The sequence below is a fragment of the Aythya fuligula genome, chromosome 4, assembly GCF_009819795.1.
Source record: "Aythya fuligula isolate bAytFul2 chromosome 4, bAytFul2.pri, whole genome shotgun sequence".
Taxonomy (NCBI): Eukaryota; Metazoa; Chordata; class Aves; order Anseriformes; family Anatidae; genus Aythya; species Aythya fuligula.
The window spans coordinates 15855234-16098997 of record NC_045562.1 but is presented as its reverse complement, the minus strand read 5'-3'; the positions used below and the strand labels follow the sequence as shown (position 1 = coordinate 16098997).

The window sequence follows — 243764 nt, the reverse complement described above, 5'->3', positions numbered from 1 at the left end:
CCAGCGAGCGCTGTCACTTCGATGAGCACGGGCAGGCGCTGCCGGGCCACCGGGGAGAGCCGGGCCCCCGCTACCTGCTGACGAGGGGGGACGGCGAGCTGCGGATGGCTAGAAGCAGCCCTGGCGATGACATCTCATTATTTCCAGCTTTCTTGCTCGCTTTCCGGTCGCTGCTAATGCACCAGGCCCGAATTCCTGCCTGCGTTGCTGCCTCGGGGACCCCTGGAGGCTGCTTTGTCTGGGAAAGCGTGCCCGGGGGCTGGTTGAGATGGGCAAGGTGAGCGGCCGATAGCTGTCACTGGGAGAGGGGTCAGCCCCAAAACAGCCTTCCTGGCCACGTCCCAGCATGAGGGCAGCTTCCACCTTGTGTAGCTCCACCTGCAGCAGTTTGGGTGTCCCCCCGCCCTGCTCAGGAGCGATGTGGGGACGCTGGGGAGGGCCTGGTTTGGGGCTGCTGGGATGGCTGGGGGCATGGGACTGAGGGGACGAAGATGACCCCTCTACCCCTGTGAGTCTGAGCCCTTGCAGCTCGCTCTAAGAGCGGCTCTCCCGGCTTCTCGCTGGCCCCATCCTTGCTGTGGTGTGCGGCGGGCCAGCAGCAAGCAGCCCTGACTGAAAACTGCGGTTGGGAGCCACGTGTTGGGCCCCAGCCGCCTCGTGGGTTGGCGTTGCGCAGAGCAGGGGAAAAGGCTGGTGAGGGCAGGAGGCCGTTCATCCATTAAGTTAATTCTTTGGCTCTACCTGCGCTTCTGGGCTCATGTCCAAGGCCCGAAGTACTTGTGCGATTTCCTCCTGCCTCCATCGGTTACGTTGTCTTCTCGATTCCCTCCCGAGCTAGTTATTAATTATGGAGACCGCGGAGATGAAGTCCAGGCTCTGCTAATGGTTGACTTACCCATGTTTCAGAGGCAGCGTTTCGGGGCTGTGCTAATGGCATCTCTCGGCTTCGCTTTCTACCCTCCACCATCGCCTTGGTTCCTAACCCGTGCCTGGCAGCGAGGCAGACAGCAGTGCTCAGGTGATCTCTGGGATTTAGGGTGCCCCTGCCTGCATCCCTCTCAGGGGGGACGCCTCTTTGTGGACGTCTGCCTGGCCAGACCCCGGTGCCGCCTCATCTTTCCTCTCCCAGCCCTGTTTTTTTCCTTCCCCTCCCTCTCCCAACCAGCGCTGGCCCCGTCTGCCCTTTGCTCCTGGTGCCCCCGGTGCTGGGTTGCGTCTCTCCGCTTTGGGATCCTGCTGGCCCCATCCCCGCCTCGGGAAGGAGCCGCTCGCATCCCCCCACCCTGGCTCAGCCTTGCCTTGGGGGCTGGGGAGGGGACGACTTGGGAGAAGCAGAAGCAAGGAGAGCACCTCTGCTGCTTCTGCTGCTTCCAGCTCCGCCTCTTCATGCCCCCAGGACTCGCCTGGCACAGGCTGCCAGCCTTGTCCCGGGGCTCCCCAGCCGTGTTTTGCAACCGTCTGGTGTCCGCCAGCGGCGGGGCCTTCCCGACAGCCACAGGAGAGGAACGTGTCCCCGGCCCGCGTGGGGAAAGGTCAGCACGGGCAAAGGGGATGCTTGCTGCTCCAGCCCCACCAGCACAGCGCCCAGCACGTTTGGCCTGGAGGAAACGAGCAGGCCAAGAGGTGACGCGTTCCCAGCTTCCTCTCGCGGGGTGGATGTCACCCAGTCCGGCAGGAGGCGAGTGCTGGCGGTGGCTTTTGTCACTTCCTTGGCTGCAGGATGCTCGCGGTGTTGAACCCGCTCCTGAGAGCGCCTGTGTTCCTGGCCAACGGCGGCGTCAGCCAGGTACCGCGGTGCTCGCAGCAGTCGGGCCGAGCGATGTGTTCCTGCCCTGTCGCTGCCTTCCCCTCCTTCCCGGCCCTGCCAGCAAACCTCTGGAGGTGGCTGGAAACGAAAGCTGTGACTCGCAGCGGCCGTGGGAGGATTAGCAGCTGACCTTAGGGGCTTAACTCCGCTGCTCCGCCCTGCCAGCCGGGCGTTTCGAGTGACACCGTGCCCCCTCCTTGCACCCCGAGCCGCTCGCAGCCTGTGCTCCTGCCCTTTAGCCGTGATTCTGGCGCCTGGAGCGGTGTCGTAGGAGTGCGGCTGCTGGCGGGGGCTTGGGAAGCTGGCAGCGTTTGTCGGGGCAGGGGCAGAGCAGAGGAAGGAGGAGGAATTTGTAGGTTGGGCCGACGGGCCGGTTTTAGAAAACTCTCCGCATGTTAAAAAATAATAATCTGGCCCGTCGTCTCTAGGCTACATTTGCCTCTTCTGTGGCTGAGCTCATGGAAAATCGCAGCTTAGCTTCTGCGCTCAGTGCCAAGACGAGGAGGTTTAAAAACTAACTGATAACATCTTTGTAAACTTGGAGTCGTTTCTCCGAGCCTGCTGCTCCTTCCAGCCGGGGCTTTGCAGCTTTCCTAGAGGTCGAAGCGAGCCAGGCGGCCAGCAGCTGCGCGGCGGCAGTCGGGAGCGTCGCTGCGAGCACCCCCAGGACGCCCGCAGGCTGCCTCGTCCCTGCTCCCCGCCAGGTACACAGCACGCCACGCTCTGCCCGTAACTTATCGTAATCACTGGCTTTATTTTTAAAAAATTACAATAGAAAAGTACCTTTAAACATATTTCCAAAAGCGGAGTAGACAACGTGGGAAGCTCCTTTCCTCTCTTCTCCCCAGACCAAAGTACAGGAAACGGTTTGCTGCAGGAGCTACCAGGCCCTCGCCCGGGACCACGGGCGCCGTTCCTCACGGAGCCGCCTGGCTCTCAAGTCCCAGCCCCAGCGCTCGCAGACAGCCCCAGCAGCAGTTTCCCATTTCCCCCCCATCTCGCCCCCACCCCGGACGGCTCCAGCAGCCGAATTCCCAGCCGTGGTGCTGCAGCCCGCCCACGAAACCCGAGGAAGGAGGAAGAGAGGCTGGGAATCCCACTCGGGGAGCAGGCGGTCGGAGGAGACGGGGCTTGCGCCTCCTTTTGCAAGAAACCGAAATCTGGTGGAGTTCTTGTTTTGTTTTGCTTTGCTCTTTCTTATCCAAATTCCTGCTGGAGCAAGGAGGAGGAGAGGCTAGCACGCCAAGCAGTCTCTTTGCTGGCTGGCTCGCCGTCCCGCGCGCTGCCTCCCTTCTTCTCTCTGCTCCTGCACGGACACACGGACGCTGAAGGCCCGGGGCAGCCCGGCGCCGTGGCACAACGGCAGGCACGTGCAGTCAGCTGGGGGAACGGAGAGTTCGGTGTCTCATACAGCAGTTTACGTTGCCCATAACAACTTCAAGCAGCCGTGGCAGGAGGAGGAGGAGGAGGCGAATTCTCACCTTGCTCCACGTGTGGGCTCTCTCTGCCCATCCCTGATGCGAGCATTGTACCGTGCTCCCGGAGCTTTGCGCAGCGAGCTAGTAACACAGCCCTACGATAAAAAAAAACGCCGTCGGAAGTTCCCGATTGTCCTGCCTGGTGGTGTTTGGTACGGCCGGGAGGAAAACCCTAATACTGTCAGTGCATACGGGGACCGTGCTGACACAGCCGGAGCACGCCGATCCCCGGCAGGCCGCTCCACGAGCCCCAGCGCCTCGAGCCACGCGCCTCGGCGTCCGCACGGGCCGCAACGTCACGCCTGCGCCGTGCAGCTGGCGGCGGGGGGCACGCTGCGAAGGACGCCGAGTCGGGAGTCGAGCACAAGAAGACGTGGTCCAACCCAGTGTAAGATTGTCCTGTTCGGAAGGTTTGGTACAAAAATACTTGCTCTCTCGCTTTCCTTTTTCGTAGTCTGCTTTCCTATGGTTGTTTGAAAATACTTTTCAAACGCTACAGCACTGCCTGTCAAACCATGCTTTCAGAAATAACACACTCTTTCTTACAAATATACAGTGTAAAAGAGGGAAATATTATTACTAGGTATGCTTTTTGCTTTCTTCTAGGAGAGCAGATGTGTGATAGAGGCTGTGGGAAAGTCTTGGAGGAATCCAAACTTGTGCGAGGATTTTTTTTTTGTCTTTCTTTTTCTTTTTTCAAGCCTGCAACAAGAGAGGCGGAGAGGTTACAAAAGCAGCCGGCCAGGAGGCGAAGCTGCGAAGAGGCAGCGGCGACTCTGCCCTGGGCTGCGGGTGCTATCTAGGGGGCGAGGGGCGGCCGCTGGGCAGGGCAGAGTTAAGTCGAGTTTCTGCGCTTAGGAGGAATTCGGCCGGTGTTGATCCAAGGCAGGAAGCCGGAATGGCAGCGAGGGGAGATTACGGGGGTGATTTAAAGCCGAGAGGCATTCCTGGGCTGCCCAAACTCCTACCCCGGACGAAAATGAGAGGTGCGGGAAGGGCCCCCCCGAGCCGAGCGCCGCGTCCCTTACCAGCACACTGCGGTCGTGTGGAGAGCGCGCCCAGCAGCCGCGGCGGCAGGCTCCGTTCATACCCACAAGACTGACTGTCGGCCGCCATCACACACCTGAGACCTGCGGGAGGGCACGGCGGGGATGGGGCCCGGGCACGCGCGCGTTCGCACCCCTTTTCTTTTGGGGCCAGCCGAGCGGATTTGGCTCCCTGGGTCTCGCCGGCACGGGTTGGGGATGCCCCGAGAGGAGCGAGGTGGCACTCACATGGCATTCAGCAGAACTGACGGGACTTCCAGCCCTGAGAACCAGCCTCGGAGGGAGGGAGCCAGCGCATCTGCAAGGCACGTGGGGCCAGGGCTGAGTGGGCGGCGTGGGGAGCGTCCCCACCTGCCCCGAGCCCGCGTGGGGAGGAAACACCGCGCCTAACGGGAGCGGGGCCGTGCCCGGGGGACAGCCGGGAGCGACGCCGCGGCCGCTCGCTCCTCGCGAGGAACGCAGGTGCTGCCTGTCAGCGCTGCCTTGACAAGGGAAGTATGTGGCTGCAATAATATTTACCGCCGCTCTTCCTCCCGGCAGCTGGTGCTTGGTCCCAGCCGCTCAGAGCCCCCAGCGCTGCTCCCCCCGACGCCCTCCCTCGGGGCCCTGCCCGTGCCGAGGCGCTGCGGGGCAGCGGGGGGTGGTTTTGGGGTGCCGCGAGCCGGGCAGCGTGAGCGGTGCCGGGGCCACGCCGCGTTACCTGGGCGTGCAGCGAAGCGGGGTAGGTGAAAGCAGGAGGAGGTAGAGCGGGCGCTAACTCCGCCGGGTACAGGGGGTACGGCCCCCACACTTCAGGGCTACTGGGGTAAAGTGCAGGCACTGTGAGCTCGTCTGCAAGAGAAGAAGAAGGAGAGTTAATCCCTCGTTCTCCCCCACAAGCAGCGGGGAGGCGGGGAGCGGGCGCAAGCGGTGGGGCCGGCGCTGCCCCGAGCCGTGGCGCACTTACAGGGCTCTCTGGCGATGAACTGAGGTACGGCGTTGGGGAGGGGCGTGCTGGGGTTGGGGGTGCCCACCAGCTTGCTCTTGGCCATCTTGGTGTTGGCCTTGGCGAACTCCAGCCGCAGCGTCTGGGGGATCTCGGGGTCGAAGCGGATGCCCTGCGGGAGGGGAGAAGGCAGCGGGGTCGGCGGGCACCGGGCGAGCGCCGCGGGACCCCAAACCCCAGCGGGGACGGGTGCCGGTGGCATCGGGGCTGGCTGCTCGCTGAGGGGCCAGGCATCCCACGCTCCCCCCTCTCCGCCTCGGAAAGAGCCCTTTGGGGAAAAAAAAAAAAAAAAAAAGAAAAAAAAAACACTATTCCCAGCATCCCCGCAGGCCGCCGGGGCTGCCGTGACCTCATGCGCTTGGCAGCGAGCGCCGCGCGGCCCCGCGGCTCGCATTCCTGCGGCGTCCTCGGGCTCGGCACCATATTAGGCAGTCGGCGTCCCGCTCGGCCACGCTGCGCTCCAGGGGGACCCGCGAGGACGGGGAGCCGCCGGCCTTGCCCCCGCAGCCCCCCCAAAGGGACGCGCCCCCCGGCACTCACGTTCAGCGCGTTCTTGGCAGCCTCGGCCTCCGAGCGGCTGTCGAAGCTGACGAACCCCACGGGCTGCGGGGAGAGGAGGCGAAGGGGTGAGGGGTGCCCCCAGCCTTCCTTTTTTTTTTTTTTTTTTTTCTTTTTTACAGGGATCCCTCCCTCCCCGTTCCCCGAGCCGTGGGGCGCGCCCCGCAGCCTCCTACCTGCTTGGAGGTGAGCTTTATGAGCGAGCCCTCGTAGCCCTGCGAGAGAAGAGAAAAGCGCCCGTCGCACCGGCCTCGCACCGGCCGCCCCTCGCCGCCCCGTGTCCCGCGGTACCTTGAAGGGCCTGAAGAGCAGGTAGAGCTCCCGGGGCTTGATGTCCAGGGGCAGGCCGCTGACGAAGAGGGTCCTCACCTGCAAGAGCAGAGCCTCAGCCACCCCCGAGGCTGCGGACGCCGCCCGAGAGGAGGCCTCCGGAGGCCTCCAGCCCACGCTGAGCCCCGAGTGACCGGGGCCGTGTTTGCAGGGAAGGGGAAAAACGCTTCCTGCAAGGGTCAAGGGCTTTCAGCGAGCGTGACGTCCCCTTGTTCTGGGACACGCAGTGAGGGAGGGGTGTCCGTCCGTCCGTCCGTCCGTCCCAAGGCCTTGCCTGCATTTTGTGCGCGGCCTCGAGAGAAAGCGCCCGCCGCCACTTCGCTGCCTTCCTGAAATCCAAACCCGCCCGAGCCTGACTTTCCGGATAATTTAGCCCCATGGCTGCACAGCAGATAGGAGAGATAAAGGCCCCGGAAAAAAAAAAAAAAAAAAAGAAAGAAAAACTCCGAAATTAGGCCTCACAAAGACGCGGCTTCTCCGCGGTAATGACTTGTTTTCTTTGAAAGTTCAAACGCGGGTCGGCCAAGTCTCGAGCCGCTGAATTGCAGCGCGGCGCTCGCCGAGGACGGCGAAAAGCGCGGATTATGGGGAGGAAAAAAAAAATACAGCAAGGAAAAAAAAAAAGAAAACATGCCTTTTCGGCTTTCCAGCCCCGAAAGGAGGGCACGGTCGGAGGCCTGTGGGGGAGGCCAGGCTGGGAGGGAGGACGCGGCGTCCCCAGAGCTGTGGGGCAGAAGGAGAGGCTGCGTGGGGAGCTGCTGCCCGGCCCTCATGGGGAGCGGGAGCTGCTCCCGCAGGGCCTCGGCGCGGAGGCAGCCCGGAGCACTCAGCCTCCATCCTCTGCTCCTGGTGGCACTCCCGGGGCCGCATGGGGCAGGAGGTGGCAAAATCCCTTCCCAAAGGGTCTGGGGTGACTTGTGCAGGAAACCTGTCAGTGGCCACGGGGACTTGGAGTCCCTGTTGAGGCTGTGGGGAGGCTCCTGCAGCCCAAGCAGGACAGGCGAGGCATTTTGCCCCGATCCCGCTGCACCAACATCTGTTCAGCACCTCCACGGTGCAGCGTTTCTCCACCTCCACCGCCTGCAATCCGGGCCAGGAACAGCGACGCCGGCACCCCGCTCCACGGGCACGTGGCGGCAGATGTCCCCCACCTCTCCCCGCAGGGACAGGGGCTGCGGGACCACCCGAAGCCCTTCTGCTCCTCCTGCTGCACCCCACAGCCCCTGGACAGACCGGGGCCACCACCACTGTGCTCCCGCTTTGTCCCCTCCAGGCTGTTGGTGTCCCGCAGAAGGTTTTCTCCTGGTCGCTGCTCCTCGCCCTGGGAAGCCAGCTCCAACCCAACTCCGGCACACCTCTCCCCGCCTCTGCGTCCCACCGCCACCTCCTGCTTCTCCCAACACCCTGGCAATGCTTCAAGGGGCACCAGAGGGGACCCGATGGGCACCGCACGCACGCCCAGGGTGGATTTCATCACGCAAGCAGCGACCGGAGGCAGCCAGGCGACGTGCACGGCCAGCGCTCACCTCCCGGAGCACGGCGGCAGCGAGGGCAGCGCTGCCATCCTCGTCCGCCCCCGAGGGCACCGAGCGCCCCACGCGATGTCCGGCGCGGTCACGGTCCCCTGCCCCTGCGCAAACCTCCTCCGGTAAACTTTAACAGGAAGGGGAACGGCGGGGAGAGGCAGGAGGAGCCGGGTGACTCATTCACCAGGCATTTAATCACCTACTTCAACCCCGGCCGCCTCGCAGCCCCGCTCGCTTTAATTTTCTACCAGCGGATTAGCCGCTTGGCTGCCCGCCGCCGCGGGGGGACCTCTGCCACGCCGGACCCTCGCCCATGGGGTCAGACCCTCGCCCATGGGGTCGGACCCTTGCCCATGGGGCTGACCATGTGCCCGGGTGCCGTCCCCACGCTGGTTTGGTGCCAGCGGTGGGGCAGCGATGGGCGAGGAGTTGGCGCTGGGAAGGGTCCCACCGTGGCCGCCCTCCGTGTCCCCACTTCCCACCCTGGCTGTCCCCAGCCAGGGTCGAGCTGGCGAGGGCTGGGGACAAGGGCCACGAGCGGGGTGCGTGGAGACGCCGTGCTACCAAATAAGGCCTCTGTCCCCGTCCCTGTCCCTGTCCCTGCCCGCGCGTGCCGCTCTGCCCCGAGGATGCTCGGGGCGTCCCGCGGGGTGCTGCATCCCACTGCCCCAGTGTCCCAGTGCCCCAATGTCCCGGTGTCCCGGCATCCCTCACCACCCCTGCTCGCGGCTCGCCGGGCTGTGGGGTGCCCGTGCCCTGACCCGACACCCACCCCGCAGCTGGGATGTGCCGCCCCACTCTCCTGCTGCCCCTCTCCCTGCTGCCCCCCTCTCCCTGCTCAAGGTCACAGCCCCCGGGGGACCCCTAGGGGACCCCCAGGGGACCCCCAACCCCCTCCCTTCCCATTCCCGACCCCCTCCCCGGGCTGCCGGCCCCAAGACCCCGCTGCCGCTACCTCCTCCTCGGGCAGGCCGGGCTCGCCGGGGCCGCCCTCCCGCTCGCCGGGGCCGCCGCTCATGGTGCTGGGGCCGCTCCGGCACCCGCCCGCGGCACCTCCGCTGCGAGCGGCCGGCGGGGGGACGGGGAGGGGACGGGGAGGGACCGGGAGGGACCGGGGAGGGACCGGGGAGGGACTGGGAGGGACTGGGGAGGGAGGGGACGCGGGGCGGAGCGCGGGGAGGGAGGACAAACGGCTGGGGTTCGTGCGGAGGGGGTGGAGCAGCAGGGGGGGGAGCGGGGTGTGAGTTTGGGACGGGGATCTCCGGTGGTGGAGACGCAGGACACAGCGCTGAGGAGGTGGGGTGCGGGATGGGTGTCTCAGGTTTGGGGACATGGCACCGCCAGGGCTGCCCACGGCAGGCAGAAGGTGACATCCCCACGGGGACCCACCGCCAGGCTGGCAGCAGGGCCCCGCGGCACTGTCCCTGTCCCTGTCCCGCTGCCTCGGCCCTCACCCAGCTGCGAGGCTCGGTTGTCTTCCCAGCAGCTTTGATACAGCCCCCCAGGACTTTTATTAGCACCCCCCCGGCCAGGAAGGATCACAAAGCACGCTGCGAGGTGAGCCGGTTCTGGTTTATTCCCCAAGCAGCACGTGTGATGCTCGAGTTAGTGCGCAGGACAGACAACAGATCCACAGTGGGGCTGAGACGTTTGGCAGGCTATAAATAAAGGACACAAATAAGCGAGAAAAAAACATTTTTGTTTTCCAGAAGGGAATAAAGGACGCAGAGATCAGCGGCTTCCTGCGGTTGCGCAGTGCTCAAAAGGATGGGACGAAATCCCCGGTCAATGACCAACCACGGGAGGCTCTCAGCTCTTGACAGGTGTGGACGCGGTCTTCACGGTCTTCTTCAGGTGATGGTAATTGGGCAAGATCTTCATCAGGAAATCCAGCTGCAGTGTTTGGGGCTGGAAAGAAGTGGGCTGCGAATTAAGGCTCGGCCTCACTGCTGCCACGAGGGGAGCTGCGGGGGACAGGAGGCGGCGCTCGGCCTGGCTCCCCATGCGGCACCCACCTGTGGCCGCTCGGTCTGCACGCGGCGAAGGCAGTCGGCCCCGTAGATGACGGTGTTCTCGGGGATCACCTCGTAGGTGTTGACGTTGCAGCAGGCCCCGATGATGCAGCCGCTCGTCAGAATCACATTCCTGCCGACAAATGCTGCAAGAGAGAGAACAAGAGAGGAGTCCCTGCAAGGGCCGAGCGCGGGCAGCCCCACTTGGAGCCATATGGTGCTTCCCAACCCCTTGTCTCTGCCCTGCTTCCGTCAGCCTTTCGAACTCTGCCTCGGGCTTCTGGGCGCAGTGTGCAGCTGAGGCGGCTCTGGAGCACTTCCTCAAGCAGCAGCACCACCGTGCCCACACACAAACCGCCCAGCGCCACCAGCCAGACCCAGCTCCAGCCCAGGCGGCTTCTGCAGGCACTCGCCAGTGCAAGTATAACTTCTGCAATGCAATCAGCTGCAGCATGGGCACATCTACCGCCAGGTGATTGATCCCCTCCTGCTCCCAGCACTGACAGGAGCAAAAATCTAAGTGGGGTGAGGACAGTGAGCCTAAACTCACCTTGACCGGGGCAAGGACAGTGAGCCTAAACTCACCTTTTGACTCAATGACATTGTTATCTCCCACTTTCATGGCCTGCGAATCTACAGGTTAGCGTTAAAGGAAAACGTAAAATATTTTGCTTTGATTTCACTAGGCAAGCCTCAACACCACTTTCAGAGCATGCCCCTGCTCCTCACACAGCACTGGGCTGGTGAACCCCCAGGAGCACGGCAAGGATACAGCACCCGACTTCAAAAACGTTGTTGGTGCCGATGACCATGGGCTTGGGCTCCATCTGTTCGGTTTCTGGTGTAATATTTTCTGGGTACCTGTGAGGTAACGTGAACGGATTTTAACTACCAGGCAGCTCAGTTTAGCCAGGGGCTGACATCGGACCTGTCCCACCCGACCCCAGCCGGTCCGGCGGGGCTGTCACTGACCCATTGATGATGAGCGCCTGCTCCTCTATCAGGTTGCCTTCCCCGATCACAATCGGTCCTGCCTCCGCAATGATCCTGGCCTTGGGGTGGATCACCGTCCTGGGCCCTGCGGGAACCACCCGGTGTCACCAGTGCCCTGGGACGCTGAGGTACCAGGGGCTGCCGGCCACGTCCTTACGTGTCGTGTCCTTACCAATGGTGACGTCCCCGCGGATCTCGCTCTCCACGCACACCACGGCCCCCGGCGCGATCTTCACGCTGTGAGGGGGACGCGGGGCTCAGGGGGTGCCTGCAGCGCACGGGGGTGGCACCGACAGGGACAGTGCGGGGTGGTGGCCATGAGGGGAGCCCTCGGGGCATGGGGGGTGACATGGGGGGTGCTGGGGGACATGAGGGGGAGCACTGGGGGGCATAGGGGGGCTGTTTGGGGACATGGGGGGAGTGTTGGGGGGCATAGGGAGGCTGTTGGGGGACATGGGGGGGCTGTTAGGGGACATGAGGAGACCATTGTAGATGGGGGGAGCATTGAGGGACGTGGGGGGTTTGTTGAGGGACATGGGGGGACCATGGGGAGACGGGGGGGTCCAGTGGGACACAGGGAGGCTGTTGGGGGGCATGGGGGGTGTTGGGAGATGGGGGGACCACTGGGAGATGTGGGGAGCCACTGGGGGACACGGGGGGACCGTTGGGAGTTATGAGGGGGCTGTGGGGGACATGCGGTGACCGTTGGGAGCCGTTGGGACACGGGGGGGCACTGAGGCGCGGGGCTGAGGGCTGAGGCGCGCGGGGCGGGGCGGGGCCGTTGCGGCCGTTAGGACCGTTGGGGCGCGCGGGCTCTCGCCCTGAGGGGAGGCGCGGGGGGCAGCGGGCGGCGCTCACCTCTTCTGCGCCTTCTCCGCCATGTCGGCACCGCCTGCGCAGGCGCTGGGCTGGGGCTGGGGCTGGGCGGGCCCCGCTCGGCTCCTCCCGGCGGCCGGGGCCCTGCGACGGGTGAGCGGTGCCCGGGGGGGTGGGAGCAGGGCGGGGGGCGGGTTTGTGGGCACCCCCGGGGGTGTGGGTCTGGTTGTGGTGGCTCCCCAAGGCCGGGACGACGGCACGCACCAGGACGAACAGAGTGAAGTGTTGGAGATGGTCTCTGGGAGAAAGGGTGCTCCTGCCCTTCCGCTGCCCCCTCGGTGTACCCGGTGCAGAATGGTCACCCCGTAAGTGTGCAATATTTGGGCAATTGTGGCAGTTCGTATTAGTATTCGAGTTATGGCAGTGATTGATTTATAGCCTCGTCAAAAGAGAACTTTATTTTTTTATACAAGCGCAAGCTCTAAGGAGCTTGAGCCAGAAACAAGCTGGAGATAGCCAGGAGACATCAAGGGCTGGAAACTGGAACAAGCTGGAGACAGCCAGGAGGTAACCAGGGCTGGAGCCCTCCGTGAACTGTAGGCACAAAGAGCTCATTAAGGAAATGAGCTCTCAACCAGCCTATGCTTTACACCATACAAACACAACACGTGCAGTGTTAAAACTGTGACAGGGATTGATTTACAACCTTGTCTAAAGCCCACGTTGTTGCAACAAGCACAAGCTGAACGTGTCAAGGGCTGGACATGTCCACCAGCTATAGCGGTGTCCAGGACTAAGAGATCAGTACTGTTATAAGTTGCCCCCTTAATTAATTTTCAGAGAGCATTGCATTAACCATAGAAAGGAATTTATTGAATAAGCAACAGCAAGCAAAACAGCGCTGGGTGGCCGGGGAGTCTCGGCTTTGCCAACGGCGCGCACCTCACCCCCGCCAGGGTCCCTTTTTATATCTTGGTAATTCCGGGATTACGCAGCACATCCTGGTATATTCTGCGACTGCGCGCACTGTTGCCAGGGGGTCGTCTCTGTCCCTCTGGTGGTCGTGAAGACGAAGGCCATAGTCTTCCTCAGCATTGTGGTTCAGCTTCTTTTTTTATTTGGTCATATTGGCCCAGCGTGAGGCAGGAAGGCAGGATGTTGATACGCTAGGTTAGCAACTTATCAGGAGATGGTTACATGAGCTTTGCAGCAGGGTCTTTGAACAAAAGAGGCAACTGAGATGCAGAAGGAGAGAAGGGGAGGGGATTCTCTTTTTTGTTACATTAAGCAAAATAAGTTTCATAGTCTCTAGCCAAGCATTATACAGCTCCTTACTTCAGCAGGGAGCTTTCGCAACTCCTGCTCCTCAAACAGAACTCCTTGTTTTTATAATACAAAAGACAATGAGCAAACATTTATTGTGTATTACAATCCCTCCTTTTTCTTTTAGTTACTCATTTTGTTCATTGAAGCTCTGCAATGCCTGGCTACTAAGAACTAATGTTTCCTCGATTTCTTCGCTGGTACTTATTGACTCGTATTTGGCACGTATGAGCATTAAATGTGCCGCTTCTAAACGTCCCTTTACAATCGCAATCAATTTATTAAAAATACATGGTCCAAAAGTTAGTGCTATTATTAATAACAACAAAGGTCCTGTTATTGTTGATAATAAAGTAGTAAGCCAAGGTGAATAATTAAACCAAGATTCATACCAGCTCTGTCGGGCTTCATTCTCCTGTTTCCTTTTTTTTTTTTCAACCCTTCCCTGGGTCTTGCCATTGTATCTCTTACCTCTCCAGTGTGATCAGCATACACACAGCATTCCTCTTTCAGGGCTGCACAGAGCCCGCCCTGTTGTAAAAAATACCAAATCTAATCCCCTACGATTTTGTAACACTACCTCTGAAAGCGACCTGATAGATTTTCCAGGGCCGAGATGGGTTGTTCAGTTTGGGTCAGGTCCTCGTCCACAGCAATGCATAAGGAAGTAAATTCTTGATTTTGTTTAACCAATGAGGCTACCTTGGTCCCCACTCCAGCTCCTCCCAGGATTATTAGGGTGGCCAAACTTAGAGCCGTGAATGGTTCCCGTCTTTCCAGATGAGGACTTGCCACTGTGTGCTGGGTGTACATACAATCCTCAGGGTGGTATAGAATCCTTGGTATAATTATCACCTGTATACAAAAATCACGAGATGCATTAAAGAGTTTTAGTGATAGACAAGGAGTTACGCCCACTGACGAACAAACCCACTTAGCGTTGTTGGCTGGGATTAGCCACTTGGTTGATTGTTTTCCATTCTCCATGATATTACGTAGGTGACACTTCCCACTAGGAACCGTGCCCACACACCTACCACCTCCAGTGACTTGTGTTAGTGTTACCCTTATGTCTTTTCCCCAGCTGCAATGTAGAGGGCTGTTCTCGTTTGTGCGGGAGGGCTCCCCAGGATTCCCGATAGCATCATAATATGAAGGCCTTATACTAAAGCATAATCAGCAGTGTTTTGTTACGTTTGGGTTTGTTTTGTTTAATAATTGGTAGCTGGCATTCATGACCCCCCCATATGTTATTCTCAGCTATGTTATTCTCGGCTTTACCTGAGCTCGTAGGGCTGCTGAGGGTTGGCACTGTAGTATTTTCCACAGGCTGGATTCCCTGGACACTTTCTGACAATACCTCATTTGGTCCTACTGCCTGGGGCCTATCAGCATCCTCCTTTTTATTAGTATGAGTCCTCCCCTATCTGTTCTGTGTTTGTAAAATCTGACACCTCACATTTTTCCTAGTACCCAGCTAGTATCGTCCAAGTTTGTTATATTTATATATAGAACCTTGCAAATTGCTTTATTTCTGTGGAAGGTTCCTGTATACCCTATACCATGCCCTTGCCACCTGTAACGGGGATCTGCTTGTCGGTTACAACCTTGCGGCCCATATTCCACTTGTAAAAATTTATCCTGACCAGCCCCGAGTGTCCAGTCCGTAGTGATGGTTTCACACCCCCAGTATGCACAATAATACGCGTTTGGATAATTACAGTACACCTTTCCCAGGTTAGAACTTGGGCAGAAATAAATCCTGATCGGTTAAAGCATGGCTCCACTGACACCAGGTCACATAATGTGATGCGGAAACAACAAAGCTGTTGTTGTTTGCTGGATGATGAATTGATCCTTCCATCTGATCAAGCTCCATTTAAAAGGCTGGTGGGGATGCGCAGACCCATAGCTGACCAAAACAATGATACTGACTCCCATGTATCGTAGGAGGTGGTCGGAGCCCATCTCTCCAGGGTGTTTTTAAATTGTCGGCCCCTCAGTCCCCCACCGTTTTCACTTCTCTGCCTCGCTTGTCAGTTCGGTTGCAGCGAACTACAAGGTATCGGTTCTTCTTGGCAGCAGCAGTGTTCTTCAGGGGAACCTACTAGGGAGCCTTTGAAACAAGGCCTCCTCCCCTTCCCACGATACGCAGATAATACACAATACTTATTGAGTCCGTCTTAGTGTCAGCTTCAAGTCGTCAGGGCCTGGAGCTGCCTCCCATTTACCTTCCCGGATTGGTCCTTTCACTCGGCTGGCATGCGTCCATCCTTTCTCCGCAGTTCGAATAGCCGTTTCTGTGGTAAGCAAAACAACATAGGGGCCTTCCCCAGTGTGGTGTTAAAGAAGTCTCTTTCCAAGTCATAATTAGAATTGAGGGTGGTCAAGTGGCAATTCCAAGTCATAGGGCATACCATGTAGCATTTCAAAAGGAGAAATTCCTATATCAGTTCTGGGCTATGTCCATATGTTTAACAGTGCAAGAGGTAAGCATTTTACCCAAGAAGCCTTAGTTTCCAGCATAAGTTTTGTTAGTTGTTTCTTAATTTCACCATTCATTCGCTCTACCTTTCCAGCACTTTGGGGATGCCACAGAGTGTTGTATTCCCAACTTGTTCTTAGAGCTTTCATAGTCTCTTGAGACACTTTGGAGACAAAATGAGGGCCTCGGTCAGAGTCAATTGTTTCTATAATTCCGTATCTAGGAATAATGTTCTCAATTCCCAATTCAACCAGATTTTAGTATTCACTTAACCGATCATAATTTTCGGGATGATTAGGATCTCAGTGGGGTCAGTCAGGGGAATGCAATTGTCCACAGTTCCCTGAGCGGTCCCATCGGCAATCTGAGATCGCACATGAACTCAGGTTGTTGTAAGAGTTAACTGCTTTTCTGTTTCCATAACAACTCTCTCTCGGACCATCACGATCCCTTTGCCCCAGAGGGCTAACATCCCTGATTTTAGGATCTCAGCCTCAGGCTGAGGCGGAACTATTAACGTTCCTACATCCTCTTTCCCTGCTCATTCAACTTCGAATACCTTTAACACTTTCAACAAACCTTTTAACACTTCCTTTATCTTTCTCTAGCCTTTACTTTTCTAATGCCAACATCAAAGGCTCAGTCAGGGTCCAACTTAATTCCGTACCTTTTCCCTCCAAGATGCTGAAACAACATCAATATACAACATTTCGTCCTGTTTTCCTTCTCTCCACAAAAACAACATTGACTGTAATATGGTGTTATAATTAATAGTTCCATTTAGGGGCCACTCCTCTCCATCCTCTAGTTTATAAAGTGGCCACCACTGATTACAATATTTGATAAGAGTTCTTTTACTTTCTGTACCCTCTCACACCACTATATCCCTCCAATGTGTTAGTATACATCCTAGGGGGCTTTTCCTCAGGATTTCTTTGCTTTGAACTTTTCCTATTGTAATCTACAGTGGTTAATATTCCACCGTTTTCCTAGAAGCTCTTTACTAGTCAATCCCAATCCCCCCAAAATCCACAATATACAGATACACAAGTAAAATCAGACCACTGTAAATTAACTGCCTGTAGACAATTACACTGAGGACATTTAAACCTGATGAGCCGATAATATACCTGGGCAAATTTTGTTCCCTTAGACATACACCTCAATGGCAGTTCTTTTATACATATGTTAATATGTAAATATGTAAATATAAGAAGTACAAACTAGGTTGATCCATGTCTGCACAATGTGCAACTGTGACATTCAATATATTGAATAATAATAATAATAATTATTATTATTATTATTACTACTACTAATAATAATAATAATAAACAATAAACAATTGAATATTAATATTCAAGGTACAAAAGTGATTGATGTATGACCTCGCTTAAAGCCCAGATTGGGTTAACAAGCGCGAGCTGTGGTTATTTACCTGGAGCAGAAATCCAGCTGGAACCATCCACAAGGGGGAGACACAGATGTCCAGGGCTAATTAACCACTAAATACAATGCAAACCAATTAGTCAATACCTAGGCAATGTGCCACGGTGACATTAAATTCTCACATTTGCATTACTGATTGTTTATCCCTACGGTGCATAACTAGGACATTCAATATTAATACCTGGGTTATGACAGCAATAAATGAAAGACATAAATCAGGTTGCAAATTAACTGCCACCACCTGAAGCTGCCAAGCAGTGAACACCCAACGACATAGCACAGGTGGAACCCACAGGGGTGTCCTCACCCCTCAGAGGGTCTCCAGGTGCTGCCCATTTCTGGCCTTGAACTTTTGTCAAGGTGTGTACTAACTAAGGGAGAACAGGACACAGCCCTCAGAGAAGCATGTCTCCGTTCTGCAAATGAGACAAAGATGTACAACCAACAGACTAGCATTGGTCTGCCTGAAGTGGGGTTAAGTGTAGAAACAATGTGGTTGCTCCCCTCTAAGCCTTGGTGAGCAAATAAAGCATCTTTCATTGTAAGACACAAAGGCAGGAACGAATGAACACCGAACAGCCGCTCCAGCTGCACTTCCAGTAGCAGCAGTCCTTCGTCTGTGCAGACCTGACAGCCTGGCTGCTTTTTTAATATGCTCCATTTTGACACATGCTTAGAAGCATCGAGGACTTCCACGCCGCTGAGACAGTCTCCCTGTAGCTGAAATCCCCTTTTCCAGCATAATGTCACAACAGGGTAATGAAGGTCTAAAGGCTCTCAGATCGAACTTGGCTGTTCTGAAATAGCCCCACGTCTGACATCCTGAACACACGCGTACACACACTGCTGAACTACCTGAACTTCTGGGCTCACTTTGCTACATGTACCGCGTCCCCCCTTGCAGTTTCCTTTCAAAGTCTCATCTAATAAAAGATGGAGAGAAAGGGCAGTGAGGCCATGCAGAGTTTAAGAGCCGGCTGGTCCAGGTTTTGAAATGTCACTCACACAAACCTTTCCACTATGGGCTTTTTTTCTCACCTGCACGGCTCAGAGTCTATTTGCTGACACCCACTGAATATTCCTGTGCCACAATGGCTTCCTAAGAGTCTCACTTCGGGGTACTTTTGGCTTCTGTTCTTCCTACGGAAAAAACTAATTTCCTACTAAATTTGCTCATCGCCAGCTTATGCCTAACATGTACTTTTTCAATATTTTCTTGTAGGTAAATATCTTCGCCGTGTTTCCCACTATTTCCTTCTGAGACTGAAGAACACAGAAAACTGGGGTTGCGCCTCGGCACGTGCTGTACAGTCTGCACAACAGGGAGCTCCTTACAGTTTCTCTCCTACAAAGAGTGTCCTCATTCAGTCCTTCAGCTGTACCTCCGTGAGTTTGTTTGATTTCAAATTCACCTTTCCTGGACGTGTGGGTTGTCTTGGGGTGTTTTAGGTTGGATATTAGGAAGAACTTTTTTACTGAGAGGGTTGTGAGACATTGGAATGGGCTGCCCAGGGAAGTGGTGGAGTCACCATCCCTGGAGGTCTTTAAAAGATGTTTAGGTTTAGAGCTTAGGGATATGGTTTAGTGGAGGACTGTTAGTGTTAGGTCAGAGATTGGACTTGATGATCTTGAGGTCTCTTCCAACTTAGACAATTCTGTGATTCTGTGGTTTTGACTAACACACACTATCCCACCTCGAGTCTTTCTGATATCCTGGGGAACTCTCAAAGCCACCACTTCCATCAGAAATACTGCCGGTCGTGCTGGTCTAAGATCCTGCTGAGTTAATAATCACTCCTGCTTTTGATGGGTCTGTAATCCCTGAGCTTTCTTACTCCCTGACATTTACCAAGTTAGGTGCATGTGTCAATCTGCTCGAGGGTAGGAAGGCTCTGCAGGAGGATCTGGATAGGCTGCACCGATGGGCTGAGGTCAACTGCATGAAGTTCAACAAGGCCAAGTGCCGGGTCCTGCACCTGGGGCGCAATAACCCCAAGCAGAGCTACAGGCTGGGAGAGGAATGGTTGGAGAGCTGCCAGGCAGAGAAGGACCTGGGAGTGATGGTGGATAGTCGGCTGAATATGAGCCAGCAGTGTGCTCAGGTGGCCAAGAAGGCCAACGGCATCCTGGCTTGTATCAGAAACAGTGTGACCAGCAGGGCTAGGGAGGTGATCGTTCCCCTGTACTCAGCTCTGGTGAGGCCGCACCTCGAGTACTGTGTTCAGTTTTGGGCCCCTCGCTACAAGAAGGACATCGAGGTGCTTGAGCGGGTGCAGAGAAGGGCGACGAAGCTGGTGAGGGGCCTGGAGAACAAGTCCTACGAGGAGCGGCTGAGGGAGCTGGGCTTGTTCAGCCTGGAGAAAAGGAGGCTCAGGGGTGACCTTATTGCTCTTTACAGATACCTTAAAGGAGGCCATAGCGAGGTGGGGGTTGGCCTGTTCTCCCACGTGCCTGGTGACAGGACGAGGGGGAATGGGCTAAAGTTGTGGCAGGGGAGTTTTAGGTTGGATCTTAGGAAGAACTTCTTTACTGAGAGGGTTGTGAGGCATTGGAATGGGCTGCCCAGGGAAGTGGTTAAGTCTCCATCCCTGGAGGTCTTTAAAAGACGTTTAGATGTAGAGCTTAGGGATATGGTTTAGTGGAGGACTGGTTAGTGTTAGGTCAGAGGTTGGACTCGATGATCTTAAGGTCTCTTCCAACTAGACAATTCTGTGATTTCTCCCCAGGCTAAGCAGTCACAAGTCACTGCTACAACTTAAATTATGGCCTCACACTCAGTATGAAGTTGGAAACCATTTTAATGATTTCATCTGCCAGCAACATTCCATCCTCTCAGCCATCCCTCACACAACATGTGCTGACTGCACACGTACCTGGGACGCTGTGCTGGAGGGGACGGGCAACCCCCTCTAACGGGTCTGGTGGCAGACAGAAAGCACTGAAGCTGAAGTGTGTGCACACAGTGGTATTGGGGAAAAAAAAAAAAAAAAGTACTTACCCTTACTAAGTACTTAGGGAGATGTCAGAACTGCTGGGCTGTGGCAGCTGATCCAGCCCTCACCCTGACGGCCTCACCTGGGGCCCCGCTGCCCACGCACCTCCCCATTGGTCCTGGTGCTGTATTTAAGTTCTGGCTGGGGGTCTGGCATCTCACCATGGAGATGCCAGAGGAGTAGAGATGCCAGAGATGTAGGGAGTGTGCTGTGAGTGCTCTCTGCCTTGTCAGCAGGTATGTTGTGGTGCTGCTCTTCTCTTCTGCCTTAGTCTGAACAACGTTGTTGGGCTGCCTTGAGTCCTTGTGTGGGTGCTACCCCTGGTGGCGGGAGCACTGCTTTTCTTTTGTCTTTAGGTTTAACCTCACTTTATTTTTGTCTTTTTGCAAACCAGTTTTGGTGTGTTCTGTCTCTGTTGGCTGAGTTTGTATTAGTATGTCACTGAATACTCCCTTCCTTTCTTTCTCCTTGCTTATCTCTGGGGGGCTTGCTCTAGGTGCTGCAGCTCAGCACGTAGAACAGGAGCCTGTGTGGTGCTGTGCTGGGGAGTGCTCAGAGCGTTGGGGATGGCTCTGGATTGCTGCTGCCCCCTCAGGTGTGATGGCTGGGCGTGGTAGAGTTAGGTCTGCTACCTGGGGAGACAACTGTTGGCCCCAGCTCTACTAAAGAGCTTCCCGAAGGGAAAAGATGCTTAAAAAGAACAGCAGGAGGCTCTATAAGGAAGCATGTGCAAGAAGCACAGCCCTGAAGCAGGCACGCCCTCTGCCCCGGGGTAGTGATGGCTGCAGGTGACAGCCCCCTGGTCCCAGGGCTCAGCAGCCTGGCTTTGGGCTGTTCCCTCCAGTCTCTCCTTCTCTCTCTGCCTCCTCCCTGCATCTACTGCTGGGGCTGTTCCCCTCTGCTTAGCTGGGGGCCGAGGTGGAGCTGCCAGTGCTGTGTTAGCAACAGGTCGTGTGTGTGTGTGCAGGGGATCACTGATCCTGCTGCCTGAGGTGGGGACAGGGCACGGGCTGCTGGTGGTGCCTGCCTGAGCCGGTCCCAGAGAAGGCGACGCAGCCATCCTGACCAGTCTGTACTGGTCAGCACTGGGACGCTGGGGTACAGGGCTTGGCGGTGGGTGTCTGACACCAACACCTCTGTGGTTCAAAAGGGAGGTGGGGGGCGCCCACACCACCCCCAGCAGGGATGGCTGGGCAGGGGGACATCGGTGTAGCTGCTGCTGGGGGTGTACACCTATGTGTGGCAGCCACTTAACCCTTGTGCAGAGGCCTGGGGCTTTATGAAGAGCCTGCTCCCACTAAGAGCACCCCTGGGGAAGAAGGGCAGCAGCTGGAGCCATTTGTCTCAGTGGACATGTTATTTTCCCTGCCTGTATATGACTGTCGGTTCTGAAGGGCTGAGAATATTTCACAGGGTGATTGTCAGTGCTGCTAGCTAACAATTGCTGTGCCGAGTCTCGTCACTCTGGATACCAGGAATAAGAGGTACACTTCTTTTGCTGTGAATGAAGGTGCTGCATGCTTGCTATAATATATCAGAGCGAGCCTTCTGGTTGTTCTACTTGCATTTGTCCATGCTGCACTGCTGTCAGTGCTACTGGTGTAACTGCATTCAGAGTGAGTATCAGGTGTGCACAAGGATATGGAAAACTCGGTCTTTTTTGGGGGAGAAAAAACATTCTTTAACTCTGCCTTTTCACAGGTACAGATACTTTATTGTTTCATAAAGCAGGAGCAGTTGTTGTCCTTCAGTTTCAGCTATCACTTCTTGAACAGAATTGCTTTAAGAGGTAGAGAGGACTCTTCCAGTATGGGAACTCCAGGTAATTCTGACAGGGCCCTCAGTGTACAGCTGCAAAACACAATCTACAAATGTAGAGCTTGAAAGGAGAACTCCAATCACCTGCATGATTAACTTGGGTTAGGTGTTTGTGGTGGTTTCCAGTATGGATTTTCACGGAGGTCTCTGATTTGTGGTCATGTTCCAGAACAATGCTACATGTTAATTGGAGACAGGAGCATTAGGAAAGCAGGACATCTCACCTAACCACTGAAACTGTTGGGTGCATTCATGTCACTGGTGCTGCGTGCCGTTCTCCTCTAAGGTTGCAGCATAAGCAGCACAGGAAAGGGACACGGAGAAGTATGTGGGGAACAGTTTGTTAGGACAGAAAACCAACTCAAAATCCAGGGTTTGAACCCCACAGATTACTGGGGGGAAGATAGGGTGTGAGTGTGAACTGCTTTCAGGACTGGATGGTGTAAACAAGTCTCACTTCAGAGACAATGCGCACCACTGAGCCAGCCAGGTGTCCTCACCAGGGTCTGGTTGGTCTGGGAGAGCTCACACCGAGTTCTTGCAGGGAAGCTTTTGCAGAGAAACTCTTACAGAGATGCTCCCTTCAGGTCGATCTTGTTACTTAGCTGCACCTTTCTGGTGTAGCTAAGTAACCGGGTGCACAGCAGCAGTTCCTGGCTCTGTTCATCGTCAGGGCCTCCACTGAGCTCTCCTGGCACATCTCTGATGTCCACAGAGCTCGGAGGCACCTGGCCAAGGAGATGGCCGCCTCTGCCAGGATTTTGCCTGAAGTCACCTTCCTGGCTGCTCCCTGGGCAGGGACATGTGGCGGCCTTGTCACTGGCACAGCTGCAGCAGCTCCCAGCTCTGGGCATGGCTGGGGAGTGGCTTGGGGCAGGAAAGGGCCAAGGACACGCCCCCCCAGGTACCCATCACAGCCCCACCACCCCCCGGGACCCCCAGGGAGCTCCCCACCGACCACTCTGCTGCCACAGCCCTGTTGGACTGGATGCCATGGGCAGGGGTCTCCCCTGTGTGCTGCAGTGGGGAAAAGCGGAGGCTGGAGGCAGGGAGGCGCAGGGAAAGGACACCCCCGTCACGCTCTGAGAGGTTCATACTCAAACTTTACTCTGCAGTGCGGTGAGATGTGACAATTAACACTCCGTGTGACAATTCATGTCCCTGCCACCCCCCACACCCCCCGCCATGAGCACCACTGCTGCAAAACCTCCACAGGGCTGCAGCCAAGCTGCCAGTGCCTGAGGCTTAGGCAACACGAATCCCCAGATCCCAAAATACTGAGCACCATGTTTGCAAGTGGGTTTTCTGTCTAGTTTTGCCTCATTTTAAGAAGCAAAGCAAGTCACCCTTCCCCTGCTATTACACAAGGATAAGTTGCATGTCTTGTTTTTGCCCCGAGGAAGGTGGAAACTGCTCCCATGTGCTGCAGGCGCACACTGGGGTGCTTAAGGCTCAGCAACACAGTGCCACAAATGCATCAAGTTTCCCAGTGATAGCTGAAAGCACCCCCAGGTCCCACGTGGAACCACGGTCTCTTCCTTGTGAGGGCTGAACGAGGCCACGCTGCAGATTCAGGCCTCCTTCCCAGGGGTCTTCTGCCGTGGCAGCATTTTCCCCTGCTCAGATACCAGCACAAACGAGCTGTGTGCGATGAGGGAGCTTGGTCGCAGGCAGAGGAGTGGGAGCCTGGACTGCTGCTCATCACACAGAGCCAGAGCCACTCCTTTTCTCACGAGAATATAAAAATATCAGCATAGTTTTACTTACCTTTTGTTTTTCATTTTTGTGTTTGTCTTTTTTTTTACAAGTTATAAAAAGCTTTTAGAAAACAAAAGTATGTGCTCCATTAAACTTCTGTTCCGTCGTGCAAGTTGTTGTGGACTTTGACTTCTAAGTTCACCTGCTTCACCTTCCTACCTTTCAGGCTGGAGACGCCCCCCGTTTCCCTCAATATGTTGATGTTCCTCACGGTGCAGTACTGGCTGTTCACTGCCTTCTCCGTGCCCTTGGGCAGCTCCACCTTGGTGTTCAGGGGATGCTCCTCCGGGGCAGCTCGGGCAGCCTCTCGCTTCCTCCGCAGCTTCCGACACCTCCTGGTGACGAGGCAGACTCCCAGAAGCACCAGCACCAGCAGCATGACGGCAGCGAACGCGCTCCCCAGGGACGCGCCTGTCTGCGATAAGGAGGCTGCGACCACGGCCTCCTCCATCTCCAGGACCAGTGACTTCATGTTGGTGCCGTTCTTGACCTGGTCGCCCTCGTTGTCGTAGATCAAGGAGTCGTCCAGCACCAGCCTCCCGTCGCTGTCCACCACGTCCCTGCGGCTGCGCCTCACGCGGTGAGTGAGGGAGCGCTGAACGCGAGGCCCTGCGATGCTCTCCGGGCCGATGATGTAGATGACCTGAAGGTACCACTGGTGCCCAGCTTCCACCTGTGAGAAAGGGGAGATGCACACAGGAAGCCTTCGCTACAGGCTTTAGATGAAGTGATCTGGTTTGGTAAACATAGAACTTGATGTGTTTTTTCCCCATTTTTTTGATTCATGCAAATAGCTGCAAAAAATCTCAGTGTGCTTTAATAAGCACCAGCAATAATATTTATTGCCAGGTGAGGCGTTCAGTCTTTTTGCCTGCTTTTGGCAACTACAGCAATTAATTCGGGAACATTTCTAAGCTGCCTTTTATGATCTTTTTTTCCTGAGTCCTTTGAAAAAAGTCCTAACCACCAGAACAAACTCCTCGTCTCCATTTTCTGCGTGGGAGTTTGCTTCTTAATTGGCTCCACTGTTAACTTACAGTGTGATCCTAGGAATGCCACAAAGTCGCTTAAGCTGACAGTGGTCACCAGGTTAAAAAGAGGGCTGCTCTGGGGAGGGACCAAAAAGCCTCCATCTAGAATTCTGCTCTCTGTGGAGAGCTCCCTTTGTGTCCCACAGGTTTCTGCCCTGATCAGCCCGGATCCTCCGAGGCTTGTGCTAGAGCCAGCCTCCACACACAGACCGGAATCGCGCCAGAGGTCACCTGCCCTCATGAGTCGGAAGGGGAACTGCAAGCTCTGAGCTCTGCCTGTCTCCAGAGACACGGACAGCACAGCTTATGTGCCCTGCAGCTGGGAGGAACTCTGATTTCTCACCTCATGTTTTGACTGAGGCAAATCAAGGAGAGGCCTACCACAGTATGATCTATAAATGCAGATCACAACAAGTACGTGAGTCCGCATCGCTTCAGGGAGACCTTGTTGCAGGTGAGTGTGAGAGGAGAGCCAAGGCACTGTGTTGCAGGAGGCTGCCAGACCCACCCTAGCATTAATTTGGTTCTTCTAGATAGTGTCAGGCCCTGAGCCTGTAATTCCCAAAGCATTTGGAAAGTCCTGGAGAGAGCAGTTAATTTTGGTGTCCCACCATCACTCAGTACATACCTTGTAGAGAGCATCCACCTTCAGAGTAAATCCGTCGACTCCGGGCATGCTGCTCACTGACTGAAACTCGGGCAGCTCAGAAGCGAAGTGGGCATCGAAAGGCACATCGTGGAAATACTTATCTGTCACCTCGGGCTGGTTGCGGTCCTGGGAAGCAGAGCGGGAGCACGTGCTGTCAGCATCACGCACTGAGACAGCCTTCAGGGGCTGCTTCAGTGGCAGTGTGAAGGAAAGCGATGTTAATTTGCAAATGTTAATTTGAAAGCATGCAATTAGAGCTGCATGCAGGCTGGGAGGTAGCTGTAGCTTTATATGGCAGAGGAGAATTCCTGTGTAGCTGATAAATAGATCCTCTATATGCTGCCAGTCCTGTCAGCTCCAAGCCATGGTATAAACAGATTACGAGAATTTTTAAAGGTTGGTATACCCATTTTTTCCTTCCTCATTTGTTTTTTCTTTAGACTAAGAAATACTCAGGGATAAAGACTGAGGAGAAGTTACCCAGTCTGTAAAGATAAGGCCGTGTCTGCCTGGAACTACAAAAAAGCCACCCCATTTCCCTTCTCATCCCTTTGTAGTCAGAATTTGTTTGTGATAGGGGGAAAAAATAAACACAAAGCAGAAGCAGAGGAGAGCTCTGCAAGCAAATTGTTTCAGTACGGACCCCTCACAGTGCTCCCTGCTGTGCAGCCCGTCCCCACAAGCAGGCATGTCATTTTGCTCTCAGGTCCCTTAGGTGAGTGAGAGACAAGACTTATCCAGACACAATCACATGTAACGCTCCATGGTGTGGCTTTGTCCAGGGCAGAAAACTTACCAAGAGGAGAAATCTGTGTTTCAGGTGCTTGTTGGGTTGAATGCAGCCATACTGCGGCCCCTCGTTGTAGACGGTTCCTGTTGGGTCAAAGAAAGGCACGTAGCCATCCTTGCCCGTGCACAGGTAGACCTTCTCCAGCTGCAGCTTGTAAGCGGCGTTCAGGTTTTGTTCGGGGTTCCAGAGCACGCGGCCATACAGGATTTGCCCTGGGGAGGTTGGGAGAACAAGTCAGGTTAAACTCTAAGGGACATCAAGAAGGCGGTGACAAGAAGCTCCATGACAGAAGTGCTCTGACAGCCACACACATTGAGCTGCAGGTGGCTGTGGTTTTGCACATGTGCGTGTGCAGATGACAGAAGGCTCTGCCATGAGCACATTCTGGTCCTGGTATCACAGGGCTGTGGATGTGCCCAAATACCATCTGGTGCTGTAAAAGAGGCAAAGCCAAATCGGAGCTTTACCCTCCTCTGCCAGAGGAATGGAAGTTCTGAAAACAGCACCATGCCAGGAACAGGAATGAAAAAAATCCTACCCTTTGAAAAAGCCCCCTTGTAATCCATTTCCGCCAGAGACATTTCGGATTTGGTGGGATCCATCAGAAACACCTTCTCATTGTTACAGAGCTGAAACTCCGTGTTTAGGGAGTAGACGACAGGAACGGGGCGGTTCGTCTGCTGGAAGGCAATCGGGATCAAAAATCTGAAATTGGGACAGGAGAGGAAAAAGGTGAGGTTTGGTTTGGACACATCTGAAGTTATGTACTGGTGACTTGAAGTTACACCTGCTTTACCTTTTTTCCATCCTGCTTTTACTCTTTATAGCCCAGCAGCCCATACGACACTGGTTTTCAACACAAGCTTACATGTTTCCCCTCACCCTGCCCATTTCCCTGCTGTCACAGGCTGCCTGGGACCATGCCAACAACCCAAACCAGCTGCGACTGGGTCCGGAGGTGGCGATGGTGCCTCCTTACCTCTCAGGAGCGTGAGCCGTGCAGGGCAGGGGCTTATCTCTGGGCTCTATCCACGGCTGCGTGGGCTGCACAGTACAGGGGATCAAGAATATTGTGTACTCTCCAGAGTAGTCCTTCCTGAGAACAGAGAGGAGACACTGCGGTCACCAAACCAGGCTCCAAACCATTCACCCAGCTGATCTGTTTGCCCAACACCCATGGGTTTTGAATTAGGGAAAGTAAGCAGGACATAACCCAACCCCAGAAACATTGGTGTATTCCAGCAAGTGTAGAAGGGATGAATTTGACTGACAGTATTTAGTTTGACCCTCTGTGCAAGGAGCACAGATGAAAGAAGAAACAGTCACAGACAGAAATTGTAACAAAAACAATTATTTTTTTTAAAGTGAACTAACTATTTCTAGTTCTGGACATACGTCTCTCCTCCAAGGAGGTTAAGTTGGTTGGCACTAACGGTTAAGTGGGTTGTGAATGTGAATCTGCTTTAACTTGCAGACTGCAAAAACAACCTTGAATATACTGTCACCCTGGCATTTACTTACACATTAGCTAATTCATAGAAGAATGCCTTTACAAGATGCTTTTTTTCCCACTACTCACACAACTGACAGAGCAGCGTTTCCAGCAGTGACAGCAGCACCCTGCGTGCTCTAGCTCTGAACCCCTACATAAAGCTGGCTCCTGGACACTCCATGCTTGCTGTGTCTGTGGCTGCTGAAAGGGCAACAGGGATTGTGCTCTCCGGCCAGGATTTGAGACTGCTCTGCTGCTGCTAATTATGTGCATGCTGATTACTTAGGAAGAGTGTTAGGATTTGGGAAGCTGAGCCCGCTGTCCTCACCTGTTATAGGAGCTGGTTGCTCTCCAGAGCTGGTAGGGAGAGTCGAAAGTCTGAGCGCTCCACAGCAGCTGCAGGTCAAATTCGATCCCTCCCAGGTGGTCTGGAGTCACTAGAGATGACTTCACATCGGGCAGGCTGTGGTGCTCCATCACAAAGAGCCCTGTGGCGAGGACAAGGAGGTGACAGCTCAGGTGGAGCACTGGCAGACCTCATAGTGCGCACCTCAGCACAGGGGAATCCCAAGTGTCTCTCCAGGAGCAACTTTACAGCCTGCTCAGAGCAGCAGCTGCTGGTGCCTCCCTCCCATCCAGGCGCAGTTTTTAGCTTTCAGTAGTAGCAGACTGGCTAGAGGAAGTATTTCTAGGTCAAGAGGCTCCTAAGAGGAACAGCAAACTGGCTCTTGGGCAGAAATACTCCCTTTGAACATGAACGCTGTCCTTAGTCGTGGCTTGTTTTCCTGCCTGAGTCTTCAGAACCGATCTGTATTTTCACAGTGCTCTCACCTCTGAACTTGGCCTGGGTCTTGAACTCGATAACCAGCCGGCCATCCTCGCGGATGTAGATCCTGATTATCTGCAGCCGGGCTGAAAGGACGCTGTCCGTCTGAATCCCTGTGTGGTGCAGCAAGAACAGAGTCACTGGAGAGGCCACGTGGCACAGCAAGTCCCCAGGTGAGGTCTGTCAGCCCTAGGTAGCTCCAGAAGCATTTGAGAGAGCTCCAGAAAGGCTCAGCTTGACTGGGAGTACCCCGCAGCGTGCCAGCTGTAATTTCCTCCATTGTCCGTGTTTCACTCAAGCCTTAAGGAAGCAAATTCATGAACTTCCCCTTACGTGCCTTGAATGTGCCTTGTTTTACACCAGCTATACACTGAGGTGGCTGTTGGGAATGACTGCTTCTGGGTGCTCCTGGCCATAGCCCCTGAGCGTCCCACCAGGACCAAATCCCTGTGTGTCCCTCCTCTGGGATACTCGGCATCACCACCGCCAGGGTGAAACCCAAGGTGCCAACAGGAGCGGCAATACCCCTCAGGGCTGCAGGCACGGGTTCACAGCTCACAAGCTCCAGATATTGTGAGAAAGATAAATAAATAAATTCGGTATAGGGTATTGGGTATATTTGTAAATAAATCGGGACTGCAGTGGCAGTGCAGAAACTAAGAAAATGGAAAAACAGAACAAAGAAATTCTCCTGTGCTCCCCTCCAAAGCCTGGGACCTACCTGTCCTCCAGAGAACAGTGTCGTAGAAAAAGGAGAACTCCATCTCTGTGTGATGCTCAAGAGAAGCCCAACCTCTCGGAGCCGTCACGTAAATATAGGACACGTAGAGAGGGACGTGGACGGTTAAGAAGGACTGAGCAGAGTCCCGTACCTGTCAGTAAAACCCAGTAAGTGGATATGCACTTTGCAAAGGAGAGACGCTGGCCTGGACTCACAGCACCCACTTCATTCATGTTCTGCTCTGCAAATAGGGAAAGCACGTAGATGCAAGTCGTTTTGCCTTCCCCTTGGTGCCTAAACTATTCACTGCAGGAATAAAACATCTGCATCCACATTACAGACTGCAGTGTACTGGGGTGAGACATGCATGGAGGAGAGCAGCACGGGTCACTGCACGCTGTTTCACCTCCGAGCATCCTCAGTACCCCTGCATCACACAGGCTCTGTGGCACAGGCACGAGCAGGCTGGGGAATGCTACTCTGCCGTATCACACAACAGGAATAGATTTGTTAAAGGTTGTTTTGAAATATGAAATATTTTTGTTTGCATTAACTGGATGATAAACTAGTAAGTAATGTCCCTGACCAACAGAGAGCAGAATTTTGGAAAGGGCTCAAAGCAGCCCTCTTCTCCCTGCAGTCAAGGAAGTTTGCTGCACCCACTGTGAACCTGAAGCTCAGTAAGTGATGGTGAAAGCCCTCACCGGGCTTCTCCAAAGAGGCAAGAAAGCTCAAGTTTGAGTCCAGGATCAGGTAAGAGTGTATGCATCACTCTAGACCCCTTAGTGTGTGGGTTTGAGTACCTGCAATGGACATAAATGAAGCTGCCTGTAGTCTCCTGGGGCATCCCAAACTTACCATAATGCAGCAATTTGCACTTTTCAATAAGCTGATACACCAAAAGGTTGTCACTGGCCTGTCATTAACACACCTGACAAAACGAGCTGTGGTCACAACTTTAGCTCAAAATTTTTCCCCTTTAAAAATCAGCGATTCTGCTTGCTCAGAACCGCCCCTTGGAGCACCTGGAATGCCACAGCTCTCCAGCTGTGCATACAGCATTTATCTGTGGAGTGCAGCTGCACTCTGCAAGCCCCCGAGACAGCTCAAGAAGAGACATGCCAGAGGGGCTGGTGCCAGTCTCCACATACTAAATTATGCAGCTGCTTGGTTCAAGGAGCTTCTCTGGATCTGTGCAAATAATTGGAGCTATAAAGGGAAAGTTAGCAAACTATTTCAGACTGGCAGGAATTAAAATAGATTATGTTGGCCATAACATTCTGACTGGGAATTCAGTACAAGTATCTAATGCAGATGAGATGCTCGCTTGAGAGAGATGTACGCGCATAATCCAGCCACGAGAGGGCAGTGAGACACATCTTAGTAGCAAAAGCCACTGTTCGTTACAAGAGAGCATTTCTGGCTTTTGGTCTGTCAGTTAGTTAATTAAGACATTACTTAAAAACTCTTATGACCACTGGAACCCCATTGAGGAGAACAAACTGCTGGGCCTCTGCTCTGCTTTTTGCTCATTCATATTGGCTAAGGATACAGTCGAAGTTGTAGAAGAATAGAGCGCAGGTATGAACGTTTTGTATTTCTAGCATACCCTTATGCTAACAAAAAATATTTTACAGGCTCTCTAAGAATAAAGCCCACATGACCCCAACCAAAACAAATTAATTAAGTGCATTTCACAGAGCAATGTTCTTCTCTTGCTAAAAGGGGAAAAACGTGCTTCAGTTGTACAGAGCAGAGCAGCAAATATACCCAGTAAATGTTCATGAACACGCAGTGGAGCTTTGCCTGAAAATGGACAAAGATCTGGATGACGTGAAAGAGCTGTGGATGTGCCATCTCACCTGGAAGTCAGCTGTCACAGAGCCTCCGCAGACATCAATTAATTCAGTCATGTCGTAATAAGCATCGAAGGTCCAAATGCAGCTCTTCAGGTTGAGGTGCTTGTAGAGCTGGATTGTCTTTGGCTCTCTCACCGTGGGGTCGAACTGGTAAGGGCGGTCATAGCCAGGGCCGAGAACGATGCTATCGTACGTTACTTCATCCAGGAACCCTGCCTCTGGGATTAAGAGACATCAGGACACCGATCAGTCCAGATTTTGAAGAGTTTGAGGCCATGTACTGAAGTCCCATTTTCAGTCTCAGGTTGTGTTGATGACTTTTAACACACTGGGGACTTCCTGGCTCCTCTCCATGACCCCCGTGGTCAAACAGAACACGTAGAGGTCTTCACAGCAATGCTGTTTAACCCCACTGTAATGTAACCATTTCCTATGCACTGCATCTCATCTTCAGCAGGACAACTCTGCTCACTGCTGTTAGTACAGGAAGATTATTTGCTACAGGAAATATTATTTGCATCATGTCAGGAGAGCTCAGACGAAGACAGAGCCTACTCTGCGTTTCTTTACTGGTTCCTCCTCCTCCCCAGTTCAGAAAACAAAAGCCGGCTTTAAAACTTACCGGAGATGCCTTTAAGGTCTCTGATGGTGACCAGGTTCGAGCAGACGTGCTGGTGTCTGTAGATGGACTCGGAGAGCAGGAAATGCAGATTGTGCAGCGGCAGGGTGGAGATGAGGGGCAGCATGCCGTCCTGATGAGGGATCTGCACCGAGATGTGGATCCTGGAACAAACATCAAACATCATCCTGGATGAGGCAGCGGATAGGATGGTCTGGCAGGCACGGGAGCCTCTGGCACTACCCCACACCATGCAGCAGCGCAGCACAGACAGCGCAAGCCTGGTACCGGCCATCTCATATTTAGGTACAGCCAGATTCCCCCATCTACACACCCGCCCCTCACGCTGTCCCACCAACTCCCATTTCCCGAGAGGAAGGGCACCCCTGTGGCAGGGCAGGGCACATGGAAGAGAGCGGGAGCGCTTCCCTCAGCCCCCTGCACTGTTCAGGGGGCACGCGAGGGACGTGGGGTCTCCTCGCTCCCCTCCTCCAGCTTCACACCTGTTGGGATGCTCCTTGTGTTTGACATCCAGGTACTTCAGAGTGGCAATGAACGACTGGGCCTGGAAACCTCGGGCTGTCCCCGCGACTACGGGAGTGTGGCAGATGGCACTGTCTGTCCCTATAGTGACCACGTTGCTCCTCAGGGGGGTGCCCACGTGGCCGGCTTTGTCCACAGCCTTGGCCACGCAGCGCACGTGGAAGCGCCGGCTGAAATAAATGCTGTCCAGCACCTGCAGGGAGCAAGGGGAGAGAAAGGTGCACGTGGGTCAAACGCACCAGCATTACTGCTCTCAGCGTGGCAAAATCACGTTGTCCCGGTGTTTTGAGGCAAGGCAGACAACTGCATGTGCAAAATGGGAGCATGTGAGTGCCGGTGTCTGCCTGGCCAGAGGTTGCAGGTGTGACTGTCACCCGTGCTGAAAAAGATGCTCGAATCTGTTGGGTGCTTTACAGCTACTTAAGTCTGCCCACGTACTGATGGAAGGGGAAGAGGGAGTCTGAGCTCTTTATGACCTGCCAAGCTCCATCTGTCCCTTGCCACCAGGGATTTACTCAAGTGTCTGAGTGCTCACAGCTGCTTCCCACAGCGACAGAAGTAGTGCTTTCAGCAGGCTCAGTGAAACAGCACTAAGTTTTCGGAAGCCAAAAGAAAATAAATTTCCCCAAAGAGGCCCCCATGTCTCGTGCTAACTCCCAAATCTGAGGAGACTTTAGGTCTCAATCTCCATGTAACCGAATTGTGCACCACCAGACATGGCTCAGATTCCTGCATGAGTGTGCGTGGTGTAGAAACAGAGCTGGATGCCTGAGAAGAGCTGAGACACCACAACTGGGAGCACCTAGAGGAAAATAGCAGTTCTGATTGTGGGGCAGGACGTGAACATCCAGGGACAGACAGGTCCCAGGCCACACATGGAGCAAAGCAGCAAAATGACTGCCCGAAGGAACAGTGGCTCCTAAGTCGAGCTCAGCCCCTCCTGCCACCTGAGCAGGATGGAAAGGAAGCAGCCAACGGCACCGCCAAAAGCTGGCACTACAGCTCACAGCAGCGTGTTGGGCTCCCCTTCAGGCACAGCCACTTTTTTTGAGTGCCAAATTTCCCATATGAGTGATCACACAACGCACAGCCCGACACACCTGCCCCAAGCCCTCTGCTGACTTTTGCCACGTGCTTCTGCAGCCCTTCCATGCCAACACCCAGCCACGCACCTTATGGTTGACGCTGGTGAACGGCGTGTTGTCGGTGATTGTTTCAAAGGGTGACCTGGCCCCGTTCCCATCCGTGGGGGTTGCTACTTCCCAGCTGAACTGTATGGACGACTGGTTGATGCCAGCCTCGCCGCAGCGCTCCTTCGTGACCGCGTACTTGGGGAAGTGAGGGTCACAGGGAGTGACACAGATGAGCGGGTAGCCCGGGGAAGGGGATTTCTTGGCACCATCCTTGGTCGCTTCTTCCACGCGGTCATAATCAGCCAGGGTGACGACCTGGATAGAGGCAAGACAGCAGCACTCGCTCGGTGCTGAGGGGAGGAGCAGGAAACACAATCTTTCCCACATGCTCTAAGCCTGCCACATGATTGCAGCTCTTAGTTTTACTTTAGAAACCCACTGGAGTTTTCAGTCTGTACTCAAAGGGTACTAAACCATATCCACTGCAACAGGCAGCTTACCACTGGAGGTGCTGGTAGGATCAGGCTCCCCGACGCCTCTTGATCCAGAATAGTCACCGTGGCAGTGCTGGTGTCTCCGAGAACAGCTTCCACTGGGTCATCTGGACCCAGCACTAGAGAAAAGGATTCGTGCCATTCTCGGTCTTCATTGGACATGATCTCCACCTTAAATATGATGTGGTCCACACCTGTGAGAGGAAATGCAAGAGAAACAGAGAGAACTCGAACTCGATTCATCACTGGAAATTGCTCTGAAGTTCTCGTTAAAAAAATGCACAGCTGGTCTATGCCACAACCACTGAAACATTATGATAAAATACACATTATAAATTTTATTTCCACTCATTGCTACTAATAATTCAGCCCTTTCCACACACGAGTCTATACATAAAACTGACTATGACAACGGATCTGATTGATCAGGTGATAGATTTACTAGCAGATGCCATCTGGGGATTAATAATGCCTGTCTTATATTAGCTGTCTGTAGTAAAAATCTATGATCCGAAGTATATCCCACCTCTGCTGTGAGCAACAATGCTCTCTCTCACCAGCAGGCAGAACTGTTTTGTGACGGCTTCATGGTCTCAGCAACACGGTCTACGCTCTTACAGGATCCTGAAAAATCTCTGCTGAATCTCTGAGGACCACTTTTCCCTCACCTGCCAAATACCAGGGCTTCTTCCTCTGTTCTGGGCACCCTTCACCTAGCTGTTCAGCCTCTTTGCCTCACGAAGTTACAGCTGTAGCAGAGTGTGCGGCTACAGCCCAAGGGAAAGTCACACTTAAAAAATACCACGTGGTAAGGCCTCGTGTAGTATATTTGAAATACGTTACTAAAACAAACAAAAAAAAAAAAACACAACAACAAACGGAGGAAATACCACAAACAAAATAACTCTCTTCCCTCCAGGGACCCTTTACCTGGGCTGAATTTGAGCACTCGGCTCTTGGGGTAGTAATCCACTCCAGCCTGAGCTGAGCCATCCCGGGTGCTGCAGCGGACTTTCGAGGTCCTGTTCTGATCCCCTCTGCGGACCACCTTGATATTTAGAACAGCAACGCCCTCCGGGCCTGGCGGCTCCCGCACTTGGTAGGCAGCTTCTTCGAACTCAATGGTGGGTGCTAGAGAGACAGCGGTGAAGAAAGAGCCCCAGGTTTGCACACCAGCTGACGGCTTGCAGATGAACAGCATTCAGCAAGCGGGGTGAGCCAAGCCCAGCTCCTTTTAGACTGTATCTACAGATCTGCAGAGCAAGGGGCTTGCAAGCAGGGGACAAAAGCTCCATCCTCATTGAGCTTCCTCGCTTACCATCTTCATCGTTGGTGACGGTTATGGTTGCCACGTCCATCTTCCCAATCCTAGCTCCACTCCAATGGTTTCCAAGCGGGCTACCAAGGTAGACCTGGAACTGCTCCTCTGGTTCAAAGGCAGAGTCATCACTGATGTAAACACTGCAGTTTTTCACCTAGAGCCAAGCAAATGAGAGAACAGCAGACACTGATAAATTCCCTGGAGCTACCTTGTTTCCTCCCTGTCTAGGGTTGTTTGTCTGAGTACTGCCTGTCATGGAAGAAGAGCCCTTCTGTTGTTAAGGCTACTTCTTCGGTGTGGTCAAATCACACGGTTACACAATGAAAGACAGCAGTGAAGACATCAGCTTGCACAAGCCCTTAGCTCTCTGCTACACCAATCCTGAGTCCTTCTGACACAGAGGATTGGCATTTTACGTTTTAACCAGTTTTATCATGAAACAAAGACCTCCACAGTCACGTCCTATTTCCAGGACCAGAAGGATTTGTGACCTTGCGCATCTACGAACCCAGTTCTGACAGCCTCCGTCAGCTCCCCTGACAATGCAGAGTCAGGCAGGAGATCTGAACCTCTCCCACCAGTACTTCGCTCTCCCTATAAGCCAGGTTCACAGCTCACCTTCTCCCCTTTCAAGAAAGTGATGCGGGACTCCTCTGCATTCCTCCTCTCTGCAAAGTCCTCCATGACCTCTGCGGTCTGGCTCTGGGTGTAGCACCTGACAGAGGACTCGTAGCTCAGGTCACCAGTGCGGAAGATGGGGATGTGCAGAGTTCCCTCCTTCTCCTTCACCGTGAACGCATCCTTGGTGAACTGCATGCTTGGCACTGCAGAAGGCAATGAAGGGTGTCAGGCAGCATTGAATTCGCAGAGTGAGAAGAGCTGATCAAAGCACATACACCCTTGGAGAACTGCTGCATGGAGCCTGACAGCCAGAGAATGAAGCGGCAGTTTTGCTGTGCTTCAGAAGAGGATTTTGTTTCAGATAAACCAGTGACTGTGACTGCTATCAGCCCTCCAAAGAGCACAGGACTGGCAGACCCTGCAGCCCTGCAGAAGGAAGCTCTCTCTCTTCATCACCTCTTAGTCACCTGCTTTCAATGGCTGCTGAAACTTGTTCCTTCCCTGACATTTTGGTGCTGTTCCAATGTGCTGAAGAACAAAACAGGGCTAGTGGTGCAGGGAACGTGTGTTTGTGAGGCCTGGCGAGCAGGGACTGTGTGAGGACTCTACCGAAGTATGGGCTAGGTCTCAAAGCATTATCCTACTGTTTGTGGACAGACATGGAAGAAATTACTAGCTGCAAAGAGGACTACTACAAAGTTAAGATTACACAGTGTGTGCTTTCCTTAAGCAAGCAAACATGAGAGAGGTTAAAACACAACAGAAAGGCAACATGAGGTGAAACAATCTCACGTAGTAAGAGGAGTTCAGCCCACAAAAATCATGAATGGGGACTGAGCTCTGAGCAGAGGCCAAGAATGGCTAGAGGGGAGTGAACACTACAGGAGAGTTCATTCTGCACTTCCAAAGACTCCAGGGTCTTGTGGGCCATGATGCATGGACAGAAACAGGGCAGCCAAATGCAATGGGAGAAACACAGGAAAACAGACTAAATCCAGCCTAGAATAACCTCACCTGGATGAGCCTCCTCCTGTGTGCAAGTGTTAAGGAAGAGGTTAGCACGGACTAGGCAGAGCCGCCACGGATAACTTACCGTCCTGGAAGATGTCATTAATGGCTACAATTGCTTGGAAGGGTTTTGTTAGCTCTGCTCCGTGGGGTGAGCTGAGATAAACAACAAATGTCTCCAGCCCTTCTATCACGGGGTACTGAGCATCGTCCAGGATTGTCAGAGTGCAGAACTAGGAGGAAAACAGAAGACCCTCTTTTAAAGACGGAAAGCTGTCATCTTTCGTGGCACTCACTTCTGGGTTTCTTATGTAAAGTCATTATGTCAGGTCTGTTCTAAGTTCACTAATCGATGGCAGCAATGCTGTAGATAAGTCCAGCATATCGTTTCACAGAAAAGGCAACAACCTTCATCTCAGGAGAGGTGGCCTGACTGAATCTTCTCTGACTGGAGCACTGATCTGATGCAAATGAGTGCCTAGCAGATTCATTAACAATTCTCAAGTGGCCCTGAGAGGATTTTCAAAATACTAAAATAGCAAATACAGAGCGTGCACGTATATGAGCAAGAAATGTCCTCAGATGGGCAGACTCATCAGGAGACAAAGTGGGTCCTCACCTCTTCTGTCTTGCCTGGCCTGAATTCTATTTTTCTGGAGCTGGGGATATAATCAATTCCCGGGCTGGCAGACGGAGGGTCTGATGTCCGAGTGGCACACCACACTGAGACGGGGGTTGAGAGATCGGGTCCTTGCCGGAGGACTGGAATTTCAATGTTTCCTGCATCACCCATTGCACACAAACGAGAACCAAGATTAGAAAGCAGGTGCATATCACAAAACCACTTCTCTCCCTTCATCGCTGTACCTCACTGAGCACAGGCTGTTGAGGAGAACAACCCCCAGCCTCCCCCTCAGGGACAGAGGAAAGATTATAAACTCTCTGCAGATCTCCTGTGTTTCTGCTGTCGTGTCCTCAATCAGCCTTTCTAATGCTTCAACCTGTTAGAAGCACGCTTCCACAGTAAGCACCCACACGATGCAGAGCAGCCCTGGGGGAGCCCCTGCCACTCTTTACCTGCAGCCTCACTGACAGGAAAGGTAGCATTCCCCAGGGACACCGTGGAGGCATCGTTGGGACCCGCGATGAAGACGCTGGCTGAAGCCCGGCTGCCAATGCGCGCGTTGTCCGAAGCATCGGCCAGCACGATCTCAAACTCCTCCTCCTCCTCGTATTCGCTGTCATCGATCAGCGTGACATCGCACGTCGACACGCTAACGCCCGGTCCAAAAACTATGCGGCTCTCATCCGTCATCCCCCTGGACTTGAAGTCGGAGCCGGATTCCAGCATATACGGGCTGCTTCCCTTGGCGGATTTGGGGACGGTGTAGCAGACAGCAGACACGGTGCTGCCCGTATCCCCTAAGATGCAACAGGAAAAAAAAAACATGGCTTTATGGAAGTTTTATTACTCCATCTGGAGTAATTATATGGAGACATTATACACCATTCACTTAGACAATAATGCAGCACTCACTAGAGAAGCAGGGGAGAAACCATCCCTACTCCTAAACTTCCACCAAACTTGGCTTTGGTCTAACTTCTGACTTTGCCTCTGAAAGAATATCTAGCACAGTGATGGGGTCCTCACAAAACACAATATCTAGATCACCAGGAAGCAGCAAATAAATACAGGCTCATTCTGGGAGAAGAAACAGATCCAAAGACATGAAGCTTTAACATGTTTGGTGAATCTTAATGGCAGAGCTGAGGAAGAAAAAAAAATTAAGCCACCTTCCCTTGTTTCTTGTCATCTCAATTGTACCACAAAACTACTTCTGAAAAATCAAAGAATTGTCCCCAAAATCATGAACAAACAATCCCCCAGGGAACACCACTTGTTTTTTTTTGCGGGGGGCACTGTTTGCTTGCTGGCAGGAAACTGTCACTTGCCTGAGCTTGGCAAGGGTATAATATGCTACTGCTGGCTCCTCATCCAGCCCCGTGGCAGGGCGGGTTCGGACTCAACCCACCTTTTCTTTCAACAGGAGCAGAGAGCACGCCGGCGCTCTCACTGACATGGTACGTCTTCCTGTCGAACTGCAGGGTGGGCTCATCCTCCGCGTCAGTGATGGTGACCGTGGCCCGGGTGACGCTCCCCAGCAGCGCGTAGGCTGGCATGCTGAGCTCCACGGTGAAGCTCTCCGCGCTCTCAAAGACCTCGTCATCGTTAATGACGATGGTGCAGGCCTTGGTGTCCTCCCGCTCCTCAAACTGCACCTGCAAGGCAGAAAGCGGGCTGCTCTCTCTGGACTGGGGTCTGAAACTTTCTGTCCTTCCTGCACCACCCTGGCCTCAGTCACACCCTGTGCGTAGGCAGCTCCGTACACCGACCTTAACCAAGGACAAATGGCTAGCAGAGGCCAAAGGCAGCAGCAAATGCAGCTTGCAGGCCCCCACCCTTCTCATCTCAGTCATGTTTTAGGCTTTCACATGGTTGTGAGTGACATTCCTATCCAGGCAAGCCTGCCAAGCTTGTAATCTGTCACAACACTGCTGCAAAACATATCTGCCAACATGAAATCCTGATGGAAAAAGGGACCCTCTTCTGAAGGCAAATAAAACACATTTTTTTTAGAAAGGAAATAGTCTCCTCTGTGTTTTTATCAGCTTTACTGAGACTCTAAAATCACAGGCATCATACACTTTACCAGGCAACAGCGTTGCTAGCTCTTGTGCATGAACATTGAACTTTGCTCAAGGTCATAGGATCACAAAACCTACTTAAATTGAAAGAATTATTGCTCGAAGAAGAAGAAATACTCACCAAGTCATGTCAATACTTCTATCACATCAGCAACAGTTAGAAAAATCAGGGGTTAACACAGTACAGGTCAAGGCAGAAAAAGGGTTGATCACCATTAAAAGTGAGCTTTCTGGAAAAGTGTCAAGAGAGCCTTTGGGGAAAAAGATGTCACTGTGAATTCCCAGTGCTTTGTTGAGGATGATTAACACAGTCCTCAACTGCAGAGAGAAGGAAAGAAGTGGAAGGAGGGAGATAACCTGATCTCATGCACAGCACTGGGGAGACAGAAATCCTTCAGGAACTGCTGGTGTCTCTATGCTAAGGACTCTAAAGGAAGAAATGGCCAGGGACAGGGGAAAATCCTAACAATTACTTGTGCAACTACTGTGCAGTCAAATCTTCAAATAAAGGCAAAACAAGAGTAAGTTACTGCCTAAGAGTACCCTTCCTCTTGTGGGCTTAAACATTCCAGCTCAGATGCTTATTATTGTAGACGTCACTATGTTTACATGCAGCCTAGCAATTTAGTTCTCTTGGCTGCACCACTTCTCAGCCTTCTAAGAAGCACAGAGGCCGTTCACTCTGCAGCATGCTCTGACTCGGAGGTGCTGAGCCCTGCCTCTCCACCCTTCTCACCCTCAGGATGCATCAACCACTCAACACGAGGGAGCTGCCAGGCCAGAAGAACACAACAGCAGCGCCCAGGCATCCCAGGTGAAAATGTAACCTTCCGTCCCGCGGCGCCCCCAGCCTACCTGCCCCGCGTACTCCACGTAGTCCTGCCCTCCAGGCTGCGGCCCGGAGCTGGCGGTGGCCGTTCCCTGCTCGGTGCGGCACAGGACGATGGCGTACTGGTTGAGGTTCCCGAGCCGCCGCACAGCGACGCTCACAGAGCCTGCGCTCTCGCTGACGTTGTAGCTGGAAGCGCAGCAAGCAGAGACAAGTAACTGGCACCACTTAGCCTGCAAGCCAAAGGCACTGGAGTCCTACAGGGAACATGGGGATCAAGACCTTCGGGCTGGGCAGCAAACCCCGTGTGTTTATATGGACACAAATAGACTCATGCTGGCTGCTGCCCCCGCGGAAAATCCGAGGCGTGCGAATAACCAGGGGCTCAGGCAGGCGTCAGCTATTCACAACCCTGCTCCACAGGTAACCCGGCAGGCAGCCCTCCTCACTCGCACACACGAGTTCCCAACTCCTGCTGCTGTTGGCTCCCTGGCACAGGCAGAAATCAGCAGCGTGACTGCTGGGTGTGCTGCTGAACCAAGACATCAGTCCTGAGGGGGTGCCAGGGAAACACAGGCACAAACAATGGCAATTGCCCCAGAATTTCATTTCTAAGTTGTAGGTCTATCACACGTGAGAGGGCTCAGCCTGCCTCGCTCCTGACCAGACCCCACCTGTTAGAGGAGTGCTGTAAGCCCCACGCCATTTACCTGGTGGAGGTGAAGCTGAGGAGGGACCACTGGATGTGGAAGACATTGCCACCGACCACATTGGGTTTGCTGTCCTTCACTAGGAACTGAAAGCTGTCCATGGTCTCCTGAACCTTCTCCTTGTGCATCACATACCGAACGAGGCCCTGGTTCACATCCTCTGCCGGGAGGAGACACCCAGTGAGCTAACGCAGAAGGTCAGCAGTACTTTTACGGAGGAGCAGTACAGACACACACAGATCTGCACAGCCACCCGGATCAGGGCTGTGCAGCTCTGAGCATTTCAGCTCTGTTCTATCAGGTGGCACGTCCTAGCAGGGCTCATTCTCGTTGCTGAGATTCAAATAATTTTGGTCTTTTCCATTTTTTTCTGAGCACACAGGACGCCAGGCTTGGCTGGCAAGGCCTGATGCAAAGGGACAGGCAGAACTGCTGACTGCATTTGTACAGGACCTAACGGTGCGGTGCGAGGCTCTGCACACTGCAGCAGCAGAAATGCTGAAGGCTGTGCTCCCACCTCACTCTCAGCCTGCCTGGGGCACTCTGGAGGCAGCAAGCAGAAAGAGCAGAGGGGCGCAGGAAGCAGAGTTACTGCCTCACCTCGTGTTGCTAATAGAGGGCCCCATGGTCCTGGAGGAGTGAAGTTTCTACATGCTGATTACTCTGCGGTACTGGAGAAACATCTCCCAGACCTTAGGATTATTAGATCCATGTGCAAAATCTGCACTGCTCTGTATTGTCCCAAGCCAAATCTCTAGCTCTAACAAGTCTGGAGAAACAGGGCACACAACAGGACACAGGTCGGCATCAAAAAAACCCCTACAGGCTTTCTGCAATCAACAGTAAAGTTCACTTCTTACTTTGGGACACACCTTTGAGATTCCAAAAGAGCAACACTCTCCTGACTGGGCAGTATAAGACTCCCCTGAAGTCAGGGAAGTTCTGGATAAGATTTTGCCCCTTGTCTTCGCTCCTCCCACCATTTTTTCCCCCTCACACAGGCTACCTTAACACCATGAAGCAGCTGAAGGCAAAAAGCAACAAAATAAAGCTCATCTTCCATACCCTGAGTAAAGGTGGTCACCGCTGTTCCTGGCTTCAGCTTGTGTTCCACATAACCATTTCTGGGACCGTTCGTTATCTCATAGATCAGCTGTTTGTCCTCTGTGTCGGGATCTGTCGTTAATAATTCCTTCTTGGTGATCAGATTGGTTGCCTGGATTAAAGCCAAAATGAGGGAGTTAAACTCTGGAGATCCAGCAGTGCAAATCTGATTGATTATTCATCCCCAAATCCAACCACTCCTCTGCCACAGTCCCACGAGGGAGAAGCTGGGCTGTTGAAGAGCACGTGGCACAGAGTGGCCCTGTGAACACCCAGAGGCTGCGGAGCCTGAGGTATGTCCCTCATCATGTTTGACAGCACGGGAAGGATTCAAATTCTGTCTCAGATATGGTTTAATTAAAAAAAATGGTGGGAGGAGAGGGGCTAAAAGAAAAGCGAATTCAGAGCACACTGCTGAGCCCTACCTAGGTGGGGCTAGAAGATACGACAAACCTTGGTTCACCTGGAAACCACTCCATGAACTGGGCTGATGCTCAGGTGAGCCCTGGCTTTGCCAAAATTTTTTGCAAACAGCCTGAAGTTTAAGGTTGCACTCACGACAGTTCATGCTGCTTTAGTGAGCTTGTACTAATCCTCTTTCAAATGACCTCACACAGATGTGCCTCATTTCCACCCCATTTTTGCTTTCTCTCTAAAAAGAAAACATCTTTAAAAGTGGCAGAAAACGAGAGAAAGAATTAAACTGCCTGAGGCTGCAGGAGTGCTTTTTCCAAAGTCAGGAATTTGAGCTGAGGTAGCTACTTCTTAATACAATTTCTTAATACCGTGCTTTCCAAATCCTTTTTCTGGGGAAGAACCGAAGTACTTCTTTGCTGTTAATGCTGGGTCCTCAAAAATGAGCATGAGATATCACTCCCTGGGGTTTTGTTTAGACTTCAGCAAAACAAAGGCCTATCATGGCAAGAAAACCCTGTACCATGTTTCTTTGGGAGCCGTACATCTCTCCTGTGGCTGCTGCAGCACATAAGCAAGGCTTCTCTGCCATCAGCAAAACTGAAAACGCATTGCCTGGGGAAGGAGGGCGAGGGGCAGGACACCGCTGTCCCACGAGGTGGGCAGGAGCTGTACTGAGCTGGACAGCTCGTGCAAGAGCCAAAAAGAGCCAGAATGGTGGTCCTGCTGATGGAAGGGAAGGAAGCAATTTTGTGCCCTGGAGCCACACTGCCTGGATTAGCTGAGCTGCAGTGCAGGCATCCCTGCACACCTCTGTCTTTTCCAAGATGCTCCATGAGCTCAAAGGGGCACCTGCGGTCTATCACAGAACTCAAAATGCTGAAGGATCACCCAGGTTCATCCTGTGAAGCCACTTCTTCTGGAACAGCCTGAGAAACAATCTAATCCAAACCCAGACAACCAGTTACCTTGCCGTCCATGTACTCCAGCCACTGCAAACCCAGGTTGGTGACAACCCTGGGTGTCCCATCATCCACAGGGAGAATGTCCACTTTGAAGCGCTGCGGTGCGGCTGTCACAACCTGAGCAAAGGTCAGAGAGATGGACGCTACTTTGGGAGTCAGAGCCTTGGCCACCACATTATCAGCCTTGCTCCCGTCAGATCGGTTAGGATCAAGGTCCTGGGGCAAGTTTGCAGGCATGAAGTTTGCCATTACGCCACTGACCAAGCACATGGCATCACACAGCCAAGAATACTGAGCCCCTATCTTCAGTGGAGCAACAGCAGCCAAGTCTCCCTCCTCTGAGAGGAGGCAGCCTCCAACCACCTGGTTCCGTGGTCTCTCTTGCCTCCCTCTCTGTCCGCTTACCTTCTTCCCTCCTTCTTCCACAATGAAGAAGGGGTTGGTCCCGTCGGACACGGTGAAAGCGAAGCGATCCTTCAGCGAGTTGCTGCCGTCGTGACTGTAGCTGATGCGGCTCTGGTAGACGTCCTCCATGGTGAAGGTGGTGGTGGGGTGGTAGCGCTGCCCACTGTTGCTGCGCTCGATCAGGCCGTGGCGAGGGGGGTGCACGACCGTGAACGTAATTGACTCAGCCTGCACCAAGGAGACAGGGTGGCACCAACTACAACTTCAGGACCAGGTCAGGAAGGTCCCTACAGCCCTGGGGAAGGACTCTCTGCACCCAGTCTTCCTAGTCAGTGGCTGGCAGGCAGCACTGCACACTGGATTGATTCACCATGAGCCCTGCCTGTCCTCGTCTCTCAAAAAAGCCAGACCCAGGAGGAGTAGGAGGAAATGCCATTTTCATCTGTGCCAAGCATAAATGCAGTATCAAGACCTCAGCTCATGTCAAATCCACAGTGTTCAGAGGGAAGGTGGGACAGGGCAAAGGTTTGCTCTGATGACAACTTCTAACCATTTTTCATGCAGGTTTGTTGTTTGTGTGTCTCAGAGACATCCCAGATGAAGTACGTGTTTCTCAAGCCAGGGCTTTGCTTTGCTCAAACATTCGTTCATCTATTTATATACAAGCCAGGCCTCCCACAAGCGGTTTGTTTGAAGCTGTGATCAGACAGGGTATGTGCAGGGGGGGATGACACTCAGTATAATCTCTTTCTTTGAACACAAGCCCATTTTTCTGATAGGCCAGATGTGCAACAGAAAAAGGGAGAGAGGAGGCAAAGGGGAGTGCTGCCTTACCTCTGTGTCAGCATCTGTTGCTTTAAGCTCAAACTCTGTGATGGTTTTTCTCACACCTTCCTGAACTCTCATCCCCAGGCTTTGCACTACAGGTAAGGAGTCATCCACGGGGTTTATGGTGATGTCAAACGTCTGGCTCACCTGGGACAGGAGAAAAAGCCTCTCTCAGTGAATTCAGCCTACCAGAAGCACAACTCCACTGAAATGGTAACACTATGAGGAGACCACAGTGATCCACTAAGCTTAGGTCACTTCATTTTGGACTTGTTTAGTAAATCAACAAGAGCTTCTAAGCTCAGATCCTGTAAATACGGCTCTTCTATCCTTCTGCACGAATTTCTTCTTCCTCTTTCTGGCACATTTATGGAAACGCACTTCTACCTCCACTGCTCACTCTACCTTGTTGTTACCTCTCTATTTGTAGCCATGATTTCTCCCTTTCAGAAGGCAGGAAGGAGACATTTCTCAAGGGTCTAACAGTACTTCTGGCACTTTATCAGTGCAGTGAATCAAAGCTGATCTCCAGGACCAATTGGTAAACAGATAAAAAACAGACACTGAAATCTTGGTAAACCAGTCTCATGAGCTTACACCTCAGGTAGCTCCCCCTTCCCTGTGGTACATAACATCTCTTGCAGCAGAGGAAGTACAGGGTAACCACCTTCCAAATTACAAGCTGAGATACGGCTTTTTTTTCCTTTCCTTTGCTATATGTAGCTCTCCCTCGAAAGCACACGAAGAAAACTGATTCCCAGCGTATCCTATGGAATCAAAAAGCCTGCTCTGACTCAGGGGAAAAAATGTGCTGCGACCTACCTCGTTTGTCCCATCAGACACAGAAAAGGTGAAGGCATCTGCATGCTTTTCAACATCACTTGTGTGGACATACTGGATGCTGCGAGAGGCCAAGTCTGCCTGGCTGAAAGAACTAATTCTTGTCCCTAGAAAAAAACAACAATAGGGGAAAATGGGCTACAGAAAGAGGTAAAATACAGGGAGCTGGACATGGCGAGCATAATCTAAATAAGAGGAGCATATGACATGACAGTATAGAGTTAGACCAACTCAGAAGGGAGGAGTGCGACGCTCATACTGCTAGTGGATAATGGGGCGTTCAAGGCAACTCTAAAATTCAGATCACGTTTGCATGTAATTCTTTTCTGAGTTTCACAGGATTGACCAAAAACTTTCTGAACTACCAGACTTCATCATCTAGCATATCCATCACACCACCACGTAGCTTCATTCTGTAACAACTCACTGGTTAGTCCCCTTCCTTTCTGCAAAGCCCAGCTGCGAGATGAGGCCGGAGTTTATCGATCAAGGGACACGGTGGCCAAGAGGGGGACTAGAAGTAACTCTTCACCAGGGTGGGTGGCTCAAAAGCCCTGCTGGAGCTTTGCTGCTAGGAGCACCCAGCCAAGCAAAATGCTCTCCTGCTAACCTGGGGAGGCCGCGTGCTCCAGGTGCCCCAGCTGCGGCTGCTTGGTGAGCCTGTACTGGAGCTGGGCTGGCTCGCTGTCCTGGTCGGTGGCAGAGAGCTGCAGGGTTGTGATCTTCTTTGCTGAGTTCTCATCCAAGACCAGCCCTTTGTTAGCAGTGATGGAAGGGGGAAATCTGTCCTCTGAAAGGGTTAAATACAAAGCAGGCTGAGTTAGGAGATGGTCCCCCTCCTTCCCTTCGTGTTATTCCCACTGGGTATTTGTGCTCGAGCAAAAGACAACAGGTGCACGAACGCCCTCCTCTGAAAGGAACCCTCCCAGACTGGGAATTCCAAAATGAGTATGCTGGGTCTTGTGATCAATGGAGAGGGCAGAAATGTCTTAAGACAATCTAGACAGTATGGGAGAATTTTTCTGTCTTTTTCAGCAAGTTTGTCAGAAGCCAAAGAGCTAATCTTTACCTCCTCAAACTCTCCCCATACCCCAAGTTTCAAAGGCCTTGGAATTAACAGAGAGTAAATACCACATCTCAAGAATTACATCTTAACTTGCTGTACATGTGGGATGGAAATCTATGAAGGCCTGAGCTTTGCAGCAATAATAACATAACTTCAGCACTATAATTTACCTAAAATACGAATATAAAAAACCTGGTCCATCAGTTTGTTGCCATCTGCATCGATCACATCAAAGGTGAAGGCAAAATTTCCATCAGGATCTCCCTTCTTGTGACTGTATACCACTTGCCCTGGAGAGAGGGACAGGAGGAAAGACGTGGTTTATTACAGGCAACTTCATTTAATTCCTAGTTTGGAACCAGGCTGGCACTGTAAGTCAAGAGACTTGCAGCTCCTGGACTTGGGTTTCATTACTTTTTCTCTTTATTTTTTTCTCTCCTGCTGAGAGAGATTTTTTAACACTTCCTTAGTGACGTGTTTCTCCTCTACCATAACAACTTTATCTTCTTACTTCTTTCCCTCTCCCTTCCCTGCTTCAAATCATCCTTCCCCTCTCAAAAAGATATGGCCACTTTTTACTTGCCATGATTATCTGAAGTCAGGCATCCTCACCTTTATTTATATCAGCCTGGGTGAAACTTTTGACAGGTCCTTTGACAGAGATCTGGACTGGATTATCAGTAGTAGTCAGCTGCAGACGGCCCACGCTGGGGTCCTTCTTCATGACAAATCTGATCATTGTGTCATCTGGATAAGGAGCTGCTGCTTTCAAGTGCTGAGCTGTGAGGTGTGCTGCAGAGCCTGGGCCAGAGAACAAAAAAGCTCACAAACAGCTTCAGCCAACCCAGCCGAGTGACTTGTCTAGACTGGACTAGATAGCCTATAAATAGTAGGTGAGGTCCTGTTTTACACAACCAAGGAAGATGCAATTCCAGGGGGGAAAGGAGAACTCCACCACAAGTAAAACAAGCAGAGGGCTCATCTATGAGGACTTGGCTTGTCCAGAGCCTCCATCAGCATTCTGGGGAGCACAGGGCTAAAAACTGTGTGGGCATTTTACTGGCATGGCAGAGTGGTTTTCAACCTCGCATACTTCTTAACAGCCCTGCACAGAGCCATCACAGCTTATCTAGAGCTGCCACATTTTCAGAAATGTGAAATCAAGCTGAGTGCAGGGCAAGTTTCTGAGAGGTGAGCAGGCTCGGACAGCAGCTGTCTGTCAGGGCTGCGGTTAGGTGCTCTAACACGTGTCCCTTCCCAACTAACAGACAGAAAACCCTAGACTGTACATTTGTTTTGGGGAGGCAGTGCTTAACTACAGCATCCCCTCCTGCAATAACATGAAAATATCTCTGCCTATGATTATTTTTCCCCTGCCCACTTCCCTTGCAACAGACCATTGATCCTACGAGGAGAAGATCATTTTTAAAAGACCTTCCCAGTCAAATCAGAGGTAAAAGCACACACCTCCACCTTGAAATTACACTCAGTGGGAGATGACAAGTGTCTCCCAGGGGGCTGCCTGAACAAGCGATACCATTCTGCCCCCTCCCCATACCAGCAGGGAGCTGCAGGCCCCTGTTGACAGCCAGCGTGGGTAGCTGCTGCTTTGGCAGCTCCATGGAGAACTGCAGCCTCCCCGTCTGCGTGTAGAGGCCATCCGTGATGGAGAAGCCAAACTCGTCGGTCTGCGCTGCCGCACCGCTCTGAGTATAAACGATCAGCTCATCCAGAATGTCCTGGTAGGTGAAGGACGAGCCCAGAGGCAGCACACGGCCGTGCTCTGGGGGCTCTGCAGCAGTCTTCCTCCTGCGAAGATGACCTGACAAATGAGAGATGCACGAAAATCATGGGAGCGGATGTGGCCTTGCTGGAAGAACTGAGGAAACTGCTAAGAACTTGACTACATACGTGAGATCTGAAAAATGGCACACAGCCCCCGCTAGTTTAGCAAACAGGGTAACACAAAAGGGAACTTCCCAAGGAAATGGGTGCAGTCCCCCTTTTCCCTCTCAAATAGGAAAAACCCTCAAAGAACAGGTCTGCCCTGAAGCACAATTGCTGCTCCAAACACTGACTAAACGTGCCTTATACAAACATGCCAGGCTTCTCTCTCACATCAGGGGTATTAGACACACACACACAGATGCACAGACAGATGTCCCTGCTCCAACCCCACTGTGTCAGGACTTACCATGGTCAGGACTTTTGGTAACCACGATGACGAGCTCACTGTTCTGGGTGTCCAAGTCCTGCAGGTTGAGGGAGGCGTTGGTAACGACCACACCTGAGCTCTCGTGCACCCTGACAGGCTCCAGCACCATCTTTGGGGGCTCGTCGTTCTGCCGCTGCACAGATCCCAAGGGGACACAGTCAGAAAAGGGAAATGGCCCAGGGGAAATGACTGCTGCCTACCTGAATGAAATACAAGCTCCCAAATGACAGTACTGCTGCTGGTACCAATGCATGAACTACATAGGTCTTTCCAAATCTCTCCAGCACTGTGGAGGCTTCTAAGAGGGAGAAGGAAGCCGAGAAATAAGCCCTGGAGAAGAGGCTGCAATGCACAACTACTCTGTGGTGTGACAGGGGAATTATGGCCCTGTACTAGGGGAAGGAAACAGACAGGAGGAAGGAAACTCTCTTCAATCCACTTCCCATGCATTACAAAGGTGTGAGGAAAGCTCACGGTTCGAGGGAGCTGCACTTTAAGAGCCAAGTGTCTGTGTCAGAGAGGGCTCTGACAGCCAGAGAGCACGGGCACACCTGGATGGTGATGTTCATGCTGTGCACTTCAGACTGGCTGAAGCCATCGCTCACGTAGAAGCTGAAAACATCACTTGTCGGCTCGATGCTCTCATGGACGCTCTGGAAGTAGTAAATGCTGCTCTCTAGGACGTCTTGAACGGAAAAGGAGGCGTCTGTGGTCACAGCGCCCTGCGGCCCGAAACTCTCACCTGCACAACAGAATGCCTCTGGTGAAAGGACGTTCAGCTCACAGACAAACTAAAAATAAAAGCAGCAGCATTAAGAGAGGAATGGCACACTGAAGGATGCAGAAGGTTCACTCCTATAACATGGTTTCCACTCATCTTGTGACCTTTGTAGCAGCAGTAGGTCCACCTGCTGCATTAGAGCAGACATTAGGAAAGCTGCAGTCCTCAGTGCCCCGTTTACCTGTCTTGGTGTTTTCAATGTAGCCATACATGGGCAGAGTGATAACCGTGACCCTCAGGTCTTCCTTGGCAGCAGTATCATAATCTGCAGCTAAGTGGTGATGAGCCAGCAGCGGGACCCTGCCTCCCTCATCCACCTGGAAAACAAAAAGATACAACAGAAGTACAGCCACTGCGCACAGCACCACGCGAATCGTTACTGAACAAGCCTGCCGCATCACTCCGTGGAGGAGGCTTCCCTGGTCCTCACAGTGCTCTCGTTTCTCTGAAGTCTTGTCCCACCCTCCCCCAAATCTGTTAAGTATGAAATCTGCTGGGAGGTAAAGTGGGATGCGAAGAACAAAGCCTGCCTGGCCCTAAAGAGGAGCCTGTGAGTGCTTTATCAGGGGAAGAAGAGAACTGGCAGAGTCACGCTGACCTCTTGGAAGGCAAAATCTGCTTTTCTGGTGGAGGGGAACCTTTTGAAGGCAAGGGAGGTTGAATGCAAAGCTGAAAAAAGAGGGAAATGACTTCAAAAGGCTTTGATAAGGAGTCTGAAATGTTTTGCATCAGCCCAAAGCACCAGATGCTTTCAGACTCATCTTCTGCTCATCTTTTAAATACAAGCTGGTGAAAGAAGGGGCCAAATATTAAACAGGAGTAAGTCAGACTTGTTCCACTGACATCAATGGGACACCCCAGGGAGAAGCTAGCTCCTGACTAGAACGGATGTGAGCAGGTGAGGTTTGGGGACGCAGCAGTACTGTCAGTCCCCTCCGGCCTCCAGGTAATTTATTGACTCTTAGCACTCAAAGGACTGTGTGTGTAGCACCACGTTTCTACAGTGATTTGCCTTCAGTCCAGGAGAACCGTTCAATTCCCCCCACGGAAGACCTTCTTGTCACTGTTCCCAGTCCCCTGGGTGGCCACTTACAGTGATATGGTCAGCGAAGGCAATGAGCGACGGCACCGTCTGGGCTGAGGTGATAGTGATGGTAAACATCTGCCTGTCGAGCCGGTTATTGTCAGCATCAAAAACAGCAAAGTGGAAGGTGTCAGTAACTGGCTGATTGCTGGTCTCAAATACGGTGGAGTAACTGGAAGCCAAAGCACAAGCTGTGTCAGGGAGTCTCGCTGACAGCCAGGTAAAAACGCCTCCTCCCTGCCTTTAGAGACGAATTCAAGAAGAGGTGGTAATCCAGTTCCCAACTTCACTCATTCCTTGAGCACTTTTAAACCACCATTTTTCATGTTGCCTACCCTAATTATCTCCATGACATTGAGACAAAAAAAATTCCTAATTTAAAGGCACACCAACTACTGGCATTTCAGCCACACATAAATACCTAACTCTGTACACGAAAAGCTCTCATCTGGAGTCTCACAGGACACAATAGCCAAGAAGAAAAATCTTTGATATATTTTACTAGCATAACACAGCCCTGAGCTCCCTGTGAAAAGCCCACTGAGCTTTTAACTGGCGTGGCTTGAAGGACAATAGCTATTTGATACCTGATCCTCTGGTTGTTGATGTCTTCCATGGTGAAATTATAAACCTTAGACAGCTCTTCATCATGAGAGCCAGACGTCCGTAAGAGGGTGCCATATGTGGGCAGAGATATTAACTGGATTCTTATCGCTGAGTCAGGAGAATTGCTGTCCTAAAGATGAAGGAAAAATAACAAAGCCAACACAGAACTGGATTAGCTTTTGTTTCCCTCCACTAAAAACAGAAAGACAATGGTTTTTAGGAAAATATATCAAGCAGTTTCCCAGAGATAAGCCCGATATTTTTATTTTCAAATTACCCTCCTAGTGGACTGGACCCTTTATGTAATATGCTTTCCCTGACTCCAGAAAAAGTGAGCCAGGATTTATCTGATACCTGGCAGAGGCAGTAACTGTTGCCCATCAATGCTTCAGACAGAGACACAGCTAAATTCAGTTCTTAGTAAAACAAAGGTTAACGTGAAGTGACGTTGCAAAGGCCAATTTTGTATTAAACTAAAAGCTATTCTTGGCTCTTTCTAACTACACAGGGTACAACCTCTCTATGATCTCATGGCTCAGGTGTCATCTTTCTTACCAAAGTTTTTTGTGGTTGCCTGAAAGATAAGACCCAAGGCAGAAATGGTTTTCTCAAGTATATGGATCAGGAATGAAATCCTCTTGCTTGTGACGGTTCTCTTCCGCAGATTAAACCTGAACAGCTCCCTTGTCAGCCTTCTGCCTACTAAGGAGAACAGGACAGACCCCTGGCTTATACCCAGACACATCCTTTGGAAGAAAAGCATTCATTTGCCTTCTTATCCTACCTGACTCCCTGCAGATCCCTAACCATCTGGCTGACAGCCACTACATGAGGTCTCTCCAGCTTCACACGTGCACTGTCATCTCTCCAGCCTCCTCCGTAAGGAGAGCACATCTGCATACCCCAAATCCACTGCTGGTGTCTCTGCAGCTGCATCAGCCACAAGGAGAACACCTTTCCCTGAATTGCACCAGCAGGACGACTCTCGTACAACACACAAACACTGACTCAACCTCCAGGCTAACAAGGAGCACAGCATCTGGGGTTGCTCAAAAAAAACAAACCCTCAAGTGTGTGCAGAAAAAGCAGCAGGCAATTTCTGAAGGGGGTGAGAGGGCAGAAATTTTCAAGGGATTATCAACTAGCAAATCCATGTGTGTTGTTAGCAAGTCTCTTTGATAGAAAAATCTGGGATTAACTCAGTTTTCATGTTAGCATGGCAGTTCACCTCTATTCCAGTCAAATAGGGATAGTCTTAAAACCCTGATGGAAGAAAGAGTCTATTATCCCCATTTTGGCAGCCGTAGTCAGGAGACAGTCAAAAACTTCAACTCTTTGCCAAGAATCCACACTAAGGGCAGGGAGGTGTGGGTGGCAAGGGGTCTGCGGGGGGATTAGGAATGGGATGCTGCCAGCATTCACCGCATTTAGAAACAGATGACAGCTTACAACATAAGCAAGGTGCGATCGAGAGAGAGTCACGGAGCTTTTGCTAGCCACGGTGATTGCCAACAAGCAGCCCGGGGCCAGCTGCGGGCCGTTGTTATCCGGCAGGGACACTTCCACCCGCAGCACTGTGGTCACTGTGGTGACACCATCGGTGACAGAGATCTCCATGCTGTCCTCTGCGGCCGACGAGCCATCGTGCACGTACTGCAGAGCATTTCGAGTGACGTCCTCGTAGGTGAAGGTGTCGCCTTCCCAAAAAGAAATGCACGAGTCAGGAAGACCGTTCAGAGCACCAATCCAATTCAAATGGCGGAAGGCCCCAGTTCAGCAAAAGACTTAATCATGTGCTTACCTGGCATTTAATGCCAAACTTACTGAGCTGTGAGTTATGGAGACATATATTAAAGACTTAGTATGTATGTAGGGCAAAGCAAAAGCTGTAACCTTAACTGTTTTCCAGACACTGTCACTCTTTGGGACTCTTTCAGTGACAGTTCCTCTGGAAGTGCACAGATCCTCCTTTCTTCCCAGCTGCTTTGTAAGCTCATGCCTGTCATAACTAGATAAGGCTTCCCTCTCCACATCTCTGTTTGCACTCCTTTCTTATAGACAATATTTGTTCATCTGATCACACACTGGAAAACTGCTGCCACCAAAATCAACAGTAAAACTCCACAGAAGTATTTGACTGCTTGAGCAGCGCAGCTGAACAACTGACACACTGAATTCTGTCAGAGGCACCCGTCTCCTCCTGCCCAACTGAACCAGCTGTGTGGACGGGCCCATGCTCACCTCCTCCCCTGCACTGAGGGGTATTTCTTCTCCACTCACCTGCTCCCATGTGCTCCTGCACTCCTGCACCCTGCTTGAGCAGAATGCCATGACGGGGAGGCTTCACCAGCTCAAAGAAGAGCCCCTCAGGAGCTGTATCTGTGTCACTCACAGCCAACTGGATCCCTGTGCCAGGGAAAGAGAACACAGGCTTCAGCACCCTCAGATACTGCGCTGGCAATATTCCTTAGGTTTGGTGATCAGTTTTTGTGAATGGAGCCCAAAAGCTTTAATTTAATCAGTACCTGGAAAGTCAAGTAATTCTGGAGCATCTGTAGCCCAAGGGTTTACTGACTTCATGGAAAAAAGTAGTTCCCTGATAATGTTTAGATCAGGTGTTGTATCAAAGAACTTACTGCACACCCGAGTCACAGTATTGCCAGCATGACAGCTATAAAAACCCTCAGTTTATGAGATGTGCATGCATTCACATAGAAGGGAGCTATCTGTAAAAGCCTCAGAAAACCCCCTGACACCACAAGAAAGTGGCTTTTGACAAAGAAATCAGTGCAACAGCACTTAAGAGGGGAAAAATAAGGAAGCAGTATGTCCCTGATCATGCTCTCCAAGACTCAGCCGCAGAACGGACACACCACACACCAAGGAGCACTGCCTCATGCTCAGACACTTGTCTGAGGCACCACTGCACAGTTTTCTCAGTGGCTCCTGTCACACCTGCGCTAGCACAGCTCCTTAGCTGAATGCACAGAGGTGCGTGAGACCAAAGCTCTCCCTTGCTCCATCCACGTGGCCTCCTGGAAGTAAACAGCGTGCCTCAGGCAGAGCTCTGCCACCTCACCCTTTCCACCCTACTCACCGATGGTGGCCTTGCCCCCCTGGCTGACCTCCAGGAACGGAGCTGTGATCTGAAAGACTGGAGGCTGCTGCTCTGCAGAGACCAAATGAATGACAAACACCATCTCCGGGGTCGTGTGTTCTCCATCAGACACTAGGCACAGACAGAAACCACGCCTGAGTGTAGGGATGTTCTTTCAGGGACTCACATTGGAAATTGACTGTTCTCTACACATCACCACCCCACATTGCTGACTTTCTTCCCACCCTGTCAATTTACACCTTTGTCTATGGACATAAAACATAATCCACACATATCCAGAAGTATTTTTTTTATCTTTGTCCCTAACTCATCTTAGTATGATGATCGTAACTTGAATAAGCCTGTGCATGTGTACATACTATCTTCCATGTATGTATCAGGTGCACTTGTAAGTCAGAGCATGCACTTCTCTTTGCTAGTGGATCACTGCAAACCTGTGCTAGGTAGTACATGGAAAGGGGAATATGTATTAAGTAAGCAAGCAGCTTATTAGTAGCAATTTAATTGTGGAAATGTTTCCATAGTACATTAAAGAAAAAAAAAAAAAAGCAGAGCAAACCACTGGGTGTTCACACTGGAGGAAAAATAGGAATGCATGAGGCTTTTAGGACACATTTGAGACAACTACTGAAAAAGGTTTGTCTACTGAACTGCATCTTGGCTTCTATAAAACACTTGGGGACATAGATAAGTGAGTATTCTCCAGGCACATGCACTTCTAGAAATTCCTACGGAGTGCCCATAGATGTGCCTGCAGGAGAGGAAAGGCCAAGGACTAACAGGCACCGTGAAGGGCACAAGGAGTAAAACTGCTCTGGCCAGGAAAGAACCACTGGTTTGCATACCTGTGAATCTGAAGTTCACCGACTCTGGAAGACCTGGCGGGATAAATATAAGCACAGAGTAATTATGGTTAGAACATACCGATGTGAATTTAGACAACATTTGGAGAAAGCAAGTGCTGTTGTTCAACCAGACAGGAATCTTTCCTTACCAAGGAAAGCGCTCTTTTCCACAGCCTTCTCTCCAGGTACTGAGAGAACACGTTGCCCTCCTTCAGCCTGTGAAAAACCCTCTTGGTGCCAGTGGAGGGCATGGTGATGCATCGAACTGCATCACACAATCCTAGGTATCAACTGGTCAAACATGCTTGAGGTTTGTCACATTGTTTGCCCCTCTGTCTCCTGCTCCAGGTTGTTATCCCTTTGATGGCAGAAATCTAATATCCTGGCTAAACTGATTCAGTTTGTATTCATCATTTCCTGTCTCAATCTCAAGAACTAAACACGCAGTGCAGCACAGATCTCAAGCACGGGAGGAGCAGTAATTCCAAACCACAAAGCACCAGATCAGCAGTTTGACCAGGGCAGCATCCAGTAGTAGTGTCAACAGTGCTAAATGCTGTAGTGAACACGGCCATATTCCAACAATTCACTGCATGTTTCTATACCGAACAAGAGGGAAAATCATGCTGAAGTCACAAGAATTGGGTGAACTTTTGGAATGTTCCCACAAAGCAGATTCCCGTGTTCTTTATATCATTCATGCCACAAGCCCTAGCGAGTATGGAAATAACCACAAAGTCATTCCAGGACTGAAGGAGGACCAGCAGCCTGACTTGGTGCTGCAAAGAACGTTCAACTCCTTACCTGCAAATGAGAAGGCAATGATCTCTCTCAAGTGTGGAGCTGCAGTGGGCGGACGATAAGCAATCTTGCCACGGTTTATATCTGCCTGAGTGAAATACCTGACTGGGGAGAGAGGCCTGTCTCTGTGCTCCACAATACCTACAGAAACAGAGGACTCGGTATTAATAGAAGGAATCAATTTTAATTTTAAAACCAGATACCAAAGGTTGTGGCTTCTATTTTTCTCCCTGATACTTCTTTTTAAATCTTCAGTTGTTGCTGAATGAATCAGATGGCTGTGACTGCACCCAGTACGGGTTCTACCGACCAATACAGGACATAAGAAATTAAAACAGATTCCTCAGCCATTTCCTCAAATACCTCTCACTAGAGAGTCTAGAAGCAGAAAGCTATGGAGCGCAACATTCAATATATTCCAGACAATAGTAAGAAAAATGTCTCTGTGCTGCAGCTTACTCCTAAACAAGCTGGAGAAACTGGGTTAAGAAACAAGATGTTTGAAAGCTAATGAAGGAGGCCGAACAGCTTAGCAGATGCCTCCACAGAATGATACTCCAGGAAAAACAAAAACAACAACAACAAAAAAACATTAGAAGTGCTCAGAAAGTATAACAATTAATTCAGCAGCAATCTGTCATGTTCTGAACAGCTACACTTGCCTTGTCCAGGAAGGAGAGGGACAGTCACGTTGAACAGGATTTTTTCACTGGGAATCTCTGGGTCTACAAAGGAGAGGTGATGGGGCTCAATCACTGTCACACGGTCCTCCAGCACCTTGATAAACACATTAGACCAAGAGCATCAATGCCAGAGACACGAGAAGACTCAGCAAGAACTGCAACAAGTGAGAATTTGCTTTGCTATACTTCAATGTAAGACAGTCTTTGAATGTAAAGGTGTAGTTCTTAGACCTAAAACTGACAAGGAACAGATGGGCTGAACCTTTACCAAGTTTTCCAAACTCCTACAGGATAGGAACTAATTGGGATGAGATTGCAGAGGATAATAAAGCTTAATAATGAGTAAAATTTGCTTTTAGGAACCATCTCATCTCTCTTTCAACTCATCTATAAGCCAAACTGAATGTGCAATGCAGAAGCTGAGCAGAGTACTATCATGCTCAACAGAAGACACCACTATACAGGCCCACCTCTGTTAAGCTCTTTCTGGAGAATTAGAAAGGGTCCATAAGCGTTTGGAAAAGAAAAGGAGACACACAAGGATCTTCCTTGTTTGTCCCTCCTCCTCCTTCCTGTAACTCTGAGCTTACCCCCACACCTTCAGGCTGTCTGGAAAACTGGTGGTGTTATTAGCACGCTTTGTACCCCGCAGATACACAACCTCCGCAGGTGGAGGAGTTTCATTATTCTGCCTACAGCAACTAAGAACAGATGAAGAAAAATCTGTTTTAATCAAAAACTCCCTGGCCCAGGATATAACTCATTGCCTAGCTAGTTTTCTGGTATAGTCTGAGGTAGCCGGACTGGATTCACTTTTTTAAAAAGTCCTGAAAGCATCTTGGCCCTTTCCACAGGAATACAGAGGAACCAAAGCTTTCCCCTTTATTTTTAAATCTGCCTAAAATGTCCTGATCCTTCCATTATCAGGTTATCATCAGTTGATGGTGGGAATTTGTTACAAGAATTATGTTGCAGCATGAACAAACTTAAGTGGACACTGGTAATTTACTTGCATGGATTCGTGAACCTTCATCCTGGGGAATTAACAGCTAGGAGAAGTCACTGAATTAAACAGTTCAGCTGGGTATGAAAAATACCCTAATCAGTAACAAAATATGGGGAGTACAAGCTAAATTAGGGGTAAGGGCAATTAATTCATAAGGTTCGGGAACAAATGGCAGGTTTCCACCCAGCACGTCAGGCGCAGCCCACCGAACCCTGACGCCTTCACGCCTGTATGGCCACCCTGCCAACCTGCATCCCATCCTGCTGCTCCTGAGGCCCGGTCTGGCCACCAGAGGAAGGTTCCCTGACCGCAGCTCAGTGCATCACAAATGGCACCAAACCCTTCTTAGGTGTGCAAGAGTCACATATCTAACTGGAGTCAAGATACCAGCACCACTATATACAGCCTCTGTACAAAAAAGGCTTAAAATTAACAGTGGTGTTCCTTTCATGCAGCCACCTTGGGAAGGGAAGGGAGGAGAACTTTTTCCTGTGCTTACAACGTTGTCTCCTTCACAAACCCATCTCTTTGCATTCATCAAGTGCAAAAGCTCAGGCTCCTGCCATCAGTTGTATCACTATGGGGGAAACAGGTCACTTGAGGGAAGGAAAACCAGCACAGGTGTCTGCCCAGATTAACCACTGAAGCGTCACCAAACTTTCTCTGACCTTTCTTGGTAGGACACTCAAAGGCAGCGTTTACAGGCGTGGAGAGGCTGCACATTTTGTGCTTGCTCTTCAGCTGAGAAGACAGTCTCGTTCTGAAGGAGTCTGAAGATAGATGAGCAGAACTCAATCACGCTGACGCCAGGAAAAGATTTAAGGTTATGGTTGCCTCACAGCTGCCTCCAAGGCCGATCTGTCTCTCCCAGAGGTAGGACCCGCAGGTTGTGAGGCACCCCACACTAAAACGTATTTTATGGCGCTATTGAATTTTGTGGTGTCTAATTAGCCATAAAATCCAGCACTACACGGCTTAGCCAGACACCTCTACCATCAATTCTGTCAATAATGGCAACAACAAAAAGTCAAGAGAAAGAAGACACATTGCTGCCTATTGCTCCAAGTAGCAGCCTGAGCATGTTTTATTGCTGCCTGTGAAAGGTCACCACTATTTTAAACCCCGACAAGGCCCTTGTGTCAGGACTTCTCACTAAACTTTTTCACACTGCTTCCCTCAGCCTTTCCTGGCCCCATGCCTGGCAGGCTGTCCTGGCTTCAAGGTCCTTTGCGTCCCCTTAGGAGGCTTCTCCTGGGGACCCGTTGCCCCTGGGACACCCTCCTGCATCTCACAGGCCTCACAGCGTGCTTTTGTCTGTCAGGGAGCGCCCGTGGGCACAGGCTTTCTGCTTGACAGTGCTGAGCGTACTGCTGGCACCTCACACGCTCTAAATAAATCACCAGGAGTGAGCGGTGCCAAAGATGACTGCACGCTCCAGTCAAGCCTGTAGCCCCAGCTCTCCCAGCACGCAGCTCCTGCCTGAAGGGTTGGCCTCAGCTCCGCACACATTTCCTGCAGGTGCTTCTCTCTGCTTTCTCATCACAGCCTCCTCCGCCTCACTGAGGACGCACAGACAAGGCACGCACCAAAACTGGAGGGCTCACAAAACCAACTTCAAACTTTGAGATCATCTTTTAAATTAACACAATCGGGGATGTAACTACGTTAGAGAGACCGCTGTTACCAACATGGCTGTTCCCAGAATCGATGCTGCAAGAAAAAATAGTTCAGTTTGTAACCTGTGTTCCTGGTGTTACGCGGGCTACTGTTCCAATAAATAAAGTTTGCAATGGAATTACTGGCAAGATGTCTCCTTAATCCACAGTTTTTCTCTCTTGCCATTCCTAATGGCTTCTCAGAAATCAGTATTTTGAAACTTCTAGGAATTCCATAAAAAATGTTTGAAGTTTTTCCCCATCCCTTCCAGTCTGTATATTCAGCACTTCTAATACTGATTTTTTTTTTTTACCTTTTAATGTTTTTTATTTCTTGGTGTTTTTTTTTTTTTTTTCTTCAACCACTTCCTCTTCCAAGCTATCTAGCTTTTCAAATTATTTTTTTTTATTATTCTTTGTATTCTAGTTATCTATCTGGTGCATACACCCTGTTCCTTGGATTCTATCTTGAATGAAGCACAACTGCACAGACTACAGCAAGCAGAGAAATCAACATTTGGTGGTTACAGCTCAATGTGAGGCTTTGGTCAATGAGCACTGCAGAAGGAACACTGAAACCAGCAGTCAGTGATGTTTCACACTTACAGCCATGTGCAAAGAGGAGCCAAGGGAAAGCTGAGGAGCCCTGGGTGTCTGCGGGAGAACAGCAACATTGAAGACGTGGCTTTCCAGGCTGGCTTGCGGACTGGCAGAGCTGGACACCTGAGAACAGAAGGTCACATGAATAGAAACCTGACAGAGGACATCACTGCATTTCAAGACCAGTTTCATACTTTTCCTCGTCTCTTCTCCTAGCCTGTGAAGGCAAAGACACGTACCATTCCAGCAGACACCAACCCAATACACATGTGGATGCCAACTGCTGGGCACTGAGGCCTCGAAACAGTAACCAGCTTCTCCATAATTGCCTGTACAGTCCATAAGTGGTTCACTTCTTTATTACCAATATGAAGGACGTCTGTCTGACAGTTCTCTACCCTCATCTATTCGTTCCCACCTCTGCCAGTCGCTGCCTCAGTTTTACTTCAATTGTCTGTATATTTTAGTGGAACTCTTCATCAAAAGAACAGAAAAGATAACTTGTCTTTAAACCTTCTTCTCACCCTTAAAATGACAACCCATTATGCTGATAAGGTAAAAGCAACTGGTTTTCTAACAACGGCAGCGACTCCCCGTGATCCCAACATCTCCCAAGACAGCCTGTGCTTCTATTTCAGAGAGACCCATAAAAGTTTCCCATATGGCACTCCAGCAGCAAAATTAAGTCAGCTGTATCTAAATTATAGCAGCAAACTCATATTAATGATATGTAAAGCAAGTACTATTCCACTGGCAAAAATTCAAAGGACCAAAGCCATTCCATAGAGATATGCCGCCAAGTGTTCCCAGCAATCCTGAGAGGCAAGCCCCCACAGAAATACAGCCTCCTTCTTCGTTAGACTTGGTTACAGCTTCATCTGTCAGCAGAGATGAAAGTCCACACCTGACTTCAACGGGGAGAGCCCTCTGTCAGCCAGAACGGATTTCAGCCCACAATTTCAAGAAAATGCATTAAAAACGCTCTGCTGAACTGAATGGAATTATTTTAGCCATTTGCCGGACCGCTTCAGAGTTCCTGTCATCCAAACAGTGATTGTCAAAGTGATGGAAAACAACTTGTCAGCTTTTTCTGATGTGCCCCAAGCCACAGTTCAAGACTCAGACAGATGTGTTACGGTCTCCTGATGTCACCCGGCTAATCACAGCTTCCTTTCTCAGCAGGGCTCTCCGTACAATTAGCGCTACCTACTAAAACCAAACATTTAACTCATGCAAAATGCATACTCTATAAGAGGAACATGGCAATTAAGCTAAAGATTAGCTTGTTCAACATCAACACTCACAACTTCCTCATTATCACTTATGTTAATTACTTTAGAAATTACCTTAATTGCCTCACCGGTGCTACAGTTAACAGCTTCTGAGTTTTAAACCAGATGTAACAAACACTGCAAGCAAGTGTTCGTGTTGCCTTAGCATTATGGGATGCTGTTAAACCTTCCACTCAAACAGCGAGGACCTGTCTAAGGAATTTTATGGCCATTAAACCTGTGGGGAGGTGGGATTCATTTTAGTGTTACATCTGCTGGAGAATACTTGTACCTTTTTGTCTGCCTGCAAGAAGAACTACTCTACACCAAAAATTTAATTATTAGCTGAGAGACTGCAGAAATCAAGAGGGCTGTTTGGTTTTGGAGCTTGCAAAACAAACCACTTAAAAAAGGCACTTAGAACACTTTCCACTTGGAGTAAATGTTACGGGTTTTAGGAAAGGGAGATGTATTTGCTGTGTAGTACCAAGGGGTGAAACCTACTGTCTGAAAAGGGACATCAAAACTGCCAGGATATGAGCTGCAGTAACACACTCTGCCTTTTCACTCAGGTCTGGATTTGCAGGGATGTCCTAGGAAAGTGTGAACCAGAGGACTTCAAGGATCTCCTTGAGCAGATTTTCTACCCAGCTGGAGAATCCCTAGGACAGCATACACATGGCCGTCTGGACCCACATCCTGGCTTTTCCCTCGTCTCCTGGGATAAGCCTTATCTCAGAGAAAGCTAGGGGAAAGGGGACAGCAGCTGACAAGAAGGATGGGAGTTATCTTGTTACCTGCTCTGTTACCTCTTCTAATGATTGGCAGGCAGAAAACGTTTCCTGTTCCCGTTTCTTCCCCAAAAGATGGTTCCTCTCACACCAACCCCAAGCATATCAATAGAGCAGGCATAGGACCATTGGAGAAGTGATCAACATCACAGAAACCATCAGTCTCTGGTTACACTGTCCCTCTGACAGGCTGCTATGAGCCTGCAGGTTTCCTCTCATGGTCATTAGAAGTGCTCACCTGCTTGCTCATTCCCTCTGGGGACTCCTGCTCTGAGATCACCGTCCTGCCTACGAAAGCTAGTGGGTGCTAGGATAACAACACTCTTTTTCTACAAAACCCTTTTCTTCCTGAAATAGGATTATTCTATGGAAAGTCAGACCAGCTATTAGTTTAATATGTCAAACGTTAGATGCTATCTGAAAGACAGTTTTCTCCACATTTGCAATATGGCCTGTGACTTGACATCCAGAAGGTTAATGCCAGCGCACGAGGCTCAACACTGTGGGTAGCTGGCTGGCTCCACTGCTACAGATCAAACGTGGCGATTCACACAGTAAAAGCTTTCTTGGACACGAATGGCAGTCTCCCAGGAACACAAAAAAGGAGTGCATCCACCCTGAGACATCAACACGTGGACATTCATTTACAGACAAAGTGCAACTACATACACATAAGTCTGCATGTAAATATGTATATATGTTATATTTAACTGGTCTGCATGTAAATATGTATATATATATAAATATATATGTATATAAATATGTATATATATTTACATGCATATTTGTGTGTGTGTTTGTGTATACGTGTACATATATATAAAAAGCTCATGTCAAAAGGCAGTTGGAATGGCAGACTAAATAATCTCAGAGAAAAATGCCTCCAGAACTGCTCTGTGGGAATATGAAGGGGAGGAGTACCTGGAACTGGAAGGAGTCACTCTCTACTTGGGTTCCAGAGTGCCTGTACCACACAATGCCTTCGTTGATGTCCTGCTGGGTAAAAGAAGTTGTAGGAGAGGCTGCTCTTCCGTCAGGCAAAAGCTGCCAGGAGTCTGCTGGGCCATCTGCTGGCATTGGGACCAGAAGCACCACTTCACCTGGGGAATGCAAGGATGAACAGCCAGGGCACAACTTGTGAGAAAACAAGGAAAAGATACTGCCTTTTCGACAACTAATGAGCATCCAAAGACAAACGCCCACCAGCTCTACATCTTTTTCCACCTAGTGAGCCAAGCAGATTCAGCGGTAGAGCTCCTATACACCACCAAAGGACCTCGTAACACCCCAGTGACACAGAGAAATTTTATTTCCCGTGTGCCAAGGCAAAGGGCAGATCAAACAGCTTTTACAAGGACACAGAAGAAATACACGGCCAAGCAAAAAAACAGGATCTGTGACTTCAAACGCCCAAAATGTATTTCTGCCCACCGACCAGCACACTGAAATTGTGCTGAAACCTTGAAATTTGCCCATCTGACAAACTGAGCAGAAGAGCAGGCACAAAGGACGTGCCTCGCTTTTTGCAGCTCCCATGGAAGGACAAGAGAGAAGTGAGACACAATCAGGGTTAAAGGCACTGCAGCAGACTATCCATCTTCCCCTCAAGGGTACAACTTAACTATCAGAATACAGCGCACTAATTTTTCAAGGCCAGCTATTTTCTAGCTCTTCTGGGCACTTATTACACCAAGAAGTATCCTCAACCGATTTCTCTGAACAGAAATCTTCAATTGAAGAAGAGCTCTTGAACAGACAGAGTAAAAAAACCTCTGTATCATAGGTTGTACAGAAAGCTTGTATGCCCTGGCTCATAGCTCCTACTCCTAAGGGTATGTAACTTCTGTATCTCTAACATTTAGCTTATTCCTGGTTTTTGTACTGAGAAACAGGCTCTCAGCTGGACTGAAACGTCACTGGCTCCACTGCAGATGTGAGAGAGAAGAGCAGGATGCGAGCACGTCCCACTGTTTTTCAGCTTTCCTCATGTATGCCTGCAAGGTCTGAATTTAGATGTCACTAGTGATATTCAACAGACTTTATTCTAAAACCATTATTTCGACACAATTAATCAAAGAGCCACATGCTACCCACCAAGAGAAGGGTATCAAAACCTTGGTCATCAGTTTCCCCGAGACACACAAAATGTGAACATTTTTCCATCCACGTACACAAAGGAAATAAAAACCTGACAAAGAACTATATTATCAAAATAAATGGCATATTTTTTTTCTATTTTACAATGTAATTTAATTGCTTGGGAGTTAACACAATCTGTGGAAAAAAAATGTTTCCCCAATCTTTCCTACTCTTGGCTATATATAATTCAGCTGCTCTCTACGTAACTCGTTGTTTGTATATTGTACGTTTTTTACCCATCTTTGAACGTACCCCTCATGGCTACCAATTCAGAAGCCACATTTATTATAACTCACTCCAGCTCTCCCTACAGCATTAATCATTCTGTTATGCAAAATATCCAGCAGAAGTTCTCGCACTTCGTTTCCCAAACCACCCTCCAATGGTGTAGTAAAAAGATAATTCAAACTGAAATCTCACACTTGTGTTTTATAATCCAACTGTCTGCTAATATTCCCTTATCGGTGAAATCCACTGCCCTAATTACATTCCCAGTCTGATGCTTTTGCTCACGGGAGTTTCCCACCTGAATCTTGTGTGTGATTTATAAGCTGCTAATCACATACCCAAAGGAGTTAGGACCTGCAAGTTGTTTGCCCCTCCCAGAGGAAGAGAAGACAGGATGAGAACATACAGCAGCTTTAAGCAAGATGCACGCCTACATGTCTTATAAATCAGTATTTCACTCACTGAAAAGCACCTGCTGATGTGTTACACACATGAATGTACAGCTTGTGTACACGCAGGCAATTTCTTGAAATCCACTGAGACAGCTGCATTCCCAGGGCTGCCTAGAGGCTTCAGGCACGGAGGTCTCTTCTTTTAGGAGTGGACAAGTATCACTTTTCACTGGCTTTAAAAATTTCATCCTCTAAGAACGTACGCCACATGGAGCAGCTTAGGGTATTACAATGCCTACTCAGAGAAATAAGTATTTTTCAACTCACAGAGCTACGCTGAGGCATCCTGTGGGCTGGGAGAAGAGCCAGAGAGGACACTGGTTCTATTTCTATGGACAAAATGATGTTCAGCATAAAGAGATCCTTAGAAAGAGCAACTGTGCTCTGGCCAGCAACTGAGAAGTAACAAATCAAGCCCTGCAGATGGAGGAGGTCACATCCCTTCTGTTGGGTTTCTGGGTCTCAAAATAAAGGGCAGAAGCATTCTTTGTACACGCACTTGTGCTACGGAAATGTGGGAGCTAACTCTGAAGTGGTTTATTTCCTACCTGAAAGCACATGATACATTTCCTACAGGTATGAATTCCTTTTCCATTAGTCAAATACTGAGATAAGCAGATAGGCCCTCCTTAATTAAGGACCCATTTTCAACATTTCTCTTATTTTTTTCCTCCCTTTCTGTGAAATAGCATTTTAGATAAAACTTTGAAGATCGTTGATTCCTACTGCATATTCCTCACTTGAAGCTACAAACCCATTTATGTTATTGCAATTAATTACAGCAGAGATAATTATGGTGATACAAATACAGGGTTATAAATTTTGGTTAGGGTTAGGCAGCGGGAGACAAACTCCTCAGGAAAAAAATCTAGTTTTCATGTAAATGCTTATTAAAAATGAGAAGATAGCTCTCCATCTGCAGAAAATGAAAGAGGGAATACAAATTAATTAGTTCTCTACTAAACTGCAAAAATAACATAATCTGTGTCTCTGTCAGGTACCAGCAGCTGTTATGGAAACCAGTCTATCCTTACAGCAAAAGGCAAAACCACAGCACTTACGTTGCTGAAGTGACCCTTTCATTTTAGCTGGCCCAGCAAATTAAAATTCACTGTACCATTTCACTGAAGTACAACATATGCTACTTAAAGACATGGTCCTAATGAAGAAAATGGGGATGCTGATGGTGAAAATAGTATTTTTCTTGTCTGTTCTCATTTTCTTCTCCTCCATGTACGACATCTTCTCTTTTCTATCCAGCTCCTTTGAATTTCTACCTCAGTCACAAATCCCAGCACCTTCCAGACTCCTCAGCCTGGGTCTGAAGGATGTTCTGAGAGCTGCAGTCCTTCCTACGCAAGGGGTCCTTTGAAAAGCCATTGCTGTGAGAGGTGAGATCAAAGCCTCTCAAAAGGAATTTGGAAACAAGAATTATAAATAGATGCAAATGTCACTGATTTCTGTTTGAGTCAACAACCTCTTCCATTAGTAGAAATTAAATGTCGTGGAGTTTAGGGAGTTCTCCAATCCTTCAAGGTAAACTTTTGCTCAGCAGTTTCTAGAGGCAGATATTACTCCATGCTGCTCTGAAACCAGACATTAATTACGGGCTATTATCTTTTGGCAGTGAGTGAGATTCAGCTCTCGCAAAGCTGTAAATCCACCAGGATTTCACTACCCTTAGAGAAAAACAGCAGCAGAAGTTCAGGTTACTAGGCAGACCAACAGTGCTTCATTGCTTCGCACACCCACCTGAACTAGAAAAAGATGAGGTTAGTGGCACTTCTTCAGCATAGTATTACAAAGAAATATTCCCTCAAATACTACTTCTTGTGGGCAAAATACCATAGAAGAATCGGCTCCGGGAAGTCTAAGAACATACTTTTCCCTGGAAGCAACCAGAAGCCTGCACGTTTATTTACTGGTTGAAGACTTTGAGACATGCAGGGTGAAAAGCAAGACCCTACAGCTGGTTTTTGATAATAAAACTCCAAAGAAATTTACCGTGTCTTGGCTGGTCCTTGATGATGTTGTAGGTTATCTCGGAGTCACGGGCACCAGGTACCTCAGCGTGCAGAATCGTCTTGGAGATCTGCAGCATGCCTCCCTGGGGCACCCAGACCAGGGAATTTGTCACCAGCCGAGGGCTTCTGTCACTCTGCATGTGAGGGGGACAGCAAGAAGAGGCTTTCCTGAACATCAGCAATGCCAGTGCAAACAGATTTTCAAGTGAAAAGGATGACACCGAGTATGTTGTAGTTTCCTAGCCGTTCAACCCTCGTCATCTTCTTCAAGGAAAGGACGTGCATCTTTCACCCATAGCCCTCAGACACAATTCTCCCCCTGCAGAACCGACCTGGCCTTACAGTGTTTCTAATTGCTTGTCTCCAACTCTAAACCTTCCTGATGTCAGTCTCCCTCCATAATTTTGTCTTTCACCACCATCCTCACTTGACTTTTGACAAGTCTAGACAGAATTTATCTCCTTGGCACAGTGGAAAATTCACTGCCGTCGCCATTGGAAAAAAAATGTGTCCACTCAACTACAGCAGCTTTTGGATCCACCTTTCCTGTTACCTCTCCTCATTTTATTTCTAAAAATACATGCCTGTCAAGGGTGCTTATAGAACCACAGCTTCTTACCTGTTCAAATGAATCTCTTGGTGGCACCCTCCAGTATCTTTACACACACCCTTAACTGTTACTCTCTGCAAGCAAACCCAGCTTTTCTAACACCTCATTTTCTAAAACACCTCATTTTCTAAAACCTTATGCTTTTCTAACAGAAGGTGAGGAAAAATTCTATCATTCAGCTTAAGAGTCTTCATTCAAGCTTTTTGAAACCTGGATGTCACAACTGGATGCAGTAATGGTTTCACTGCTGGCATATACTTCAGTAACACTGCTCTGGCTTTCAAGGACTGTATTAGCCCTTACTGGCTCTACATTACTTCGTTAGCTCATGCTTTGTTAGACAGGTCACCAAAATCCTTGTGACCTCTTCAGTGTCACAACTCTTTCTTATAAGCCCACTTGCTGTAAATGTGATTTCTGTTCTTGATGTCTGAGGATTCATCTTGAAACTGGCTATGGTGAATTGCATAATCAGTCAAAATGACAGCTCCATGTAAGCAATCATCTTCCTCCTCATTACTATTCCACATAATAATGGCTGACCCCAAGAACCGATAAAAAGCCTTTTTATTATTCTCTTCCAAATAAGCAGTGGAGACGCCAGAGAGGGCTAAAAGGATGCTTTCAAAAAAGAACCACATTGCAGGGGTCATTACCCATCTCCATTTTGACATCTGTCTGCTGAGCATTTTTCATCCATTTAATTTGTACTTCTTTTGAGGTGTTAATTTTTAAATTCCACATGATCTGGGACCAACAATTTCCCAGCGTGATGGTTGCTTTATTTTTACAGAGAACAGTGAAGAAGTACACCGGGCCCAGTGCCAGCCTAGAGAACCCTGCCAATACGTACGATAACTTTCCTCCGACCTTATTGATGCGACCACATCATGGCTTGTATAGGCCCAGCAAAGCCTAACTTTGGAAATGGAAACAAACAAGCTAGAAAGGCCAGAAAGGTCCCTGGATTTATTGTGTGAGGAGAGAAAAAAGGAACTGGCCACACTTCAAAGCATGACGTGAAATGCACTGTTTGAAAATAAAATGTTTTTAAGTAAATGCTAACTCAATACGAGGTGACAGTTTTGCTATAAACTTGGAACCCTTTGGCTAAAACCCTTTGGGAACTAAATGATTGAGTGCTTCTTCGCTGGCCACATTAAACTAGTCAGGCATTTTGTAAAACCTTTTCCAGCTGGCTTTGATGTTGTGGATCTGCTGATTAATAAAAACACAGTCGTGAGACAGCTCTTTTTGCTTGGTAAGCTTTAAAAAAACATATCCAGTGACAAACTACTGCCTGATCACAGTGCTCACCTCACTCTGTGTTCAGCAAAACAGCTAAAATCACATTAGATTTTTTTTTTTGCTGGTGCCTGCGTGGCAAAGTTTTATGAAGTGAACAGAGGCAGCGCATTCAACAAGTCCTAACATACACTCCTGTCCTTTTCCTGCATCCAGAAAGGAAAGGCTTCCATATCCCAGCAGCAGCAGGCAGATGACAAGAGCGTTGGTCTGACCTCGTCTGACTTACAGGACACAGCCTGAGGTCGCGTTGTGTAGGGCAGGGGCTCAGTGTTCCCCACTGGAGCACCACTGGTGGTGCTCTGCCAGAGATGGAGCACCAGCAGGTCTCAAATTAACTTCACAGAAGCTGTAACTGTTAAAGAACATCAACAGAAATACACAGCAGTGCAAATCATTACTAAGAGCTCTCAAAATAGAGGCCAGCTGCTCAGCCTGCAGTAGATGAAGTGCTGGGTTAGGGGCAAATTAGGAAAAGCAGGCTGTTAGTAACCACAGGGACTGAAAAAAAGACCTTGCAGCAAACAAGGCACACCCGTTGTGAAGAAACAAAAGCCTCCAATTCATAACACTTTGAAGGTTATGTTGTCCTTTTATGTTTTCACATTTTCATTGCAGTGCTTCTATGGATTAATGTCTGAAAATTATACTGTCTGAGCCCATTGAATGGGAATCCTAGAAATGTCCTTTCACACCAGGACTTAGCATATAAAACCACCCAGCAGTATATTCTAATAAGCTCCATGTACTTAGACAAGTAGCATGGCTTAAAAACCACCCCTCGAACTCCCACCCCTCCAGCCAGGGCCCTACCAGGCTCTTCAGCAATCTTTGGGTGTAAACCAAGGAAAGAGAGAAGTGTCTCTGCATGCCCGTCCTGACAGCACCTCAGCAACAAACCCTGCATCCCTCTCAGCTCCCAAGGCTACTCGACAAAGACAATAATTAGGATGAGGCAGGCACTGGGTGTCTGCCAACTCTCCCCTCCTACTAAAAGCTGCTCCACTCTCACCTCTGTCACCACCTTCATTCTTCTCTGCAGCCAAGTGCTGCATGGAGACTTGGAAAGATAATGAGAGAAAAGGAGCACAAAATCAGCTAATGAAAGAAACTGGAACTCAGCGATTCACCCTCACTGGCATTTACAACAAGGCCCCACTGAATCAATAGCAAAACAAAAACAAGAACAAAAAAAGTTACAAAAAACAGAGTGCTATCCAAGCATTTCACAGTCCTCCTGATCTTCTGTGGCCTCTTCAGGGCCACGTAAGAGTAAAGAAAACACAGGCAGGGCTGCTCTTATGCTGGGAGTCTAATAAGCCAGCACCAGCCTCGTAAGCAACCTTTTCTGATTTCCAGACTGATGTGTGAGTCGTGTCACTAATTACCATTAATTACTGCTTCAGACTTAGAAGCACCCGCAGGGTCCAAATGGGTTTGGTTCCTCCTCGTGCTAACTGCACACAGACACACGTAGTGCTTGTAGACCTTCCTTGAAATTTGCATGCCCAAGGTGCTACCAGAGATGAGAGACGTCTAGTACAGCAGAGAGGAGGACAAAGGAAGGGTAATAGCATCTCCTCCTTGCTCCCTTTTATGGAGCACAAGCACAGAAAGATTGTGCAATTCTCGGATCCATACATAAAAAGACTGCAAACAGTAGACTTTTTTTTATTACTCTTTCACATTAACTAAGGGATAAGGAAGTTCTCAGCTTTTTTTTTTTTTTTTTACAGCACCACAATACCAGAACTGAAATGCTTGCGAACCCTTCAGCAACTTTATTTTTAAAAGCCTTCACCCTACAAAAGGTATACATTTCATGCTTTGGCTGAGGTTAATTTCAAAACCAAACAGATTAAAGCATGACTGTTTCTAATTTTACCGCCATAATCCCTGTAAAATTTAATACCCAGTGCCACTTCATGTCCAAACACGGAAGAGACAAACAGCTGTTTTTTTAATTATGAACCGCAATACAAGTAAGAAACAAAAATTAAAATACTTATGAATGTTTTCTGAATTTAGGTATCTATGTCTTCTCATTACAGAAGGATCAGATGAAAGATTTCAATGGAGAGAAGAGCAGAGATCCTGACACCACCACCACCAAAGTACCAAAGCCACACCCAGTTATCCAAGTCATTAAATTAACACATTTATCGCTCCCATCAGCCCAGTGAGTGATCTGACTATCTCACCAGCCCTCTCTCCCTCCATCCACTCTAATTTATTGCCCTCACCATGGCAAAACTCTCACCTGTGACTCCAGATCTATTTACTTTCTCCTGTCTCTGAGCACAGCCTGATGGTAACGCAGGATTAGTGACACCTCGGGGACGCAGTACTACTTCTTATTTGCCTGGGAGATGTTATGTCACGGCACATACCTTGGGAGCAATCTTAATGAGGAACAGGATGTTCTGGAAGTGGTACCCATCATTCACTTGGAAAAGAACTGCATCATCCTGGCTGTCAGAGCCATCATGAGCGTAGCGCAGCAGTCCACCAGCAAGGTCATCGAGGTGAAATATGTGGATTGCAGAATCTGACTTCCCAGAAGGTTTGATCAGCTGCCCGTGACGTGGAGGCTCTAAAACCATCAGCACGACGTCCTGAGGATTGTCACCATCTCTCACGACAAGCAACAGGTCTGTAATGGTTCCAATCTCCCCTCTGCGGACCAGGAGAGCCTCATTTCTCAGCACGTATGGGGCCTGAAACATAAAAGCAGCTCTTAGCTGTTTGCTTCATCTTAGTGACTTGAAGCAAAGGAAAAAAAAATACAAAAGGAAAAAAACAGGGGGTTAAGGAAATTAGCTTGCTTCACCTCTGGAAGCCTCCTGTATCTAAGCAGCAGAGGATCTCTCTCCACACTTTCCCCCCAGTGGGAAGATAGAATAATATCTAGCAATTTAGACTGATTTAATTACATTAAAATTGGATTCTCATGCCACAGCAAGCTTAGCAAGGAAAAATACTCAGGACATTTACATAGAAAGCAATTTAGTTATCAGCCAGAGTCTGTACTCCCTTGCTGCCTGCACGGATAGGAGACAAGGGACACAGCTTTGCTTTACTACCATCCATGGCAATTCAAATGGAAACTTGGACCCCAACTACTTTGGAAGAGCTACACTTTATGTGTACGTCAGCAGGCCCAACTGGAACACAGACACCTCGGATGCTGAAGATTTACATGTGTGACTGAGAAGTTCAGGGTAGGAATGGAGACGTACCACATTTTTCCTGTGTATAACCTACAGCTTTGATAACTTTAATGTCTTTCAGAGTGCTAATGCTTGAAAATAAGACCCTGCACAATCTGTGTGCCCAGGTTAGCTGTTTAAAATGAGTAGCAGAGAGGGAAAAAAATAAAGAAGAATATCAACAGTGAGCCAAACTGACAGGCAGAGGCTTGAATTAACACTTCTAAGTAGAAATACATCCACCAGCTAACACTTAAGGATGTGCTTTTGCTTGTCTTGGACTGACTAAGTCCATCTCAAAGATAGCAAATCTGGGTGTCATCAGCATCATTACTTGTCTTTGAAGACCACACACAGCCTTATTCCTGCTAGAACGAAGACCAGCTAGAGTTCACATTCCTGCTGGTTCAAATTAGTTCCCTAGTTCTTTGCCATCAAGAAAGTTCAGATCTCTATTGATCACAATAAACAACATTTGCCATCAGTAATACCCTGCCTCGGGATGCGGGTGATCCTGCAGAGACAAAGTCAAAGCCCAGGCAATGCTCATCAGAGAGCTAACTGCTGCCATCTCACCTGAATACAACTTATCAGGGTTATTAACGATTGACAGGCAAAATTCCTATTATTAAACCTCACTTATGTATTCTGGGGCAGTGACTGCAGCTCTTATTTAGCTGGATTTCCTACTGAGGCAAACAAGAGATTAGACTGAGAAAAGATTTCAGCGCCAGCCAGAATCAATATACATGCAACAGGATCAAAATCCGCGGTTTTTCTTACACTAAAAGTCAAACTAGAACATTTCAGAAGTTATGGAATGACTCGTATGGAATGTGACGATTAAAAGCACCAAAATGCAATTTTTTATATATAGATAAATTCCTGACCATGAAGCTACCTTACAGGAAACAACTCAAGACATTTTGTGTTGAAACCTGGATCCCCCTGTAGCAAATGAGCCCCTGGGGTACTTCTGGCTCCCGTGACTAGCATCTCGCACACCTCTTCGTGCCTTGCCTTTTAGAGGGCCTACCTTTAGAAAACGAGTCATGCATATACTGCCTGTTCAGCACCTCTTGGGTGATGCCCCTCCACAATATCATGCTACAGATTTTAAACAGCAATAACGAGAGACCTGGACAGCTGACAGTACCATCAGCTTGAGCAGAAATGGAGAGTAGTTTAAGAGACACACTGTAAAAAGCTTATGCTCATTTAATTCCCACTGCTTTTAAGTAAATGCTCTTGACTGTCAAGACATCCCTACCATGGGGATCAATCATCATTCAATTGCCCTGCAGTAAGAGACTGAACTAGACCATCCGCAGATCCAAAGAATAATTTAAACAGTAGGGACTCGTTTGCCCTCCCTGATAATTGCTCTGTGACTGCTCTGCTGCAATTCCCTGCACAAACAAAACTAGATGGGCCAGCTCCTTCGATCACTTACCCCTAAGTCCACTTCTTGTGTATGACTCTGTCTGCCTCTCAGCTGAGGGCTGTGTTTAATCTGCTTGACCTGAACACCAGCTCAAGTCCTGCCTAGCTGCTTCGTTATCGCTGCCAGAAGCTAAGGCTCCAAATGGTACAAAAATTGAGGTTGCTTCCAAGCTTTGTTACATTACCTGTGTTGAAAATGCTTGAATGTTGACCACCAAGGGATGGGAGAAGAACTGTTGGTTGCTGACCTTCAAGGAAAATTGTCCTTTCCTAAACAAGTCCCCAGAAAGCCAAAATACAGATAATATAAATGAAGTGATCTCGCAGGCCTCAGTAATGGTATAAATATTACATATTCAGTAAAAATGATTAACCTAGCAACAGATACTTTAGCTCAAGTTTTTGCAATTATGTTTTTATAGGACTTTTTCCTGAAGAGTCACAATAGTCACAGCATGTAATAAATACCTTTAACTATGTAATAATATCCCCTCATTTCCCATTAACTAATGTTCCCCACGTAGGGTGGTGCTTCCAAGATTAAGTACTGATTCTAAATGTCAGCTATTCCCTGCTGAAGAAAAATGTCACTTATCTGGCTCTGAGACAGAAGCTCCCACTCTTCAGCATTTTTGCTTCCTATTTACTCTTCAATAGTGCCACCCCACAGCCTTGTACATCAAGTAGCTACATTTCTCATGACAAGAACTCGATGTTTCATTGTGACTACCAGGCAGAAAAACAAAGTGTGATGCAGAAACTCATGCTGCTGCCTTGAAGGTGGGTGAACACGAGCTAACCCTTGGCATGGGAAGGACACCCCAAGAATCTTACTGTAAACAGCGGATCACAGAACACCCTGATATATACAGGCAGAAATTTCAAGCAACTCCACTGGTATCAGTCTGGGCCAAGGCTTTATGGTGATGTAAATCAAGTGTGAAATTTGGCAGGATGACTGGCTCACTGCCTGGCAGCAGGAGAAATCTGCCTCCTTGCAACATGCTTGCAGCATGAGCATTGCCAGACGCTAATCACTGCTAATTGCCCCCGAACACTAACAGGGCTCATGTTGCAAGCAAAGTTTTAATGGATAAATGCAGTATACGCTGCAGAGCATGGTCAGTGGTGGCATTATTTGAGCATCTTCCTGAGAGAAATTGTGTAAGAGCCAGCATAGTATACCAGTTTTAAATACACATCAGAGTATGCTAAAAATCAGACAGACTCCTGCACCCCCAGAGTGCAGGAGGTTTTGCAGATGGATCACAGTGATCTCTTATACCACGAACAAAGGTTTTACACCATTTACAGTATGGCACAATATCGCCAAAACACAATGATAATTTGTTTAGTAGCAGTGAGAAGCATGCTTCACTGTAAGAATGTTTCCAAGGGCCAAAGGATTTCCTGTTCTCAAGATATGTAAATTTTCTTCAGGCAAGAGCTAAGAAAAAAGTATCAGTGCAGTCACCTGGATTTCTCTTTGCTGTGCACAAAGCGAACTCTATTCTCCTGCACATCCTTGAAGCTGAAGTGGTCGCCTTTGCCCAGCTGCACTTCTTTCCCATTCACCACCATCACTAGCCGGCCGTTGGAAGGAGTGCTGTTGATATGGAACAACAGCTCTCCTGCGTCACCATCCAGATCACGCACACCCAGTAAGGAGAGGTCTAGGGGTTTTACCCCACCAATCCCTACTGTGAGGGTACTGTTCAGATGAAAGCTTGACGGATGCTTGCTAGCTAAAAAAACAACGAAAACAAACAAACAAAACAAAACAGTAAAAAAAAAAAAAAAAAGAGAGAAGGTAAAAGTTTTACCAAATGAATGCTTTAAGTGAAAAAAAAACTCACTTAGAAAACCACGTACATGCACGTTTTATGAAAGAACATGTTGGAGAAAAACTAGCTGCCAACTTTCAACAGCCAACACAAAACTGCACAAAACTAAGCTCCAAATGTGCCACTCAATGAACATTACTTCTGACCTCAAAATCCGCTGGAAGCCTGCCAGCTCAGTTGCTTTCTCAGGAGAGACACTCACCTTCACACTCTCTGGTCCACTTGTTGCCAAAGAATCCCTGACCACAGGCAGGAACGCAGATCTTGTTCTTCAGAAAGGTGGTGCTGTCACAGAGGTGGCACAGGCCGTCACTTTCACAGTCCAAGCAACCAGGAGGACAAGCTGCATTGGAGGGAAAGCACAACTCCATTCAGACACTGCAAAAACAAAGCAGCTACTGGTGTGCAGAGCTGTCCCTCAGGTCAGGATGGAAACACCAGTGCTATTACTGTCTTACCTACTTGACAAAATCAAACAGAGAAGGCAAACAGTTCAGATAGAAGAGCTGTTAAGAAATTCCTTTCTAATTTAACCAGTGTTTTTCATACAGAGAACCTGACACAATCTTACAAGTGGAAGCTTTCAAGTAACTGTTGTACCTCATTGAAAAAAAACACTTTCAAATACAAATTGAAGTCCTACACAGCTTTTTAACCCACAAATACAGCTGAAACATTTTTAACAATGTGTTTTTAATACTGATTTTTTATGTACAGTGTGTTTACATTGAATCTCGTTACTCCTGAATTAGACGTGTAAATGCAGATGGAATCTGTTATTTAATTCTCAAGTTGCATGCACTACCTCAACAGTGAGTTTAACACGTCACCGAAGTGCCTTGCAGAGCACTATCAGTGTACAGAACACAGACTGCAACCCTGATCCCTCTCCACCACATCACGCTCACTTTGCTTACCTGTGCATTTTCGCTGTGCCTGGTCTGCGTGGTATCCCTTCCCACACCTGTGAACGCACTGAGCATCCAAGAGGAAAAATGGGGCTTCACAAAGGCTGCACTCGTTTGGTTGGTGACACTGAAGGCAGTGTTGATCACACCCTAAAAGTCACACGTAAAGAGTTGAGCTCAACACCACTTCCTATGGCTTCCTGCACGGTGCTGTAACACCCCAAGAACCCCAAGCTCTTGTGTGTGTGTGATGGAGGGCAGCGAGACCTGCTGCTGTAGTGTATTTTCTGAATGCAAGATGTGCTCAAACTGGAGACAGGCAGGGAATCACTGGTAGAAGTGATTAGAGGTACCACACAAGAAGGACTCACTCTGACATGTGTCTGATTCCTTGTAGAAAGCTGCAGGGCACTGTTCCACACAAGCTCCTTCATGGAGAACGTAGCCCTCCATACACTGCAGGCAGTCGGTCCTCCGGGGGCCTTTACAGGCATTGCAGCTCCAGTCACACTCTGGAAGAAAAAAAGTCCAGGTAGGGCAGCTCTCTCCGAGGTGAACAGCTCACCCTGTACAAGAGCTTAGCACAGTGGGATCTGTGAGCTGTGGGAATGTAAGTCCTAGGAGCAGAGAGCAAAGTAAAAACTGTAAGAGAGATGCTTTAAAAAAAACAACAACAAAAAAACATGATTAGTACTGTCTTACTACAACACAAGATGTGTATTTTTTTTCCCTTCTTGGACCTGACATGTTCTAACTATGTCACATTTCAGCAGGCTTAGCCTCTTGCTCAGCATTCAGACCTGCTAACACTGGCATGGTTTTCTTGCCCATGAAGGATAAAGTCCAACTCTATCCTTTAAGTATCCATGCTCCTCCTCTGCCAACAAGTTTGTTGCTCATAATTATCCACCCTGCTTCATCAGCCTCATCCTTTCAAATGACTCTGACCAAAGGAAAATGCAGTTGTTGTCCCTCACAGTCCAAATGCCCCAGTGGAAAGCAGAAACACAGCAGATCCAGCTGGGATGAGATCTGCCCTCAGATGCCCTTGCATTATCTCTCTTTGGTCTTAAGCAGAGACCCAGCTGTGCAGCTGTGCTAAAGGACTGCTCGGGCTGCCAGCACTGCTGTTTGTACCCTGGTGGCAGTCAGGGGGCTCGTATCAGTAATTAATGACAGACACACCCAGCTGATGAGACAGACAGACAGACAGGAAGCAGATATGAACAAAGACTCACCGAGGTGAGCCAATGCAGCATGCCCAAGGCAAAGCCAGCACAAGCTTCCTGCCTCACTCCAACCCGCTCAACACTAGGCAATGTCACCCCTCTGAAGAACTGCAGTGCTAAAGGGAGTGGCACCACTTAGTTAGGGCACATTCAGGTGTTGACAGAGCCAGTTAGAAATGGACACTGAGCTGCTGTTTGTGTTATATCTTCACACGGTGGTGGTGGCACGCAATAAAGCCACATTATCCTCACTTATTCCCATTATGGAATACTCTCCTTGGAAGTTTTGGAGATCTGTCATGCTATGTGTCTTTTAAATCACTCCAAAGTCTTGTTTCTGCAGTCAGCCAGTGATGCAGTATTTAATAAGACAGAGAGAAGCAGGTAAGCACACAAGGCCCTGTAAGCACTCTAAAAAAGATTTAGAGCAGCAAGCTCACTCGTTATTCAGCTGACCCATGACTAAATGAATTCCAGGACCTGACCTTTGAGAAGTTTGCTGGCTCACTTACTAAATCGTTTACAAGAGAAGGATTTGCAATAATCTTGTTTTTCACTGAAAGGCTGAAGTATGTGACAGATGACTGCTGAAAAAGAGGAAAACTGGAAAAACCTCACTGAGCATCTCCCCTCCCATACACACGTTTTAAAGCAGGCTACCTGTACAGATGGTGCTGCAATATAACGGATTATTGGTCAAGCTACTTGCGATTTTTTTTTCTTTAAGCCAGCAATGTGTTTTTCACCTCTGCAAGTCTTGGTGGAAAAATCCAGATAATACTGCTGAGCACAGCTCTCATACTGGCATTCTCCAAATAACAGGACCTTAGCTGGATCCCGGCAAGACGTACAGCCTGCAGCTGACTCACAGTTCAGGCACTGGCGATCGCAAGCTGTGGAAAGACAAAGGCAAAGAAAATAACTGCAATTACTGATGCACCAGCCAACTGTGCAAGTAAAAATGATACTATCCTGTAGCCTCTCTACTCAAGGTCCTCTTTGAGAGACACCTGTGGAGACCGAAAAACCTGGAGTTTTTTCTTATGTTCCTGCCCACAGCCTTCACAATGCAAAAAGCCCCCTTCTATTTGAAAAAAACTGGTATGTCCCCTCACAGAACCTCGCACTGTTTCGTTCTCTCCTCTGGGAAGGGCAGGGTAAAACAATGCCCTTGAATTCAAATCCCTAAATAAGAGCTTTCCCTGTCACTGTTTTTCTTAGTCTCTTTCAGTAACCTTGTGTCTCACGTAATTCCGGACTTAACTCATAAATGCACAAATTTAGAGACCATAATAGGTTCCTAGAGTTAGTAAACCAGGGTGGGACCAAAAACCTCTGTAATTTCACTTATTGCTTCCTACTTTTTATTTGAACAGTTTAAGATTTGGGAGCTCTAGGTTGCAAATGAAGACAACAGGAAAAAATAATTCAGGGATTTACTGAATCCAGGATCAAAGGTCAGAGGTTTAGAGTACTTTAGCTCACCTCTTTGATGTCCAGGGTCTAAACTTCTCAGGAGGTTGTACTAACAGCCAAGTGCACTCAACGCTGATATCACAGCTCCTAGCTAATTTACAGCAGAAGGTTTAACAGCAATGGACTCATGAACACCGACAAATATTTCCTACCCCTGGGCCTATACACAGAAAACCTTCTTGGATTCTGGTTAAGATCAAACTTTGCAAAAATAAGATGCAGAAAACTCATGGAGGTTCACGTGCCTGCTTTATACAAAGAACCGTAACTCCCCCTTAGCAAGTACAATGACAGCTTATGCAAAAGGCACTCTTAGGTTCCCAACCAACTACCCACGAGTGTCCCTAAACACATATGGAGTCAGGATCTTTGCCAAAGCTCAGTTCTGCACTTAAGATAAATCCAAAAAAAGCTCTGAAAACACAGCCCCAACTGTTTGAACTAAAGAAAAAAGCTTAGGTGATCATTTCTTAATGCCAAGAAGAAAAATACCCTCTCATAGGATTTAGGGCAATTACAGTTCAGGTGTCAAATACCAACTTGCTACTTGTGAAAATCCATTTTCATTTGCTTTTCAATCAAGGTGGATTTTTACAGCCACAAAAATTCAAGATACAGAAGCATATGTAAAAATATCCACATTGCTCTCATCGAAACGAGATCCAACATCCTTCAAAATAATTGCTTGTTCCATCTCATCTCAAAAATGTCACAAAAGGTTTCTATTTTGTCAAGGTGCAAATGAATTTCCAACAAAATGTTTATCTAAAGAATCCAGCAGCTATTTTCAGGTGCTCTGGTGCCAGTGCCATTTCACTTAATTTACGAACAATACATGGAATAATAATTATTTGTGAAGTGCTATGAAAAGCCAACTATTAAAAGTACAGCAAAATATTCCACACGAGGTCAAAATCTATTAAAAATCAGACTTTCCAAGTAAGCAAAAGTACATTAGAATGCAATTCTGCCTGTTGGTTGTATCAGAATTATTTTGTATCTGCATTTCTAAAGCCATGAAGAACTTGCTAAGCTTTGCACTGTTCTTTGGGCAGTGTGTCACCGGGCTTAAGAGCATGTCAGAGAGCACATGCATGCATTCAGCATTTCTCTCAACTTCATTCCAAGCCTGAGTTCCTCAAAAGTGCAATGCGACTAAAATAAACTTTGAAGAGAGACCAATTTTTCCCTGCCTAACTGCCAACCTCTGATTAAACAGTTTTCTTCACCTCTAAGTGTTAGTTTTGCAGCAGCCTGGGATAGTTGGTATCTACACGGCTTATCAGCAGCACTGCACTTGAAAAGGCACAAGTGACACTTGGAATGAAAAACACCCAGTGCACCAACACACTGTGCCTTGAGTTTCCCGCCACAGGGATTACTTACACTTCTTAAAAAGCCCTTTGTAAGTGAAGAGATTAGAAATGTCTCATTGTAGCTGACTTTCCTTGCAAAAATCTATTTGCATTTGAGCAACTGAACCAAATTGAGGAAAGGCTCAGGCCTCAGGAACTTTCCACTTCTACCAAGGTGTCCAAAGTGAGGGGCCGCCAGCAGTAGGTAAGTTTTCATTAGGAAAGGACAGACCGTGAGAATCCCATCACTCCTTTTTTATTCCTCTTTTTTATTCCTTTCCTTTTTAAAAGAATTATTATGATTACTGAATAGCCTTTTTTTCTGTCAACTGAAGAATGGTACAAACTCTTCCAGCTATTTCTTTGAACTTATGCAAGGCATCTCCATTCCTGCTGATAAGATGGAAATCATAGATTCAGGAGGAGCAGATATTTCAACAAAAGGCAGGTAAAACTGACTACCTTATCAGCTTCCTGCTACATGGCCTCATCAGTAAAGAAATTGGGTCTAGATAGGATGACACTGATACCTACGCTCATTGCAGTGCAAACAGAGTTATTCTATCATAAATCAGGATAATTTAAATCAAGGTGATAGAGGACTTAACAGATCTGAGTGTTCAGGTTCAGAGCAAACAAACCACTTAAGCACTTACTCATTTTGGTTTGTGTATTATAGGGGGTCAATTCAAGTGGGGATTTTAAACTATTTTTTTTTTTTTTTTTTTAATGTCTGTGGGCCATGTAATCTGGCATTTTGGAACATCAAGCCAATAGTTATGTGAGGAATAACTCAACTGATGTCAAGGCCAGAGTAAGCACGGAATAATAAATAGAGAGAGGGGCCCTGAGAGATTCACGAGGGACAGCATGAGTAGAATAGAATATTACTGGACTTAACATCAGATCAGTTGCATCAGATCATCAGGAGGTACAAACGTCACGGCTCAACTAAGTCAGCTGGGGATTGCCTACAAAGCTGTGCCTTGTTTCTGCTAAGGCTTCACGTGTGGGGAAATGGGGCGTAAATGCTAAGGCTGTAACCCAGCTCCCAAGGCAGGTACTGGCAGATAGGGCAGTGAGGAGGGGGTTGCCTTAATAAGAATTGATTCAAGTGGTCTAACCTTGCCAAGTTTTCACAAAGCCCATAATCTACCAGCATGCCTGGCCACTTCTCTGTGTACCACCTAGAAAGCTTACCAAGGAAGCCTACACGAGCTCCCCTGGAGCTTTTTACTGTGGGACTCAAGAGCCTCCTGTCCTTGAAGTCAGTAACAAAACTGCGACTGATGTTCAAATTTAAACCATGCTGTAGGCTCTGTTTCTAAGGCAGCAAATCACTTTTGTCAATTCACATCTCATTTTTAGGCACTTGTAATCTTTTCCTGGCAATAGGAACAGTAACTGAAGAAGCAAGAAAAGACATGTCAGTGAACACACTGTGGAAAGGAGTTGAAGAGAGGCACTCACATTTGCAGGTGTGGCTCTCATCCCTGTAGTATCCTGGGGAACAGGCAGGAACACACATGTTGGTGTGGGACAGAACCAGGCTGGCATTGCAGGAAGAGCAGGAAAAAGGGCCCCCACCTCTGCAGGTTTTACACGAGGGGTGACACCCTGCAGGGACAGCAAGAGCAAACGTTTCTGTTCAGTGAAAGGCAGATCTCAGAGCAAGTTTCAAAACACTGAGGGCCAAACGCCCCTTCTGAGGCCTAAGCCCCTGCTGGTGCTCAGTGCGCAGGAGCAGAACCACAAACATCACAACTAGCTTGCGAAACTTGGCTTAAATGGTTTTATTTTTGTTCTTAGCCGTACACACCAGCTTTCTCCTCTCAGTTCTTTCTCATTTTATCCATTCCTCCTTTTTTCAGTCTTCCCTTCCCTTTCACGACAACCCCACAATTTCTGGCTAAGTCTTGCCTATCAGAGAACAGCAGGAACAGGGCAAGCACATGTCAGTACACCCTGCTCATGCTTTTTCTCAACTACTTTCAGGTCAGATCCTCCTGAGCCTGATTTATTTTGTCTGTTTAGAATCCTCCCCCAGAAACCAAAAGTACTTTTCCGACAGCTCCCTGAGGATTTATATCCATCCTTCAGCAGGAGTTGCACAGCCACTGCCAATTCCAAGCAGCGACACCGACAGAGCGAGAACAGTTCATTTCCATGCAATCCTCCTCCGTTTCACTAACAACTTTGTAGGCCTCTATCATATTCTCTCCTCCTAAGGTCTCCAGTTTCCCCAGTTGAAGTGCTGTGGTCTACATGGTTGTTCACGGCACCGAAGTCATCCAATCCCTGCACTCAGCCTTCCTGCCCTTCTATTTTGGGATGGGCAGAACTGCTCGCAGCACGCAGCAGCTACAGACAGCAGCAGAATGAATTCTAGCTCTTCCTTCCCTTCATGCTAGCTCCTATCATTTGATTTACTTTTTCAATATTGCTGAACATTGAGAGGGCATTTGCACAGACTTATTGATCATTGCTTCAAGGTCACAGCAAGGATGCCATCATTTTGTATGTGAGGCTAGAACCAGCCATCCCTCTGTGCATCATTACAACCCACCAAGCTTCCACCTCTTGCTTTACTGCCCAGACACTCAGCCTTACATGATCCTTCTGCTCCACAGCCAGCAAATCCACTGACTGTCTCGGGTATGGAAGTACATTACTACTTTTCTCCTTCCCTGCATTTTCAAAGAGATTTTATGTCACACTTGTTTTCTTGTTTCCTTCTCTTCCCTTCTTGTCCCACTTCTGCTTCTCACAGTCTGACTGAAGAGATTTAAAATACCATAGTGGAGGAGGCCAACAAATCCCACCAATTTCTCAGAAGGGTTACACATGCACAAAATTACATGTATTAGTCTGTTTCATTTCTTCATAGACCTTTACCTAAAGATCGATGCCATCATTAGAGCTATCAGGAAAAATTAATCACAAGTGAGAGCTGGCAAAAAAATCAGATTCACACCATGATGGAGATCTTAAATGCTAGCACAACCTGCAATATGAGCTTCGACACAGTTGGAATAATGCAAAACTTCTTTTAAATAAAACCTTTCTACCAAAGGGAAGAAATGCTATCCCTGGACGTAAATTTCCAGGAAGGCAAAATATGTCTCTCAGGGGTTTTTCCCCATTAAATGATACCGAGTATATTTCATACCTCTCTGAAATTTCATTTGTCAAAAACCAAATAAATAAACACACAGCTCCCAGTGCGCTTGACAGGAGCATCAAAACATTAATCATGAATAGTTAGACTGGATTAGGAAATGCCACTTCCTGCAGAGGGAATAAGCTTGGCATCTACATCTTAGTTCTAATGTGCAGAATTTCTTGTTTGAATTTTTTTCTCTTAAAATAAACTGCAATACTCTTTGCTCAGTGTGTGACGCTTTAACATGTCTCTGTTGGCCATGTAGCAAGAAAAGCAGCCTACTTCCTTCTCAGAGTCCAAGAAATGTAAAGCAGCTCAAAGCCTGGAACATGAGAGCACAAACAACAACAAAATCTGGAGGAGATGCAGGAATGTGGTGAAGACACAGGAAGCTGGAGAACAAATGTGCTATCAGTGCAGCTTCACCCACGCAGCTGAGATGTTTCATCTGCCATGCCAGGCTAGGAGGCTGAACGAGACTGGCTTTCTGTGTCAGAGGCTGCTAGGCATGTTTGTCTTTCAACCATTACATTTTTTTTCTTTTTGGCAGATTTGCGTGGTCCTTTGCAGCACACATCCACAAAGTATTTTCAAGTGTCAGTATCCCATACCAATGCTGCTACCACGCAAATTGGAGACTTGGTGACAGGCACGTGAAAGGTCTCTGAAGTTACCCCTGATTATGGCTAGGAAGCCCATCTCTTCACAGCAGCTACCTCAGGGCAGCTCTCTCTACCCAGGAAGGCCCTAGTGTCCTGTCACCCTGTTTCTGTGCCACTGCCTTGGAGAGGTGGAATTTCCCTGAGAGAAAAACTCACCTTCACCTCCTCCTCACAAACATACTGCTGCCTGGTACTCGTTATAGTTACTAACCGTGTAATAGTAGGCTAGGTCCCACTAGCCTCAGTGTGTGCTCAGGACAGTAGGGCGCTGCCTGCCTCACGTAACTCACCCTGAAAACTTGAAGGAAACCCCCAGCTCCATGTGTGGTGTCCTGCCTGCTGGCTGGACCAAGCTCCCCTAGTGCAGAGGAGGCATTTCATGGCACACCTCGCGAGGATCCCTGCCACCTCGCTGCTGCTGGAGGTGTCTGGAGGGGCTACTCACTTTTGCAGGCACCGCTCTCGGCGTAGTATCCCCCCGGGCAGTCAGGAAGGCAGTGGTCCCTCAGGAGCAAGTGCCGGGCGTTCTGGCACCTCACACAGATGCTGCCGGTGTCCCACAGGTTGGCCACGCACTGACGGCACAAAGGATGGCAGTCTGAAGGAAGCAGGGAATAAGGGAGACCGTCAGCACAGCTGGACAAAGCAGAGCTGCTACGGGGAAACATCAATGAGAACTCAAGGAAGATATTGGGGCCTTCGTTTTCAGAGCCTCTTACTGTTATCTGGTGCACAAAGGCAGGGCTTGGATGCTAAATGCTGCACTCCCAGATGTTTGCAAGAGGGGTGAGCAGAAATTAGCACATTCAAGGAGCTCTCCGCTCCTCCTGCCCTCATCCCCACCTTGTGCTCTTCCTGAGCAGCACAACGTTTCCATTTTCCCACAGCAAACACATTCTCTGCATCTCTCCTCTCCCATCCGAGTACCCTCCATCCCATTAGGTGAGCTTTAGAAAGCTTTGTACAAAGCCAGACTAAAGCCCTTTGCTTCTCCCAAACCTTCCTCTGATTTTAGGTGCTCCTACCAACAGATTCTTCTTTAACAACTCCCCCTGCTCCCACCCTCCAAGAAGGAAAAGCACGACCTGCACAGCTGCACGGCCTTCTCCCACAGTTCATCCCGTTCAGCCTTTCCCACACACACGAGGCATTTCTCCCACAAACGAGGTATTTCTCCCACACCCTGAGGAGGCCACCGCAGGCCTCCAAGCCAAGCCAAGAGCAGCATTTAGAGTTTGCATGAGAACTCCTCAAAACCTTTCCCTTTTCTTCTTTTTCCCTCAGCAGCACACAAACCTGTGTCTCCTGACCTCTGCCTGAACTTGGGCGCTTCAAAAGGTTTTACAAGAGGCCTTCTGTGCGCACAATGGGGCAGTGTAAGGTAACCTGGAGGCCAAATTAATCCTCATCATGGTAATTCAGAAAATTATAAAGGAAATGACAATTGTCTTGAAAGAAATGTAATAACGAGGCTTGAGTCGAGTACCTGGCCTCCTGTCAGCTTTCTGCTGCAGGTTCAGCTTTCTGCCTTTTGTCTCCCGTGACAGCAGCACTACAGATCGTCGGGCAATCCAATTTTACAAGCTGAAGACAGGCTCACATGGGAATCCTGGAGATTGCTGTATGCATACCTGCAAGTGTCTAATTGCAACTGGAAGCTAAGCCTAGCCCAATTTCTTCCCATACGTTGCGCACACACATGACTGTCACCAAGCACTGGTGCAGCACGGAATTGAACACAATCCTGAGTGCAAGCATGATTCAAGCCCCTTAAAGCAGCTGCCTCTTTCCTCCTGACCTTGCACAGGGTGTACAGCCCCTCTGTCCTCTGCCCCGCGCTCCCGATTTGTAGATGGGAAGGGAGAGCCAGAGGGGAGGTCAAGGTGGCTGGGAAGAAAGAGTATGTTTAAGACAGTGACCCTTAAACTCTCAATCCACCCCCGGCAGGGCAGTGGTAAGAATCACACCCCTCTAGCTTCATCTCTTGCTGGAAGCGCTGCTCTCTGTTAGAGAGCTTTGGCTGGGTGCGATACGTACCTCAACTCTGAAACAGTTTGTCAGGGATAGAGAACAAGAGACACCCCTGCACAGTCAAACAGGTTCCAGACACAGGGAATAAAAATGAGACAGGAAAATCTTAGGGTACCCAAAGAACCCGCATCCACTGTAAATAGGTAGACTCTCCCAAACTTATGCTTTAAAAGCTGTGTGTCTACAAAACTAGGTGCTGCTGAAGCACAGTTTTCTCTTAATGGCCTCTGCTTGCTCCTGCCTGTTGAAAGAGATCTTTTTCTCAGCTACGGTTTTATGAGAAACCATCCTCATTACTCTCCTGTTCCTCTGTAAGCCTGGAGATGAAAGAGCACAAAACACTGAAGAAAAAAACACCACCAACAAAAAAAACCCTGACGCTCGTGGTGAATTGGGGGACGCTGGAGAACCAGTGACAGAGCAAAGGAAGGAGTGAAGTCCTTTGCTTTGGAAAAGATTATTTAAATTTTTCACAGCAGGCTCCCTTAGAAATGAAGATGAAAAGAAGCAGAGCGTTTTCTTTATGCTTCTCAATAACACCTTGCATGAGACCGTATGTGTTTCTGCTGATTCTGCTTTCTCCTTGCCCACCCTCAGTCCCGCTCAGTTACAGGCAGGTTGTCCGAGTGCTTTGGGCTCCCAGAGGCTTCAGCTATCAGTCATCTTCCTATCGAGCAACATTCAATGTGAAGTGCAACACAGTTACTTACACAGGCTTCAATTTCCAGAGATGCTCTATTTCCACTTCCTCTTTAGCTTTCTCTCAGCATGCAAACAAACCAAATAAACTAAACGCTGTCCTCCTCCTAGATGGAAAAGTGTCTGTTATGTACTGCTCCCTTGCCTGTAAACACACAGCCAAAGCATTCAAGGAGAAAAAAATGATCTCTGAAGTGTTTCTGAAGGCTCGTAAAGGAAAGCAGAGACATTTCTACCTCTCAGTTCCCTAATTTGCTAAGCAATCAACCACTTGTATTGTTTAAATATGCCTCCCCTCTTAAGGGCTCTTCAGAAAAAAAAAATAAATCTCTGATGCAAGTTTAGTATTATACTCAAAGGGAAGGTATAAGGTTCAGCACTGCCATAAATCAGCACCTCAAACACCAGGTCACTTACAGGAGGGTCGGCATGCAAACGTTTTCTGGCACCTCAGAGTAAATCCAGGAAGCCAATCAGTACGGTTGGTCCAGAAGGACACTCAGCAGTGACCAGGGGGGTTGGCTTGGTTGGTGGAAGGATTTGCCTCTCCCATCGAAGACCAGAAGAGGGCTTTGTCACAGGGTGGTGGGAACTCCTTGCCACAAGCAAGTACTCCTGAAGTGCCACCAGGTCTGCAGGGAGCAGCCTGCATCTTCTGAGAGGGGTGGGAGCTGCTTTAGGCAGCATCACGTGGGGAAATCCAGCTGAAATGTGCCTGGCACAAACAGACCCAGACCCGAGCAGGGAAACGATCTTCCATTTCCCTCGACTGCCAGCTCAGCTGCAAATTTCTATAGGAGGTTGCATGCCAGTGACTAAATGGAGCTAAGCTCCTCATTTCCCTCTTGCTTTGCTCAGAGAACCTGCAGCTCTTTGTGATGACATCAATGCCTCTCTCAGCGTACAGCTCATTAATTTTACAAGTAGCTGAGAGTATTTCTTGTTGTCAGTGTGTCCTTTCTGGAATTTTAAGAGCAAGGCAGGAAGGCTTGTTATAGGCACCCCCCCTGAGCGAGCTCTCTGGCTGATCCTTGTACATTTTCACAACTGTGCCCAACCTAAGCAATAAGGGCCTGAGGAGCTGAGCAAAGCAATTGGGAGCTGCATGGCAAGGAAGGTGCATTCAGAAGTTAAGCTAGGAGCTCGGAGGATGCTGTATCAGTGGGTGTTTTGACTTGCATTTCACACCAGCTGCCCTCTGCGCTAATTCTTGCAGGGAGCCCTTTCATCTGGTTCCATGTGAGCTGCGCAGGAGTCTGACAGCTCGCAGCCCTGGCTGTGAGCTCCTCGCTTTGGCCTCGGCACGGTCCCGCTGCCTTCTAACTGCCCTCGCACCGAGTCAGGAAAAGATCGATGAGGAAGCCTGAAGAGTGATGAGGAAGCCCCAAGACAGGCACGTAACTTATTCAAATCGGAAAAGTAACTGCGGGGTTTTATGAGCGAGCCAACAGCTTTAGCAATGGTGTTATTTTTTTAGATTGGTGACTGCAACATTCCCAGAAGCTCAATCTGTCTTGGATAAGCAGCTGAGAGAGGGAGAGAAATCAAAGAGCATGTTCAAAGCAGGAAAACACAAAACACAAAAGCCCTGAGACTCAGTAGGGGACTGCAAAAGACACAAACATATTTCTATACAACCACTTCAGCTATGAAATAAAATTTATGAATTGAGCATTCTTAAAGAAAATTAACACAAATTCAGTGTGCTCCAAGCAGAGCTTGGAAACTCACTGATCCTTTGAAACTTGAGGCCATTTTGTCTTTCCTCTGCTTACATTTGTAATGTTTATTTGGTAAACTGCTGAAAACAAGGTTCTGCTCCTATTAACGAGGCAAATATTCCAGTCCTCGCTTAGGTAACACGTACAATAATGACAGTAATTCACAGGCAATGGTTTCAAGTGACAGTTAGTTTTCTTTGTCCTCTATGAAAGATTTTCCCCTGCACGTCCATAAAGAATGACAAGTGGCTGTAATGCACAGCAGTCCCTGTACGTCGTGCCACAGTTCTGCCTGGAGGGTCAGGAATTAGACAGAAATGGGAAGATAATAGTAAAAAAAAATACTGCTTTGGGAAGCAAAGAGAACAGCTTTGTTAGAGTCTGATGCAAATTATATATTATGCAAGTGTCATGGGTTTTAATGTTTTCTTTTATGGGACAGCTGCTCTTTAGCTGGTAATTAATAACTTGCAAGGGCAAATTTAGCATTTCAATCAGTGCTGAATGAGGAGAACAAGTGAAATTTAACAACCTGGATGTGCAGCTCTTTATTTGTAGCAGAACTGGCAACGTATATCTTTTGCTTAAACATCAGACACAAATTTGGCACAAAGAGCAACACACCTAGGACTGCAGATCCAAGACCAAAGCACAGCTTTGTTGTTTTTTTTTAAGGCAACAAATAACTGTGCTCCTCTACAAGCATTTTTAAAACTTCAGTTAGCTAAAGAAGCACCACTGCATCTACCTGCAAGACTGCATGGACATTAAGGGTCCACGTGTTGCAAAGACCAATGAGAACATGCAGTGGCCTCGTCAAGGCAGGAGTGACATTGGGGAGTCACAGAGCAAGACTCAAATCAGAGCTAGGAGGGAGAATGGTATCTCCTTACACTCTTACTATGTTGTACCTGCAAAGCCTTCAATCCTGTTTTGGGGGCACAGACCCAACCACTGCTGACACTCCGTGATGCCAGGCACTACGAACCAAGTCTTGAAAACACCTTTCTCCTTTGAGAAGACAGCTCTCCAAGCAGGGGACCACTTTGATGGCCTACAGAGCTCCAAAGCAAAGCTTGCTAGTTTGTAGGGAACAAACACATCACCGACTGCAATTGCTCTGGAGCCCAGGAAGCCAAGCGAGGTTCTCTGCAGATGATTCATCACTGTCAGTGTAATGAGGCTGGAGGTCAAACGATGCCCTGCACATTGCCTGAGCGACCCCACTGTTTCCAATTTCTTCTCCTCATTGTTGCCAGGCACCGTGATGTCTACCTAATCGTCTGGGAGCATGCTTATTGCTCCATGACACCAAACTTTCAGGAAGCAGTAGTCTAAAAGGGATAATTAAAGCACACAGCATGCATCAAGCAGCAGAAACCCTCCTCAGAAAGAATCCTGGTGTATGATAAATGGCACTATTTTGCAAATAAAACTGACATCTGGAAGACTACATTTCCAGTGGCTTTTTCCACAGGAAGCATAATGCAAATTAATGGGAAAATAAGGTGGAATATGCAAGGTGCACACAACTATGATGTTACATGACATCAATGAGTATTGTTGCAGGGCCTGAAATTTTACAGGGCAGAAACAGCTTTTTACACTGAAATGCTGAATTATTTCAATACTGTAACTACTCGACTGTCTGAAACACCGTGACTCCCCAACCTAACTTCCGATATACCTAGAAGCTTTTGGGATCTTTTCCTAATCCTCAGATATTTTGTTCCCCCCTCCCTGTTCCCCCCCGCAGACTAACCAGTAACTGTTGTTTACAAGGCAGGTGAAGAAACAGTTTATAAAAGTAATCTGCTGAGAGGAAAGAAACAAGCCTGCCATTAAAAGCAAAACAAAAAACAAACACATATATCGTAAGCAAAAAGAAGTCCCTGGGAAAGGGAGCCATCCAGATTAAATTGAGAATGATAGCCTCTCAGTGGATGTATTTATTACATTTATTGCATTTTTCTCTTTTCTTAGGATTCTTTATATCATATGGAACTGTTCAACCTAGCTTAAGCCCCACACACTGTACCATTTTTTGATAACAAAAAAAAAAGACTTGATAAAGTTTAGAAATTGTTGGAGCTCTTCCCAGGATATGTTTATACATGTCTGCATGATGGATTAAAAATGATTTTTCTTTTTAAACAGGTAAATGCAATCAGTGGCTTCTGATGATAGGCTTAAGTGCAGGCACTTGAGCACCCAAGTATAACCCCTGTGTATAAATCCTAATATCTCTCAGAAATGCACACAGCAATCCTAGCTGTGCCAATTTTAATTTAGGGCCCCACAAATTGCTTCTCTGAATGACAAATGTTTACTTATCTCACTTTGCTGAAGCTCTTTGCAGGACCCGAGGAGCTTTCCTGGCTGATCTCAAGTGATCTCAAGTCTCAGCACCAAACTAAGCAGCAACAAGCCTGGCCAAAGTGTGCCTTATCTCCCCCTCCCTTCTACCAACCTTACACAATTTGCAATTCACTTCAGGCAGCTCTGTGGAAGCTCTGTACGACCCCCTTCTGCCATTGCCTCTTACTTACCCACACAATATCCCACCATGTTGAGATACTGCTCTTCCTTGCAGCTAGTCCTGCACCTTCCCCCAGCCAGGGCTGCGTGGGGATGGCAGGTCAAGCACTCCGACTCAGAAGGGCCGCGGCACATCTTGCATGATGGGTGACAGGCTGGGTAAGAAAATCAACACTCGTTATGCTCTCATTGCAGTCCATCTTACACCCCTCCCTCCCCTGAAAAACAGCCCCTATCATCATCATTTACTCCTACAAAACGTGGACATAAATTGATGCTAATAGCACCAGCAACGGGTGAGCTGTGGTTTGGAAGGCTCTTCCATCCTCACTTTGAATAAACAAGATGAAAAAAAGAGTTGAAGATTAAAGCAGTTGCATTTGTTCTCTGCATTCATCAAGGTAGAGATCTACACAAAATATAAACAGATTGAACCTTTTATTCTTCCCTCCAGCACATGCGGGTGCATATAAGAAGAGAAGGGGATTGTATAAAACCACAGTGGCATGAGCTTGATATTCATGAGTGAGGAATCAAGAAAATTATTTCTGCACAAACACCTTCTAAACTGAAACGAATAAAACCTGAGTGCTGTGCCAGCGCATTAGCTATTCTGTCTCCCAAAAGCTCAACAAAAGGATTGCAGAAGAAGCGATTAAGATTGCTCAAAACAATTTCACTCAGGCTGCTTTTGTTTCCTTCTACCTTTACAGCCAGATGCCATATTTCCATGAGTTCCAGGCTAGAACTGAGGGAGACAGAAATACTACAGCTAATGATCTGTAAAAACCTCTTAAAAACTACTTTAAAAACTCTTCCATGAATAAAAGCACACAACTTCAAAGTCTCCCACCTCAGGACTCCCCCAGGCAACATACAATTGCTCGCTCCCCACGTGGAAGCTGGGCTTTTCACAGCTGCCACAGCATAAGGCTCCAGTGTTTAAGATCCAATGCGTCGAGTCCCGCTTCCTTCCCAGCTTCTCAGAAATCACGCCCGTGAAATCAGTGTTCAAAAGGAAAAATCAATTTTCTAGATGCACCTATATTAACTGAGCCTTGCCGTTCAAAAACTGCAGGAGATCTAAGCTGGCAGCATACAGAAAGATGCCACTTCCCTGACACTGAAATTCTGTTTTTTAAGACATTTACATAAGCCTGCGTAATGCAGCATTCAGCAGTTACCTCGGCTCGAAGGTGGCAGAGCACAACCTCAGAATTGATGAATCTTTACAATAGCCTGCCAACTAAAAGTATTTATAGTTGTTCCTTGGACGAATACATTGCATAAGCAGAGTGACAGACTGGGGAAGGGGTTCCTCTCTCTAAACCTGAGCCCTCACAGGGAAGTGACTAATACAGCTTCAGCAAATTTATCCTGCTGCCAGAACAGATGCAGGGACGCCTGTCCCAGTGAATCTATTATAAACCACCAGACACCTTTCAGATGACCTTGAAGGGACTAACCAGCTTTCAAACACCAGTATTTCCTCACCCATTGTACTCAGCCATTAATAATGAAAGACACACCCCAAAGGCTGGAATTTTCTGCTAGTGGCATACAGGAGTTAATTGATACAGTCACTTGGGAGGTCAGTAGTCACAGTCATCTGCTTAGATGGGATCAAACAACGTGACCACGAAAGCCACTTGCTGACCAGTGGGCAAAGCTGAGACACAAACAATGCTGTCCCCTCCACCAGTGAGGCATATCTGTAGAGGTAATGGCTTTTCTCCTGTATCTGCAGAATTCCTTCTTTCTAAGCCCAGCCCTATAGCCAGCAGTGGATTAAAAATAAAGCTGAAGCAAATTCAATATGCTTATCTAGTCTAATAAAAGCAGACCATGTTTCAGTGCTGTCCAATAAGACCTCTTTTGCCACAGTGCACTGGCTAAGAACATCATCCAAGCCTAGTGAAATGAAAAGCAAAATATTTTCAGGGAAGCTGTCCAGGGAAGCAAAACTGATTATAATTTATGATTCAGTGTGTATGCCTCTCTCCCATTAGGAGGAGATTCCATTTTCTGAAATTGGACTATACTATTCTCCCCTGAAAATACATAAATAGCCTCATATAAATCTGACAGCATCTCTAATTACATTGAGAAATGCTTTAGAAAACGTGCATGCAATGAAATTCAAACAGCATAAGCTGCAGGTGCCCGCACTGTGCACTCACGGGAGCAGCGATCTTCGTGGCTGAACAGCCCCTCCGGGCACTCGGAGAGGCAGCTGCCTTCCAGCAGGACGTGGGAAGACAGGCACGACGTACAGTCCCGGGAAGTGTTCCCCATGCAGCCTGCACAGGAGGAGTGGCACTCTGCAGGGAAGGGAAAAACAAGAAGATAGAGAGAAGGAAATTGGTTTCGAGCTTATCTGTGTTGTTACTGTCCTAGAGCACAGCTAGATTGCTTTGTCCCCCAAGACAACAGGAAGGCATTTCCTTTACAGATTTGTTTGCTCGTGAAAGGTAGAAAGGGCAGGAGTGCAAAAAGGCTGCACAGCACACTTCTTGAAGATAAGGGGCAACCACAGATAGCTGCATATTGAATGTCATTGCACCCACCCAATTCATTTCTGAAATGGCAAGCCAAGATGCACAACGGCGTGTAATACCCTTCTCCTCTGTAAGAGCCCCGAGTCTTGCAGACTTACGGAGTCTGAAATCATCCTCTGCTATCACCCCACAGTTATCCTAGGAAGGATTTTCTATCCAACACCAGTGCACGGTTTTCATCAGCCATTCTGGAGCAGTGAGAGCACGTGTACAGAGCTGGGCTGGCCACCGGACTTTCCAGCTAGTGAAGTGCACGCTCATTAAAAGGACGATTTGGCAAGAATAAAGAGTGCAGTTAAAATGTCAGGCTTCTTCACCTTGTCCTTTACTGGTACTGATCCTAAACAAGCAGCTTAAACTAAATAATCTGATCAAAGTAATATTTTAAAAACCACCACTGCTAGTCTTTATAAGAACAGGGACTTGAGGCCACGGGTTCCACTGTGTTAGTCCCTGTTAAGATACAAAGAGAGACTTCCTGCCCTCTGGGGAGACAAAACAGACGCAGGGCTGGAGAGAAGAAATGAAATACAATGATTTATGCAAGTACGCTTAGCTGCCTGACTGTCAGAGAGCCAGAGAGAGAAATCAGGGATCCTCATCACAGATGTAATGTCTCCAGGACTATCTCCGGCTCAACTGACTCAAATCACATCAGAGAGAAATCCCGTACAGTTTCATCAGGGAAATCTCAAAGCATTCAAAGTCCGGGGAAAAGGAATATTTCTGTGCATTGATGAGAAATTTGCAACTACAGAGGTAAAACTTTCAAAATCAGCATTTTAACCTACATATGAACATGTTTTTTTTTCTGCACAGACAACGCAGACATACTCTATATCCATTGAGGGCTTACGTTCTCAAAAAGGTGCCTCTATAAATTTTACATCAATATTTTAGACGGGTAGCTCAAAATCTCAGACTGAACATTCACAGCCTTCTGCAATAAATCAGAGGACTATTCTAATGCCACCACTAATACGGCAGCGTTAATAAAGTGGGGCTGTGCCGGCATTCTTGCCCAGTGACATAACTCAGCATTGTCACCAAACTCTGCTCAGGCCTGTTTGTGCAGGTCTGCTCACCCACTTCAGGCAGGAGTATAGGGATTTCTTCATTTAGCTTTGATCCCATAACCTGGACTCAGCCAAGACAAGCCATTCCCTGCCAAGAGACAGACCCTGCTTGGATTGGAGGCTCTGCACTAATGCCTTCAGGAGCCAGCCCAAAGCACCAGGCCCTTTACAGCCTGTATATGTCACTGCTAAAGACAGAACCATTCTGTAAAAAAAAAGATTTCTTCCTTTTTAAAGAGCCCCTAAGGCAAAAAATGAGCCCACGGTCTCCTGTCAAGTTGCCATGAAGAGGCACAAGCAATATAAATTTATTTTAAATTATGTCCACCTCCAGCAAATATTTTGACCAGGAAGAAATAGCCATCACGAGCACTGCTGCTGCTGCTGGTTTTATTACTATTACATTACTTGAGTGCTGTAGAGGCACTGTCTCCGTGACTGCTCTTTCCACATAGGGAAAACATTTCCCTCTATGAAAGTATTGCTCCTTAGGTTTAGCGTGGGCTGTGCTGCCACGAGACCTTCCAAATCCTTCAGCCTGTATCTCCATGCATTGTTTTCAAGACACTGCAGGCTGTTTGTTACACGGACATCCAGACTGGCTGCCACAAGCGCTGTACAACCCAACTGACTGACCTGCTGATCCGCCCAGAAGACATTCTTAGCTGAAGTCCACAGCAGCTTTGTCTCAGAGCAGTGGGAAACCATATAAATCCCCCAGGTACACTATCTAAGTCTCTCTTCCAAACCTTTTTGGGAATGCTTCCTGCTTGGTATTTCAGGAGCAGTGATCGCACTCGGGCTGCAGGGCATGTATCAGAAGAGCTTCCTCAAAAGAAAAGCCTGCTGTGGGGTGTCTTGACCTGCTCCAGGGGCTAAATAAAGAAAAAGCTCAGTCTTTTCTGAAAAGGATTTAAGGATTGATCCTGCTTCAAAATAAGTCAGTGCTAAAAACTGTATGCTCAACTTCAATGAACAGAAAGCTAAGCTAAGATGGCCAGACTTGAACCCAGTCACTTGAAAAAAAAAGAAGTAACTAAATCCTTTACTTACAAATTGTATATAGAGCATATTTTCCTCCAGAAGCATTACAGAGGAGCTCAAAGCACGTTACAAGCAAACACAGTACAAAGTCAGTACGAACACATCAAATCCAGCGCAGCCCTGTACCTCAAACAACTGCTCCCCTTCTCTACTCACGTTTGCAGACTCCTGTGACATCCAGGTAGAACCGGGCTTGGCAGCGAGAGAGGCAAAGTCCGTGCACGGCTCCTTCTGCGGGCTGGGGAGGCTGCAGCACCTCCTCTGGTGCCCAGCACCGCAGGCACTGCGAGGGTGCCGGGCCCAGACAGGTGCGGCAGGACGGGTGGCAACCTGTGAGCAGGTGAGGAGAACATCAGAGCCGCAGCCTGAGGACAGCTGTCTCCCAGGGACAGGCAAGGCCCAATAACCACGCAAATCTGGGCATCTCGTGAACATGAGAGGGGAGAAAAACACTGGGCTGAGCCCTCCTGTTCATCCCTCTTTGCGGTTTTGTATTGCTGTAGACGGTCTGAAACTCCAAGAGCAGACACCTTGCAGCAACTCGTGTGCTAAGGAATCTATTCCAGGAAGGGATGGAGTGCTGTGCTTCCTATCATGGAACAGCCACTTTGGAAAAAAGTATTTTTCACACCCCAAAATAACAGCTCTTTTCTCAAATAAAGTTGATGAAGTTGGAAGAAAACCGTGATACCGTGCTACAGGCAGTCAAATTTCATTTAATTTCTGGAATTGCAGAGATGACCATAACCTCACTAGGACAGACAGCAAGAAAAGGCAATTTGGAGGGCATGTAGGAAGTTTAAATTCATCTCCTGAATTTTCAGGTTTTCCATCATTGCAAAACTGACCACGAGTCTTTGCAAGTGTACTAGGTGTGTGTACAACTCCATCCAGCTCTTAACCTGGCTCAAGAAAAATGTGGAAGTGCTAGCAATGGGCATTTATTTCAATAGCACAGAGCAAATAAAAGTTCCCAATACCAGTAAATCCTGAGGACATGAAACCACAAAGTACTTGAAAAAATTTGATTTTTCTCAAAATGGGAAGCAATCAGTAAGCAAACATGGGAATTATTCATTCCTTGACCAGTTTCGCATAGAATAAAGGATCAGTGTCGTAACCGGGTGCACTCTGAGCGCCTTCCGACAAAAGCCAAGATAGATACGGTGACTTACAGCAGCTGAGGAACTGAACCAAAGTACATTGCTTACCCCTGCAGACGTCGTGATCCTGATAAAAACCCTCTCCACAGCCTCGCAGGCACTGGCCCTGGCGCAATGCCAGAGGAAGGGAACAGGAGGTACAGTGCGTGGCCAGAGGTCCCTCACAGGTGGAGCACGAATCGTGACAAGCTGATAAAGAAAGAGAGCACACTCAACTGAAAAATCCTCATTTTCCTCCTTGCAAACTGTGTTGCTGACTACAGTATCCTCCAGGCAACAATGAGAACTCCCAGCTGGCACGATATTCAGCTCTGTGAACTAATGAGAGCAGAAGTGCACAAGCATTAATAACCAGGAACACAATAATAATAACTCCCACTCACGCAGTGCTTCGAACATGTATCTCAGTATGTCTTCATATGCTTCACAAAGCAAAAAGGGTAATTTAAAATAATCCATCAAAAATGGACCAATGAAAATGAAAAAATCAAATTCCCTATCCCCACTCGCAATTCTGCACTCTTAAAATTCCTTCCCCAGAGGTAAACATTTGAGGAAAAGAAGACAACGTGTGGACAGTGCCTGGAGAGGCTTAAGGTCCATGCATATATGTCTCTTACCTCTGCATCTTCCATGGCTGCCTGGGAAATATCCATCTGGGCACTCTGAAACGCATTTCCCGTTGTGTAACAGCTTATCTGAAGCACAGGTTAAACACTCGGGTTGGTCTGAATAGCATGTTTCACAGGCCTGGTCGCACACTGCCAAAGAAGGATAGCTTGTTAATGAAACTCATTCAATAAGCAGACAAAATAAAGGAAAACAAACCGTGCCTTGTCCTTTCTTTGTCAGAAAGGCATCTTTTAAACGTTCCTCTCCAGCACAAGCAACCTTTCACACTTCCCTGGAATAAGCAGTGACATTCACAGGGGTAGACGTGTGAGTGCAGACACGTACTCACTGACCCGTATCATGTCCGGGACTCCTACGTACAAAAAGCAGGAACGGGGCTACAGCCACACTACCTCCTCACATACGCAGCCCCCACGGGGCAAGGAAGACTCTCACAAATCCCACCAGTCTTCTCTTCTTCATAAGCAGCCATTTGGAGCAAAAGGTTTGCATCTCCGTGCCTGACCCAACTGCTACCACTGCTGATGCATGCAGACCAGACACTCTTCCATCTATCTTTTTGTTTCCTGATGAAAAGCTCAAACACCTATCCACTGAATCCAGAGACAGGTATACATGTCCCAGGACATACAGAAAAAAACGTTCCAGCTAATGTTTTCTGTTTGTTTGTTTTCCTGTTCACCAATGGTCTCACAAATAATCCATCTACACAGCTTTGTACAACAAACATCAGTTCTCAGACGGTGCAGGAAGTAAAAGGTGGGAGAAAAGTTGAGCTGAAAATATTATTATTTCTCCCCCCTTTCCCTTTTCTTCAAATTAAAGTTGTAAGTGTGAAGATGCATCTAAAGTCGAGCATGATATCGTTTCTAATCAATTCCTGTGGTCTGTATTCTCCCAGGCAATCAGTTTTGAAGTTAAGTGACCTGTTGTTTAGGAGGAGCGCATGAAACTCCGCCTTCCCTAAGCCAGCAGAACTGCTGCTGTGTATTCAGAGGGGCCAAGCATTTTACTTAACCAGTTTTTGTTTCTTTTCACCAGTCAGCCAGCCTCTCTTAGAGCAGCTTACAGGTCTCCAGCTGGGTATCAAAATCAATGCACTTGGTGGAAGATGAAAGGCTTGAATCCTGGCGGGTGTGAGGAACAGCTATGCAGTTTTGAGAAATCACTGGCAATAAAATCATGAATATGGCCAAGCTGCACCGGAGTAAAATTTCACTTTAGGCTTACATGATTTCTAGCTACAGATGTAAGATTTCAGTTCTGCACGCTGCAAAACACGGGTGTGTCAAATTTACTGGTGTAGACATCAACCAAACTGAAGGGGAACCCGGTCAAAGTGTGACTCATCCAGAAGTGGCCAGAATAGCAGCAATTTTGTCAACATGCTCCAGGTTTTAGGCTTTCTAGCTAGCTGTGTCTCAGGTAGGGCTGCATCAAGACAACTGACCCCTGCATCAACACTACCAGCTGTTCTGGAGAGTCCTTCAAAGCAGCTGGAGGTGGCTGCCACCAGAAACACAAGGAGGGCCTGAATGCTTGCAGGACATTTTAAAATCTTTGATTTTTTTCCCCTTCACGATCCGTTTGACTTAGGTCTTTAATTCCCTCCAGCCTTCTCTTCCCCTTCTTCTGAGAAAACCTTTCCAGCTCTCAAGCCTCATCTGTTGTGTAGGTATTAGTTACTGTGATGCTGAATTATAATCAAATTTATAGAAACCTGCTGGCAAGGGCCATTTTTCTTTCCGCAGACAAATGGATTTGTCAAGCCCCCAGAAACAACTCAGTCAGGCTTTCAAGCTGTTCAATGAAGGGAAAAAAAACTTAAACCTTTCAGCATCTGATTATCTTAAATGAATTAATAATCTTACAAACAAACATCAGCTTTCCTCATCCGATATTTATGCACGAGGTGCATCTGGCTTTTTAGACGTGAATAAAATCACAGCTGCTGCATGGCTAAATGAAATATTGATTTCTGTTTTGCAGAGCATTTCTCAAGCTTCTTGCAATTAGAGGAAGAAAACAGGCATTTACCACTACAGACTCCATCCTTCAGATAAAATCCCTGTCCACAGCTGGCCACGCAGAGCCCTGCTTTTAGCACGTGCGACGTGTCTTTGCAGGACAAACAATTGTTGTCAGCAGGTCCCCAGCACGAGGAGCAGGACTCGTGACAAGCTGCAGGAAAGAAAGGTGAAAGATTAATGAACAATCGACTTCCAATCATCTTTTTAAGATGAAGAATTTGCAGCAATTCACTTATTTGCAATTTTGTACCTTAAATTCAGAGGCACTCACTGCTTCAGAAAAGGAAAAGAAGGCAAAGGATAACTGCTCTAGCTATGTTAGTATTTTCATCCAGGTCGACTCATCTCAGGGGTACGATTCACACCTTAGTTTTGTACACACAGTGTGACATGTAACATGCATCAGTGCTGTCTCTGGAGCTGTAGTCAGACTGGGAGAACACTGGTAACACTGTCAAGTCCTGCTCATCATGGTGCTGGGTGCTGCTTGAGCCCAAACGGAAGGGAAGTGGGAAGAGTCCCTGTCACATGCTACTGAGAAAACATTCCTGCAATCAAATCCTTGCAGCAACTACTGACGTTGAGCCAACTTCATGAGCAAACACGGAATCAGATGGCAGGGCTGCAATGAAGATCCCACAAAATTAGAAACAAGATGGCCTGCATCTAAAAACAACTCCTCCTGCCCTGCCAGGACTCTGCACCCGTGCAGGAATAACTCAGTTCTGGCTGTTGGCTGACCCTTCTTGGGCAGGGCAGAAATTGTTGTGTGATCAGACTCAGTAATTCCTGGGGACATGGGGGCAGTGGGTCCCTGGTCCAGGCCAGTGTGAACTGCCTGTCTTTTCTCTGACACCACATACCTGAAGTACAGCACACGCCGGCAGTACAGGCAGTTAAAATGCCCCTTCAGGAACCTGGGCACAGGAACAAGTAGGCAGAACAGTCATCCTCAACCCATGATGATGTCTTACAATTCAACTAATAGCTGTAGGGAGATCAATTCCGCCTCCCAAAGCAGCTGTTGAATGAGCTTTATTGAAATTTTTATTTGAATGAGTTTTATTTAAAGCTGTCCAAATTCAACTGTGAGGAAAATGCAGCGCACTGTGCTCCCCATTTATGGGATCTGTGCAGAAGATGCACACTAAATCCTGTCCTACCAGTGCTTGCACTAACAGTACAAATCACAGTTCCTTTAACCATTACTTTTTTTTCTCGATTACGCACAGATATGTACTAAAGATGTTCTTCAGTTTAGTCTTTCACAATGAGGCAGGTACGTGCTTGTGCTCCCAGACCACAGCAGGTGGGATAAAACTGCACCTTATGACACTTGCCCCATATCCAGGAACATGCCTGAAGTTGCAGCCACTCAAGAAAAGCTCGCCTATGAGTAAGCGTAAGGCAGGGACCAGCAGATGCAGCAGCAGCTGGTCAGCAAAAAATCTGACACTCTCTGGGAAGCTTAATCCACACAACTAAGAGCACACTTATGTACAGAACAGTGACAAAAGCAAACACCTTCCTGCCAAAATAAACCCCTAAATGAGAGGCAATTCTTCCTGTCCCCAGGAGCAGGTGAGAGTGAAGTGTTTCCAGTCCAGGACCACATCTGATATTTCAGGGCAAGTGCAGAACGGCGAAGGAATGACTATGCAGCACAGCATGTAGCTGTAAATAAGTTTACGGCAAACAAGCAATCACCAACACTCCCCTCTCACTCCTTTTTTGCATGTTTTTTTTGCTTCTTCTGTCTGCTTGAGGCCATAATTGCTCTTGTGGCTTGTTAATTAACGAGCTGGAGCACCTATGTTTGTGCTTATATGAGTCACACTGCGCAGAAGACAAACACCCCATCTGCGTGGGTCTCATCGCTCCCCAAGGCAGGGAAGCGTTATCCTCTCCATCTCATAGGCAGGCAACTGGAGCCCAGAGAGCTGTGATGTGACATGTCTGGGGTTAGACAAGGGAGTACTTACAGGGCCAAGACACAGGACATTTGAGTACATGCCCAGCACTTGGTCCTTTGACCTTCTTGATTTTCTTTCTCCCTAATTCCACCTTTATTTATTTCACCTTTTCTCATCTTCCTCTTCTATTGCCCTACAACTGGCTGCTCACTTTTCTCTCCTGCATTATTCCTCATCTCTCCAGAGCACCGTGGCTCTTCGATCTCCTGAATACTTCCATGTGAGGCGTCTCTCACAAGGATGCCGATCATCCTGCACCCGACAGGCTCTCCACCACCGACTCCTATGGCAAGGTAAACCAGCACATATGGCACGGCTATCACGTGCATCGAATCGTGGCTGAATCACAACACGACAAATAGCAGGCATCCTATCTCAAGGTAAAGATTGTGCACACTTCTCTGCTCCAGTTGCTAATTTCCCTTGCTGATAGAAAGCTGCATCTCATTCCAGCTTGGCTGATTCTCAGGGCACGTCTACACTTGCAAGTTAACTGCAGAGTATGAGTTCATGCTGTAAATTCCTACGGGCTGAAATGTCCCCGCTTCACCTTCCAGCCACAACTGCTTTGCTCCTCTCTGAGCTCTCTCTAATTTTCAACATCTTTTGGAAAGGTTGGACAGCAGGACTCGAGCTCCTAATAATACATTTCCCACTGTGCAGCTTGACCTCCTCACTGTTGACCTGCCTAAATACATTGACACATCCCAAGTTACCCAGTTATTTCCAAAAATTCTCAAGTCCTCTTTGTAGATACTGTCCCTTTCCAGGAAAGGCTTTTCCCTCATGGTTGCCTGGCCTCCAGACTCGGTTCAAAACCAGACATCCTTGCGTACAGCTGTATTCAGAATGCCCTTTGATGAAAGCCAGGTCAGCTGAGCAACCGTGCTTGGGCTCTAAGTCCTCTGAGTGCTGCCTCGCTGCCCCCATCTGCACGCAGCCATTCTTCAGGGCTGTCCTCACCCATGCCTGATTGTGGTTCCAACAACCCTCTCTCCCAGCTCACCTCCGCTGCTGGCTCTGGCCCTCGCAAGCCTTTTTGGCAGGGTATCAGAGCAGCTTTCAAGTGAGGCAGCTGTTGTGTTGAAATTGCAGGTCTTCCCAGGTGGAGGGTGACTTCTGTGGTGCTTCAGCTACAGTGAAAGAAATGAACTAGAACCTGCCAGAGGTCGTCAGACCCTCGGAGAAGGTGCAGTGAATTTGGCAAAAAGCTAAGAAACGGATCCTCTGCATCCAGACTACTGGACAGAGTATCTCTCTCTGACATACATCTTCTTTCAGCCAGAAAGGAAGGGGATTTAAGCAGTGGATTTGGAAGAAGGGAGGAAAAGGAAAGGATGCAACCTGATTCGTAGCAAGACAGGCACATTTAGCATTTGGAAGCAGAGCAAATGACTCAAAGTACAAGATCAGTGACAATCTCCTCAAGGTGGGACAACAGACAAGTCTCTGGAGCAAGAGACCAAGCTCTGACACAGTGCCCCAGATCCCAGCTCTGCTTTGCCAGCCCTCCCTGAGAACAAACCCCACAGAATCCTCCGACACACCCTGCCTGGAGAAGCTTTGGCTCTTTGTAGCACTGGATCACTTCCAGCCTTGACAGCTGCTTCTTGCCCCAGCAGCCAGTCTTCAGCTTCACTGAAAAAGCAGGGGGAAAATGGAAGCATTCAATGAGCCGCTGTCAGCTAAGGCATCTTTGCCTGCAGCAAGTGGCTGTGTGAAAACACGTCAACAGGAGTGATGGCATTGCCAGGAAACTGTTTTCACCCTTCCTCGCTGTTTTCAGATCAGACTTGGTAGGAGCAACTTTGTGTTCCCTGTTGCCTTCAGTGTGGATATTGGACACACATGCGAGATCCTGCACCGTAACCAGGTGCTGCTGCTGAAGGAAAGACATTGAGAAGAAGGTATTGGACCTTCCTCTTGCAGCAGGATGCACAGCTCTCTGCCTTAGTTGATGCAATGGCATTCATGAAGCTGCAGTTCGGTATCCTCCCAGAAAATCAGTAGTAACCAGACAAAACTTCAGGGGTCAAATGGCACCCCAGCAACAGCACAAGGCAAAATTATCGCCTGGCTTTGGGAAAGTGCAGAAGGGTCCAGGCTCTGTGCTGCGTGGTACCAGCAACCACCTCTAGCCTGCCATCCTTCCTGTGGGCTGGGCAAGCTCAGCTGAGTCCCATCCGGTCACTTCCCCTCCAGGTGAGCCTCTGCAGGCAGGAAGCAGCAGAGGAAAACAACAGGTTGGGAACACAAATCCACGCGCTTTGCTGCAGAGAGAGCTGGATCTGTTAGTGTCAAGTTACACGTTTCAACATCGGCTCTTTGGGAGATCAAAGCAGGAACATTTGTGTTCTGCCTTGGCTTTTGAATAATCTTGAAAACATAAATAATTAAGTTAGAAAAATGCAATGAGAGCACTGAGCACTGCAAGTCCTCTGAGCCCTTCTGTTCTACCAGGCAGACATCTTTTCTTTTTGCTTCCCTTTGCTTTGCCTTTGGTGGGGGGGTTCTTAACTGTTTCCACAGCCTGTTTCTGACAGGGAAGAATGCATCTACTGCTCCACCACAAGCCCCATTCAAAGTGACCCATGACCTTTAAATACAGCACTGCATATCTGAATCTACCACTTCTAACTCTCAACTTTACTTCCTCTTCCTGGTTTTAATACTTTACAGAAGCAGGTGTAGGAAGGGAGGCAGGAAACAAGCCTGGTGTAAGACTAAAACTGGGAAGAGATCAAACAACTGCTCTGCAAAATTTCAGATGGATTCAATTAAACCAGATGTGATAAAACGTGAATAAAAGGAAAGACTAATTCCTTGTCTTTTGTTGCAACTCTGACAGCAGTGTGTCAGCAGCTGGACGGAGTAAGAAACCTGTTTTTACAGGCGTTTTTCATCTCCAGAGTGAATTCCTCAAGAGAGAGTTTACTGGAGCCGTAACCGTTAACAGAGGCCAGTTCATCCTTGTTACACTTTTGGAACGTGCTTATCGCCGATGGTAGAATGATTACGAGAAAATTATTCCTCAGCAGCCTACGGCCTGTCTGGACAATCAGATCACAGATTGGTAAAAATGAAGAGGTTACAAAGAAAGAGTGAATGGAAACAAATTACTGACCGTATCTGAAACTTAAGACTTTCTCCACTGGTTTTACTTTATGCAGAAAATGCAGCCAGGCAGAACTAAAGCAAATTGGTTTAATTCCTCTGAGGAAACAGGAACAAATTTTCCCAGCAACTTTCAGCTACAAGCATGCGTGACTGCAAATTTGGATGGAATGTACAATCAGTAATCTACAAACCAGTAATAAAATGAAACATTAGCCTTTCCCTACTGCTCCAGCAGTACATGGGCACTGCCAATTAAAACACTGGGAGCAGGTGGAAAGGAAATGGTAAAATAAAACCAAATGAAGTGGAAGATTATTTGGTACTTAAGACTGTAAATTCTTTTGGACTGGGTCTCTCTTTTCTATTTATACATGCACAATGGGGTCCTAGTCTTCCAGTCTCTGCTGAAAGACACAGGTTTCTCAAATTTTCAAAACCTGAAACAAATAATCAGCTCTTCGAGGCAAACCACTTTAGAAAAGGAAGCTGAACTTGGAATCAAAAGTGTTTTCCCTTGAAACCTGCCCTAAGTCCTAAGCCTGTATTTAATTTTATGCAGTTGGGCCAGTCCCAAAGAAATTAAAATGATGGCTCAAGAAGTTAAGCATGTGCTTCACCCTTCTGCTGAATTAGAGCTATAGAAATTAGAAGCTTTCTAAAAAGGCCAACACCAAGAGGAAAAAAGCGTTAACTTAGGAGAAAACAAACTGTCATGATGAAAAAGCAACTGCTTTACAGTTTGGGAAAAACACAAATATTTAAAGGAGTGGAGAAAGCTCATAAAAACACTATCATAGATCTATCAAAGAGAAAACTGTAACATGCCAATCTTAATCTCAGTCTTCCTAATAATTAAGATGTAGGATTTAGACGCATCTCAGTGTTTTCTGGAATTACTAATTTACTTTGTAAATATTCTTCCCAAGAACAGTTAGCCCAAGAAACTTTCAGGAAGAGAGAGCACCATATGAAAGGAATAATTGTAACACAGGGTAAAACTTTTCCAAGAAGTGTTTTCTGTGTGTTTTTCTGGGTCCTATTGATCCCTCATTCCTCCAAGTAATTTTCCACCTCAGAGTACTGCCTCCTGAGAGGTTTGGCATCAGCAGCTGCAGCTTAGTCCGCACTGAACTCAGAGAAAACCCTTACGGTGACCAGGTTGTCTGGCACGGTTCAGGGTGTTATATCCTCTGTAAAATTAATGTGTACACCTTGCTCTGAACCCTCAACACCACCAGTAACATTTCCAAAAGAGAATTCTGAATTGAAAGAGGACAGCGCTGAAAATCAGGAACTGACCTGTACAAAAGCACTGAGTTTTAGACCAACCAAACTCATCAGCCGAGGATTTTTAATGAGTAAACCACCCAGTAATCAATTTTACACTGTATGGCTTTGGTTCCTTTGTTCACTCCTGGCTTAACTCTAGGGTGAATATTAACACCTATGTCAACAGCACGTCCCTCAACAGAGAGTCTGTCTATCTGATAGTTTGGGTACAGCTTTTGTCTGCCGCTTTGCTATCACAACGCATTGCAGTCTTTTTTGCTTTGGGTTACCTGCACAGAGAAGCTGCTCCTGGAAGTAGCCCTTCCCACACGAGGTCACGCACTGCCCGTTCTTCATTAGCAGGGACGTCCGGCACGAGGAGCACTCGAATCCGTTGGTGCAGGCTGCGCATGTTTCATTGCAGGCTTCCAGGAGAAAGCAAAGGAAGAGAAAGATGTATTAATTCTAAATGTCTTGATGCAGCAAGACACTCCTGCTCTGATTAAGAGATGATTTTGTCTCACGTTGGCAAAAGAATTTGAGAATTCACATTTTTCAGGGGCTTCCACCTGAAACCTTTGAAAGCCTTAAGCTCATGGGTACTGTTCAGGATGTGCCTGACTGCTTTGCCAAGCAGAGCCAGACAATCTGTTTATAGTAAGCCTGGGGGATCCTGCAGACAAAAGCACAGCGAGCCCCAGAAGAGTCATCTGACAGGGTATGTAACTCTGGCAGAGGTTACCTAAGCAAGCGCCCCCATCCTGGTAGAAGCCCGGTGTACAGCTCTCCACACAGCGCCCGTTCTGCAGCTGCTTCCTTGCATCACGGCAGGCGTTGCAGTGATCAGAGGAGTGAGAGCAGGTCAAACAGTCCGGGTGGCACTCAGCTAGCACAAGGAAAAGACACAAAGGCCAAAAAAAAAAAGTGTTTTCAGTCAGGAAGACACAACGCAATGCACACTGCAAAATCCAAGTAAAATTCTTCATTAGCTTCTGTTGTTGGTTCAAGGTGCGTTAGTTTTGGAGTGGTTTTCTTCCAAAAAGGCATGCAAGGGGCTAAATATGATATTTATTTATTTATTCTGATATGTGGGAGGTATTGTTGAGACTCTGGTTTCCTAGAATATCGATAAAAACAATGTTCATTGTCCACACTGTTGCTCAACAGTAAAAATCCTAGGTCACCAGGAATTAATGGCTCAAAACAACCTAAATCTGAATTTCCTTCAGCCAGACCCTGCAATAAGTCAAGACTGCGCCCACGCCTGGTCAAAGTATAGGTGGCAGAGCACATCCCCTCCAGGGAAAAGCTTTGTGTCCCAGCACTGTAGCAAACACTGTTTGACCACAGGTTATTTTCTCAAAGGGCACGGCTGATCTCCCTGCAGAAGCCAGGAGGAAGATCATTTTTTCTTTACTACTGAGCTTCTTTTGCTCATTGGAAGAAAAGCTGTCTGCTCCTTCCTGACAGGTCAGCACAAAGGGACTCAATGCTGAAAACTCTCCTTCATTTACACTCAACAAACTGCAAGTTGCCAGGCAGCTGTACCTAAGGAAAGAATTGGGACTCAGGAGCTGCAGAAGGCAGACAGATGCAAGGTGAGGAGGAATCCAAAGTCAAAAAGCAAGAGAAATGAATAGAAAGCTCTGTCTCTATCTATTTCTTACCAGTAACTTCCCGAAGGTACATGCTGCCCCATCCTGACAGGCTGACAATGAACTGACTGCTCGGCGAGCCACAGAACAGGCAATTTTTCTCTAAGTACAAAAAATTCCCTCTGCTCCAAAACCAATGTTCTCAGTAAGCTGGCATATTTGCTGTTTTTCACCAAACTATCATTGTGCTTAGGGCTAGATGCTCTACAGTGGCTGAAAACGAATAGCTTCTGCCTGCCTGCTTCCCCCAGCACATCTGTGAGGAGCAGCCATGAATTTTTACTGTCTTTAAAGATGCAGATGTGTTAGGAGCTGGTGCTCCTGGCTCACAGGTTGAACTGCTGCAGGCTGGGTTTTGCATTTGTTTCTCATCCGCTCCGATGCAAAAACAGAAAGAAAAAAAAAAAATGTAGGCTTTGGTAAGGGGAATTTCCATTTGCCTATCAGGACACAAAAATGCAGGTTCATCCAATGCCATGACTTCAAAGGACGCCTTTTCCAGAGCACTACCAGTGCAGAAGCTGAAGGAAGAGGCCTGATTTTCAAGGGTAACCAGCACACAGTGATACCTCTCGATAAGAAGCAGAACAGATGGGTGCTGAGAGCACTTTATAATCTGTCCTCTCCTTCATAGGAGTCTATGCAAGCGCTGTTCCCTTTTGAAAATCCAGGACAATTGTATCTGAACTGCCCAAAACCCATTTTCCTCACTTTTCAATTTGTAGTGCTTTGCATTTTTATTAGCATGCAGTAAATAACAAGCTTTAAAACATTAATATGGCAAATGTGCCAAGCCACTCCTGGAAATGACAGCATAATTAAACTGTGAAGCTATTTTCTTTTTACTCAGATAAACCATTAACTGGAGCACTCTGATAAAACCCAAGTTAGATGAATACAACAAGAACAGCTACCAATATGAAAAATTAGCAAACCACAGATAAAGCCTACCAACTAGGAAATGTAAAGCATACTAACTGTGAAGTGTAAATGAAGGAGAATGACAACATCCTGGAGAAAAATGAATTTATATGCAAAATGAACACATAGCTACGGCTATTTTGATTTTTCCAAACAATTATTAACTGGCAGCCATCCAGCTCCAGGTGAGCTTGTGGCTTAACAGTGCAGGCAGGTTCCTTCTCCTTCCCACTCCTGAGAAATACTCAGGAGCCCATTAGCTCCAAAACACTTGCTAAGAGTTGCAAAGGTTCAGACCTCTGCCTTACAAAAATTGCTGTCTTGAAAATAAAGGAATAGACAAAACATTTTCAAAACACCATCCCATCTTTTGTCAGTGGAAAGCCATCATTTAAGGGAAGGGAAGTCAGCAGGATTGTCCGCCATCCTTTGGATGCAACCCTAAGCCTCTCCAGACACCCTAATTATGGAATCATTGAATCATAAAATGGCTGGAATTGGACAGGACCTTAAAGATCATCTTACTCCAACCCCCCCGCCATGGGGAGGAATGCCACCCACTAGATCAGGTTGGTCATCCAGCCTGGCCTTCAACACCCCCGGGGATGGGGCATCCACAGGTTCTCTTGGCAACCTGTTCCAGTTCCTCATCATCTTTACAGTGAAGAAATTTCTCCTAATGTCTAATCTAAAAAAGTAAAGATTCCTTCTCCATCCTTTTTATAAGACCCCTTTAAATACTGAAAAGCCTCAATGAGGTTTCCCTGGAGCCTTCTCTTCTCCAGGCTGAACAGCCCCGGCTCTTTCTTCCAAGGAGAGGTGCTCCAAGCCCTCTGATCACCTTTGTGGTTCTCCTCTGGCCTTGCTCTAACAGGTCCAGAAACACGTGGAAAGCAGTCAATTTATGATTGCAAACTGAAGACAAGTTAAAATTCACTGCAGGTGCCAGACCAGCACGGGGGATGCAAGGGCAGCTGGGATGCCAGGATATGCCCCATCCTGCGTCCAAGGGGTGTGCGATGAGCGTGCTCCCCCCAACACGAGCGGCTTTGAGACCCGCGTGGTGCTGGCTGGGTACCTGGCTCGCAGCGCGGGCAGCAGTCGTCCTCCAGCCCAGCAGGCAGGCTGCCCGGCGGGCAGGGCGGGCAGGAGCGCCGCAAGCAGATCACCTCCGCGGCCCGGCACTCGCACTCGCTGCACGGCCCTTCTGCCCATTTCTCTCCGGCCTGCAAAAGGTGACACCGAAGGGGCAGGGTTAGGACGAGCGCCCTGCACCACAGGCACAGCTGCCGAGCTCTGCAGTCTGTAGCCTATTTCAAGGCTACATCAGTGCTAGCAGTGAATTTAACATCTCAGGGGCTGCTTCAGGGGATGTGGGACTGTGCACCTCTGTAATGTTCACCCTCCAGATCAAGGCAATCTGCAAAGTGCTCACGAATTCCTAATTGCATTTCCTCTCAGCACTCCCACCCAAATCAGTGTTTTTTGCAGCTAGCAGTCTTCTCTGCTTCTGCACCTACCTTCATTTGCTCTAACTGAAGGCATTTTCTTGTGTTCCCACATCTTGCTGTCTCGCTTGTCCCCTTCTTTCTCACATCCTTTGAACCTGCTCTTTCTCTGAACAGACACCTGTAGTCTGTTCTGGGTGTGAATCTCTTCATTTACATAATGACCTTTTTGCCACAAGGTAAATTTCTAACTTCGGCACCATTTGACTTCCTCTCCTCCTCTCTTCTGTTGCCTTGTTCTCCTTTGCCCGCCTGCCGCTGCCTACTTTTACAAGTCAACAGAGGGGAGAGATCTCACACCCTCTGCAATCCCTAGGTCTGCTCAGAAGGTCACTGAAGCTGCTCTCGATGGCTGGGGCTCTGCTGGTACCAGGTGAGGAAGCCAAGAGGCAGAAAAGAGTCAGCAAGCCGCCTGCCCATGAAGCTTTTGTGCCAGTTCCTCTCTTGAAAGGGATAAAGCACAAATTGGAATAAACCTGGCATCTGAATATGCTTTACCTCACTTGGGTCAGAGAGAGAGACGTGAGGAAGGGATGTGTTAGCATTTAAAAAAAAAGAAAGAGCAGCATTAAACTTCTAATTTCTCACATCTGTTGGCAAACAGCAGCCGTTAGCTGCAGCCCTTGTCTGCCAGAGCAATGAAAAGCCCATTGCTGGTAAATTGCAACAAAGATCCTTAACCTGCTCCTTCTATCCAACTTCAGAAAGAACATTCCTTGAAAATATTCATAGAACAATGGACTCTTACAGAGAAAATCCTAACTGATGGAATAGGCAGAATGCTATACGTTGCCTCTGCTATGCAGCCTGTGCCGGATGGAAGTCAGGCGTCTAACTCCACGAGATGTACAGGAAAGCAATGAGGATGTGTATTAAATATTAACGGGAGATGATTGATTATACCGCACAGAGGAAAGCAAGGCAAACTTAAACTCTGCAGCAGACGCACACATTATAAACAAGTGTTCTGTAAATTATAAAAGCAATCTGCAGATAGCATTAATGGATTATTTTTCTGCTATACTTGCAAATAATATCCTTCTTGGAACTGGAGAGGGAGAGTCAGTTCTCCAAAGCTCTAAAGCAGAATTCTCTATGATGTGCTCCGAAGTACCAGGATACTTACAGCTTTTCTATGTTCTTTGTAAACACAATAACTATTACTCGGAATACATTCAGGACAGCACTTCCCATCTAAGTGAATTAATTCTTCACCCTGTGAAGAGAAAGGTTGCAGCAATTCAAACAAAATCAGCAATACCAAAAATACTGTGGAATGCAGAGGCAGAACAGCTCTTGCCCTGGAATGCAATCTTCAGCATCTAATTTCACGTTATCTTCTCTCTATCCTACTTCATCTCTGTAGGTACAGTCTGAAAAATGTGCTTAATGAATATTGCAGTCACAGAAGAAACCTCGGAAAAGGCCAGGGAACTCAGTGATAAGGGTATTGCTTCATCCCTAAATCCTGCGAAGAGCCCCCCAGTAGAACCCAGTGCAAACACAGAGAAGAGGAATGCCATTATTCACCGCCCATCTCCAGCATTTTACTGGACCACTGTCAAGATTCAAATGCACAGAAGCTTACCTTCATTTTCAATGTGTTGTTTTTCTTTTTTTCCCCCAAGAGAATTTCAAAGCACATGCTCTATTTATCCCAGATGGAAAAAGCCTGTTCTTTGTTACAAATGTATAACTCCACAGGGTTCACTTAAGCAGCTCTGGTTTGAAGGTAAGAATTTAGCAGCAGGAGAAAGGAATGACATGCCCGGATTGGGCACAAGCCCTCGTGGAAGCTGAATATTTAGTAAAGAGGAAGACTCCATCTTAAGGAACCAGGCCACGGATCAAAAGAAACAGCTTCAATTTCCTCTTCGAGGACCACCCACAGCCTGAATCTCCCCTGGTTCTATACATTTTTGCTGCTTAAATCATTATTTCAAATTGCCGGTGGCGATGGTTGCCTCTCATGTCACTGTTATGTGTTGTAAACCCTCCCAGCCCCAGCCCTACCCACATCCCCACCCACACGCAAACACAAACCACAGGAAAGCCGACAACAACCCAGCAGGGAACATGGCTCCCCTACACACCCCAAAAAACGCAACCCCACTGCTCTGCCAGAAAAGGGAGAGGCTATGGAGATTTCTAGGCCACACGTGGCTTTGCTGAAGAGATCGCTGAATATTTCAGGTTGGGAATGTTGAAAGGCCGTGTTGGGCTGGGAGGCAAGGAAGGGAACCTCTAACCTCTGCCTTCTACCTCTGCTTCTTCTAAATACCAGCGTGCTGCTGGCTGGGTTAGGCACACAGCACCCTGCAAAAGCTCTGCCTTACTGATCCTGTAGTTCTGGGGCTCCTAGGGCTGTTGGAAGTAACACTGAAGGTGGGCAACCTAGGCACCACCACCTCAGGTGGGCTGCAGCATCCCTGTGAGCACCTCAGGCACGTACCTGAACCTCCTCACCAAGTGTGCTTACTTAGCAGGGTGCTGGGAAGTGCTCCAGTGGGATTTTGTGATGCTGACAGCCTGAGTAGTTTTGGTTGAGTGCATCCACTTCAAGGTCCAAAGCTATCCCAGCCTGCCACATAACTTGTACCCACAGCTCGTCCGTAACCTGCTGAAAATGGCTTTTTGAAGATTAGGTCAGAACCACCGCAGACGCTTTCATTCGGCAGTTCTGCACAGGTTTATTTGAAAGGGTTTAAAAGCTAAGCCTCCACCCTACCTTCACATAATGCTGCTATACTACGTTGAGCTGTCTAGGATTTGCAGTTCATGTCTGTGGCCTCATTATGTTTTAAACAGAACGATGTGACCAGAAAATTAATAGTGCCTTAATGAAGAGACAAATCCAAATGCTCCTAGCTTCACATCAGCTCTGATTTATTAATGCAGGTGCCTAAAATCCAAACCTGTACCTCAAAAAAAAAAAAAGGAAAAAGGAAATAAAATATTTTATGTGCTTTTTGAGATAATATTTTATTGCAGTTAATTAATGGGCACCTTGCACTATTGAGATAAACTATGACTGTGCATAACTTGGGGAAGCTAGTTTATCTTGAGGGAAGCTATGCTGGATAGTAAATCCTTGGGCAAATATCTTTTATCAAGTGGGAACACAACTCTTGTCTACAACAAAGGACATTGCCTTCCTCCTTGCCATTGTCCTCCTCGCAATCACGCTTCATTCAATTTGAAAATGCAGCAGTTCACACTCTGATAAATTATATCATTTTTACTTGCTCTGGCTTTGAGCTCGGTAGTTACCTTTGAGAGCCTCCATTTGAAAAAGAGCTGCATGAGTGATAATGCTGCACACTTTTGAACCCTCCCTTTTGAAGCTCGTGTGTTAACAGCTCCAGCTATCGTCCTGTAAAATAGCCCCGGCTTTTCTGAATAATGGATTCTTTGTCAGAACCCAAGGTATGAGAATGAATATTAAATCATTTCCCTATTGAGCCATGACAGCATGCCATCATCATTAGTGTAAATGATCCAATTTACAGCCATAAGCATGCAGGAAGCTGTCTGAAACAGATGCAAGTGCTCAAGATTTTATGACAATCACGACTTTCCATCCAGAAAAATCTCTCCATGCAGTTTGAGGTCAGATGTTAATCATCAGCACTGCACCAGCAACAAGAGTTTGGGTCCCACACTCAGTGCAGTTTTGCTATTTAAAAGGCCCGATCTCAGATGAACAAGAGTACACTTTTATTCCTAGATGCATTCTCTCTGTGTGATGCATCATTTGGGACCCTGTGTGTGGATTCTAACTTTATTTTGAGCACACGTTAGAAAGATCTAATCTGGTGAACCCACTGTGTGCACTGTGCGGATTTTGGCTGGACTTCAGGCACAACACAAGGGTGCTACTACTCAAAATTTATTGTGCATGCGGAATCGTCAGAAAAGCTTTGCCACTGCAAGAGACATCTCAGAAGGCCACAGTTCCTTTCCTTCTCTCCTCTTCCCCGACTCTGTGGAGTAGTTGGCATAATCAGGTATTAACCCACTGATTAAAACAGACGCAGTGAGAACAAACACAGAAGTCTTGCCGCAGTGCACGAAGGCAATCCAAAAAGGTGCGTGCGTGCACACGTGTATAAAAGACATTGAACTCTACCTAATGCATTTTCCACATCCATTATAGAGCAACTATAACATAACCTGTCGAAGCATTTAGACTAAACAACATTTGGAATAAAACATCTTTGAGCTTATGTGCTCAGAATGGCATGGACAAAATGGAGAAAAGTAGAACACAGTCTTCCATTTCCAAACACCTTACCGAAATCCACAGTTGCATAGAGAATGAAGACAAAAGGAACATTTCTTCAGCTGTTAACTATCTCTGACCTGTCCATCTCTCCCCACGTTCAGCTCCTGGTAAAGCCAGTTTTTACTGAAACCAGATGTCTCTGACCCTCTATTAGCAGGCAGACAGCAGTGGTGGAGAAAATTCAAGTTAAATGAGCCACTGACTCAGACTAGCTAGCTTCACAGTGCAAGCCCCTCTGAGTAGTCAACCTTGCATGGAAAATCCTAGGTTTTTACTTGCCTTTTCTGTAAAGCGCTTTCAAGGTAATTGCACCAAACAAGCCCAAAAGAAGGGCAGCTTCTTTGTCTCAAAATGGCAGTTGAGAAAAAAGGGGGCAAAAAAATTCATAGGACTTGATGGATACCTTGTGAAAGAATAAAACCTTTCTTACCTTGGCACACTCCACTTTAGCACACTCTGCTTCGTGACACGTGACTTGACCTTCATCACACAGGCAGAATTCACAGCGAGTAATATTCCACATCTCCCTGTGGTACCTGATTGTGCCATCATACAAACAGCTTCCCTTGGAAGACACACACTCCTCACAGCACTTCCCAGCACGCTGCACTTTGTTCTCCCCCTACAAAACATCAACAACCATTGAGCAGGACTTTCTGAACCCTTTCACATGGGCAAAGTGACACCTGAAGTCTGGGCATCAGAGCTGAATGATTTTCAACTACCTTCTGACACGTAATGGAGTCACAGATCTCTCTCAGACATCTGACTTCTCCTCTGTGACAAGCACATGCAGTGCAGGCATTTTTTTTCCACTGTTCACCATGCTGTTTGAAAAGAACACAAGAGATGTACACAATTGTTAGAACACCCTTCATAAATAACCAAATTATTTCCAGAAATCTGTGTTGCCTATTAAATATGACAGCTTCTTCTGCATATCTGTATCCTATACCAATTTTTTTCTTTAGAGATGCTTATTTCTACATGAGCAGCAAACAGCAAGAAGAGGTATGAGGCTTAAATAAGGCTGGTGTGCACTTCTTGTTAATTGCAAGCTAGTGACACTGGGAGGCCTTCACAATCACTGTTAGCAAAAAAAGTATTGTTAAAGGAAAACCCCACATATGTACATTCATTAAACAATGCATTGAATTAATTCTATACGATACAGTGAAAGCTATGAATACTTTTGACCTTCACTGGTGCGTTTTGCTTTCCTCCTTCAAGAAAGCGTGAAAAGAAAGTACCTAATCTGCTTCACCCTGCAAACTTTCTTCCTGCTTGCCAGCAAATTCTTATCTAGTCCTAATTTCTTTCAACTCTTCTGGCTTTCCAGGAAGAAAAAAAGCAATGGTTGTACTAAGCTATTAGTGCTGGCAGAAAGTCAGACGCGAGGGAGAAGGGAAAGAGGGATGTGCCAGAACTTGTGAACAGCTGGCTTTTGGCGTGGCTCATCAGAACTTACCTGGTACACTCTTCCTGACACCGAGCAGGGCTTTGGAACACATTCTGGGCAACACTTTCCAGGAGACATAACCATAGCTTCATCCTAAATAGGAAGCAGGAGAGACAAGTAAAATAAGCACAGGAATAGTTACCATGCAACTTCACATCACTACCCGGAATTCCTGGCATGTTGTATCTCTGCGATAAGCCACAGTCACTCAAGGTTTGGTTTTGGCTCCAAAATCTGGGGCCCATCTTTGCAGTAGGAGATCAATGGAGAAGGCTAGAAATAAAAATATTTCCCCCTTCCCATTTTCTGGGCTTCTTTGGATAGCAATCAAAATCCAGATATCTAGATAGGTGTATAGGTACAGATAAAGATACATGCACAGTACAAAAAAGTACTGACATATGCTCAGGTATACAGATAGAGAAAAAAACGTGTATATGAAGTCATAGAGAAGCACACTGAAGTATGAGATGGAGGGATTTTTTTCTGGCACTGCTGTATTATTAGGCTCTGTGTGTGTGATTTATATTCCCCATCTCAGGCGTGCTGTACAGAGGCATTTTCTATGCTTTAGTTAAACCCATGCAGCCCAACTGACTGTGGAGGTGTAAAATTATGCTTAAAATTTAGAGTATTCTAACTTAATCTTTGTTGTGACTGATTTAAATGATGTTGGGATAAGTTGGCACTTCACATCAATATAACAATTCCTTCAGGCCTCAAATTCCACCTGTTCAAAACGTGAAACCCGCCGCTACAATGCCACGTACATGCAATGATTGGGAATGGGCACAGTACTGTTCACCAACACCTCCCTCCAGCCACATAGGACTTATTAAACCTTAGCAACCACAGGTTTGCCAGCAGAGTTAAAAGAACTCATTCATCGTGGGCTTTGTTGGGATAGCATAATGAAGGCCTTCTGTTTGGCTCTTCTGGTGGCTTACCGGCCAGAGATAACTAGTGGCAAAGCTCCCTGCAGACAGGTACAGGCAGTGAGCTCAATCTGCCAGACATTCATTTTGCACTGGAAGCAAGAAGCGAGCTGGGTTGCACGTTCAGGGAGAACACATGCCCAGATAGCATGTTCTTCACTCCTGACTTTTTTCATGTTGTCTTAGCATTGAGCTTAAAAGTTCGGGCTTGCCCTGCCCCACAAATCCTCTTCTCCTATGGTGGGACATACTCAGGTGCACACAGCAAGCATTTTTGAAGTTTCTCTCACTCAGCACGAAGGCACAGCTTCTATCCCAACGATGCAAAATCAGTTTAATAACAGTGTCACTCTGTGGGGTGAAGTTATTTTTTCACTTTTGACAAGGAGTTGAGAAGGAAGAAAGGGAGAGGGATAAAAAACACATGCAAGAAAATGTTAGGCGTGATCGAGACCAGAACAGAATCCCCACACATCCTGTCAACGCTCCTTCCACTAGGCACGTTTCCTTGGCTGGAAACAACTGGAGCCCCATCAGAATTGGCTTTCTGCTACATTAACTTGTATGCTTTCAGCTGATTATTCTCAGATACATCACGGCAACAACACAGTAATTTCTGTTTCCACTAATTAAATCCTAATGATTAGCTGATTAAACATTAGTGCAATCAGTCAGCAGGCAACATCAGTCCATTTGGGGTGGGAAAGGGAGGAATGTAAAGCAGGCATAAATCTGTTTTAATGCACAGTACTTAGTCAACTAATAGTAATTGAATATCTCCAGACAAAGCAAAACAATTAGCATGCAGAGAAACAGGTGGGTTTTCCTTCTATCAAAAAAAAAAGTGTTAATTGCACAAACATCTGGTCCAGTAATAGTAATCTGGGTAAGCATCAATAGGAAAAAAAGGTTTATGACTACTGCTTTTTATTTTTTCCGTGGTGCTGTAAGGAAGTGCACTCAGCTGAAGCACACATTTGAAGGGAGCTTAACTTCTGGATTCAGCATTTAAGCGTGGCAATAGATAAAAACATTCGTGGGAAATGGCAGCCCCTATAAAACACAGTGAAGGTCAGAAGGAGGCACTCCCAGGGAGCCAGTTCCTACGTTTCCAAGAGGTTCTTAGCCTGGCATACTGTTGTAAGGGAGCACGCTGAGGTGCCCTAAAAGCCTGCTACAATGGGCTCAATGAAAAAGAAATCCAAAGAGCGTAACACGCCCTCAAGCACTTCCACTACGTAATATAATAAATGGAATTTAGAAAAAATCAAGGCAGTTTTATAGAGTGTATTGTGCTGTCTTTACTGACCACTGTGTTGGCACTGTGTATAATCTTGTGGTGTTTCGGTTGGTTTTATCACTGCCTAAGCGCTAAGAACTCATCCTTTGTCCACAGCATAGACCTCAGAGACAGAAATGTCCCAATTCTCTCATTTGGCCTAAAACAGAGAGTCACTATTTGAGCTTGGGTAAGTCATCTTACAGGTTTTAGTGTGTTTTTTTTTAAGCACAAGCAGATGTAAGGAATAGTGCTCTAAGACTTCTGTTTCAGCTGAAATTGTCTTATTTCTAAGGGGAATTTTACCAGCATTTGACTTGTGAAATTTGACTGATGTTTTCAACTGTATTTCTACAGTTCTTGTAAAAAATAAAAGTCCAAAGCTGCAAGCCAAATACTAAAGTTTATGAAGATGAACTCCCGTTAAAATCTTGTGCTTTCATTCCTTCCCCCAGAGAAATAAAAACATTTTCTGATCCTTCCTACATCATTTTTTAATTATAAAACCAAAAGCGCAGTTTCTTTAGAGAGTATTTGTGCTCATTCAGCCAGCAAATGCGTGATAAGAGTAAATTGGTGGGGAAAGAATGTACAGGGGAGGAGATGGACAGCGCATTTACACCGACAGATTATCCATCACTGCGCACACCAAAACTCCCTTTTTCAAATCTCCCACTTGTCACGCGGAAGATCTGCCTGCTAACTCGTACACCGGTGTGAGAAATGGATCTTGCCAAGGGAAAGAAGGCAGCCAGGAGCAGCGTCCCTGGAAGGCTGACGAGCCCTGACCTGGTTGCACAGCACAGGCTGGCAGGAAGCTGTGAAGCACTGCGTCGCGCCGTCCCTGCAGACACATTTGGAGCACTGACCGAGGCGCCAGTCCTCACCGTCCCGGAACAAGCGGCCATCAAAGTAGCAGGGCTCTAAGAGATAATAATAAAACATCAGGTCATTTTCTTTTTCAGCGTCCCTTAATCCCCTTCCATCACCCACAGTCAAAACACAGACTTTATGCAGCTCAGAATTCAAAGTTCTGTTCTGTCAAAGCAGAAAATAGCAACAATTTCAACAGTTTCCAAGGGTTTTAGACTTGAGAATTAAGAGCTCTGGATGCACTTTGGCCACTGGATTTTAGCAAGAAGAGGCATCCAATAGCTCAGACATTTCTGGAACTTGCAGTCCAAGTCTGTAAGTGCCTGAAGTACCCTCCCTACATGGGAAATATCTGCATTCTTCTCCCTCAAACTGCAATAGCCATAATGAAGAGCTATTAGGCACATCTGCTCACTGCTGAAATCTTATCATTTGCTACTGGCCTGGGGGTGAAGCTGTTAAAAATGTAAACATGGTAGAAGAACAGAAAGAGAATTGAGTGAAACACTTGACCCCGGTGTCTTCCCTACAGAATCGAATGCAAAAAGAAAAGCTTTCCCAATTTCCCAGCCAGGGAGATACTACTCGGGTCATTGCAGCCAGAGAGTGCCCTGCTCAGACGCGATACTCACCGCCAAGGCCCACACAGGTGGGACAGCAGGCTCCCTGAGCAGTGTACTGCAGCTCCCCTCTTCCACAAGCCAGGGCTGGGCAGCCCGTGCGGGTGCAGTTCACCTTCCCGTGGGCACAGGAGCACAGGACACATCCCGAGCTGGCCCACTGCGTGCCGTGCTGCAGCGCGGAACACAACCAAAGGCAGAGAAAATACCTCCATGAATCCAGCTGCCAACCAGACCTGAGAATACACCTCCTTTCTGAGCCCCCCCGTAATAGTATTTAGCTTCACTCTTCTGCCAGCCCAGTCAAGCTTTGTACATCGTAACCCTCACTTCTGGCAGCACTACCGGGGCAAAAAGTAGGTCAAAATTGGTGAAGTAGCAGCCCTGCAGACCAGCCTAAGCCCCAGAAGGGCAGAAGCATCCAGCAATAACCCCCTGCCTTTATCTCCTCTCCACTACAGCTTCTACAGGGTGGACTCTAAGTTTAGAGATGTTCTCTTTAGGAAAACATTCAGGAGATGCCCCAACACACACCTGACAACACTGAGCACCCCCTGCCCCATATACTTAAGCTCTTCACTACGAGTGAAATCTCATTAGCTTTGCTTATTCATTAATGCAGCAACAAAAACCTCTGCCCTGAGGCAGGGTGAGGAAAAACTGGCCCTAAGAAGAAAGATGTCAGCGTATTGTAATGCTCTCCAACAGGGAATGTTAATTTTTACAAAACACACAATATTAAATTAGGCAGGGAGAAAAAAGCTCTCGTTAGATAAAGGATACAGCTTTCCTTCAATGCAGCTTCCATCAGGGCCAGTGCTGCTAGCTAGACACATGCAGGATGAAGTCATAAGGCACTACGCTGGGCTAATGACAAAAGAGAAAACTTCTTCCTTCAGGCAACCTGTGCCAACCGTCAGGACGAGACTCTGTACTGCCAAAAAACGTTGTTTGATGTTCCCCTCACACAGGAATTTGGGTGTGACATGTGGCATACGTACAAATGTGCTGGCTGGGGTCCCCACGGGCATGCCTACTTGTTCTCCTGACTTGAGTCCCAAAGGACAGACTTAAAAAGAGCCGAATGGTAAAAGCTGCAGCTAGACTACAACAGAACAAAATGCAGCACCAGCAACAAGAAATACAGTGTAATATAACACATCATCACCCAAATCAGGGGCACAAAGAACTACGAGAAAAGGATGGGTGTGCTGAGTATTCCAGACTGGATTGCAACAGGTTCGTGCTGGTTGTGCCAGGTGCTGAAATAGTGTTCCGACTTCATCTGAAACACAGACTGTAAGGTCCAGATACTCACATATATCTGGGCATTTCAGCATATTTCTTAAGATTTGGACCTGAAGTGCCTCTTATCAAACAAAAAGGTCTGTAAGAGACCAGACAGAGGACTCGGGTTCACTGTCAAACAATTGTTTTCTGTATGCCTATTGTTCAGCACGATTCATTAACTACTACCCACAAATCTTTATTTTTTTCTTCTCTGTAGACACTTACTCTAATTGGTTTGGCCTTCCCGATCCCCTAGGTGAAACCACATGCTGCAAGCTGCTTCTTGAATAAGTTGGGATTACGAAATACATAAACCCAAGTTGCACGACAGTAATCAATCTTTATCAGCATACTTGGCTGCTAATAGAAAAGCCTTCCTTCAAGCTAGCTAATACACCAAGTTCAACATGTTTTCCTTCTCCTAACATTACTAATTTGTCCAAGTCATCCACAGAAACAGCAAAGGGAATGAACAGATGGGAAACTTTCTCCCGTTAAGCCAAGCAGGACACAATATTGCTCAGAGACACATCCCCTTCTTGCAAACCCTGCAGACCAAGCTCCTGTTTTATTACGTTATCTGATAGTAACAGAATACAGCCCAATAACCCATCCTTCATGTCGCTTAAGCATCCTTTGCTGACACAAAACAGTCTGAGAGCTGGAAACTGGAAAGATTTTCCCTGCCGAGGAACGTGACAGAGCACTCACGCTGTGGATCTGTCCTTCATGCTGGCAAAATCCTTCGGCTCTTGAGGCACAATCAGGGCAGCACTTGTTGGGGGCTATTTGAAGCACTTCTCCCTGAAAAGATCCAAGAATCCAATAAGCCATGCATGTAAAACAGAGTTCCAGATGAAGTGAAAGATATGGGGCCTGGCTGGACCCAATGCTCTCAGTTTAAAGAGGAAATACATTACTAGAGAAGACCCCTCGTTGAGAGCCATCACATCATTTTGTGGTATTTGACATTCTGCCTTTAAAACAACAGGAGCAGAACTTACACTCCTAATAGTACAATTGGAAAATCCCCAGCAGGACTAGTTTTCAGATCAGAACAAAGAATAATAACTGGAAAGCACTTATCCAAGACAACAAATAGGATTATTCACCGACTGTTCTCTGAGAAACGTGGCGTAACCATAATTTTTTCAATAGACAGAAGTTTTCTAAACGTACAGGATGGATCTCAGGCTAACATTTTGCCATGCTGGAAGCTCAGCTGGCAGGCAGATCGACTAGGCATCCATCACCTGAACTTCTCTGGCTTACTAAGCACCACTCTTTTTATTAACACCATCTGAAAATGAACTGCAAACTACTGAGCACTTCCACGTCCAGCACAGCCCGGTGACACTGCTGCCACTCTGCTTTGCAAGCTCCAAGGGCTTAGCAAGCTGGCTGCCGGCTGCGCCCTGTTCAGCAGCAGGGAAAGAGATGATGCTGATGGAAGCAACTCATTGAACAAAGGGAACAACAAATCAGTGAAGGCATCAGCCAGCATGAGGAAAGATCTTGGCTTCCTGTCCTTGAAACATTTCCACGGAGTCTCCAAAGCAACGCTTTCATGTTCCTCCCAGCTGCACATTAAACCTTACTGGGCCACGGTGTCTGTCACTGGTGGCAGCAGCATCTGAGGGCCCTGACACCACCTTAGAGGTACCGCAGATCACAGCATTTTTCTCCCACAGCTAATAAAAAAAAAATCAAAGCACCAGACAAGTCTACTGATGTGAGCACAGCAGCTGGAGAGGAAGAAAGCAGAACCAGAAACTAGAGAAGGTTCAGAAAGAGAACTGCAGAATTTTTTTTACCAATAAGACTGCCTCCTTCAAAATATTGCCAAAGTGTTTCCCAGGAGACCATCTCCATCATTCTTTCCCCAAGGTTAAGGCCACCCTTTAAGGGATTGCTTGTGCTCAGGAGGGATTCATTGTTTGTTTTGTTTTAACGAAAAACGAAGGCTGTGCAATGCCCCAAATTGTCTTACTTGTTACCTCCTCAGCTGTTTGATAAACACGAGCAGAATGATTTGAAATGTCCCAAGTTTTCACTGTTTTCTAAAAGAAACATTTGGATTTTTCTAACTGAGAAAAGTTTCTTAGTTCAAGATTTCCTTCAATGCCGTATCTCTAGGAGGTGGAACACAAAATTAAATACTTCATTTACCTTAAACCATTAACCATATTCAGCTGTGATCCTGGTGAGGGGAAACTCTTCTGGGTTGTTGGGGTGGTTTGGGTTCACAAAATGGAAATCGTTTTTGCTGCTTTAACGTCTGTTTGGAACATTCATTCTTTCAGCCTGCCCATGCACAAAGAAGGTTGTACCCCCAGCAGAAGGCTGTACCTACACGTGTGTAGAACTCCACTTGGGTGTGCTCTTTGGAGATTTCTTCTTTTTTTTTTTTTTTTTTTTTTTTGTATTATGCCTCGTTGCAATATGAGCATAAATTTCATAATAAATAAATCACGGAGAGGGATGGTGATTTCTGACCTTGTTGATCAGTGGCCAGAATTTTCAAGGGTGATCAAGACTTCTGAGGGTTGATCCAATTCTTCTCCCGATTTAAGAGGCCAGACCTTTACCTAAGACTTAAAATTCTTCATCTTTAAGCTTACCAATATCGAGGAGTCTCAGAGATTCATTTCACACTGTAAATCAATTTCCCATTATCAGCATTACAGTTCCTACCTTTTCATTCATCTGTGTTGTTGTTTTTTTTTAAATGAACATCATCCTCTCTAGCCCACTCATTATTACCATGACAGCTTTCTTCTTTTTATTTCTCTGTTCTTTAGCAGAAAAATTCTTAAAACGTCAGTCTTGCCTTGATCACCACACAGTGATAATAATGGGGGAAAACAGTAAGGATGAAAATTATTTCCCCGTTAACGCTGTCATATTGAAAAACATTTCAACTAGGTTCGTAAAGCAATGCAATTATTATATTGGCAGTGCCTCTTTAAAACACTAATTTTTATTGTCATTCATGCGTGCTACCCCAGCCATCCAGATGCTAATGCAACACCAATTCCATGGCCAATTAGCTACAACCATTAATGAAGGCTCAGACAGAGGCAGATAAACAGGAGACAATGAAAGCTCAACAAGCAGCACAGGGCGCAAGAAGAGGGAAGACAATCTCAGCTCTGTTGTTGCTCATCAGAGTGGAAAGCGTCCGTCTGCCTGGGTGACAGCGACCCAGCTCGGCGTTCAAATGAAGGTGAGTGGAAGCTGGGCTCCTGCCGGGGGGTCTGAGCCCACTTCAGGGGCTCCCTGCAGGGACCAGACCACCCCAAGCCTCTGGCTGGAGCGTGGTGATGCAGACAAAAGCTTTGCAGGCTGGGATTTGCCTTCCATGGGGCTGTTCTCAACAAGGAGTGAACGTGCACAAAGGCTGAGCCTGACCCTGCGCAGTCACACACAAATCATGCTTTCCCCTGGGAGGGAAAGCATGATTTCACTGCTCCCTCTTGCTTCCCCTAAACCCTGCTGGGAATCAGACCCTCAGGCTCAAGGGAAGCTGCATGGAGGCAGCTGAGCACGAGTTGGAAGCAGAAATCCGATTGCCCCTGCCATATCTTTATGTGTAACACCCCGTGTGTGCGCCCACGTGAACGTTTTAACATACAACTGTGCCAGGAGCTGAAAGCACAAGGCTGGGAGCTCCAGAGTGAGCTGGCAGTGCTCCTACCAGCCAAAAGAGATCAGCTGGCAGCAGGATGGCTGCAGCCCTTACCTTCTGGAAGTCACACTGGGGGTGTCTGCAGACTGTAGGCTCACAGGTGACGACATTACTACGGCAGCGGCACTCTTGGCACGAATCTGGCTTCCAAATGGTGTTATTCTGCAAATAAAACATGGAGTTTTAAGTTAGACCCTCACTGCAGAAGGTGTGCATTACTTTAGGTGACAGCACAAGGCTCATGTAGCTCAAAACAGACGGGCTGGCAGAGTTAAGTCCGCAGTGGGCCACCCTCCCTCCCACATGCTTATCAGTCACAACTTTGGTACCCAAGGTACCGGCCCCACGCTGCCACCAGGCTGTCATCAGCCCCCTCAGGCCCTCGCCCAGCTGTGTTGGCACTTGCCAGACTTCTCCTCCCCTCCCATCAGTCTCTCCAAGGCCTGAGCAGCCTCTCGGGACTCATTACTTCTTGTGAGAGGCTTGGAAAGCAAAGCTCACCTTCCCTGTTCTCCTGAACGCTGGCTGCCAGCTCTCCTGACACCGCATGGCAACGCCAGCAGCCCAGGTCTGCCTGCTCCTGCTTTCCTGTGAAAATGAGCCTGATGAAGAAGAAAATCTGCCTTGAGAGCCGGAGAAGCTTCCAGCATGCCCTGCGCCAGCTTTGGCAGAGAAAGGGGCTGCGGCTGGATTTGTGACAGAGGGAAAACAGCAGCACATCCTGGCACCGCCTCGGAGAGAGTGGGCTCCCTGCTGGCACGTGGGGCTCTCTGCTAGAGGAGACCACAGCTCCCGAGGCAGAAGGCTGAAGGCTGACACCCTGGGCACCTCCAGAGCTGGCTGCAGAGAAGCAGAGCAGAATGACGTGCAGGCAGGGGCTCTGCTGGGCCTCCTCCCTCCTAGGCAGCAGTGGGTATCCCAGGGGAGGCAGGCAGCTGGGTTATTTCTGGCAAGGTTCAGCCTAGCAGAGCAGTGGAAGTCAGTCAGTGAGCACAACAGGAGGATCCCCCTGCCAGGAGTGCCGTGCCTTGCTACGGACAGCCAGCTGCTGGCATTCACATCGCTCTCAGGCCTCCTCAAAAGGTAATGACGATGGAAAAGAGCCCCTCAATCCTGCAGTGAGGGCAGGAGCCTCTCTTTCACTTACCATCAGCAAGCCTTGAAGTTCCACGGCTAAATTTGCCTGTTCTTACTTACAGAGTCTCAGTGCCTCAGTAAGACATCTCCCAAAAGCAAGGGTTTGCTGTCAGGATGCTGATGGGGTAACCCACAGGGTGAGTGCTTTGCTGCCTTGGTTTCAGAGAGCTCTCCTCTTGCCTGCACTCAGCTCCTCCATGCCAAACACCCTTTCTTCAGCAGTTTACAAAAGCAGCTGGTAGCTACACACGAGGTATTACCAATGATGTGCTCTATCCGTATTTTATTACCTGCTTTTAAAAGCCTTAAGAAAACAGAAAGGGGAAGATCGGTTTCCTATACGAACAGCTCTTTTACGTTAGACAGCCCCTGTGTGCGTATCACACGACGCTCCCAAATGCTCCCAAAGGAACAACCACTCGGGCAGGGTGAGGAATTTTGGGAGATGCTCTGCTGAGGACGGCGGCAGCACTCACCCCAGGCACAGCAAGGATGGCAGCAAGCGTGCAGCCCCTCGGGGCAGGCTATCTGCAGGCAGAGAGGAGGTCGGTTCTGCTCGGGAGATACAGCCGGGTGTCTCCTCCCCTAACGCAGCTGGGGCTGTAGGGCAGCCATCTAGAAGCCAGCTCTGCCAGCACTTACAGCACAGCTACAGAATAAATTCAGGTTAAGCTATGGACGTGCAAAGCTCGGGCTAGCACATGCTGTGGTTAACTCTTCCAGCTCTCTTTAGCAAACCCTCACCACGCTCAGATCCCCTTTAACACGACGATCACACTCATGACCCCTAACATCTTCCCACTGGCAAAAAGTGGCGTTTAATCACCAAACGCGTGCGACAGACCGATGGATTTATCCATGCTCATTTGCTTCCAGCTGGAGGGGGAATCTGAGAACGGTGGGTGGCGAGGGAGAACATCTGTGCATGGAGGATGCCAGCACTGAGAAGCAGTCTGCGTTTCAGAACTGGCAGCTCGCTGCGGGGTGAGGCTGCTGGCACGCCACAGGGCTGGTGCTGGCCACAGGGGGAGGAAAGGGGGAGAGCAGGGGGAGCACCTCGTCACCTGGGGTGCACGTACCGCTGCTCACAAGGGGCAGCTGGGGCTCTGAGCCTTCACCCTGTAGCCTCTTGGTTTTCTTTTTAAAAAAATAAGTAGTATTTCTGTGGAGAAACGGTGGCCAAAGGACTCATATGGCAAGAGATCAGCGTGGAGCCAGCCTTACGCACAGTGAGATGCAAATGCTCAGGTTTCTGCTAAAAACAACTTCTTCCCCTGACCTCTCCCTCCCTCATTTTCTATTGTTTCTATATTGCAATAGATTTCTATCTCTCTATTCTACCCAGCAGGCTGGGTCTCCCTGTGGGCTCAAATCAGCTTTTTCCCAAACCCACCGCAGGCGAGAACCTGAACTGGACCCCGGGGGTACCCAGTACACGCCTGCAGCCACCCGCAGGTGTCAGTGACTTCCACTTGCTGGTGGCAGACCAACACCTGCGCATCACCGCAGGGTTTTCAGGAATTTGGAGAACTACTGCCTGATTTTCCAGATATGAGCCTTCCCAGCAGCTCACAGATCTCACCGTTCAACGCTCAGCTTCGGATTGCCGGCTGCAGAGCACCAGACCTGAAATCAAATCTGAAAACCTGACTGCTGGCGACAATCCATTTTACTGACCTCTCTGTGGGGAAGCAGGGGATGCTATGCTACCAAATCTCTGAACGTTACAGCCGTGGCAAAGTGAGCACAACACCACGTCCCAGCTACGAGCCACGTGAGGTGCAAGCCATGGCATCCTCTGGGATGGTTCAGAAGAACAGGACGCCTCCTTCACACGCCTGGTGGAAATACAGAGAGGAGCTGGGAGGTTACTGCAAAGGCTGCTTTTGGGTGCTGGGGCTGGGTACTGACTGTTTTAGGACCACGTTTGAAGCTATTTTAACACACTCCCTGCACACACCCAAGGGTGTTGCTAACAGCTGCTAATGCAGAGAAGCATAACACGATTTATTGGTGCCTATGCACAACTCTCCTGACCTGCAGACGCAGACTGTAACTTTCCACTGCCAGTATTCCCATTATTCTTTGTTTTTTTTCCCATTTCAAACATGCCTCGATGGTTAAGACGACCAAAGAAGGGCCAGCAACTTGTGTACGTTCTCCCCATTTTTGCCCCCAGCTAACCACGAGCGCCTGGCGAGCCCAGCCTGGATAATGTGCTCCGAGGGACACAAAGAAACTGGGAAGTTCCTAGATATTATCCACTTACAACAGGCAGCAAAACTTCATTCTGCAGACACTTACAGAAGAGCTGTAAATCCACGTTACATCTTCTCTAAGGCACCGAGCCTCAGTGGATAAAGGATGTGCTACAACTTCAGCACCACATCCCTATCCTGTTAGGAGTGTGCTTTTATCAGCGACAATTTAAGGGGCTTTTTCCTTACAAGTGCTAATATAATTAACAGTATAAATAATGAAACACTGTGCACAGAACACTTTGAAGACGGAAAGCGCTCCTTAAGCGCCGAGCAGTGCCATTAGGATTAATTAATTCTCTGGCTTTCCCTACATCAAAAGAAGAAGGGATCCCGACTCAGGCGGCCTTTCCACACCAGGCTGCAAGGAGAGGGACGTGCACTACTTGCTCACTGTGCACAGCGGGGAGCACAACACGAGGTGTGCTCCCACGCCTCTAGAGCTGCAGGCACCCGGACACAACACAAACCAAACCCCGAGGCACTGGAGCACAGCACGAGCCCTCGGTGGCTTCGGAGAATACTGATGAGGAGAAAAAGGTTGGAGGGAAAGCCAAATAGCTGCACACGGAGGGAAGACTGAGAAGAGAGGGCATCTCTTCTGAGAAGAGGGGGTAGGAGAAGCCATCAATCTGAGAGCAGCAGGTATCAGATGTCTCGGAGGAGGAATCCTGGGCTGCTTTGTTGAAACCTTGGGCAGAGCCCGGAACAATTACACTTGTGGTAACAATTACCAGCATCAGCCACCAGCTGCCAAGTGAGGAGGCTTGGCAGCTCCATAATGCTGCTTTCATTTCTCATTTCCACTCCAATTAGCTGACAATGCCGGGCAATTGGCAGAAGAAACCCAGCCGGGGTGGATCTGTGAACGGAGCGATGAGGAGATGAAAGCAGCTCAGGCACATAAAGGATTCCTAGTGCCCGGTGAGGCTTAGACTTTGTGTTTTACCCTGTGTAACAGGCAGCAGTTGCCAGTGCTGAGTGTGTTTGCAAATCTGGTACCTGATCATGTATAAAACCCCCTGACAATGGTCTTGCAGTGGGCTTATTACAGCATGCTCCTAGGGAGGAGGACGTGGACATGGCTTGGTCTCTGGAACCAAAAGGCAATTTGGCTGATCTCACTGAAGATCTCACTGCACCCCTAGGAGAGAACAGAGCAGTGAAGGCAGAGCCCACAGCTGGATTATCAACATGTCAGCAGGAGCACAAAGCTTCAGGAACTGGGACCTCTTTTCCCCTTCATACACCCAGGGAGTTCAAAAGCTACACATTAAAGCAAGGCACTGTTTCCAAACACGGTTTCTACACCTTGTGGTCGAGGGTTACGTCTTTTACCAGATGCCCTGGCCTTCTAAAGATCAAGAGCCTACAAATACAACTTCCCAACAATCCCAAGTAGCTTCAGAGACAGGAGAAGGATGGAGCAGGTATTCTTCTATCACCCAGGTGCTGCTGCAGGCTCCATCCTGTCTTTCATATCGACACAAAAGCTGTCACTTAGCTCTCAAGCCAGCCGAATTCCCCGTGACCAAACAGCGTACGTGCATTAAAGCAAATTTTGGAAGTCGTCAGCTCTAATCATGATTTACATCTTTGTTCAGACCAACAAGCCAATTGTTTTTCTGCAGCAGTGCTCCTATGCAAAGGTTAATGCATTCTGATTGCTAACCATTACAGTATATTCATCCGCAGTCAAACACAGCCTTTATAACAAATACTGTGTATTTTTCCTCCCGTCTGGCAGAAACACTGCCGCCTTATTAATAATCACTTACCTGACTGAAGTTTACCCCACTTTTACTCTGATCCTTACACATTCATTCCCTGTTATAATCAATTCACGGCCGTACTTCTAAAATGACAAGTTAACAGCAGTGCTATTTCTACAATGCTCTCTCTGAGTTCAACGATTTCCTCTGCATTGAGGACGTAAGAAAAATAATTTTAGGGGAACTTTTTGCTTCTAAAAGCATTTAATCAGAAGTAACAGATGCATCCCACTGAGTTTTTAAGAACTGGTGGATCTCGGCCCAGATTTTAATGCTGAAAGGTATTTTTCCCCTGTGCTTTTTAACAGCCCAAGCCAGACAGGTGAGAACACGAAGCCAGACACTTGTGTTTCTTCCAAAAATGCCCTCCATGCAGTTCACAGTTCAGAGGCTTCCTAAGCCAGAAGTCGTGCTGCTGCATTTAACCACGCTTACGGCTTTCTCCCCTGTGCATTTGGCCACTCTCCCCTTGAATCCAGGCAAACTTTAAGCATCGACATTTCACAGCAAGGCTTTAGTGCTTAACCGCACAGGGAGCCAAAACAGCACCTCCCTGGTGGAGGGGCACAGCCTGCACCGAGCTGTTCTGAAGCTGGGGCAAAAACAGGGGTCAGGCAAATAAGTGGCAGGATGATGCACTGGATCCTCACAGACAGCAGGCATTTTCCCAGGAGGGCAGCTGAGAATAGCTATGGGCAGGAAGGGAGCAACAAGGGGAATGAAGAGGAAAGCCTGGAAGACTCACAGTGCAGTCCTACTTCTGCAGGTGACTCCTGAGCTCTCAGGCAAGATCTTTCTCTCCACCCTTCCCATCCCGTGTCTATGCCCTATTTCCAGGTGCTTGGAGCAGTCTTTCTTATCCCTTCTCCAGCATTTGGCACTGCGTGCCCTGATCTCAAGGCCTGGAAAGGAGCCGGTGCCACGGTGTCTGAACCAGCCCAGCACAGAACTGGCAGTGCTGCCGATCCTTGCCTGCCCCCGGGGATGCCATGGGGCCCTGAACAAACCCCTCACATGCACCTTCACCGCAGCGAGCTCAGGAAGGGCCCCTGGAGAGATGACCACTAAGCAAGAAAGGCTTTTTCCATTTACTTTCCTCTTCCGCAACCTTTTTCCACACCCAGTTGGGCATTAGGTCTGGTGAAGCACACGCCCCAGCAATTCTGCCCAGCATCCAGAAAAACATCTGGGCTCCTCCTGTTGTGGTTCCCCCTCCTCCTCTACTCCACATTTCTTAGCCTGCCGCCTGACAAATTTGGGACATCCTCCTACAGATGATTTCTGAATGGATACCAAACCCAGAATATTGGATTGGGGAAAAAACTGATCGAATCTAAGCTTGATCAGAGCTTTCATTACCACATTTATTCGGGTATGATGGCTACCTCCGGAGCAGCAGAAGTCACATTCTCTGGCATATGTGCATAGCACAGGTGCACCTAAAGGCAAAGTGCAGTTTTACCTGTCCATGAGCACCAAGGAGGTTTTATTCTGCCCTCTAAAAACAATGCTGGTTGAGAGCTGAACGCTGAAGGCCACAGAACCGCAGTCAGCTACTGCGCACAGAACCGCAGCTCGACCAGAAAGGAAAAAAATCCCATGTTTGGAAATGGGCATTAAACCTCCTTAATCCAGTGCATATATCACCAGAGATTCCCTGCAGAGCACAGCCTTCCTATACTCTAGGAAACACTGGTGGCCTTTGGAGCACTTTTTTTTTTAATGTTTTCAAAGGGAGGACTCTGTAGACCCAACAAAGCTGTGTCAAACGACTAAGTGATACTGCTGGCAGGATGCGTAATTTCACATCCATCCTGTCGTGCTGCTGAAACGCAGGTGGTGCTGGGCCACATGCTGCAGTGTGAGCTGTACCTAGGCACGGCAGAATGAACGAGATAGATGGATAAAAGGCTAAGCCTTTTATCCCATTTCTAACAAAAAAAAAAAATCAGGGTACAAAAATCGTTGCAGCTCAGCCAGCTGATTCAGCAGAGGAAGAAAATATCCTTCAGTAAAAGTCACCTGCAATCGGCCCTCGAAGTCCTGTACTGGGTATTTATTAATCTCCTGTACAGGAGATTAATAAACCACTTCTCTCTTTCCTTGAAAGGGGGCAGGGGACCCCTGCGACAGTCCTACAGCGCCATGAATCTGCCAACAGAGGTTTGGTTGCTGAACGAAAGTGATTGGGAAAGGCCTGTAGGAAAAAGAGATTCCTGAGGCAGTCTTCATGTCCTCTCGTATTGTTTCAAGATCCCCTGGTTCATCGGGAGCTGTCAAGGTTTAACGAGGTGGTAATTTTATGACTAAAGAAATTGAAATTAATGGCAGCAAAACGTATGTAGCAGCGAGTACCTAGGCTCCGTGGTGCCTACTGCTACCAACAATTAAACTAACTGACTTCGGCACGCAGAAGCTACAGGCTTAAAAAACCCTAAAAAAGGCAAAGATGATATAAGTATTTGTGTGCTTCTTGTAAGAAGGAAAGGGGTCTCTGTGCTAAGAGAGGCTAGTTTTGCAATGCTTCACACCACCCGTCCTTTGCCTCGTTTCCTTTGTTTCATGCCAGGCTTTCTGCAGAGCAGTGTTTGGTGTTCCTCCACACCACTGCCCCGTGTCTTCACGGAAAAGCCCTGTCTGTTGCCAGCTCTGTGGAGGTCCAAGGGATGCACCAACAGCAGCTGTGCGATGAGCTGCTTGCTAGCTCCCTCGCACAGATACGGCCTGCACAAAAACCAGACCCCAAACCCACCGACTGGCACCTGCTAAAGCTGGGACTGAGGTGGAGGAAGGGCTGGAGATTTCTGGAAGGGAACACCGGGGTGGATGTGGGTGCTGTCTTACGGCACGTTGCTATCAGCACTCTCCACACATGCCGGTGAACCAGCAGCTCCTCCAGCAGTGCATTTTTTTCTTACTGTTTGATTTAGGGATTATATCTGTCCAGTCGCTATCTGCATTATCAGCACATTCAACCGCCTGGAGAGCGTGCAGAAAAGCGTAACACGCAACCCATTTCACCTTGAGATATGCCAGAACTGGCTTGCTTCCCTGGCCGACTTATAAAAAACAAATCAGGTAGTGCTGAATATATATATGCATTAAAAATAAATAGAAAAAAATTAAAAAGCCAACTCCCATTGTAATTTGAGATTGTAACTCCCGGCACAATTATCACTGGAAAGGAAGGGAAGACACAAAGAAAACTTTTCCTGTGCTTGTCTTTCTGCCTCTGTACCACGAAAGCACACACACCACCTAAAGGGAAAATCACGTGTGCTATAACTGCAGCTCCAACTATTCCAGACACTCCTTTGGCACCGGGGTGGTGAACGATTGCCGGGACAGATGAAGAGTGACAGGTCCTCTTACAGCACGGGAGGAAGGAAAGAAGAAGCTGTTGAGTTGAGCAGCGTGGTCCCTACCGTTCACTGGGCCACACGTGCCTGAGAATCATGATTCCTTGCAGTGACAGCCGAGTGCACCCCACGTGAAACAAGCTGTGGAGAATTACAACCAGTTACCTCTGGTTCTACAAGCAGAAATTCCATGGGTATAAGGCTACCCCGTCATTTGGTTGTCTTCATTTCTTCCACACACCCTCTGCTAATAGGAGGTTTTCCTGCTGAACCATAAAGACAGGCAACCAGGCCCTGCTTGGGGAATGAACACGTTTTATTTCTCCATAGACTCTCCTTTTTTATAAATTACTCACTTTTCATGAACTTTTCTTTCTCTGTTGCACCATGAAATAACAGGAGCACAGCCTCGCACTCGTGGCTGGTTGGAGCTAGAGAGAAAGCTGACCTCCGGGTGGCAAACTGCCGTCAGCAGTGGCAGCCTGAAAACAAACAAGATGCCTCTTACCCTCAGGGACACCACTGCCGAGCACAAACTCTTTCATTCAGGCTAATATTAACCCAAAGTGAACCAGCTGGTTTTCAAGGAGGGCACGTTCAGCAGCAGAGAAGACACGACGGGCTCACAAGTCAGCAAGAAGCAGCTGAAGATGGGAGACGGTGAAGGCAAAATAGAAGAGGGGTGGGGAATGACAAAGATATCCTTAAAGAACTAAGAAGCAGAAGCGATACTACTGGTACTTTGTACGTGGCTTTAAATCAAATACCAAAAGCACTGACAAGACCCTGCCAGGTCTATGCCCTCAGCTTCGGGCTGGCACCAGAAAAAGCAACGAGGGTTCAAGAGGAGGCACAGGCAAAAAGTTGTTCAGTTTGCACAGGCAAAAAGTTGTTCAGGATGCCTGCAAGGGATCAGTTTTGGCAGCAGAGGGAAGAAATACTGACAGTCAGTTAACCACGAGCCATTGCTTTTTGGGGAGGCAGGGACAAGAAACAGTCCTGTAAGGTGCTGAAGCCCTGGCTCACGAGTCAGCTAAGGCAGAAGCAAAAATCAGGGCAGAGTTGGTGTTTGCAGGAGAAGCACCATCGTGGCAACGAGCATGACTGGTTATTAGCCAGAAATAAATCGCATTATGCATTGGTAAACGGCAGCATTCAGCGAGAAGTGAATTGCAGATGTCTTTGGGCTTGTGCTGGAACGATTTGTTTTGCTTTTGTTATTCAGAAGCACTGCACAAAAGGCCATGGCAAAAAAAAATATTTCTTTAAAGTTAAAGCCCTATAATCCCACCTAAAGTACACTTATTTTTTCAATGCATAAGAATGAGTAACGCCACGATTCTGTGAATCGCTCTTCCCATATATCATGCCAGGCATGTCAGGAGCTGCTCTGGCAATAAACACAATCAGTACTGCGCATATCTCCCTAGTTTGCTCACTTTCCTACAGGTTTTCTGCTACTGAAAAGCCAATTTTACAAAACTCGACTGTCCAGAAGCGAAGCAAGCTAAGGGACAAAGATTACCATAACCTCCAAGGCTCATGCACATGAATTTTTCTCTCTTGCTCTCTTCTCAGTGCTTAAGATCTTGCTCAGAATAAATCTGCAGTAAAAGCCGAGGAACAGTTTATAGGGTGACCGGAGCAGTCAGGGTAAGAAAGAGCACAGGCATAAACACTTATTTAGACTCCTGAAAACAGACCAGGTGGTCCCTAAATCCCTTTGATGTTCACAGTTTGAAGAAGGGACGGTTCTAGACCGAATCACTTCATTCCTTCAGCATAGTGCTGTCTTAATCAACAGGAGCTGCTCTGCGGAGTATTTAGCAGGGGCAAAACCTTTGCATCCTTCCAGTACAGGCTGCAGCAAATGCATCTCTCCTCCATCCTCAAGCGTGCAAGACTGGGCTGAACATCATTGAAAATAACACCTGAAAATTTGGTTTTGTTAAACTTCTAGAAGCATTTTAATGCTGTTTCCTGAATAAGCTTTAATGAACGCTTGCTAATGTGCTTTTTCAAAGCGCATCTCTTGGGTAGAGGAAGCCCCAGGCTTCAATGTCCACATGCGTTCGGGGTCGAGAGACTACCAAAAGCTTTCACCACATCACTCTCGGCGCTGCCGGGGATATTCGCCAGCCTGAGGACCGCTCGCTGACACGGTGTGAGCTAATTCTTGTCGTGCTACTTCACGCTTGGCTAGGAGTAATTGCTGCCTCATTACAAATTTAATAATGACACTGTGATATGGGATCACTCTGCAATTTCCTTCTCTTCCAGTTTTTCTTTTTTCTTCTTCATCTTCGAGAAGATATGAAACACCAACTGCTACAGAACTCCATTGATTTTAATTAATTTTTCTCCCCTCAAAAAAAAAAAAATAATAGCCCATTTGTCAAGGTTTTGCTCAGGTAGCGCTTACAGAGCTTTGGAAACATCTCACAATGCTTTTAACCCCTGGTTCCTGCAGGATCCTGAAAAGGTTTCTGGTTCTCCTTCACCTGCGTCTACTCTGAGCAAGCGCGCTGCCTGCCTGTACCCTTAAGGATGCACCGCTTCCCACGGGAACAAAGAGATTTAGGAAAAGGTGCACCAGAAAACCTCTTTCAGGCCCTTTCCACCCAATGGGTTAGGAACAACAAGCGCAGCATTTCCCGTTTTGCTCTCACCTTACCCCTCTAGGGAGAGCTGGATCTGAAATCCACCTCGTACCTCTATCCCAGGCAACTCCAGGCTGTAAAAGGGGCTCAAAGCAGAACAGCGATCACACTCACCCTCTTCTCGCTGCCAAAAATGACAGCCTGCTGAGCACAGGCTGTGGGAGGGGGATGCTTCACTGCCGTCTCTTCCAAGCATATGAGTGGACAACACCATTTCAAGAGTCACAAGAAAAACTAGGCCTACTCCCAGCATCATGTTCACCTTGCAGTTACTCAGAATAAAAACTCTGGAAGTTTTGATTCACCCCAACATGCATCAAAAAACCAATCTGCATTTACTTTGTCCCTCTTTCCAGCTTCCACCCAGTGGTGAGTGATACTCAGCGGGTGGATGTGGCATCGTTCCTTTGTAATCTGGGGACAATTATTTTCTGGAAGCTCTTAAATACTCTCTGAACAAAGCGCACCATGGAGACCACTCTCACGACAGTGAGAGGTTCCTCAGACACGCAGCGATGTCTGGAGAGATTATTTCACACCCTCACCTCCCCACCTTCCTCTCACCTGTTTTGCACTGTGCCATAAATGCAGCTGATGTAATCAGCAGCCTGCAGACTCCCCATAGCTATGGGAATCCCACATTCTCTGGAAGGGGAGAAACAAAGCCCTGCCACACCAGTAAGTGCTGATTTGAAGACCCCAGCCTGCTGGACTGAACAATGTCAAAACAAAAACTTACTCCAGGTTTCACTAAGGTGCACTGTAAAGGCAAAATAACAAAGCACAGGCGAGAATGCGCAGAGCCCTAGAAGGAAAGAAACGTATAATCAACGACCTCTACTATCACGAGGCACCTGGAAGCACATGCTGGGGACTGCAATTAAGACAGGAGAAGTGCTGCAGGGACAGCACAGGGCACGTGCGGATGCAGCGCTGCTCAAGCCCCTGCTACTGTGAAGGGAATAGCTGATGGGACTCTGGGGAGGAAGCCACACGATATTTATGATGATAGGGTTAGCTCAGGAGAAATAACTCTGTTTTACTGCAAATATCAGAGACAAGGAAGAAGACAAACTATCCTCTCCAGCACTGCTCTTCCACTCCTCTGCACTGCAGGACTTTCAAGGAGGTCTGTGCACAACAGGGCGAGGGGGTTTCCAACCTGCTGCAAACACCGGCAGGCACCAGCTACCTCGTACAGGTGTAAGGACACAAGCTGTCCCTATAAACGGTCTCCTTTCTGAGCAGAACTCTCAGGGTTGCCATCTTTTGCCCAAGTCCAAGGAACTTTGCTTCTCCTGAGCTGCCCAGAGTAATCGGAGAGACTGGAAAGCGCATCCCAAGTCTCAAGTTGTGCCTGATGCTTCCTCATTGGATCCCCGAGGAAGGTTGTCTGAGGCTTTGGAGAGAAAGTGCCGTAACACAGGCACGGCCAGGCAGCCTGTTCTTCACTGGCTTGGGGCCATTAAGCATTTCAGTGCTCTGTTCTATGCTGCAGTAAATACTGTGCTTTAAATCCACCTGATAGGTGTTTAAGTCCCGTTGTTAATCTTACTTTCAGGTTCTGGGACCCAAAGTACAGGTTTATGGGTTTATTCCACAAGCTGGGAAAGCCTGAAAGAAGCTTCCATAGCTGCAACCCTCACCAACTGCTGAGCAGCAGCCTAAACAAGAACATTTCTGTGTAGGGCACCCATATATGCGGTGTCCTTGCCATCATCTCTTTGCCAGAGTCCAAACAAGCTGGAAAGCCGGAAAAAAACACAACTCACCACATCATACCTGAGAGCTGGATTTATGTTCAGTGCCTGGGGCTGCATACAACACGAGTTTGGAACCAGCAGGGTTTGGCATGAACGCTAAGTGCACATCTGACAGCGTGGACTCACCACCTTCACCTCAGGAGCATCTCCTATCTGCAGGAATGCCTGGTGCTCCTCGCACAAGCTCTGAAGTATTGACCAGAGGTAGAGCAGTGAGACGTGAGTGGAGAGCGGCTGCATTATCACCTTTCAGGGCAAACATGTTAAAACAGCAGCTACAGCAAGTGGGAATTGCGCCTGTGAAGCCTGAAGGCAGCCATCTAGCATCTTCCCCCTGAAAAAAACACACCAGGCAGCTTCAAACCGGGAGAAGCTGCTCAAAAAATACAAAGGGTTACCAAAAGCAAACCTGCCCACTAAAAATTCTTCAGCTTCCCCTCACCTTCAAAGGGACATCAGGCTTTTTGAAGCCTGCAAAGCACAGCGTGTGGCTGAGGGAGGACGCCTGCCTGCAACACCACTTCTTGCAGTCGATGAAAGATGCCCAAGGAGGGCCTCGAGGAAGCCGGGGCTCTCCCTTCAAAAGCAGGCTGCACAGGGGAAAAGCCAAGTGCTCCACGCTCCTCTCCCCATCCCTTGCCAACCCTCATCAGGCTGAGATACTGAGGCAGCCAAGCCACCCTGTGCTTGAAAATGGAGATACAAACCTGCTCCTTGTCCCATTATTACTCTGCAGAGCGCTCCCATCCCCTCCAGACAAACAAATACAAAACATCAGAGTCTAGCTCAGTCTTGGCTCGAAAGCAAGCCAATGCAATGATTTTGTACCACCCTTACCTGAATGTTTAATCTCGTTAGCACTCCCACATCTGCAGACACAGTGTGCACCGAGAGCTAAGTGCCCATGAACTATGTGCACAAGTCAAATCGCATCCCCCACCCAGCTCCCTTCCCACCCCCCAGTTTGCACTGCAGTACCAGAGCTGTATAAAACAGAGAGGCTCCTCTCTGCTTTTTCTTCCACAGAAGCCAGCCACACATTATTACAGTTGTGTTCACACACTGTACCTCCACGATGAAAAATATGCCATCCAGGATGCCAGAAAAGGGTGGATTTTTGCTCTCATTGCCATGCTGAAGTGGGCACATCCAGCCCCAAGAACACCTCCCCAGCTGAAGGGCAGAAGGACTGGGCAGAAGGAGAGCAGCCAGGCGCCCAGACTCCCTGCTGGGCTGAAGAAAAGGGACTGCCACCTCTGATAATCTCCTCCAGCTGCTTCGCCTGCCAGGAATCATCAGCACATGGTCCCCACCACACGCTCCGGGATAAGAAAGGTCACGGAGACTGTCCAAAACTGAGACCTGCCAGCAAGCCCTGCTGTGCACGCAGGAAGCAAACCCTAACTCAGATGCCTGACAAGGTGCTGCTTTGGAAAAAGGGATAGTGTCCAAAATTATTGCAAATGCTTGGAGCCAGAATCTCCTAATTTGTATGTTTTTAAACTTTCCCAGAAAGCAAGATCACTCTAAAAGGAGAAGACATTTTAGCAGTGATTTGAAATACTTCTGAGGACAAGGAGAGTGAAGTATTCCACCAAAACATCCAGTTTCTTGAAAGCGATGTTTTTTTCCCAAAACCTAACTACTCAAAGGAAAATCATTTTGGACACTGCCACCACATGACCTGACACACTGGCAGCCAGTGACGCTTAAAAGACCCAAGTGTAAGGCAGATCCAAGCCTGGCAGCTTTGCTGACCCTAAACCCAAGGACTGCAAGCAGATGACTTGAGATGACTCTCAAGGAGGAGTCAGCAACCAGTGTAACACTAGAGGAAAAACTAAAGCTCAACCACTTAGGGCAAAAAAAAAATAATATTACCTTTTCTCTCCAAAATGTCTCCTGTGGATGTTGAGCCCTGATTTTCAGCTGGACACATGCCCCATCCCAAGAGCTGAGATTCTGATTTGAGCAATGCCCACGTAATGTAAAACAACTTTAATATTTCAGGTGGCTGGGTCTGCCAAGTCCTTCTCGATGTCGTTTAAATTTTATAGAGGCATATGAAAAGGAATTTATGCCAGATGGGAGCCCTAGCAGTGGCCCATCACACACAATTCTCATACTATGACCACTGTTCCAGTGTCACTGCAAATTGCACGAAATAAGTGTCCCCTTACATGACAGTTTCACCAAAATGGACAAAATCAGGTAAAATCTTAGAACGTGAACTGATCTTGGACCCCCACAAAGCACTTCCCTCAGAACTAAGCTATCCACGGGTGTTTTGTGCCCCCTGAAAGCATCTTTCTAAAGCCCAAAATACTAGGCAGCCATGACTTACTAGCACCCTGTTCCACATCTTGCTTGCTCTCTCCAGAATCTCCGAACTCTGTCTCTAGAGTTTGCACTCTTCTGCACAGTTTGCACAGTTTCTGGAGCAATCCAGAAATAAAGCCATCACTCCTCATTTTTTAACTAATGGAGTCCAACAAAGCCAGCAGAAAGGCATCCTTTGCTCCACTGGTTGATTTTTTCCTTCTCCCAGCCAAGCAATTATTTCATGTTGGTGTTCATCCAGGTAAGCTCTCCACCCTCAGCTTCCAGCTAATGAATCAAAAACAAAAGCTGCACTTAACCAAACCCACGTTTGACCCTGCATCAAAGCTGTACCTTGACCTGCTTTGATTCTCCCACAGATAAACAAAATTAAACAAGTCCCTGGCCTACAATTAGCTCATTTCATCCTGTCCTCCAGGCAAACTGAACTTCAGTCCTGCTAAGGATGGGGGCACCAGAAATACCCTTGTGCAAACACTTGGCTTGTCTTAATTACTTGATCTTTGTGCATTCAGCATTGTGCAGACACAGCAGCAAGTACAGGCTTCCCATCTTTTTTTTTTTTTTTTGGTTTGTTTTTTCCCTTTTTTTTTCTCTACTCTTTCTCTCTTTGTATCTTGTTAAATTCAGGAAAATGAATCCTTCAGTTAAAAGCTCAGTTAAAGCACAATTGCAGGAAAAATGTGCAAAGTGTCTGCCCACATCTCCAGCAAATGAGGGCACCGTTATCATCCATCCAGTTGTCACCAGGATTTGCATCATACGGTTAGGCCATTATGATTTAATTCTTTCCTATGGTATCTCACAGTCATTTACTTGCAAGAGCTTGCAGTTAAATGGACCACATCAGCCACGGCTGCACAAGGTGCAACACCCTTTATCACACCCATCAGTACTGAAATAGGCGCCCCTCATCGTATTTGAGGAGGTGCTCAGCTTATGCTGCAGAAAGGCACAGATCAGTTTGACCTGAAGCTGGTCAAACACCAAGCAGGCAGCTGTGATCAGTGAGCCTCTGTGCAGCACCATCTCCTACTGACAGAAGCCTACCGAATATTTCTACCCAGCCTCTCCCCTGATGAGCTCCCTGTACTAACTGCAAAGTCCCCAAAATAACCTGGCTCTCCTTCTCCTGACAACTCCTGTGGTTCTGGGTGAGGAGTTATCTCACGTGAGGCTGCAGTGGAGGGGCTTGCTCTGCAGCCACTGCTTTATTTCAAGTGGAATGGCAATTCCTGGGACTCCAGGGCTGCTTTCCTCTCCGTTCATGTGCAGCAGATACGGCTTGTGACCTCCCACCGAGAGGAGGGGTAAAAAAGGAAGACACAGCCAACAACAATTTCGCTGTTGCCCAAAGCAGCAAAATGTGTTCCAGTGGCTAACCGCATCCATCAGCCCCCTCCAGTCAGTGAGCCCCATGGAGCACGCATATAACAACCTCCACAAAAGTGCTAGTGTCAACACTGCACCAGAAAAAAAAAACACAAAAAACTTCAACTGTTTCCTTTTTTTTTTAAACGTTCCCCTAATTAGAGACATTTCGAGGCTTCCCATAAACAAAGGCTTGTAAGAGGAATGCAAATAAAGACAAGGTTTACCCAGAAGACCAGAAAACCTTGACTACTTGAGTCTTCTTAAAGCAAGAAGAAAAGAACCTCCAAAGTACCAGAGCATCCTTCTGAGACTTTTTAGAGACCCTCCTGACGAATGCCACATTTTACAGTTCTGTGGGGGCAGTGAGGCAGGGAGTATTTTGTCCTGTCCAGGACCTCATTTTCAGGCAGGATTCCTCCCAGCACCTTCCCCACTACCAGCACGTAAAGCTCTGCAAGCTGCCGTCTCCCCTCCTCTGCGTCTGTGAAATGAGGATCGCCATTTACTGCTGTCCTCCCCCTTCCAAACTTCAGCAGGACTTCTCGGATCAAAGCAAAGACAAATACTGGTGCTCGTGCTCAGCACCATGTTGCATTCCCTGTATATCCTCTGCGGTCAAAATAAAAGGCAAGACCTTAAGTGTCACAGCAGGCTTCCCTCTGGCAAGGAGCTGTAAGGTGTTTTTAACTGACAGAGCCACTGAGCATCTCTGACTTCAGAGGAAGGATCTTTACAGACCTGTTTCTGGTAGGATTATAGATTTGAAGGTTCCTTGGCACTCGTCCATCTGAAAAGCATCGTGCAATAACATTACCTGGTTTGTCTAGGAGACTTCAGTACCATGCAGCACCTGCCTGTGCGTGGTACCAACAGCTACTCTGTAGAAGGATCTGTCCCTAAAAAAAAGAATAGCTGGAGAAAAATATGAAGTGGAAACACCAGTTGCAGGTGCAGAGACATCCAAGTCACATCTGGTCACTATGTGTAACCTCTGCTACCATCTACTTCTTGCTACAGAACCACGCAAATCCCTTTTCTGCACAAAAGAGCCAAACATGAGGAAGGGGGCACCCCTTCTCCGGCCGAAATCCACCCCCGCACATTCCAGCTCCCATCTCACTTGCAACAGCTTTGTCTCATCTCACAGTGTCACTTCAGGAGGATGGCTTCCAAAATGGAAGCTGATCTGGGTATTTGGGTTTGGAGTCTGCATACGAGGAGATTTGCACTTCTCCACTGAGAATCCCTAGAAACTCCAGGGAGAAAGAAACAGTTCCCAGCAGCACACCACAACACGACTGGATGCAGCTCTACAAAGACTAGAGAAATGGAAAGCAAAATAAGATATTTAACAGACACTTCGGGAAGAAAGAAATTTGAAAATACAGATATTCTAATGTAAAAAGCGCCTCTCAAGAAGCAAAGCAGCACGTGTAAGGTCTGCTAACAAAACAAGCCAGGAAACAAAGACTAACGACAAGAAAAGTAGAGTTTATTACTACCAACTAAGATGATCTTTCAAGTGATGGCTTTGCCAAAGAAAAAGGCATATAGCAGTACCCAAATACACAAAACGGCTGCCCAGTGAGCACAACGAATCCAAGTCTCCTTGCAGGTTACTCCTACAGATGGTGGCCATGAAATACAGAGGCTTTCTGAAAACACCTCAGGACAGATACACAGACGTAGATGGATAGACAGATATCAATATATCCGTATCTGAGATGCTCTCCTGCTTTCTGCCCAGTCAAAACTGCAAAGGAGGCACAGGAACCTTAAAACAAACCTGACGAACAAAAATGTTGGTGAGTCCGATCTGCCCTTCAGGCACACAACATGAAAGTTTCCTTGATGATAAGGAGAACTTTAGATGTTGCGCTTCACAATCAGGCACATCCATTCTTTCAGCTAGGTTTCCTTTCAGTGCTCAGAGGGTTAGCTGTTGCAGGGAAATGTGGCAAGTCATGACTGAAAAAATAAGGCAAGCTATCCTGGATGCCTCAGTGGAAGCAGCTGTGTGTGGCAGCCTGCCCTTTTGGGTATGTTTGCCTGGATGAGAGAGCTGTACCTGTGCTCCCATTCACATTCTCAGTAAGAGCACGCTGCAGTCTGACCCAGAGCACAGTTTATATCTCAGCTTGCCACTGAAGAGATGCCAATATCTGAAAGCTGACCCTCCGCCCTTCATTTCCTTCTGTCATCTGTTATTGCAGCAGACATTTTACACGTAAAGCACCTCCACGAAGAGCCAGCAACGCGCTGAACTTATCAGACACAAAGGCTCTGCACAAAGAGGAGTCTCCAAAAACATTCCTTGCTGCTCCTTCACCTAATCAAAGAACCAGATCTCCACACACACCAAATGGGCTGCTCATATTGCACAGGACGCAGCTACTTCACACTTGGAGGGAAAAGGCCACATAGAGCAACTGGCAAAAACCTTAAACCTCTGCAAGAATCTTCTTTTACCTCAAATTCTCCTGAGATGAAGAAGCACTTGATAGGAGAATAAAAAGTTCTGCAATTCTTGTGAATAATTAACTTCAGTACAAGAAAATGCTCTTCTTGGAGACTGCTTTCCCGAGCAAGTACAATTCGCAGCGACGGAGATGAAGTAACAGGAAGGAGAAGGTGTTAAACAGGTGATGATAAACCAAAGATTTCTCCAGGAACGTTCCTTTCCAGTGCATCTGCAAAAAAAGTAAGTACTGGGACCTCGCACGCAAAACAAATACCTTGGCAAATGGGAAGACACCAGCGCTACTGCACGAGGCACCAGATCCAAGACGTGCAGCCCGAGGCAGCCCAGCCCTGGTCAGAACGAGACCTTGATCTTGCAGCCCTACACGTGCCTGAACTTCATGAACAGGGCATATCAATAGGAACAGCAAAACGAGCTTGATCTTTGCAGGATGTAGCACGAGTTAATGTAATGTAGTTCTGCAAAAGCGTGCAGTAGGCATAATTATGCCTTTGCATACCATTAAAAAACTAGTTAATATAAATATCTGCTTTTGGCACATGTTCAAGATTCCTAACAGTATGTGTAACACCGCACATTTTCAGTTTGCAATCGAGAGGTGGCTTACAAACACAGAGAAAAAGACTACGTGCAGAGCCACTTGCTGGCCCAGGTAGGAAACAAGGTGCCCTGAATATCAGGTAAGCCTGACACAGCTCAGCTGTCCTGATTTCATTTTGACAGATGTGAAACCGACTCAGGTTTGCGAATCCCCTCTGAGGACCTTGCGCAATTTAAAGAAATCTAACCAATGTTTTTGTTCTGAAAATATTTCTACAACTCACGGGACAGCTGGATTGACAGGGTTGGATTCTCTTCTACAGGCACAGCACAGAAGAAACACAGAAATCATGGCAGGTCTCGCACACGAGGGCTAATTCTGAGCTAGAGCTGCTGCTGAAAATCTATGGCTTGCTTTTGCAATGGAGCATGTGGGGAGAGGCAAGGGAAGCAGTCTGGGGAAACCATGACACCTTGGTTACACATTCAGGATTATTCCTCTCAAAGGAGTTTGGGCTTTTTCGTTAGGTCAGAGGTTGGACTCGATGATCTTGAGGTCCCTTCCAACCTAGAAATTCTGTGATTCTGTGATTTTGATCAACCCTGGAATTTTATACTCTTATTCCCTGGGTGCTGTGTATTTTTGGCCAGCCCTTACCTCTGTCACACTCAAGTGTTTCCAGGCACCAAAGCAAACGGTTGTTTTCTCCAGCAGCCACAGACACGGTCACAAATTCCACAAACCCCACAATAAATCACGCCACAGGGCTGAGACACAGGCCCACGTTCAGAAAACTGAGATAAAATGCGCTTAGCTGACAGCAGGCGGGATGCAGGGAGAACATCTCCAGGCGGGCTGAACAACCCCGGACAGGGCTGGCACTCCTGAACTGTCGGAACGGCGTCCTTGTTTCCCTCATCTCTGCACCTTTTAGAAGTTCAGCTTTCTGTATCTGTTTCCTAAAGCTCCTAAAACAGAACCTGAAATTGGACCTAACTGGAAATCTGGACAGCAATTCATTTGCCCACATGCATGTAAAATGCTATGGCTTTTCCCCATAATGGCTTTAAGCACGTTTTAATTGCCTTCAGCTTTGCAATCCCATCTCTGGGATCTGCACCAGAGAACAGCTGGGTTTCAAAATCCCCCAACTTGTAAATAACGCGTGCCTCCCCCTGCGGGAGGTCAAGCTTCTTTATCTTTCTCCTACCAATTCACGCCCATAGCTTGACCCAGAAGATCTCCCTGTCCAGGAACCCTTCTGCCTTTCCCAGACCTACCCTGCCTGCTCACAGCGAGATGCAGCGCGGACTGCAGGCTGCAACAGGAAAGAATTAGCAAGGCCATTTTTAAATGGCAACAAAACAAAGTCCTGTTTGGGGACGCTTCTTTCCTGGGCAATCATGTTTCATGCTACTCAAATACAAAGGGCGATTTATTTGCTGAGCATCAAACAACGCCACCGGCCCTGCAGGGAACAGAAAGACGTGTTCCTTTGAAAAAAAAAAATAAAAGAAATGGAATAAGGACCTGTCCCTCACTGCAGCCTCTGCAGAAACAGCTCAGAATTTGAAAGCAACACATTCAGAAAGCACAGCCAGAGTTTAAAAGTATTACTGTATTTACTGGAGCAGGAGTCTTGCTGTGAAAACACGCATCTTCCTGCAATTTGTGATTTTAGGTCCATTTAAAATTATTTTCCTCCCATAAAACAGCTTCTGCCCTTGATGCTTATTGAAGTCAAGTGCTAGCTGGTGTTTATATGGAAGAGAAAATATTTCAAGGCACTATTATCTCCTTCACTTGCAAACGAGGATTTTATTGTTTCTTAACCTCAGCAATGTACCATTTTATTTCAGATTCGGAAGAAGTAATGATTACAAAGGGACAATCTCCGCCAGGCGAGAGCCTTGTTTAAGAGCAATCTGTCCTCCAGTTGTGCCTGGGGACCGCAGGCTAACACTGCAGAAGGCCCCTGTGCCGTGTGCCATAAAAACAAACAGAAGGTTTTGTAACCCCGCCAGCAGCCCACAAGACAGGAGGAAGGTAAAATCCCTCATTCCTTTGGGAAAAGAGCCCCCAGACTTTATCATTTCACATGTGCGTGCAGAGAAACAACACGGCCATAAAAAGTCAGAGAGGAAAAGGCGAAGGAGATGTGCGTGAGGGCTGCAGAGCAGAGCAGATGTTGGAGGAGACGGGTTGGCAGCTCTGTCCCAGACCACAGCTCAGCAGCGCAGCACGGCTAAAACAGGGTGAGTGCCACCTTCGTGCCGTGGTGGCAAACTGAGCGCAGACCACAGGGCTACCTGATTTTATAGGAAGGGCAAACACCTTAACTTCCCATCTGCAAAAAGGCTCTGCCTGTCTGCAAGGGGAAATTCCTGCCCAACTGTGAGCACCTGTCCCGAAGCAGGCTCTGCAGGCAGTGTGTCACAGCAACGGCCACGGGATAAAAAAGCTAAAATCCTGGAAAGAAACAAACATCTTCACTTTGGCTACAGCTCAAGACCAAAGCTGTTCGCAATTCGGCTGGGTTTGGACTTGCATTGCTTTATTTTTTTTGGTACTCGACGTGATTGGCAGCTTGCCTGCCTCACAGCCACATCTCTGGCTGCCGAAAACCAGGCTAAGAGAGATGCCATTGATACGCCGCTCATCAGCTTTGTGGAACCGTGGAGTTTAATCACACGCAGGGAACAAAACACACACGGGCTTCCTGGGCTGCACCTGAGGAGAGGAGAACAAGGGAGGGAAGGAACAGGCACCATGCAGTTGCTCCAACACCCAGGCTGCTGTACAAGCACAGCGCTGTTTCCTGCTGAAGGGATCAAGCGTAACGGAGCACTTTTAGAGCAGGACAGAGGATTTCCCCTCCGTGGAAGAGTTTCCAGAGGAAAAAGGAATTTTGCAGCATTTAACAACAGATTATTAAAATGCCACCACTTCCCCTTAAAACATGTGCTTGGCCTGCTGAGCACAGACACCGTACCAGGCTGATGGGGCCCAAAGGCCAAAATCTCTCTCCAGCTGCATCTAATCCTTGGGAACCAGAACTGACTCCCATCAAGCACTTACACAGGCCTGTGCAGGGGCAGCCTTCTAGTCCTGGCTACATTAAAGGAAATTTTAAGGACAAAATTGCATTAATAAAAAAAAAAAAAAAAAAAAGATTTAACACCAATATGAAGGAATTTCATTGCCCCAAATTTACCTTTATTAAATGGTGCATCTTTTTTACTTGCTTCCAACATGGAAATAAACATTACGTGAGATCAGTTTCTCTTTCAAGCCCTCCCAAATTACAATTATGGTTTTAAAATCAGTGTTTTCCAAAACAGGTGTTTAAAGCCCACAGTCATGCAGCAAAATATTCAGTGCTGTTCTCCAAAAACATTGTATTCAGTTGGGCCTCCAGAAGCCAAGGGGAGCCACCACACAGTTAAAAAAGCAGCGAGAAGAATCAATACACGATCAGGGTTCCTAAATCTACCGCCTGGCTTCTGCCTCCTGATTTTGAAAGAGCTACACAAGTCATGATTTAAAGAGATGTCCAAAGGCAAGGATTTGGGAGAGGAGGGAGAGAAGGCAGGGCAATTTGGGGGGAACATTTGGGAAAAAAATATCTCCTTTGGGTATTAGATATACTATAGCTCCTTAAGGACAAGCCATTATTAAGGACATTAAGGACAAGCACGTAATTCTTCAGAAGAGGCGAAGGGGCACAGCTCTGAGCATATATACTCAGAGAAGTCCAATACAGCGTCACTTTCTGACTTCAAAATAGGCAAAACACACCAAGACACAGCAGACTACAAGGAGAAGCAGCACTCTGAAATAGAAGCTTGGCTTTTCCTCCTCGGTCAATCCTCCCTGCCTGGGAAGGGAAAGCCCAGTTAATTTCATCGGCCTTTTAATCGGCCCCTTACCACTGCAATGGGCAGCTTGCTCGGGGAGAGCTCAGGAGTTACAGCTGAACTAACCCAACGGGGGCCTCCATCGGGAACTCAAAGCCTCCTAAAACCCCTGCATTGTCATCAAACCCAGCAGCCAAGGGAAGTCGGCCTCCTGCGCTTTTTCCTCTCGGACTTCAACCAGCAAGAAAGAATTGACCAAACGCATTTGGTTGCAGCATATCAGGAAGGATTTAGCACATCAGATACCACAGGACTTGCTGACTAACAGGAACTCAGCAGCCACTAGCAGAGTTTTCTTAACTCTTACAGCATAAGAAGTTTAAAAGCTTGTGGTTTGAAACTCACCGCTGTAGGGTAAGAGGCAGAAGAAACTGCGTCAGTGGATTTAGACACTGGAGAGATTTTTAAACGTCCCGCAGAGTATTTTTGTTTTCTTCCCTCACCGTCCTATCCCATTTCTCAGAGCTTCTAGCACTGCTACCGAGTTTGCTTAATGAGGTTTACACAACATTACAGGTACCTGATTTAGCTGTCACAGCTACCATCTGTAATTAATCCTCCCAGGAGCTAGATCGCTGCACAGCTTGTTCCTGCAAGCTGCGTTTCTGATGCGGTGCAAGCTTACAACTCCCTAACTCTGCTCTCGCACCAGTTTTCTGCCGTCGTAACTTCTCTGCATTCATTTGGCCACTCGCACCAGCCAGTGGAGAGCGAGACCCCCAGGAACAGGCTGTACAGGAGCTGGATGTTAACAGTAACGGGACGAGGAGGGAGCCCTTTCCCTTCTTCCTTTCCCCTCCCTTTTCAGAGTGAGAACTAAAGGAGCACACAAGTGATTCGACCATCCACATTTGGAGGCTATTTCTGTACAACATTCTGCACACAGCAAGTGTGATCAAGGCAGATCCTTTAAAGCTGAAACAGGTGCAGTTTGCAGCTTACACACAAGAATTGCCACATTAAAAAGGCAAAGAGATTATGGCACGTCAGCCTCCCCTGCACTGCTACATGAGAAAGCAGGGAGACCAATACTACACCTTCTCCACGACACCATCTCCGCTCCCGTACTTCCACAGACCTCGCACCAAGATGGAACTTGCCTTGTTTTAAGGCAAGGAGATCTGTGCTCGTTGACTGCACAGAATAAATGAATTCCTGATTCTGGTCCAAAAGCTGCAATTTAAGCATAGCGTATCTTTAAGGGAAAAAAGCCAACTATGATTTAAAGATTTCTAGCGATACAGAGTAATTCATAACACACCTCAGGGAATTGTTCCAATCATTCCCTCCCTTCACAGTTAAAAGTCTACTTCATTTCTAAACCGAATTTATCTGGCTTTCAGCGTCTGGCTCCTCCAGTTCCTCATGGGTGGAAGAGTTTTATTTCTTAGAATTCCTGTTCCCTCTGTAGTCTTTCCACCCAGTGCCCAAATTACCGCTCAACCTGCCCTTTGAGAAAGGAAAGGGCACCTTCTTGCCTGAGCATAGCAATCCTGCCGTGCCTCCCCACATCCCCATCAGGCAGTGCCCTCGTCCAAGTTACCAGCAAAACACCCAGCACACTTCAACTCCGTCAACAAGACCTGTAAATGAAGGCATCCCTGAAGCGTGTTACCTTCCCTTACTGGGGAAGAAATAAAGGAAAACAGATGGAGCAGTTTGTTCTTTGAGAAAAGTGAAGAGTGACCAGATAGGAAATGGGCCAAACCCCAAATGCCTGAAGACCCCCTCAAGGTTTGTCCTCTCTATCCAATTTATCTCTGCCTGAAGCCAATTCTTCCACAATGGAAACAAAAATGTGCAACTGGTCCTGGCTGCTGCTGCAAGGTAAGAAGAAATGAATGCTTCTGTGGTAGATTGTGCAGATAACCTGCTCTATGTGCCCGAAGGAGTCACGTGCAAATGCATCAATAAACACATGCAAAGTTCCTGCTTTCCAAGGCAAACCCCACTTTGCATTTCCAGTTTGCAAGCGTGGTTCAGACAGTGAGTGAGGAGCAACCCTTACGCTTCTGAACCTCTCCGTCATTCATTTGCTGCAATGAATTGGATTTCCTCTGCTTGGGGCTATCAAATGATCCCGTCCTGGACACGTGCTTGTTGTGAATGGCACACGGAGGCTTGGAGGCAAGCTGCTTTCAGCTATGTGGTCATTTCCAAACAGCCGAGCAGGTCTTGACAGCCACCCCAAAAGGGGCAGCTACTGCCCCCTGGAACCACTACGGGATGCCAAAACAGCAGCAAGCATGCGGGTAAGGGGCTTTGCCAGATCACACGGGGACAGGTGCATAAAAAAGCTTAAATGGGGAAAAAAAGAAGAAAAAACAACACATTTCCCAGTCTAAAGGAACTAAGAAACGTCTAGAAAGACTTCCGTTCTGATAAAACTATCAAGGTGAGAAGGACAAAAATAAGCACCTCTGCTCACAACGAGGCCCTCAGCAACTTCTACGAATAATTCTTACAGGTTACAAACCAAGTCTAGGGGCCCAAACTGGCTCGGGGTCCCCAGCCTACGTGACCTGCACCAGCAGCCAGTGGCAGTTCACATGAGCACTGCAGAGATGAGCTAATGCTGAGAGAAAGAAAGGCAGTCCAGCTGGGAGAGGGGCAGGAACTTGTCCTGAGTTACTGGGGGGGGCAGTGACAGAGCCACAGCGCTGGCAGAAGCATTTGCTGCTCTCTACAGCACCTGCAGGCACAGCCCCAGTAAAAGCTGCCGATATGTTTACCAGAGCTGGTCAAAATACTGAACCAAAAGCTTTCCAATTAAAACCATTTTGAACACAAGCAAAAAAATCTTTACGCACAGCCTCTTTCATGTCAAAAAATCTGTGGGATTTTTTTTAAATGTTATTCCACAGAACTATCCGAAGTGTGCGTTTACCAACAAGCACATCTCAGACTTGGTATGCACAAACTAAGCTCGGCAAAAGCTCTGGTCGACAACAGATCTCTAGGAAACCCAAAGGCACAGAAATCCAATCACCCACCTTTTTGATCAGCTTCCAAGTTGCGCTTTTAAAGGGTACACACACCCCGCTCAGAAACCTGGCACCGGACGCACATACCTGCTTTTAACACATCAAAGGGTCGGGGTACTTGCCCCGACACAAGCCAGCTGCTCTGGATATCCCTGGGCACTGTTTTTTGTCCACAGCAGAGCCGACCCACCCGCGTGGGAGCAGGGAGGACAAGAAACCTTTCAGCCCCTTGGATATCTGCAGAATGGGATTCGGGACCTGAGTGAGAGGCACACCTTCGGCATCAGCGAGGTGCAGCAGAACAGCTTTACTGTCAAAATACTCCCCAGAAGCAGAAAATAAGAGCTGGATTAAAAATAAAGCAACAATAAAAAGAACATGCAGCAAAACTTGGCTTGGCCCCCCTAAAGGTTTCAACCTGTCTTGGTGGAAATACGCTCTGAATTGAGTGGGATCTGGCATATAAACTACTTCAATTAATAGCCTTGGTTCAAAACAGCAAATCAGGTAAATGCTTAAAAGAAATCCCCATCAGGAAAGATATCAAATATTTGCTTAATTTAAAAAACATTAAACAAAAACCTGTTCTTGCAATCTCTGAACTTCCTAACAGCACCAAAATCATAGCAAAGCTCTCAGAAACTTTTCAAAAAACGATTAGCTGCGGGTCCACAGATCACTCAGCAACGTGCAGCACACCATAAACCCTCGCTGGCTGTCCCCTGCTCGACAGCTCCTCTCTGTCAGCACTTTTCCCTGCCAATTACTTCCTTTCACCCCTCTTCCTGACCTGAAATAAACCTGAACATCATAAACTTGGACGTGGTGAAGTCCCTCACCTTAACCAATTTTTAGTATCCCACAACTACTATATTTTATTTTATTTTTAAGCTATCTGTCTTTCTGCCTACACACCAAAATCTCCCCCAGCAGCACATCCCATGAGGGATCTTGTGCTTTATCCTCCCAGCCCACTTTCACACGTTTGCACAATTCACACCCTTGGCTTAAAAATACCGCTGTGTTCTCTGCCGAATGAACCTCTGGGACATTTTTCTCAGTTTCCCCTGAGCAGGAAGGTCACGAGCGAGCAGTTCGGTCATCCAAGTACTCGCCACCCTGGCTGTTCATTTCCATCCTACCTACAGAAACAGAGCCGGGACTCTGCAGAGGAACTCCTCCCACCTTCCCAGAGGAATTCAGAGCAAGCACTGCTACCATGCTCTCTTGTTGGCCCAGCTTCTCTTAAACTCTGGCCTCCATCATCTAAGGCCCACAGCTAACGGTGGAGAGGCTTTTTGCTGCCCTAAATCAGATACAATTGAGAAGAGGCTCCTGTAAATGCAGTTATTTAAACGTATTGTGCGAAAACACAGTGATGTCCACAGGAACTTTCATTTATTCACATACACACTCCTATTAAGAGGCCATTGAGAAAGAGAGAGGGAGATGGAAAGGGTCCCAGGAACCTCCCTGTGAACAAAACCTTGCCTGTGATCAATTTTTACATTCTCCTATGTGCTAAAGATAGTGAGAGATTCCAGCACAACAGTTGTGCTGCACTGCTTTCATTTCAAGGTCAGAGTATGGACACTGTAGGCAATAAACTAGCAACTGGAACACAAGGAGGCCAAAAGCTGGTCAGAAAATCCTCTGGAAGTCTACATAAAAGGATGATTAAGAGTAAGGGGTGGGGAGAGGGAAATGCAGTTTTCGTTGGATTCCTAAAACAGCATCTCCCAATTCCTTCAGACACAAGGGGGTTGTCACTTCCTAGTGACCAAACCAGCTGTGCCAAGGAAAGAAACACACGGGGGCCAAGATGAGGAAAGAATATGGGCCAGAGAAGCCCAAATCTCTTACCAGTAAAGTTAGAAGGCAACCCCATGCTTACTAAACATGAACTGATAAACTGGTTCCCATTTCGCAGCCTTACTTCAAGTGCTAAATAAACTCGGTGGCTTGAAGGCTGACTGCCAGCGTTAGGGTCAAATGCTCAGCTGGTGAAACGCCCGGTTCCACGGACATCAAAGCAGCTGAAGCCAGTTACAGTAGCAGAGGACCCAGCCTTGTAGAGCAGAACAGTAGGGGAATTTGGGCTCCCCAAAATAGAAATACTGATCGCGTTTCTGTAAGGCAATTCTGGCCTCACCTCTGGATTCCCTGCAGCACTGCAAAGTGGCAAGTCTGCAGTCACCACCTCCATCACACCGGCACCACCTTCCAGGGACTGAAAGATTAAGAAGGAGGTCAAGATAGGTCCTGGCTTTCCGACCAGCAATCCTCACACAACCCCCCCGCTCTGCCACGCCACTCAGATGTCGCTGTCAGCACAGTTGCAGCGAGCTCAGAGAGCTTTCCGAACACGGATGCCAACAAATCCCAGCTGTGCCACTTCCACATCGTTTTGCAGTCAAGGGTCAGGGTAAGCCCTAACAAACACAGCCCAATTTCACACCGGGAGAGTCAGGATCAGAAAGCATCCCCCGCACACAACACTACAATGCCCTGAGGAGGAAAAAGAGCAATGGCCCACAAAGCTGAAGGGGAGAACCAAGCAAAGAACCACCCAGCCGTGCTGAACCCAGCCCACTTGTGGATTTACAAGAGGTTATAAGCAGAGCTGCCTGGAACTAGGTGTAAGCCGAACCGTGGCTCTGTTTTTCCAGCTCTCATAGCTGACTGCTGCTGTCTCCATCACAGAAAAGCACAGCGGTGACACTTATGGCACTCTAATTATATTAAATATCTAAAGCCTTTAAAATATTGGTGTATCATCTAAAGGGGGAAAGGCTCAATTACCGAGAGTATTTTTTCTATTTCATCTAACCGAGAATAACTGCTAAGAGGTTGTTGTACAAGATGTGATGGATTTAGCCAGATGCTCTCATCATTTCTACTGCAGTGCTTGAAAAAAATAGCTTCTATAAATACACTAAAAAGCCAATGAATTACAGAGGCATGAAATGACTTCAGTGAGGTTAAAAAATTGTTGGCAGCATCCAGAAAGCACTGAAAATATTATGTTTAGAGACCTCAGCGTAGCTCTTCGAGACAGCACTGCTGATTTTAACAAGGAGGTTACTTATCGAAGCTGCACTATGAGCAACGCTCATCTCCTCGGCCTGAACGCGTGCATTTCTCAGCTACTTCTAGAGGCTAAAGAAGGCATCTGGGTAAACAGGTCGCTGAGTGAAGGAAACGACCTCGAAGATCAGATCAGCCCCTTGCTGGTACCTGCAGAACATATCACAGCAGTGGCATGGCTCTAAGACGAAACACCTCTCGTAGCACAGAGGCTGGGTCCAGTTTCCAAATCAGAGCTGCCTGCACCCTGCGTATCCATAACAGAGCCATGAGCTCAAAAGCACCAAGTGTTACTCCATGCTGTCACTGGACAAGCCAGAGGATGCTAATCCTAGCAGAAAAAGCAGTTTAACTGCACAGCCCCCTCCTAGGATGCCAAATAGCGCGGATGATACCTTTTCCTAGGGATTTCGAGAGGCTTGTCTCTGATCTCTGATATTTCCTGCCTGAAGTAAGGAGAGGTGATACTCTTAGATCTTGTCAGCTTAGATCTTGCCCTCAAAAAAGAAAAATATCTATGGTAAGTCCAGCACACTGCTCTCCAACGCCTGAGATCCTGAGGTCTCATGATTCTTCTACAGCCAGCAAATCCTTCTGAAACTCACAGCAAAGGATCCCGTGGCCTTGCAGGGTCAGGCTGTCGCTGTAATGACAAAGCAGGCTGGACAGGACAAATAGAAACCCTATGCTGCAATACCAAAGGACAGACACGGGGCTGTCAAGCTGTCTGTTCAGCCATGTCTTCAAAAAGAAAAGGTCGATCAGTGCTGTGTTAAGTTGTACCTGATAAATCAAAATATTAACAGACCAGACAGACAGGAAAAAAGGAGCATTACGGAGGTGAATGCTGTTAAACTCAGTTCTACTTCTACCACGCCGATGTGTCACAGCTATCCCAGGCCACCATGGGTACGCCCTTAGTTTACCTGGTCAGTCACATGCTGTGCGCACGGGATCGCTTACTGGATTACAGTCAAACACTGGAAAACCTGCTAGGAAGTAAAAGTACTTTTTTTTTTTTTTTTTTTAGTATAGTAAAAGAATACATTGCAATCATGCCCAAACCTCTGCAGTGGCAAGACCTACTACTGCCAGATAACGTGGCTACAAGCACGGGGGCTTGACAGGAAACCTCCATCCATGTGATGTTACGCAGCGTGCTGCCACCTTCAACTTGCCCAGCATAAGCAGGAGCATGATGAGAGCACTCTGCTTAGCCAGATACGGTGCAGACCAGTGCCAGGACGCAGCATTCCAGTGCGGAACATGCCTTTGATGAAACACTGCACAAAGAGACAAAGGTCTGCAGCTCTCCAGGACCACCCTTGCCTTCTCCCTCTCACTCAATTTCCTAACAGCAAAGCCAAGATGTCCCTGATAACGTTCACATTCTCAGAAGCCTGCAATGTAAGATCCCCCACTACCTCAGTCTGACACCACCAAGCTTTCCTGATGCCAACACAGCCCACGTGTGACGACAGACAAGTCACCTGCACTAAAGACACAAGCAAAGTGCTCGTGGGCAGAGGGAGCACATCCCAGGCCTGAAGGTTTCAGTCCCTCTTGCTCTGTAACACTGCATTTCAGTGCACTTAGGCACATGGTCTGAACTTTTGGGTAGACCTGTGCGGTGTCAAGAGTTGGACTTGATGATCCTTAAGGGTCCCTTCCAACTCAGGATATTCTATGATTCTATGATTTCTCTGGACTGTAAGCAAGCTTTGTTGGTAGTAAGCACATAAAGAAATTTCACTTCATCTGCCTAGGCAATGTAAACTGAAAGTCTGGGACAAATTCTGTTCAATTTGTATTTGATTCTAACTCAATTATCTCATATTATCTCATAGGATGTCTCCAGATGTCTCTGAAAATAACGTGTTCGTCTTTGTTTTGTCCTAAGGATTTCATTACATTGTAAACAGATTCTCATTAGATTTCCTGTTTCATTCTAGGGAATCTGTGTAGTAAACAAAGTATTGAAAAGAGACTTAGGAATTACTCCTTGGTCACTCAAAGGAAGCACATAATTCACTTTTGCTTTGGAAAGTTTCCCACAGGAGGAGACTGGGGCACCGTCAGCTTCACTGAGGAGCTCAGGCAGAAAGGACTGAGCACAATTTCCAAGTGCATCTCAGTTAAGGTCCAACCCAGGTTTTCAAAATGGAGCATTTCTCAAATTCTGGTCCTTTAAATCACTTTAAAACACCCGGTAGAATAAAAATGTAGCAACTGATGTCTACTCTGTAATATGGAGAACTGTAAATTAACTCCTTAAATATTAAAGAAAATCAGGTCTTTACATATAGAGAAGAATCCATAAAACTGCTAGCAATGCGGAAAAGAGACTGCTAACAAGTTTGCTCATGTTTTCACCTGAAGCCGCTCTACCAGACCCAGTGCATGCCAGGATTTACTGCATCCACCAGCTCAGAACCGGCCATTAGTGCGTCAGTGGTGACAGCTCTGTCTAAATCAGGGCAGGCCTGAAGTTCCTAAGGAAACAGCTGACCCTGTACTTCCTCCGATATCCAGGAACCACAAAGACACAACCTACACCGTATGTGGTAGGTTGCAACTTTGGTCTGGTGCTGGCTAAGCACCCAAAACCAACCCTTCCCACGTGACTGCAACCATGTCTATTAATGCAGAGCAGCAGCTGAGTTCTCAGAAAACAAAAAGGTTTTATTTTTCAGGGACACCACATTCCCATTAGAAATCGCCAGATTTCGAGTTTGATAACTAAGATAAATGGGCATGCATATAGCTGCAAGGTCCAAAAATCCTTATCTTTGTCATCTCGCTACAGTGCCTTAACTTCAGCTCCCACTGATGTCACTGGAAATTTATGTTCAACGTGAACTTCTACGGGTGAAAGAAGTTACAATTTTCTAACATTGAGCTTGCACGTAGTTTAATATTCACCTCTGGAACACACACAGAAAGCACTTTATGAAACTTTTGGTTTCTCTTGAGCAAGGAAACAACTGATGCAAAATTCTTCAAATTAATACAGGAAGAAATATGTTGTTTGTGATTTCTCATCTGGGAGAGAAGGAGGGGCTTTTTTTTTTCTCACAGATCCTCAGAAATAGCTAAGCATCTCTGAAAATGCTGAGGCCTCTCCTTTAGGCACAGCACTCCAGCTGGTAATACCAAGTTAGTTCTGATGCCAAGGCTCACAGGGAGAGAGGATTAATTACCGAATGATTCTGAAGTAGCTGTAATGACTGCAGAATAGAGTAAGCACTGAGTATTTTATTCTAATGGGCCGCCCTAATCTATGGCTCAACAATAAATCACAGCGTTAGGAAAACTACAGTGGTCTTCCAATGGAAGTCGGCTGCGTGTATTTGCAGGAGAAGCTATTTAATATGCATGGTAGAAATACAGACGTCCCAGCACCATAAACTTCAGTGCATTGTAGCATCACGTGGCTCTCTAAAGGTGTTTTCAAGGGTGACAGATCTAGATGTTGTTTAAGAAGAGTTCTCCGTCTATTATATGGCCTCCTGAAAGCACCAAGGAATATCCTGGACTCCTTGTGAAACTCATCGGTTACAACAGCAACAGCCGGAGCACAACTGAAACGTCTCAGAGAATGTTTCATCCTGGACAGCTTGGAATTGATTTAACAAGCCTGCGGAACGACTACAATGACAAAGGGATCTCATACTGGCATTTCAGATGGAGACATGAGTTATTCACGGGGAGGAAGAGGAAATGGAGAAAACCAATGTGGAAGATAAAAAATTCAACACAGGACCACTGTCCAGACACAGCAGTCTGATTCTGCTTTAAGACTGATTAAGACACTAACAACTTATTTCCAACCACGGAGCAGACTTCACCAGTTCCTCGGAATTTCTTTGCCAAGGATGTTTTGAGTTTGAAGCACAAGGTCTCAAACCCAGCCTGAGCTGGCAAATGTGCAAGCGCAGCCTGGCATCGGCACAGTGCAAAGCTGCCCGTCGCAGGAGCAATTTGACACGTGGTGTGTAGGAGCAGACACAACTCCCTAAATTCCCCTATCAGCAGCCTTCCTCCACAGCTGTTTCTCTCAGCTGTCTCCCTGAAAGGACTAAGATATAGGATAAACATCTCCACGCTGTGCCAGGGCAAGTAGCTCTGATCTGACCCCCAAACTACAGAGAGCCAAATCTTGTTTTTCAGTACTGAACACCGATTTTTGCTCCCTACATGACTCGAGCGACCCAGGTGCAAACCTTGGCCTTAAATGATACGCGCAGCATTTTGGGATTCAGTCAAAAAGATCACATCCCAACTACTTTTTACGTATTTGCTGTTACGTGGTGAAATACAGACACATCTAAACTGGGCTGGTCCATTTGTCTGACTCACTCTTGTGCCAGCAGACAGATATCCTACTGCACAGCCACAGAAACCTGTTTATACAGGAGAAATTCACTTTATACTAAGTTTCTTTTTCATTTATAAACAGTTCATTTTCAGTACATAAGGAGAAAGTTTCTTGCTGATTTATATTAGTGGCTCCAACATTTCTACATTCTAAACTAAAACCAGGATTTTCCTATACCCTTGCAAGAGAAAGGTGCTCGACATCCACTCACCTTTCATCAGCTGTCTCACAGATTTCATCCAGCAGTTCTTTGGGGATCACCAAAAACGTACAGCACATTTTTGTTAGTTGGTGGCACTCGGATCAAGTGCCAATTATTTTTCAAACTCCTAAAAAAATCCTAGCCCAAAAGAAAGTATGATGTTCAGTGTCATTTAATAGAAAACTTTGGCGGTTGAGATACAAACCTCTGATAACCAGAGTATTAAATAGAAATTAAAAGCACTACTGAATCCATGGCTGCTAGGGAAGAAGCACTCAGAGCTTTGAAAAATTGTGGTGGTGTTTCCAGCACTTTTTCCAGATTCTGGATCTGACAAGTCCCTCCGGCAGAAAACCACCATTAGAAGGAAGCAGCCCAAGTTCCCAGATCACGACAGCATTCAACGAGATTTGCCCCCACGTATGGATACAGATATTTCCCTCCAATACAGGGCCTTTGTGTTTCTAACACAAAGTCTTCCGATTTTTTTGCCCCAGCCTCACGCCTTCATTTCACCTCTCCTAAAGCTGCTGGTGCACGCACACACTCGTAGTATCAACTCCGCCTCCGTAAAACCTTCCCTGGGAATAATCAAAACTATATTGACTTTCTAGTTAAGTTCAAAGACCCCAACAAGTCATCTGATGAACATCAGCCTTGCGTCCCAGGAGCACGATTACAGACTCTTCAGTAGTCCATAAAACTGACGAGATGACTGCCTCCAGCACTGCGCCCCGCTGGGCTGGTGTCTGCAGCTCGGTCACTGCGCCGAAGAGAGGGGAAATCAGTTTTTCAGTGAGTTGTCCTTTATGATTCAGGAGAGAAAGATGAATATCAAGTGCTGATTGTTTAAAGTCACATTGTGGCCTGTTTGCCCACCGAATGATACAACAAAATCCTTTCTGGAGAAGCTACAGCTCCTGACCTGAGCATCCTCTGGTGTCTTCTGCCTGTGCCACACCTACCCCTGCTAACCCCAGCGAGCAGAACCACCCTGCTCCCACACCTCAGCCGCACACCGACAGCAAGCTGCCACCTTTCTGTACCTACACTGCTGCGCACTGCCCACAGGCTTCCCCTTGTAATGCATTATGGCCTCGTTCCACTGGCAGAAACTGATCTCTAGCATTTCTTGTACCAATTAACTGGACATCACAGCCCCCATCCTCCAAGGAAAAAAAGCACAGGAATCCTGACTGAAGTTTTGACAGGGTTGAGGAGAGAGAAGGAATGAGGAAACACGACCTGAATCAGTGACCTAGCAAAGAAAAACAGATTCTTTTCGCACGGGGAACTTAGGAAGGAAAAGTAAATGACAAATTACAAGGAATTACTTCCTAACCAAGGCTCTTGCAGTGCATACAGAGAGCTGGAGGACACAATGCTTTGTAAAATGTATAAATGCTGGGTAATTGTTGAATTGGTGTACTAGTGAACAAATCCACGAGCAACCCAATGCCTCCTGCCAAGGCTTTGGCGTACAGCTCCTGTAACTGTGATATTAAATGTTAATCATCTACTTGGGGCAGCATTCGTGGACAAACAGCCGCTGTGCAGGAAGGGCACTGAGGTGGAAAACATGGAAGAGGGCAGCTCTGGTGAGGACCCCACTCTCCAAACCCAGCTGAGATCTCCTCCCACAACGTGGCACAGGGAGAGGAGCCCAGGTGGAGATGACAACAGGCAGCAGAGCCTCAGAGCTTCAAGGGAAAAAAAAGACAAGCTGCAGAGAGTCACCGAGCCCCAGGACAACTCCCATGCAGCTGGTATCAAGGCTCACAGCCTCCAGGTTGCCATTTATTCACGTTGTGAAAGGACCTCCAGGTACAACTGGGGGCAGTTGCTGGTTTCTCTGCTGTTAGAAACCCAACGCCCAGCACGTCCCCAGCAGAGGTGTTTTTAATTGAGGGGATAATGATGGGAGAGGGTTGAGGCTCCACCTGATTTCTTCACAGAAATAAAAAAGAAAAAGCAACTGGAAAAGGAACTGATGGGCCAGCTATGCTGCTTGTCTTTATGCATGATGTACAACCCAATATATTGAGAGAAAAGTGAAGTACGCCCAGTGTGAGGCTTTTCCTGTGTGGTGCTTAGTATTCAGAACGAGTTGAGTTTCAAGTGCCTACAAAAACAAACACAAAACATGATAATGCTGGAAGATAGCAGGGCTCAGCTATGCTGCTCGTGTTCGTTCCTTGTAAAATTGGTGTTTGCAGTCTTAGTCCCAAAAAAATGACTTTTACATGCCTTCTGAATGAGAACCACTACAATAGAAAAGAGTTATTACATAATACTAAGATACGAGCCTTGATCCACCAAGTAATAACTCTTTACTGATTAAAAGACAAGATTTCACTACATCCTCAGGAGAATAATCATCTTTCATAAAAGCTTCTTTTACCTCGTGCCATAAAAAAGGAGCCTGCCCCCCTCCCCCTGCCTTATGCTATTATTTTAAGGAACACAGAGAACACAGCCAGCATCTGTTTTATTCAACAACAAAAAAAAATCATGCAAATATTTGCCTTTTATTTTTGATCTTCAGTTGATCTCAGCTTTCTGGAAGTCATTTCCTATGTGCAAAGTGTCTCATCAATAAGCCTTAACGACGTACAAGTCATGTAAATCAAGAGGCTTATTTGCTATCACCTTGCACGCCCATTTGCAGCCATACAATGGGAGCACAAATTGGTATTAAGCACTACGCATAGGACATTGTGTCATGTGGTTGCACTAAGATGTGAGGCTGCACGATGGCATTGCAGGATCAGGCCCCTGCTACACCAAATTCACCCCCAAATTCCCCTGGCCTTTCCTTTACTACCTGGGAGAGTCGCCGTACCTCACTGTACCTGTACAGTAAACAAAACTCCTCATACATGGGATGTCAGTCAGCTCTCAGAGCTACATTTCCACCCTGCAACAGCAGGAAAAAGCTAGCTCAGTCTTGCAAGCCTCCACCACGTAGCTCATTACCTCCTGAACACCTTCCTCCTCCTTTGCAGAAGAGCAAAGCGAGCGCAGGCTGCTCAGAGGCACCCCCAGCAAAGTGGTCACGGGAACATTACACAGAAGGGAGATTCGTGCTGCGGTAAACTTGAGCTTACAGACACAAAATGTTATATGCCTGTTATAAAGAGGAGTTTATAGTTTGCTCCCTGGAGGAGCTGAGGGTGTAACCCCCAGGCTAAGTGGTAGCAATTAAATCACATTACTTATAGAAGACATTTTCACTATCCTGAAGGTAAGCAAAACCTTCACCTGAAATCATTCTGATCCCATTTTTTTTCAGTATTCTCTTTTATAACAAGATAACAAGAGATTGCTACTTCTTTGCCTCATTGTTACCCTAAGGTGTTATTTTCCCTATCCAGAAGTGCTCTGCACCTGCCAAGAATTAATTTTAATAGTCACTTAATTCATTTAAAATAGAAGCTATCCAGAGCAGGAACGTTTACTTCAAGTTTGAAGAGACATTACTTTTTATATTTCCCCATTCATTTTTGACTTAAAGCACAGATGGAAACAGAAGAATTAAATTTAGAATGCATACAATGAGACCCCATTTAGAGTTGAAACAATAGACTCACATAACCTTGAGATTTCTAAGTCTGTATTTTTTTTTTAAATGATAAAAGAATAGTGTTTATTAACAAAGCAGATGTTATATGCAATCGGTCGTGCCAAATTCCTTCAAATTGTTTTATTGTCACAAACTTCCAAACTTTTTGCAGTAACACCTTCATGAGCATTCCTTCCTTCAGCCACTAGCAGATGAGAAAACACCCAGCAACAAGCCCCTTCCCTCCTCCAAACTTGAAAGCAGCACTTTGTTTCTCTACTCTGACTACACTAGCCACTGAAATGAATTAAATAACCCAAACATAATCCAGTTTCAAAAAAAAAAAAAAAGCCAAAAAAAAAAAAAAAAAAAGCACACACTCTGGAACTGAGCAAGAAGTGACCTCCTGCACAATACATCTCCATACCTCCACTTTTCTTTTTTTGATTCCCTCAACTTTTGCTAGTGTCCTCGCCTGTTGGTCCAGCTCCTTGAACACGTTTCCAGAAAGTTACAACTAAAGCATACATTGAGCCCATGGTTTGATTTGAAATGCAGCTGATGGAAGTTGTATTTATACAACAGATTTTTTCTTTTTGTGACCTCTTCCATGACTGATTGCAGAGCAGAATTAGGAAGACGAAAAGCGTAGTTATCAGAAGAGCTACAACATGGGGTTTTTAGCTTTGTGATATGGTTTAGTGGAGGACTTGTTAGTGTTAAGTCAGAGGTTGGACTGGGTGATCTTGGCGGTCTCTTCCAACCTAGATGATTATGATTTTCTCTTTTCCGGAAGGGCCTGTTGTTCTTCTGACTGCTAAACCTAGGTCTCTTCTCTGCAGACATTCAAGTCAATTAAGCACTGGATTCTTTTTTCAGACAGTTCCAAAAGGAAAAAGGGAAGATAAATTTTTGGTAGAAGCACAAGTACAGTACATGTGAGGGTAAGGGTAGGGCTTTGTATTCCATCTAGCTTCATCCAAACTCCAAGATTAGAAACCTATTCTATTTCAAGAAGAGTTACTTAGCTTCACTGCTGCTTTGTAACATTATAAAGCCATTGTATGCGTCTCCAGAAATTTCCAAACGAGCCTGTCACTGCCCAGATTCATTCCTGCATCTGTTACCACAAGTGTTGGAACAGACCACACCTGTGTTTTAACACAACCAAAAGAGAGTTTAGTGGAGATCGCTCAGCTGGACTTGTCCTTCCCTCTTGCAAAGTCTATCAGACAGATAGTGTCATTTACCGAACCACACTTTCCATTTAATCCAGCTCCCACCTTAACTCACAGCCCCATTCTTCTCCCATCCTCCCAGGGCTGAGAACTGCTCTTGGTACAAGGCAGCTGGAAGAAAGATGCAGACACAGACTTTGCCAATACCTCCCCCGACCATTTACCTTCACTGGGGCGTGAAAGTCTCCCCACCCCACCTACGCTACCCTCCAGCTAAGAAAAGCAAGGAACGTGCATTTCTTCTTTGCTAAATAAAAGCAGCAGCAGCCCTGGCTGTATGGACCTGAAAACTCCCTCAAAGGTGAAGGAAGAGGGAATAACACAAGCCTCCCCAGCACAGCTGGAAACGAAACAGATGTTTTCCCTCAGAGGAGCTGCATGAACAGAAGCTGACCCTTGATACACAATCAGCTAAGTCAGCCAAGCAAGATGCAGAACACTCTCCCCTGTGTCAACGATTCACGCAGCTCTGCAGCACTTGCATTCGCTGTTCTTGAGTGCCTGATTTATGCCCAGAGGATTTTTCAAGGGACTGAAGAGTTGGGGTTTGCAGCAGAAGCAAGGCAGCCAAGTGCCATAAAGCAAGACTCGCAGCAGCTAGCGTTCCTACAACACCCTAAGAACAGCTCACCTACAACTACTTGCACCCAACACACCAAGAAAAGCACCTGAATAGCACGAGACTGAAAAGAAAAAAAAAGCATGTCTAACCATAATTTTGGATGTAAGGAAATTTCTACAGACATATTTGCAGGGAGGGGATGAACAGCTCTTTTAGAGCCAGGGACACATTGCAACGACAGCCGTCAGGAGAGGCTGCAGAGTTTGGCCCGATGCCTTCTTGTCATTCAGAAAAGCTGCCTTCCCCAGGAGTAAATGGTTTGTACGCATAGGTACCCAGAAGGCACATTCCTCCTCTGCAACAGATTCTGTCGAGATAAGATCCCTGTCTGCAGGTCTGCCCTGCCACTGGGGTTTCTCCACACAACATGTTTTTATATGCAGCTCCCCACAGTCATACACAAACGCTAAAACCACAAAGTTATCCCCCAGCCTGCTCCTCCGCTCCCCTCAGGGCACGCAGCAGCATCACCAGCGAGGAACCCCACAGCCACATTCTGCTGTCAGCCCCACCTGTGCTCTCACAAGTCGGCCCTCACCAGTGTAAGATTTGCTTTAACCCCTGATGCAGACAGCTCAGCTCCCCTCCAGCTGGGACACGGCCTGCCCTTGCTTTCCTCTGGCTTTCCAGTGCACAGGTGAAGGCACAGAGAGCTCCTCGGGTACAAAGTCACTCGGGTCTACTCCTGCCACCCACATGCAGCTTGGCCACATGAGGCAAATCCCTCGCACGCTGCTCTGGCAGTGCTGCTCCTTCTAGAGGATAGGAGCTTGTTCTAAGAATGATAAGCTTGGGTCGTTCCAGTTTTACTCTATTATAAATGTCAGAGCCAAAATACTAATGCAGGTACTGAGCTGAGTTTTACTGCAGAGCAATTCTCTTGTGCAGCTAATGAAAACTTGTAATGGTTTCCTAATAAAAAATACTAACTTATTAAACAGAGATAAAGATGAAGTCAAGGATACGGGGAGCAAGTTCTTTAAATGGGACAGGTAATGTGAAATATCCCCACACGCAAAATTTATGTCAAGATATTGCCAAGACCTGCGCTAGCATTTCAGACACAGCTGCAGGCGAAGCGGAGAAACAACAGCAAGGAAACACAGGAAGCAAAAACAAATTGCAACTGGCATCAGTGAAAAGTGGTAACAGATTAAAACCCCTCATTTACCAACCTTTCAGCTCACTGAGCTGCAATGCTCGGAAGAGCGCAATCTGCCATACAACTCCTTCAAGATGGAGCCCAGGCAAACTTCCCAATGGCTCCTAAAACACCGACTCTCCGCAGTGCATTACGGAGAGAAGCAAACCCGTTCAGCCTCACGCAGCTTCTCCCCAAGCCACCCACCGGCAACATTCACCTCCAGGAATCTGCACTACGTTTCCCTCTTGGGGCAAAAAAACTTCCAAGAGCGAGGGTCCAGGTCAGAAGGCCAAAAGCTACAGGGGGGCCATGCTTCTCCCGCACACCACAAGCTTGGCTAAATTGCTGGAAGAGCAATGAACATCCAGGTTTTCCCTGGCTGCTGCGTGCTGCTTGCCAGACCACAGCAACAGATCCCCGAGCAAGTTGGCTGTGGGGTCAGAGGCAGGTACAGGAGCACTCCAGGACAGCAAGCTGCTCGGCCTTTCCCTCTCAGCTCAAAGCACCTAAGCAGTTCTACCAAGTGTTACAGAACAGAGCAGTTTGTACAAGAATCACTTTTGACTATTTATGAAGTTATTTGTGGAATACGTACACGTAAAGAGGAAGACACTAAAACAAAATACTTTGGATCAAGAAAGAAGCATCAAGGCACCCAGTACTTACCATAATCAATTGAGAAAATGTGTTCACTTTCTGCCACTAATACCTTATAAATTTAGGGGGAAAAAAAACAACACAGAACGTACCTAGCATCACTGAGACATTTTACAAAAGACTATTTTGTCCTGCCCAGGACTGCACATTTATGATTTCTATCTTCCAAGCTGTAAAATCTCACACATCTTTCACACGCTGGACAAATAAGGAGTCCCAATTAGAAGCAGGAAAAGCTGTACTGAGATGGAGAGTGGTTGGGTTCACAAAGGCCCAGGGAGAGTTGCTGACCTCCCTGAGGGCAATATTTATTTTGCTGCTGTTTTCCCCGCGGGCTGAAGGCTGCTCTGCGACCTGCTGGAAGATCAGCCATCTCCAGCAGAGGTGACAAAATCAGCAGTGAAAGTAAAGTCCAACAGCACCTCCTCAAACATTTTCCCCAACATAATACACTGAAGCTTACCTACCTCAAAAACCAAGCCTTGGTAGACACAGGCACCTGTGGGACAAAAAAAAAGGATGAATTAGAAGCAAAATAAAATAAAATAAAATAAAATAAATATATATATATATACACACACAAACACACACACAATCACCAGTCACCTGCCTTATTTTATTTTGAACAGGCCAACCCATTCCCAGAAGCACCTTATACCCCCCTTATGCCCCCTCAGATGGGTGACAGATTCCTGTATTTGGTGCCTCCCATGCAAGGGGCACATCTTCTCTCCCTCTGCTGCCACAGCTGTCTCCTCCAAGGAAGAAGGGCTCACAATATACACTTAAGATGAAGCTTACAACTCTATTTCTACTTTGATTCATGGCCTGAGCTCTCGCTGAAATACAGGCAAGCCACTGCTATTCAATGGCAAAATACAACCCTTAAAAATGCAAGGTTACACAGCACTCAAATTGCATGCTAAAGAGCAGGCTCTTCTCTGTGCTCCTATAAATCCTTTTACCATTTACAGGAGAAACAAATAAGCACAGGAATATACACATAAAAATGCGATCACTGTGAGAAGAGCAACCATGAATTCCTGCCCCTAACTCACTCCACAGGCAACATGTCACGTCTCACATCTCCCCCGCTGACGGGCTCGTCAGCCTTCAGGCTTCCCACCTGATGCTGCTGGGAGAGGGAAAGCTTCTCCAGGCAAGTGACAGAGAGATGCGCACCCATTCGAGCACACTTGATATATTCTGCTTCAATAAGTCAAATAAGAGGTTAGAAAATAAAGCCATGAATAAGCTCAGTGACACTTCTTCCATTGATTTTCTGGGAAACAGCCCTTCTCAAACAACAGCACGTATCTGTCTACTGTGACAAGAATGTGAAATCAAAAGCAACCCAAGAAGCCCAAAGATTAAAAGCAAAGAACGGGAGAAAAGCTGCCTCGAGGGACCACCCAGAGAACTAAGAATTTCCTTGTCAAAGAGTGGTTTTTCCCATAAAAAGCAGATTAGACAAATTTGTACAGAAAACCTTGGAGCCACACTGCTTGAGACTGAGAGCTCCTCCTTCGAGCTGGTCCTCAGCTCAGCTACAAGAAGCTGCAGAGGCACCAGCAGGAATCATTTTCCCCTGCCAAAAAGATGAGCCCTAAGAGCCCAGTTGTGTTTCTTTCATACACTGCAGGTACCTTTCTACTCATACTGGCGCTAAGAAGATGACACGTGCAGACTGAGCATGGGAGAGGACAACATGCCGAAACACCGAGTTTCACTCACATCCACACTGCATTTTCATGGTGGTGCCAAGGCACCCGAGTGCCACTAAGACTCAGGCTCTCAGCAATTACCTGATCATTAGTTTACTTGACTTCCATAGCAACCCAGGTTAAAGGAAAAAAAAAAAAAAAAAAAAAAAATATATTACTGTATCTAGACTTCATGATAGTGCATTTATTTTCATCAAATACCACTTATTCTCCTGCCCCTCACAACCCTTTCCTCCCCCCATACTCTTCTTTTGAGAGGAGAGAATAATTTCAAGGTTTCTCATTCTCCTGCTCCTCAAAATTCTGTACAAAACACTACAAGGTCACATATGGTTGGAAGGCACATGAAAAAATAATACTTAACACCAATTATTTAAAGCTGATACAGCTTGACCATTTTAATCCTGAAAAGGGCTCACTGCCCTTCCTTCTTTACTTAATGACTATAGCCCCTTAAAAGTACGGAAAAAATGACTTAACATCATAGAAGATGAATTATTGTGTCACAGCCTTCACTAAAGACTCGAAGCCCTTAAGAAAGGGGTGTGAGGGGGACACAAAAAAAAATCAGCACCATTTCCTACCTCTGCTTCAAAGGGCTGTAATTACATCTGGGGCCCTTTGTGCCAGGCACTGTAAATACCTCGCGAGAGAGCGGTCGTGTGCCAAGGAACTCATCGCCAGGCAGGCATCGGCGGGGATGGGAGAGGCCTCTGAGTCTCTCTCAGCGCTACAGCCTGCACCTTGTGCACACAGGCTCACCCCAGGAGCAGCTACAAAGCAAACAGAGCTTTGCAGCACCCTGGCTTTCCACACAGCTCCAGGTCACCGGAGCGATAGGGGGCTGTTTGCAAAGCTCACCTGGAAGGGCTCCCTCCAAAGAGCACGGCACCTTGCATGCGCTGAGCGAGCTGTGGAAGAACCCCCCTGGCTTTCATCTAGTTACTTGTGCTGGGCATACCCCATACAGGTGGTTGGTAGGGTGGCTGTCGGATTTTGTTCTTTTGGAAATGAATCCCTCTGCTCACCAGGTTAATATCCCCGTTCACACCCAGACACAGCCTCTAACTCCTGCTGTTCGTTAAGACGGCTAAAGCAAACGTGACACCTTACACTGGGAGCTGTACGTGGGGAGCCTGTCACTTCAGGAACCAACAGCCCACAGCCAAAGAGAAAGCCAGAAAACCACCTCAGAGCACAAGCGCAGCCCCGCTGCATTCCCAAAATCAAGCTATCGATAACCTTAGCCCCTGCACTGACGGCTGTAGTAAGATCATACAGAGCTTTAAGTCTCTCCAGAACACTTTTTTTTTTTTTTTTTTTTTTTTCCAATTCGAGTGACAGAAGCAGTCAGCGGTCAATGCCTTCGCCACACTCACAGCAACATCCCCACACACGTTAAGTTTACCTCAGAAATCTCTTAAATCGGTGCAAGGTGACGATTTAAGATCCTGCGCGTTTCCCAAAGCCCCCGTTATTGCTGTTTTAGCACACGGCACAAGCAGAAACCCCATGGGCAATGATCTCTGCCCTCCCCACCGCCACCAACAGCGGTGACACGCGGGATGGGACGGGGGCACGAGGCTCTGCTCAGCCCCTTTCGCACCCAGGCACTGGCAACCCACAATTTCTTAAAATAAAAAGGACCCTGGCTTCGGAAACCCCCACCCTCTTAGTGGATTTTCAGCTGTCCCAAGCCCCCTGCTCACCCTCCCTCGCCCCAGGTGCCGTGCCTGAGGTGAAGCCCCCAGCCGGGCACCCCCCGCCCCTCAGCCGCCCGCGGTCCCCCCCGCGCCCATTTTGGGAGCGGGCACAGCCGGCCCGAGCCGGGGGGCAGCCAAAATGGCGGGGGGCGCCAGACGGACCCCCGGCCGGGGAGGGAGGGAGGGAGGGAGAGGACGCGCCCCAAAACCTACAGGGACCGCCTGGGGGGGGCTTCTCCTCAGGGCACCGACCCTCCTCCTCCCCCCCTCGGGGCAGCTCCCGGGACGGGACTCACCTGAGGCGGCAGCAGCCAGCGCCGCGCTGAGGAGGCAGAGCGGCGCCCAGGCGCCCATGGCCCCGCGGCGGGCGCAGAGGAGCCCCGGCAGCCCTCGGCAGGTGCCGGGGCAGCTCCTCGGCCCCCGGCCCCCCGCCAAAGTTTCCCCGCAGACAAAGCGGCCCCGCTCCGCGCCGCCAAAAATGCGCCGCAAGCCGCCCTCCCTCCGCCCGGCCCGGCCCCCGGCCGCGCCTCGCTACCCCCGCCCCCGGCAGCCGCGGCTGAGGAGGCAGAGCTGAGCCTCTCCTCCTCCTCCTCCTCCTCTTCTTCCTCCTCCTCCTGCCTGCCCGCAGCTGAGCCCAGGGGCAGGGGGAGCTTTGGGGGCTGCTTGGGCGGCTCAGAAGGCGGCCCCGGGTGCAGGAGGCTTCCCCTTCATGTTGTTCGCGGCTCGCTTTTGCAGGGTCAAAGCCCAAGGGGCAGGGTGGCTGCTGAAGGGAGCGAGCCCTGACAGAGGTCCACGCTCAAAACATCTTCCCACCACCGAGTCCAGAGCTCAATACGCTTTGCTCCCCACCCGTTATATAATTTCCTCTAAAAAGGAGTAATTAACATCAGTGATTACAAACCAAGCACTCAGAACTTCACAGAACCCACCAAGCGCACCATACGCCTCGAGTTCAACTCTTCCCTATAGATTTTCTTCTTTTAGGCACTTTCCCAACCTCCTGCCCACTCATTACAAACTCACTACTTCGCATCTCCAGTGCCACACGCGATAGAAGAGACTGGTGCTAATTTCTCTACATGCTTTTGCAATATGAACATTGCTTTCTGCAATAAGTCATGGGATAAAACCTTGTGGCTGGTTTTCTTTCAACCATGGTCATTCAATAACTAAGCAAAAAAAATTAAAAAAGGTATGAAATATAAAATTGATCCTAGTTTTGTTAGGGTATTAGCATACTCCTCTTCAGTTCGTGTCAATGGACACGCTTCATGGCAATATCCTAATTAGCAGGTAGCAGATCCATCATTTGCACAACGCTGCACTGACAAAGTCTTTTCCTCTCGCCTGCTTTAAACAAAGCTTGTTTGATTAAATGCAAGTATGCCAGCAAATTTAATAGCAATTCCTCATAGTAATTCAATCTGTTCAATTTTGATCACTTTCTAATGAACACTACTCTCCTGAACTCAGAGTTGGAGGTCATTTTTTTTTCAGGACTGGATGCCATTAATTTCTGTAACAACTCTAGCAACAAATGGGAGAAATAAGATGTACAGCATGGCACCGATCCAAGTTTCAAACTGCAATTTGCATGATGAGTTTGTCACTGCTTTACCAAGTTATTACTCATTAGCTATTAGCAGGAGCTACTTTTTAAAAAAAAAAAAAAACAGGAGCAGAGAGACATCGTAAGCACTGGTACACACACAAAAACACTAACCAAACAGATATTTCATGTTAATTTAGAATAGTGTAGAAATTATTATGGGAATAAACACATGCGCCTTAATTCCCTCTTAGTTACTCAAATGAAAAATCAGGACAGCTCGACTGAACTCAAAGGAGCACTAGCTAAGCAAAGCAGGTGGAAGTCGTAAGAAGAGCCAGGCATTCAGCATTCATTAACTTGATAGATGTGCAAAGCCCTAGAGATGCCTGCCATGTGGAGGCACTTTTATACCAGGTGCATGTTCAACAAAACAACCAAGTGGAACACTTCTGGTTGCTCGCTGACCTTCTTTTTCTGTTAACCAGTGATATAAGCTAGGCAACCAAAGACAATGCTGCCAATGTTTGCTCTCCCTATAACCATCTTCCCAAAATGCACAGCTTGTTTCAATTTACTGCTGCGGAGCAATCTAGCTGTTAACTTTGGATCATCCAAAGCCATGCAGAAACACAGCCTTTGACATACAAGCATTTCAGTCAGTGCAGGAGAAAAGCACCAAGATGCAGTAGACTCTAGAAATATGTCATTTTTGACTGGTACCACCCCACCTACCAGTTGAAAACAACACTTCATCACCTGCTCATGCCCTTGATGAGATTTTGATTCATACCAGTCCATTAACGTGAGCAAAATGGGCCCATCCTTACTACATAATATAGAAAGAAATGGACAGAAAATAAGTGATTACTGAGGAATGGCAAAAGTATTTGAGAGATCAGTCTTGCTAGTCTTCTGATTTCACAACTATTTTTTCACTGCTGTGCTCAACTACATGCAAGACTTCTGTTGTGTCCAGGGGGAAGATGGAGGGTATGCATACAGAGGAAACAGAGAACAAGTTACTTACCTGCAGATTCTTCGATTATTGCATGTTGCCATATGTCTTCCTCAATCATCCTCTGTCTTTTTACAGTTTGTTGCCCTTTTTCAGCTGCAGCCTCCCCTTCTCTATTTCTCCTACCTTCCTTTTTGCTGTTCTCAGTTTGATTCTCTTTCCCTCTTCCTTCTCTCCCCATCTCCAGTGCTGACCTGCTCATTGTTCCCATGCCACTATCTTGCTTTTGTTATTTCTCCAGCTTCCTTCCAACAGATCCTACAGGACAGCTCACAGTTGCTGACATCTGTGAAGTGACAAGTTTTTGCTCCTTTGGTAAAAAGGCTGTGGCTGTTCTCCATGCCCAAACTGTCACAGAAAAGAAATCAGGTGTAGGAAGGTCACATCTGCCACGCTCCCTTGCACGCCATGTGTTACTAGTCATATCTGCCCATTCAACGGGGTCTCTCTGCTATCAGTGGTGTCATCCCCTCTCTAAAACTCTCTCTTCCAGCTCTAACAAATTCCCACAATCTCCAGCCCTCCTCCTGTGAAGCATTTCGCTCTCTGCTATATCCTGGGTCTTCCTACTATATTAGAATCCTAAATCCTTAAAAAAAAAAAAAAAAAGGAAATTCAGAATTCAAAGCCAACCAAGGCAGCTCTTTAAGGTATGTGAGACCAGTCAGCAGGCAAGAGAAGCCAAAGATGCAAGCTGAGCAACAGAAGAAACGTGGTCCTTCGGGGAGTCCTTTTCTACACAACACTACTTCACACCCTCTTACAAGCTCTGGTACAACACAGAGGAACAGCAAAGATTTAAGGCAATTCCTTCTCATCTCACCAATGTATCCAGACTGAAGGAATGCACTTTTCCAGCCAGTATCCATACCTTTCCAGCCACACCAGATCCAAATAACTGGATTTTCTACCACGTTATTTCACAATTCAGCTGTCAAGGCAGATAAGAGTTACAGGTTTTAACTCACTCAAGATAACCATGAAAGCAACTTACTTTAATATTAACACCATTCCAAAGAAGCTGTTAAAGTCAGTCACAGAACTCAAGATGCATAATTGACATGATTTCAAAAATTTAACCATTTCAGAAGAGAATATTCTTCATTAATATCCTGGAAAAGACAACATATTTAAAAGAAAATGTACCAAATCTTGCACCAAGGCCTCAAACTGAAAGTTTTGTAAAGCCTTCTCCTTGACATCTTGTTTTTCAAGCCCTAATTCAATATAAAACCAGCATTTTTGAGTCTGTTTATGAGTTAACAGCAAACTAAATTACGGAATGAACTTCAGACTATCTAGAGAAATATGAGATTGCACTAAGACTGGAAGTATGCATCTTGCAAAGCAATAACTCAACTGTCAACCGCAGCCACATCTCAGAAATGGCAGGACAGAAAGTCACTGAGGTTGAAGGATTTTTATTTTTTTTAAAGCATACTATAGCAAATCTCTAGGCTGAGGTCAATTCCCTGTGTGTTTGTGTTTGGGCACTGTTTCTCAATTTGGCATGCAAGTCACTGGCTCAAGTGATTCGGATCAGTCATAACTTATGTCCACGGAAAGCTGGGCATGTGCTGGCACATACACACAGAATAGCTTAAGAAACACGTTTCTGAAAAGGATCCATCTCAATCCAGCACTGTTGGCTGAGGTCTCTTTTCAGGGTTTTTTAAATTGCTTGGAATTTAGCCCGCGTTGTCCAGACTAAGAAATCTACAGGCAAGGCCTTCCAACATTTGTGACCTCCATCTAGGAGCTCGTTAAATTGAATCAGACTCAGATGCAGTCTGAATCAAGTCTTCTAACAAGCCAGGTGCTTTCAGGAACAACTCAAGCAGACAATCATGAAGTGGATTTTTTTGTGAATTCCCCAATAACAGAAACCCTGGCACCAGTTCTTACAGTTAAAACTTCTCCCAAATGTTACCTGATATAACTACACATTCCTTCCTGTAAGGGTGCTAAATCTTACTGTCTCAGCAACTGCCTCAGTCTCATAAAAAGTTCCACAGAAATAAACATGCTATATATAAACATATTTGTATATTAATTATATTTAACCACATTGATTTTGTAACTTCTAGTCAAAACTAGTCAATGCTCTTGTGTGGAAAAAAATTAAAAGGCCAAAATCTACCCTCTGCACACCTTTTCCTTTCTCCTGCTGCTAAGACTTCCAGCCTGCCCTCTGAGCACAGTTTTGCCATACCTGATTTTTTTTTTTTTTTTTTTGGCATCTTGGTCTATTTTTGCTCTGTCTTCTCTGAAGATACATTGACCTGATGAAGTCAGAGGTTGGTGTAATGAAGTGACCTTCTTCAACGAAGAACAGTCTCACTACTGCACTTGCACAGATCAGAGCTTTTTAACATCTCCAGAAAAAAAAAAAAAAGCAGCTGGCTTTCTCTGTATAGAAAATTGAAGAGATTTTTTTTTTTTTTTTTTTTTTTAACAGGTACAAACAACCCACAAACAATTAAATTACCTTGTACCTCCTTCCCTTCCCTGGAGTGAAACAACGCACACTGGATGCAACTCTCCTAACAAATATTAAATAGCAGACAATTCAGCTCTGATAACAGTGCTTTGCTGAATTCCAGGCAAACCCTGTCAAAACGGAATGAACATCTCAAGAAGTAGATATTTTTCTTGGCATAGAACAATAATGTGCCAGAGGCTGCATCTGTGCCCTAAGTAATTCACAGTTCTCATATGGAAAATAAACAAAAGTGGTATTATGTGGCATAAGCTTTTGGGGAGAGGACTTAAACTCATTCCCTAACATGTCAAGACACTGTCGTTGACTAGAAGCTTTGCCTGACTTTAATGTGTTCAGGGTTGTTTACTGATGGTATTTTTTTTTACCCAGAAGGATGAAGGATTTACTACTTTAACAAAAAAAAAAAAAAAAAAAAATCTAACCTAAGCTTGAGATAAAGCACTGAAAGTGTTTTATCTGACCAAAGAGAAAACAACTTCCTTTCGTAATATTCTGATGCTGTGATAAAGCTAGGAGATGGAGCTTGCTGTCATGCAGCACGAAGCCTGATACACCCTCGCCATCTTTGACTCCTCTGTCTTGCATTTCAAGTCCCTCTCTTCTCAAAGGTCAGTAAAATTGTTTAGTTGTCATTTTGCTTTTAATAAATATGTATATTTAGAGAGGACGGATGTAATTTTAACATGATGACTAAGTCTGTAGCCCACTACCCTAGGATACAACACCTATCCTTGGTTTTAGTTCTAAGATTACCAACTTCTTCTAGGTAGCACCTTTTCCCTTCAAAGACCTTTGGGAAATGATAGCTTGAAGGCCACTGTGACATGCTTTAAGAAGAATCCATGATCCTGACAGCTGTATGTTTAGTGCACATTTCCCCTCTTCACAGAATATGCGAGACCACAAGTCACTACTGGAATAAAGAAAAATCCAGTCTTTTCCCAGTGTCCCTACATGGACAAGGAGTAAGAGGCTACCTCTGTGCACTATGCATAGCATAAAAGGTTTTATTAGTGAATATTTTAAAAATACATTGAGATTAGTTTATTAAAAGATAAAGTACGCATCTCAACTGCTATTGATGCTGGATTTTTGAAGGGATTTACAAATATACTTTTAAAATGTCTTTAAATAATGAAGAACTTGGGCTTTCATCACCTCCTCATCTACACACAGCCCTGTTACTGAAAGCAGAAAAAAGCATTTCCCAAACTGCGCACCCAGCAGAGTTTCCTCCCTTCTCTTTATAGAGTGACTGCATTTCAGTTTTGGACAGCCAATGCAAATATGCACATATACTGGCTACACACAGCACGTGCACACCCAGACCTTAGTTTTGGGGAAGCGTATGATTGACCACGCTCACGCAGTACAGCTTTCCAGCAGAGCTGCAGTCAGCCCAGCAGCACCCAGCTGGCAAAGCAGAGAGGTCACCAGGCAGCACCCTGGAAATCAATCCAGCAGGCTCTTTCCACAAACCTCAGTGTTAAACATGTTTCTACGGCCCAGCACATGTGCGTACTTACTGCCAACCAGGATTCTGTTTTTATCTCACTGTTCCAGTCCCCCAAATCCACTCCCGTCCCCAACAAACCCTGAAAGATGGGAACAAGTACGCTTGGGAAAGCCCTGTGAAAGGAAGTGTGTTTGCAATGGTTCAGATCCCCTGAAATATTTTTCTTTTCTTCCCCACAGGGCACCTTTGGTGTAAAGTCACAACCCACCTTGTTAACATGCCATCTTTTCTTCAGGCTTTGAGTAGTAGTTAGCCTGCATACAGGTCATTTACAATTTTGTTTTGTCACAACCAGATTTCACTAATGCTGAGAAACGAGGCTTAACTGCCTTCCTACAAGGAGTGTCTTAAAGAAAAGAAACTGAAGTACCATTTGCCTTGCTGCTCTCATTTCCACTCCAGTCAGTTTCCTCCTAGTGACCGGCTCAGAGGCCTTGCAGCTAGCACTGTAATCACAGGACTCCTCCTGCTGGAAAGATGAAGCTTTCAGGAGAGAAGAAAGTATTTGTTAATTGCTATCCTTTTCACTTAAATAAAAAAAAAAAAAAAAAAAGTAAAATTAGGCTTCAGTGGGGTTTTGTTTGTTTTCAACTAAGTTTTCTTTAAGCTGAAGGAAAAGTCACCCAAATGTTTCTCCACTTCAACAAAACCCACAAAGACCACTACACCTCCAGCTGCAAAGAAATGCAATCATCACGGGTTTGTGATATAGAGGTATAAAGATCCCCTAGCACAACGTATTGGGCCCTTAAGAGTCCTGCTGCCCCACTGTGGACCTGCAGAACATGAACGTAGCCGTGCCAGCCAGGTCTCTGTTCCACTACTCCCTCCCTTCTCGTTTCTAAAGGTGTTTTTCTCACCTTTCTGCACAAAGGAGGAACTTCTGGAACAGATAGCGCTCAGAACACCACTCTTACTGCCCCACGCCGTCCCCTTCTGCACTGTCATTAGGGATTTTGCTAATGACATCTCCTTCACCTTCTCATTTCCATGCATTGTGTGGTACAGATAAAGCCTGTCTCTGCGTTTAGAATGACCTTACTCACTGTGGGACATTTAACCAAGACTTCATCAGTGACACCACCCGGACAAGCACCGTGCTGAGCCCAGATTTTCCAAGTTTTGTTTGCTCCAAACGAAGCGCTCAGCCCGACTCCTTAGGCCAGCCTAACTCCCAGAGCAGGGGCAGCACGCAGCAGGACTTGGCAGCTCTGGGAAAATTAACGAGGGAGCCCGGACCTGACAAGTTCAATCAGGATGTGTACAAGGCTGATGTTACTTGACGTTTTGGAGGCAGCGCTCTGTTACAGTATGGCAGAATGGCAACTGTGGGACTAGTGCTAATGCCACCAGTGAGCAACCCGGGAAACCCCCAGCCAGTCTTTCTTGCATCAGTTTTGAACGCTGCATCTGCAACATCCCTATCCTGCTCTAGCGTTACCTCTGTGCCACAGTTTGCAGCAAAAGCTCTGTGAACTCAGTTTGACCTGCCCAGATTGAAGTTTTTTGGAGTGCAACTAATTTCCATACAAGTCCAGGTTTAGGCTGACAGCCTAAACCCTTCATTCCCCACAACTGCACACACGCTTCCATTGTAATTTCTTCCTTGTTTGGGCACATTTTTCTCTAAGTATCAACCGTGAATTTCAGTCCATTGCCTGCTTCCCCTTAGTTATACAGCAGTTTCATATGGGATAATTTTAAAAGCAATCATACATCATCTGCATTACAAAGTACACTGCAGCACTCCCTCCTTTTCACAAGGAGACAGCCCTGGATTAATGGAGTTTTGCTTTTGATGGAAGATCTGTGCTCTATTTACCTACTGAAGGAGCATTAAGCATTCATTAACAGAAACGCTGGCAAAGGGCTGCCTCTTATCATACAGGACTTACAAGAGCTTAACGTTCAGGACAGATAACCAATTTATGTACTGCCATAACTAAATCAGAAACCACCAAAGCATTACAAAACCACACCTGGCAAATAGTACAGTATTCATAACCTAGATGCAAGCAACACCATCTTAGCTATGCTTACGTGACAATTAAACAGGTTTCCAAGGCACAGTGGCACAAAACCCACATGTACAGCAGTTCCCACTCTGCGTGTTTTGGGACTAAGATTATTACAGGGGAACAATCCCATGTTGTCTTTCTCCTTTTCATCCCTCCTCTATCTCAATCAAGCATTTCAGGATAAAATCATAATATACCCATTTTGTATAATCCCATTTCAGTGTTATAAAGGCCAGGAACATTATCCCTACATCAATTAGTAACACAGCATACTCGAAACTGTAAGATTTTCAGCTGCAGTTGTTCAGGTACAGTTTGCTGAGTTCATTAGCCATTTTTTTCCTCACCTGACCTCTAGAGATTCAGATTTACAGTACTGCCAGTGTTCAAATTTTTAAAGTATGCATTTCTGCAGGAATATACAGTACTCCCCATTTTTATTCTCTGAAAATACATTCGGCAGTCAGCCTGAGATACGTTCACCTGTGTATTTACACTTAAGCATCACTAAAAAAAACAGAACACCCATTTTCTAAACAACAGGCCTGCAACAACGGATAGTAAAATCTGAAATAAGTCAAGAAAATTACAGGAGACCAAGAAACCTAGGCAAATAACATCATAAGCCTAACTTATCTGTATCAGCAGGTATCTTACCTTCATGTTCCATTACAGGCACAAACAGCACATAACGTTACAATATCTCACAGCATTACTCGTATATACAATTTGTTAGTGCTAAAGATGCTGTTTGCTTGCATGCACACATAAAATGTTCTCTTCAGAGTGGAACCCTGTAAAAAAAAAATATAATACTTTTTGCTAAGATTCAAAGTGTTAATCAATTCCTCGTGCACTATTCAAGTTGCACAGAAGCTTAAGAGACATCCTCAAACCAAGGCACACCTCTCATGGCTTGATCTTCTCTGTTCACACCTGTGTACAAACTCCAAAACAAAAAAAAAATCTTGCTGTGTAAGTGATGTACCTTTAGAGGATGCTGTACTTGAACTAATGAAGCTAGACATCATACAGGCAAGGAACTTGTGGAACATGATCATTTTTTTCATTAGAAGAAGTCATCTAAGTAAAGCTCGTCAAAAGCAATCAAGCCTTTTGTTGCAGAGTAAGTTGCTCCTCTGCTCTACGCTGGCATAAACCAGACTTGCCTGCACACAGCCAGTAATCAGCAGAGCCAGCTATTTAAGACACCCTGTATCTTAAATATATTTTAAAATTAAACCTAAACTTCAATGCTAATGCTTTGGAATCTAATGCTTCAAAAAAAAAAAAAAAAATCCCTTGATTATGTATCTTTCTATATCTTCCAAAAGCTGCCAATTCTATCTCAGCTGATCATGGATACAAACGTTTTTATAGGGTAACACCTCCCCCTGTAATACCTCTTTCCTTGATCTAGGTAGAATTGGACCAAATTTGATGTTTAGGTCAGTTAACTTCCCTGAATATATTTGACACACTATTTCTGCCAGTCACACCAACTCACTCCCACAAACATTGGTTGAAATTTCTTCTTTCCACAAGGCACAAGCACAGCCCATAGCCAAGACTGTTTATGCAGCTATTTATACAGCTATTCAGAAGTACTGACATTGCTATTTTGCAAATACTACATAGAAAGTCTACAGCGCAAAGCTTTCCTTTACCCTTAAGACAATTTTCTGATGAACCTGCATAAAGCACTCCACATATTTAAAGAAACAGCAGTGTGGCCTAGCAGCAAGCTGTCAGGCACCCTGACTGACAGCAGCCAAATGCTTCAGATGGAGGTGCAAGGATTTCTAAGCAGATATGGGTAACCTCCTCAAACACAAAACAACACCTCATCTCCAATAAAAAGAATGATTCAAAGCCCCAAACACAGGCTACCCTTCCAATTTTGGATAACCTTATCCCCTTTTATATGGCCTATCCTTTCTGGAATCATCTTAATTTTTTTGATTCATTTCTACTAGCATATGTCTAGCAATGAAACAAAAATATCAGCAAGAAACTTTCCCTAACAATCCTACAGAGGGGAACAAGAATGCCACCTGCTGGAAACAACGTGCAGAAAGCTGAGATAAATTCTGCAGCAAGGTGGCAAACACCTGTTTTTTAGCCAGCCAGTTAAAAGACGCATGGATATTTTCTCTGGTCTCCAGTTAATATGTAAGAACTATGCTGGAAAAGAAAAAAAAGTAGACAAAGTAACAGGTCATTGCCATATAAACTGAATTAAATTGAGCAGAATGACAGGATTACACTACAAGCACACTCATTACTACCTGTTGCAAAAAAAGGGTTGGTGTTTTGTTTTTAATTGGTTTGACCCACACCAGCTAGCCCTCACGAACAAAAAGCTAACTGTGTAAAAAGCTGAAACATCGCCAAGTCAAGCCTCTGGTGTGTGTAAGAGCTCAAATCCCGACAAGAGCTTAATTCATTTGTCAAACTGTGCTATTCCTAAAAGAGACCTTCATTTCAACTAAGAAGCCTTTACCTTCAAGATTTTCCACCAAAGCTAAGTGGTATTCATAGCTACCAAGAGTCAAAGGAACAAGCTAAGCTAATACATAACCAAAAGGGACCCCACAGCCTTTTCTTCTTCTCCCTGTACACTGGCAGAGGAGTTGGGGAGCCTACGCCCAATGAGCAAATCAATATTTTCTAAGCCAAATCTAGTGGTCCGTGCACTCTCAAGATAACTAACCCAGCACAGGACCACGGCCCTATATATCCTAGGTACTCACTGCTGCTCTTACGTACGTGCTCTTCATTCCCAGCTGGTAACACATGAAATCCTCCTAAGGCATCAGCCAGTATTTTGAGGCAAAGTCTCAACACAAAGTGTACCGCAGGAGCCTTCTTCTTAGAGTCACCTGTATAGAAGCAAGACCTCCTGCTGCTTGTTGTGAAGCCGCCTTTTGTCCCCCTTCAAAACACACCCACTTATCCCTTGTGGTTATTTGGAAGCCCATCAAAAGGAACCTCCATTGCCAAACAGAAAGGGATAATTGGGCTCGCTGAGGAGCATACTATCAATTATGCATTGATGAAGTGTTATTAGAAAAAGAAGGTGCACAATCACTCCTCTCGCAGAAGATAACCCGTTTTTTCTGTAGAAAAAAAAATCAACTATTACAGTTTGTCACAAAGACAATCCCGCATTCAGAAGTAGTTTCAGAGTGCCAAGTGGAACAGAAATCCATACATCACACCTCTATGTATGTACATTAAATGAAAATGAAGTGGGATACCATAAGCATCATGCAGGCATGGCTTCCACCAACTCAAAAGCGAACCCAACCTCTGATTTTGTAGAAAACAGGATGGTAAATTAAAATCTAGCTTTTCTCTTGGCAAGTCATACAGCAGCTTTCCAGAAATAACTGTGTTAGCTTCTCTAGGTGAGCTTGGGTGTAACAGACAAAAGCATTGAACAATTTTGCAATTTCCACAGAGTAGAAAACCCAGCATTATAGATGTAACATGTGTTGGTCTTTCAGCTGTAACTATGTTAATTGGATGGCAATACCTCAAGCTTATAGTACTACATTGATTAGACTAAGAACGATTATGTGCGAAGAAAAAGAAAAAAAAAAACACACACAAATTAGGGAGCTTTCAGCTACCAAAAGAAGAAACTTAGCGTCTTCAGTTTTGACAACAGGCTCCTGTTTGTGACATAGTTTCCTGTTAACACAGAATTTAAAAATGAAACGTGTGTATTTATTTTTCCTTTTCACAGAATATGATTTGAAATCCACCATTTGCTTTCCAAGCCTGATCATCAGACCTACAAGGAAACGCATCAGGTACTAACAGATTCTTGAACAGGTTTTTCTTCATCGTCTTCTTCCATTGTTTCTTCTTCTTTTTCTTCTACTTTCTCTACCTCTGGAAGAAGTCCATCAAGGTCCAAAAGCAAGCCTTCACTGGTTGAAGATCTAATAACCAACTTCCGCACAAAGGGACCTACAAAACAAAGGACACCACCAATTCAGTTGCTTCAACAGTTTTGTCTCCAGGCTGACTTAGTACTGATCTAGATCGTGTCAGGTATATTGTGTCAGGTAACAGACCGATACGAGTAGACAAATCATTTCAGTGCAGACAGTTTAACATGCACCCTGCCAGACAGGGCTCAAAATGTACTTCACACGCTGGTGCTACAAAAAGGTAGTAACACGATGGCTACCTTATTCCTTCAGTACCTCGCCAGCAGTTGAGGTAATTATTATTCCAGGGCCTTGGAACATACAAATCAAGCTACACACACATACACACTCTCCTCTAAAGTATAGAAAAAAAAATCAAGTCAATTTGGAATCTAGTCTGACTGGCAAATTACAGATGGGAAGTTCCTGACAACCTAACAGCTTTTCTTCCAGCAAACACACCAATCTAGGATCCAGTTTTCTGAAGAGTGACTTGGGAAGCACATAAGTGAAAAGCCTACTTTTTAAAGGCAGCAGGCATGCAATTCCACAAACAAAACCCTACATAGATTCATTTTTATCCACCACAACATGTAGCACCCATAGCTTCTGCATGGGATAAGAACGGTGCTCTGCTATCCAGTGCTCTCCAAGAAATTATTGGGGTATTACAAAGCAGTGGAAATTATAGCGAGCTCAAGGCAGAAAGTCCAACACATGTTTCCTCCAGAGCAGCAGAGGGGGCAATGCAGGAAAGCTCTGTGAAGTGCAGTCTGATTATCTGTCAATCACACCTGCATTTTGGATTGAAGCTGCACAGGTCGCAAAGGTAAAGACAACAGCATGCATTTGAGGAAGGGGCTGCTAAGGTAGGCAGTGGTTTTCAAGTCCCCTTTGGATTTGGAAAGAAACTGAATAAAACCCAGATGGTGGAGGAAAAGGCTAAGATGTTGTGGTTATTTGTAACACATACATGAAGGTGACTAGGAAGCACTAGAGATGATACATGTCTGATAGCTAAAATAGAGCCCCTAGTAGAAAGAAAAAAAAGGCAAACCAATGCCATAGAGCAGGAAGAATACATTTCAAGCTGAAAAACCTAATAAGTCAAAAGACTGAAATAAAATAAACGATGATAGATACACTAACACAACACACTCTTCCCACACACAGCAAACAACATTCTCTTAGGTCAACTCCAATCATCCTTTCATCTTCATGATGTCAATGCCATCCCTACATTGCTTGAGTGTTCACAGTTCCTTATATATGCAATAATCACGACCTCTTTCTAACATATTAATCCTAGTAAAGATGACCACATGGGCACTGAGTTCATTTCCAACCCTCCACTCCACCCCTGAGTGGTCAGGTCAGAACAACCACATCAAAAAAAAAAAAAAAAAAGCTGCTGTAGGCTCCAAAACACATTACAATTGGCTTTCCCCTATTTGCAGCTTCACAAAAATTAACTAGGCACTTGTTGATCGCGCAAATATTCACACGTAATAGAGTGCACCAAAATAGCCCAAACAATCTTATTTCAGGATCCTACCAACAAATGCTGAAGGAGTCTTTTGACAAGAGGCACTACAGAAATAACCCAATTTCTTTGGGGAGGATTAATTAGAACTACATTATACTCTGAGAACATATGGCTGGTGGTATTTTTAGCCTTGCATTAGATCAAGTGACTTGCAGAGGAACGCCTTTTTAGTGATAACTGCATAGTTGCACGAAGATACACTACTACACATGGAAAACCTAAAACGAACAGAAATCTGGAACGAAGCAACTGACAGTTAGCAAGCCTACCTAGGTTCCCTTCCTGTAAAGATATGCTGAGGACCACACTTGCTTCCTACAAATGGCAAATATTTTTGACCAAGCAAGTAAGAACACACCACAGTAATCAAGCTTGATACCACCAAACGAACAGAAACGTTACTAAGTCCAGAATGGCTGACCCTAACTTAACCAAGTTGGTGTAGTCTACATATGAACCTCATCACTAAAAAAAAAAAAAAAAAAACCTCCTGACTTTCTGCTTTTATTTAGTTTTATTTCTAGTCAACTAACCCCTTATACTTTTATTTGGGATGAAATGCTTCCAAATGCTTGTTTAGTTTGCTTTTCACAGTCCGTTCTGTCCGTACAGTCAGAGCATCAGTAGAAGAGACGCAATTTGATTCTTTTTGCAGACATTAAACCAATATTAATATAAAAATTGGTTGGTTAGATTACAGAAGGCTAGAACACAGAATTATGTTCTTAAATCACTGTTTCCACTCCAGAAATGCAGATGACATCTGTTTTACATTTACTTCAATATGAAAAAGAACAGCTAGCGTATTAGCTGGTCAAATTCTTTACAAAGGAACAGTGAGCAGAACCCACAGCAACAGCATGCCAAACTCCTGCTTTTGCTCCTTTGTAACCTGATCATTCAGTTAGGGAAGGAAAAGAAAAGATTAACAGCGTTGCACCAGGAACAGCAGAAATTTAAAAAACATCTTGGCAACAGAAAAAAAATGGTTGCATATATTCAAACGGGTAGTTAGCATCAGACTAGATGTCAGCTAGATGAAGCACTGGCGTTGTCTTAAGTAACTGCAGGTGGATTCTTGGTTTGGATTCTTTGTATTCAGCTTTAAGCGGGGTAAACCAATCCACCCGTACGCTGAAGACCCCCATGTCTCACAAGGATTCCAACGTATTGTTATAATCCATTTAAGCATCAACCTGCCAACTCAGTTTTGTACATCATCTCACTTCTTTCCTCACACAGACACTTCTGCAGTGCAATGAGAGTTCACGTCAAGAAGAGCAGACACTATTCATGCCCTTATGGGCTGTCAAGCTGTCAAGCCTTAATTCACTGAGTAGCCTAACAGCTCCCTCCTCCCGTCCCAAGTAGACAAAGCAACGAGGTCATTTAATGACACCCTGCTTAACAATCGTTTCTTTATTTTGTTTCTAGAGCTTCAACTAATAGATTGGAAGAACAGCTACTTACCAGAACTTGATGGCTTGAATTTGCAGATATCCTCTAAAATTGTTTTTAGATTGGCAACTATCTGCTCAGAAGGCATATCCAGCTGAAAAAGGATAATACAGAATTAGCCACGGTGATACTTAAAGCCTTAGATTAATAAATCAGTATGTGCTGGATATGAACATATATTTGAATATGTCTTGTTTCTCTGTATCCCTGTTAAAAGAGTTACAAATCCCATTAACGGCCTTACCAAAATGACTCAGAAGTATACGAGGTTGTATTTTTATTGTTATTTTCCTTTTCTCTACTCATGACATTCAATTATTCCATTCCCATGACTGTGTATATATGTAGCTTCAAAGGTGTTTTTAAAAACAACCCACATACAAGTGCTTTTGCGAAATAGTACTGAAATTAAGTACTAAATATTGGCCCCCAGCATAAGAAGGATGTAGGGATCTGTTAGAACACGTCCACAGGAGGGCCACAAAATTGATCAGAAGGCTTGAGCACCTCTCCTACAAGGAAAGACTGAGAGAGCTGGGGATATTCAGCCTGAAGAAGAGAAGGCTCCAGGGTAACCTCACTGCAGCTTTTCAATACTTAAAGGGGACTTAAAAAAAAAAGAGATGGAGAAGGACTTTTTGCTCAGGCAGATAGTAACAGGACAAGGGGGAATGGTGTTAAATTGAATGAAGGAGATTTAGATTAGATGTTAGGAGGAATTTCTTCACTCAGAGGGTTGTGAGGCACTGAACAGGTTGCCCAGAGAAGCTGTGGCTACCCCATCCCTGGAGGTTCAAGGCCAGGCTGGATGGGGCATCCACCGTAGACTGGTGGCTCCTGGTTCTGCCCGACGTGCTCACATAACAAAGTCCTTACACCCCACTTCAGGCACATAAGCAGTCCTTGCTGTACAGATCACAAATACTTGGGAGTAAACCAACACTGCTGCCAAAAAATTAGTATCTCCATCTTTCCTCATCTATTAATCACCTTAAACCACAACTGCGACTCATCTCACCTGGAGTCTCTTCAACAACGAGCAACTCACGAGGAAGAGATGCACAAACCTGAACACCCTCAGGTCAAATCCAGGGCTGACTTCTCTCAGCTCCTGGAGAGCTTAGTGCACATTTCTCAGAGTTAATGTTCTGCTAGCGTTAACGCCCTCCTATGCCTTACTTAATCTCCCTGGTCTCACCCATATCATCCAGACATCTTTATGAAGTCTTTTTCTAGAAGTTTCAGGAGTGGAATTAAGAAAAATGAGCTTTTTTTTTTTTTTTTTTTAAAACAGAATTAGCTTTGTGAATGTACAGACATCACTGGGTCCCATCTTCTCCACTCCCTCTCAATGTAGCACAAGCAGGTTTTAACATTTCCCTTATCCATAATGGTATGCATTACAATAGAAATCTTGTTATACTTCACTAGTCTCCTCCCAGATTTGGTCCATTAATTTCTTTTCATGCTCCTCTGGCAGACTTCTGATCCGAATGCCATTCTTCTGTTACACAGGCCAGTAAGCATTCATCTTTATTACGGTTAGGCTGACTGTGAAGTGCTTCATCTTTCATACATTAACAGCTGTAAAAATTTGTTTGCTAATGCTGAGCAGTTCACTTCACTGACAGGCTCACCATGCTGTACAGAATTCAAAATAAAGGAACACTTGCAACAACTTCAACAATTACAGTAACTAATTAGAAGCTATATATAAAGGTTTGAACAGTGTTTGCTTCCAAATCTTGCACTAGGTTCAAGTCTCAAGCAAGGCTCCAATTCTGCAACTTGAGTGAGCTACTTAATATTCATCATCTGTCACCAAGCCTGCAAGAACACAAAACATACAGAAGCAGCAAGCTGCTCTAAACAGTAAGTTACAATTTCTTCTAAGAACTGTAACACATTATGAGAGAAGACAAACATGTCAACATATGAAGACATCAGTTAATATCCCCTGTTTGATACCACCCGAAAATAGGGCAAAGTGAGTTACATTCCATCACGCAACGTGACACATCCCAAGAGATCGTGTACCACAATTTTCTTGAGATGCAGATGGCTCCATAATGAAGACAGGTAATGCCCAAAGGGTTTTAAGTATTTCAAAATAGCTTCCACATCACCAAAGTATCCCACAGTAACTCTTGGTGTGCGCACAGTCACTGTGTATCAGCACTTAGATATTTAGGTTAATTCTAGCCTTCCCCAGACTGACAGAATGCTCTGGACCAGATCTCCAGAGCTGCGCACACTGCTCTGCTCAGATCAATTCCAGTGGGACCTCAGCATCTAAGTCCTGAGCCACCCTGATGAATAACAATGCCTACAGAGGGAGCAACTGTAAATCTATTTCTAGTCCACTTGGTATAAATACAACCTAACCACAATGGAGCTTGAAAAGATGACAGTATGTGCTAAAACCAGAGCACAAAACTGAAGCATTACCTAACTTTATAGTTGAGGTCGCTTATCTCTAGAGCAGCACAAGGTGCTGTAAGGAGGTACAGGGAAGTTATTTGGTTTTTTGGGGGGAAGAAACAAGTTTCTGCAACAGGACCTCTCCCTACCTCTGCTGCCTAGGCAGAAGTTAGCTATAAATATCCAGCATTATACAAAAGATGTGATGTTTAAAGCCCCATTCATGAAGTCCCAAATCTTCCAATCTTCTAGAGGATCTTTAGAAGGCTGCAACTGAACACACAGAAGAGCCGCTCGGCTGTTTGGTGGATACATCTGCAATTGAAGAAACTAGAAGATGTCCCGCTCTCAAAATACTAGCTTTGGGCTCCAGCTGAGGGCTTCCCACCTGCAGTCACGAGGACTTGGGCTCCCACAGTGAAGGCTGCAATCAGCCAGAAATTCAGAACTCAGAACTTGGGTTCCAGCTTTTCTGAAGACTTATGGGGCAATACAGTCATTAAAAACTAGCCGTTTCAAAAGGGAACTGGAATTTTTATGGTTTTATCTCACGGCATGCCAGAGACCTGGGCTGCCCAGCAGCCATTCAGCCAGCAAGCTAAATCAGTTCTCAAGGCACTTAAACTGGCCTTACAGTTGTGGCATCTGACATGGGGGAAATCTACTCCAAGTCCCCTACTACAGATCTTATAAGACAATCTAACAGAACCATAAACCCACCGACCCCCAGCACTTCACGGTTTAGCTCCATCAACTGCAGGATCTGGAGTTCCAACTACCAACGATACTTTATTTTTTATTTCAGTCAAATGTGAAACAAGTTCATGAAGAGAGACATGAGTTCACAGCTCTGTTTTCTGAGCAAGTACATTTTGTCTCCTGGTGCTAATAAGAGAGGAACAGAGTCCTGTTTTACCTTTTAGCTTATAGCAATGGTGAGGTATTTCTGGAGCACAGTAAGCTGCCAAGCAATTAACAACGGTACTGTAACCAGCATCCCGTAACAATATGTAACCTCTGCATGTCTCTGCATTATTCAAGTAAAACCAGATATCCTCTTAATTTCAAGAGAAACACTTGACTTGGCCGAACTCCAAGAACTTGTCCTCAGATGCCTCTATATAAAATGTGAACTAAATCTCTTTCGAGCAGGTTTAGAGCAACTCCTAACAATTTTTACTTTGCACTGCACCAGCATAATAAAACGACTCCATTTTGCCATAATTCAGGGAAGTCAAATGCCTCTCATGACAGCAAAGGCGGGAACTGGAACATCTCTGCTTTCAGGAACAAAAGAAAAAGCCCCCAAAGCAAGAGCTAAGTGCTGACAAATGTGGCAGATGAACATTTCCACAGAATTGGAGAAAACATTTGGAGGACAGACAGTATCAGTTAAAGAGCACTGACCCATTTTGTGTTGCCTTGCTTTCACTGGCTTCAGCTCAGTTATGAACCTTCCCAATAAAAAAAAAAAAAAAAAAAAAAAAAAAAAAAAAAACATTTCTCTGTAAGAGCCTGGGGACCCTGCAGATATCCTTTTCTCAACCTGGCACTGAAGCTGGCTGCACTTCTGAGATACTAGCAGTGTACAGGAAAGACAAATGCAGGCACAGAATACCCCTTACCGAGGCTGTGCCCTTGGTCCTCGCTGTTGTAAAGTGCTGTTTCCAGTTCGAGTTTACTTCGCTATGTTTTTTGCCATCCTCAGTCCCTGTTTTGTTCCGAATTCAAGCCTTTTGCCACATAGGATTACTAGGAAGACATTACTTCGGTGCAGCACATACCATCAAGAGCTCCACAAGACCTTCAGCTCTTGCTGAGCTATGTATTATTGTAAGGCCCCATGTCCCTCACAGCCTGCAAGGACACTTCTGGCCCTCCTGACACTGACAGACAAGGGAGGTAGGTGCTACTGCCAGTGCAAATTGCCATTTCCAGCCTTAACTCATGTTTTCCACTCCCCAAGTTTGAGAGGCCTCTGGTTAGGTACACCTCTCTCCACACTTCTAGCCCTCTAAAGGAAATGGTGCTCCTGTGCATGTCCCTTCCCAAAATGTATACCCTTCCAAACAAACTCTTAAGTCCCAACTCAAAATAACCTTCCTGCATTTCACAAGAGAGCCAATTCCCAGGCAGCTCCCTGCACATACACAAAAACAAACCAAAAACTCCTTCCTGGTGTCACCTTTACATTTTCTAAAGACAACACCTCCAACGTGGGAGAAAGAATACTTCATAGCAGTCAACAGCAGCCTATCCCAATTCAAAAGCTATGTCAAACCCTCAACAGAAATGACTTCAAGCTGCCCTCTTCAGATAGCATGGTTCTGAAGTAGACACCCCAAGTGTCTGAGTTGTCTCTCTCCTGCTCTAAGCTCTGTGCCTTAAAAGCAGACTTGACATTCTTGGTTTCACAACTTCAGATCTACTAATTAGACTTAACTATTGCCAACTCCCGGGCTTTTCAAAGACATCTCAATTACTCACTACATAAGAAAACACCACTGAGGCTGCTGACTTATGTGGAGGGCGGCATTACTTCAAGCTATGGGCCATGACTGAGCAACATGAGACAGCAAGCAGCACTAAAGAGAAAAGCTCTCTGAGAAACACCGGCTTGGCAGAGTCCCAGAAACATCCACGCCACTGCCTGGAACACAGCAATAGATCTTTACGCTTCTGTGTAATTCACAAATGATTATTTTCTCACTGACAAGGTTTAAATTTAAAGAGCTCTTGATTTAGTGGTGAGCAGACACGCATAACCACTCCAGGCTTCCACCGCCTCCCAGAGCCTTGCCCGTGCCAGATTTCCTCCCGGCGGCGCTGCACAACCAGCAGCACAACTAGGTCAGGCGCAGGAGAGCAGCTTCTGAGGGTGGAGACCTTTTACACGAGCCGTAACCACAGTCATCCTCCGGCGTCCAACTCCCCAAACACGTCACGTCCACTGCGGTGGAGTCACCTCTGCCACAGAGCTGATGTTACCTTACCACAGCTCAACTGCACACAAGCAAACCCCCAGCACGCTATTTCCGATCCAAGATTAAGAGCTCATTCACAAGAACCTGCTATTTACTAATTATAATTAAAAAAAGATGACATCTCTGGCTGCACCATAGCTTCAGAAGTGCTTATGGAAATGCAGAGCCTGAGCCGCCCAGACAAAGAACCTAAGGTGCCCTGTAACAGCAGCAGCTCGTGGCAGTAACAGGACGTGGTTTAAGTCTCAAAAACTCTAACCACAGCAGTAAAGAGCTATACCAAGCACAACCAACTGCAATTGCATGGAATGCTGTCAAACTATCCAAGCTTTGATTGTTGTTATTAAAAAAAAATTTTTTTTTTAGATTAAGTGTGAAAAAAACTTTAAAAGATATTTAATTTGCAGGTATTTTAAAGGCTGATCAAGAGGATTAAAATTAAAGTAGTCCAAAGCAAAAAAATAAAGCTATAGAACACACACAAAACACTTGAAAATATTTTCTTTTTTTTTTTTTTTCTTTCTCCATTTTATCTATGGATTTGAAGTGTTTTATATAGTCACATCAGACTTAGAGACAGCTAAAGATACCTCCTGCCTCTATGAGAATCTAATACATAACATATTTTAGGAGAATAGTCCCAAATACCTCAGTTTTGAGATATTGTACAGAAGAACAAGTCCTTTAAATTCATATGCACAACTCACAGGAGCTAGCCAAAATCAACAAACTTGCTTATCTAATATCACCAGACAGAACTGCAGAGAACAGAAGTCTTGTGAACTTCCTTTCTGTACCAGTATCAGTTAAAGTTAAAAAAGGGTAGGATTACAAATAGACAAAACAGAATGGAAGTAAAACAATTTGGAGGAGGGAAAAAAAAAAAAAAAAAGGAAAAAAGCTCAAGAGCCTATAACAAGAAATAAGATACCTCCCTTCAAAAACCCAGTTTCTTATGACAGTAGTCAAAGCTCAGATTAATTTTATATTTCAGGTGTGATGCAAACAGTTGATTTGTTTCCTCCCCTGAACCAGAACTAAAAGTTCTTAAAATCAAACCATGACTAAAAATTCCCTAAATTAAACCAGCCTTCAATTATTAGGTTCACGTGAATACAGCTTGATCCAGAGATCCCACTCTTGGCATCCTTAACTTCTCAGCATTAGACATGTCTTGCTCTCCGTGGAACCAGCTTCCATTACCATATTTCAGTGACACACAAGGCTCACATCAGATGAGCACGTTGCGCAAGAAAGAGTAAAGTTCTTTTTAGTCAGTGAAACAACACTTAAAATCTTGAAAATGCACAGGTCAAAAACCTTTCTTACCTGTTTTAATACTAATTTCAACTCTGCTCAGTAGAGAACACTTAAGAACTCTCCATACTTACTCTTGCTATTCTTGTCTTGATTACGCGCTCGTCTTCTACCGTGTACTCTAGACCTTCTCTAAAGAGTTGCAGCATTTTGGGGATATCGTGGCCCAGGGAATCTAAGTAAAAAAAAAAAATCCGATTAATGTCTATGAGCAGAGCATAATATACTACTAGAAAAGGGAAAATTCAATGTTTCAGCTAAAGCAGTTGAACTCCAAACAAAAATGTAGTTTCATGAACTGCATCCTCACACATCTCCTATGAAAATCTCTCTCCATATTCCTTCCTTCCTCATTAATCAGCAGACATTAATAGGTGATAGAGTAAAAAAATAAAAAATAAAAATAAGGAAGATCTCACTCCAAATAAAGAACCTGTGAAGAGTGTACATAAGCAGTCATTATTACCTAATTCCTAATATAATTAGTTTGGAAGAATAGAACCTACTGAGTTAAATTTAGAATAAGCCCCAAGCGTCTACCTTGAAAACAAACACTCTGCAACTGTGCAATACCAAAATTACACACTACCTGAAACATCCTGGCCCAGTCCAGCCATTGAACAAGTCAAGACAGCTGTTTTGTTATCTCAGCTGCAGCTCATTTGACAGATTTACAGCACCACCCAGTTGCTTCAACTACAAGTATTATTTCTCCCACATGCCTTTGAGTGGCTCCAAGAGAAAGCAGCCACCAGTAACCTACAAACCAAGCAAGTCTGTAATGGTATAATATAGCTTTTGTTTGTCCCCAGAACATCTGGAGTATCCTGTTGCAACGCTTTGGACAGGTTTGTATGTTTGCCTCAAACATTTAGGAGGCTAAAAACACTGCCTGCAGCCTGTAAAAACATGGTTAGGGCAGCAGGGAAAGGGAATTTGGTTCAAGATTTCGCGTTTCATGCAACTGACACAGCTCACGTGAATAACTTTTTTCCTGTGTTAGAAAGACCCCCAAAATACAGCAAAAATAAATCAAGTCAGCAAGGCAGACAAAATATTCAGAGACATTTGATGCCGTGAGAACCTGATCTGAATAGGAAGTTCCTTGAGCATAATGAAAAGGGAGCGACCACACAGAGAAGTTAACAGGTTATACTAACAAGAAGCATAAATATTGTTATTAAGAAGCACAGAGAGTACATAGAGCAGTCACGTGGCTGGGATCCAAACAACTGCACAACAGTCAGACAGCGCAACTATCAGTGAACATCTTTTTTCCCCAGGGTTGTTTCTATTTTCCTACGTAACTTCACTACATAAAGTTTGCAGTACAATTACAGTTGATTAGATATTAACTAGTTGACAAACTTACCTTGACTGTAATCCCAACATTTTTGTTGTAGGGGAAAGGCACAGTACTAGGTTCCTAAAACAACTTTCACATACGACAAAAGGAGTGGCTCAGTCATATGCAGTCAAATACTCAGTGTAATTATATGTCCTCATAAAAAAAAAAAAATCACCTCAAGAGTTAATCTTGTTCCAGTACTTAGATCTATTAAAAAAAAAATAAAAATGATTCTTACTTCTTTTTGTGCTGGGGTATTTTCGTCTTAGCTTGTTTCTTAATGGTATTAGTTTAGGCATTATTGCAGGAACAGCTACATAGGAGTCCACTTGGATTTCATCTTCCAAAATCTGCAATAAAACAAAGTAAAATATATTTAGGAACACAATAAATTAACCAAGTACACAACTTCTATGTACAAAAATGTCAGAGCACAGAAGCCAGTATCTTACTCTTTATATTGGCTGCTAACCTCAAGCTAGAGCTGGCTGGACATGAAGTTCCTTGTTCCCTCCTCACTTGGTCGCTGTTACAAGCTACAATGTTTAATTTAGATAATTCTTAAAAAAAATAAAATAAATACCCATTTGATTAATTCAACTCCTCCTACAACAGCAGCTCCATTCTCTCGAGCTATTTCAGCTTCCTGCTCATTCTGTTGAGAGAAAAATAATTTGTTAGCATGCCTACTACCAATTAGTCTATACCAACAGCACTGGATAGGTTCTTTATCTTGACAACGCGATGTAAGAACAGACTATATACTACTTAAGAAAGGAAGAATGATTTAAGACAAACCAAAGATGAAAAAAATATATCTGACACTGGCGATTTAGTATTGTTCACTTCCAGACTTAATAGAAAGCAATATTCAAGCGTTCAATTTGTTTCTGGAGAAAAAAAAGAAAAGAAAAAAATCATCCCTTTGGGGAACTGCTCTGTTACAAGCCCTTTCTCTCTGATTGTCAGCCTATGGAAGCTTCAACCAACCATCCACTAGGTGGAGTCAACATGTGCTGTTACTCAAAGCTAAAAGAAAAGCATGAAGCATGCTTCTTAAAACCACCATATAATACGGCTATTTACTTCTGAAAGTGCTAGTAAACTTTTGCTTCAAATAGCATTTAGAAGTTAACTTTGTTTTTCTTGTTTTCAAAGGTTCATCAACTAAAGCCAGGGCACTTCTCTAGAGTCATCTCATGGAGGTTATTTTGTTCGAAAGATTAACAGGCAAAGGACAGCAGCAAAGAGGCTGAACTAGCCTCACACAGATGCTACAGAGGCTCTCCACACCATTTCATGTCAGTGATCTCCTAGCATGGCAGATGAAAGGTTTGGGGGTGAGGTGGGGTAGGGTTGTTGCATTATTTAGATTGGTTGTCTGTGTTTTGTATTAGAGAAGTTACTGAACACCACCGCCACTCAACGGCAAGCCGTTACAGCATAAGCCACTGTGAGTAACTCACAATGTGCACTGCCTACTAAGGCTTCAGACAGCAAGGTTAGGCACGACTGCTAAACCAAACTGTCCACCTTTATTACAGGATAATCCAAGTTTTTACTCTGCAAACAGACTTTAATCATTTCTCTCCCTCAGTCACACCTATGCAGATGTTCACTCCCTGCGTGCATTGCTAGAATTAATTACGTGTATGTAGACAAATCAACATGAAGGAAACTCGAGGTGCTTGTTAACACTTTAAGGCACTGCTGAAGATGAATCCTCAACAGGCTTGAGAATCCTGCAAAGCATTTAGAAAGCCTTCCCAACACAAGGTACAACGCATACAACACAACTAGGTCCCATGCAAGAGCACACTAGGCTCGTAACACACATAACCAAGTAACTCGTGCTTACCCACCTCTGTGAAAACCAGGACCTTATTCACTTCATCTGTGAAGCGATACGGAAGAAGAACAGTGCTTGCAAATGGATCTACTTTTTTCTAAAAATTAAGGAAAAGATTGAAACAAAAAAGAAATCATGACTTCAGCGCAAGTTATACTAAATAATTTTGCATCCACGCAAATGCACGGATGCAAGCATCTCTGACTAAACATTTTTACCCACAATATATTTGCACATAATAATCACAATAAACCAGCACAATGCACAGATTCTGACTGCCTTTGTAGGCCTGGTTTGGAGTAGCAGAATCTACACTTCACCAACATAAAAATCCGTGATTTCTGTACGCTGATACTCGCCCAAGAGAAAGGGGCTGGGGTCAGCGACTCCCACACATGGAACCGCTGCCGTGCTCAGGTGCTGTCAGTAACACAGCGGGGTTCTGCAGTCACAGCTCATTTAAATTAAGTTTCTGAGGAGGTAGTGGCCAGTGCATAGCATCAGCAAGAAATGTGTCTCTCACCAAGGCTTAAGAATGCCTCAGTGCTACTGGAAGCAGGAACAAGAGGTCTGTGTAAGCATAAACTTACCTGGCTCTAAGTGACCCTGGTATACCAGAGGGATATTTAGTTACATGCACAAAGAAATAAACTTGAAAGAGACCAAACTCTTTTCTAGCTCTGAGGGAAAGAGAAAGTTTCAGGGAAAATCTAAACTGGGCTAAGTGCCTTTGAACTGACAAAAGGGAAGACTGGCAATAAGAGCTAAAATACTCCACCAAGACAACACTCAGGCCAGACTCCTAACAACCTCCTCTGAAGCTGAGAGTGTGAGAAATGTCACCTAGGAAAAATTTGTTGATACTTTTTTTCTCATTTCTTAACCAGCGTCCTCTGAAGAGCTGCAAGGACACCATCCACTTCCAGTGTCATGAAAAGTGCTCACATTGACATTTCCACTTAACATGAACTTGTCATTAATCCAAGCCAGAAAAAAAACAAATAGCTGCAAGAAACTCCTCCAGAAATGATGGTCTTAGCAGCCTAACAGGAATCCTGGCTCTCTTGCACTTCATCAAGGTAACAGAGCAAGTCCTTCTGCTCTGGATTCAAGTCCAGTCTGTTATACTGACTAGAAACTGGTACCAACTGTGGTCAAGGGAAGTGAAACTACCTCCCATTAATTGCTGAGGATACCGGCAGCTCTTTGACATGCAGCTATGTAACAGGGCTCATGCGTGAACCCCAAAGATCCACAGAAATAAATGATGAAATAAGGTTCTTCAAAACAACAACAAAAAAAGGCTTCCCTTTCACTACCTCTTGGTAAAGAAGAGCTGTGTGTGCATAAGTGCCTTCACTCCAACAGTACCCACAAAAAACACCATAAGCAAACAATACCCTTCTTTTAAGGTACACGACTGAAAAACAAAAATAAAAACACGGCAGGGGACAGAGACGGGAAGAAGCTAATCTACACTTCCCCCTATAACAACGAATCCAGAACAAAATACAAGCATGATTTTGGTAACACACCTTCAATTGGAAAGCCTAAACAAATGTGAAGTTCAGTTTGATCTGTTCTGCCTGGACCTGATTTTCAGCCACGTAATAGCCCATCTTTGAAATTCTTGAAGGTGCCTACCTTGACCCCAAGAATTTGAGCCATACTTAATAAGCACACACGCAATAAAGGCATAAAGCCACCTGCAAAAGCAGACTGTACTCTGACAGTAAACAGAGCAGTTGGAAGAAGCAGCTGAGAAGGCCAACAGAACCATCTACTCTACATTTAAAACACAGCCTTCCCACGTTGAAAAAAAAAAATCAAAACACCTCCTTATCCTTTTCAAACTTACCTTCTTCTGCAGCACCGTATCTAGAAACACATTAATATACACATACTGTTTGGGGTGCGTGAAGTCTAGTTCCTGAAATTTCTTTAGCATACCAACAGCCTCTTCTACATTATAGGATGGCCGCTTGTAAAGCCACGTCAGGTATACGTCATCCACTGGCTTGCTCATCAGAGGCCGCCTGATAATTCCTTTTTTCTTTTTTGCTTCTTCCTGCTTGGCCTTTTGTGAACCTTTTTTTGCATTTCTGAGACAAGAAGAAAACAAACACCATTGTTAGATCATCAGCAGAAGAGTCTGGCACTTGCTTCAAGAAAAAGAAGTAAACGCTGTCATATGTCAGTTAATTAACGAGTAGTTACTAAGGTATGCTCTACACCCAAGAGCAAGTAAGGTCCTTAAATTCACTCCAATCACTTGTCTCAAATGGCGAAGACAAATCAAGCTTCCAGTGGAGTTAACAAACACAAGCCCCAGTCTTTAACTCTGCTATTTTGAAAGGCTTTCAAAACGAGGGGAAAAAATAGAGGTAGAAAAGGATACTCCATTCCTCTATTAAAATGAAGGTTAAAATTGAAAAAGTTAACTATATGCCAACGCTCCTGGTGTACAGCATGCTCCGCTCTTCTGTGCACAGAACCCATTTTTCTTCTCCCACTTACGCAGCGGTATCAAATTTTAAGAAACATCAAAGCAATGTAGGTGTCTAGCTGAGGTCACTTGGTTTGTTCAGCTTGGGTTCCACACGAGGGGCAGGCGCTGAGCTCTGCTCTCTGGGGACAGTGACAGGACCCAAGGGGACGGCATGGAGCTGGGACAGGGGAGGGTCAGGCTGGGGGTTAGGGAAAGGGTCTGCACCCAGAGGGTGGTTGGGCACTGGGACAGGCTGCCCAGGGCAGTGGTCAAGGCACTGAGCCTGCTGGAATTTGAGAAGCGTTTGGACAACGCTGTCAGACATCTGGTCTGATTTTTGGGTGGTCCTCTGCGGAGCCAGCATTTGGGCTCTATGATCACTGCGCATCCCTGCCAGCTCACGATACTCTGTGCTTCTGTGATTTTATGATAACGTGAGGCAAGAAGGGGAACGGTCTGAACCCAATTCCATAAGCTCAGCAGCTTCCACGCCGACACGACTCCTCCAGCTGTCACCCATCCATCCTTTTCCCGACCACCCACCAAACCCCACCGCGTTTCCCCCCACAACCGCTGCACTCCTCACCTGAACCACCACCAAAAACCCTCCCTGCGGGCCCAGCCTCGACCTCCCCTCCCCGCGCTGCTCCCCTGGGACCCCCCCGCTGTTTAAGCCCCTGAGAGCAGCTGGGGCGAGGCCAACACCTCAGGCACTCACTTGGCGGCCGCGGCGTAGCAGCAGGCGGGCTGCGGGGGGCGAGCCGAGGCGGCGGCCAAAGCCCATCGGCAGTGCGGAGCCAGAACTGAGGGGAAAAAACACAAACAGCGCCTCAGCCGGCCGCCAGACCGCTTCCTCAGGCTCCCTTCATCCCCATCGGGGTGAGGGCGAGGAGCACAGCGGCCGGCTGCACACACACGAGCCCCGGGAACTGCCCCCCCCCCCCCCTTCACCTCTCCACACGCAGCGGCCGCCGGCGGCCGCCATCTTGCGCGCCCGCCCCGCCGAGCCCTTGGCGGCGCCCCCGCCCCGCCGTCCCCCCCGCGCCGCTGCCGGCGCCCGGCGTTCCCCCGGCTCAAAGGTTCCCCCCCCCCCGTTTCGCTCTTTTCCTTAAAGCCGGGAAAAACGGCGCTGTTCCCGCTTGGTCTAAAGGCAGAGCAGCAAAAAACGCCCCTCGGTGCTTGCAGGGGGCTGGGTGGTGCGATGTGTGTGAAGGGAGGGCGGTATGAAGGGGAGCGTGAGGCACCGCCGCCATGCCCAAGTCCTGTCAGGCCCCGCGTCGCTTTGCCACAGCCCGCGGTCCGTGGCGGCCAGGGGAAAAGGTTTAAACTATCGTGGTTTAAGCTGAGAGCAGCCAAAACCTGAAACGTGCCACACAGAGCTCACCATAAACATAATAAAACAGAAACGAGGCAGAAGGAGTCGCGGGAGAAATGCACCGCGTGTGCCGCTGCCAGCCTGCCGCGGCTGCTCCCCGGTCTCCTCCCGCTTCCCCTGCCTCAGTGCCCACACACGGGGACGTCTCCGTGTGCAAGAAGCTCCCCTGTGGGTTAACATCGGCTGCTCTGCTCCAAAATGATGCGCTGCGAGTCCCTAACAAAGCTCTGCCTGCCCCAGACGTTGGCTGCCTACAAACCCACCTGTGGAGCAGGTAAACTGGATGCTGAGCTGCTCCAGTACACACCATGAGCTGTATTCCAGTCTCCTGCTCACTAAAGGGGCCCACTTATCACACTGACATGCGCTTTGCTATAAATACGCTAACTTCTGCAGTTTCATTCCCTCCCTGATGAACCTGGGACCAAGAATATTCTCCAAATTCTTTTTTTTTTTTTTTTCTTAGAACTCAGAAGAGAGGTTTATCTATCTCACCTATTGGTTTGCTCTGAAGTGTTTGTGAAACATCGACACCGGACATTTCTCTTCTGAACAGTGTGTTCTCCAGTAGCACGAGTCCAATTTTTCCCTGTAAGCTTCTTTCTGACTTTAATAGACTCTGATGTGGGTCTGACCCAGTCTGCCATATTCTCTTGCTGTTTAAGTGCCTTTGTGCTCCCTCACTTCTGACTGCGAGGCTGCCACACTCACTGGATGTCAGAGCGGGAAGGGGTCTCAGCCCAGATCACCGTGCCCCTTTGGTGAAGAAAGAAACACAGCTTTAGTCTCTACAGGGACCACGGGGAATGGGTAGTGACCCTGCTGAAGGCCTGGCAGTTGTTTTGCAGGCAGCTGTTTGATGTTTACATCTCCTCGTGCATTCCCAAATACGGCAGGGAGCCTCTCGAACTAGAATTGTTATTTTTAAATCAGAGTAGCTGATGTTATGTGCATATGCAAAACATGGCATAGCAAACCTGATACAGGTTTCTCCAGTGTAACTGTTCACTCTGTATCCCAGGAAAGGACCCAGGAAGATGGGAAGATACAAGGGTGACAGGAGAAAGAAAACCTCCTCAGTTAAAAAGTCTTAATGACAAGTGAAAAAGTATAAAATCCAAGCACGGAGGCAGATCAGGTTTGGGCAATGGGGTTTCTTTTTGGATGGGCAATAGGCACCTACGTATCCTTATAGTGGTGGCAAACGTAATACAAGACTTACCATGCGAGCCTGCTTACTATGCACGTGTGATCGGGTAACAACCCGCATCCTTCACCCTGTTCCTCCACGACTTCTGAATCCCCTCATGAGCTTCCCATTTGTTCAACAGAAGGTCACTGCTGCAGATCGTGGGGTTTGGCTCTGTGGTGAAACACAGGCTCACGGTTAACTTGTTAATGATTCTTCCGTATCACCTGTACGGATACTCTGAATACCTCCTGTGCACAGCGCGGTGAGGAACCCAGACATAACAAATTTATTCTGCAAAGGAAGCAGGGCCTTGGGGAGGCTGCGGTTTGCTGTACAAGTGGTAGGGGAGCCCCCAGGAGATGCTGATCCTGCCAGCGGTGACCCCGGGCAGGCCACTGGCAGAACCTGGTTTCTCAGTTACGCTCCCTTTTGAGAAGGGAGGGAAACAGTACCTGAGGTGAGGGTGGCGAGGCCCTGGCCTGTAATGGGAGCTGGGAAACTAACAGAATGATTAACCCAGGCAGGGGAAAAAGGGAGGGCACAGTCCTCCTTCACTTGCTCCGCTTGTATTTTTTCAGGGGAGAGGAGTAATGAGCGAAACAGTTAAAGGCACCAACATCAAAGAAGTCAGTACCAAAGCCTTTAACAGGCTGTATGTGATTTTTCTCTTAAGAAAGGCAGGCCATTAAACTTCTATTTGAAGAGGCTTTTTTCTTTCACCCTCCTTTCTCTCTGCCCTGCTCTATATGTCTGTGCCTGCTCCCGCTTACTCATTTACTCCATTTGCTAACAGAACCCCTTGAAAAATCGTGGAGGCTCCCTCCACGCTTCTTGTTCTCTGAGCATAAATGAGTCTGGCACAAGTCTAGAGAGCTGCAGAAGAAATGAGTTTCAGTAAGAACTGCTTGTCCTACCCTACAGCTCCTCAGCTGCTCACTGCGAGGTACCTCACAGGTACTTCCCAGCAGCTCTATGCCCCTTTTGTTGCCAGTTTTTCCCCCTCATCCCACAGATGAGCGCATGAAGACCTACACCCCTCTCCACCCCTGGTTTCTTCTTTTTTTTTTTTCTCTATTTTGAATCCATGCTCTGTCCTCATGCAACACCCCTATTTTTCCTCTTTGAACTTGGCGACAGCCCTGAGAAAAAGGCAACCTCCAACTTTGGTGTGCCCAACTGCAGAAAACGTGCTCTAACGTTGGCACGCTGTTTACCTGCGTCCCCGTGCTTCATCCGCCCTCAGACACGTACAGCCACACGTGTACGTCTGTACAGCCACAGTGTGGGCGCCCGAAAGGTTTTGCAGCAGACAGACGCTTCCTTTGGAGAAACAGAGGTGACGAATGTGAGCTGAGGCACCACCTACACCCTCAGTGCTCGGCTTCTGCCTCACGCTCGGCGAGGGGCCCGCTCACCCTGACATCTGCCTCACTTCCTCAGCTCGGCAGGCCTTTGTGGGGTGCCCTCTTCACGTAGGCTCTGGAAAACATTCCTCACTGTAATTAATGGCAACAACTAGCTGTGGAGGGCTGTTTACCCTCACTGCATTGGGTGGCTCTTAATGAGTGCGGGGTGGCCTCGCTGGGGTTGTGGCACCATTTTGGGTTGGGGCACCACTTTGGGGTCCCATCACTATTTGAGGGTCCCTTCACCATTTTGTGGTCCAGCACCACTTCAGGGTCCTGTCACTGTTTGATGGTCCTGTCACCATTTTGGGGTCCCTTCACCAATTGAAGGCCCCGTCACCATGTGAGGGTCCTGTCACCATTTCGGGGTCCCATCACCATTTTGGGGTCCCATCACCCTTTCAGGGTCCTGTCACCATTTTGGGGTCCCATCACTGTTTGAGGGTCCCTTCACCACTTTGGGGTCCAGCACCACTTCAGGGTCCTGTCACCATTTCAGGGTCCCATCACCATTTCGGAGTCCCGTCACTATTTGAGGGTCCCTTCACCATTTTGAGGTCCTGTTGCTATTTTGGGGCCCTGTCACAATTTTGGAGTCCCGTCACCATTTAAGGGTCCCATCACCATTCTGGGGTCCGTCACTATTTGAGGGTCCCTTCACCATTTTGGGGTCCTGCCACTGTTTGAGGGTCCCATCACCACTTCAGGGTCCCTTCACCATGTGAGGGTCCAGCACCACTTCAGGGTCCTGTCATTATTTGAGAGTCCTGTCACCATTTCGGGGGCCCGTCACCATTTCAGGGTCCCTTCACTATTGAGGGTCCCTTCACCATTTCAGGGTCCTGTCACCATTTCGGGGTCCCGTCACCAAATGAGGGTCCCTTCACCACTTTGGGGTCCCGTCACTATTTCGGGGTCCCGCCCCCGGCGCCCCGATCACCCCTCAGTCCCCAGCCCCGCCCGCTCCCTCCTCCTCCTCCTCCTCCTCCTCCTCCTCCCCCCGCCCTCCGCGCCGCCCGCTCCTCCCCGCCGCCACCGTCCCCGGCTCCCCGTCCCCTTCCCGTCCCCTTCCCGTCCCGGTCCCCGTCCCCGGCGGGCCGCCGCCCGCATGTCGTTGCTGCCGGCCGCCCCGCCGCCTCCTCCTCCTCCTCCGCCCCGCCGCCAGCCGCGCCGGATGCAGGTGAGCGCCGCCGGGGCCTGCCCGGGGAGCGGGGCCGCCATGTCGGGGCCTGCGCCGCCCGCCCGGCCGCGGGCAGCGGGCAGCGGGGAGCGGGGGCACGGCCCCGGGCTCGGGGTGAGGGGGGCGGCGGGGGGCACGGGGCGAAGCTGAGGGGGAGACAGCTCGGCTCCAGGGCGCTGCTGGCCGCGGGCGATAAGGAAAGGGACGATAAGGCGGGTATTTTTAGCCGCTGCCGCTCCTCCGGGATGGTTGTGCTGCACGATCTGTAACAAAAAACAAACAAACAAAAAAAAAAAACACAAAGTGCGTTTCTTTGCGTGACGCCTGCCCTGCGACAAAAGCCCAGGAATTCCTAGAAGCTGCAGCCGAGTGTGCAGGGCCAGCTCTGACAGGGGAGGAGCGTGGCCTCTACACGGCCAGCGCCTTCATTCCTCCCTTCTCCCCGTAACCACACCGAGCTGGGCTGGAATTGGCACAGAAATTGGTGACTTTATCCCGTAACGCTGCTGCTCCGTGCCCTGGGACAGCTCCGTGCCTCGCCGTGTGCGTGACCCGTGCTGCCGTGTCGGTTCATCCGCACACAGCTTGTGCTCGAGCATCTGCCGGGGCATGAAATCTCCTGGCCCGCTGTCTTCAGAGCTGGTTGTGGGTGATACAAGGCCTCCTGCAGCCAGCCAGTTCGGTTTAACTCAACCAGGGGGATTTTGCAGTGCTTTGCTGCCTGCCTCTCGCTGTCTGCTAAACGCATCCCGTCAAACGCTTTCGGTTTTGTTCTCGCTATTAAAAGCGAGAACTTTTTAGCACCACGAGTGCCAACGTACAGCAGAACTTAATTTATTCGCTTTCGCCTTTTCTTCCTGCAGGGGCTCCTGCTTTCTAATTTAGTTTGTGAATTTAATGTACGATGTCAGTGGTTGAAAGGTATTGCCACGTTCCTGGGCTAAGTTTAGGTTTCTTCTCCCCTCGGAAGCCAGGATGCTAACGTGCCCACGACACAGGAGCAAGAATGCTGATCGTCAGGCTGTTGGTTGGAAAAAGTTCATGTGGCAGCGGCCTGAAAAACGCGAAACTTTGCAGATTCACTTCGATGGCTGTTGAGCTTCACACCAGGTCTATATGGCAAACTTCTGCTGGCACAGCTCTGTCTGCGAGCGCGGTGACAAAGTGTGACCCGTGACTGACATAGCTGTGCCAGCAGAAGCCCCAGCTGTAGATGCAGTTATCTGCACAAGTGGACTTTTACTGATAGAGCTTGTTTTCGCTTGTAAGGGTGTTTTTTTTTCCCTGTGCTGGTAGCAGTGGCGTTGTCAGGAAAGCACAAGTCCTGCAGGGCTGAGGGGACCTGGTGTAATCAGCCGTTCTGCTGCCTGCCTCGGAAGGCAGGAGGGGTCAGTCTGAGTTTGGTGTGCGTGGCTCTCCTCTCCCCGCCTGCTGTCACTAGGAGCTGGGTAACTTCTGCAGTGGGAGTTCTCCACAAGTAAGTGGTGTTATGACTGCTACTTGTTTTCTTGCCTTGCAAGGGTATTTATAAAACTCCGTTTCGTGTGATAAGCTGGGATTTTTTTATCGTTCAGACTCTGGTTGTTTTTCATTACCGGTCTTATTTTTACAAAAAGCAAGGCAGGCTTGTCTCTGGGTTTGCCAAGCACAGCAATATTTAGCTCTCACACCAGTCTGGCCAGAAGTAAGCCAGAACGTGATCCCAACAAGGTGTGTGTGGACTCTGGAAGTGAAGTGAAAGGGAATCAGTGGAGAAAAAATAATTAATCTGCACACCCGGGTGAGTCTTTACTTAATTTACATCCAAAACATGGCAAAGAAAAACTTACAGTTAGGTAGGTCGCAGCAGCTGCTGCCTTTTGTGTTCAGAGTCAGCGTGCACAAACGGGGAGGCGCGTCTCTCTTCTTCCTTCTGCAAACATTTTGTTTTAAGTGGTAACATGCATAATTCTAGAGCAAATTTCCTTTAACCACACAAACCCACTGCTTAGCTCAGCCTCAGTCTGCTGGAGGCTTTCAGGTTACATAAGTTTAAGAGGGGGGCTAAATGCAAATGAACGGTTTGCTTTTTCTGTACCAGAAGGAGATTCCTGAGCCGCAGAGGGGTGTGTGAGGCGCTGGGTGCCATCTGATTTGCGGGGCGCCGAGAAAGCCGACATCAAGGTGGAGATCAGTTGTTGGGGAGCCTCAGGTGGCACCTCAGAAAACTTTAAAAAACAAGTTAAAATACATTTTACTCATACTTCCTGGATCTAATTCAGGAGGATTTGCTGTGGATTTACTACTTAAGGCGTTAAATACTAAGCCTCTGCTAATATTTTTTTTTAATTCGGTGCTTAATGTTGACGATGGCCTGTGACAAAGCTTACGTGCTAGGTACTTGCCTCCCTCCGTCTAACAGGGTGTTTCTTCTGCCTCAAGTACACGTGTTAGAGCTGGTGAAACATCGACAGCTCTTAAGCAGACAGACACTCTCCTCTGCACTTGTCTGGGTGCAGTGTCCCACCGGTGGCTCGAGCTAGCAAGCTGCCTGGGCTGCTGCTTGCCCAACGCTTGCCCTGCTCGTTTGCGTTGTCATCGGGTCTTCCGTCACCCTAGCCAGCCGTGTAGAAACTGCGAGCGGATCCGAGAGCTGCGCCTTCCCCCCCATTCACCAGGTTGTAAATTCACGTGTCGGAACGTGCAGCAGGGGCCCTGTGCTGAGCCGGTTTCGCTCCCTCACCTGGCGGTAAACAAACAAAGCAGGAGACGGAGGCTGCAGGGTGCTCATGTTTCTGAGAAGTGGTGGCGGTTGGATCACCAGAAGGCAGCGTGTAACTTCATCTTCGGAGCAGTCCTGTGGCTTTTAGTGGTTTGTCTGCACAGCCCCTGCCTTTCACCTGTGATGGTAAAAGCAGAGAGGGTTTTAGGACGTTTCTTCATGGCTACCTTTATCTGATGACAGCATTTCTGCACGTTAAAAGGCTCACACTTCCAGGTCTGTGTCAGTAAACTTCACACATGTGCTTCCAGCCACTGGACACCCCTCCAAAAAATGAACAGACAGCTCAGAGGGGACAAAGCAAACTTTGAAGGAACCCACAGGAGGTGGCAAAAGGAGTCTATATGCAGAGGATTTACTGGGCCCCTTTGTGACTCTTTCAGGAGGAGACCTCAGAGAGCGAGGTGCAGAGGGGACTGCAGGCTTTTAGCAGAACACGCTGGCTGGTTTTGCTGTAAGCTTGATACACTCACAAAAGGGCAAAGTGACAGCTACCTGTGCTGGCACAGTACTGGACGTGACTCAGTTCCCACTATTTAGGAGAGGACTTACCTCCCAGGTCAGCACTGAAAACCAAAAAGCCTGACCTGGAATTGTTCTGAAGGAAAAAAGGAGTACACTGAAGGAAGATCTCACCAGAAGAGCTGCTCCGGAGTCCTGGTCAGCAGAGTAACTTTTGCAGCCACTGGCACATCTCCGTGCAGAGGATCAAGAAGTGATTTAACAGCGTTCAGACGCTACCAGAAAGCTTTCCCTCTGGGGCTGAAAAGGCGCTCGTTTAAAATACGATTAAAGCCAGGCAGAAATGCCTTATGTGATGTTCTACAAGAAACAGTTTTTATACCTTTCAAGGGAAGACATTAAATCGGCACTGATAAAAATTCCACGAGATGAAGCAGCAGCAGCTGCAGGCAGTTTTAGACACCGCTCGTGCAGGCAGCGAGCACGGCGATTTTGGATTTTGGAGACACAAAGTCGGCAGCCAGGGCCAAGGAGCAGAGCCCCATTTAGCTGCTGCGTGTCCTGCGAACGACTGGTTTAACCACAGCCTGGAACCTGCGTGTGTACACAAGGAGCAGATAAGGCTGTGTGCTCTCCCTTCCTTTGGCATTTCCTGATGTAAATGATTAATGGCATTTTTGGTTGCACGGCGTTGCAGCTGGTTACGCTCAGCAGTTCGCTGGAGGGTTTTATCGTCTCTCTGCCTGCCGGTAAGGGGGCTTTCTACGTGACATTTGCCCCGAGAAGGGTGTATGAAATAGGATTAGAAGGGCTGTAGGACTGTCTGCAGGTTTCCTAGGATGTGTATTTCAAATAAAGTTAGTTGTGTGTGTGTTGTCTGCAGGCAGGTTTCACGGATCTACAGCACTTGTACGCAGTCATGTTAACAAAGGTGTTCAGACAGTCACACACCAGGAGAGAAATGAAATACTCCCTTTTTTGTCCAAGTAAACACATTGGGGAACGCAAAATGCTGCCACTTTGAGCACAGCGGTGTGAGTAGGGCCAGGGGAGAGAGGAAGAGGAGGGCTTTTTGCTCATCACCTTGCTGCTGAAAGCAAGGTGAGGCTTGCTTATGACATTGGTAAAGGCGGCGGGGTCAAAACTGGTTACCTGAGGATCAAAGCAGCAGCAGGCTGCCTCCCATTGCACTGGGTCCGTGGGAACTCTCGTACAGCTTTACTTTGTCCTCCACATTGTCTGTCTTGCCTACAACCATCAGCAGTGCTTGTTCCAGAGAGAAAAGTTGCTGGAGGTGGCGGGGCTGACACGGGAATAAAGGTGGCAGCCCTCTGGAGGAGACATATGCTTCCTGGATCCACGTGGTGATGAACCTTTAGATGAGATTTTAGGTTTTTCTTCTTTTTTTTTTTTCCCCCATTTGCAGCTTGGGGGTTGGTAAATCTTTGCTGGTGTACAGGCCTGAACTGACCAATCCTTCAGAGCACCCTGCAGCCATCCCTCCCTGCTGATGAGTAGGGTCTCTGGGGGCCCGCGTGGGCGATGGGAATGCCACCCAAAGCTCCTGCCCGCCTGTCCTTCATCCTCATCACCCGTCCTTCGTCCTCACCACCAGCTCTTCCACAGACGCTACTGCAGGTCGGCACCTCTCCGGTCCCTTCTTGCAGCCAGCTGAAACTCAAAACCAATGTGAATATTTTAAACACTTTTTAAAGGCAAAAGAATATTTATTCACAGGTTGAGGCAGCTCTGCAGGTCATGGAATAGAGACGAATGGTTAGTAGGCTGTTGCCACAGAGAGAGTTTTGTTGTGAGCTTTTGGGGGAGGCAGGGAGGGAGATGGTTTCCTCAGGAAGCAAGGAGAAGGGAATCGCCTTCTTTCAGCAATAAATGAGCCGTGTCACACAGCTACACACAGAAGGGATGCTTGGCCTGCACCTTGCAGGGTCGCAGGATTGGAGGGGGAGCTTTATCCCTGCCTAAAACAGTCTCCTGGTTTTAAGGACATTTTAAGGCAACTCCAGGAATCTGCATTACTGATGGGTCATCTTAAATAAGAGGCTTTTATGGGCTGCTAGGGCAAGTTCTGTAAGTGCTGAGATGTTGGGAATTGGCACAAAGGGCGTGGACATGAGTCCGTGGAACAGTTGTTCGATCTGAGCTTGCTTTAAGCAACCAGGAGTAGGCCTCAGCAAATCCCATGGCTTGCTGTAGCTGAGCAAACCAAGCTACCAGGGTAACTATGAGAAGCTCCCACATCGCCCAATTGAGGAATTCAGAAAAATATTGTTACCAGCAGCTGGCTTCAAGGACAAGGTCTACGTGACTGCTAATCACAAGGGGGTTGTTTTCTTGCAGGTGGGGTTGTTTTCTTGTAGTTGTTTGTCTGAGTGCTCTTGACCAATAATCTTGTGCGAAACACTGTCCGCCCCTGTTAAGTTCACTATAAAAGTTAGGCTATTCGGGCAATAAAATGGAGCATGATCTGACTCTGCTGGTGTCTGTCGTGCTTTCGGCCGTGCGTCCTCTAACACTGAGAAGTGTGCCTTCCGGGTCAGTTGGAAGCCTAGAAGATATTTGGAGCAATAGTGTAAAGTGAACCCTTCTTCTTTTCTTTTTTATTTTTTTGGCTTTGCTTTGGTGGCAGGGTCAATCCAACATACTTTTTTAAATTCAACAACTTTTACTTACAAGTATGAAGAGAACTACAAAAACATCCACTGTTGGTAATAGTCAGGATCTGTAGATTGTGCTCAGGTTTGCTGTTTACCCTCCAAGGCAGCTGACTGAATTTGTTAGGTAGTTTTCCCCTTGCTTTTCAGGAATGCTTCCACCTGACTGAGCATCTTTGTGACTTCTAATCACAGATTAGTTTTGCTTTTTTTTTTCTTCCTGAGAAATCAATCAAAAAGCTCTTTCAAAAGGCTCTGAGTGCTGAGAGAAGCACGTGGAGGAAGACTTCCTTCTCCAGAATTGTAGCTTTTGTTTTTTTTTTTTTTTTTTTGTGGCAGGAGAACTGTGAAAGGGGGAGAGCAGACAAGCTGCTCTGTGTGCTTGGCTCAGTGCTGTGGTCCTGTCTTCTGTGAACAACAGGGTGGAGAGGTCTCACTGGTTTTGAAGCTTTCGGTTATGTGGCCTGCAGCTGTTCCAGCTTCTGGTGCTCAGCACGAAGGCTTCACAGCCTGAAGAGGTGTTTGAGAGTTTCCGAGGGGAGCTTCCTTTGCCTTTCTCGGTGCTTTGGGCACAGAGAGCAGGAGCAGAGTTGCAATGCTTGGGGAGAGCGTGGCGTTATCACCCGGCCATCTGCGGGCAGAACCGCGGGCAGGAACTGCTGCCAGCGCTGCGAGACTGCGAGCTCGCCTGGCTCTTCGGAGAGGGCTGGTTGGCTTGCTTCTTGTCGGAGCACGTAGTGGCTCAGCTCGTACCCAAACGACACAGGCTGCTGCTAAACAGAGCTTCCTGCTGATAAAGAGAAATGTGAAACTTAAAACTGATTGTCACGGGGCACAAAGGCAGAGTAGTTGTCCAAAAAGTTCTCTCCGGGCAAGGGAAAACACTTCTCTCTGGCGTTTTCGTAGAGGAGAGGAACTGACCAGCCCAGGGCAGGAAAAGGCAGGCTGGGGCAGTGGTGGACGTAATTCCAGAGAACTGGGGACTTCTCTTTACTGGCTTCCTCTATTCCTTAAAACTCAGTTTGTATTTACCCTGGTAGATGAATTTACAACCGGCCTTGGAAATGGGAGAGAGCTACCACAGGATGAATTATCCACCCAGCAGAAATTTCCACTTGTGAACGCCTTTCCTCTAATCCCTTTTTGTTGTGGAAAGTTAAGAAAGCAAAAAGAAAACAGGGCTAGGCAACTTCTCACACGCCAGAATAGTCAGAAGTGCCAGGAAGAGCTGGGTTCAGACCATCAGGTTGCCCTTGGCTTGCGTTTTTTCCTCCAGACAAATTAGGTCTTACCATTGGGAGCAGTTAAATCTTTAGGCTTTTTGTTTGTTTTTGCCTGTGCAATAACCCTCATCCTTCTCCCTCTTAGTCTGGAGGGAAAGATTGGGAAGGAGGGAAGCTTGTCAGACAAATGAGGAATATTTTGAGTGGATGAGAGAAGCACACATCAAGTATTTGAGACCTGCTAACATTGTATGGGCCTTAGGATACACATTTCATTCTTTGATGCATTTTTTGGTGTACGGTTTGACTTGAAGACAGTAAACAGTCCTGTAATGCCTGCGAGGTGTTTTTCTGCCTGTTGCAGTAACCCGAGTGCTGCAGAACTGAGCTCCCCTCGCATTTGAAGGTGCTGCAGTTCAGGTTTAAATTGATGCCATTCCTCTCCTGGTAGGTGCAGGTACAGCCAAAGTAGCCCTGGATGTGTACACAGGGAGATGAGTACAACTTTACAGTGTTTTCTACTTACAAAATTACGTGTTTTAAAACCTAGACAGTATTCCTAAACCCGTACCTGTCTCCTCTGTGTACCCACTGTGTCTGTGCTCTTGCCTTAGATGCTGTCTCTGCGAAGCAGTGGCGTGTGTGCAGCCCGGAGGTGAGTGCCGCTTGGTAGGACCGCTGTCTGAGCTCGGGCTCTTCTGTCGCTCCTTTCAGAGACCATCTTCTTCTTCGCAGGCTCACGTAGCACTCAGATGCCCCCACGTCTCAGGGCACTGCCCCCCTTGAAAGGCAGTGCCTGCTGCAGCTCTTCCAGCAGCAGCCGATGGCTCGTGTAACTCCAGATCCGCTGCGAAGGACTGCAACCAAAACTCGGTGTGGTGGGGAGGGAAAGGGGACCGCAGGGAGGCCGTTCCGAAAACAAACGTCAGGGAACTCTTGAATCATCCTGCGTGCTCACGGAGAACCGAAAACTGATCTGTTTGTGGAATGTCATAAAAAATTGCCAAGGGTATTCCCTGGTGAGGCAGTGAGCGCGCCTTAGATGCAATCCCTTCCAGCGGCGAGCGGGGCAACCACCCAGCCTAACTTACCTTTTGGCAGAGGAATGGGCCGAGCTGGGCAGCTCCTGGCCGTGCCGCTTGCTAGCCAGCATACGCAGCAGGCTTCCCTCACGTTTCACTCTAATGGAGTGAGCATTAATCTTCATTCAGAGCAGCAGAATTAGCCTTACACTAACTCATATTTAGAGACAAGCATACCTTCACCTACTGGGGGTCGCAGCTCGTGTGCCTCCTTGTTGCAGGCAGGTTTTATGGGTGCTTGGAGCAGGTCAACCTTCAGATGTCCAGGGCTGGTTCTTCTGTTAGATGGGAATTCCTTGGTCCCTACAGAGACCGTCTTGGGCTGTTATTGGCATCATTTCTCACTTGCCATCATCCTGGAAGGCAGCTAGGAGTACACATTAATCATTAACATTGATTTTAAAACTAAACCTAGCATTTAGAGCTTAAGTTTGGTATAAGCGCACACGGGAGGAGTTGGATTATCAAATACAGGAGAAGCTGAACTAATTTTTGATACCTGACTAACAGCTTTTTTCTGGCAATCAGGCAAACTTTCTTACTTCTTTGACTAAAAAAAAGTAAAGTACATTTAAATATACCCTACCAAGAAAGGGATTTATGCCTAGAAAGTACTTCATTTTTTAAATGATCCCTTTTATTTCTCCTCCACTTTCAGGCACGCAAGCCTAGTGCGGCATCCCGTGGCCTGGTTAAACTGGACTCTAATATGAAAGGGCTATTTTTTTGTGCCAGTGATTGCAAAACACTTTCCACTATCGGTGTGCTATTATTCTTTGACTTTATTTTGACTAGTCCAAATCTCCCCATATCTGAACAGGGCAGGCTTTGTAACTTTAAAGCTGTTCGAAGCAAGTTTTGTGGTGGCACACTTCCACGCTGTTAATTATTGCTGCAAGGACCAGATTGCGAGAGATAAGCTGGCTGTTATCTCCCTATCAGGCAGGGAGAGTAGCTGAAGTGCTGCTGGGCTCTGCTTGTGTTGTTAGAGCGCTGGCAGCCTAGCGCGGAAAGGTTCAGATAGCATTGTAGCCACGGAAGTAATCGCATTCATTCTTTTCTCCCAACACAAACTTTCTTTGAAGGATGAAAGGTTATTGATGATTGGCATTGTGTTTTAAAGAAAGGAAGCAGCGTTCATCGAGCAGGCCCCTTCAGAGCTGCTGCAGCGGAGTGTGCCAATTAATAATTCTGGGGAGGTTCTGCTCAAACGACGGATCGATCGCCGGCCTCTCTCCAGCTATTGATCCCAAGGAGCTGAATGAGCCAAGGTGTTGGCTCAGGGCAGCCTGAACAGGCTCTTTGTTTCCGAGTGAGTGGCTGAATGAAGTGAGGTGTAGGATTAGGTTTGTCAATACAACAGTCCCTTCCCTAGAGGCTGGGAGCGATGCTAGTAAGCTCCAACACTTTGAACCTACTCACTGCTCAGCGCTGGAAGTTTTCCATCTCCTTGGTCCTATCAATGTCAAGCAGGTAGCAAGAAAAGCTCCTGCTCTCAGCTGCAGCCACGCAGCGCTGCTTTTCTTCTGTGCTCACAGCCCAGGACAGCGTTTTGTCTCGATGTTTGCCATGCATCAGGCAGCTGCAGTGGCTGCTTCCCTCCCCAGACCCCCAGTGACTTTAGTTCTTAATCCTTTAAGCCACGCTGCCCCATCTCATTAACAGACCTGCGCTCTCCAGGGATGGGGAGGCGCTGCAAGTGGGTCACTTCTTTGAACTGGTGTGGGACACTCGTGTAAACAAACACGCTGCTTAAACCATCCCTCTGGGGGCTCCTGGTGAGATTTAGCAGGCTGGCTGTTAGAACTGTCTTCTCTCCTTGCCCCATAAGAGCCTGGTATGCACGTCTGGTAAACGGAGCTTTGCTTTTGAGCAGGTACCTACCACATATTTGCATGTAAACTAGTCCCTAAGAGCCCTCCTTAAGGTGACAGCTATAAAACACCTGCACACAAAGGCAGGCATTACTTACTGGGACGGGACGCAGATGTTGAGGAGAGGTCGTGCACACACCAAGAGGTAACAGACCATTTCGAACAGAGCAGAAGCTGCTCTTCCTAAGAGAAACTGAAACATTAACTCAATCCAGAAATTAAAGTAACTACTTAATGCTGCGTAGTATTTCCACACAGTAAAAGGCTCAGCTGTTCTTGTAAACGGGGCTGTGACATAGAGGAAAAGGAAGGGTGGCAGCCTGGATTTTCTTGCATTACCTGCAATTTAAGGAAAGCCTCACTACTTCATTTAAAGGAGATGAGGGAACAGGGGGAAATGACTCGTGGGTGTATGTCAGTAGGGCAATTAGCATTTCAGTCAAGTGCCAGTTGGCTCTGAAATTAACAGAATACAGCTAGTTCCCTCCCTTCCCACTCCTCCCTTTGGCTTTTGCTCCTTCTTTTTGGTGACTTTCCTGTGCTTCTCTTGGCTTTTATGATCATCGCTGAAGTGATAATGTAAAGCCTTCTGGGACCTCACCACCACTCAGGTTGCTATCAGCTGCAGCATCCTGGCTACCTGTTGCATTGAATGATTCCCCCTGCAGACGAATTTCTCTGTGCTCGGGCTCGCACTCCGTGTCAAGGCAGCGACGCCAGAGATGAGCAGGAGGTGGGAAGCCTCGCAGGATGTGGTTGCTGAACGTCGCTGCACCCAGCTGAACATCTTGTTTTGCTTGCCTTGCAGGGGCTTGACGGCACGTGGGTGAGCAGAGACAGTGCTCTAATCAGCATGCCAGGCACAGGCAATTTTGTACTGAAAACGAAGCAAGTTAGGGTGACAGGGAACGTGTCCTCAGCCCTGAGCACAGCTGCTTCATGGGGATTTGCCAGACACTGGTACGAACTGCTGCACCTCTTGCATGACGGGGAGCTTGCTGATGAACAAAGAGGGGATTGCCTGTTAAACTGAGCATATGAAACTTAAATAGCCCCCTCTTGCTGAGCCTAATCTAAGTACCGCGTGGAATAAAAACTAGGGCAAGATTTGGACAAGTTCCACGTATTGTCACCATGCTTGTTGTTGACATGGCCTTGTCACCACGCTGCTGGGCTTGCTAGCTGGAGCGGGTGGGTGCAAGGCCAAAATCCTGCAGTCAGTTTCTCACAGAGTTGCCACCACTGATAAAGGCTGCAGCACTCCCTGAATCGTCAGCCCAAGGCAGCAGTTGCTCCACGAAGACTCGTCCTGCCTGCGTGAGCTTCTTTGAAGCCTGGTGGATGTCTGAGTCTCTGCTGATGCCCAAAGAGGTGACACTGCCAGGCAGCACTGTAGTAACAATCTGCTCCCTTCTGCTTTTCAGGGGAGAGATGCCTCTTGCCTGATTATAGGTGGGAATAACAGCTTCTCATTCTCTCAGCATCAGTACAGAGATGCTACAACTTAAATCTTCCTAGTCTTCTACTTATTTCACTTCCCTGACCCACCCCCCATTATGTGGTATCACAGAATCACAGAATTTCTAGGTAGGAGAAGATTGTATCAATCGTGATATAAAGCTACGCTCTGGGCCTTGAAGGAGCTCTGCCAGAGGAGGTTTTGATAGTTGCAAGTAAGGCCAAAGCAAGCTGCTTCGGAAGCTTTTGTTGAAATATTTTCTACGTCTAATATTTACCTTGATGATGGAGCAGAGCGGGGTTATAACAAAGCATTCAGCTTGCAATGTGTGTAGATTCAAGAGCTTCAAGTTAAGGAATTGAAATCCTGGACCTAGACCAAACAAAGATATCTTAACTCCCAGTAAAGCAAGTTTGTTTTCAGATGCATGACTGATGTGGTTCAAAACCACCTCCATGTTACCTTGCTGTATTTTTAAATACATCAGGAGTTAAGAACACAAGTGGATGTAATTTGCTAACAGCATTCCCCAAGCAAGGTCCTGTCTTTTCCACTTGGAGCACAGATTTTTATGTTTTAAAAAAGCAAACAGTGCTGAGGCTCTGTCTACAGGTTACAGAAGAGGCAAACTTTGTTGCTACAGCCTCAAAAAAAGATAGGAGTAAATGATCCTAAATGCAGCAGATTTCCAAAACTCCCCTAGCTATGTGGTTTGGGGCTCTTTCTGCTAAAGAGAAGATTGCTAATGAGTGGAGATCAATCCTACAACAGTCCTACGGAGTTCATGTAGAGAAACCCTCTGTATTGCAGAGTCAGTGTGCCATCAAGAGAAAGTTTTCTTGAATGGATGATAGGAAAAGAAATACATCTTTTTACAGGTTTATAAAACAAAGGATTTTTTTCAGTTGCATTTGTGGACTGCATAGTTTGTTGCTAGCTCCATGGTAGTAAGCTTGAAATTGTAGCTCTTATTTCTAAGACTTAATATTAACTTCAAATTTGGTCTTCTGCCTTGTGGTATTTTCCACTTTGTTGTTTTTTTTGAGCTATCCTCCTGTTGGTAGGACATTTACATGTGCTTAAGTAACCTCTAGTTTTTTTAACTGCACTTCCAAAGATTGTTTGAAACCTCAGTTTTGGGAAATGACCATAACAGAAAGCCTATTTTCTCTTACTTATTAAAAAAACACTATGAAGAGGTATTTTCATTCTTTTCACTGATAATCTCTATTTCTTATCACATCACTCAGCATAAGAAATCGAAGAGAGACAGTACCTTTGTTGACAGCGCTCACTGAGCTCCTGGTAGATGTGGTGGCTAGAGAGATGGTTGAACACGTTCCTGTAGGAATGCACGAGGAAAAAAAATCAGATCCTAGCAAAGACTATCACAGTTCTCCATACATACTGTCTTGCTAGTATATACACTAACATACCCTAAGCTAATACATCTCTGCATATATTATCAGTTATGTTTTAAACCCCCATAATGTACCATTGAACAATCACTGTATTTTATTTTTTTTTTGCTCTTCAGCTCAAAGCACTCCAAAAGCCAGTTTTTGTATTTGTGGGCATTGGCTGTACTTTCTCTTCTCCTTGGGGAGCCTGAGATGAGACTTGTCTGACACTCGTATGAAAATGGAGCCTGCTTATTGCAGAGCAGTAGCCTTCCTCTCCACCCTTTGCAACCCTTTAGCCTTGTTTACAAGATGCATAGATTAAAAATGGTTCTGTTTTCCAGCCTGGAGTCCAACTTTCCAACGTTAAATAACACATGCCTCTGTGTGTATGTATGCACATATAATACATATATAAACAAACACGTGCTCTGGCCTTGTCAGCTGGCAAGGTTTTTAAACCCCGGTGAGGCATTACTGCATGGAAGTGGATGGACAGTAAGCTGTTACTGCGCAGAGGAAGGAGGAATGATTCAGGGCTGTCTGCTGGATAGTTTTCAAGATGCTTTGGCAGTTTGACTCATGTATACACAGAGGCTGAAAATCACAAAGAATGTCACTCTGCTGGAGGCCAGGATTTTGAGTTGTACCAACACATCCAGAAATATAGGGCAGAAAGGAGATGAAGCTGTAGCTCTCTCTCCATTATTTTTTTCTCTCAATTTCTGCCCTCGTTACAAATAGACAACTTGTTTACACATTGAGTTCTAGAAGAACTTACAGGGAACAACATTAGAGTAGTTGTTGTTTAAGAAATGCATCTTTTAAGCTCCCTGGGGAAGGGACTGGTCATTATTTTAGAACAGCACATAGCTCTAAGGGACTTTGACCTATCTGGCTTCAAAGTCCTCCTGCAACATAGATGCCAAATAACCAGGACAGCTTTGAGCAGTGTTTCTCTTTCTACTGAACATACGTTAATCCTTTGGCTATACATGGTGTATTTACCTTCAGAGTAAGGGACCCAACTTTATTAGACATGGTAGAGCTGCTCATCTCTCATAACAACCCCCAGGTACTTACTTTGGTTTGTCTGGATGTGCTGTATAATGGAAGAGATTTTCCATATCCTCAGCTGCTGTTGGTTTCCCCCTACCCATACAAACCACCCCCACAGCGTAGTTTAGGAAATTTCTTGTCCCTAGCACAGTGTCCTCATTTCTCCTCTTGAGTTGATGTGATTTGTAGGGCCGCCTTCAGCTTCTCACTAAGAGGAGTCATGGTCTATAATTCACACTGCTAACTATATCCTGCTTATCTCATGCTCTCCACACCTACACAACTTGAGGAGATCTCAGATAGTTAGATACAGAAGAGCATTGCTCTTTTCTGTTGTTACCTGTTTGGGTTTCTCAAAACTCCAAGCATGCAGAAGCTCCTGGTGTTCTTTGCCCAAAACATCTCTTCAGAGTAAGAGCCTGATAGCTTGATACTTCTCTCCTCAATAGACCACACTCCTTTTTTTTTTTTTTGTCCTAGTTGATAGTCAATAAGCCCTATACAGAAGAAATAATAATAAAAAAAAAATCCTACAATAGCATTTAAAAGTAAGAAGAGAGAAGAAAAAGTGAGAAAACCCCCACCAAAGGGGACACAGACCTGCTGCTTATAACACTCCAAAATCAAGCAACCTCCTTCTAGCCCCTTTTATATACATTTGAGCTAGAGCTGCTTAGGTTCACCTGGGACCATGTTTGGTTTCAGCTGGGTAACATTGCTCTGCCAGTCAGCTCCTGGCCTCAGAGGAAGAGTTAGCACATAAGCATGAAACTATGGTTAGGAACCCGCAGGTTTCAAAGTTTGTTTGGAGCTTAAATATCATTTTTGTAACGCACTCGTGTTCTCAGATCCAGATTTTCTTTGCTTTATACAATATCAGGGTCATACTGTTGAAGTTTACATATTTAGGTTTTTAGCGGAGAGCGAGTTTTAATAGCTTCATAAATTTCTCAAGGGAACTCTTTGGAAGAAAAGATGCCGGGAATTTTCTTTTTTGTCCCACTTGAAAAGAAGCAGCACACACGTTCTGCTCATCTCACACCACGTTAGCTGAGCATTAGCAGAGGCCCCACGAAACTTGCAAGAACAGCTGAAGCTGCCCCAAACCTGTGCTGCTTTGGTCCCCGTGCCCCTGGCTGCTTTGCTCCTTGCGATGCCGCTTGAAAAATTCGGGGGTTAATGGATTCGAGGGACTTGCTGTAGCTCCCTGAAGACTGAGCAAAAATAGGTTGGGATTTTTTGGTATTGGCTTAGTGCCAGGACAAGCGGAGGGGGAGAGGGAACTGTAGGAGCTGGGAACTCGGGCAGAATTCGGGTTTGCTTCAAAAAAATACACGCAGTGGCTTTCGAGTCTTGCTTAACGTCGCTGTTACGCCGAAGAAACAAGTATATGTGATTTGGGTTTGTTTTCCCTTTTTCTGTAACTCTGTAGATCACATTGATCTTTGACTCACAACTATTTCAAAATAACCCTACGGTGACTAACATCTGAAAAATGCGCGTGCCGTTCCACTCGCCGTCTCGCTGGAGGGCCCCTGATTGCCACAAATTGCTTTAAATTGGTGGAGCCCTCCTCATAAGAGGCGATATTTCACCAGAACGTAATTGGGTTCCCTCCCAGGGAGGAAGCAGCCATCCTGAAGCTTTGCGAAGGTGTCACCCTGTCAGTGGGTGACACGGCGGCGGGCAGGGCTGCCTGAGCGCGGGGTGACTCAGGCCGCAGCCACCTCGGCACGAAGGCCGTCATCAGCGGGCCCTGCGATGTTTTTCGGCCTTCTGCCGGGCGGAGAGGAGCTGTGGGGAGCTGTGGCATGAGCCCCGCTCTGGTTCGCAGCGGGGGCAGGCCCGTGCCGCTCGCAGGCCTGGAGTCGCCGTGTGTGTGGCAGCACGGCCCCCGGGGCTGGGCCGGGCCATAGCTGGGAGCCATCTGCGCCTGGCTCGCGATGAAACAGCGAGCAGGAGTACAAATGGTTTCCCACTTGCCTTTTTTAACTGGAAGTGCGCCCCGAGAAGCCGTAGGAAGCGGCTGCGGCCAAGCCTTTCGCCGGCAGTACGCAGCAGGAGGGGGTGGGGGGGAGTGTGCTCGGCCTGCAGAAACTGAACTTTCAGTCTGTCTGGGTCTGATATGCCGGTAACGTTACGCTGACAAAACGAGCAGAAAAGCCGTGTGAGCACAGCCCGTCTCACCCAGCACTGACCCGGGCGCTTTTGGGAAGCAAGGTTTGTGCTGCTGCAGCTGTCCTGGGCCCAGATGTGGTGGCAGCACAGATTGGTTTCAGATACGGCAGATTAAAAAGCAAAATTAAGGCCCGTCCTGGTTCGGTTAAAATGCTTGATGATTACGACTTAAAGATCCAAAAAGCTCTCTCCTACCATAAGCCCTTAATCCTCTGTGGGCATTCTGCTTGGTTTTTACCGCATAGCCTTTCAGTTTCCCCCATATAATCTGCAGTGTGCCTTACGGAGGAAATAAACGCTGCCAGGTAATGAAACCTCGTTTTCTATTAAGAGATCACTGCAGGCAATCCCATGGCAGTGACGTGACGGTGACACAACAGGTACTTGCTACACAGCTGGCTGCTTTTTGGCACGGACAAGCACTAGGACATGATTTGGGGGCATCTCCTGTCAGATCTGTACCGCGCAGCACCGAGATCGCGCAGGCAGTTAGGCTGGGACAGGAGGTAGGGTGGCAGTGAGACGTGCGTCCTCGCAGGTGTTGGGACTGGAGCCGTGCCCGCCAGGTTGCTGGGACCTGCAGCGATTCACAGCCCGGCTCTGGTCGGCTCCAGGGGTCTAGCAAAATCCAGGAAGAGCTGTGTCGAGACATGCTGGAACGTGGATTTGCTTTGTACATGTCTAAGGGCAAGGATGCCCAGGAGGAGATGTGAAATAGGGCTGCTGTGACCCTCAGCAGGGGCCGTGAGGGTCTCCTTATGAGGCCAGGGGCTGCTGCTCCCTGCTCCTGCACATGCACACATTTAACAGTGAGAATAAGTGCAGCAAAACACCAGAAGCAGAGAACTAGCAGCTTTGAAGCGTAGCCCGTACCTGGGGCTGTGTTGGGCAGTACCGTTCCTGGTGTTGGGACCTGAGCTTTTCGGGTCTAATCCCATGTCCTTAACTAATCTGTCTCATTCATCTCCCAGAACTGGATCACTGCGGCTGAGCAGCGTGAGCGCAGAATCCTCTTAGGCCGTAGCTTTCCTTGCCATATGACTGCACCTGCAAATAGCAGGGCGCTATAATTAGCGCCACGGCTTGCCTCTGCCCCCTGCTTGAAGCCGGCGGTCGTAATTCAGCATGAATGGGATTCCCTCGCGTGCTCGTCGGGGGGTGAAGACGCAGACCCGTAACCGAGAGCGATCACAAAGGACAGCCCTGGTACCTTGTCTCGCTGCACCGTGCCATGGGGACGCATGAGCTTTGCGCAGCTGGGCTGGCTGAAAAAAGCTGAGCGAGCTTCCTCAAATTCTTCATAGGTTTCTGTCTTGTCAGTTGAGCAAACGGCACCAATTAGAGTTATTTTAGGAGCTTCACAGCTATTGGAGCCCCTTGGAAAAGAGACATATGTGTGAGGAAAAAAATGCATCCTGGAGACCAGCTGCTTTGGATTTGTGTAAAATCAAGGTCTGTGTATTTTGTGTGTCTGAAGAACAGGGCAGGGTTGACAGGACCAGTGACCAGAAAATTCAGCTGATCTCGTGCTTTTAAATCAAACAACTCCTCTCCCCCCCCAAGTGCTTCTTAGCCCAGTGGCCTGGCAAGGAATGGAAGGAAACCTCCCTCCGCGTCGTCGTCTGCAAAGCGCATGGTTTTTGGGTGGGATGCCAGAGCTCTCTTCTGACAAGAATCTGGAGAATGATGAGATCATTTGCGTTTGTGTGAAGCCCCATATGTGGTAGAACCGCAAAAGTGAATTTTACCTGGACTTCCTTTGTGGCTCCTCGGCCATTAGGAGTCAATACGTCTCGGCTGATACTGGGCTCGAAAAACCACAAAGCACAAAAGCTAGACTGCTAATGGAAAAAAAAAAAAAAAAAAGAGCCAATTCCCCTTTAAATTGCAATTTCCAGTTTTGTATAAGTGGAGTGCAAAAGGCAGACTTTGCCTGTTGAAAATTATTGCTGTAAAAAAAAAAAGGAAGACTCTTCCCTTCAGTTGTTTCCTTTGAAAACTACAGGAGGGAGCAATCTGTAAGCTTCTTCTCAGTGAATGAGCAAAATGCTGCTGTCCTGTCTCCTTGCACAGCAAGTAACCTAATGGTGATGGAGGTTATGCCTCGGTCTGGGCTATCAATGAGGAAATCCAGAAATTTTGTGTTGGAACAGTACAAGGGAACATTGCAGAAGACTGCAGAAAAACAAACTTTAGGGGAAAAAATGCCTTTTTCTGTTGCAGGCCTGTATTTCTGCAAAGGTCTGAGCACCTGCTTAGCTCCACGGGCTGTGAGCAGCCGGGCTGATGTCAGTGTAATATTTCTTGTCCATAAACTCCAGGGTGTGTGGTTCTGCAGGCTGTCACTGGGGATGTGATCTCCCGGCGGGGTGGAAATGAAGAAATGTTGTTAAGCGGCATATGGTAATGGCTGTGATGTTCTTTCAGACTAACAGGGATGCCAAAGGAAAAATATGATCCTCCCGATCCTCGCAGGATTTACACCATCATGTCAGCAGAAGAGGTAGCCAATGGGAAGAAGTCTCACTGGGCCGAATTAGAGATCTCGGGTGAGTCGATTTGCCTTCAAATTTTGGTTCGGCAGAGTTGTTGGACGGAATTGCACCATCTGCTTTCAGGGAGGGGATCCTGCTAGTGAAAACAGTTTTTGTGTGGTGGGGGCAGCATTAATTAACTTACCAGATCACCTTCCAGCTTTGCTGACTCACTTGCAGCCCAGTTGATGTAAAACACCAACTGAGAACGGACATGAGTTGTTGGACAGCACTTCTCCTTCCCTAGAACCATACCTCTGTCTCTGTCCTCTTAACTGGGAGGGTTAGGGAACTGTTCAAGAGATAACACACAAAAAAAGATAACACACAATTATCTTCTGCAGGCCTCACTGATGCTGGGTTTTCATCCTGGGACCCCCACCCAGCTCTCCCAGGGGGCATTCTGATGTTCCCCATGGTTTGTGTCTAATGGTTTGAGAGGGTAAAGCTGCCTGAGGATGTGGTTTGTCACTTTTCTTTTTTAGGTAGAGTGCGGAGCTTAAGTACGTCGCTTTGGTCGCTGACGCACTTGACTGCTCTACACCTCAATGACAACAATCTGACTCGCATTCCACCTGATATTGCCAAGCTTCATAATCTGGTTTACCTGGATCTGTCATCCAACAAACTCAGAAGTTTACCAGCAGAACTAGGAAACATGGTATCTCTCAGGTGAGAGGAAGTACGCTGGTTACATTTTCAAGAAAAGTCTATATTCTGGGATTGGAATTGTTTTTGTTTTGTTTTGTTTTGTTTTTACTTTGATTCATTCTTCTTTGACTTAAAACCATTCTTAGATTTAAGATAATTCTGAAAAATTCAAGATTGATATAAAGGTTCAGTTCTAGCAATTACTTTTGGTTATATTCTTCTTTTTTTTTTTTTCTTTTTTTTTTCTTTCTTCTAATCTCTACAGATACATGGCCATAAGCTGTGTAGTCTTCTGCTTTAAAACATTCTCACTTTGAGACTTTGTGATTGCCTGCTGTTTATATTTCCCTGATATGATTTTGTTGGATGGTTTGTTGTTGTTGCTTTGGCTTTAGTTTTGTTTTGGTTTGGTTTTTCCTAATGAGTATATTTCAGTTGTGCTTTGAAATGGGAAGATTGGCATATCTTTCCATAATACAAAAAATTCAGCGTGAAAAGTGCCATCTTTGAAGATGAGCAGCACAGAGTGCTTTAAGAGCTTTCTTCTGAAGTGATAACTCATCAAAAGTGTTTTTGCATTTGCTGCAGGGAATTGCTTTTAAATAACAATCTGTTACGGGTTTTGCCTTATGAACTTGGACGGCTCTTCCAGCTACAAACCCTAGGTTTGAAAGGTGAGTTCTTTACGGTTAAGTGTTCCGTGGAGTACTCTGGGATTAACGAGGCAGTTGGGCTCAAAAGCTTTGTGTGTTACCCCTACGTTTTCTTACAGTTCCAGGTATTGAGCTTAGAGCAGCAATGACTAGCTAGTTTGGAAAACAGTCCTTATTTTTAATGCTATTAAGCTTCATTATGAACCTATTTCAAATCTATAAATAGGTAAATAAACCCCGTAATTTACTCCATTTATTGATTGAGGTGAGCCGAAGGAAGAAAGTCTGCATGTGTTAGCTGTTCCTAAAGCATCTGTTACTGTGGTGTTCTAGAGTTACGAGTTAAGCAATCTAAATACCTTCTGGGTCAATTTGTCTGTTCTCATTATGGGAGATTTTCTTTTATTGGAAAGCCTCAAGAAAGTCAGACAGCTAATCACCGGGTTGTTTTCTGTTGTTGGCAGGCAATCCTTTATCACAAGATATTCTCAGCCTCTACCAGGATCCAGACGGAACTCGAAAGCTACTGAACTACATGCTTGACAATCTAGCAGGTGACAGTCCTACAAATCTTGATTGACAGAAGAGGTTTAAAAGCAAGCATGGCTGACAGTATTTGCCACTAAAACAAGAAAGTGAACTACTGAGGGGGAACATTTTTCTAACTGCTTTTATGTTTCTGCCAAGTGGTTCCACTCATAGGCACACACTTGCACGCAGGGAGGGAAGTTCACATATTTCATCCAAGCTTCGCCCGTGTTACCCAGACGGTTATTCCCAAAATAACCCTTTAGTTTCCAACAAGGCCTAAAGCCTTCCTCGATAAAGCCACTGTGATACTTACCACTAGAAATTATAATCCAAATGCAAGCAGGATGTCAGATTTAGATCTAGAAACACCACTGTGATTAAGAATATCAAGGACCTGCCTCATGGTTCTGTAACTGAGCTTTCCGTTTTGCCATAGAAACTGTGGTAAAACAAAACAAACCTCCGCCTCCACACTAAGTTTCCACAGATGGTCTCAGGGTCAGCTCACAGCTAACTTGACTGTGTTGTAAAGTGGCCAGGGTTTGACACGGCCCTTCTCTTGTGCCACCTCATAGCAATCCCTAGCTGCCTAAGTGGAGAGCATGCGTTGCAGCACTGACCGATGTGGGGTGACTATAGGATGTCTGAACCACTGCAAGATGTATCCGTTATTCCTCAGCAATTTATTCAAGGTGCAGGACTCTTTCAGTGGTTCTAGCTTTGCAAGAAAGAGACAAAAATAGTGAATCTTAGAACTGACAGGCTTGTTCTTAGCTGTAATTAACTGTTTCTGGCATTTAAATACTTTTTGTGCATCCTTGCCCCCCGTGGAGCTTAAAAAGACTTGGGGTTGGGGTTGCAAATACAGTATGGAACATTATTGTTCAGTCATCAGTTTGATTTAGAAATTGTAACTTACAATGATAAACCTCAAATTAATCACTGTTATGTTTTTTTTTTCTTGCTTTTTTAGTTCATCCAGAGCAGCTGCCTCCAAGGCCATGGATTACTTTAAAAGAACGAGACCAAATTCTGCCCTCAGGTAAAACTGGTTCTTTTCCCTGCATTCAAACAATGATGTGCTGAAGGACTGTTCTTGGGCTTTATTCGCAGAGAATTCTGCTGGCTTACATGGCTCAGATTGAAAACAGCAATTTGTGTTAAACTTGTATTAAATAATAAATAAATAAATAAAAATTACTTATTTTTAAAATTTATTTATTAATAAATATATTAAATAATTAATAAAATTAATTAATTAATTAATTAATTTGTATTAAATAATTAGCACATGGCTGTGGCGTAAATAAAATTTTTGTAACTCAGATGGAATGCTGGTCAGTTCTTCTCTCTGTTAGACTTTTTCATAACCATTCCAGCCACTAATGCCCAAGGAAAAGAGCTCCTTTTTTAAAGCCTTTTCACAGAAATAATAAGAACTGAAATAACTGCATACAATTCCCTATCGATACATAAACTGTGAGTGAGACTTTGAGAAGTCCTATGTGCAAGAGAACACCCTGGTACCGAGTGGTACTGAAGTTAGTTTAATGCCCTCTATTGTTGATTTTGGTGAAGTGCAAGAGGCAGCAAGTGCAAGAACCAGTATTTTGACTTGAACACATTCATCATTTGCTATCTTCAGAGCCTGGTAACATTTTCCTGTCTTTGTTTCCTTCTAGCTTCATTCACAGTTATGTGCTACAATGTGTTGTGTGATAAGTACGCCACTCGGCAGCTCTATGGCTACTGCCCGTCTTGGGCGCTGAACTGGGAGTATAGAAAAAAGGGAATCATGGAAGAAATCGTCAACTGTGATGCAGATATCATTAGTCTTCAGGTAACAGGAACATTATTTTTCATCAGAAGCAGAAAATACTAACTTCCACCATTAGAATGAAATGCTCCCTTAAAAAAAATTCTCCAGCTCACTATTAAATTCCAGGGCCTACCAATACAAGCTGTGTGCACAGCTCCTTGTTCACATATTGTCTCGTGGTTTCTCAAACAAGATAAAGTGAGTGAGATAAACTTACCAAAATTAGTATGTAATGTGCACTGCAAGATACAGGGTTTTCCCCCTCAGCTACATGTCCTCAGCACTCTCCCTCTGGGTGTCTGAGATTTCCTACAAAAGGGGAGACTGCAGAATACTATATCCCCAGATGCCACTGTTCCTGCGTGGTAAAGAAGTTGAAGTCTCAAAAATAATCTCACTGGAAAACGAGGGCATTGGCCTGTCAAAGTTAAATATTGATTGTCATTGGTACACGTATACTGTCATGCTATTAGAAATCTATCACCAGTGTTTAGAACAGCTGAGCACTTCTGCCTTTAGACTGGTATTTTGTTTTCTAAGCAAGCTCTGGTAAGTAAATATTCCACACAAGAAGAGAATAGCTATCTTGGTCTGAAACCTCAGGAGAATCCGCTCAGAGATCAAATGCTATTACAAAGAAAATGGATTGTTAGACTACAGTGAGAGACCCTTCTGTGTCAGAGTTCTCAAGGTTAAATATTAACTGCTGCTGGATATCTATCGACCTCTAAGAAGTTTTAACCTAGGACAGTATCTGCATTCATATGTCAAAAGCAGCAGGTGGAATTTCTCGCTATTCAAAATTCACCCATCACTTTCCCTTTTGAGAGGATTCCAGGTTATCCAGGAATGCAAATCTGTTTCCATCAGGCCATTAATCTAGGAAGTGACATGATTTGTGCAAACAGAAGCTTTTGACTTCGGTAAGAGCTTCTGATTGCAAGCCAAGACAAGCACTAGTTGTCACATAGGAAGAGTTTACTCGACTTTGTTAGCCTAAAGTATTTGTGTTCAATTCCAGGAAGTGGAAACAGAGCAATACTTCACCCTTTTTCTGCCAGCATTGAAAGAACGAGGATATGACGGATTCTTTTCTCCAAAGTCACGTGCCAAAATCATGTCTGAGCAGGAGAAAAAGCATGTGGATGGCTGTGCAATATTCTTCAAAACTGAGAAGTAAGGAGCAGAAGCACTTTTTCTTACATACATTTTAAAAAGTTTGATTTTGGTCTGAAAGTCTCCCTCTCTCAGGGTGCACAGTAACCAAATTACTGTGCTAAAACACAAAAAAATAAAGTTCACTATAAGGAATGATCTTCCCTCCCCTTGCTGCCCTGATTATGTGCAACAGAGTCTTTCCCTTTCTTTCAGACTAAAGATATCTCTTAAGAAGATATCTCAAAGATATCTGAAGAAACATGAAAGTTGAAGGAGGGCTAGTATGAGTAAAAACAAACACGCTTCATGTGTGCATTTTTTGGCTGATCTAATAAATAGCTCACCTTCTTTACAAACCTTTGCCGTGCTTGACAAGTTTCAGCTCTCTAAGATTAATCTTAAAGATCTTCAGTCTTTAAAGCTGTGCTGGCTTAATCTTCAGGTATTAAAAGGTGTACTGCTGCCACAGGATAACAGAACACTCTTGGCTTTAACGTGGGTGTATTACTGAATATCTTTTCCAAAAAGTTCTGCTACACTAAAAGCATCAAACCATTGGGAAGGCAGGAGAAGTGCTGGCATTCACGCTTCTCATTTGTGTGAACTGCACAAACTGAAGCAAGGCATTTTGGGGCATCCTATGGCTGTAAAGGAAAGAAAAAAAAAGTCACAAAACTAATGGTGGTAGCTAGGGGTTAGAAGGAAGCTGTTTTTAATAATGCATTTGCCCAAAGTAAAAGAGAAGCCTTTATTTACTGTCTCATCTTGATTTTTTTTGCCTAGAACAGTCGTGGGGAGGTGCAGTAACCTCTCAGCATTGCTCTGAGTAGTCCTCTCAGAGTGCTCTGCTGAAGCAGATAAAACACTTCCTAAACCCCAGAGATCTATTCCTGGAGAGTCTATATCTTGTTAGGCAGAGAGGTCTGCCCTGACTGGTAGACTGCTTCCTAGAACTGTTTTTGCTTTATGAAGTGAGAGGCCAAAAGAAACGTGCCTCACCCTGTCCTTCGGACTCTGTCCCTGGATGTTGCAGACTGGCGGTCAGGCAGGAACCACGCCTTTCATGCAGCTCGATGCCACATGTGTTCACATGTGATCCTGCTTGTTTCACCAGGTTTACGCTGGTGCAGAAGCACACCGTGGAGTTCAACCAGGTGGCGATGGCCAACTCGGAAGGTTCGGAAGCGATGTTAAACAGAGTGATGACGAAGGACAACATCGGAGTTGCTGTGGTGTTAGAGGTGCATAAGGAATTATTTGGAGCAAGTGAGTATGACCGTGGCTATCTCATGGACTGACCGCTCAGTTCCCCTTGAAGGCACCACATTCCTTTGGCAACACGTCCCCATGTGATAGCACTGCTGTTGGCGGTGGTAGCCGAGTACTTGCAAATCAGCCAGCACTGCTCACTTTGCTAAATTGAGGAATGGAAGCCCATCGGTGGCTGAGGCAGGACACAGGTGACGTGATTTCCAGTTCTAGCTGCACTTTCATCCAGATGCCCAGCGTTCAGCTTTCTCCTGTGAGGCTTTTGTCCTTGTTTAGTTAGACTGCTAAATTTTACTTGATGAATTAAGCTTTTCCAAGGTCACTGTGTCTGCATGCATATGCTCTTACCAGTAGCTGTTGGTAATATTCAACTTCTATTTTCAAGTCTCTTTTTTTTCCCATGATTGAATCCTTCTGTCCTCCCCCAGTGATTACATGACAGTGCTGATGTATTGATGTGGAAGAATGAGATTATCAGGTGTCTTTTGATGCCACTTGATTGACTGACTGTCACGCTTTCATTATGTTTGATCAGACGCAGTAGACAATTTCAAGATACTTAAAATTGCCACCCTGCTCTGTCTGCGTGTCTGGATTTTTGATCACTGCTTTCTAATGCGTATTCTTCAAAGGAGCAGGGTGTCCGGATTGCAGGCCAGGGAGAAATTGTGTGTAACTTCATGCCCCACCAAGTACTGCTTCTCAGATATATAGTAATGTAGCTGTAGTGTTTTCCAGCAGCTAGGTTCATACTGCATTTATTTAAGCAGATGCCTTTTTTTTCCCAAGGGAGTAATTAATAAGCTAAACTAATCTATTGATAATAATTTTAGCTGTGGCAACTAAGAGTCAGGAAATTCGCTCGTGCCTTAACCATTGAAGAGTGGTGCATAGTTTATAAGAGTTTGTAAGAGTTTATAAGTCAAGTGATGGCCACCTTCACCTTTGAGTTCATTATGTCCTTTAGTGACAGGGCACTGGAGAAGATTCTTGAGCAAATCTGTCCTTGAGATGTGGAAAGGAAGAGAAAGGGAGAGCATTCAGAAGATGTTAAGAAAAGCAGTTGACCAGTAGAGAAGGAATGCAACTGCAATTGTATCAGCTTATGCTGATTATTTCGTTCCTATGTTGGTGAGATTTAGTGAAGTGGTATCACGTATGAGGTGCTGATTTTGAAAGGAGACACAGGTTAAGTAGTGCCTTTTTCTCAGCAGTGCAAGTATATCCATTTTCTGGTGTATGTCCCTTCAAGTCCTTAGTAGCTAGACCCTGATCATAACGAGGGATAAATCTGCTGTGTTCACACAACCAGCCCTTTCACTGAAAAAAATGTATTTATCTATCTAGGTATAAAATCTCTTCATGTGGACAAACAGCTGCTTATTGTGGCCAATGCCCACATGCACTGGGACCCTGAATACTCGGATGTGAAACTCATTCAGACTATGATGTTTGTCTCAGAACTGAAAAATATCCTTGAGAAAGCCTCAAGCAGGCCTGGTAGCCCAACAGCAGATCCCAATTCTATCCCACTGGTGCTGTGTGCAGATCTTAACTCATTGCCTGATTCAGGTAAGACTGATTGTGTCTTAATTTTTCACGTACCTTTTTAGAGTCCTTTTTTCCTCTGTGGGTGATTAAGTAGCTCGTATTTCCCTGGGTATCTGTTCTGGAAAGCTTTCTTAGAAGCAGCGGTCCTCCAAAATTTGAATGAAGAAAATGCAAGTCCTCCAGCTGAGCAGACTGCTTTTTATGATCAGTTGTGCTCTCTAGAGAAGTTGGTCATGCCTCAAAAGATACATAGACAAGCACAGATAGATCTTAAATAAATGGTTAAATAAATACCTGGACAGGAGGTTCATGACATAACACGAAAACTTCCTAAGGAGATTCACTTGCTTTAGTAATTGTGATTTTTGATACCGTTTTATCAGGCATATGTAAAAAAGCTGCCTCTCTAGCACCCCTTGTGTCACATACATACAGCAGTACGCACACTGTGGGTTTACTGTCATCCTCAAGAAATTGTGCCAGGACTGCTGGAGAGCTCCTGTTCCTTGGCTGCCTCTCAGAAAGGGGTAAACGTATCAGGCATTGGGCATCAATCATTTTTCCTGATTCTGTGAGGTCTCTTATCAATGGTCTGGTTTTTAACTCTGAGGACAAAATTCTTCAGATCTTGTATTTTAAAGCAACTGCCTGAACCCTTTCCTTTGCAAACAGGTGTAGTGGAATACTTAAGCAATGGCATAGTAGCTGACAACCACAAGGACTTCAAGGAGTTGCGTTACAACGAGTGTCTCATGAACTTCAGCGGCAATGGGAAAAACGGGGCTTCTGAAGGAAGAATTACACATGGCTTCCAACTCAAGAGCGCCTATGAAAACAACTTGATGCCTTACACCAATTACACTTTTGATTTCAAAGTAAGCAGCGATTTTTCTGAAATGGCAGGCATTGACCTGGTCTCCCCAGGATGCTGTCTTAACTTTCTGACCGTTTCTCTCTGTTCCTGTAAGTGCTTCTTCACTGGCTCCTACACTTGCTGGACGCTTTCCTACCACACAAAAGTCCTTGATTTCTTGGCGTTTTTAAGCTTCTGCCCTGGCTCTGGCCAGTGACTTAACGAAAACGGATGCAGTGCTTTGAGCGCGAAGTGGCGTGCGCTTTGATTTCCCTGATTCCAGGGCCGTGCGTCTTCCCGTGACTCGCAGCGAGCAGCCAGTCGAGTTGAGGTTGCCAGAACCGAGGCCTGTTCTCACTGTCATGTTTCTCTTTCTCCCTAGGGTGTGATTGACTACATTTTCTATTCCAACACTCACATGAACGTGCTTGGTGTCCTGGGGCCTTTGGACCCTCAGTGGCTGGTTGAGAACAACATCACTGGGTGTCCACACCCTCACATCCCTTCAGACCACTTCTCACTGTTAACACAACTCGAACTCCATCCTCCGCTCCTGCCTCTTGTCAACGGTGTGCACTTGCCGAACAGGAGGTAGTGGAGCCCTGCCCCTTTGAGGGCAAGGACCTGTTGTTATGGACCTGTACAGTTGTAAATCAAAGTATATAGGAGTGAAGTATGGCCAACCTTAAGCTGCTTCTTCAAGCTCCTTTCCTTATGTGTTTGATATGAGATTTTGCACATTTTGGTGCATATTGGTATCATTTGGCACTAGGGCTGGAACCAAAGTATTATTCCCTTTCCAGGTTTTTAATTTAATTCTGTTTTTTAAACTGGCAAGCTTTTTCTTTTCAGTAGGAAGCTGCACTTATAAATGGACAAATGAGATTAAAAAGTTACATATTAACGTATTTAAACATAAAGCTTTTTTTTTTTTTTTTTTTCCAGAATGGGGCAAAACGCTCCAACCTTTTAGGAGAAAGAAAAACAAAAACAGAAGTGACTGGTTTGCAGGAAGAATATTAGAAAATCTGTTTGTTTGAACCCAAAATGGAGACTGAGCTCCGCATCCAAAATAAAATTTGCACATTAGCAAAGCACTTAGTACCCGACTCTAAGTCATTAGCAGTGTGGCCCTGCCCATTATTTAACTAATAGTAGAAAACCAAAGATGGCTTAATACCCGTGATAAAACTTGAGGTCTAAATTCTCGTGACATAAGTCTGCTTACCACAGAAATTCCGATGAGCATACATCTCACAAAGATTGAGTTTGAGCATTTGATGCCATGGTAGATCGCCTGCTCGGCAGACGTGACGGTAGCTTCTGTTTTTTGGAGCTCCGAAGAACTTGGTCCCTTCTGGGCAGGATATTCAGGAATCCAAACGGCCTCTGTGAAACAGAGCTGCCCCTCTGCTTCGGCAGGCCAGGACGACCCGCTGCTCAGCAGCATGGCTTGGGAGCGGGGTTTGGGGGTGGGAAGGAATTGCACTTAAAGCAAGCAGTTACAAGCAGCTGAGAACAAAGAAGTTCCAATTCCCTTCTAGGTTCCCTTTGCTGAAGTTCAGTTGCAAAGATGAGGAACTTTGGATGAGCTGGTTGAGCTTAGGGTACAGGAAAAAGCCACTGGAAATGATCTTATTTCCGTCTCCGAAGCGCATGTGAGGCAGCTATCGGGACGCTTTTGTCATTGGGGGAGAGAGCAGTAGCCACAATCATTCCTTGGATTATTTTTCCTGACCCTAGTTGCCAAATAGCCATCATATGTTTTTAATAATCTTTCTTTTCTGTCGTCGGTCAGGGTTGAATTCAAAAGCTGCTGGTTCATTCCCAACTGTTAATGCTCTTTAGATGTGTTGGAAATCCTTTTTTTTTTTTCCTTCCTTTTTTATGCTCTAGGTGGCCAGTTCAAAACCTTGTGCCTCGAGAGGCATTAAACCTAATGCAATTTTCTGCAAGAATTGGTTGGCTGCTTAATGTTAAAAAAAAAAAAATGGCACAGTAATAGAAAAAGGTTGTGTCTGTGTTTTTAAGTTTTTCTTTATTCTGCTTTTTTGCTGCTATAAGATTTTCTTGAACTTATATTTTAAACTTTTCATGCACTTTACTGTTTCTAGTCTCAAAATGTGATATTTTTAATAAATGAAAAAATTTTCCATTACGTGAATGAAATTTTTAAACAGATTGATAGCCTATATTTATGTCTCATTCGTATACTTAAAGAAGTCAAATTGAAATTGTTAAATCAGTTTTAAATGCTAAGGAGCCATCTTCTGTCTTGCAAAACTGATAAGTCAGGCTGTTCCTCTACTCTTTAAATATGCATTTCCTTTGTCGTTTTATACATAGGAAATTATCAATAGCAAAAAACAATTGGACCTAGAGTAGAAAATATTCCCTGACTTCTGCTGGGGGGCCGGGGAGGGGGATGGTGTGGGACAAATGCAAAAAATCAGTTCAACGAAATGACAACTCCCTCTTTAAAAAAAAAAAAAAAGTGCCTAAAAATGGAGGCGTCATCTATTGCCTAACATAAATTGGAAGCTATCATAGCTGGGTAAAATTGATGTACATAAATTGCTTTGTGCAGCACCAAAAAAAAGCCCTTTTGAGAGACGGATTTTCCTCTAGGTGCAGGTATCTCTTTTTTAATATACCTCAGCGCTCGACACCTAGCCATGCAGATAAATCGAGAACGTGACTGAGAGTATAGTACTGGAAAGTAGAATAGCATGAAAAACTTAATTTTGTGGACATTACCTTTCTGTAATCAGCTACTGTATCTTTTTTGGACGGGGGGTTCTCTGCTCTGGAGGTATGCACTAACAACCCATTCTCCTCCTTTCGTACACGCATGTGAACTAGCAACGTGAGCAATATTTCCTACCATACTTCACTCCCAATATTTTTTGAGATGTTTGTATAAAATGGAATTTAAAGTTCACCTATGATTGTATATGAACTGCAGAGGAGCCCATTTATTAATAAAAACAAAAACCAACAACAATCTTTTGTAATACCAGGGTGGGAGAGGGGGGGGATGAGGACACCACTGAGCGGTGAGCATTGTAAGCTGCGCAGGGTCTGCTTGCCTTGGGTTTATATCTGACTGAAGTGTTCTGTTGCAGGAAGGTGTTCAATTGGATTTTCTCTGCTTCAAAATGCACCTTGCAAAGCCCATTACGCTGTGCAATTTTTAAGAAGTTCTTTTCCCAGACGTTGCACAAAACCTCTGGATTTTAAAAAAATCTGTTTAAAAAAACCAACCATCTGTTTAAAGCTCTGTTCATGTTTCAGTTGATGCGCCTGGGGGCATGCTTGTGTGCCGTTCACACGTCTGGCTCCCTCCCTGTTCCCCTGCTGGATTTTCCCCTTCCCTGCAGAAGGAGCAGTAAGGGGGTCGTGCTTTTTCCTCTAGCTGAGCAGATTTTCTGCTCCCAGACGAGAGGGAACACAGAGCCCTCGGCACGCCTCGTGTAGGGCCGTAAGCTGTTCCGAAACACATCCTCCACATGGTGATGCTCCTTTTCTTTTGACCCAGAAGGATGCTGACAGCGTCCTGCAGGGTATTTTCTAAGGGGGAAGGAGGGAAGTCATACATGAACCCAAATATCCCCAACTATAAACAGTTTTTCTTCATCGCTGCCCCTTGGTTCTCATCCTCGAACAGATTGCATTGCCCTCACAACCAAAAGCCTGGAAAAAAAAAGCTCGAAGCCTTTTACTGCTCCTCGCTGTCTTGGTTTGGTTTCAAAACTACTGTGCCTGGTGTCAACTTCTAAGCAACAGCACTGCCTAAAGCAAGCAGAGAAAAAAAAATCCAACACCGTTCTACAGGCAACTTTTTAAAATTCAATATGGTAAATCTGTTAGCTATGGGGTTTTGTGTGTACATATATATATAAAAAGAGAATTTTGTACAATGTAGCTGAATATTTTTGTTTCCTTATTTTGGTGTAAGGAGTGCGAACGTTTGCGTACCACTCGCTGAAGTCAGGTATGGCACAATGGGTTCTGAGACCAGCTTTTCTTCCCATTTGCCTCGTTAAAAGCTTTTTTCTGTCATTTTCTGGCATTCACTGAGAAAATACGTCATTTTGTCAGCAAGCTGTCTCTGTGTGTTCGAAGCCACTCCTATTTAGTCTGCAGAAGCCTTCAGAAAAGCTCTTGTTAATCTCAGCTCCTTGCTATCCTGTTTTATGGACTATAAAGCCAAAATCTTTGAACCCTTACCTTTTCAGAAGCTCTTAGCACCTACCGCAGGTCTCCCACCTTACCAGCTTTGCTGCCAGGACTCCTAACTCCATGCTTCCGTGCTTGAACTGGAGGCCAGGCTTACAAAGGTGCTGAGCAGCTGCAGCTCCCAAACCCTGACCCTGGTGCATCAGCTTGGCTTTTGGAGGCCAGCCAGGCTGGGAAAACACCATCAAGGTTCCCAGCTGGAGGGTTCCTCGTAGTGAGCAGCAGCTGAGAGCCCTTAGCACTGAAGACAAGATTTAATCCCAGCAAGGCAGGGGCAGCTTTCATTTTTCACAAGGTGTTTTAAGCTTCTAGCATCCAAGCCTTCCTTTGGTGTGAAATTCGGCATAGTGGGGTTGATGGAAGGTTTTTTTTCATCCTATCCAAGCCAAATCACTTGCCTGCACTAGAAGTAGCCCAACAGTGCAATGCCCACCAAGCACATCCCCATCTGGCACTCCCCTCAGCCTCCTGAGACGATACCAGGGTGTTAGGGTGCGAAATGCCATCCCTCCCTCCCTCCCTCATCATTTTACACCAGAGTTTATTACACTTTCGCAATGGATCTGTATGTTTTTTTTTTCCCCTAATAACTAAAGAATCCCTTTCCTCGCTGCCAGTGAAGCAGGTGGTGTTGCCCGTGGCTGGATTTGAGGGGTTCCTGAGGCTGTGCAAGCTCCGGAGCCTGCCCGTGCCCTGGCGTGCCCAGCAGCAGGAGGTCACTGCACTGAAGCCAGGCTGTTGGAAGAGCAGTGGGACAATCCCCTACACAGCCTAGCAGGCTCAATAAGCTCAAAAACAATGTATAGAGATGATAAAGCTGCAGACACAGCTGTGAGTGGCGCGGGACCTTCTCCTGTGACCACTGGGTTTGCTTTTCTCCTGGGAGATGAGCGCAGGGACGTTCAGACCGCAGGGCTGACGAGGTAGGCACAGGTACTGCACACACAGCAAAGGGGCAAAACCAGCAGCTTCAAAGAGCTCTCAGCAGGAGAGAAGTGGGTGTGTGGAGGCAGCAGTTCGCTGCTTCGGCTGTGTGAGGACGAAGGGCTCCAGGAGCAGCTCCTGGGAGCGCAGCTGAAGGTAACCAGCAGGGTGGCGAAATGCTCGTGCACAGCGGTGCGGGGTTTTTAACACAGCACTGCTGGCAACACACGCCAAGTGATGTGGCTCTTTCTCTCTGCCCTCCCCTGCAGTAGCACGGTGTATTTGGCCTGCACGAGCTCTCCCTGTTTTAGCGGCGAGGTTCGGAGTGATTCTGGTCCGTGCTCTCATCCTCTTTGTTCAACAGTTCCTAAAACTGAGGCGTTTTTCCAAGTTTGCATTTGTCTGTATTATGTCTTTGTTCCAAAGCAAAAATAATTAAAAAAAAAAAAAAATCCTGGTGGCTGTCTTTACAAGTGATGTTACATGGCTTTGTTTCCAGTTTTTAATTACCGCATCGTGTGTTACCGCGTGAGCTGCTTCTGCCCTCAGCCCCTACCCTCCGGGGCCTGAGCTGCCCCCCTGCAGCTCTTGGTTTGGGAGGGTGCCTTTGCTCAGCCTCCTGTCTTTCTTTCTCATTTTTTTCCCCTTTTGTCTGCGACACAACATCCTCTCCCCCCCCCGCACGTGGGACTGCCCGCAGATGGAGAAGCAGGAAGGGGCAGTGCCACTCCGGGGCGCGCTGCAGTTTTAAGGGGCTTTACGGGGCGCTTTGTGGAAACAGCAGCCCGGCCTGAAATCAGGAGCACGCAGGAGAGGGTCTCTCCCCCTCTCTCTTTCCCTCCTCGCAGTAATTTGTGTTTTCCATCCTTGTGCACTATGTAAAAGCCAGCTCCACTGGTACAAAAAGATCTATTTTGGCACTCTCTCAGAAAAACCCTTTTCTGCAGGATGTGCCATGCCCCCCGAGCCCTGTACCCCACTGCTCAGGGAGGAGCTCGCAGGGCAGGAGAAGAGACGGAGGTCCCAGGAGCCGGGGGGACAGCAGGGACACGGCAGGGCCAGGGCTGGGCCTGGGGGGGACTCGCTCTGCACAGGGACCAGCCAGAGAGAAGGAGACACCCGAGCCAAGCAGCCCTGCCTGCTTTAACCTTACGACAGCCTGGAGAAGGGACTCAAAGCCCCAAACTGTCCCTTTTTTTCTCCACCCCTCCTTTTTTATTTTTTATTTGCACCATTGGAAACCAGGTACCGCTCACACGCGATGTATAGGGCTGAATATCTGCTTGTTTCCTCGCACCTGTGCACTTTTGCTTCCATCTGTAGGCAATAAATGGCCCTTTTGCAACCCCTCCGGTCTCCTGCTGCAGTTCCTGGGAGGCACGGGGCGGGAGGGAGCCCATCGGGATCGGCAGTGGGCTTTGCACCTTGGCCACCACCCCGGGGTGGTAATTTTTGTGATATCCTGGTGATTTTCGTGCAAATCCACACGGACAGAGCTGCCACAAGGAGGGAGAGCGCGTTCATGCTTTTATTGAGCGGCACCCGGGGCGGGCTGGCAGCACGCAGGGGAGCAGCAGGGGCGCTGGAACAAGGTGGGAAGCAGCAGAGGCGCGGGGCGGTGACACCACTGCTGTCCCCATGGGTGGATAAATAACCACGGCTGGTTATTGCTCATCTATTTCTCATCGTAGCGGGGCAGGGGCAGAGGCTGGGGGTGCTGGGGAGGGGGCCCGGGCCCTGTCAGGGGGCCAGCGGCCGCCTCTCTGCATCCCTCCGCGACCGCGCCGCCGCCTCCTTCCTGCTGCCATTCCTCTGCGTCAGCTTGTGGATGAGCAGCTGGATCCAGGGCGCCTCGGGGGCCACGCACACCTTCCTGCTCCTCGTCAGGGACAGGCTGCAAGGCGACCGGACCCGGTCAGCCCCCCGCCAGGAGCCTCTTCCCCTAAAGATTTCCCAACCGCGCCGCCACCTGCAGGGAAAACCCCTCCAGCCCCCCGGCGGGGTCGCAGGGCAGCTGGGACGGGGTTTGTCCGAGCACAGCCCGGGTACCGAGAGGGGCAGCTTTGGGGTTTTTGCACTGCCCGGGCCCTGGGCTCAGCACTTACATGATCTCCTTCCTCCTGCAGTGGATGCCCGGCGGCGTAACGTCGATGGCGAGGATCAGCCCCAAGCTGATGACCTGGGCGGTCGATTTGACGCACTTGCACCTCTTGTTGGTCAGCAGGCTCTCCAGCGACAGCCCTGCGCCGCAGCAGCCCATGTCCTGGGCTCAGTCCCCAGCTGGGGGGGGACAAACGGGGACACCCCCCCCTGCTGTCCCCAGTCCCCATCCCATCCCCCGGCAGTGCCGTTTAGCGGTGCTCACAGCAGAGAAGGGCAAAAGCAGGTGGCGTTGGAAGGCGCAAGGCTGAAGCAAGGCTCATCCCTCCCCAGAGAGCTTCCAATCTCTCTTTCCACGCATCTAGCAGGGTTTAGCTTCAACTCAGCTGATGTTTTCAGAACTGAACCTGCTCCCTGCCCACCCGCCGAGCGCTCAGCCTTCCAGGGCCTTGAAGAGAAGCAGCTTAACCCCACCATGCGAATCCCACCCCGGGCACGCCCTCAGTTCAGCCGGCGGGTCGAGAAGATGAAATTTTGAGTTCAATGATTGCCAGAAGGAGAAGGAGGAATCCGAAAGCTCGGAGAAGCCCCACGCATCCAACAGCACCGCCCGGGCCGCACACTCACTCACCGTCCCCCGGCACCAGGCTGCTCAGGAGCAGGGCCAGGGCCAGCGCCACCGGCAGCAGCCGCATCCTCGCCGCCCGCCCCGAGCCGCGGGCAGGATGCTTTATAGCCAGCCCCGGCGGGGATTTTGCAGGTAGGGAAACGCAGGGGGAAAAGGATCTGCCCCGCGCCCCCGGCGTCGACTTCCCTGCCGTCGCTTCCCCCTTCGGCACGTGGCCCGAGGCGCCTCCCCGCCCCGCAGCGCCACCGAGAAATGCAGAACCCAGCACGGCCGCGGCCCGCAGCCAGGCTCAACAAACACCCAGCGAAGCTGCAGGGACGCCAGGGATGGTAACAGGGGTGGTAAATCCAACCTTTATTGGCTGCTTGTGCTGGAGGGGACATCGTGCTTCTTGCTGGTGTCGAGGGGCGGCGGGGAACGGCACCGTGGGGTGGGGGCAAGGGAAGCACGTGTGGGCATTTGCAGGGGTTTAGGTGCATGAAACGGGGGAAAACAGCCACGGGGCATCACACGGCAGCACCTCTGGGCTGGGGGCTGCCCGGATTTGGGCAGGACCCATCTGTGTGTCCCGGCGGCGGCAGCTTCCTCAGGGAGGAGCAGCTTTCTTCCTCCTGCCAACAGCAGAAGGGGAAAACGTGTGAAGAGCGCACCCCGGGAGGGCTCCCAGGGCTCCTGGGGACCCCCGTCCGCGCCGGGGCTGCTTACAGCTTTGGGAGGTCCTGCAGGAGTTTCTTCACCCAGGGGGCGTTGGGATCCACGCAGACCCTCTCGAGGGATTTTAGCTTAATCCTAGAAAACACGCGGGGTTTCGGCACCGCCACCGCCAGCCCCCCAGGGGGAGGCTCAGGGAACTGAGCCCCCTCCCGGCGCTTCCCATGCCCAGGGGAGGTGTGGGAGGGCAGGAGCTGCCGGAGGGGAGCAGCGCCTCGCCCCCCGCAGCCACTTACACCACCTCCAGGCGCCGGCAGCTGCTCCCCACTGGCCGGACCTCGACACTCTCGTACTTGGAGGGGTGGATGAAGGTGGCCGTGGTCTTGGCGCAGCGGCAGCTCAGGTTGCCGTTGGCTTCCAGGAGGGCTGGAGGGGCACAGGGCTCGCACACCGCCCCAAAACGCACCCCCGGCCGCTTCCCCCATCCCATTCCTCTCCAAAACCCCTTCCGGGAAACGCGTCTCCCCCCCGCCCCAACCCTCCCAGGGCCAGCACCTCTTTGCCAAAAAGCCTCAGAAACATTTCAGCCCCTGGAAAAGGAGCACGACGCCCCTCCAAAAACCTTCCCCCGCCTCCCGGCAGCCCCGCAGACGGAAGGGGGGCACGGGGAGCCCCCCGGCCTCACCTGCACCCCCAGGGCGGTGGGTCGCCAGCAGCACCCCCAGCAGCAGGGCCGCCCACGCTGCCATGCCGGCCCCATCCCCGGCCCCGCCGGCACCCCCCTATTTGAGCCGGAAAATAGGAGAAGTGCGGCGGCGCAGGCGGGAGGCCCCGGGGTCGGGTGGTTTTCGCCCGCCGCCCTTCCCTGCTGAGGGTGCTCGCCGAGGTCGCGGCGCTGCTGGGGGGTGTGGGGTTCCCGAAACCGGCGCTGTTTTCCCTTTCCTGAGAAGCTGGGTCTGGTGCAAACGTTCGTCGTTTCCCCCCTCGCTTGTTCTTAGTTCACACAGCCACGCCAAGCTGGAGTTCCCTGGGGTGTTTTAACCTTCTGCACAGGCACTATTGGTGTGCCAGCTGTAGCACTTAAAAAATATTCCCCACTGACTTTGGGACAGTCAGAATAGGCAGGAGGCGAGCTAACGAAGCACCTTGGAACGGCAGCAGGGCCATGAGATCTGTGCCCCACAAGCTGATTTCCCCCCACCAGGCACATCCTGGCCTGAGCTCTGGGAACACTGGTTTTGGCTCTTTCCCCCCCAGCACCCATCCCAGCTGACGCTGCTGCCCGGCACAAGCCTCTGTGTGTCTCCATCCTGGTGCCAAAGGGGTTTTCACCCCCTGACCTGCAGTGGAAGTGCTCCACCTGCAGCCTGCCACGGATCTGTCAGAGAGCACCCCGGGTGCAGAACGAAAACAAGCTCGGGTCTAAGTTCCAACAGTTTTTACCAAAGCCCCACGGAGCATCTCCAAAACTAGGCTCAGGGCAAGACCCAGGGGAAATACAACAGAAGAAAAACCCAGATTTTATTTGACCCGAGAGACAAGACGCACGCTCTGTCGGTGAGTGCTCTCAAAGTTGCTCCGAGAGAGGTGGGAACAGCCCCCGAACAGCACAGACTTCAAAGTGCAGGGGCAGGGGACCCAACGCGGGGTTCCCTCTCAGCACTCGCCCACCTGTGAGCGCAGGGAGCAGCCCGGCTGCCACAGGGCCGGACACGGGGCTCGGGCTTTCGGGAAAGGGGGAAGCAGGGGCAGAGCGAGGAGCCGCCAGGTTTCCACGCCTGTGCATCATCTGGCAGGCTGCCTCGGGGCTCTGAGCATCAACTTCCTCAGCAGGAAACTTATTTTTTCTTCCTGCAGAAAGCAGAAGGAGGAGAAATGTGTGAAGGCAGAAGAAAACGGGTCCTAGAGGAGGAAGCTCCGGCCCGAGCTGGAGGAGGTCACCGCCGTTTCCCCTGGGGCTGGTGTCCCCAGCAGGGACAGCCACCTCCTGCCACCCCCCTGCTCTGCCTCGGACCTGGCACACTGCAGGAGGAAATTTTCCCAGCCTAGCACTGAAGCACCATTGCACTCTCACAACAGCTCCTGCCGCAATTTTTTTCCCCAAAAAACATTCTTCCCCCCCCCCCCCCCCCCCAAGATGTTTTTGGAGGCACAGCACCGCACGCAAACCGCGCTGAGCACAGCCTAGGGGTGGCAGCACCGCGAGGCTCACCCCGCTGGGTGACCCCATGGGATGGGGTCCCTCAGCCCCACAGAGAGCCCCAGCAGCCCCCCGGGAGCCCTCATTCCTCTAAGCTCTTCCCAGGACTGCAGGCACGAGCCAAAGGGGCTACAGCAAAGCAACTTACGTGCTCACAATGCGCTTCAGTAGTTTCTTTACCCAAGGGGCCTCGGGGTTCACACACACTTTTGACGAGGTTCTTAATTTAATGCTGAAACACAAGGAGTGTCTATGAGCGTTATGCTCCCTCCAGAGGCAGGGATCTGAACAGCCGGAGCTGATCTGCAAGAAGCAGCTTCCATTCACAGCTCTCGGACCTGGTGTAGGTCAGCGGAGGAAAAGCCTGGCTGTGGCTCATCCTACAACCCACAAGCACACCCCACCTGCTCAGCACCAGTGCTAGGAAATCATGCTTGCCCCTGCTTGGAAAGGCTCGTTTAAAGCTTCAGCACCTCATTTCTGGGAGGTAATTCTGCAGAAGCCGAAGCGGTGGGAAGGTGAGCAGTGCTCCCTGCAGCTGCTCGTGTCCCAGGGACCTCTGGCACACTGGCTCTGATACATTTCCCTCGCCAGAGGTGACCCGAAGTTTTCCAGCCCTGAAGCACTGGGAGTTTTGGAAGGATTTAGCTTTCAGAAAGGAAGCTGAGAAGCACAGTGGTTGCAGAAGACGACGCTCAGTGCTGGCCCTGCATCTCTGCGCGAGCAGAGGAGAAAGCAGCTTTCTGCCCCCACGGCTACGGCAAGCAGCTCGCAGCACTTACATGATCTCTGTACGCCTGCAGGTGCTTCCCACGGGTCTTATTTCAATGCTTTCGTATCTCTTTGGGCTGATGTAGTCTGAAGTTGTCTTTACGCACCTACAGCTCAGGTTCCCGTTCACTTCCAGGATGGCTGAGAAAGAGAGAAGGGAGCAGCTTACAGAGACAAAGCGTTACGGAGAGAGGCTGCATCTCTGGAGCTCCCGGAGAGCCTGGGGTCTCCTGTGGTGCAGGACGAGGATTTGGCACCTTCCCCTGCTAAAAGCAGCGAGGACTGAGGCGGGCTGACCGCTCCCAGCCGTGGTATCTCTGTGAGGACGCCAGAAGCTCACCTGCATGGGCCGAGCGGGACATCATCATCATCACCATCACCAGCAGCAGCAGCCCCAGGAGCAGGGTGGCTCCAGTTCCCCGCCGGGCTGATGGGTGCATCGTGGCGGTGTGAGGAGCCGGCGGCACAAACCCCTCTATTTATCGGCGGGGGGCACGCTCCGATACGCGGCGGCCGGGGCCGGGGCCGTCACACGCAGCAGGCAGAGCGTGAAGGAGAGGTGAGATCATTTCTCGGAGGCTCACCGCAGGCAGGCCAGGAGCCAAATTTGCAATGTTATCGATAAAAGGCAGCTTCGGGGGTGGAAGGCCCGCTTGGTTTCCCCACGTAATCTCCACCTCCCGCCCCCCGACCCTTTCTCCTTAGCTGGGGCTGTACAAACGCCATCAGCATTCGTTCCCTTCAGCATTTACTCAACCACGAAAGGAGCCCAAAATACAGTCAGAGCCCCAGCCCCATGTAAGCAGGGTTTTTTGTTTTGTTTTGAGGCGGCCAGATATTTACATATTTCTTTCTGAGGGCTATAATCCCCCACGCTAATTTTTGCGCTCTCTTACATCAGCAAAAAAAAAAAAGCTCAGCGCCGTACAGTGGAAAAAGAACAAAGAGCTTGGCAGCTCGTTTCCACCCAGCCCTTCGCTGTGCCAGCAAAAGCACCCAGGAAATGCAAGAGATGACTGGCACAGTGGCACCAGCAGAAGGGAAACCATTCCTACCCCTCTGCATGCCTCAATTGGTGCTGAGGTGAGCATTTATCCGTGGCTTTTCTCACACCAGCGGCCTGGGAGCAAAGCACAAGAGGGAGCCAGGCAACGGCAGCTGGAACAGCAGCGGGGCACTTGAAACAGGGTTCCCTCAAAACCCAGGGATCAAAGCACCGTGTGTTGGTGTGCGGGGGCTGGTCCCATGAAGCCAGCATCGCTGGCACTGACACGGGACGTGCAAGGCCTGTTTTCAGCCCCTGTGGCCCCAAAATCCATCTTCATGGGGCACCACGGGGCTGCGGGGGGACGGGGGCTGCCCTCCGGGCAAAGTCACCAGGCGGGAAGGAAAAGGGGAAGGGGACACACAGCCATGAGAGGGAAGCGAGGAGGAAGGAAGAGGGCAGCAGAAAGATGATGTGGTTGGGCAGCAATGCTGTAATTTGGAGCTTTCAAATCACGTCTGCGTTTTATATAGTAATATGACAGTAAACTAAAAAAAAAAAAAAACAAACCACATGAGTCTTCTACTTAGAGCATAAGCCACTCTCCTTTCTCTTAGAGGCTTGATTTTCCCTGAGACAGGTGCAAAAATCTGGCAGAGATCTCGTTCAAAAGACCAAAGCCAAAAACGGGGAGTTGAACTCAGAGCCCAGGGACAATTTCCAGGATCTGTTCACAAAGCCCTGCAGAGGGAACAACACCGCCCTGCTGCAAGGCCAGGGGAAAAGGAGATGGCTTCAAGTTAGCCAGGAGAGAATCATCCACCTACATGAAGTACTACAGAGACTCCAGAGCTTCAAAACCTTTCTGAAGTTTATGACTTTGACACAGGCCTGCTGGGAGAAAGTGAAAGAAGTGGAGATGACTTTACCCGCAGCAGCACGGAAGAGAGGAGGGGGCAAAACGAGGAGCTGGGACAAAACGAGGAGCTCACCCCCAGGCTGCAGGGACGCCACAGTTGTTGCCCTGTCCCTAGGCCAAGGGCATCCCTGGCCCTGCTCCTGGAAACTTTACTATGGGGAGAAAAAACAGCCAGAGCCTGCATGGCACGACCTGTCCTGAATGGCTCAGTAGCAAAACCAAGCCCCACGGTGATTTCAGGCCCCGGAGTCAAGTGGCAGTCACTGCCCCTGTGGCTGGGAAGACAAACCCAGCAGAGCCAGCAGCTCCTGCTCAGACACGTCCTCTTGATTCATACCCAGATGCGGATTTTCACAGCGAAGCCCAGCTCTCGCTCAGTCACCGCTGGGTTTCCCCCGTTGGGCCGTGCAGTTGGGTGAATCCCCGCACACATTTGCCTAGCTGCCAGGCCCCGAGCTGCTGGAAGTTTCTGCTTTGGGTAGGAAAAGTGAAATAGACGTTGACGCGGCAAGAAAGGAGAACTTGAGGGAGATACTGTAATCCCAGGGCGCTCAAACTGCCTTGGTAGTAGTGGTGGTGGTTTTCATGCATGACTAACGCGTACATTGACAAACAGCGTGGAAGAAAAGCTTGCAGTCACTGCTGAGCGCTAGGATCTGTGCATGCTGAGCGGTAATTCTGAAAAGGCAGAAGGAGGGTGAGGATCTAGCCCATGACTGTGCTCAAACCAACCACATCCTGGCTGCCAGTAATTCAGCAAAGCGGCCCTGGCACCTCGAGCAGTGCGTTTGTCCGTGCCATCACCAACTGAAACTCGTCAGAAATATCCCAGCAGCTTCTGCATTTTCTGCAGCAGCTGCACCTTTGATTCAAATCAAAGCTTTGCCTGCATTTATGGGTTCTGTTATTATTATTATTTTCAATCC

At 47.4% G+C, this 243764-nt stretch overlaps 8 protein-coding genes across 9 annotated transcripts; 1 reads left to right on the top strand and 7 right to left on the bottom strand.

Moving 5' to 3' along the window:
- Window positions 1-3912: 3912 nt before the first annotated feature.
- On the bottom strand, window positions 3913-8748 carry RBPMS (RNA binding protein, mRNA processing factor). Its single transcript, XM_032186721.1, has 9 exons — window positions 8686-8748; window positions 6166-6243; window positions 6051-6089; window positions 5857-5919; window positions 5278-5428; window positions 5032-5162; window positions 4560-4629; window positions 4314-4415; window positions 3913-3987 (listed from the first exon to the last, which is right to left on the bottom strand). The coding sequence occupies exons 1-7, from the start codon at window positions 8746-8748 to the stop codon at window positions 4567-4569; spliced, it is 588 nt and encodes a 195-aa protein (XP_032042612.1). The 3' UTR covers window positions 3913-3987; window positions 4314-4415; window positions 4560-4566.
- A 533-nt stretch (window positions 8749-9281) lies between these two features.
- Window positions 9282-11637, bottom strand: DCTN6 (dynactin subunit 6). The gene is made up of 7 exons (XM_032186582.1): window positions 11594-11637; window positions 10908-10972; window positions 10715-10820; window positions 10515-10603; window positions 10328-10375; window positions 9746-9888; window positions 9282-9638 (listed from the first exon to the last, which is right to left on the bottom strand). Exons 1-7 carry the CDS (start codon window positions 11614-11616, stop codon window positions 9540-9542), a joined length of 573 nt encoding a protein of 190 aa, XP_032042473.1. The 5' UTR covers window positions 11617-11637; the 3' UTR covers window positions 9282-9539.
- An 11768-nt stretch (window positions 11638-23405) lies between these two features.
- FRAS1 (Fraser extracellular matrix complex subunit 1) lies at window positions 23406-169477 on the bottom strand. The gene is made up of 73 exons (XM_032186222.1): window positions 169420-169477; window positions 166164-166195; window positions 124274-124381; window positions 121243-121335; window positions 119254-119413; window positions 118538-118671; window positions 115544-115627; window positions 114801-114902; window positions 114506-114697; window positions 110917-111006; window positions 109361-109508; window positions 106449-106592; window positions 105997-106131; window positions 99355-99498; window positions 97305-97445; window positions 96733-96873; window positions 95678-95851; window positions 93024-93164; window positions 90855-90998; window positions 84300-84452; window positions 81500-81646; window positions 77945-78091; window positions 76341-76481; window positions 75979-76119; window positions 75264-75404; window positions 74692-74962; window positions 73403-73487; window positions 70956-71282; window positions 66631-66784; window positions 62729-62907; window positions 59752-59868; window positions 56464-56578; window positions 55805-55942; window positions 55001-55033; window positions 54135-54266; window positions 53318-53443; window positions 52487-52734; window positions 51019-51167; window positions 50441-50603; window positions 49529-49664; window positions 49118-49308; window positions 48546-48699; window positions 47910-48173; window positions 46964-47152; window positions 46522-46641; window positions 45896-46075; window positions 45268-45392; window positions 44452-44592; window positions 43618-43845; window positions 43216-43329; window positions 41795-41945; window positions 40730-40889; window positions 40046-40208; window positions 38518-38764; window positions 37562-37906; window positions 37104-37264; window positions 36570-36717; window positions 35474-35679; window positions 34853-35009; window positions 34465-34665; window positions 33541-33728; window positions 33080-33355; window positions 31868-32100; window positions 31368-31528; window positions 30749-30963; window positions 28887-29037; window positions 28171-28278; window positions 27668-27827; window positions 26827-26943; window positions 26386-26552; window positions 25854-26059; window positions 25037-25183; window positions 23406-24050 (listed from the first exon to the last, which is right to left on the bottom strand). Exons 1-73 carry the CDS (start codon window positions 169475-169477, stop codon window positions 23466-23468), a joined length of 11967 nt encoding a protein of 3988 aa, XP_032042113.1. The 3' UTR covers window positions 23406-23465.
- An 8133-nt stretch (window positions 169478-177610) lies between these two features.
- MRPL1 (mitochondrial ribosomal protein L1) lies at window positions 177611-199002 on the bottom strand. Of its 2 annotated transcripts, none has more exons than XM_032186855.1 (9): window positions 198950-199002; window positions 197798-197882; window positions 196450-196693; window positions 194605-194688; window positions 193326-193397; window positions 192981-193092; window positions 191469-191569; window positions 184685-184766; window positions 177611-181705 (listed from the first exon to the last, which is right to left on the bottom strand). In XM_032186855.1, the coding sequence occupies exons 1-9, from the start codon at window positions 198993-198995 to the stop codon at window positions 181542-181544; spliced, it is 990 nt and encodes a 329-aa protein (XP_032042746.1). In that variant the 5' UTR covers window positions 198996-199002; the 3' UTR covers window positions 177611-181541. The 2 variants fall into 2 exon arrangements, with proteins under 2 accessions (XP_032042746.1, XP_032042747.1); XM_032186856.1 differs by lacking the exon at window positions 198950-199002 and adding an exon at window positions 198031-198089.
- Window positions 199003-202189: 3187 nt separating this feature from the next.
- CNOT6L (CCR4-NOT transcription complex subunit 6 like) lies at window positions 202190-231916 on the top strand. Its single transcript, XM_032186969.1, has 12 exons — window positions 202190-202232; window positions 220830-220951; window positions 221422-221608; window positions 222176-222261; window positions 222705-222794; window positions 223745-223813; window positions 224454-224611; window positions 225612-225766; window positions 226863-227014; window positions 228365-228589; window positions 229241-229443; window positions 229804-231916. Exons 2-12 carry the CDS (start codon window positions 220840-220842, stop codon window positions 230014-230016), a joined length of 1650 nt encoding a protein of 549 aa, XP_032042860.1. The 5' UTR covers window positions 202190-202232; window positions 220830-220839; the 3' UTR covers window positions 230017-231916.
- Window positions 231917-236324: 4408 nt separating this feature from the next.
- LOC116488538 (C-X-C motif chemokine 2-like) lies at window positions 236325-237379 on the bottom strand. Its single transcript, XM_032186182.1, has 3 exons — window positions 237316-237379; window positions 236690-236825; window positions 236325-236478 (listed from the first exon to the last, which is right to left on the bottom strand). Exons 1-3 carry the CDS (start codon window positions 237377-237379, stop codon window positions 236325-236327), a joined length of 354 nt encoding a protein of 117 aa, XP_032042073.1.
- Window positions 237380-237898: 519 nt separating this feature from the next.
- Window positions 237899-238712, bottom strand: LOC116488565 (interleukin-8-like). Its single transcript, XM_032186221.1, has 4 exons — window positions 238649-238712; window positions 238260-238389; window positions 238018-238101; window positions 237899-237923 (listed from the first exon to the last, which is right to left on the bottom strand). Exons 1-4 carry the CDS (start codon window positions 238710-238712, stop codon window positions 237899-237901), a joined length of 303 nt encoding a protein of 100 aa, XP_032042112.1.
- Window positions 238713-239455: 743 nt separating this feature from the next.
- LOC116489104 (alveolar macrophage chemotactic factor-like) lies at window positions 239456-241374 on the bottom strand. The gene is made up of 4 exons (XM_032187203.1): window positions 241275-241374; window positions 240946-241075; window positions 240312-240395; window positions 239456-239814 (listed from the first exon to the last, which is right to left on the bottom strand). The coding sequence occupies exons 1-4, from the start codon at window positions 241372-241374 to the stop codon at window positions 239802-239804; spliced, it is 327 nt and encodes a 108-aa protein (XP_032043094.1). The 3' UTR covers window positions 239456-239801.
- Between the last annotated feature and the right edge of the window lie 2390 nt (window positions 241375-243764).

What these genes read in the sequence shown, in the direction of transcription:
- CNOT6L (XM_032186969.1), top strand. Translation starts at nt 220,840, where the DNA reads ATGCCAAAGGAAAAATATGATCCTCCCGATCCTCGCAGGATTTACACC. An exon ending in CATGCTTGACAATCTAGCAG is followed by an intron (nt 222,795 to 223,744) that starts GTGACAGTCCTA and finishes TTGCTTTTTTAG; the next exon opens with TTCATCCAGAGCAGCTGCCT. An exon ending in ATTACACTTTTGATTTCAAA is followed by an intron (nt 229,444 to 229,803) that starts GTAAGCAGCGAT and finishes CTTTCTCCCTAG; the next exon opens with GGTGTGATTGACTACATTTT.
- LOC116489104 (XM_032187203.1), bottom strand. Translation starts at nt 241,374, where the DNA reads ATGCACCCATCAGCCCGGCGGGGAACTGGAGCCACCCTGCTCCTGGGG. An exon ending in GTCCCGCTCGGCCCATGCAG is followed by an intron (nt 241,076 to 241,274) that starts GTGAGCTTCTGG and finishes TCTCTTTCTCAG; the next exon opens with CCATCCTGGAAGTGAACGGG. An exon ending in TGCAGGCGTACAGAGATCAT is followed by an intron (nt 240,396 to 240,945) that starts GTAAGTGCTGCG and finishes CTTGTGTTTCAG; the next exon opens with CATTAAATTAAGAACCTCGT.
- LOC116488565 (XM_032186221.1), bottom strand. Translation starts at nt 238,712, where the DNA reads ATGGCAGCGTGGGCGGCCCTGCTGCTGGGGGTGCTGCTGGCGACCCAC. An exon ending in TGCCGGCGCCTGGAGGTGGT is followed by an intron (nt 238,102 to 238,259) that starts GTAAGTGGCTGC and finishes CGTGTTTTCTAG; the next exon opens with GATTAAGCTAAAATCCCTCG. An exon ending in CTGCAGGACCTCCCAAAGCT is followed by an intron (nt 237,924 to 238,017) that starts GTAAGCAGCCCC and finishes TGCTGTTGGCAG; the next exon opens with GAGGAAGAAAGCTGCTCCTC.
- LOC116488538 (XM_032186182.1), bottom strand. Translation starts at nt 237,379, where the DNA reads ATGCGGCTGCTGCCGGTGGCGCTGGCCCTGGCCCTGCTCCTGAGCAGC. An exon ending in CAGCCTGGTGCCGGGGGACG is followed by an intron (nt 236,826 to 237,315) that starts GTGAGTGAGTGT and finishes GCTGCGGCGCAG; the next exon opens with GGCTGTCGCTGGAGAGCCTG. An exon ending in TGCAGGAGGAAGGAGATCAT is followed by an intron (nt 236,479 to 236,689) that starts GTAAGTGCTGAG and finishes GTCGCCTTGCAG; the next exon opens with CCTGTCCCTGACGAGGAGCA.
- MRPL1 (XM_032186855.1), bottom strand. Translation starts at nt 198,995, where the DNA reads ATGTCCGGTGTCGATGTTTCACAAACACTTCAGAGCAAACCAATAG. An exon ending in TCAAGACAAGAATAGCAAGA is followed by an intron (nt 184,767 to 191,468) that starts GTAAGTATGGAG and finishes ATCCTTTTTCAG; the next exon opens with CTGGATATGCCTTCTGAGCA. An exon ending in ATTCAAGCCATCAAGTTCTG is followed by an intron (nt 181,706 to 184,684) that starts GTAAGTAGCTGT and finishes TTTGTTTTGTAG; the next exon opens with GTCCCTTTGTGCGGAAGTTG.
- DCTN6 (XM_032186582.1), bottom strand. Translation starts at nt 11,616, where the DNA reads ATGGCGGAGAAGGCGCAGAAGAG. An exon ending in CCGCGGGGACGTCACCATTG is followed by an intron (nt 10,821 to 10,907) that starts GTAAGGACACGA and finishes TGGTTCCCGCAG; the next exon opens with GGCCCAGGACGGTGATCCAC. An exon ending in CAATGTCATTGAGTCAAAAG is followed by an intron (nt 9,889 to 10,327) that starts GTGAGTTTAGGC and finishes TCTCTCTTGCAG; the next exon opens with CATTTGTCGGCAGGAATGTG.
- FRAS1 (XM_032186222.1), bottom strand. Translation starts at nt 169,477, where the DNA reads ATGGGCGCCTGGGCGCCGCTCTGCCTCCTCAGCGCGGCGCTGGCTGCT. An exon ending in CGAGAGCGGTGCCTGCAAAA is followed by an intron (nt 81,647 to 84,299) that starts GTGAGTAGCCCC and finishes CTGTCCCTGCAG; the next exon opens with GGTGTCACCCCTCGTGTAAA. An exon ending in CACAAGGAGCATCCCAACAG is followed by an intron (nt 31,529 to 31,867) that starts GTGTGAAGCTGG and finishes TGTTTGTTCCAG; the next exon opens with GATCCACATCTCGGTGCAGA.
- RBPMS (XM_032186721.1), bottom strand. Translation starts at nt 8,748, where the DNA reads ATGAGCGGCGGCCCCGGCGAGCGGGAGGGCGGCCCCGGCGAGCCCGGC. An exon ending in TAAAGCTCACCTCCAAGCAG is followed by an intron (nt 5,920 to 6,050) that starts GTAGGAGGCTGC and finishes CTCTCCCCGCAG; the next exon opens with CCCGTGGGGTTCGTCAGCTT. An exon ending in GTTCATCGCCAGAGAGCCCT is followed by an intron (nt 5,163 to 5,277) that starts GTAAGTGCGCCA and finishes CTTCTCTTGCAG; the next exon opens with ACGAGCTCACAGTGCCTGCA.